Below are 288358 nucleotides of genomic sequence, written 5' to 3'. Positions count from 1 at the left end.
TCCTTGCAGGCTGTAACCCTTTACAAGAAATAAAGTCTTCTCTGCTTTTCCAAATTTATAAATTGTGGCTTTTTTAAAGTTAACGGTGGCTATCTTGCGAATCATTTACTGAGCAATGATATTCGGCTATATGAGATGGCTCATTTGCCTAAATGCTTCATCGCTGCTGTTTCGTTGGCATAATTACCTGATCAGGAGTTAGGCTCTGCTCCCTCATGTTTTGTTATTAGCCGCAGCAGCATCACAGGAACTTCCCTGAAAGAGGACCTCAGGTTCCCACCAGGCACTAGGACCTCATGTGTGTTTGCATTTCTGGGCATTCTTACGGAATATTTTAGGAAACAATAGTGCTTGCTTCTACCCTCGGATAAATGTATGCCATTTTCCCACGGTTTTGGTGTAAATGGCTGTGGGGATGGCTGTGGAGATGGATTAACTTTCATACATGAGCAAACCTTGGCTCTGGGTGGTTAGATCGGCAGAACGCCCTGCACAGCCTTGGACCGACCTGCCCGGGTTTCCAGGTGCACGCTCGGAAAGCAATGGCATCAGGGAGATTGTGTCACCTGCACATTTGCATCACTGAAGACTGTTTTGGCTGCAGATAAGCACACCCTGTCCTTACTTCAATGACAAAACGTTTTCAAGATAGAGGGACCAGCTAGCGTTCAGGAGAAACAAGAACTCGGCTGCCCTGGGATGGAGCCCCGGTCCCTCCTGGACCCCGTCTGAAGACATAAAGGCGTCAGTTTCTTCCTAGTCACGTGGGAGGACGTAGAGCCCACTGCAGCTCTTGGCTGTGTTTTCAGAAAACGGCCCTTTTGCATCCTCTCGGTCACTGTCTGAGGACACGGAGCCCCGGACGCCTCTGCTGTTTCCTGCAGGAGGTTAGTCGGCTCCCAGCACCGTTCTCTGAGGAAACATCTGAGAGCTTCAACGCCCTTGTCGGAGTCCATTCTCCTAGACTTGATGGTTAGAGCATACAAGGCGTACAGACACACCAGGGTGCTGAGGTCCAATACACCCGCGACAAACAGCAATTTATCCACCCCCTTGTGCAAAACCCGGATCCGATGCCTCCTCTGCCTAACTCCAGTCACCCAGAGCCTCGTCTCGTGGGTCTCCAACCTCCTGGTCCAATCGGCTGGGGCCGCCTCTCATCTTCCAGGACCCGCCCTCTCCCGCCGGAAGCGCCCTCCTCCTGGCGGAAACAGCTTCTCCCCGTCCCGCCCCTCAGTCGGCTCTTCACACGGATACCACGAATGCCACGGTGGCCTCCTGAAGACGGAGTCCGGTCTCACATTCCTCCAGCTTCCTGTGGGGCTCCCCCAAAAATGGAAATTCAATCACAAGGCGCCTGGGCTGACGTCTCCCCTCCTGTGCGTTCCCTTCTCCTGGGTCATCTGTCGCCCCCCCGCACTGTCCGTGGCTGCGTCTCCTCTCCTGTCCCTTCCGTTCTCCTGGGTCATCGCCCCCCAACCCCAACCCTCCATGGCCGTGTCGTCCCCGCTTCACCCCCACTGTCTATGGCTGCGTCTCCTCTCCTGTCCGTTCCCTTCTACTGGGTCATTGTCGCCCCCCCCCCCCCCCAACACACACTGTCCTCACAGCTTCCTGGCTGCACTGGCGAGGGACATTTCCTTCCATTTCCAGTGAAAGGCCTTTGCCATATTAAATCAGTAAAACAAGAAAAACTCCCCCACCTCTTATCAGATTGGAGGGCACAGAAAGCACACGTGTTACATGCGTGGTGTGGACGTTTCCCATGTCATAATTTCAGATGCATAAAGCCCAGCGAAGGGTGAGCGCACGGCATGGCACCTGCAGCATGGGGTTCACGTTCTGGAAGGTTCCGGCTGACTCCCACCCTGCCCTTCACTGGCCAAGTAAACTTGCAGAAGTTACTTAACCCTTGACCTAGAAGAGCCTCCTGTCACCTGAAAAGGGAAAGTCGGGATTGTAAGGAAAGGAATCTCATAGGGCTTCTCTGAGGAGACAAGTCATTGGATTGGGCTTAGACGTTCCATCCGTGGCAAGGTATGAAAAACAAACAAAATGCCACCAGGCAGTAGCGTGACGTTCTGTCCCTGTTCCTGTCTTTGGTTTATAGCCTTTTCTTTCAGAGACGGAATGTTTCCGTGTTTTATATCCACAGATTTCCGGCTTTGCCCTTTGGAGCCTGAGGAGCAAGGGTAGAATGAGGATCGTGAGGTTCTTCAGAGGCAGTTACTCACAAGGTCACAGCGCAGAAACGGCAAGAAATGTCAGTTATAAAATGTCCATGTGCATTTTAAATGAATGGTTATTAAAATCCTTCTTTTTCCATAAGGGATCTAAAAAATTAAACAATTTGTAACTCAAACACACTTGTCAGGTAGCCTGAGTCAAAACCAGGAGAGGCTCCATGGTCTGGAGGTCTCCAGGTGCTCTCCTGGGTGAGGGTCTTGTTGCCTAAGGGGTTTGTGTAATGAACTCATTCTAATACAAGCAAAACATGAGTCCCTCAGGGTTGTTCAAAAAATCAGGAAATAGGAAAAAATAAATAAACGAGAACAGAATATTGACAGGAGAGGAAAATGAAGAGTTACTGGGAGATTTGAAGGAGGGGAAATGGGCAAAGGGTAAATTTAGCAATTAGACTTAAAGTCAGTGGAGAATTAAGTGGAATAATCTATTCTTACATCCATGTATTTTGGTTTTAAAATTTTGATTAATATTCACTCAACACTAATTTCTAACAAAATAGAATATTTTCTTATTGTCTGTTTCCACCACTGAGCTTGTAATATATATCCACTAGTAATTTTAGTAGATCATAACCCCTCCAAAGGAGCCCATAGAATAAACTTATTTTTGAACAGTCACATTTTCTCCAATGAACTTTTTTATTTTCAAGTTTGAAAAGGTTTAGACATACAGAAAAGTAGAGTGAATAATGGAGACTGTAGCCAGGACTCAGATTTAGAAAAATAGGTTTAATCTGTTGTTATATGGCATTTGTGTCATACATTTGACTCATTTTTATAAAATGAAATCTAGAATTTATAAAATGTTGATTGAAAGGATTAGGAGTAAAGTTTAACCCCATGTTTATTTCTCCAAATCTCTTTGTTCTACGTTAACAGGTCAGGACAACTATGGATGTGAAGGATGGGAGAGGGGCCTCCTTCCGCATGAGGTCCCCAGAGGTATTTGTCTCCATCTAGAAACTGAGGGGCATTTGTCTCCATCCAGGACTTGGGGGGCCTCCTTCTCCATCCAGGACTGGGTTGTGTCCTTCTGCATCCAGGACAGGGGGACATCCTTCTCCATCCATGATTCAGAGTTCATCTTTCTCTATCCAGGACAGGGGTTCATCCTTCTCCATCTAGGACTTGAGGGACATCCTTCTCCATCCAGGACTGAGAGGCATCCTTCTCCTTGCAGTACCTGAGGGACATCCTTCTCCATTCAGGACCTGAGGATGTCCTTCTCTGTACTCCCTTGGGACTGCACCCTTTCCTGTGCCATCCTTCAGAATGCTAGGCTGTCACTGGTTGTGGATTGAACTCTAGCATCTTATCTCTATTCTAGGTGAATCCCTTCACATTTATAGTGATTTACCATTTAATCACTGTGCCATTTTCCCCAAAATATGTGGGGTTTGGGGTTTGGTTTTTGTTCTTACTTCTATTAATTCTTCGGTTCCCACCTCCAGTTGTTTTGTAATTTCTTTTACAACCTAATATGGTCCCATTTGGTAAGTATTACCATGTACTAGAAAATAATGTATATTCAGTATTTGTTGTGATTTTTAAACCTTTAATAAACTCATAAGATTTTTGTCTATTTTCCATTTAAATTGAGAAGTACGATCCCAGTGTTCCTCTCTCGATCTGCTCCCATTAGTCTCCATGTGTGTCCTGGAGGTGAGGTCAGCATTGGACTTAACCCTGTGTCACCTCCTTGGTTCTACTGCTCACCTGTGGCATCCATCCTGCTGTTTATTATTTTTTCCTTAAATTGTATTTGAACTATTAATTTTGCTACAGCAACTTGCTTTCTGTGAATATTTACTCAGTAGTTTCATTTCCATTCTTTTTTGCCCTTAATTTGAAAGTGCTGCTTTGCTATTGATAATTTTGTATTTTAATATGTGAGGTTAATCCCTCTGTGTTTGGTAGGAAAAAGTGATACATTTGAACTTATTTCTATTATGTGATTTTGGATTTTGGATTTGCAAAACTTTATCCTTGATTCTCTTTTCCTTTCTCCAGACTTATTTTCAACTGACATTTCCTTTTCCATTTCCTTCTTATGCTGATTTGTAGGTTTTCCAGCCTATTTACTGTTCTTTAGTGTCCTACATTTTAAAATAATTCTTAAATTATCGACTAATAATTTTAAGCATATTGGATTTGCGGTTTTCTCCCAGTGCTCTAGTTATAATCTCTTCTATCTTGTCATTTTATTCTTGTTATTTTTCTATTAATTCCTGAGATATAGGTATTAGAATTGTCAAATTGTGAATTTAAGCATTTACCCTTTAAATTTGGTTATTTTTGCTTCATATATTTTGTTATTTTGTATCAGGTGCATGCATGCTTATGATCATTAGGTTTTCTAAGCAAGTGGACTCATTAATATAAAATGTCCTTCTCTGTCCCTGGCGATGCTGGTCCTTCCTGTCGTCTGTCTCATCTGCCATCCATACACCTGTGCAGCCTCCTGATAACAAGTATTTCTGTGGTATACATTTGTCCATCTTTTCAGCTTGAATCTATTTGTATCTTTATCTTGAAAGAATGTTTCTTTGTAAAAGCATATCGAGGCTTGCTTTTTACCTGCATTGACAGTCTCTTTTTCAGTGGCAGTGTTCAGTCAGTGCAGATCTGCTATTCCTGTGGTTGGGTTTAAGTCAGCACCTGAACCTGTTATTTCCTCTGTTCCGCTTTCCTGGTCTTCTGGATTATTGTAGTTTTGCTTTGTCTGTTTGTTTGTTTGTTTAATAAGGGTTTTTTGGTTGTCTTTTTAGTATGGATTTTGTACCTTGTTTTTTTTTTAACTATGACTTCTTGTTTTATTTATTTTCAGTGAGTCATTTAGAAATTAAAATATAAATACTTAAAGTCTCATATTAAATAAAGATCATAACATTTTATATAAATATAAAATCCTTACTGCACCCTCCTCTCAGCTTCTGTACCATGTTGTCAGTGAGGTTTCTTCTGCATATGTTGTAATTTCCAGAGGATGTCATTAAAACAGTAATTTTCCCTCCACCATTTATTGTTTTTGGTACTCTTTAATCTTTTTTGTGAACTAGAATTTCCAATTGTTGTCATTTTTCTTCATCCTGTTTGCATTTATTGTGGTTTGGGTGTGATGACCACACAATCTCTCAGCCTTTGTTTAACTGAAAATGTACTTTTCTCAACTTCAGTTCTAAAGGCTACTTCAGCAGGTTCAGAATTCCAAGGAAACCTACTTTCAACAGTGTGAGGGCTGTACCACGTAGTGCTCTGGGCACCATCGTCTCTGATGAGGTGGCTGTAGCGGGAGACCTGGACCCTGTGGGGCTGCTGCATGGGGGGACACCCACGGTTCACCTGGACCCTACGGGGCTGCAGTGTGGGGGGACACCCACAGTTCACCTGGGCCCTGTGGGGCTGCCACGTGGCGGGGGACACCCACTGTTCACCTGGACCCTGCGGGGCTGCAGCATGGGGGAGACACCAACTGTTCACCTGGGCCCTGCGGGGCTGTGGAGGGACACCCACTGTTCACCTGGGCCCTGCGGGACTGTGGGGGACACCCACCATTCACCTGGGCCTGCGGGGCTGTGGGGGGACACCCACTGTTCACCTGGGCCTGCGGGGCTGTGGGGGGACACCCACTGTTCACCTGGACCCTGTGGGGCTGCCGCGTTGGGGGAGACCCCCACCATTCTCCTGGTGTCTGTGCTGCTTCCAGACCTGTGCCTCAGTCAGCCGGGTGTGGAGTGGCCAGGTCGCACATCAGCTGCAGGCACAGCCAGTTCATGGGTAGACAGCCACATCCTGCCCCAGGAGGAGGGCAGCCAGCATGGGCGATGCAAGCTCCCCTCGTCTGGAACCAGCACGACCTCAGGCACTCGAGCCTTGGCCCCTCACAAGCAACGTCCTCAATGGGTGGCGTTCGTTCATCTTGGAGGCATAGCTGGGACCCCAGGTGCTGCGGGACCCCAATTATGGTGAAATCGCGGGCACCATAGGCCCCCAGGCACAGAGAAATCCCAGGCATAGCGGGACCCCAGGTATGGTGAAATCCCAGGCACAGCGGGACCCCAGGCACAGAGAAATCCCAGGCATAGTGGGACCCCAGGTATGGTGAAATCCCAGGCACTGCGGGCCCCCAGGCACAGTGAAATCCCAGGCACGTTGAGTCCCAGGTCACACTGTGCGTGGCTCCCGCGGGTTTTGCATGCACGGGGCTTGCTCACTCTTTCTTGCTGGCTGAGCTTTTCCCAGCCTTATCTTTCCATGACCCCAACATGCCAAGCAGGCCACGTGTGTTGACTCCAGGACTCAGACATGGTTGCTAACACTCACCCTCTTCCTCACAGTCTAGACGGGAGGCTGCCCTCAGTGTCAGTGACCTGTCCCTCTCTGAGAGCCAGGTTGCAAAGGCAGCAGCCCAGACAAGGCCCATTGCGACCAAAATGAGAAAGAAAAGCTCTTGCTGTTGCTCACTCTTCTGTTCTAGGGACAGGAGCTGCCCGGCTGGCTCCACCCCGGAACACAGGACCTGCCTCCAAGCTCCTTTGAGGTTGGGATCTGTGAGCAAACATAAAAACCGATCATCACAATAATTGCCACATCACAGAAGACTGTTGCATTCATGAATGCCTTTAATCCCCAGTCTGCTGGCCACGAAGCGGATTAAGAGAGAGAGGTTTAGTCCCAGACCTGCCTCATTAAAAACATCTCCTTTCTACCATGATGACTTTCACCTGTACATGCAAGAGGTGATTATATACAGATTAAGAATTAACACAGTCTCTGTTTTCAGTTTTTATTATCTCCTTTGTTTTCTTCATTCACTACGCTCCAAAAATTTTGGAGGTCAGAAAAAGGAAAGGTGGGAAGGAGGTGAAGGAGAGAGCGGACATGTTTTTCCTCTGCACGAAATCCTGCGGTTGCACCTGAGATTGTCCCTTGGTTTTTAGTTAACAAAATCCCTACCCCCATTTCTTACCTTCTTAAGAAATCCCCAAGCTTATAATCTACCCAACCCACACTGAATCTGGGGATATCTCTGGGACTAAGCATACCACCTCTGTCTGGAAACGCATTCCCAGCTGCAAGCTTTTCCGTGGGGTGCACCTGTGCCTGGCACACCATGTTGTTTTTGTGCCAAAAACATGGGATGGAGTTTTCCTTGAAGATACAGCTGCCGGAAACTCAGACTCCAACTCCAAGCCCAGGTCCATGCACCATCCAGCATCCCCTCCAACCAGGGTGAGCTGGGGCCTGGCGCCGCGTGGGGCCGGGGAGGAAGAATGGGAGCTGGGGGACACAGGGCAGTCCTGTCAGCATCAACGTACCCGATATAAGTATTATATTTAACTGTACCCCTCCTCCTCCTGCACCTCCTTCTAGGGAACTGGGGTCTGGGTGCCCGGCTCAGACCCGGACACAGTGGAGGCCGCCGCAAATGTCCTCTTGGAGGCAGCAAAGAAGAGCCAGAACCAGACGGGAGCTTCTGGTTAAGTCATGTGGGAAACCAGCAGGAAAAGCTGCTGCACCGTGGGTGCAGGCCATGTTCGTGGGCCGCGGCCGAGCCAAGGACGGTGGCAAAGTGTGAGCCGCTGGGGAGGCTGCAGAAGGGGCTGTGTGTGAGGATGGGGGGTGGCCGGCACCAGGGACACCTCTGGGCTAGTGGAGCAGGGCAGCCGCATGGGAATGCAGGACTCACTGGTGTCAGGAAGGAGCAGCCAACATCCAGCAAAGCCAAGTGCACTCATCAGCCACTCTCACTCTCTGCTGTGTCTTGTCTGTGTGTCTGTACACACTATCCCACAACCAGCTCTTCATGCTTGCTCATTCACTCTCAAAGCATCGGTGACTCTAGTATAATCCTTGGGTCCTGCAGGGTTTAATTTTTGCAAGTAAGAAGGTAAATGGCTGCTTCACCCTCAGCTGCTTTTCTCTTTCCTTGCTCTTGTAAAACAGTGTTCCTCTGACGTGAGCATTCCCTGTTCTCCAGTCACTCATCATCCAGGCCCTGAGTGAGAACATAGCTGCTCCCAGCTCTTGGGGTCCTCGGGGTCACCTGAGGCAGTGGGAGCTCATCCTTCTAATGCCCCATTTTCCAGATGAGGAAACCTGCCCATGGCTGCTCTCCATGGCAGTGCGTAGCCCTGGGACCCACAAACCCCAAACCCCATGATCGCATAGATGATTGTTAATAAGAACCTTAAAGATAAAAGTTAGACGGAAAAAAGTTCTAAGGAATTTCCTAGGGTCAAGTAAGGTTCTAATGAGACTTAACACCACCCATCTCAATCCACATCTGCCACAACCTACACCAAGTGTGTCTATGGGGTGCAGATGAACCCCCGGGATTTATGAACACGCTGTCATCATGTACTGGCCTTGCCTATCTTGACCAGGGAAGCAGAAATATCAGTAGAGCTTCTATATAATCCACACAACTCTTGCAAGGAGGCCGGACTCCTGCCATCCCCTGTCATGAAAAGGTTGCATTCAGAATGTGCAGGAAAAGTCACCAGACCATTGCTGACCCCAACTGGCAGTTCCCAAACACCCAGCACTCTTTCTGTTGCTAAAAGTCACTGAAGCCTGGTGCCGAATTAAAAGGCATGAGTGAAAAATAAAACTCAAGTCCTCAGATGAGATCTCTACTAATAAGCATAAGTGACACACAGACCATTGAATTTCGATAACGATCGTTGATGGGAAGTCATTTCAGATGCATCTGTCTGAGCTCTCCTTTCCTTATCTGTGGTGTTTCAGGCTGGTCAAGGGTCCTGTCTCAGGCAGCTCCCCGATGAGGCCCCCGCTGGAAGGGGAGGTCTGAGTGCTCGTCGCCACGGCCCCTCAACACAAGAACACCCATAGTTTCTAAACATTGCCTTTAAAACAGCTCTGCACAGAATAGAATCAGCCATATCTGTGAGGGACAAACTCTACCATTAAATCCCTGGCCAAGGGAAGACCTGCTGAGGTGATCTACTGTTCTAAGTAGCGAACAGATCTAAGGAGGCAAATGAAATCATTGCTGCTCTGAAAGAACCTGCAGGCTGGTTAGGAATTTAACTCGTGCACTCAGTTACCATATGAGTGAAATACAGCATGCATGTGCTCTGAAAGCATACAGGGGCCTGTGGGAGCTAAGATGATCTCTTCTTAGGAAGACGAGTCAGTAGCTCATGGTGTGTAGCATCCAGCTGGGCTGGAAGGGTCCTGTGTCTGCGAGGGAGAGTCCAGGGTAAAGGCTGCTGTTCCTGCCCTGTGACACCTGTCTCTGTCTCTGTGAAGCCTATGCTTCTCTGATATTTTTGTTTTTCATGGATGAAATGTAGCTAATGGTAGTCCCTACTTAACGCAGACGATTGGAGGGGTACATTCATTGATGTTTTTAAAATATGTAGCACAGAGTACAATTTATAAAAAGGACACGGAAAATTAGGTTTAAAGAAGGAATGCATCAGGCTGAAGCAGAACCACGTGGTGGACAGCCTCGTGCACCTGAAGGGGCTTGAGCACTTTAGACTCGAAAATGTTCTTGAGAAAACATGCATGGCAGCACAAGAAGCCTAAGAAGATCGTGAGGCGGAGGAAGAGGAGTGACACTGTGGAACTGCAGACTTGAAGCTTTGTTTAATTCATGAGATGGTGCTGGAGACCAACGCCCAGAGTGGGCAGGAGGCACAGAAGCTCCTGAGAAAGGAGCTGCCAGCTGTCAACTCCAGCCTGGCTGCCTTTCTGGAAGGCTCCTCCACTCTCACGGCTGACACAGATGACCTCAGCTGATATAGATGACCTTGGCTGGTCACCACACTCCACGGTGACAGGGATGACCCTGGCTGGTCACCACACTCCACGGTGACACGGGTGACCTTGGCTGGTCACCACACTCCATGGGACACCTCTGGCCAGGGTTTGCAGGGATGTTTAGAGACAGCGAAGTTTTAAGGAGAAATCAGGGTTTGGTTTCCATCATTCTCTCTACCAATTGTTGGGGCTTCGCCTGATGCACGCTATATGGTTGATAATGTGTTCTTAAGAAACAAGGAAGATAGAAGCTCTCAGAGTCTTGTACTGAGAAGACTATTGAAGGAACTAGCTTGTGTTGCTTTTAAGTGAAGGAAACTTGAGGAGCCAACGAGGGGGGTCCATAGTCAGAGCTGGAACAGTTGTTTACAAATACATGAAAGGCTGCCAGGTAGAAGAGGATTAAACCCAAGAGCGAGAGAGGAGAGGCACCCAGTGTTAGTTCAGAGCTGTTTAGGGTGTTGGTGAGGCCTCAAGAGGGTGAGAGGAAGCTGGGTGTTCACAAGAAGAGAGGATACAGGGCCGATCTGCACGGGGCCGCTGGCCGGGTCCCTGTCCATCCTGGTAACGCTATAAACTACCAACATGGAGAAGTTCCAGCATATACGGAAGATAATCTTTAGAAATATGAAAGTAGAAAATGCCAAAAAAGAAAACATGACAATTTTCCCTCACAGTCACCCTGATAAGAATCACGTTTCTAACAACATATATATTTACATAAGCCACCAGAGCGGAGCATGTGGCCTGGAAAATGCTTTTTTAAGGAAACACATTCACTGGGATTAGTTGCGTGGGGGTTTAGGAATATAGCCTCTGGGCTGAAAATTTGATCCCAAGTAAATCTCCCTGGTGCTTGTAACTCACTTCTTGCTTTGGGTTCTGACGCAATTTTCATATTCTATAGCGTAGCTGATTGAATGTGTAAACACCTATGTCGATGACCTTAACAAAAATCACGGCAAGGGGAGCTGTAAGTCCTGCACTTTCTCACATCTGATGGGTCCGTGGGACAGTCACAAGAGAGAGAGGAACGTGCCTCCGTTTTGCCCACATTCGGGGCTGAGGCCGAGGCTGCCCCACCCCGCTGTTTTCTCAGCCTCCTTGCATGTTTCCTGCGCGCTGAGCAATTCCATGATTCATAGACTTGTGCTGCATCTGGGCGGCCAGCATGACTGGAGGCCAAATGCAGTTTCTTTCCTTCAGAAATGGAAAACAGGAGCTGGCTCAAGATCATGTTCTTCGAGACGGAAGACTGCTGGACAGACTTTGATACTCAGATGCTGTGAATAGCTCTATGGACAACATCATCGTAATTGAAAGCAGATTTGGGCTGAGCACCACGGTATTATCTTACCGCCGCCCCAGCTTTCCCACCCTTAAGATGTGTGCCTCTGCCAAAGCGGGCGACATCTTCCTCTTCAGCACATCCAGTGCTCTCCTCCCACATTAGGAGCTCGTCCTGAAGTCCAGCAGCTGCTCAGCCTGCCAGCCCAGAGCCTCCCCTGGCCTCTGCTCTGACTCTGAAATCAACTCTGAACCCCTGCTTTCACCTAGGCTTAGTGCCACCTGCAAGGCACATGCACCTTCCTTCCTTGCAGACTTGTGAACACCCCTGGACTTGGTGGGTTTGGGCGGTCTGCCCACAGTCACCTGGCTTTTTCTAAGGGGTCTGGGATGTTGCCTGCAAAGTGGTCAGTTTGTCTCCTTGTCTAGTTTAAAGCCTGTGGCCACATTGTGCACATAGCTGGCATCTCGTGCACACATCTGAACTGCTGTTTCTCCAACAACAGGAATTCACCCAAACAGTTGTTGTGTTTTAGCTGTAACCTAAACAAATAATATGTTATTTGCAAAGCAGAGAAGAATCTGTCTCCACAACAGAGGCCAGTGCTTAACTTCACTTGGGAATAGTTAGAGAAAGCCTGTGCTGAGAAAAGAGTGGGGATTGGAATCAGAAGATGTAGCCTCTGGCTCTGGCATTGCCATCACTGTCTAAGTCACCAGAGCAGGGTGTGATTCGAAGTTCAGCTTTGGTTCCTGTAAAGCAGGAATAATGACCTGACTGCACAAAGCTGTTTTGAGCTTTAAGTAAAATAGTATCTGTTATCTGATGTGCAGTGTGTGATATTGCTGCTTTTTACAAAACTAAACACATAGAGAAAATGCAGTCTCATAAGCATCCTATATTTTCCACACAGTAACTTAGAAAATGAACGTGTCTAAGTTTTTCCATTATTATTAACTGTGTCCTAGAGCATTGAGCTTCTTCTAGCCTGTAGGGAGCATTGACCTAAACACTAATGTCAAAAGATAAATATAAATTCAGAACAACAGATAAAGCTATTCATGGCATAATAGATCTTCCTAGGCACCAAGAATAATGACACAAAATCTTCATTTTATTTTCGTCTTGTGTTAAGTTTTAGTAAAGTCAGAGCAGGATGCAGCCCGTGGTCTACGATGGGCTTATGCCCACTTCTGTGGCACAGACCCCGTCTCTTGTGCACTTTGACACCAGAATGCTCCCTACATTTCCAGTTTTCTTGATTCTAATGGCAAAATGTGTGTGGTGTGAGGAGAGTAGACAGAGGAAAGAAGAACGGCTGTGCAGATGATATCAGCAGCCTCTGCAGGCCATTTAGTTGTGAGAAATTAAGTTAAAAGGTATATCCATTTAGCCAAAAGCAGTATGCATTTATTGGCCACTGTGGGTCCTGTCCAGCCTCAGGATACCAGGTTTCCTGTTCCCAGCCTCCCACAGCCAGCCAAGAATTATCTAATCTACCCAATTGTTTCATTAACGCAGTTCTAAAGTGACAGCAGTTTGGAGCCTATTCATGATTTATTTTGCAAAATAAAAATCTCCATTTTTCTGCAGATCTGTGCCAGAAGTAAATAACTGTACTGTTTTTAGACACCGGGCAAGAGCTTTTAGAAGGCAGCTCATCCACTGCTGAGGCATAGGTGGCCAGTGGGCAGGGTGGTCCCGTGGCGTCCTCTTTCCAGTTACTCAGCCACTGGCTTCCATAGCAAACCTTTTCATGTTTGCTCGCTTGTTTTTTGCGTGATTGTTTGCTAAAGATTATCTTGTTAAAATACAAATATATTTTGACTTCCAAACTTATTCTACAAGGTCAGTATTACCATGATACAAAAACCAAAGATACAGCAATAATAATAATAATAATAATAAGAAGAAGAAGAAGAAGAAGAAGAAGAAGAAGAAGAAGAAGAAGAAAACAGGACAATGTATCCAATGAACATTGATGCAAAAATCCTCAACCAAATAGTATCTAACCAAATTCAGCAGCATATCAAAAAGGTCATTCATCATGATTGAGTGGGATTTATCCCTGGGATGCAAGGATGGCTCAACATACACAAATCAATCAACGTGATACATCATATCAATAGAATAAAGGACAAAAACCATATGATCATTTCAACTGATGCTGAGAAAGCATTTGATAAAATTCAACACTCCATGACAAAAAAACCCTCAAAAAACTGGAGACGGCATGAATATACCTCAGTACAACAAAAGCCATATGTGGTATAGCCACAGCTAGTCTTGAATGGGAAAACCTGGAAGCCTTCTCTAAGATCTTGAACATGACAAGGATACCCACTTTCACCACTGTTACTCAACACAGCCCTGGAAGTCCTCGCTAGAGCAATCAGACAAGAGAAAAAAAAAAACAAAGGGCACCTCAATTGGAAAGGAAGAAGTCAATTTATTCTTGTTTGCAGATGATAAAGAAAATCCTAAAGGCTCCAACAAAAAACGATTAGAACTGAGAAACAAATTTAGTAAAGTCACAGAACAAAAAATAAACATACAAAAATCAGTACCATTTCTATATGCCAACAGCAAATAATATCAAAAAGAAAGTAATCCCATTTACAATAGCTACAAATAAAATAAAATACCTGGAAATAAAGTTAACCAAAGAAATGAAAGATCTTTACAATGAAAATGACAAAACATTGATACAAGAAATTGAAGGGAACACACAAAAAAAGAGAAAATATTTTATGTTCATGGATTGGAAGAATGTTATTAAAATATCTATACTACCCAAAGCAATCTACAGATCCAATGCAATCCCTATCTAAATACCAGTGACATTCTTCTCAGAAATAGAAAAAAATCCTAAAATTTATCCAAAGCTATCTTGGGCACAAAGGACAAAACTGAAGGAATCACATTATCTGAGTTCAAAGTATATTTCAGAGTTATAATAACTAAAACAGCATGGTACTGCCATAAAAACAGACACATAGACCAATGGAACAGAATAGAGAGCCAAGAAACAAATCCACAACCTACAGGAAACAAATTTTGACAAGGATGCCAAGAACATACACTGGGGAAAAGACAGTCTCTTTAATAAGTGGTGCTTGGAAAACTGAATATCCATATGCAGAAGAATGAAACCCTAAACCCTTCTCTTTTGCCATATACAAAAATCAAATCAAAATGGATTAAAGACTTAAATCCAAGATCTCAAACTATGAAACTACTAAAATAAAACACTGGGAAAACTCTCTAGGACATTAGTCTGGACAAAGTTTTATTTATCCATACCCCACAAACACAGGCAACCAAAGCAAAAATGGAAAATGGGATCACATCAAGTTAAAAAGCTTCTGCACAGCAAAGGAAACAATCAACAAAGTGAAGAGACAGCCCACAAAACAGGAGAAAATATTTGCAAACTATCCATTTGACAAGGAATTAATATCCAGAATATATAAGAAGCTCAAACAACTCAATAGGAAAAAAATCTAATAATACACTTAAAACTGGGCAAAAGATCTGAATAGACATTTCTCAAAAGAAGACATACAAATGGCAAACAGGCATATGAAAATGTGCTAAATGTCATTGATCCTCAGAGAAATGTAAACCAAAACTACAATGAGACATCATCTCACTCCAGTTAAAATGAGTTTTATTTAAGAGACAGTCAATAGGAAAGCTGGCAAGCATGTGGAGGAAAGGGAACCCTTCTACAGTGGTGGGAATGTACATTAGTACAACCACTATGGAGAACAGTTTGGAAGTTTCTCAAAACACTAGACATAGAGCTACCATATGATCCAGCAATTCCACTGCTGGGTATATACCCCAAAGTGAATCAGTCTGTTGAAGAGATCTCTGCACTCCCATGTTTGTTGCAGCACTGTTCATAATAGCCAAGATTTGGAAGCAACCTAAGTGTCCACTAACAGATGAATGGGTAAAGAAAATATGGTACATGTACACAATGGAGTACTATTCAGTCACAAAAAAAGGAGGAGATCCTGTCATTTGCAACGTGGATGGAACTGGAGGTCATGACGTTAAGTGAAAAAAGCCAGGCACAGAGAGACAACCTTACATGTTCTTATTCATCTGTGGAAGCTAAATTTTGAACCCATGAAGATAGAGAATAGAATGATGCTTACCAGAGGCTGGGAAGGGTAGTGGGTGGTTGGGGGAATGTGGGATGGTTAATGGATCAAAAATAGAGTAGATAGAATGAATAAGACCTAGTACTTGATAGCACAACAGGGTGACTACAATCAGCAATAATTTGTAGCACATTTAAAAATAACTAAAAGAGAGGAATTGGAATGTCCCTGACACAAAGAAGTGATCAATGCCTGAGGCGATGGACACTCCATTTACCCTGATGTGATTATTACACATTGTATGTCTGTATCAAAATAGCTCATGCACCCCATAAATGGATACCCCTACTGTGTGCCCATGAAGATTAAAAATTAAAATGGGAAAAAATAAGCTGATTCAAAATGAAAAAATATATACCTAAACACATTTTGGAAGTGTTAAACCCCATCATTTGAGGCTGTTTTGTGATGCCAGCTGTGGTGAAGATAGGCCTGGGCTGTCAGGCATCCTTAGGAACCTCTGGAGAGAACCTACCCAACTGTGCATTAGTGTCACACCTGCTCCGACACACCAGAGGCCACGCAGTGCTTTACTTTATACAGTGAGACAAGATCATCTGTAAACAATTAGAGCACAGTGAGGGCCAATGTCCACGAAGTGCCAGGGACCGTCCTTCTAGGGGAGCAGGTCAAGCATCACAAGTTGGACCTTGAAGGGTCCAGGAATCTGTTAAGTGTGAGCGGGAGTGAAGTCTTTCGTGTCAGAGAGGAGAGATGCCAGGCTCAGGATTTATGAGCCATGGGGTCTGAGAGATTCTGGTGGTTTCCAGTCATTCACCCAGTGGGGTGGAGAGAGGAGATGGTTGCAGCCTGATGGGGAATTTGATGAATCGCGATGGGAAAGTCATCTACTTACCTAGGAGGACTCAGGTGACTCTGTACTGTTTTTAGAAAACCAGTTCCAAGACCGAGAAGAGAATAGTTTGTTTGTTTTGGGATCTGTAAGTTGGTATAGCAAGATAAAAGAAATGAGACTGATTACAGGGTTTTGGCAAAAATATTGGCAAGAAGCCGTTAAGTCTCAATGAAGTTAAAACCTATGGAAAAGAAGAGAAGGGGTTGTTTTGTTAAAAGACATTTATGCAGCATCACTGATAAATACGGGTGACTCGCAGTACATCTAAACTGCAGGGCGGTTCCCAGCATCATCTCGGGGAACACTGACCTGGTGCCTGCTGTGCACCACAGGCTCCACCGGACAGTGTCTACAATCACTGCTGGTGCCCAAGACGTGCACATAAAAGCTCTTTTTCTAAAAGTCTCGCTGAAGCTTCCCTGAAAGCCAAGCAGTGAGAAAACAGAGGCCTCAGCCTGAATCTGTTTCCAATTAGCATATCAAGACAGCATCTCCGCATCCAAAGCACCTAACCGGAGCCTCCCTCCTCCCTGAAATCCCACCGCAGCTGCTGCTCCAGCTTCTGGTTCCTGTGCTGGTGTGCTGGGAGAAGATGGGCTGCATGGGACTCTGGACTCTGCAGATGACCCCGGGGTTCCAGCCCACCCATGGACCCTCCAAATGCCAGCTGGCAGCCCCTTGTATTTCTGCCTTAACTTATCAGATTTGGCTGATGGCTTGGGTTGGAAAAACAGATGATAGGTTAAAAGCCTGAAAATGATCATTTAGTTCCACCTTAAGAAAACAGAGACATAAGTGAGGTTGCTATTATTTCAATTTAAATGTTCGATAAATAGAAATTTGAAGCTCTATTTTACAGTTCTACAGTCTCAAATTAATAATTTCTGCCACATAAAATTACATCTTCTGTTTTTTTAACCAGTCAATAAATCGAAGTTTAAATAATATGACTTAGAAGTGAAAATATGCTTGCAATTTTCTACCAACAACTCATTAATCATGTAGTCAACAAAGCTTCAAGAAAGGGGCCATCACAGGCACATTTGGCCAGTCAAGTGTGCGTTGTTGGTACAGTCTTCTTTTTAACTTTCTTTTAAATCCAAAATCCAAGTTACCTGTAATAAATGGAGCTTAATTCATTGTGTGTCTCGTGTCATAAGAGGAGAGGGATAGAAGTGAAGAATAGAGTGGCCTAACAATGGATCTGAATACAGCAGAGCCCCAGAAAAGCAATGCTATGCTCCACGAAACAGCATTGGAACAGCAGTGCAAGGTGAGGCACGGGCCTAGTGAGTGCCAGTGCATGCTGCTCAGCTATTTAGCTGGGTGGAACACAGAAACTAGTAAAAGTCAAGATCTTTTGTGCATTCACGGATCAAGGACCTACTACACACTCAATCTTGTGTCGGTGCTGATACTGCTGAGGTAAATAAGATTGTTTTTGCCCTGAAGGGTCTTGTAATCTGGTAGTCATCAAAAATGAAAAATTACAACAATATAGAGGTGTCCAGGGAACTGTGGGGTCTCAGTAGAGGATGCACCCTTCAGTCCACCAGAGACAGATGGGAAGGCTTCCAGGAAAAGACCCTAAAGTGCACCTCAGAGGACTGCATAGAAACACCCATTCCAGGGAGGGAGGGGCTCAGTGAGCCCTGATGGGACCCCTAGGATGAAGCACATCTCAGGGGAGAGTGGCAGGGGAGAGTGGCAGGTGAGAGGTTTCTTCCACAGCCGTGAGACCCGGGAACAACCAGCAGTCGTTGAGAGACAGAAGATGGAGGAGGCCGAGGCAGCTCACATGGGCCCTGCACGTGCCTCTCCTGGTTCAGTCACACGGCTATCACTGTGCATGAGGTCGGCTGTGTCCCCAGACAGCAGCCACACCTGCCACCCTCGCCCCCTACTCCGGTGTCCATCACAGAAATTGCCTGAGTAAATGAACAGGGTATGGGGACGGGAGCTACAGCAATGCAGGGCCTGTGGGCTTCCACTGAGAAGTCTGGGTTTTATCCTAAAAGCAATGGGCAGCCTTTAGAGGTGTGGCTGTTTAGGAGCATGAGAGATGTAACCAACACTGTGTTCTAGGAAGAGAAGCCTGGACATGGGAAACACAGGGTGTGCAAGGGCCAGAAGGAACACAGCCTGTTAGGGAATGACTGCGAGAGTCCTGCTGAGTGCTGCTGGTCTGAAGGACAGTGAAAGTGGAAATAACAAGGAAAGGCTTGTATGAGATGTGTCTCTTCACATGTAATTTGTATTGAAGTATAATTTGTATAAGATAAAATGCAGAAATCATCATTGTACTACTTACTGAGTTTTGGCAGTCATATTCACCAGTGTAAAAAAAATCAGCTACCCAAACCAGGGTGTGGAACATGACATCATCACTTCCAAAATCTCCTGCTGCAGCTTTGCAGTGTCACAATAGTTCTGGCCTCATAAAATAAATTGGGAAATATTCCTTCCTTCTTAATATTCTGAAAGTATCATTTCTGATTTCTTTTTTTTTTTTTCTGAGACAGCCTTGCTCTGTAGCCCAGACAGGAATGCAGTGATGCAATCATGTAGCCTCAACCTCAACCTCCCAGACTCAAGCAATCCTCCCACCTCAGCCTCCTGAGTAGGTGAAACCACGAACATGCACCACCATGCCTGGCTATTTTTTTTTAGAGACAGGGTCTCACTATGTTGCCCAGGCTGGGCTTGAACTCCTGGACTCAAGATATCCTCCCACCTTAGCTTCCCAAGGTGCTGGAGTTACAGGCATGAGCCACCACACCTGGCCTCATTTCTATCCTGAATGACTGATATAACTCACCACTAAGGCTACATGCCTGTGGTGTTTTATTTTGGGAAGATTTTTTGATTATGTATTAAACAGCTCTGATAAATATAAGCTTTCAGATTAGCCTTTCATGTCAATTTTGATAAGCTGCACTCTTCAAGGAATGTGTTTATTTTCTCAAGTTTGACAAATATATTTCTGTAATGCAGTTTATAATATTTTCTTGTTTTCCTGTTAATGTATGTATGATCTGTAGTGATGTCTCATCTGTCATTCATGCTACTGATCATTAGTATTGTCTCACTTTTTTCTCTCTTTCCACTACACACCCACTGAACCCCTGACAATTCTCATCACTTTACTGGCATTATAATTTTGCTTTTTAAGATAATGCCATGTAATTGGAATAACACTGTATACAACCTTTCCAGGTTAGCTTTGTTCACTTGGAAATATGCATTTAAGTTTACTTCATATCTTTCTTAGGCTTAGTAACTCACTTCTGTTTAGTGCTGTGTAATTTCCCATTGCAGGGATGCACTAAGGTCTGTTTGTCCATCCACCTGTGGAAGGAGCTTGGTTGTTTTCAGGTTTTAGTGGTTATGGAGAAAGCTGCCTTACACATTGCATACGGATTTTTTGCAGACACAGTTCTCAGATAAACTGTGTAAGTGGCTGGGAGTGTGGCTTCTGGGTGCTGCAATCAGGCTATGCTTAGCTTTGTGGGAGACTGCCAAACCCCTTCACTTGGCCTTCCCATCAGCCATGAATCGGAGCTCCTGTTTCTCTGCTTCCTCTTTAGCATTTAGTTTTGTCAGGCTTTTTAAAATTTTATGTTGTGTTTTTTAATACATGTGTCATGGGACCTCATTGTTTCAGTTTGCAATCTCCTAGTGACAAGTGGCCATGAGCATCTTTCCATGTGCTTACTCACCGTCTGTATCTCATCTATGGTGAGATGTTCATATCCATTGTGTGCTCATTTCTTGTGTTCTTTGTTTTCATATTGAATTTTCAACATTTATTGTATGTTTTTGATAGAAGTCGACTATTAGATATGTGTATTGCAAAGATGTTCTTGCAGTATTTCGCTTGTCTTTTGATTTTTTTTTAGTGTCTTTCACAGATGACAGTTGATAATTCATTTTTGGAAGATTATTAATATTGACTTAATTTCTGTGTATAATAATTAATTATTATAACTCCTATGAGCCTATTCAGATTGTCTATTTCTCCCTGAGTGAGTTATATTAGTGTCTTTCAAAAAATTCGTGCATTTCATATAAATTATAAATTTGGAGTCCTAGAGCTATTTATAATATCCCTTTATCCTTTTAATCATCCTGGGATCAGTAGTGATAGACTCTCTTCCATTTCTGATAGTGGCAATTGTGTCTTTTTTTCTTAGTTAGCCTGGCTTGGGGCTTATGGATATTAATGTTTTCAAAGAACTAGATTTGGTTTCACTGATTTTTTCTATTCTTTAACTGCTTTCAATTTCACTGATATCGTATCTCAATTTTTATGGTAAACAATAGATTTTAAGTGTTCTCACTGCAAAAAGATTAAGTATGTGAGGTAATACATATCCTAATTATTTTGAAAATGATTCCACATTTGTAAATATATGTAAAAACATCACATTGTATGCCATAAATATATACAATTATAATGTCAATTAAATTTTTAAAAACTAAGTAATAAAGGGAAATATTTGCAAGTTAAAGTTAAAATTAAAACCTTTATCTCACAAGACATTATGAAGAGCACCAAAGTGCAAGCCACACGATGGTAGATGCTGTTTGCAATCCATTCAACCAACAAAGGGTTTATATGTGGACCACAGAGAGAACTGCAGGGCAGCAAGGAACCACAGGGATAACTGCAGGCCAGTGAAGAAAAGACACCCTGATCTAAAATGAAAATGGCGACAGTCATAAATGGGACTTCAAAAAAGAGAAGACTGAAACCACACATGAACACATAAATAAAAAGTTAACCAAATAACAAGTTAACTTATGAAGATGCATTTGATCTCATCAGTCATCAGAGAAATGTAAAATAAAATCTTTGCGTTGTTATCATGCACCCACCATGGCTAATAAGTGAATGCTGGTGATACTGAGTGATGGGGAGGATGTGGAGGAGAAGAACGCTCTGAGCCTGTCGGGCCAGCACCTTTGCAGTGGGAATCGTTTTAGCGTCTCTCATGGAAGCTGGAGGTGCTCAGACTCTGGATCCCACCAATTCCACTGCTATGTGTAGCCTGAGAAATGCAGACTGACACCAACATCTACTTAGAAAAATATACAGAGCAGGATTTCATATCCCTTCACTAAAAACAACTCAAATGCTCGTCAACAGAATTGTTGAGTAAGTCGTGTTATAAGCTTACAATAAAATACCATAGAACAACAAAATTATCAAAATGTTACATACAATAAAAAGGATAAATTTTATAAAATAACATTTGAGCAGAAGAAGCCAGACACAGAAAAATATATTATATGAGTCTCTTCATTGAAATGTCAACATTAGTCAAAGCTGATTCCACAATGCATATTCATCCAAACAGCATGTTGTATATCGTGAATATATATAATTTTTACTCATCAAGTGAACATTTTTAAAAATTGGTCAAAATTTATATTGGAAATTAGAATTTTTTTCTCTTTTTTTTTGAGACTGAGTCTTGCTCTGCTGCCCAGGCTGAAGTGCAGTGGTGTGGTCTCAGCTCACTACAACCTCTGCCTCCCGAGTTCAAGTGACTCTCCTGCCTCAGCCTCCTGAGTAGCTGGGATTACAGGCCTGTGCCACCACAGCTGGCTTTTTTTCTTTTTTTTTTTTTTTTGTATTTTTAATAGAGACGGGGTTTCACCATTTTGGTCAGGCTGGTCTCAAACTCCTGGCCTCGTGATCCACCCACTTCAGCCTCCCAAAGTGCTGGGATTATAGGCATGAGCCATCGTACCCGGCCTGAAAATTAGAATTTTTTTAAAATAAGAAAACAGAATTCTCCTGTTAGGAATTAGGATGATGCTGCGTTGGCAAAGAGGGAATGGCGATGGAGGGAGATTGAGACACGGAAATGCCAGGGGTGTCCTGTGTGCTGACCTGGATGCTGTGTGCTGAGTCACAGTTCATCAAGCCCTGTGTTTAGAGCTCTCATTATCTTCTGAAAGTTTGGCAAGCTATAACAAATACAAAGATGTCAGTAAAACAAACAAACAAATATAAGGGTGCAACCTGAGGCCCACTCAGCGCCTCTGCTCCCAGCCTGCCAACTGCCTCTGTGGTCCACTGGAAGGCAGCCATTCCACCTGTGCTCACAAGGAGCTTGGCCTGGGCAGGACTGGGCTGCACCTGGCACCCGCGTCTCCCGTCTCATCCCCTCTGTGCACAGCAACCTGGAGACAGACAGCAGCAGCCAGTGGGAAGTCTCTAACCCCGTGATGCACACAGGGTGGCTGCGGCTCTGAGGTTTCCTGCCGAATTCTCAGGGTCTTCTCTTGTTGCAACTGGTTTTGCTTCCTGTCACTGATACATCGATCATCATGCTTGTAGGCTCAACAGAGGGATTTTTTTTCAATTATTTACAAAGAATGTTTAATTGAATAAAATGAAAACAAACCCAACGTGCTATTTACAAAAAAAAAAAAAAAAACCCTCATTAATAAAATTGTAAGTCAGGGTTCGGCAAACTATGACTTCAGTTTGTTTTTTGTTTATGTTTAACTGACCGTGAACTACACGTGTTCTTTGCATTTTTATAAGATTATAAAAGTAAAAAGAAGCATATGCAACAGATGCCCTGTGTATCCAAGAAACCTAAAATATTTACTATGTGGCTCTTTATGAAATAGGTTTACCAAACCTGATTGTGAAGAAGGACTGAGTCACAGAGGGATGTGCAGAAGGCCGGGCAGAGGTGGCAGCAAGCCAGCTAGAGGGTGGAGGTCTCTGTGTGAGGGCGGTGAGTGGGGGCAGTGGGTCAAAGCCTCCTGGGGGCACTCTGTGGAAAGCACGTTTAACAGTCACCAATTTATATGCACAGAACTTAGCACCTGAGTATAAACCAACAATGAAAACGTAATAAGAACGGGACAAAATACATAAAAAGCCCAATGGATTTCAGTCCCATCCAATCCAGTAAAATAGTAGTGGAAAATTTTAACCACAACTTTTAGAATGGGGACGCTCCAGTGCATAAAGCTAAATCGTGATGCAGAAAAACTGAACACGCAGTCAGTAAAACAAATTCAGTAACTATATATATAGAATGTCAGTTGAATAGAAAACATGAACATCCACTGACCATTTAAAAAAATGAAATTTAGAAGTCGAAAAGTAATAAAGGCAGTAATAGTGAAGTGGGTAACAGGATGAAAGGGTAATCCTTAGATCAAATCTCAATTTCTAAGGAACATTGCAAGTCTCACATTACGGCTGGTGGCCACTCGATAATAAAACATCACTGCATGAGCCTGGCTAAGATGATACAGAGAGGTCCCTATTTCCCATGGGGGTGTGGGAGAGATGCACGGTCTCATCCGTGGCTGCTGGGCTTGGTAAAGCACTTTGGAGAGAAATCTGACAGCATGCATTCAAGTTAAAAATGCATCAACCTTTCTGTGAGCCAGCTTAGTCCCCAGCATCTGTTCTGTGGAATAAAAGCCCAAGTAAGAATTAATGTGCAAGGAAAGTTATGGCAAACTATGTTCGTAGTTGCAGAAGTCTGGAAACCAGGCAAATGCCCATCAGTAGAAGAATAGCTGAATAGATGATTGTATTTAACACGGTGGAGGGTTAAGCAGACGCAGCATTAACATCATGAGCTTTTAAGAGCTAATTAAAAATATATCAGTTGACTTGGGTTTCAAAGTTGTGGATGAGTTAAAAAAAAACAGATTTGGGAGACGTACAATAGAATCCCATTTGTATTAATGGGATTTTTAATAATGGCTAAGGTAAATGTGAATTTAAATATTTATGCTTGTGTTTGCATATTATCATATGGCCATGGAGAAAAATACGTGGAAGTCTACATGCCAGGTTTCTATCTGGAGGAGGGAGTGGGAGAGGAGGCGGCAAGGAGAAAAAAGGTTATTGAAAATGGAAAAGAGAAAAAAATAAGAGAAAAATAAGGAATGCACCCCTAACAAGGTAATTTACATATTTATATGATTGCATTTATGGGTATAAGCATAAAGCATTATTAAAGAAAAATAAAAGTGAATGCCTATTTCTGGAGAGCCCTGTAATTTGGCAGGCAAGGTTCCTGGGCCTAGACACACAGTCAAAGGCAGTCAGTGAGGAAAGGGCAGCTAAGCCAGCCCTGAGGGTGGGTAAGGGCCAGGATCTCAGCTGGTGCACACAGCCGGGAGTGTGGTGCTGATGAAACATTGTTGGGAAGTTTAAGGATTGTGAGCCGACGGTTGTGCAGAGGCACCCGGCCTCCATCGTAAGATGCCAGACTCGGGCCATTGATTTGGAAAGAAATTCCCAAGATCTGACCAGAGTGCCTGTGTCTGTGTGGAGAGAACTCTGTGTCCATCTGCAGCCCTCTGTGGAGGGTGTAGTCCGGGCCAGCATGACTCCTGTGAGCCTCGGCCTCTACGCTGACAAACAGGAGTGTGGTCTGAGACAAGGTTCCAGATCCCTTCCCTGTCCAGAGCTCCTAAAGCTTCCCCTTCTATTCAGATGTTTCTCTAATTAGAATAAAACTCTATTTTAATTGCATTATATAAGCAGAAAAACCTTGAGAACAGTTAGAAAACATTGATGAAAATGACATAAAAGTGCCCTGGGGCTGTGACGAGAAATTGGCTCATTGTATCTGGAAATGAAAGAACAGGGACATTTAGAAAGGAAAAGTTCTGTCCTTAATTGAAATAAATTCTGTACTGCAAGTAGTATTAGAAGGTAATCATTTACATAAATAATAGTTAATGCTAGCAAACAGTGAAATGTAATTAGGGCAGAGAGACGCTGAGGCTCATTAGAAAGAACATGGAATGTTCCTTAAGATGAAAAACAACGCTGAGCTGTGAGCCAGAGGAGGCAGCCGGGTTCTGATGGAAGCTGCCTCGACTACCAGGCCAACGCCGCCAGCGTCCAGCAGCAGCGAGGGGCACGGAGAGCAGGCAGTGCAGAAGTCAAACCCCTAACAGCCACAGGAAACTCAGGGCAAACGGAAGCGTTTCCATTCTCCAGCCCTTCTTTCAATATTCTTAACATGAGCAATCCATGAGCCCTCATTTTGCAGCCCACAGAACCTCAGCCAGTGTGTGAGGAAGAAGCTCCAGGCGGCGGCCAGTGTGTGAGGAAGAAGCTCCACGCCGCGGCCAGTGTGTGAGGAAGAAGCTCCACGCGGCGGCCAGTGTGTGAGGAAGAAGCTCCACGCCGCGGCCAGTGTGTGAGGAAGAAGCTCCACGCGGCGGCCAGTGTGTGAGGAAGAAGCTCCACGCCGCGGCCAGTGTGTGAGGAAGAAGCTCCACGCGGCGGCCTGTGTGTGAGGAAGAAGCTCCACGCCGCGGCCAGTGTGTGAGGAAGAAGCTCCAGGCGGCGGCCAGTGTGTGAGGAAGAAGCTCCACGCCGCGGCCAGTGTGTGAGGAAGAAGCTCCACGCGGCGGCCTGTGTGTGAGGAAGAAGCTCCAGGCGGCGGCCAGTGTGTGAGGAAGAAGCTCCAGGCGGCGGCCAGTGTGTGAGGAAGAAGCTCCACGCCGCGGCCAGTGTGTGAGGAAGAAGCTCCAGGCGGCGGCCAGTGTGTGAGGAAGAAGCTCCACGCGGCGCTTGCTCAGGGAATCCTGCTCCAGGGCGTGCTCACTTGCTGTTATTGTGTTTTATTTTTCCTGAGACTGTAAATGGAGCGGATAGAAGTTCAGAACCATCGGTCCCTTTTCTTCTTGGGTCATCCTGAGCTCGGCAGTGAGAGCACCTACGACTAGGGAGCGGCCGAGCAGAGGGAACAAGGCCGGGCCCGCTAAGGCTCTCCCGGGACGGTGGCGAGCACACGCTTGCCAGGCATGACGCCTCGACCTCCAGCGTCCAGAGCGTCCCTTCGTTGGTTCACAGGAACTTTTCACATGTGTCCGTCCACTTTTCTTAGGAATATTTATTTAGGTGAGGTTATTCATTCTGACACTGGAAGAAAAGTGCAAAACCTCGTGTGGACTTCGTAGGTGGAGCATTTGAGTTATCATCGGAAAACTAGAGCCCGGGACTGTATGAGGAAGGTAATTCATGTTTACAACTGATTATTGCTTTGGGTGATTTTCTCTAATGCAATAATAAAAATAGTAGAAACTTTTCAACTGTGAAACCCAAACTTAATATTACTATATCATTATTATCAGTCTTTAAACACCTATTTCAGACAAGTTTTTTAAAATATAAAGACAAGACCTAATAAGAGGTGTGAGTTTTACAAATATACCAGAAAAGTGTGTGCCTGAATAAGTGTTGACCCCTCAGAGTGACCCCTGCTGGTCGCAGGGAACCTGTTCCCATCACGTCCCCACTCACCCACAAGGCAGCGGCGCCTCCTCGGTGGTCCTGGCGCCCATGACGCGTTGCTGGGAAAATCTCCTAACCGGACGTTAACTGTGGGCTTCACTTACTTTCAGTTCCTGGGGGAAGGCTCGACAGAGCAAGCTTTAGTCCCCCTCAAAAAAGAAATGGTGTAAAATCAGTGAAAGCCATCTGCTTTTGTGTTTGGCGAGCAGGAAGTCACAGAGGGAGGCCCTGTCTGTGTTAGGTCAGGCTTCATTTCTTCATTTGTTAACAAATCCTTCTTAGTGGCCCCTACAGCCGGTCTTGAAACTGGCCACTGAGATGAGAGGTCGTCTTCCCATCGAGTACTCTGAAAAATGCCCCTTTGGCCTTTAAGATGAGGCATTGAGTATTTGCTCAAAAGATGGTGTTTTCTTCATCATGTCACTTCAGGCATACACCTATATATAAATGCATGTGTATATATGTATATATAAAATAGTATTCTCCTAAATTCCAAATCACGTTACTTCTGATTAAAGATTATTGGAAGCCACATGCAATTCTAAAGATAAAAATAAGCAGGAGAGAAATTACTACTGACCATAGTGCCTAGTCTAATGAGTAGAGGTAGGTTGTTTATTCGGAGTTATTTAAACAAAACGGAAGCACCATACAGCAGCTTTTCCATGTCTTTCAGGCTTTATCGTGTAAAATGCCCTGGGCTCTGATTTTTTAACGTGGTCTGCATCAACTTGTAAGTGTTTTGGTCTACATATGGGTGTGTGGAACAGAAATTCACGTTCTTGAATATTGTTTTAAAAGTAGACATATTACTATTAACGTTATTCCAATAAAATTCTAGTGTAGTTTGACAGGAAGCCCCGTGTTTGAATGAACGTGGTGGCCATGTGGCTGGGCGGCGTCCTGGCAAAAACTCCCTGAAGATGCTGACGTCTGTTCAGGCCTGGACCCTGGCTGTGGTTCAGAAGTGTATCATTATCAATGCCTCTCTAAGGCAGGGAAAGTAACATCAGCAGGTGACAAGAACCACTGTGCCTATTTCAACAACTTCTGCCACCTGAAGTGAGAGTGGGCTGCTCCACCAGGGCAAGGCAGGCCAGCACCAGGCCCTGTGGGGGCTGACACCTGCCCATCCTCTGCCAGGGTCTTGGCCATGTGGTCACGGCACACCTGGAATCCGGCCAGTGTGATTGGCACCAGGGTGTTCAACTTACTTAATTAATTTAAATGCAATCAGCCTCGTGTTCGCATGCCAGCAAAGCAGCACATCCTCGGGTTTAGCGAAAGGCTGATGCCAGCATGTGTAGATAGAATGAGAAACCCTAACCTGAGAGGATTCGATTGCACTGGAGAAGCCGCAGACATCCGGGGAAGCTGGTAGAGACAAGACAAGCCAGCAAGAGTAGGAAGATGCACGCAGGCTGGGAGACCCAGGAGGAAGCAGAAAAAAACGCAACAAAGGAAAAGGTTCACTTTCCTGAGCCCACAAAATCAGATGGCCCAGGACACAGAAGCTCCGCCCTCCACTGCCCTGGGTTGAGATCTTCCTCTGTGTACGTGAATTCACCATTTTACCACATGAGAAAACCCACATGCAAATGAAGCAGACAGCGCCCACAGCCAGGCGGCTCCTGCTCCACGGAGGCCGGTGCAGGGGCCTGAGGCAGTTGCTGCTCCAAAGCGTAAAACTAGGAGGAGGAGAGATGTGCATTATCTACACCACGGCTGAGCTGCACTTCCACTTGGGAACCTTCAGATGCCACAGACCTGCTACATTTCTGGAGATGCTGGCGTGACGAGTCATTAGCTCAGCAATGGGAGCTCCACTGGGCTCATTCTCCTGCCCTGGGGAAGCAGGTGCCCGAATCAGGAACTTAGGTCCCCACTTATTTACAAAAATGTACAATGAAGAAGAAGTAATCTGAGCCTTCATAGGGAGTCTGTGAACAATGAAGAATCGAAGACATTATTATATCCAGTTATTTTAAATGTCACTGGGCACAGAACACTCTGACAGGTGCTTCTTGTTGTTTTAATTCTAAGTATTTCATGGTCTTCAGAGACACAAAGAAGTCACAGTGCTAGTAACAGTACTAGTAAAACCAGGTTAGTTAAGCCCTAAAAATAAATAAGAAGCCATTGTGCGCACACACATGCAGGCACACGAACGTTGACTTAAAATGCTTCGAAATGTACTATTGCATCTTATCTTTACACAAGGTTATAATACAGAATAAAGTTTTAAAAATATGTCCACTTTACACATGTGAGAGCTGCAGCTCAAAGAATTTAAGAGACATGTTCTAACTCCCAGGACTGGGTAAAGATGGTCGAATCTGGAGCCGGCCTTGGTCCCCCACAGCCCGTGACAAGGAGTGTGGAGCTTGACCCGGGAGGCTCTTTCAGCCCAAGGATCAGCTGTGGGGCAGCGCAGCAGGCACGGCCATGCTGCATCCTCCTTTTCAGCAGAAATCCAATGTTCGTCTCACGTTTCTGTTTTGTTTTGTTTCTTACCACCAGGGCTCTGGGAGTTAATTACAAAATTTAATTTTAAAGGAGACAGTCCTTGTCACTAGGGTTCCTAGGAGACTGATTATACAAAATGAAAAAATAAATAAATACTGGTGGATGAGAAACTTCTGCAAAATTGTTACTTAATATATAATTATAACTTAAGAAGAATGTATATTACAATAATAATTTAATTTGTTACTGTCATTTTCTTGCCAAATTTGAAGCTAATTTTTTTAAGCTCCCGACAAGTGGTTTACTGTGGAGCAAACACTGGCATACTTTAGGCTTACAATCTGCTGACAACCCCGTCTTAGCCCTTCACTTGGAAAATGTGAGCGTGCACTGTTCATGTGCCTGTCAAGCACATACACCACTCAGAAGGACAACAGCCACTCAGGTTATCAGGTGAATGTGTGATGAGCCATTAAGAGGCTGCACGTGGGCTCGGGAAAATGAAATTCCCACCATAAACCTGTCCCCCATTTCCATCCCATGCCCTGCCCCTGCCCCTGCCCCAAAGCAATGTCTCCACCTCTTAGGAATGTTTGATTTTCATTATTGCTAAACAGGGGCCAAAGAAAACAAACTGAACAAAGAAACAAAGAAAGCCTTTAACACAGTGAGCAAAGACACAGGAGCCCTACCCACAGCTCCGGAGCCACACAGCGGCTCCCAGAGCCGGAGCACAGGCCAGGGGGCTCTGGCCCGTGGATCTCACCAATGCATTTCTTCCCAACGTGTCCAAAAGGCATCCAGAAATGGGGTTCACTTAACTGGGACATACAATAGTGTATACCTATAGTTTTGTCCCAGAGCTGTGTAAACTGGTACACTGTCTGCCACAATACAGTCCTCACCCTGACCCAGGAGCTCAGGTAGGGAGAAGCCGGCAGAGTTGGAGGCCTGGAAGACACCGGTGCTCAGAGTGGGAAAAACCACCACAGAGAGCCAGGCCCTGCCTACCAGTCACATTTTTAGGAGTCTAGTGGCCTAGCAGGGCTGAGAGACGTTCTCTAAAGGACAGGCAAGAAATATTGCCCCGTGTCTCCCACCACTGAGCAGGAAGCACAGGTCAGCCCCAGGCTCAGCTGCCCCCTGCCAGGTTGTTGAGCCAGGCCCAGGCTGTGCCCCACCCCCCCATGCAACCCTCAAGAGGACTGCCTGCCAGGCTGGATCAACTGCACCAGGCCCTGACACCCTGAGAGGGACAGGGATGCATTTGACAGAAACAGCTAAACCTGCAGGGATGACCCAGCCTTTCCTCAGGGCCACAGGACAGTTTATAGAAAGTGCTATCTACCAGGACGAGATCTCACACGACACCGTCACAGGGACCAGTTTCATGCCATGGAGGGAGGAAGAGGGCGCACACCATGGGTCTGGTCACGGCACCTGCACCCCTGGGAGCTGCAGACCCAGCTGCCTGGCTCAGGTGCAAAGTCAGGGCTGAGCCTGGAGGACACAGCGTCTAGGCGAATCCATCACCTTTGCCTAGTGCCATGTCCCACCAGGTGGAACATGTGGCAATGGGAGCACCCACTGCCGTCAGAAGCCCAGTGTCCCCACCCAAGCCCTGCATCACGCCCAGGATCACTGGGTGCATCTCTACCTTGCACATCAGCTCTGAAAGGCAGGAGCTCCCGGTTTTCACAGCTGTGGGGCTTCCAGGAGGGGCAGGGCCAGGTTTCCTGGAAGGATGAGCTCTGTGTACAACAGTGTCCTTAGGCTGCTCATCAATGGACCCGCAGGCAGGAAAATGGGCACCACCTGGACCTGGTGTCAGCAGGAGCAGGGCTGTGCTGCCTGGGGCAGGGGGCTTCACGCAGGCATCTCCCGGTGCCCAGCATTGGATGGTGTGTGGCCGTGTGCAGGAGCCCAGCCCAAGGACTCCGTGGTGAGCAAGGCTCAGGGTCTCCTAGGGGTGAGGGCCTGGGCTGCACCACCAGGGGATCACCTGGACCCTCAGCAGAAGGTGGAGGGGGCGGGACCTTACCTGTGCGGCCCTGAGATAGGTGGCGGCCACAGGACTTAGGGTTCATGGAACCCGCCTTTTCTAACCAGCACCCAGGGAAAGGCCCAGAATTTAAGGAAGGTGAGGCCCCTGGCAGTGCAGCGCTGGACCACACCCCCTGGTGCACACCTGAACCTCCCCCAGGGCCTCGGCCGTGAGCTTTGATTGTAGACACACTTAACGCCACAGCCCCTTGACTATTCCCTTCGCCTCTGAAAATCCAGACAGGATGCTACTGTTCGTGGAAACGTGTATGTCCTTCGTGTGTTTTTCACTTTGACCATAAACTCATCTGCAGCAAAAATGTATGCAGAGACCCCGTGTGCACCCAGGGTCTGCAGACGTCTGAGAGTTTGCGTCTCGGTTCCCAGAAGGTGCGGCAGCTTGGAAACATGTGCCACTAGTTTCTCATCTCGGTGCATTTTTGCTCCCCATGGACACGCTTGTCTCAGATTTTTTAAAACGCCAAGGGTGGGAGGCAGCATGATGCAGAAAGGGCAGAAACCGTAAGAGCTGGATTTGGGGATCCTTACTAGACACCTTGGGGCATGCAGCACAGTGCAGGCCCACGCACGAGGTAAAGAGCCGCAGAATGTTGTAGTAAATGAAATCATGGTTTTTGGCCAGAAAAACCATGGGAAGCTTTATGGAGACGGCAAAGCTTGAGTGGGGCCTTGAAGGCGGGCCTTTTCAAGGGGGGCGATAGGTGAGGAGGGGTTGTCTGGGATCCCGGGCGGGTTCTGCAGGTTTTGGACACATTTCTATTGGTGCAATCCGTGTGCAGAGGTGATAGTTTCATGACTGACATATTTAGGTACATGTCACATCCATAATAATACTGTGTAATAATTATAAAGCCAGCATTGAAATAATAAGAACCACCCACTAGCACAGCCAATAAAAATGAGATAGATTCACTTTCCCTTACAGTGAAGCAAAGATCACAAATCCTTAAAGTAAATGGATTTTCTCATTAACCCACATTCCTCCAAAAGCTTTAATGGTGCCTACTGTGAAATGAAAATGGAGCCTATTTTCCTTTAAGTTTTAAGTAAACTCTTAATTCTAGCTGGGATTCATTGCCTTGAACCCACTGTGACATTAGCTGAAGGAGGAGCCCAATTAAGTTTTTAATTTTGCTGAGTGAGCCCTCAGGTGCGACTCATTTGCTAATTAAGTAAAGCGAGGGGATTCAATGAGTGGCGCTGTGAGTGCGGCAGCCCCAGAGCAGAAGAAACAGGTGCAGCCCCTTAGCCACCTTAAGTCAACTGTGAGAAGGTTCACACTACATGGAAAACAAGAAAAACCTTTAGAAAGACAGTCTCCACAATTGCCAAGGACAAGATGTCCTTTTAGCATGCAGGAATGCAGTGAATAACTGGGCTTCTCCTGTTTCCTGGTCGGCAAGGTCCCAGGCAGCATTCCATTTATAAGGCAAGGTGTGGATCCTTAATCCCTGGGAGCTACAGGTGTAAAAGGCATTGCACACTCTGCCAATAGTTCCACTAATGCAAGTTTTTGGTTACTTTCTCTTAATGAATACTGAGATTTCCTTCCTTAAATATGATAGAAAAGAGCACCTGAGCTAGGGCAGATGACCAGGAGGCGCGCCAGCCTTTCACAGCTGGAAAGGCAATTCTCATCTCTCCACGCCGAGTTTCAGAGCTTATTTCTGCCCACTCACCAAGACTTTCTTATTTTCTCAATGATGGGTTCTAAAGTCTAAGGCAAAAGTAGATTATTAAATGCAGGTGCCAAGACCAGCTCGGTTGGGGAGACCCTAACCCAGCAGCGCTAGAGGAATTAAAGACACACACACAGAAATACAGAGGTGTAAAGTGGGAAATCAGGGGTTTCACAGCCTTCAGAGCTGACAGCCCCGAACAGAGATTTACCCACATATTTATTAACAGCAAACCAGTCATTAGCATTGTTTCTATGGATATTAAATTAACTGAAAGTATCCCTTAAGGGAAACGAAGGGATGGGCTGAATTAATTGCAGCAGGAACACGCCCTTAAGGCACAGATCGCTCAGGCTAATTGTTTATGGCTTAAAAATGCCTTTAACCAGTTTTCCGCCCTGAGCGGGCCAGGTGTTCCTTACCGTCATTCCTGTAAACCCACAACCTTCCAGCTTGGGCTTTATGGCCATTATGGACATGTTACATTGCTGCAGAGATTTTATTTATGGCCAGTTTTGGGGCCAGACTTTGAGGGGCTTGCTCCCAACATGCAGGCACTGTATTTTTCTGTTATTTTAGGCACATGTGCTGGGGTGAGGCACCAGTCATGAAAGCCAAGTCCACCGAGGTCCTGGGAAACAAGGTCTCAGCACAGGCGGAGAAACTGGGAGCCTGGAAAAGGGAAAGAAGTTGGTCCACACTGCGCAGGGATCTCCCCTTCCCACAGAGGCTCAGGCCCAGCGTCCCCGCGGGAAGCACTTAGACAACCAAACACCTGAACAGGACGTTTCTCCCAGTCAGGCTGGACACGCTGGAGAGTTAGGAGGGCCAAGGGCGAGACCAGCTCCTATGTGGGGAAGGAGACGGGGCGAGGAGCTCAGCCGCTGAGGCTGTTTTGATAGAGATGATGGCCAATTCTGAGACACTGAAAACCACAGCAGAGGTTTCTGAAGTCTCAAAGGAGCAGAGAAACAATACCTGGGTTTTGGTCTCATGCTGGACCAGAGGCTCTGCTGAACAGTTGAGGACTTGCTTAGAATCTTCAAATGGCTACAGCTAGAAATTAGGGGAAGCAGGAACTATAGATGCTTCTAACACATCATTCCCTGATTGCATTAAGGTGATCCACCCTTATCCTCGCAGTCAGAAGATGCCTCCCCATGGACTTCTGACTGCTGTTGTTTCAAAGGAACATCCAATTTTATGCTGCTCATACATATTTGAAAAAAGAAAACACAATGCAACTATGTGATTAACAAAAGAGATACCTTCAACATAATGATATAAAAGTTGGAAAGTAAAAAGAAGTGAAAATAATATCAGGAAAAATAAACCTGGAGTAGCTCTGCTAATAACAGACTCTACGGCATAAAGCATGACCAGAGATGAAGAGAAACATTTAATAAAAACTCAAACTGCAAAGGCAGTAAGACAATTGTAAATGCACATGCTCCAAATAACAACCTCAAAACACATGCAGCACGTGTTTTCAGAATCACGAAGGGTGACAGACAGCTCCTCAATTATGTTGTTTGGTTTTAAAATGCTTGTCTCAGGAACTAATGGAAAAGGCAGGCAAAAAAATCAGCAAGGACCTGAAAGAAATGAACATTCTAAGACAAATTAATGTAAATCACCATATTAACAGAAGAAAGATAAATCGTATTGATTGATGCAGAAAAAAAGTATTTGATGAAATGCAATATATATTCATAGTTGACACCATTAATACAAAAGGTTTAGCAAACCAGGAATAAGAAGAGAACGTAATTCCTGAGTCAAAAAAAAAAAAAGGGTATCTATGAAAAGCCTACAGCATGGCTGTAATTAGTCATAGAAGGTTGAACACTGTCCATCCTGAGATGGAGAATGAAGCAAGAAGTCCGTTATCATTACCTATATGTAAGCTCGTCCTGCAGATCCCAGCCATGAGAATGAAACTGGAACAACAGAAAATGTGTAAGAATTGGAGAGAAATATAAAAACCCACCTTTATACACACATCACATGATTGTATATATAAAGTATACAATAAAGTATGAAAATGAATTTTAAAGTCAATAACTGAATTTTAACAAGATGCTGAATAAAAATCAACATATTCACTTTATTTTAACATACAAGCAATAAACAATTAGAAAATAAAATGTAAAAGATACTTTTGAGAGACAGGACTAGCTGGATTTCCTAGGCTAAGAATCCCTAAGCCTAGCTGGGAAGGTGACCGCATCCACCTTTAAACACCAGGCTTGCAACTTAGCTCACACCTGACCAATCACAGAGCTCACTAAAATGCTAATAAGGCAAAAACAGGAGGTAGAGAAATAGCCAATCATCTACTGCCTGAGAGCACAGCAGGAGGGACAGTGATTGGGATACAAACCCAGGCATTGGAGCTGGCAACGGCTACCCTCTCTGGGTCCCCTCCCTTTGTATGGGAGCTCTGTTTTCACTCTATTTCACTCTATTAAATCTTGCAACTGCACTCTTCTGGTCCGTGTTTGTTACCGCTGGAGCTGAGCTTTCGCTCGCCCTCCACCACTGCTGTTTGCTGCCGTTGTGGACCCGCCGCTGACTTCCATCTCTCCAGAGCCGGCAGGGTGTCCGCTGTGCTCCTGATCCAGCGAGGCGCCCATTGCCACTCCCGATGGATCAGGCTAAAGTCTTGCCATTGTTCCTGCATGGCTAAGTGCCTCGGTTCGTCCTAATTGAGCTGAACACTAGTCACTGGGTTCCATGGTTCTCTTCCGTGACCCACGGCTTCTAATAGAGCTGTAACACTCACCGGATAGCCCAAGATTCCATTCCTTGGAATCCGTGAGACCAAGAACCCCAGGTCAGAGAACAGTAGGCTTGCCACCATCTTGGAAGTGGGCCGCCGCCATTTTGGAAGCGACCTGCCACCATCTTAGGAGTTCTGGCAGCAAGGACCCCCTAGTAACACTTTTACAGTGGGTTAGAAAAGTTAAATCTTAGCAACACTCCTAACAAAAAAATGCATGAGACTTGAATGGAGAAGTCCAGAAAATATTACAGAAAATAAAGACATAATTGAACTGAAAGACTCAATCATTTTAACTATGTCAGTTTTCACCAAAGAGTCCTATGGGTTTAATAATTTTAAAAAAACCCTAGAATAATTTACAAGGTTAAGAAAATCTTGTCTAAATAAACTTGGAATAACTGTAGACTCACCGTACAGCTATAATCATTAAGCCAGAGAAAAACGATCTCAAGGATGGACACGCGGAACAGAACAAGCCGTGCAGAGAGAAACCCATGGAGATGGGCACGCGGATGGACAGCAGAGCGGGCAGAAGATGCGGCCTTCCCACGAACGGCAGAGGCCCTGGATATCCACGTGGAAAAATGTGACAGGATTTCTGACTCACATCACAAACAAATTCAGTTCCAGGAACAGTAAAACTAAATGTAAAAGACAAAGCAATAAAACCCCCAGGCGATAACCCAGTCAATACACAGGAGGCCTTGACCGGCGGAACCCTCCAGTAAACCAGGAAAAGGAACCGTTACCATGGAAACATGTGGTGGACTCCCTTAACATCTGGGAAAAAAAAAGCCCAAGGTTCACATCACAGAGAGGTCCGGACACAGAATGAGACGCCCACGGCCCGGCAGAGGACACCTGCACCCGGGCACCCCCAGGGAGACGCCACCAGGGCTGCAGTAGCTGGCTGGCATCAGAGGGAATAAGAAAAGGCCAGGGCCCTGCCAGCACCTAGGAGAGGCTCCTCCCCAGGCCCGTGTGGGAAGGCCCAGCCCACCCTACAGGAGCAGGAGCAGGAGCAGGAGCAGGAGGCCCTGCTGAGTCCAGGGCGCTGGACACACAGAGACAGGGAGAAGGCAAACCTGAGCTGCTTGGACTCTGGATTTGTGGTACTGGTCAGACAGCTGTGTAATACTAAGACCATCGTTAATGTGCTGCAGGCCTCTGGGCAGCCTTTGGTGACATCAGAGACAGGTAGAAACCAGCATGGTGCAGTTTTGAACATGCTCAAGTAAACTAAATGCAACAACGACAAATTAAAACTGCAACACTGTAAACACCTGTGGTTGAAACTAGAGGACCTACTGCAGAAAAGATGAAACAAGGGAAAGAGAGAATGGAAACTGGCAGGCCAGGTCCATGGGAGCAAACGACGGCTTTGAGCAGGAGAGGCTACCACGGAAGCTCAGCTGCTCAGGCCGAATTCCTTCTGCGAAGTAAGTTTTAAAAGAAAAGAAAAACCAGCAATAGACACAAAGCTAAGTGCACGAACACTAGGGACAGGCCTGTGTTAGGCCTGGGCTGGGCCGGGAGCCACGGAGCTGAAGAGCTGCCTGAAGAGCCAGTACCAGCACAGCACAGCAATGGCCTCGCCCCAGGAGAAGATAGAATGGATTAGCCCAGCGACAGTGGCCAGGGAACCCACCCAGCAGCCTAGGGAAGGTCCGGGAATGGAACTGGGGTTCAGCCATCGCCAGCCCAGGGCTAGACTCAGCCAGGTGGGCAGCTGGATTCTCCTCCACGGAACCCGTGGGCTGGCCCACACATGCGACTCAGAGCAAAAGACCATTCCTGTCCACCTCCTGCAGCCTCTGCGCGCCCAAGCACATACCTGACATATCACAGAACAAGACTCCACAGCCATGCATCTGTCCTCTCTAGGGCACCTAATGATTAGAAAGGAATTTACTCGAAATGCTGGAAACAGAAGAGGAAATTACCCTGACAAGGACGGAGATCCACACCGCCATCCAGGGCCTAGGAACAGCCCTCAACCAGGGCCCGGCCCCTCAAGAGTGTGGGATGGCTGCAGGGGAGGTGGGTCCGGGACAAGCAGGAGTGGCCATTCCCAGGCAGTGTGGGTACCAAGCCATCTGGGGGGATGGCCCGGTGGGCATACAAGAGGACAGCAGCAGCCTGGCAGGGGCAACGCCCTCCTCATGGTAGAAAATGGACGTGTCCCCAGGAGGAGCCACCGCTTACATTGTAATCACTCAAGTCCATCGCCAGAAAACACAAGAAGGATTGTCTTGCCAGAGGTTAGTGACCAGGGACTTACAGGGAAGGCCAGTGAGCAAAGAGGAGCCTTCTTAGTTCCGCAGACCTCGTGCCTGCAGTTGTAGTAAGCGAGACTGAGCTCAGCCACGCTCACCCGCGGAAAGCACAGGGATGCTTGCCAGGAGGCTGGGGGAGGATCACAAGACACGAGGGCTGATGAGGATGGGCAGAGCATCCCCTGCCTGGCTGGGGGTCCTTGGCCAATTCGAAAATAGATAACAGGGGGTCTCAGAGCTCCCAAGGCAAGAGCTACTTAGGCACTGCAAGGTACTTGGATGACGTCATTGTCTTCAATAGAACCTTGAAGAAGCACCAGAGACTCCCAGGCAACGTAGCTGAAATCTGTCTCAAGTAGAGCCGTCCGGGGTCTTCATCACGTGGGCAAGGCCTTTACCACGATGACAGCACATAAGAAAGTCGGCCTTGCTAGCAGCAGAGACAGGCCTGGTGTCACTGACCCTGAGGCAGGACTCTTATAAACCATATAATTTAATTCTCTGCCAGCTCAAGCTGATCCCTGAGATTATCCTCTGCATGAGAATCGCCATGTACTGCAGCATGGATGGACTGAGGCCCTGGAGGGCCCCCACGTCCTGGATGAGGAGCCCACAGTGGCCACCGTCCTTGATTCAGAATAAAACAAAGACAAAAGCAATCAGAAAACGCATGCACCATAAGGCTGAGCCATTTTTCAAAGACGTCAAAATAGGAAAATAATCAAATGGAAGAAAACTGAGAATTCCATCCCCTGGCTTGCTCCAGAGGCCTCTCCGACCTCAGGCCACAAAGAGGGGAGGCCTGCGGAGGGGCTCTGCCTGGGTGGAAATCCCTCTGGTTTTTGTCTTCCACCAGATGTTGGTAACATCAATTTCATCCTTCTCAGCATCACAGCTAATGTTAAAAGGATTCAGGTCAGGAGAGACTGAAGTGCTGCAGCCCTGATAATGCTCCCAGTGAGAATTTGTGCAAAACGTTTCCCCTGGAGCTGCAAAACCAGATCCAGGCAGGGCCCTGGGTGCTGAGGACTGAATTTCCACCTCCCCTCTGCAAAACCAGATCTAGCCAGGGCCCTGAGTGCTGAGGACTGAGGACTGAATCTTCTCCTCTTCTCTGCGAAACCAGATCCAGGCAGGGTCCTGGGCACTGAGGGCATAATCTCCACCTCCTCCCCTCTGCAAAACCAGGTCCAAGCAGGGCCCTGGGCACTGAAGACTGAATCTCCACCTCTTCCCCTCTGCAAAACCAGATCCAGGCAGGGCCCTAGGCACTGAGGACAGAATCTCCACCTCCTCCCTTCTGCAATGCTGCCTCTTCACAGGTAGAGCTTTCATTTCTCTTCAGCTTCTCACCAGCCAAGGATGCAGGGAACAAGTAGCTTACCATCACAGTCTCAGGTATTTTTGCTTTGCCAGCTGGGATCCTATGAACAATGTGTCCAGCCACAGGCAAACAACCTGAGAGTGACAGCATGAGTCAGGACCTCACAAGAAGCCTGGCCAGAGGCACGGACGGCAGATAGGACACAGATGGGGTGACCAAATACATCTGGAGCAGTAGTGTGTCCTGACAGATCTGCGGGGGGTGGGGGGCACAGTAATCTTGGGCCTGGCTAAGATTTGACGGGAGAACATTGACCCAAGTCCCCAGGAGAACATTGAAGAGAACTGTGGCTGTCAAAGGGAGAAGCAACCGCAGAGTTTTCTTTCTGGTTCAGAGGAGATGTGAGGGGTGTAGCCTGCGGAGCAAGGACAAGGGGGTCCTAGAACGCTGTTGTTGGTCGTTCAGCCAAGGGCTTCACTTCTCAGCCTGCACAGCTTTCCGCCTGTGAGTGTAGGTTACGTCTATACACACACATGAAATGATCTATTCTCACTCGGCTGCCCATATCTGAACACGGTGGTATTAGGAAGAATAGGAAAGCAACATCCTACCGGATCACATTGCTTCAGTGAAACCATTTAAACCCCTGAGCCTCTGCATGCCAATCAATACTGCAAGTAGTGAGAATGCCTGTCTCATGGGGGTTTGTGAAGACAAACCGTAAAAATAAAATGTGGAGTGCTTGGTAAACTAAAGTTCTAATAAATATTAGTTGTTACTATTATTATATCAGAAGTCACAAGACTGGAATAGTTCACTTGAATAAAAACTCAGTGCAGAGAAGTTGGATAAATTGGTGAGTTTAAAACTTCAATAGGACTAAAACTATGCCAGTTAATTTATTCATGTATGCATATTCATTAACTTATTTATGCTGAAATGAATTAAAGGTTTAGTGCGTGCACGGAGCTGGGGACACACCACCATCAAGGCTGCATGAACCCTGTCCACACCACGGCTGTTTTCAAACAACCACAGAAGAAAATAAGTGGGAAACACCAGTTACTTTATTCAGTTGATAACTTAGCTGACTAAATAGTTCATGTTAAGTCAGTCTTAATGAGGAAATCAGAACATTCAGGGCTTTGGGATTGAAACTACACATCTCTCTGGCAAGCATTCAGAGCTCTTTGGGTCAGACATCAGTGGCTGCAGAAATGTTACCTGAAAAACCCGCAGCCTTTCTGAACGCTTGCGGGAGTTTCCTTGCCTTTCGGGCCACTGTATTGTAGCAGGACAAGCCGCAGACAAAACTCCTCAAACACCGGATTAAAGAAGGAAGAGGTTTTTATTCAGCCAGGAGCATTGGCAGACTTGCGTCTTAAGAGCCGAGCTCCCCGAAGAAGAAATTCTTGGCCTTTTTAAAGGCATACAACTTTAAGGGGTCCACGTGAAAGGGTCGTAGTACATCAAGCAAGCATGGGAAACGTGACTGGGGGCTACATGCATCAGCTAACAGAACAGAAAGTTTTACAATGCTTTTTTCATACAGCGTCTGGAATTTACACAAGTAGTTTAGGTCAGGGGTTGATGTTATTATTATCACTTTTTTTAACTCCTAGGGCCGGGTGGTGGTGCCAAGGTTATCTGGCTGTTTATCTTTTGTTTTTTTCCAACTTTTTGCTTTTTCTCTCTTGCTGTTTTTTGAACTAGGCAAGGTGGGGGAAGGAGGGCAGCAGGAGCAGTAGTGGTCTCCTTCCTTAGTATGAGGAAAAACACTCATGACCCTAAGTGTCGCAAACTGCAGAAGAGGCAAGATGGTAGCCTGCCACTCCCTGTCAAATGCTTCTTGCCCTCTTCTGGGCCAGCCTCGTCCACCCAGCCCGCGATGCCCTCTGAGACAGCCCAGCCACCGCACCGCCCACCCTCGGGTGATTCAGGACTCATCAGAGCATCAGGATGCTGGGCACGCCGTTGGCTGGGGTGATTCAGAGTCATCTGCTGTGGAGTGGGGCTCAGAGTGAGGGATGTGGTCACTCACGCCATGTCGATGATTCAGGCTCTTACTTCTCTGTCAACTCAATGCCTGTGGAGTAGAAGGAAGTACATCTATTTATCTCTTGGCCAAAAGAACAAGTTAATACATTTTTTAAAACTTTGACATTTCATCTTAAAGCAACAGTGGGCCTTGTTTAACTAGAATCTCATTTCTGCAGCCTGATTTTGCTGGAGAGACTCCCAACCCAGGCAAGCCCCGGGAGGACAGAGATCAGCAGGGGTGCTGGCGCCAGACACCTTTGTTCCTCAGCCTTCAACCCACTCAGTTACAAAATTACATGAGAGGCTAGATAAGCTTATTCCCCAGCCCTTTTTTAAGGTTCAAATGTTACTACATTTTATAAGAAAATACAGTTTTTGAATCAACCCTCGGAGGCTCCAGCCTTCAGGAGACACTGGTGAGTACCGCCATGCCTCTGGCCTCAGAGCGTGGTTTGCAAACTGGTTTGTTCTTTGCAGGATAAAACCGCACTGGTGGCCACGGGTGCCCTGGTTAGCAGAGTCAACGGGATTTTCTCTGGCTTTCGCCTTGTGGGCATCATTAGCACCCTGGAGTCACTTGCAGGCCTCTGTGCAGATGTCCTGCCGAGGGGCTTCAGGCTGTAAAAGTGAACCAGTGGACACAGGACCTGCCTGGACTCCCAGCCTCACAGAGCAGAACCACAGCCCGGACTGCCCTCTGCCCAATACACACTTGTTTTGGAACTTTAATCCATCAAAGCATTCAAATAAAAAATATGTAGACTCCCCACCCTATCCCATCTGCCTTTGCGTCCTAATTCCCAAATAGACATCCCATCACAGTGGTTTTCTCTGTGACGGGGACTCCTGCATTGGACTCCATCCCTCCTTTGCTGGAAAAGCACAGGTGCTGTGGCGTGAGATCAACCAACTTACTTCAATTTGCTGATCTTGGGGTAATAATTCTAAAATAGGGGAACAATACCCCTGTCAGTGTACTTGGGAGAACCTCCCCATTTCTTGAGGCCCCAGAAATGCACACACTCCTGTTTTTGTTGTCAACTCTGGTGTCAGAGGTGTTCACGCCATGGGCACTGGTCATCGACTTACCGTGGATAGTCAAGCTTTTAAGTCCCAGGAATAAAGGGTTCCTACTTCTTTAAGCTGTGTTTATTTTACACTGTTGCTGGTATACTCGGTGGGTACTGAGTGAGGATGAGGAAAAAGTGTCAGAGAGTGATTTCCAATAAGATGGAAAATGATCCGCAGTTTCTCCTCCCTTAACCAGCACACGACGTCTGCCCTGTGGCATCAGATAGTGGAGGCAGTGGCGCTCCGTGTGGGGCCTCCTGGCTGAAGGAGGTGACAACAGGTTGTCCTGTCTTCCTAGACGCTGTGTGCACCTCGCCCCGCTGGTGATTTACTTGAGAGGAACCCATGTGTGGGGTAGGGAGTGTTGCCTTTGGCGTCTACCCAGGTCCTGCTCTGGACTCTGCCTCTTAGCAGGGGTGACTTGTGTGAGCTGGGACCTCTTCACCCAGAGGAGAGGGAAGAGGGTCCCCCTCACCTGGCGGCTGTGAGGGCCCAGTCCCCCCAGATTCAGGCACTTCACAGTTAACACAGTGAAGATTCAAGATGATAGAGTCTTCCATTGGCTCATCGGAGTGCAGCACTCCCAGACATCAGCTCCATTCAGAGACAGCTGCTCCGCTGAGCGCTGCTGTTTGCTGGGGTTCGTGAATACCCTAAATCTCCATAGGTTGCCAGCTTGAGTCAGGAGTAGAGATATTTATGTGCATGAGTAATAAATAGCGACTTTTGTGAAAGTTAAAATGAAAGAAAATGAAACGAAGGAAAAGACAACTTGAATATACAAAGGTCTTCAAACACAGGATTCGCTTTTTCACTTTCAGTCCTTTTTTGTTGGTCACGAGGCCTATGGAGGTATTAACATGTAACTTCGTTCTTCAGGCTCCGCCAGTCCCTCTCTTACCTGGCAGGGGATTTAGGAATTTGCAGGCGGCAAACTTCTAAGAGCTAGAACTCTTGACCCTGCCTGGGAGAATCACGGTGATTCTGCAACTGCAGGCTCCTGCCTTTCAGAGTAGGCATTTTCAATTCTGTCACTGCCACACTTGCAGTGGTGTCGTTTGTCATTTTACCTGATAGAAAAATTATTTGTGTAAAACTGACATAAAAGTTCTGATCTTTCAACACTCACGCTTCCCATGCTGAACAGCGGGGCTCCACTCTGTCCCCAGACTTCGAAAGGGGAGGCAAGAGGTGAGGCCCGGTCTGACTCTCCAGGTGCTCCTGGGGACTGTCCAGAGGCCACTCAGGTCCCGGACGGGCAGCGTCTCACAAGACCAACCTGTCTTGTGGCACAACCTGCCGGCCACAGAGGCCGCTGCCAGAGCCATTGTCCCAGACAGTCTCAGACAGCCCCAGACAGCACGCCGCCTCGCCAGTCCAGGGAATGCTCTCTTTGCCACAACGTGTGGTCGAGGGACTTCATGGAGAATGTTCTTGTGGATGTCAGGAGCTTCTTAGGGTTCTTTAATAATAAACCCCGTGAGAAGCAGGCCCTGAGCATGGTGGGTGCTCAGTGCGCATCTGTGTTGCAAGTGCGTGATGAGCTGTCCAATCGGATGCTTGTGGCACTGGACGTGGTAATCCAGACCAATCAGAGGCCTGAGGCACTGGGCATGTGGATCTGGTCCAATCAGTGGCCTGCAGCACTGGGCGTGGTAATCCAGTCCAATCAGAGGCCTGCAGCACTGGATGTGGTGATCTGGTCCAATCAGAGGCCTGCATCACTGGGTGTGGTGATCTGATCCAATCAGAGGCCTGCATCACTGGGTGTGGTGATCTGGTCCAATCAGAGGCCTGCCGCACTGGGCTTATGGATCCGGATGGCATCTTCTGCCTGTGGCTCTTTCTTCTCCTCCAGTGCACAGAGTCTGCATTAATCAGGGTTCTCCCAAGAAACAGAAGCAACAGAAGGTGAGGACAGACACAGAGGGAGATTTTCTATAAGGAGCGGACTCTTGATTGGCAAGGCCAATCAGTCCCGGATCTACAGGACGAGGGGGCAGCCGGGGGCCGGGGGAGCCCTGTGTGGCTCTGGTCCAAGGGCCCCCAGGCAGGAGGAATTCTCTCTCTCAGGGGAAGGGCAGGCTTCTTGTTCCATGTGGGCTTCGGCTTAATGGGACGAGGCCCCTGCGCTGGGAAGGGCAAACTGCTTTACTCCGTCTGCTGATTTACACATTAACGTCGTCCAGAAACATAGCCAGAGGCACCCAGAATAAGGCCTGGTCACGCTGGGATCCCTGTGGCCCAGTCAAACCGGCCATAAAACTGAGGTTCACAGCATCTAAGAACTTTCTCTTCCTCCTCACGCCAAGACCCCCACGTGTGTTTCTAGACAAGGCATACATCACGGAGCGCAACCACTGACGGGTTTTCTTCAGGATTTTCCTTAACTCAGTTTCCCAATGATGGCCAAATATCTGCACGGGCCAGGGTCCTGCGGGCGGTGGCTCAGATGCTGGCTCATCAGTGTCTGCGACGGCCCACAGTGCACACCACACTCCCATTCCCTGGGCCCCCACACTAAGAGGACCATTCCAGAACGAAAGCCAAGGCTCTGGTGGGCGTTCCTATCCAGACAGTCGGAATTAGAGTCTGGATTCTAAGTGGGGCACCTGCCTGCTTCCCAGCCTTCTTCCTCCAGGGCTTGAGGTTGGGACGCAGGTCTGAGCGCATCCACACCGGGAGCCCACGCGGGCTACGGGTCCCAAGGGGACTGGTTTTCCAGGAAATAGCGAAGCAGCCTAGAGAAGAGTCAGAGTGGAAGCCCCGACCCTGCAGTGCTGAGGAAGCGGCCCCGTTCCTGCCTCCGCCAAAACTGTCGAGTGTTCTGTTACTGACAACCGAACATTCCCAGCTAAAACAAAGCGTGTCCTATGCCGCCCTGCAGGAATTGTCCATGGGCTACTTGGCTACGGGAGTTCTATTTCGAAAATGCTGAACCCAGACAGAGAGACAGACTGTTAGACCTGGAAGCCGGCTCTGACACAGGCCTGGGGCCGCCTCAGATCACTGTGTGAGTGGAAGGGGCCAAGTGAGTGTTCATTTGACTTCTGCTACTGAACGAATTATGCCAAGGCTTTTTACATCCTACGCCAAGGTGGGCTTCACGAGCCAAAACACAGGTGCACAGGAGAAAGGGGACCACCGGTACAGCAGGCTTTAATCTGACACAGTCCACAAGGCGTCTGTGCAGGGCGTGGTCCAGCACCATCGCTGTAGTTCAAAGAACAGCAAAGGCTGGGACACAAATCCTTTTGTCGGCTACACAGCCATCCCTTCCGGATCCCAGGGCCTCACACTCCTAACCCGCAGCTCACCCAGGACCCAGGAGGCACATGCAGGAAATGCCGGTAAACAGCTTGGCCACATGGCTGGAGGATCGACATGGGTTTTGAAGCAGAGATTTTTCATAGGTCAGGCATTAGATAAAAATGATGACCTTATTTTGAAAAACACAATGTATTGGAACTTCAAAGGGTTTCCATCAATATTCAAGGATGATTCTTTCAGGATATAACAAAATTTACAAGATAAGGAGACAGTGAATCACTGAGCTGATTCATCTATTGACTTCAAGAGCAAGTTGGAAACCTGTGTTTTAATGCAATATAGGTAAGGCAGTGTGCCCAGTGGCCCAAAATTAACCTCAAATTCAATCATAAACTTCAAAACCAGAGCCGCCCCCAGTGCACCCATGGTTCAGTGTGACTCTGCAAAGCTGCCACCCAGTTCAGATGTGAGCAATGCGACCCGGCTGTGGCGCCCCTGACCCCAAGTCTGCACCAACCTGTCGTCCAGGTAGGAGGGGCTGCACAGCTTCCTCCCAGACAGGTCCAGGAAGAAAATGTTTTCCTTTAGAGACTGCTCCAGCCTGAGTCATGATTCCCTCCCCTCTGTGAGGTGTTTGAAAATGAAATACATTTTTTGAAATCTCTAACAATTTATAAAAACTAAGTTCCTTGTTTCAGCCTATATATGCAGAGAGAGAGACCGTAGGTATTAGTCTGTTCCTATGCTCCTAATAAAGACATACCTGAGACTGGGTAATTTATAAAGGAAAAAGGTTTAATGGACTCACACATCCACATGACTGAGGAGGCCTCACAATCATGAGGGAAGGCAAGGAGGAGCAAAGGCACGTCTTACATGGGGCAGGCAAGAGAGTGTGTGCAGGGGAACCACCCTTTATAAAACCATCAGACCTCATGAGTCTTATTCACTACCAGGAGAAAGTGTGGGGGAAACTGCCTCCTTGATTCAATTATCTCCCACCAGGTCCCTCCCACAACACATGGGATTATGGGAACTACAATCCAAGGTGAGACTTGGGTGGGGACACAGCCAAACCACATCACCATATTTGCTCACAGCATTCACTTCTGTGGTCTTAAATTTTTATTGGTATTAAATCCAATTATTTTGCCTCACAAACATCTTTAAAGGTTCTTTCTTGCCTTTGGTGTTTGAGGAGGTGGCAGCCCACTCACATGGAAGGGAAGGGAAAGCAGACGGCTGGCTGCCTCCCCTGCAGCTCAGAGCTTGAACTGAACTGTCTTCTTTTCCTGGCTGGCACGTGGTCTTCTGTCAGCCTTGTTCTGTCCACACGCCCTGTGGGCCTGTCCCAGAGGCCACTGATCCAACTGAGGTCTCCACGATTCCCGGGGATTACAGCCACAGACGTCTTTCAGCTGGAGATAAGCAACATGGGAATGAATCAACATCATACCTGCTCACTTTCATTCAGATGCACTCAGGATGTACAACATGCACCCTATCTTAAAGAAGTAAGCAGTTTACAGAATAGCTCATCAACACATTGAAAAATAAAACATTTAGAAAACAACTGAATCCAACCATTCAGATGCTGAACCGACCATAATCATTTAAATAAAATGCAATAAAATCAAGCACACTCCTTCATCCACATTGCACTTGAACGCAGGCTCACAATGCAGCCGGACAAACGCGGCAACAGCTCAGGGCCCACTGAGCACAGCGGGGGACGCAGAGGGGTCGAGAGTAGCAGGGGGTCCCAGGCTGAGAACTGAGGCCAGAACCCACCTAGATGGTGGAGTCCCCAGACGCCTCCTCCTCGGAACTGCCCTGCCCTGCCCGGAGCCTACAGAGGTCTGTGTCTGCACAAGCCACACCTGTGCAAAATAGCCACACACACCTGTGTGTGCACACAGATCCTAAACTGTACACACACGCAGGTATCCTACATGCACGAAACACAGCACACAGCCACCACACACACCACACACACACCACACACACAACACACACGACACACACACCACACTAGACATGCACACACCCCACACACACCACACACACAACACAACACATACACCACACACCACACACACTACACACCACACACAATGAACACACCACACACCAGACACACACAACACAACACACACACCACACATGCCACACACAACACACACCCCACACAACACACAAACTCCACACACTATACACCACACACATAACACACAAAGCACACACCACACACCAGACACACCACACACACAACACACACAACACACAAAGCACACACCACACACCAGACACACCACACACACACACCACATCCACCACAGACACACTACACACACCACACCTCACACACACCACATATCAAACACACCACACACACACATGCTTCACACCACACACACACCACACACACCATGTATGCACCACACACACACCACACACTATACACACACCACACACACACCATGTATGCACCACACACACAATACACACTATACACACACCACACACACACCACACCACACCTCACACATATCACACATTACACGTGTACAACACAGCCACACATACCTTTGTGTGCATGCAGATTCTAAACTCTACACACATACATGTACCATACACACACTGCACACACCACACACTCACTACACACATACACGCACCATGCACACGCACACCACGCCACACATACTCTACTCCACACACACATCAGACACATCACACTTTACACACACACCACACTCAACACTACACACCCATACAAACAAACACACATGGACACACACATGCATGCACAAAAGCAAATCTCACGTAAACCCCAAACCTAGATTTCACTTTGAAAGTGCACTTGGGGCTCCAGCTTGTCCCAGCCAGTGCTGCTGTCTGAAGAGGCAGGTGCGTGGGGCCTGAAGGTTTGGTGTTTTGAGTCACCTGACTGACTGAACGGGCATGTGCAGGGAAGCCTGGTGGATTTAGAAGGAAAAGGAGGAGGACGAAATCCAAGGCCTGCGGCTGGAGGCCCGGCCGCCCACCCTCCACTTGCTCACCGGTGTGTGGCTTCCATGCTGCAGGTGAGCCCCCAGAGCCCCACACACACGCCTGGGCGCCAGCACACCTGGGTCCCCGGCTCCTGGCAGCGAGGGACACAGCCTGGGCCAGCAGGGGCACAGGCCTGAGGAGCAGGTAGAGGCTGCCTGTGTTTCTCCTGCTGTGCAATAGACCCTTAAACATGCAGCGTAAAACACAGGCCTTTGCCACCTCACTGTGGCCGCTGGTCACACCCAGGCGCCACTCTCCGGAGCCTTCTGCAGGCGATGGGAAGGCTGCGCTTGGCGTGGGCTGGGCCTGCTCATGTGGAGGCCGGACAAAGGAGAGCCTGGCTGTCGGCTCACACGGAGCTGACCTGGCCATATCCCCTGCTGAGGGACCCAGGGCTGCATGTCCCACCCCAGGGGCACCCCTGGTCTGTCTCCCAGTCGGCCTAGATAGCATGTCATCTAATGTAACCAACGCAGAAAAATGCTGACTTGCATAAATGTTGAAAACAAGATTACAAAAGAGTGACTAACAGTATCCTTGTTTCAAAAATGGTAATGCATACAGATTGGCAAAATGTTACCGATTATTTCTGGGTGATGGGAATAATGGGGAATTTTATTTTAGTTTAGCTTACTTTTATCCTATAATTGAACATGTTATTTTTACCATAAGAAAAAGTATTTTACCTTAAAAATATAAACACGAGTTGCGCTAATGGTAACATATTGTATCACTTTTTCTGACATTAGCACAAATATCAACAAATTCTGAGCCCTGACTCTAACATCGGCATTTTCTCCCATTTTGTCTAAAAGAATAAGAGAAACCATCACTTTTCAGGAGAGTCCAATGGAATATTAATTTACAACCTTCCTTTCGTAATTGTTTTAATTTTAAGATGTTATCCTGTATTTCTGTTGTGTGCCCAGGGATTTAAATTGGACAGAATAAGAATTTAAGCTACGGAGTTTGTTTTAAGCAGGATTAGCTCACGTGTCACCTTGGAAATCCACAATGCTTCAGGATTTGCCTTTCCCAGCTGCCACCCTGCCTTCCTGAATTCTTCTGGACTCTCTGCATGGAAGTTTCAACATCTGTCATTTAAGGATGATTTCCTGAGCACTGTTGTCCAAGAGGATCCCACAAACTGTGGAAATGCTTACTAGGAAGCTGTCCTTCAGTGGAGGCGTCTGGACCCTGGAGAAGAAGAATGACGACTGTGCATTCCACAATTGCAATCTATACACAATTTGAAAGTGTAGCGAAAAATGCCACAATCTGTCAAGAGCTGAGAATCGAGTGTCAGGAAGGTTCTGGGGGCCCTGAGCGTGAGGGGTTGGTCGGGCCGTCTGGATCTGGGTGAGGTGGGATTCTTGGTGACCAGAGGATGCTCCAGGTGGGAAGAGCAGAGGCCACAGCCACAGGGATCGGGGCCTAGTGCGTCTTCCCATGCCCTTGTCCATCCCCAGGAGGGCCGAGCTCACCCACCATGGGAGGAGACTAAGTTTCAGTGGGTCACACCAGCGTGAGGTGAGGCGGTGGCCACAGGTCCCAAGCAGGGGAGAGGACCTGTTGCTCACTTTTAAATTGTATTTTATCATTTGTTTTAGAAATAGTCTTTCTCCTGTGCCGAAAACCCAAAATTTATGGTTCTGGAAATAATCACAATCGGACTTCCAAGGTCTGTTTCCTCAAGCGCATCATGCTCTGCTCTCATGAAAGCTATTAGAAACTCTGTATTTAATTAAAGTTTAAAGGAGTCACTTCTACATGGAAGATACTACATTTATATAATATTTAGAAGTGGAGATTCTCCCTTAAATTGTGGAATTTGTAATTGTGATCTTGTGGGTCTTTACAGTGCTCTTGGTTCTATGAAAGGAAGGGGAATTCAGGGTCTCCTCTGCATCCTTGCCGTGGCTCCTGTGCAGGGAGGCTGCAGGCACCCAGCCTGTGTCTCACCGTCACTGGATAGACCCAAGAGGCTGAGGTCAGTGTTGTGAGGAAGGTGGAGGCGCTATTCTTTCACATAACAGGATGCAGCCAAATGCACTTCCTAAATGTATGCTTTTCCACGAATCCCACGGATTTCAACTCTTGCCTGGATCTGACACAGAAGGTGCTGATTAGGGAGAGAAATCAGCTATCAAGGCATAAAGTTGGGAACCTGCCTCAGAGAAGCCCTTAAGAAACAAACGTTCCTCCTTCCCCTCTCTGGCTCCTCAAGATTCATCCTGTTTTGTCTTTACTTTTGGAATACATGCAGGTTTGCTAAAAAATGGCTTTATAAAAAACATCGGAAAAATGTGGATTTCTTGCCCAATTACTGGAAAGGTTACCAACACAAGGAAAGGTCAGTCAATTCCTTTGTGGGCGATGTCTTGTTTTGTCTTGTTTATTTCTTTCCTGAATATTTTAAAACTCATTTGAGAAAACTGGTTCTGTAGTGTTATTCCAAAATACTCCTGTGGGGAGATGTCCACGAGCCAGCTTATGGGATTGAAGATGGAGGGACGTGGGGCCTGAGGCATGTTTATGACAGCTATACTGTGTTCAGGTTTGGCCCTGGGCAGAGGTGTGTTTTGTCTTGGTCGTTGGTGCAGGGCCTGGCAAAGCTGCTCTGAGGCCAGCAGAGCCAGGGCTGGCTTTGAGTTCAGGCCAGCTCCATGCTCCATCCTGGCCATCCTGCCATTAGCTTTGACGGGTTAAGGAATAGCCTCATCCACTCTTTTTTAGGATTCTGGACGTTTCTGTATTACAACTCCCTGCTCCCATTTTGTCTTTGAAATGGTAGAGAGGCCCCAACTGAAAAAGGCATAAAGTTAAGGACAAATTTAAAATTGGAACTAAGGTGCAGTAAAACCAGAGACTCTCCCTGGGGAGGCACTGGACTGCGAGCTGAGCTTGAGGGTGCAAAACCAGCTTTCAGAACAGGGGCTGGAGGCCACCACCGGTGCCATGTACCCCTCCTCATTTGACACCAGCGGGCAAAGCCTGAGGAGCTGGCGCCCTCTCAACCGTCCTCACCTGAGACGTGATCCGTGTCTGTTGGGCAGCCCAGGTGAGATGAAGAGGGGTGAGCTGACTCTGACTGGATAGGATCTGTCTAGGGGGGTGAGCTGACTCTGACTGGACAGGATCTGTCTAGGGGGTGAGCTGACTCTGACTGGACAGGATCTGTCTAGGGGGTGAGCTGACTCTGACTGGACAGGATCTGTCTAGGGGGTGAGCTGACTCTGACTGGACAGGATCTGTCTAGGGGGTGAGCTGACTCTGACTGGACAGGATCTGTCTAGGGGGTGAGCTGACTCTGACTGGACAGGATCTGTCTTAGGCAGCTGCTGTGTCCATGTGATCACATTGTAAAGACCTCGCCTATCTAACGGACATTTCCTTACCTCAAAATTACTGTTCTATTTTAAAATGCATGTTCTGGTTCACTGGAAGGAGTGTTAGATACCAGCTCTGCACATTAATGCAGATATCAGTGTCCAGTGGCTCACAGACACAAAGCTGCAGCCCAGAGAAGGTTCATTTACTGTGGCAGTTCCATGGTTCCAACTCTGTTGGCTATTGATCAATTGGGCAGAAAATCTCTGTGGGTTACAGAATTGCTAATGGGAATAACCATACCCACAGCAGCAATTTACCCACTCAAAACAAATAAACTGGAATTGCCCAAACTGGGCTGCTAATGAGTCAAGAGACATGTCGGGCCCAGGACGGTCCCATCGGCGAGTGTCAGACTCCAGCCGGGGTCTCCGGAAGAGGAATTCTGTGCAGCACAAAGAGCCTCTTGAGCTGAGCGTCACCAGCTTGGAGACCACCAGAACCTAAAGCATTGAGCTCCCTTGTTGCACTTTCTCATCTGTGTATTTTCTTTGAAAGACGCTGAGAATGATGAAGCTGCATCCTTTGAAGGCAGTCATATTCCCGGGAATGAGGAGCTTTCAGAGTTTAATTATGGAACGAGCTGCAGACACATCTACAGAAGGCGAAATGAGTCTAAAACAGACCTCCTTTAAAACCTGTGCAGATGCAGAGGCTGCATTCTTCAGACGTGAGGCTGGCAGGGAGTTGAATCAGGCGGGGCCGTCTGAGGATGCAGCTGGGACCTCAGCTCCTGTGTTGCTGGCGTCCTTGGGTAGACAGCGGGCCCTTTGCCCCAGGCCTGGCTGGGTCTGGCCCTGCACTACACACCAGCGCCGTGCACATGGTAAAGAGTAGCACCTGCTCTCATGAGCATCAGTGGATTTGGGTGCCTGATTTCTCCAAGGAAATGCCAGGCCCCATCACGCCTCCCCTAGGGCCAGGAATACCCCAGCCTGGAGAGGCTGGCAGCTTCCCAGATATGCCACGCTCCTCCTACCCGGATCATTAACCAAGAAATCAGGAAAGAGAACTCCAGGGCAAACCCAGGACCTGGCCCCATACCACAGTCTGAGCACATTCTACACACAAGAAGTAGGTTTTCTCACAATAAGGAAACATTGATACACATTATGCATTATCCAACAGAAAGCACAAAAATACCAGACTCAAGTCTGAATGTCCCACAAGGAGATCCCCTCTGCCTTCCTCCAGAGCTTGGATAAAGCTCCTTCTTCTACAGAAATGAAGCTGCCATGTGAGCCTGCCCAGGACCCCGCAGCGCACACGGCTGCCAGCCAGTGACTCCTCCAGAGTCCCTCAGAGGCAGGAATAGGCCCTGTTAACTTGTTTATCCTCAGCTATCAGCCTCATGTCTTCCGGAGATAAAATATACAGCAAATAATAGATAAATTAATCCAGGCCACACATATTTATGTGTGGGGCGGCTTTGTCTGGCACCATGGAAACAGTGGCAGTGTCTTCATCCTAGAGAAGTGCTGTCTAACAAGGCAGCTTTCCTCGGGCAGAGGACCCCTGAAGCAGGTGCAGCTATCAGTAAGCACGCATGAACTTCAAAATCATTGTGATTAATATGTGCAAGAAATGATACAGGGGACATTTCAGAAGATAATTGGAAGCTCTGAAAAAATTCTATTGAATATTCTAGAATTTTAAAAAGTTCAATCACTGAAATTAAGAACTAAGGAAACAAAAGAGGTAATTCATGAAGTAGGTTTAAAAGATAATATGTAGAAAAAGCACAGAGAGAACACAGGAGAAAAACTACAAGAACCAGACACACAGGCCACACCTCAGACAAGGTGCTGGGTCTGTTGCACTCGTAACCAGGGCTCCAAAGGAGGAGAGAGCATTGTGGAGGAGGAGCAATCATTGAAAAGGTGATGCTTGAAACATTTTGAAAACTGACAAAAGACATAAAGCCACACATTCAAGAATCCTGAAAGTCCTAGTCAGCAATCAGAATAAAGATAACATAGTCACAACCAGGAATATCAAATTAATTATATGCCAAAAAATGAAAAACCAGGGAAAGAAAGTCTTTCCAGTTTATAATTGCAGGAAGCGAGACTGAGATTTAACTCCTTAACAGAGGATGAAGCCAGAAGATGGTGTCAGGGCAGCTTCAAAAGCAATAAAAGCAGGCAAATGTGAAAGAAAGTTCTATAGGCAGTAAATATGTTTCCAAAATATAGAAAAAATAATTTAAACTGGAAGGAAAGAATTGAAGAGAACATGAAAAATGAGAGAGACCTTGTCAATTTATTTAGAGATGCTGAATTAGGGTGGAAGACTGTTGCCTCAAATTGAATGGCAGGAAGGTAGAAGAGAGACACACACAGGCGCTGTCCAACACACCGTCCTCACAGTGAGCGCCACAGCCAGCGTTCAACACAGAGAGGGCCAGGGGGCCTCAGTGGGAGAGAGGGCTCAGGGGTCTTAGGCAGGAGAGGGGCCTCAGGGGTCTCAGGCAAGAGAGTGGGGCTCAGGGGGCCTCAACGGGAGAGGCGGCTCAGGGGGCCTCATGCAGGAGAGGGGGCTCAGGAGGTGTCACGTAGTACTATTAGCATAAAGCTGAGGATACAACCAAAACACAAGCAAACATACTGTACCTTAAATATGCTTAAGGTGAGGGTGGGGAGGGGAAAGAGAGAAAGATAGAGACACAGAGACACAGACACAGAGACAGGGCACAGTGAAAAATGTTATGAAAGCCTTGTTTACATAAAAATAGAAAACAACATGACAAAACGTAAGTAAAAAAATAACAATAATGTAAGTGGGCTTATAATGGTAATGTAAGTGGGCTTAAAGTACCTTTTAAGATTTTTAGGTTGGCTGCATAGCAAAATGCATTAGTTTGTATATAGGAAACATACTTAAAACAAAATATTCAAGAAGGTAGAAACTAAAGAAAAAGGTTCAACTATAGCAGGCAAAAGAAAAAAGAATTAGGCCTCAGTATTTTGATCTCTGCTGAGGAAGAATTTTGAGTAATAAGCATTAAAAGAGGCCAAGAAGTTTATGTTATAATTCCACAGGATTCAGCTCTTAGTAATTATAACCCAGTGACCCAGCAAAGCCTATGATATGCCAGAAACCACTGGAGATACAAGGGGAGGTGGACAGGAACACAGATAACAGGCAGGTCTCTCGCAGCCTGAGATGGGCCAAGCAGCCAAAGCTTTGTAAGGGCCCACGTGTCCTCAGCACAATGATCTGCAAGATGGTTTGGGTGGGATCCATGGAACTCAGGTTCTAATCAAACCTAAAGGTGTCTAATCAAAGAGAAGACATTTTTGCTCCAAATGCACATGGAGCATTTGTAAATTTCTGACCCTAAAGAAAGCCTCAAAAACTCAAAGAATAGAATTTTTTAATTAATAAGACATGATTCTTAGGGCAGAATGCAAAATAAAAATCTAGAAATTAATGATGAATAAAAATAGAGCTGAGATGCATATAAAATTATATTAAGCAACTTTTGCCACTAAAGAAAGATAGAAAATAAAATTTCACAGTATTTTGAAAAAATAATAATAAAAATACAACAAAAAGCATTTATCTTTCAGATAAAAGTTTACTTTGAAAACATTTTTAAATAAAAAGCAAATTGAAAGATATTAAAATTTCAAATGAAGTACAACAGAATGAGCAAAATAAAGCAAGTCAGAAATGAATAAAGTTAAAAGAAGAATCTAATAAATTAGATTCAGATTCTAAATTAGATTCCAACAAATTAGAACCGACAAATCCATACATGTGTTGTTAATAAACTAACAAAACAGGTAAATCTAGTAGCCAAATTAATGAAGAAAAATAGGAAAAAATAAATTAAATTAGAAATGACAAGAGAAAGTCATTTTCTTTCTCTTCTCTTTCAATAAGAGAATTTTAAAATCCCAAGATAAGACTTTATGCAACTTTCTTCAAATAAAATGTAAAAACTAACAGAAATTGAAAAAATACTTTTATAAAATTGACCACAGTAAATTCAGAAAGTTTAAACCAATAGCCTTAAAGGAAATAAAATTAAGTAAGGGCTCTCCTATTGAAAGCAAAAACCCAGAGAGTCTAACAGGGGAATTCAACCAAATTTTATAAATCTGATGATTCCAGTGCTACCTGAATTATTCTGGAGCACAGAAGAAGAAAGAAAAACCTGCAAATGATCTTTCCAAAGGCAGACAAAGAATGAAACACAACAAATTGCTGTCATCCAGTAAAGATGCAAAAAAATTAAATGAAATATTTGCAAACGGAATCCAACAACACATTAAAAAAACGACACATCTTTAACCCAATCTTCAAAGTGTGATCTGCAGGCCCCTGAGGCCTCGGAGACCCTTTGAGGGGACACCTGAGGCCAAAACAATTTTCGTGATGATACTTAGATGCTGTTTTATCTCCCCCTGTGTTAACATTTGCACAGGTGGTGAAACCAACCAAAATGAGGTGAATAAGTCTGCTGGTGCCTTGGTTCCATCCAACGAAAATGAGGTGAATGAAACTGCTGGCGACTTGGCTCAATCCAACCGAAAGGAGGTGGATAAACTTTCTGGTGCCTCGGCTCAATCCAGGCAGTGGCAGGAGGACCTCAGTCCTCACTGTGTTCATGCCTGTGTCAGGTTCACAACATCCAAAGCTTTTGTCAGCTTCACTTAACGATTCTTTGGGACAATAAGTATTATTAACATATTATGTCTCAAATCTCAAGTACAATTTAAAACAATATTCTGTGTATCAGAACGGGACGTGTACATGAAGGCCCTCGGCTGCACACTGAAGTTAACGCTCCTGGAACGACAAAGCTCCTGACACACGGAGGCCGCTGCTGGCCATGAACACATCCCACACTAAGAAGGACTCACACGCGGGAGCTTGGGAGACTAAATAACGTGACGTGTCAATTCACCAAAAATGGCTGACAGTATTTGCTGCCCATAGTAAAATTCCAAATTTCAAGCAACGGAAAAATAATTTTAGAAAATCTGCATCCATCACAGTGAGATTGAAAGCTTCCAAGTCCTCCAAGACTTTGGAGTGACACCAGTGATCATGAGAACACATTCCATATTTTGACATTGCAAAATTAAATGTGTCAACATTGGGAAGATCAGTGTAATTTAGTGAGACCAAGATGTTCCAAAATGCCAATTCCTGACATCACAAAATCAGGCCTGGATACAGATCCACTGGAAGTGCAGGGTAGGCCAGTGGGTTCTACCTGATGAGGATGCGCAATGCTCAGGGATGTGGGCTTAGACTCCACATTGCAACTAACTTCCACTCATCTCGCATCCCTGTTGGATTAAGGAAGAAAGTCCATATTGGCTGAAAAAGCCTTGGAAATCCAATTGTTCTCTATTCAAACTTTAAAGAGATTTGCCAAACTGTAAAATAATTCCACACTTTCCCACTATGTTTTGGTAAATATAGTTGTATTCACGCAAAATATTATTTATGTTCATGTTTAATGGGTTTATTGGTTTATTGTTTTTAAATTTTAAATTACATAAATATGTTAAATATTTCTATTTCTAGTAACTAATATAAACTAGTGAAATACAGTATGGTAACTAATATAAACCACATATACAAAGTATCTTTCAAGCCTCAATAGCTTTTAGAGTTTAAAATTAAGAACGATCAACACAGCACAGCCCTCATTCTGAGTCTTATTTCATGTGGAAACATTTCCTTTCTTGCGAAACTGCGGAAAACCAGATAACCATTGGTTTTACTATTATTTATTATTATATGGAAAGAATTAGTCAATGCAATGAGACAAAAAAAAGACAAAAGAATTTAATTCAAATTCAATCACATTTGAGAGAGGAAAAGAAAAAAACTATCTCAGCGTGCAATGACATGATTATATAACCGGCAACCCCACCCCCACTGCCCCCAGTAATGTTTAGCTACTACAGGTTGAGCATCCCTTATACAACATGCTTGGGACCAGAAGTATTTTGGATTTTGGATTTTTTTTCAGATTTTGGAATATTTGCATTATATTTATCAGCCCTAACCAAAAAATCCAAAATCCAAAATGTTTCAATGACCATTTTCTTTTAGTGTCATGTCGGTGATCAAAAAGTTTCAGATTCTGAAATGTTTTGGATTTGTGAATTAGGAATATTCACCCTGTACAAACAATGAGATAACTTAATAAAGTATCAGGATATACAATTGTATGTTATCCAATAACTCTCATATGTACAAACAAAAATTGGTTAAGAGGTAATTGAGGAGAGCCTTCATTTAAGACAGAAAAAAATAAAAAAGCAGGCTTCAAGTGAAGAAATATACAAAGCCTATAGGAAATGCTCAGAAAAACTCAAAAATAGAATGAAAGAAATGGAAAGGCATGCCATCGTATTTTTGTATTTTTTGGCTAAAAGTGCTCAGTATAGTACAGATGGAATTTCTCTCTAATGAAATTTATACATAATGTGATCCCAAGAAAAGTACCATCAGAACTCCCCTCCCCAACATGATCAGGGAAAGTTCAATATGAAGACTGCCTTCCCCAACACGATCAGGAAAAGTTGAATATGAAAGGTTTTCAAGGGCACATATGCAAGAATAGCCAGGGGTCTCCTGCAAAAGAAGAGAATTGCGGGGCTGCTCTAGCAGGTATCAAAATGTGTCATAGAACCTGTGTCAGCAAACAGTGTAGAGTTGTCCCATAGATTGATCAACAGAAAGGGAAAATCCAGAAATCTAGCGAGTGCATACAACATGGGCTGTGGGAACCATGGTAGATCAGCAGTAGGGGACACACTCCTTCCGGGGACACGCGGAGAACCTGTTAGCTGTTTCAGAAAACCACATTCATTCAGACAAAGTCATAAGGATAAAGTCCAAAGGAATCAGATATCTAAGTATTAAAGTAATACAATCACATAAGTTATTGAGTAAAACATGGTTGACTAATTTAGCCTTTGACTAGAAAATTTTTCCTAAGTAAAAATTAAAATTAAAGTCCCAAAGCAATATGAAAATTTTAATAAAATGTTAATAAATAGAATATTTTTATACCAAAAACACTAAGCAAAGTAAAAGACAAATGACAAACTGACAATAATATTTTAACTTCTTACTGACAAATGGTACACATATGGATAATATTCAAAACACATAAAGAGTGAAAAAGTAAGTTCAAACATGAAAGACAAACTTTCAAAATAGGATAGTGCATTTGCTTTTTGGACCATCTCTATTACTTTAGTGATATTAGCAAAACAAAAAATGCAATGATAACAAGAAAACAAAATAAACAAAAAGCAAACAAAGCACTTTAACCCACCTGCATTAATCATAACGACACATCATGTGCCTTCAGAGGGAAGTAAACAATACCATGTATGCAATGTCCTTGCTGAAAATCAAAATCAAACCTGATATCTATCGCTTTACGGAAAATTCAGGAAACAAAAATATGTGAAAAGGCATCAGAATGACTCTACACTGGGAAGTGCTGCAGGGCAAATAACCACATTTTCTGGACAAATTAACTGCAAGGGAAAGAAAAGAGATTAAGAGAGTGCCATGGATCAAAAGATGCTTAAGAAGTGTATCAGCAATTTGCAACAATGGATCTTATTTGGATTCTGATCAGACAACAAAATTGTTGAAAATAAAATTATGAGAAAATTAGGAAACTTTGGACAGTGACAATATTTCAGAATATAAGATATTTTTAAAAATAAATTTTAAGGGGCTGGGCACAGTGGCTCATGCCTGTGATCACAGCACTTTGGGAGGCCGAGGAAGGTGGATTCCTTGAGGTCAAGAGTTTGAGACCAGCCTGGCCAACATGGTGAAACCCCATATCTACTAAAAATACAAAAATTAGCTGGGCGTGGTGGTGCATGCCTGTAATCCCAGCTACATGGGAGGCTGAGACAGGAGAGTCACCTGAACCCAGGAGGTGGAGGTTGCAGTGAGCTAAGATGGCACCACTGCACTCCAGCCTGGGTGACAGAGGGAGACTCTGCCTCAAAAAATAATAATAATTTTTTATCTATATATGTATATATATATATATATATATATGTACACACACATATGTATACATATAAATTTTAAGGGTGTGATAATACTATTAGATTATACTCTTTATAATTCTTATCTCTTAGAGGACATATCAAAACATTTAGCGATAAAATGACAAATGTCTGGGATTTGGATCCAAGAAAACATGAGAGAGGAAGTGGGGTACAGATAAACCCCTGTAAGTACATAATTATTGAAGCATGGAGGGAAGTATAAACAAATTTATTATATTATATATTATATATAAATACATTATATAATTTATTATATTTTCTTGGCTTTAGAGAAAGTTCCACATTTTTCATAATAAAAAGTTTAAATAAGTGAAGGAGGCAGAAATAGGTTATTTTTCAAACAAAAGTTGAGAGTTCATTAGGAGCAAAACCACACCAAAGGGGATTTTCCAGGAGGGAAGAAATGATGCTTTATTAGTAGTTTGGAGATGCAGGTAGAAAAGAGCAACCACAAATCATTAATATAAGGATCAAAACAAAAGAGTATTGTCTGTATCAAAACAAATTGTCTGGGCGATGTAACCTGTATGGAATAAAAATGGCCAACAGCAGTAACACAGAGCACGAGGGACAATGGAGGGGCATTTCCTCAGCTCCTGGCTTTGTCCAGAGGGTGTTAAGCACACTAAATTCTGTTAGACTTAAATAACTCAGAGAAGTGCTTTGTAACCTCGAGGATAACCATATTATTTCAGTATTAGACTAAGATTTATAACCAATTAACTTTGAGAGTGGGAAATTGAAAAATAAGATCTAAGTACTTCTTTGATAAGATCAAAGAAGGCAGACAGGTTAGAAAGGGAAACCATGGCAAATTGAACAGATAGAAATATTGAGGTGGTTGACTTAAGTTTAAAGGCAGCAAAAATTTCAATAAGTATAAATGTGCTAAATTTGTCAAATAAAATACAAAGGCTATCAGATTGGATAAATGTTTTAAAACTCCAATGATATTCTACTTAATGTCACACCTAAAATGCTGAAAGCAAAGGGATGGAGGAAGTCCACGCCAGGCAAGTCCTAGGAGAATGGCGATTAAACTCTGTCGGTGTCGAGAGCAGAGGGTGAGAGACATTTGAGAGTGACAAAGCATCAACCCCAGACGATGTAATGATTCTAAACTGTCTGTACCTAATAACAGGGTCTCTATATGTATCAAGCAAAGATTAATAGAAGTAACAGTGAAGTAGGAGGCAGAACTCAACTCCAGAGGCAGGGGCTGGACACCGGACCAGATTGAGGACTAGCTGAAACAGGGCTAGGGAGGAAGCAGTTTTCCATCAGACATGCCCTCCAGTGGGCCATGTCAGTTTACCATTGCCATGGCAACATCCAGGCGTTACTGCCACTTTCCATGGCAATGACCCAGTGACACAAATGTTACTACCCCTTCCCTAGAAATTTCTGCAAAAACCACCCCTTAATCTGCATGCAATTAAAAGTGGGTATACGCGTGACTGCAGAACTGCCCGAGCTGCTGCTCTCCGCCTCTGGGGTAGCCCTGCTCTGCAAAAGCCGTCACAGAGCTGCAACACTGCTTGTTCAGTACAGCTGTTTTCTTCCACCTCTGGCCTGCCCTTGAATTCTGTCCTGGGCAAAGCCAATAACCCAGTGGGCTTAGCTCCACTTTGGGGCTCACCTGCCCTGTGTCTAAAGGAGAACAGGATAGATCCAGGTGCACAGTGAGGGATTTTAAAACACTTGTATGTGAGCAATGTTAAAACCACAGTGTGGAGGAATCAATGCAAAGAACTGAATGAAATTTGTAAAATGCTACTATTTATGAAAAATTCAAAATAAAAACACATGTGGACAAGATGACAATGCATATTTTATATAACTTGTGGAAAGCCACATAGTAAACACTATGGAATGGCTGATGGAGGCAGAGGGAAAGAAAGGAAGAAAGGAAAGCAGAAAAGAGGAAAATCAGGTGAGGTGGAGGAAAGAAAAAGGGTCAGAGGCTTTGCTCAAAAGAGCAAGGAGGACCATGTGCTAGGAGGGAAAGATGGCGTCCACTCCTGTCTGCCCCTGCGACCAACCTGGCCAAGCAAAGCAACGCAGCAGAGTGGAGTGAGGAGAGGCAGGGATGACAGGCAGGCTTCATCCAGCGCTTCTCTCAAAACTGCTGCCTGTCATTTGTGCTTTCATTAATTAATATAATCTTAGTTTTGATCTTAAATCAACACTATTTAGCACCACACTACATTACTAAACAATACGTATCCACTAAGAGAGAACTTATACATTGTGTATCTAAAATGGCACAAATTAAAAGTATTTTTAAGTATTATAAAGGTTTACATTTAAATGCTTTGTGTTTTACGTTTCCTTCTATTTCCCAGGGTCCCCTTTTTCATGCAGGGCAGAGTTTTGCTTCTATTTCGTTTTTAGGAACCCTCCCTCAAAGTTCAAGGCTAGATGCACCTATGAAGTTGCAGTAACTTGCTAGCCCTGGGAACCTGCACTCCAGTTAAACATCCTACCTTTTCTGGTCACACTTTAATGACTGGCAGCAGAGTCAGGCAATGGGGACCTCCCCTCACCAGGCCCTGTGCCTGAGAGGCCTCTCTGTGCAGGGTGGGGTCTGGGTGCAAAGGCTCCTGGGAGGGTGACTGTGGGCATGCAGGAAGAGCGGCCAGCAGCAGGGATGTGCCCATGGCTTCAGCAAACTTCCCTCTCCCTGAAAACTAGAAAAACAAGGACAAAACCACAAAAAATTAGCATGCTCAGCGTACTGCAGAATTTCAGAAAGGTGTTCCAAGGTGGGAATGCCGCAGGAGTGTGAGCCTCTCACCACAGCCCTTCAGCTCCTGCTTGGACAGGCACAACCTGGCAGGGAAAGGCGGTGTCTGCAGCCCGCAGGAGGAGACGCTCTGCGGGGAGGGCGATCGCCCAGAAGTGCCCAGGAGTTGGCTTCGGAGTCAGCACAGTCGTCTCTCCACCCTGACCATGAGGAGGGGGGCGGAGGTAGCCCACCGGTGACATTTTAGCCAGGGTTAATGGCCATAGCGAGACCAGCGAGGGTATAAATGGTTCAGGAAAAAGGTAATCATTCAACTGTGAAATTACAAAGAATCTGGGGGGAAAAAAGAAACAGAAACTTATTTTAGAATAAATAGCTCCGTTCAGCTTAAAAATGAATTGCTCATTTATCTTAAAATCCTTGATCATCACCAGATTCCAGCATTCATATTTATAAGAGAAAAACAACAAAAAATTAGTAGTTCATTTCATTTTCCATCCTGACTCAGAGAAAATCAAAACTGTGGCTGAATGTCTTTTCTAAATTAGTGGCATGTGGCTGAGCGGGTGACGTCATCGCTAGACATCTAGGGTTGCAGCTCAGAGGAGCCCCGAGTTCTTCACGTGTGGACCCTGCGAGCAGCCGAGCTCTGGGGTCACCGCGTCCCCGCTGCGCGTTGCGGAGGCCACGCCAGGCTGCCCGGATCCACGCGGGAAGGCAGGACTGGGGCTGAGAGAGGCCGCAGCTGCCCGGTCCAGGCCTGCGGCTCCTCTGTCATTATAATTAGGGTCCATTGTGCTCCCAGAGTTTCTTGATTTGGGTGAGAGATGATATGGTGATCCTAAACTCAGCTGTGAGAACGCGCGCTCCGGAGCCAACTGCCTGCCCCGGTCCTGGTCCTGCGCCTCCCACGGCCGCTTCCACCTTCACGCGGCAGGTACGACGCCTCCCCGCAGGCTGCCCAGGGATTCAGTCCCCACCGTGCATACAGTCGGTGCCACATAAACGCTTCCATCCCCGGAGCACAGGGAGCCGCGCTCTCAGGTCGGCCTGCTCCACTTCCTTCCCAGCCTCTGGCTGGGCGCGCCCCTCTCCGCGGTCCGGTCCTCGGAGGCCACTTGGGGGCCGCGGATGTCCGTGCGCTCTGGGCGCAGGTCCTAGAGGCGCTCCGAGGTCAGGGGGGCGCGCAGGCGAGTCTGAGCCTCCTCCGCCCTGGGGAGCGCGCAGTCGGGAGCCTCCTTCTCTCCCGGGAGCCCTGGTTTGGCGACTCAAAGGCGGAGGTGTCCCTGGAGAAAGCTCACATCAAGGGACCAGACCCAGCGCCGGTGCCGGGGAGAGGAGAGAGGGCCCGGCCATGTCATCCGAGGCCCCGAGTCCAGCTGTCCCCTTGTCTCCAACTCTCCTTTCCAGCAAGTAAACCCCGCTTTTGCCTGAGGCAACACGGTCATCCAGACCCTGAGAACTGAAGAAACCCTGGTTTTCCACCCGATAGGGCCGCTCCCTGGGGCAAAGCCTGACTTCCAGGGTGGCGTCTCCTAAAATCGGTTCCCAGGTTACGTGGAGGTACTGGGGGAGTGGGCTGTCTTCTGCGCTCTCAAGGAGGACTGTAGAAAAACGCCTTGAGCGCTAAGAACAAAAGACCGTCACAGGGGTTGGCCCTGCGGACCAGCCAGAGCGGAGCTGTGCCTTCGCCCCGGTCCTGCGGCCGCGTCCTGGCGAGTGGAGACAGCACCCTAAGCGGCGGCCCAGGCAGGGAGAGAGCGTCCTGAGAACAGGCAGCCCACCCCGCGTGGCCAGAGCTCTGCTAGGGTAGTGTCCAGGCAGAGCCTAGGCCCGCTGGGATCCGGCGCTGGGACCGCAGACCCGAACAGTGTGTTCCCCCGGGTGGCTGCGTCCCTCTCGGCCTTCTTGGAGCCCGTCCCTGTGTTTTATTGCACATTAGGGCAATTGTTGTGAACTCACCCTGGCGTGTTCCCAGGCGAGCACGGCCACCTTCTCAGGTCCCTCTGCGTACACGCATTTAGATTCCCACAGCTTAAACAGACACAATGCAGGAAGCAGCCCTTCCCGTGCCATGGAAAGATGGCATAGATTTCTGAAAGTTGAAGCCTCTTATTTGCCATCAAAGTTCAGGAAGATTTTAAAGACCGTTCCATGATGTCAAAATGAAGAACAGTATTACATACAAACAAATCTCAATTTGCCTCGACTCTAGTGAATCTCACAAAGCTGATTTGCCTCTTTTCAGGAGAATGACTCTCACAGTAAGTCAGCAAGGTTACGTAGATGTTCATACTGCCGCTAAATAGCTGCGAGCAAAACACCTTCACCATTCTGCAGGGTTACCGGAAACGCTGTTTCCAATTCTAATTTATTTTGATTAGCATTACGTAACGTACACGGCCACAGCCTGGCCTTTGATGAATTGCTTCATCTTCCAGGCAGTTTCACCTGATGGTTTCCGATGATGCTTCAAACTTCATGGGAGGAAGAGGGGCAGCAGCTTGCATCTCATCAGCTCCCTAATGGAGCGGCAGCCAAGCTCAACTCATTATCTTACTTTGGAGTCACTCACCCAGAGCTGTATGCATCAGCCGTTAGGGATTTTTGAGGCCTGTTATATTTGAGACTAACATGGAAATAAAATATGCATTTCTTTTTGTGCTGTTCCCTCCTGAATTTTTTCTTTATTAGTTCTGGGGGTTGCATTTATGGCAATATAAAAGGTCATTTTCTAGTCCTGAGTTTCACCGTTGCTTATTTTCAATGCTCCAGATAAAAACAAACTAGAAGTATGTTGGAAGGAAAATGCATTATGATACTTTAACAATATTTCATAATGAAATAAATCTTGGGTTGTATTTGAGCTATTTATGCAGAAACAAAAAATGAGTGGGCTCATCTGTAAAGGTCAGATGACATTTATTCAATAGAAGCATTGTGAAATACCAGGACAGGAATATGCCCCATAAAATAACTTATTTTCAGATTTGTGTTAAGTCATGAATTCAAGTTAGAGGTCACATTTTGTCCAGGCCTAATACCAGCTTTCCAGTCACTGGTAGCATTGACATCCCCTTGGACAGAGAAAGCACATATTAAAAATTTTTAAAGCCAGAAAGGAAAGGAAAGTCACCGCTGTTGTTGACCAATCTTTCTGTGCAAGACCCTGTGTGAGGGTCTTTACCGATGATTTCATTTACTAATTTTGGCATCAGCCTGGGAGAGGCATCATTATTCATGCTGTGCACGTGAGGGAAGTAAGGCCAAGAGACGTCACAGAACTGATTCAACACGCACCTTTAAAGCCCACCCATATTTCCATGATGCCAACCCTAAACCAAGACGTGACCTGCTCCTGGGAAAATGTCTGCTGTCACAAGGTAAAGGAAGACGATCTTGTGTTCCCAGAGGCATGCTGGGCATTCAACGTGAGACCAGCTTTCCAACCAGCTGCAGGCGCTGGGCCAGGAGCAACACTGCAGGCTGTGCTGATGACTGCTTCAGCTCTGTGCTTCATTAAAAGCTGAACTCTCCATCTCCTGGGACCCTAAATGATAGATTATTCTCATTCCTGACATCAGCAGAAGGTATGGTGTCTAGGTGGTGCCACAATCAACCGAGGTCACCAGCCATGGGCTGGGGCGGCGTGGGTGCTGTGTGGGTGTCACCCTCTAAAGCAAATGGAGGATGGTGCTGGGGCCCTGGAGCACTGAGTCTGCAGGCAGAGGAGAAAGGAGCTACCCGTTCACAATGTGGCTTCTAGAAGTTTCTTCAGCCAAGGAAGTTCTTCCTGCAGAACCCTGAAGCTCCATTGTCCATTGATAACTAGAGATTGAAACAACGGAGAGGCCTCGCTGATCAGTTTAAGGAGAAATTCCATGTTTGTTTTCCTGTTTCCATGAAGGGACCTTTTTTTTTTCATTTTTTATTGATGCATAATAGCTGTATATTTGCAGGGTACATGCAATATTTCAATACATGTCTACAATGTGTAATGATCAAACCAGGGTAATTGGGAACATTTTTATTAGGTCATTTCTGCCACTGTTTCTCCCTGCAAAGCCCCTTGTGGTGAGGAGTGCCTGGTGGGAAGACTCTGAGCTAGGGAGGGCCTTGCACCCCTGGACCAGCGGCCAGGTGAGCTGCAGTGTCTTCACTCCACGTGCTGACCCCAGGCGGGGACTGCATCCACCTGCCTCAGCCCTTTCACCTGTGACTGAATGGAAAAGCCAGGGCGATTGAGGTCCTGAGGCCTGGACCCTGAGGCTCTGCTGTTTATCCAGCCAACTTGCCTGGAGCTCCACTTTGCAATGGCAGAGGTGCACGCCTTCACGTCCTTCCAGTCGGCCGGAACCCTAGGGAAAAAGATGGGTTCTGGGATTTAGACATCAAACTCCACGATATAATTTTAATCAGTTTCATTTATATTTTCACTTAATTTGGTGTCTTTACATATTGTCCTCACAAATCGTAAATAGCACAGCAAATGGAATTGTACAAAAGTGGAGAGAACAGGGGACATTAAGTTTTCCCAGCACTGTAGACTATTAATCAAATTTAGTTATTTACTAGTTAAATGCTGAAGGTCTACTGTTGATCAGGAAGACTAATCACATTGCCAGGGACCCTGGTCACAGTGCAGCAGTAATGAGATTAGACTTTGAAATCCCAAATGTAACCTCGTCTGACTCTGCAGGGAGGAGCTGGCAGGGAGCAGCCAGAAAGGCACTTGGGGGTCAGCACCATGCCCCTCTGTCCATCACCTACCAGTGCGAGGTCTCAAAAGACAAAAAAAAGGGTGGGTTCTGCCCAAGTATGTTCAATGCATGCTCACAGTTTAGAGCCCTGATTCCCATTCTCAGGAATATTCTCTCTTCCCCTTCATGACACTGCCATGTGCCAAGTTTCTCAAAGTAATAATGTCATTTTCCTCCTTGAATTTTTCTTTCCACACAGCCTGCAGCCCGTCCTTCCTGGTGCGTGTCAGACCCATCCACCTTCCTCCGCGCCACACCTCCCAGCCAGGTTGCAGAACCTAGAGACAGCCAGAGCCCCTCACTGCCCCCTGCTCCCTTCCCCAGCCTGGACCATGCTCCCCACCTAAAAGCCTGAATAATCCTTCAAAACATAATTGAGATTTGATCACTTCCCCACTCAGACTTCTCCATATAACATGGAAGGAAACCAAGGGCTTTTCCTTCTCTGCCTGAGCCTCTGGCCCTGTGCGACCTGGTCCTGCCCACCCCAGCCCCAGGCATCGCCTCCCCTGGTCACCACGGCCTTGCCGGCCCATCTGCTCTGTGATACAGCCCTTTGCTCCTCAAAGCTTTTCTGTTCCTATTTTTTCTGCCCAGAATGCTTTTCCCCACTTCAGAGTTTTCATTCCCGGATTAACTTCATTCAGAGGGGCTTCTGTGGCCGGCCTCCCTGGTGGGAGATCCTCCTCCAGCAGGTTCAGTAACCACTGCCCCTTCCATGTCCCATGCAGCCCTCCCTGTGGTCAGCAGTGGCCTCTCCTCAGGAGCTCACTCACGGTCCATTTCCACAGCACAGCGCAAGCTGCTCAGAAAAAAACATGCTGAAATGATAACCTCCAAGTTCTCAATGCGCAAAACGAGCCCTTAGAAACTGCAGAACGAAAAATCACTGAAGGAAGAGGATGGATGCAAAGATGAGAACTGAAAACAAAAGCTGAGACTGGCATGATGTCTGCCCAGGGGCGTGTGCCTCTCCGCAGAGAGCTGAAGAGATATGGGATAGAAACTGCTCCATTTTTCTGCACAACCCTTACACCATCTGACAGATTATTTCTCATTATTACTAAATTTGCTCTCACTATCTGTCTCTCCTTCTCCCACTAGAAATGAGGTCCATGCAGTGGGACCTTCCCTGGGTTTGGTCGTAAATGTGGCCCTACCACCAATAAGACTTTCCAGTTCATAGAAAAGACTTGGTATTTGCCAAACGAACCATGAATAAGCTCCCTTTTCTTCAAGTGCATCAACAAGCAAACGCACCACAGAAACAGCATGCTCATCGAGAGATTCAGCTGACCCTAAACTTTGCATTGACTCACACTGCTGGCGTGAGATCCAGAGACACCAAGCAGCCAGCCTTCTACAGAGGGGCCTCGCCTGGCTTCGTTTGACTTTTCTGCTCTGGAAACACCTGTCGGAATTCAAGGGTGAGGTAGCCACCAGCAGCTGTGAGTTCATAAGCAATGAGAATTGGATAATGTATATAAATATATACACGTGTGTGCATGCATGTATGTGTGTATGTATCTTATATTTTTTGTTAATACTCCCCAGGGCCAAGGCACTAAGACACACTTGTGTGTGTATTTGTGTGTGTGTGCATAAACATATGTATGTTGCCTTTCTGGGCAGCACGTATGGGCCTCTATGAGTAAACTGAGAGAGGTTTGTGAATTTCTGTAAATATGTGTCTACTGTCTCCCAGAATGAAACAAATGCCACTTGTTGAAGACTAGCTTCCCCCAGAGAGAGAATGAGATGGAGGCCCAGGGGATTTGCTGGAGACCTGCACCAGGCATCTGGGTGTTGGGACCTTCCGAGTGGTCCCATCAAGGCTGGGTCAGCGCCCTTGTGCCTCTGCCCCTCCACTGCGCTGAGCCTCAGGAGGGAGGCTGCCTAGCCAGCAGTGTCACCTGGGCCAGGGGCTGCCATCACAGCCATCTACAGAGGGACCTCGGGGACGCTCAGCCCTGTAGCCCCATCTTGGGGGTACACAGTGACTGTTCACTAGCGATTCTAAAACTTCACGGTTTTAAATTTGATTATGTCACACAAAAATTTTGTTGCTTTTCAGATATAATTATAGTAAGATTAAGTGGGACACTGTCCTGCATGGAGTCAATTAGCACTGATTAAATTGAGTGAAGATACAGACCTCCTGCCACCTGCATCCCTGTCCAGATTTCTACAGAACTGCAGCATGCCCATGAGCACTGTCTCTTCCTTGCTGATTCTACACTGGGTTAAACCTCCTGACTCAGAGGCAGGACTAATGCAGTTATCGGTGAAACACTAAGTGAGGTGCTAGATGCAGGTGCATGAGGAGAGCCCGTGCTGCTCACAGAGGGGAGTCTGCAGCCTTTGTTTTCTTGATCCCGTCTTTCTTTGTGCGGCCTGCAGCAAAGGCATAAACAAAGGACTTTAATAAAATGGGAAATGGGATCGGACTTCAATGTTGCCTCGACACAACTGTAATTACAATCTAATTCTGCAGGTAAAAAAACTGAGGCTCACCAGGAAAAGCAACCCACCAAGGAGACAGTCTCAGAACACGCTGTAAGATAGGCAGCCTTTCAGGAAACACCGGACTCTCTTCCTGATGGGCTCTGATCCTGTAGTGAGGATGTGGAATCCAGCATGAAAGCTTTTTACAGCGGGAACTCACTCTCCATAGGCGAAGCTGCGATCTCCATCATTTTCTCTCCATCCTCTGTGCATGGCGGCATCTGCTGCTCAGAAGCCGCCTCTCCTGATCTTGCTGGAATGAAAGAACCCAACTCCTTTTGTCATCAACCCAAAATAAGAGAAGAGAACAGCCACAGGTGGTGGTCATGTTCCTTCCAACTCCACCAGGAGGCCAGGCCCACCAGTGGGTGCTAGGAAAATTCACAACGCCAACAGTAAACATAACATACCTTCCTGATGGAATTTCTTTTTGTGATTCCCTTGTGTTTTAAATTCTCCTGTTTGTATTAATTATACTTGACCAACTTTCTAATATAAAAAGTTTATATCATGCTCAGAAATAAATTATTAATGATTACCAAATAAAGCGAATTACTATTGTATTTTCTAGGTAAGCATGGAGTATGTAAATGCTATTATTATCATTACCCAAATTATTAACTAAGATAACGAAGGCTTTATTCTTGAGTTTTAAATTCCTGGTTGAACAAACCTTGTTATATTTGACACTTCCTGTGAAGGCTTAAGAAAACACAGGACTGAGAAAGTGATGTCTGTAGGCATCAAGGAACAGGTGCTGGGGTGTCCCCTGCCACCCACAGGCTAGCTGAGCACCGCGTGTGGAATGCTGGGTACCCTCCCGCTCAAAGCAGGGCTGTGTGTAAGTTATTCCATTTATTTGCAACAGAGTCTCAGTCGATCTGATGGGGTGAGACCGGGTGTTGCCCTGGTAGTGATGTCCGGATCATTTGCATAGTTTTTCCCTAACAAGTAATTTTAGAGAAAAGGATGTGTGGCACAACCAACAAGAATGAAGTCCAAATATCCAAAACAGAAACTGAATTACAAAATGCTGGGCCAGGGCACACAGCGGGGCCGGTCACTCTTGAGTGCCTCTTACTGCTCATTACCTGCCAGGACCCTTCTTGCTGGGCATCCCGACCCTCAAACACTTTCTGAAACAGGCCACTCGGAGGGGTCAGTGCCGTAAGCAAGTAATTCCTACAACCACAACTATTTTTAAAGCATGATTCTGGCCGTTCCAATCAATCCAATTAAACGTGAGATTAAATTTTTTTATGTAACTATGTTTCCATTTTTTCCATATAGGAGACATGCAATAACTATTTCCTAAATAAATGAACAATTGAAAGATGAGTAAAGGGTGTTGTTTAAATCAGGTTGCTCGGTGCCGAGTGACTCAACCTTGCTGTGTGCCTCCTCTGCGTGCCCAGGGATTTACTGTTGTCGAGCAGGAAGAAGCCTGGCCGTGACTGTGTTTGGCAGCGTAGGTTTGTTCCTTTTTGAAATTAGAACACAAGTCCCCAGGCAGGCTTGTTGGGACACCAGCGAGGTAGCTTTTCCATCACTGAAGGAAACGTAGCAGGCAGCGTCACCGGAGCAGGGCACAGCAGGTTCGGTCAGAACGGCCCCGGGGCAGCTCTTGAAAAACACCAGCATCTAAAGATCCCACAGAGACCTTGACGCCCACGTTGCCCTGAGGTTAGAGACCCCCGAATTGGAAGTGAGCAGGAACTAGACGGTGCGGGGGCACCGAAGTTCACACTGGAAGAGGTGGGATGATGTTCGCGTATTAAACACACAGAACGCTGACACAGGCGCACGGGACAGCCACAGCTCCTCTGCTGGGGGCGTTCCGATTTTCACCTCACCAGAAAAGCCATCAAGCTGCCCGAGTTACTGGGGCATAAAAATAGATGACTCAAAAGGATTTGAAACCACAGCGCAATTATAATACATGAATTTGAATTAACCAAATGTGAAATAGTAAGATAAAAATATATTTTAAAAGTTCTAATTTATATGCAGAATTTAAAATAATTCAAATCTCCCAAGGTATAAAAATCACATAATTTCAAAGCTGTTGGAATTTGTGTAGTGTGAACACTTTCACATATCAGAAAATAAAGATCTATAGTATCCTTTTTTAATTACTGCAAAATAGTCTACAGTAGGAGCATACCATTATTTATAGCATAACATTCTCAAAAGGACTTTCAGGAAGAAAATGTGAAATATGAACTTACATATAGAGATTTATAAAATGAAGTATTTACTAATTATCTTATACCTTAAAGTAAAAATATTTTAAATGTAATTAATTGTTCATGCTTTAATTTATAACAAACTTTAAACTTCTAGAACTAGGCAATATATATTTTACCTTTGATCTACTTATCTATGATCTAGCTATCTGTCATTGTCTATCATCTATATATTTATCAATTATACCAATTCTATCATCTATCACCTGTCATCTATCAATCATCTATTATATATGTTTCAACTGTCTGTCATCTATCATCTATCACCTACGTATCATCTATCTCATCTATTCCATCATCTACTTATGATCTATAATCTATCATCTCTCTACCATCTGTCATCTATCTATTCTATAATCTATTCACCATTTATTATCTCTTTATCATATATGACCTATCTACCATCTGCAATTGATCCACCTAACCATCTGTCATCTATTTATCTATCGTTTTTCCAGCTATATATTATCTATTTATCATGTATCTATAATCTATCTCTATATCTACTAGCTACCACCTATCATCTCTATCTATCTATCTATCTTGATCATTTTTCTGTAGACCTAATAACCTGCTTCTCTGCTCCCCTTAAAGGTAAACTTCCCTTAAAAGTTGGTTACCTTCCATTTATGCTTTAAAAAAGTTTTTACAAACTATTATGTCATTTGAAATTTGTATCAAATAACACCATAAGGCCTTTGGACTGGTGGCTTAGGATATTTACTTGGTACTAAGAGTAGATGATTTTTAACACACTCCTCCTTCACACAAAAAGTTACTTTCCCTAGTAGTTATGAAATATAACAAATAATAATGGTCAGAAAAGAAATGCACCCAGTGAAAATTTTCTTTCATTGGACTTTGTATAATTATGTCTTTAAATTACTTGTTTAATTAATAAGCAATATAGAACAAAAAGGGCAAATTAATATATTAATACTTTTAATTATATTGACATAATTCTTGAAAAAAGGTTAAATGTGTATTAAATATTGGTCCTTCACAGTAATGGGTAGCTACTTCACAGTTTCTATTGTTAAGCATTAACTTTCACAAAGTACTCAATGCTTTCTGCAAATTCAATGATGATCTTTGCACAGTCATGTTTGCTGAAAGATGCTCCCAGATCTGTCAGTCCTCCACCAGGAACCTAACAGACATTTCATTAATTTAATTTTAATTATTTAATTAATTATTTAAGCTAATAATTTAATAATTAAATAAATTTAATTATTTAATTAAAAATTTAATTATTTAATAAAAAATGTAATTATTTGATAAACAATTATTTAATTATTTACATGAAGCAAAAGATATACCAGCACATAGAAAAGTCTTAAGTATTGAGATAATTTTGGTCAAACTTCATAAATATTTCATTTCACAATAAATTCCAGGAATTGCAATACTGCCCATGTTGCTGTTCCTTTGGGATTGATTCTAGATGCTTCCAAATGTCTACAGTTACGAACACATTCTTTTTCTACTTTTTTATATTTTTTTCTAGCCTTTACTTATACATTGCAGAAGCTACTTATTTTTAGAGAACATGGAATCACTAAAGTTTTGTAATATATCATGACATCTAGTAAAAAAATCACCATCATGTGATTTTTTTTTCAAAATTGCCTTCTTTACATGAATTTTGGAATAACATTTTTAAAGTTTATATAAAACCCTGTCAAGACTTTTACTGGAATTACACAGAATATAAGAATTTTTTAGAGGACAGATGACATCTTTATGATAATACATGTTTCTATCCATGGATATTGTATATGAGTCTTTTCTTATTTAATTTTGTTCAATACAAAGTGATCATTTTCTTTATTATATTCTCTCAGTTAAACTGAGTGGACAAACATATCATCTGTCAATAATAACAAGGATTATTTTTTGAATTCTTGTAGCTTTTATCTTCTTGGTTTACAGCATGCATTATGACTTCAATAACAATGTTGAATAAAAATGCTATTTGTCATCATTTTTGGTTCTCTTCTAATTAAGTATAATGTTTGCTCTATTTTCTGGTAAATAACCTTCATCAGTTTTCTAAAATGTTTACTTCTCTTGGTTTCCTAAAAGTTAACTATTTAAATCAGAAATGAGTGTTTAATTTATTGAAATGCTCTTTTTATTATATCTATTGGGAAGGTCATATGGTTTTGGTTTTTAGTTTAATAGTAACTTTTATGACAGTAATGTAGTTGTAATATTAAAACTCTTCCTTTTTGAAATTATTGTAAATTTGTCTTAATATGTTTTGTTTACTTGTGTGTGTGTTGTGTTTATATTTTGCTACAGATGATTGAGCAACAAAATTAACAATCTTGATCTAACAGATGTACAGTTTCACATCAAAGACCTGGGAAATGCATGTTTTCTTCAAGCACATGTGAAACATCCCAGTATCAACCATGTATCAGGCCAGAGAACAAATTGATGTCATTACAAAAAGTTAGCGTAAGACATAAAACTTCCTTGATAGCAGTAGCATTAAATTAGATATATAAAAAAGTTATTTTAATATACAACAGCATACATTTATCAAATAAATCTACATTTCACTCTGAATAAAAGAAATATCAAATGAAAATTATAAAATAGAGAGAGATGAATAATAATGAAAATAATATACATTAAGTTTGGGGAATACAGCTAAAGCAGTATGTAGAGGGCAATTTATAGTCATAGGTGCTCCTAATGGAGCTCATTATTAAAGGGCTAAAAAAAATCCCTTAAGTATATAACTAAAGGTTTATGCCACTAAATTAATTAGATCAGCAGTTTAAAATATTAGCAGGGTCAATAGTTTTATGGACCTGTCCAATTTTATGAGAAAAAAATGAAAAAAAGTTTTACCTGAATTACATCAACATATCAAAGTATAGCTAATCCCAAATTTTAAGTCATTGTAAAAACAAAGCTAAAGTAATACTTTCAAAATGTCTGTTTTGAAGTTTTGATGAGTCTTTTGTAAGCAGATTTGACTATGTGTATTTTTTATTTTCAATTTAACAATCAATTCGATTTTGATTTAACATGTTTTGTCCATTTATTTTCATTTTGATGGGAGATATATTTGAGTTGATGTTTAGTGGCTTATTTTATGGTTTATATTTATCTAAGTTGTTAATAGTGTTTCATATTCTACTATCCTGACTCCTATTAGATTGAGTGATTTAGTTCACATTTTCCCTTTCTTGTTGTTAACTTTTTATTTTTTAAGTAACCATTATTGAAACTGACATGAATCTAAACACTGTCTAAACGTAATTTAAAGTCCTAAAGTGCAGTTTTTGGGGGGAAGATTTTTGGCGGTAAGTTCTATTTTAATGATTACTGGGGAAATATATTCAGTCTATTTTAGTAAGTTATGTTTTTTAATAATTTGTTAAATATTTTGTTTACTCTGAAGTCTATAATGTTAGACACACTTTTATTCTTGATATCCTCATGCTGAAGTAAATTTTTTTTACAAGTCCTTGTAGAGATTTGCCAATTTTATTACTGTTTTCAAATGACTATTCTCATCTTCAGGTTTTCTATATTATGATGTTTTCTATTTTGTTAATTGCCACTCTAATCTTTACAACTCTTTCCTTCTTGATGCTCACTTGTTGACATTTTTCTAACTTCTTGAGATGACGGAAATTAATTATCGGCCTTTCTTCTTTTCTACTACACACATTTTAATACCGTACGTCACCATCTACATAACCAGGTGCACCTCACCCCATCTGTCACCTCTGGTCCTGCACTAGGTCTCTGCAATCTGTGCCTGATTCAAACCAGGGTGGCATTTTTGAATTAAATATAATCATGTCCTGTCCCTACTGAAACCCTCCAAGTTTTCTCCAATTCTCTTGAGCTATATAATCCAATGTCCTTCCGTTTCCTAAGAAACCTACATGATCATATTATGCCCCCTCTCCAGTGTCCCTGAAACCCCCCGCTGTGGTGGGGATGTTGCTCTCCCTTGGCTTCCTTTGGCCTGGACTGTTTTCCACGTAGTTGTCCCACGACTTCCTTTTTGTCCTTGATCTCATCTCAAGGATCCCCACCCCCTCCCATCGTGGCCCCGGCTTATTTCTTAGAGAGCTGTCACAATCCGCAGCTACCCTGCTTCATTGTGTTTGTGTGTCTTTATCATTTAATTCCTTCTTAGAGAAGGTCTGCTCCCAAGGAAGGAAAACATTTTTATTTTTCTTACCTCTGTTTGTTTTACCACCTCTTATGTGGTAGCAGAAACAGAGGTAAGAAAAATAAAATGTCAGTCAGCATTTGCTGATGGGATAAATGAATGAAGCCAAGCAGTGTCTGAGGGGTCTAAGGGCCTGGTGCCCACAGACAGTGCTGTCAGTCGGCTCTTCACCTACCAGTCCCACCATGGTCTCGTCTCAGTTTTCTTCCTCTGTAATTACTGAATTCAGTGAGTTCACCTTTGAAGGGATAGCTGCTAATGACATCGCCAGATACAGAAGAACATCATCAAGTTATAGAAATGTGCAGATGCAGGTATTCCTTATCATCAATGCAGGGTGCTGGGTGCTCCGGGGAGGCCTAGGAACATGGATGGGTCTGGTCCTGACCCCCAGTGCCCCAGCTTCTCACAGCACATGGTGCAGAAAAGCACCTGAGGGTCGGCAGCTGGGCGGGGAAGCAGCAGACACAGGCATGCGCCTGGAAGACTCGGCAGACATCACAGGGAGACTTGAGCCCGGCCCCCAGGGATGGCAGCAGGCACTCTGACCATCTGCATGGATATCTATCTGTATTTATTTATTTTGGGACAGAGTCTCACTCTGTCGCCAAGACTGGAGTGCAGTGGCGCGATCTCGGCTCACTACAACCTCTGCTTCCTGGGTTCAAGCAATTCTCCTGCCTCAGCCTCCCGAGTAGCTGGGATTACAGGCGTGTGCCACCATGCCCAGCTAATTTTTCGTTTGTATTTTTAGTAGAGACAGGGTTTCATCAAGTTGGCCAGGCTGGTCTTGAACGCCTGACCTCAACTGATCTTCCCACCTCGGCCTCCCAAAGTACTAGGATTACAGGTGTGAGCCACTGCGCCCAGCTATGTGTTTATATTTATGTGCATTTCTGTATTAATTTGATGTGACTCCCTTAGCCAAGATTCCTGCCACTCCTTTAATGTATGACTCAGGCACTTTGTCCTTGCTTCAGTGACTGTGATTTAGGTGCCTTTGATTGGAAGTTGTCTGAAAGTTCTTGTTACAGGCGACAGACCAAGGCCGAGACTGAGAAAGAGACAGGAGAAGGGAGGGGAAGGGCAGAAGTCCACAGCTGGCAGCACAGGGACTCGGGTGACTTACGCTGGGGCCTATTTCTCGTTCATCCCTACAACTGGCTCAGGTCTCTGTGTTTTCCTACTGACATCATCTTCCTCATTACACATCACGCTGAATTTTTCAGTATGTCAATTCATGTCACTTATTTTAATTCCATCCAGTTGCGTGTGACAAACCTGAATATCCCATCCGTTTCGTGCCCAGGTTTTTAGACTTTTGCTTCCAGGAGCATTTTCGAACCTTGCTGCTTGTGCACTGCGTGCCTTGGTCCCAGGCTGGAGCATCGTGTGAATGAATCTGTTTCCAGCAGGCATGGGGTGAGGTTTATATCAGCCTTCATTAAGCAGTAATCATAGCCTGCCGCTAGACGCACATTTCCCACACACATGGGATTGCAGGAAGCTAACATTCGCCTCTTCTGTTTTATTTTCTGCCACCCTTGCTTGAAAGTTCAATTCATGAGTAATATATTAGGTGGGAAGATAAGTAAGGTTTATCATTTAGCTAACATTTATTACAATAATAACAAAGTACATACTATACACCTCATTGTTTATAATTGCAAAGTACTGAGGTTACCTATTTTGATGAAAAATGTCTTAAAACATTTAAGATTTTAAGCATGATTACGTCCATATTACTAATATTTTAATTCTGCTACCTTAAATATCTATCACTGACACATTAAATATGCTATTGCAGGAAAGCTGATTTAAAAAATCACAGCTTTAAATATATATTATATTATTTCACAATGGTTAAAATTCCTTTTATATGTTGAGGTTGCTTTTCATTACTAATGAGTCAAAAGAGCTTTATAATCCTCTTATTGATGGTATCTTTAACTTTTTCAAATGAAAATTTTAGCTGGAGGTGAATATATTTTGCTTAAAAAGTTAACATAGACAATAATACCTCATGTCCCCAATTGATTTGGCCTTCGCATATGACATTTGCTATCTACTCAGTAAGCATATTTGTATAATATCGAGCATATTATGCAATACATATGTGTATTTAGCAATTAAGCCAAATAAAATTATGCTTGTTTTAACAGCTCATACCAGTTTTCACATCTAGCTTTGTTGGATATTTTTTACAGTTACGGTTACAGACGGAGTGAGGTCTGGCTGGTGTACGAATGATCCGTCTTGTTAAAATGAAGAAGCACGAATTACTCAGTGAGGCGTGGCCAACTGTGTTTTTAGAGAAAGTCCCCCGGCGCTCAGGGCTTTGTGTTTTCTGGAATGCGAGGTGACAAGCCCGGTCCCAGGTGGCCCCGGACGCCGCTGGCTGCCACTTTCCCCGCCGTCCCCAGCTGTTGGAGCCGAGGCAGAGGGATGGCGCCGTCCCAGGAGGGAAACGGTGGCCCCCAAGGCCGGGACTCAGGTGGCGCTGCAGTCGGAATTGGGATGTGGACCCCCGGCCCGGGACGCGGTTAAAAGGTCCAGCAACCCCACAGGCCCGTGGGGTCTGCGCTGCTCCAGGCGCCCGGATTCACCGTCCAGCCGGCGCCCTGACCACGGGTCCGTCCACGCGGCTGCGATGCTCGGTCATCCTGGCTCCGGCCCACCCCGGGGAGATAGGCCCCTCACCGGCCCCTCTGAGGAGCGGGGCCAACACGCCGCGGGCTCTGCCGGCCCCGCAGGCCTCGGGTTCCATCGCAGCAGCGTGGCCTGATGACTCCATTTTGTCGCTGCGGAGGAGCCGCACCGAGTCCACAGCGCCAGTGCCGGGGAGCCGCGCCGGGGAAGAGGGAGGAGGCGCGTCCACAGCAGCCTCGTGTCTCCACATGGGACGTTTCCTCGGCGGGGACTCGGCGCGCCCAGGGGCTCAGGCTCGCTCAGGCCTACGGAGGCGGGTGTGTCCGCGTCCGGCCCGACCTGTGAGGAAACAGCACACGTGAAGCGAGCGGAGTCGGCGCAGCCTGGAACAGGGTGAATCCGCAGAGTCCTCGGCCGCGCATGGCGGCTCTGTCAGCTCCAGGGACACGGGGACCGTCCCCGGGCCCATCAGCGCAATAGGGAGGGCGTCCGTGTGCCCACAGGCCCAGCTACACCTCCACAAAGCTGGGAAAGACGAACACAGGCCACCCTCAGCCACCTGCCCGGACCGCTGCGAGGCCCACGGGAGGGAAGGCGCGCCCTGGCACGCGGTGTGGTAACCGCCCTTGGACGCGGCGGCGCTTTGGGCGGGAAGAACCGCGAATTCCAGAACATTTGGGATCATTTGTTAAAAGAAAAATCCTCGGGCGCCACCTAGCGCTGACATGCTGCCTAACTCTTCCCAGCCCTCATTTTAGAGAACGGAAAATGAAACCCAAGTTATTGACTATAAAATGGGAAAAAACTAAAACATTGCAATATGCAGATTGCATCACACATATTATCTTAGCAGGTTTTCTTGCACTTGCCTTGCAGATAAATAGGACATATCTAGGTGGTGCTGTGTCCAATAAAATAACACATCTGAACTCAGGTAAGGAAGGGTTCTCTCAACAGGGAGAGGTTCCAGCCAGGAGACCCCGAAGCGTCTCCCACTCAGGAAGACATGTGCTTCTCTGGTATGAGAAGGAATGACCACCGCCAGAGAGACGCCCTACGGGGGAGGATGGGCGGGATGGTCAGCGGGAGGGGTCTTAGGCTGGGGTTAGCAGACGCCTGGAGAAGCAGGCCAGGGCTTGCTACTCCCTGTACGGAACACTGGATGGCCCCGTCACTGTGGGTGTCTCGTCCACCGTGGTCAGTTACTTGTGAGACAAGAACAGGGAATTTGGAGGGTCTGAGCCTGGCCTGCCCGGGTAGAAAGAGAACCCCTGGGTCTCCTCTACGTCCTGCGAGGAAGGTGATCTTCGCAGGGAACCATTTCTGGAACGTGGAGGGTGGAGCTTCTTGACCATCCTTTTGCAGGGCCTGGAAACTCAGGTGAAGTTCGGTGTCAGTAGAAACTCCGTGTTGCTTCTACGCATGGCTGGACACATGTGCTTCTAGCCTTGGCCACTTGATTCCTGGTTGTATAGGTTTTATGTGTACAGTCATGCATTGCTTAACGCTGGGGGTACATTCTGAGAAATGCATTGTTAGGCAATTTCGTCATTGTGCAAACATCAAAACATCATAGGGTATATGTGAACAGAGTCTAGAAGTTACAGCCTATGACGCACCTCAGCCATAAGGTGTAGCCTCGTGCTCCTAGGCTACGAACCTGTACAGCAGATGGCTGTGCTGGAACTGCAGGGAGCTGTAACACAGTGGAGAGTGTGTATCTAAACATAGCTACACGTAGAAGAGGTGCAGTAAAAATATGGTATGAAAGATAAACATGGTGCACCTGTATAGGGCACTTACCACGAAAGGAGCTTGCAGGATGGAAGTTGTTGCTCTGGGTGTTGGTGAGTGAGTGGTGAGTGCCTGTGAAGGCCTAGACTCTCAGACATTTCTGTCCACTACTGTTGACTTTATATACACTCTACACTTAGGCAACACTCAGTTCATCGCAAATATTTCTCTTTTCTCAATAATAAATTAAGCTTAGCTTAACCTTAATGAAATAACTTTTTACTTTATAAACTTTTAAGTTTTTAATCTTTTTGACTCTTTGTAATAACACTTGGCTTAAAACACAAACACATTGTACAGATTACAAAAATATTATCTTTCTTTATATCCTTGTTCCATAAGCTTTTTTAATTTTATTTTTACTTTTACTTTTTTAACCTTTTTTGTTAAAATCTGAGACACAAACACACACATTAACCTAGGCCTACACAGGGTCAGGATCGTCAACATCACTGTCCTAACCCTAACCCTCCGCATCTTGTTCCCTGGAAGGTCCTCAGGGGCAGTAACACACATGGCGCTGTCATCGCTAATGCCTTCTTCTGGAATCCTCCCCGAAGGGCCTGCCGCAGACTGTTTCACTGTTAACCAATTTTTTTTTTTTAAGTAGAAGGGGTACATTCTAAAATAATGCTAAAAATATAGTGTAGCAGCAGTCCCCAACCTTCTTGGCACCAGGGACTGGTTTTGTGGAAGACAGTTTTTCCATGGACCAGAGTTGGGGGGAATGGTTTCTGGATAAAACAGTTCCAGCTCAGATCATCAGGCATTAGATTCTCATAAGGAGTGCACAACCTAGATCCCTCTCATGCACAGTTCACAACAGGGCTCTCACTGGATTCTCCTGTGAGAATCCAGTGCCGCTGCTGATCTGACAGGAGGCGGAGCTCAGGCAGTGACACTCACTCACATGCCATTCACCTCCTGCTGTGCCACAGTTCCTAACAGGCCACAGGCTGGTACTGGTTTACGGCCTGGGGATTGGGAACCCCTGTAGAATAATAGATACATGAAAGAGCGACACAGTCATTTATTATTAAGCATACTGTACATAGTTGTGTGTGCTACACTTTTATACAACTAGCAGTGGCAGGTTTGTTTACACCAGCGTCAGCACACACATGTAAGGAAAGTGTTGTATTGGGACCTTAGCATGGTTACAATGGCTGCAACTGCCCTGGGCAGCAGGGATTTTCAGTATATGCAGCCCATTCTTTACCAAAATGTTATGTGGCCCATGAACACATATGCGTATGTATAGATATGACGAACTGTCAGTAGGTGTGCACAAAATTAGGAACCTCCAATCTCCAGAGAAAACAATCCCTACTTTTGCTCAAAATAAAGAAGCACAGGTTAACTAAGACCTTGACTTGATAGGGAAACCCTGGTTGTTCCTCTCAGACTGGCAGTTCTAGGGTCTTGAATTAATGAGAACATCAACTGTGTGAGTTAACGTTGTGAGTGCACAGTCCTCAAATGGATGCCAGGCAGAACCCAAGAGCTCTGCCCTCTCTCCAGCATCCCCCGTGACTGTCTCACCCGTGGAGACACCGGGCTTGTATCTTTAATGTCTGCTGTATTAGATGGAATCATTCCCAAGGTGCTGATTTTGTAGAATACAAACTGTAGAATATTGGTAGTCTCACCTGTACAGGATCAAACGCGTGAGCCGCCAAGGTGCTGTTGAGGATTGCACGTCTGCACCCACAGCCATGCTTGTGACTGCCAGGGAAGCTGGCGGCCACCAAGCCACAGAAAAACAGTGGAACGGAGCCTTTCATGTCTGCTCACAAAATATGGCAACTCTTAGAAAACAAACAAAACTGTGAGGCACAGTCACATTAACCTGCACCCGTGAGGGCATCTCAGTTCTTTGTCTTAAACGCCCCAGAGGAGATGTAAATGAGGGTAATTGACCAAATCCCAGAACTCTTGGCTGGAACTAGGTGGTTCAAAGACATTTTTGGATGAGGTTCTTAAATTCTAATAAATTACTCTACATTTAGAGGTGCTAGTAACTGGGCCTCATCACAACAGTGAACCCCAGACCTCACAGGATGAGAGAGACAGTTAATTTTGACAAAGAAAATGCATCTGAACATTAATGTTGCCAATGTCCTAGAATTCCAGGTGTCTTTAATTTAGTCAGCATGTGAAACAAACTTTCTACACATGGTTTTATCTTAACACCCAAGCTAAGTCTCCAAAAAAATCTAGGGATTGCAATTAGCTCAAAGAGCTTAAGCTAATCAAATAGCTTTTAAAATTAAGTTTTAATGCCTGCTGCTATATTAATGTGCTATATTTCTGTGGCTGAATCTATGCACATTTTAGAGATTCGTTGCTTAAAGTTGTGCTTCCAAAAATTACCCAAAGAAAATTTCACATATTCATAGACATAGGCACACCACCCACCACATATATACACATATGCACACAAGCTCACAGACACCAATACACACACATGAACACATATACAGGCATGCACACATATACACACTTGTACACATTTATACAGGCATGCACAGGTGCACACACACCCATATATGCAGATATATACACACATGCACATGCATACTTATACACATTTATACATACATGCATATGTGCACACACACCCATATTCACATATACACACCCATATGAACATGTGTATATATACAAATACACACATACACACTTGTACACTTTTATACATACATGCATGTGTGCACACACCCATGTGAACACACATACATACTACCCACACATGCACACACATACACACTTTTACACATTTATGCATACATGCACATGTGCACATGCACCCATATAAACACATATGCACCCACATGAACACATATATACACACATGCACACACATATACTATTGTACACATTTATACATAAATGCACATGTGCACATACACCCATACACACACCCACATGAACACACATATATACATACATGCACACACATACACACTTGTACACATTTATACATACATGCACATGTGCACACACACCCATGTACACACACCCATTCACATACACACACACACACACAGCCAGACTACAGCATGGATCTTTTGTTCCATGACAGTCCCTTTCATTGAATCTGGATCTGCACCAAGCACTGGAGACTCAACAGGCAGACGGCTGCTGTGACTTCTCCCAGGACAGCATCTGCATTGACAACAGCGTGGAGTTGGCTGACGAGCCTTCTCCACTACTGCGTTACAAGGGTTTACACGGTGGTGTCAGGGAACATAGGCAGGGAACTTAACCAACAAGTATAGGAACAGGGAAAATTCAGGAAAGAGCTGAGCCTCAGGAATTCTGAAAACTGCATGCGTGCTTTTCAGAGTTCCTAGGGAGTTGCAAATCATCGTTGCAAATTTAGTTCAGTGCAATGCATTTGGATGGAAGGCCTATTACTGCAAAGCACCGCAAGGAAAGAAACAGGTTTTGTTATCTCTTTTGAGCACGTGACTCACGGGGAAGGCTGGATGTGAAACACTGCCTCCGACCTGATGAAGGTTATGACGAGAAATGTAAGGAGGTTTAAGAGCACCTGTGAGGAACATGAAGAAAAGAAAGAAGGAAATCTAACTGGGAAGACCTTAAAGGCCAGTTGGGGAAGTTGGGGGCTCTGGTTGGGTTTGAAGGAGACACTGGAACTTGGCGGGAAGGTGCAGGGGAGGCACCGTTGCCAAGCAGCATCCCCACGGGGCCCCACAAGGCACACTGAGCTAAGAGGACAGTCACCCTCCTCTCAATGCAAACAGGCACTTCTTCATACAGACGCTATGACTAATTCACCCAGGACTTGCCTGAAATGAATTCTAACGTGAGGAATTTAAAGAGATTGTGCCATGTTAGAACCTCAGTTCCCACCTGCCGTTACTGTGCCCCACGTGTGATAAACTCAGAAGTCTCCAGTTTGATGTTCTGCGCTGCATCCAGGTGATGGTCATTCAGCTCCGTGATACGCACCACGTGAGCACCTGTAAATGGACATCATGACCTGGTTCCACTGTGGGCCACGCTCTCCATCTCCACTCACATCATAAACAGTCCTTGTCTTGGGGTCTGGTCTCCTTGACTTTTTCAAAGTTTGCCCCTAACTAGGAAGGGGTCGACCCTGAAATGGAAAATCGCTTTCTGAGGCATAAGAAAGAGCACAGAAAGTGACAGCCAGGGTGTGTGAGGCCTTCCGTGACTGCCACGCTCTCCACTCCATTTCTGCCCCAGCTCAGAGGGTCTGACTGTTCATTTTTCCCAAGAAAGTGGGATGAGCAACGTGCACGTGGCTGGTGGAGCTGGGGCTGGCATGCAGGTCTTCTGGCTCCAGACGTGGTTCAGAACCCCAAGATCAGCCTGGCTCCTCAGCCTGACCACGTCCTTGGGGCAGCACAGGGTTAAGCCAGCAGTGAGTGACGCCTGGGTCCCTGGAGCCCCCACTTCCGCGATAGTGCCCAGGGTATTCACCTTGAGAACTGGCGTCCACAAGACTAACAGTGTCTTGCATGAATTCTATCAACTACTAATTCTCACTGCTACTAATTCTCACTGCAAAAGACGAGCCTTTCAAACTAATAATGTAGAGGTTATCATAAAAATGAAATCATAGAACTTGAAATGTTGCATTCCAGAGCTCAACTTATATGATTCTTAGATTCCACTTTGCAGAGGCAGATACAGAAGTTTGGGGGCTGGAACTCACACAGTTTGCAGAACCCTCTTCGAGAAAAAGAGCATGCAGGGCCCTGTGGACAGGCCCTGAGACGCAGAGGTGACCCTGAGCCCCCAAGCTCTGGGGCCAGCAGATTCCGCATTTCATCAGCAGGAATGAACCTGCCAACTTGCTCTCTTCCCTTTCCCTGGATTAAGTCTGTTCTTCCTCTTCTGCCAGTCTTGCGTGGACACCAACTCCCATGAAGATCTGGGAATCACAGATGATGTTTTAAAACAAGTCATGTGTCATCGAAGGTTTTAAGTAACAGGAATCATTAGATCAGAGACAGCCTTTAAAAGGGTGAGGTGGAGCCACCCCACTCAGCCCCGCCATTCGAGAATCCAGTTCCCCTCCACCTTCCACTTTGTATCCAGGTAAAAATGAACACAAGGGGGACTGGCCTGGGGAGGAAAGGACCCAGAAGAAGACAGACGATGAGAAAGGGCCTCAGCGTTGGCAGGAATGTTGAGAACAGGCGAGAGGTAAACACAGAGGTGGCCGAAGGGGGCTACCATGGGGTGGGGAGAGCTCCAGGCTTCCCTGGCTCTGGGCTGTGGGCCCTCACCTGCGGGCCGCTGCCTACATGGCTGTCCCTCCCGCACCTTAGTCCTCTGCATCAGCTCTGCCTGGAGGTGAGGATCGCACACTTAGGCTGACTTAAGCTGCCCCAGCAAGTGTGCTTGAGCCCCCTGGCTCTGGGGCATGTCCTGATAGCAAGGCCAGAGGGCGCTGAGTAACCGGATGTATGCAGCACCCCTGGGAGACACTGACGCCCCCATGACCCCTTTCGTCATAGGATGACGGTGGAGTTTACTTCTATGTGTGGTTTCTATAAAATGAGTTTGTACATGTCACTTCCAAATCTGATTTCAGAGAACAGGAATCAGTGATTTGTGGATACCCAGAAGTGGGACTAGTTTGAACTCAGTGGACTGGTTGGGTTTCATCTGGGGAGGTCAGGTCACCACATCTTGGTTCTCTTGTTATCAACAATTAAAGCATGATTGGCATTTATGTCATTTTAGGTAATTTACCAAAAATGTACTGATAGCATCGCTGCAGTTTCAGTGATGAAATTCGTGGAACAGCTCAGAGGGATTTTTACCCAGCAGCCACTTTTCCTCTGAGTTTGTCGTACCAGCTCTTTCTTTCCCAGAAAATACAATTCTGGGTGTTTTATTTTCTTTCTCTCTGTTAGATTGCAACCTCTGATACCCAGCTCACACGACACAGGCTCTGTCTGCCTCTTAGGCTCATATCTGCACAGAGTTGTGCAGCTCTGCAATATGCAATCATAGAGTGAATGAAGGTATGGAGGATAAATATGCAATTGTAGAGTGAATGAAAGGATGGAGGATACAATATGCAATCACAGGTGAATGAAGGTATGGAGATTACAGTAGGCAATTGTAGAGTGAATGAAAGGATGGAGGGTACAGTATGCAATTGTAGAGTGAATGAAGGGCTGGAGAATACAGTATGCGACTGCAGTGTGAATGAATGGATGGAGGTAAGTGCATCCAAACAAACTGAATTTGCATCACATCAAGATCCTTGTAGTTTTAATGATAATTACAACTGGGAGTTTTGGGAACACAGTAATGTATATTTTTTACAAATATGATTTTTCCAAGAGAAAAAATAACTTGCTCACCCGACGAGTGTTTGCACATGTGGTGCATATTTTATGGTGAATGTCTAAAGCAGGGTCAGTTTTATGAAGTCGTGATTACTATCGTGGTGCGTTTGGCAGAGAAGAAGGCTTAGGGCTCCCCCACATCCACATTCTCTCTGTCGGCCACACTTGCTCACTGTGGACACTTCCCAGCCCCTTCCCAGAGGTGAGGTCTCCTGCTAGCACTGGCTCAGGAGATGTAGGCAGAGATGACAAGTGACACTTCCTGTCATCTGCCTACAAGTTCCCAAAGATCCTCCCCTTTCTCGCTCTGTTTTCACCTCCAGAATAAGCGTGAATGAGCCCTGGAAGATGCACGGTCTGGACAGATGGAGCCTGGGGCAGGGTCCCACAGCCACCCGCCAGAGGAAATGCACTGGCTGTGTTACAGTGATGACACCTGGGGTTGGCATCTTCCAGCAGCCAGCCTCACTTGCCTGCTAAGCATGGTGGCACCTGGGGCTGGCGTCTTCCAGCAGCCGGCCTCACTCGCCTGCTAAGGCACGAGGATCATCCTATCAGAGACTCCTTATGAGGCAGAGAAGTGGGTGGAATGGGGAGTCTTTACAATGAGAAAATTGTGGCTCAGGAAGCTAAGGAGGCTTCTATGTAGGGAGGCTGTGAACATCATGGAAGCACGTTCATGCCGTGACGTGAACAGCGGTGACAATATGAAGTGCTTCAAATCCCCGTTGCATTTGTGTTTCAACCTGACTTTTTTTTAAATTAAGATATTTCTATTTGTAGAACGGATGTGAGCATAGCCCATAAGCGTGGGAGGTAATCCCATCTAAAATGTTTCAAGGAGGCAGCTTTCTCATCCCATAGAACAGTTGCTTTCTCTCTGCAGCCTGGTGATGCTCACATTTGTCTTTTGAAGAGGTAAGTTTGAAAAAAGGGTAGTTCTCCAGGTTGTCTGTATACTTCTCCCTTATAAATCCCAAAACATAATTCAACTTTAAGTATTTAGACTAGGCTTTAAGTATTTAGACTAGAGCCAAATAGAATAAAATCCTTTTGCATTTATACATGCAACTTTGCTAACTATAATGGTGGTATTTTTTTTCCCTAATAAGAATTTTGCAACAAGGAAAAAAAAAAGAGGGAATCTGAACAGAGTTGAGGGCAAAGGTGTTTTAGTAAAATAGTTGGTCACTGATTAGCTAATAGATGTCCTTACTCAAAATTCCAGTCCACCCAAGTGTTCTGGGGAAACCTGCACAACCTCGAAGGTGGTGTTTGGAGTCACTGAGAAGTGGGTTTAGTCCAGTGCGGCTCATGATTCCTGGCAACCCTGGCCCACATCAGTGAGGTAATCTTTTCAAAACGACTCTGAAATGCATCTTTAATGAATTAAGTACAGCACACCTGCAGGCAATTGAAGTAACACGTACCTTCAGTTTCCATCTTCAGCTCTCAGAAACCACACGCTTGTTACGGCAATCAATACCATTGCCATTTTGTATTCCCAAAACATGGGCTTTGTGCCAGCCACATCTGTCTTGGAAGAAAGAAAATTATTTTTTCCCAATGTTCATGTCACTTGGTTTGGTAGAAGACCCTTTTGAGGCTGTGGTTCAGTGAAAAGCTCTTAATTTTTGCAGCATATCACCCTGCAGATGCCGTGTTTCAATAGAACTACCTGAGATAAAAACCAGAGGTTTCTTTAATTCTCTAATAACTATTTACTGGACACTATTCTACATGCCCTGGGAGGACACAAAAATCATGATGCAGCCCTAGATCTTGAAATAGCGATTATATCAATCCTTGTTTTATTATTTTTTGTATGATCTGGTTCCTACCTTGATGGAAATTAACATCTGGCTAGATACATTAAATGGATAGTTAAGATCCTGCTAACATGGGCTACTATTTGTTAAGTGATGCCAACATGCCACACCCCAAATAAATATGTTTTCCACGATTCTGCCTCGTTATCACAAGAGCATCGTGAGTGGGGACTAGACACCCCCATATTCAACTGAAACTGAGAGACTCACAGAGGTGAAATATTTTGCAAAATTCATAAGCGAATGTGCAGAGACAAGATAAAGACATAGATTGTTAAGTCCCAGGCAGCGGATTCGTTGAGCTCAGGAGTTTGAGACCAGCCTGGGCGACATGGCGAAAACTTGTCTCTATAAAAAATACAGAAAAACGAAAAATAGAAGGTGTGGTGGCGCACGCCTGGGGTCCCAGTTACTCGGGAGGCTGAGGTGGGAGGATTGCTTGAGCCCAGGAGGCAGAGGGTGCAATGAGCTGAGATCATGCCACTGCACTCCAGCCTGGGTGACGGAAGTGAAACCCTGTCTCAAAAAAAAAAGAAAAGAAAAGATTGTCAAATTCAAAACACCTCTTTCTGCTGTTCATGGCCAGGTGGAGACTCTGAAGCAGCCTGAGTGAGCCACGTACTCCAGCCCAGCTAGTGCCATTGACCATGAGCCCCAGCACATGGGAGGGGGATGGCCCTGCCCTCCTGTCTCCCCGGCATAGGGCATGTCTGCAGGGAGTTCCCCTGTAGGTCTGGACGGGGCTGGGATGGCTGATACTGGAGGAACTCGGGAACCTGCAGGCACACCTGGCATGAGCAAAACAACCGTTTTCTGTTTTATGCCACTGAGAGCTGGGGCCATTTGTTATTACAGAATGGCCAGGTCTGTTTTGACAGTCACCAAAGGGGCGTGGAGCACCCTATGGGGAGGAGGGGAAGAGAGCAGGCCAGGAACAAGGGTGCAGGCCAGGAACAAGGGTTTTAGGATGTGGGGTGCGCAGGGGCCAATGAGGTGTCTGCTGAAAGTGGCTTTGAGAACAAAATTGTAATAGTTTCGAAGCAGAAGCCAGATTGAAGCAAGTGGGACGCATGTGTCTTCATGAACTGAGTTCTTCCAAAAAATCTTTTTTAAATGACAAGATTACTCGTAGTTGATAGACTTTTGACCATTTCTAGAGATAAGAAGGGCACCTATCAAAACTCACCATCAAAACTCACAGAAGGTTGATGCCATCACGGCAGCCATGCAGCCACCGGCCCTTCCAGGTTCCTGGGCTCTGCTGTGTACCTGGCCTCACTGCACTGGCCCTTCCAGGTTCCCAGGATCTGCTGCATGCCCGGCCTCACTGCATGGCTGCATTGTCAGCCGCTCCCGGCCTGGGTCGGGGTCAGTCGCTGGCACCGAGGTTTCTATACGGATCTTAGACAAGAGCTCAGTCTCATTAGGGCCATGATTAGTGATGGCATCTGTGTAAGACGTTGTCCTGAGATGTCCCAGTGCAAAGCAGCACATCTGCCCACCACTCCAGGGGCCCTGAGGGTGGGTCCAGGCCCAGCTCAGCCCAGCCCTCAGGCGAGGGCAGTGGACAGAGGTCACTGACAAGTCGCTGGAGGGCTCGGTCCTTCCTGACTGTGGTGGAGGCAACCAGGAGGCCCCCCGACCAGGTCACTTCCTTCACCAAAGCAGGCAGGTTGAGAAGCCCACCGCCATTCCAGCCAGTGGAGCTAGCTCTTCTGATCCTAACTGTGGACACTGGCACCATTCTGTGTGTCAGGGCACCAGGGACAGCCCTCGCTCCAGGGAGGGCCTCCTGGGGCAGCCCGTGAACGCTGCCCACACAAGGGTCAGCTGAGGCTGAGTGAGAAATAATTGGGTTAATAATAAACGAAATCAAACTCTAATCAAAGCACAGGATATTTTTTAAAAATCATAATCACAGACCAGTTGGATAGTGGGTGTCCTGAGGCTCTGACCCTTAGGGTGAAGGAAGAAAGCAGAGAAAGGCAAGAGCTGACCCACAGACACAGGACCAAGGGACCCACAGACGCGGGGTCAGCATGGACCAGTGGACTCACAGACACGGGACCAAGGGACCCATAGATGCGGGGTCAGCATGGACCAGGGGACTCACAGACATGGGACCAAGGGACCCACAGATGCGGGGTCAGCATGGACCAGGGGACTCACAGACACGGGACCAAGGGACCCATAGATGCGGGGTCAGCGCGGACCAGGGGACTCCTGTATCCACACCGTACACGCTCTGGGAGTGGCAACGCACGCGTGTCCAGGTCCCTGCGGCCAGCAGGTATTTGCATGGGGCTGAAATGCAGCTCTCTCGGAGGCGAATCCTCCAAAAGTCCAAATAGAAGGGCTAGGGTGTCAGTGCAGCCCTGAGCTCAGGACAAGTCAGCAGCCAGGGGTGAGCAGGAGGTAGCTGAGTGCCTGGTGGGCCTGGCCCCTGGTGCTGGATTCACCCTGGCCCTATCAGCCGGAGCGTGGGCATGGATGGCTGCAGATGTCTGGCCTGGAGGCTGAGTCCTGCCACTCCCATTCTGACCTAAGGCTCCGCTCCCCTGTGGTGGTGTCAGGATCTGAAGACGAGAAGTTCCCTCCCACACGCTCCAGTCCAAGTCCCTCTCTGCTGCCTGGCCTGCCCCTCCCGACAGCCATGCAGGAGTCTATTTGTTCACTCAAGCAAAACCTCTGCAGGGTGCCTGGGCTGTCCGGGGGAATGGAATTGCGGGAGGACATGGGGTCCCTGTAGGAGAGACACAAGCATGATGGGGAGATCCCAGCCTTGGCCAGGCCTGCTAGTGGGGGCAGGGATGCCATCAGGGGGCCTGGGGTGGGATGCCTGGCCCTCTGCAGCCTGCATTTCTCTCAGAATTAAGGCAGAGCACAGCGAGGAAGGGGCAGCATCCTCCTGCATTTCCAGAGTGGCTTCTGAGCGCAGCAGGGATGGGAGAGGTGGGGGTGATGCGAGTGCAGAGAGGGTGGCGGCCAGACACTCAGGGTCTGGAGATGGACTCGCCTGGGAAGGCCCCCGCGTCGGGGCAGCTGAGAAAGTTCTCATGGTTTAATTTGAGTGGTTAGCTGGAATTTGGTGCCAGGCTTTAAGATTTAAAACCCAGGGACAGAAGCAAATTAGGAGTAGAGTGATGCTGCGTTTGCCTGTTGAAGGTGTTCACACATGGCCCAGGTCATGGGATGATGGAGCTGCCCTGGAACCCCTGTGTGCTCAGGACACGCTCTGCCTTCGCTGGGCTCTGCATCTTGATTGCATCATTCCTTGCTTGTCCCCCACGGTACCCCAAAGGGGACAGAGCTCACCCCGGGGATGTCTCGTGATGGGGACCAGCTCTGTCCCACTGTGATCTTGCTGTCCCAAGATGGGGACCAGCTCTTTCCCACTGCAGCCTCAACGTCCTACAACAGGGACCAGCTCTGTCCCACTGTGGCCTCAACGTCCCATAACAGAGACCAGCTCTGTCCACTGTGGCCTCAATGTCACACGATGGGGACCAGCTTTGTCCCACTGTGGCCTCGATGTCTCCTGATGGGGACCAGCTCTGTCCCACTGCAGCCTTGATGTCCCATGACAGAAACCAGCTCTGACCCACAGTGATCTCGGCATCCCAAGACAGGGAGCAGCTCTGTCCCACTGTGGCCTCAGCACCTGGTGGTGCTGGAAGTTCAGGTGGTGCTAGCCCCGCAGGAAGGGAGGATGTGTGTCTCTGCATGCACCCCTGTTGCAGCCCCAGGCCATGGGCTTTGCTCTCTGTCCCCTGAGGGGAAGGCTCAGAACTTTATTTACGACCGTCTACCAGCCGGCCATGCAAACAACCAGCCGGGTAAGGCCAGGACTGCGGCCAAATGCCTGACACAGCAGCTTGGGTTTGGCCACACACATGGCACTGCTTGGGGCTGACGAGGAGGGTGACCAAGACCTCGCTGAGCTTAAGAGGATGACAGCTCCTGGATGGCAAGTCCCACAGATCTGTGTCTCCTGAGACTGGTCGTGGAACGGACTGAGGACCATCTGCAAACACCGCTTAGTCCCGAATCTCTTCTGCTCGAAGCCTCTGTTATACGGTTTGTGTGACACTAAATAATGGGAAACGTATGAAGAATTCCAAACATTCTGTTTACACGGGTGAGTGCAATCAAATCAATAGCAGTTGCTACTCGGAAATCTGGAGAAGCAATTTTCTGGAATGGATTCTAAAATATTTTAGCAACTCAGTGGGGTGGGGTGTTGTCAGACTGACTGTTGGTAAAGTGAGGGTCATTATGGAGCTGCAATAACCTAAATTAGTACCACATGATGGCTGAGGCCACTCCGCACGGATCTGTGTCTAAGAGGGCCTGGCAGAGTGAACTTGCGGCTCGGCTCGGTTTTGTTTTTGAGAGAGGAACTGCACAGGAGATTGCTCTTCAGAGGCTCCAACGGGACCCCCACACGTCCCTGCATTTAGAGGCGAATGAGATAGAAAGATCAATACCTGAGTTTTCTTATTCCTTGTGGCTGCAGCAGATGTCATCGTAAAATGGCTCCATCACCTTGGAGGCATGGTCTTACGTGAAGGAGACGGTCCTGCTTGGCCCATGGAGAAGGCTCTAGTGCGTCTCGGAGCCACCATCATTTTTTTCCCTTTCCCTTCATACCTGCTCCCAGCAAAGGACCCAGCCTTTGGGATTTACAGAAAATAAGGAGTTGAACTAAATAACAAGCAAGGGGCTGCTAATTAGAGCGTATGAGTCCATTTTCATCCAGAGCTTCTTATTCTATCTTCCTCATGCACGGGCTCTGCATGGTTCTGCCCAGTTCCCTCTTGCCTGGTTTTTCAGTTATTTGTGGATTCTTAGAAATTCTCCATATACTCTGGACATAAATGTCTTTGCTAATTATTAATCTGTGTGCTGCCAACCTTCTACCAGTTTCTATGTTTTCAAATGACTTGAAGATGTAGATTATGTTGTAACTGGCACATGATTCTTGTGCATCCTTACGGCGTAGACAGTGATGCTTTGATGCATGCCTGTGCCACTCAGGTCAGGATAATTAGCATAGCCATGCAAACACTGACCACGTCTTTGTGTAGGGAACACTCAGTATCCTTCCAGCTACTTGAAACTGTCTATTCTTGTTTACTATAATCTTCCTACAATGGTGTGGAACAATAGAACTTTGAAAAGATAAATTCATATTTTTAATGTAGTCAACTTTGTCCATTTTCTCTGTATTGTTAATGGATTTTTAGATCTTGTTTAGAGCATTTGTCCTTGCACCAAAGTCAGAAATCTGTTCTCTCATTTCTCCTGTAGAAGGTTTAGGGTTTCAGCATCCACAAGTCCTTGAGCCATGGGAATTAACAGCTGCTGAGCTGTGAGGTCAGAGGCACACTCAGCCCGGGAACCATGGGCTGTTGTGGTGCCCGGTGAAGGCCTGGTCCCCCAGCTGCAGCCCATCCTTCCCATTGTGGCCTGTACCCAGCTGGGCCACACCTGGGCGTGTGGGAATTAATGGCTGCTGAGCTGTGAGGTCCGAGGTACACTCATTCCAGGAACCGTGGGCTGTTGCGGTGCCCAGTGAAGGCCTGGTCCCCCGGCTGCAGCCCGTCCTTCCCACCACAGCCCACACCTGCTGGGCCATACCTGGGACTGTGGGGCCACCTATGAGTGCTTCCCTTCACTTCACCCAGACCGCAGTGCAGGAATTGCCAAGAATCCATGAGCGGCTGTGGTATCCGTCAGAGCATGGGCTGCTCCTGTCCTCAGGAGTGTCTTGGCAGATCCAGGGCCTTTGCACTCAGGGTCACTTTCAGGTCACACTGGGCTGGGCTTGACTCTGCAGACCAATCTGGAAACCCCTTATGTGTGACATCAGCTTTTCTTACCTGTCAATATGGCATACGTTTCCATTAAGCCATCTTTACATCTTTTAAAACAATTTTGTAATTTTATTCATAAAAATCTTGCACATATTTTAGATTAGTTTCTTGGAAACTTACAATTTTGGTTGATATTGTAAAAGACATCTTTTATAAAATGCATTTCTAGCTGTCTATTTTGTTATAAAAACAAATTGATGTACATTGATCTTTATATCGAGTGATCTCCCCCAACTCTCTTGTTAGTATTTATCATCTATCTATATCTTATTTTGGGATTTCTCTGCAGAAAATATCATCTACGATTAAGAACACATTTTTTTCTTCTTTCTTTCAAATTCTTACAACTTTTGTTTGTTTTGTTTATCTTACTCTAGGATAGTGTTTTTATTTTCATAAGATTTCTTCTTTTCTTCTGAGAATGTCCTTATTCAACCTTTATTCTCAAGAGTTGAATTGATGGACATGGTTTCTGAGCAGCTGGAGGCTTCCTGTCTCTGTTGCTGGTGAGAATTTGCCTTTCACCTAGTTGCTGTTCCTTTGCAGGGAGGGAGACTCTCTCTGTGGCTTCCACGCTCTTCAAGCTTCCTGTGTTGGGCTCAAGTTCATGACCCCTGCCCTACTCACTTGACTGCTGGTCTCCATCTTTCCATTTTATTATCATAATTTTAATGGGGACTTGGAAGAAGCAGAGAGAAACAGCTGCTCAGCTGTCCACCTTGACCCAGGAGCCCAGCACGGCCACAGAACCGACCTGAGGTGCGTAGAATGAGACCTGCAGGCTCAGCTGTCTTTCCGCAGTGTCCTCCCACATCCACACCTTCCATTTCATCGGCTCCTAAACCTCCTGCTTCTCCAATCTGGGCCTACCCCCAAGTGATGTCTTTTGAAAAATTAAAAACATATTGAACCTTAAATACAATCTTGTATGATTGCATAGTTTTCTCACAGACTGGGTACAGGCCACAGTAAGATTGCTGTAAATCAGTGGCTCTGTCAAGTCTTCCCCGTGGCTGAGATAATACAAGTGTTCATGCGTTCCTTCAACGCCTAAACGGTACATTCCACATTGTCTAGGAGCTTGGTTCACTGCCACCTGGACTCTCAGCTAGGGGTGGGGAGCCACAGAAGGGGTGGTCAACTTTTATCACCGGCCCCAGTCTGTGCTTCCAGCTTGTGGACTTTGTATCTGTATGACCTTGACAGCTTCTTGAAACACCAGCCACAGTGCCCGGCGTGTAGTAGCCTCGCATATTTGGGTGCCAGGGAGCTGACCCACTGGAGGTGGAGGCCCTGACAGTGAGCTGAGGCTGTCCTCATGGCGTCCACTGTGGGAAGCATGGGGCACCTGGGGCCTGGGGGTTCCCATCCATTTCCCAGGGTTCGCAAAACATATGCCTCTATCTACTTCTTAATGTGGGACAAATTCCTTCTCGTACCCAAACCATGTTTCTCCATGAGGTTCTTAGATTCTCCTCCCAAGCACCCTTTTCCAGCACAAATTTATTATTTCCCTGCTGTGCTGCAGCCCTGGCTCCTCCTGGCTTCGTGCCTCACACACCTGCTGCTGTCTCCTGACCGGGTCGTAGTGTCAAGTTCTTTACACATGTGTACGTGCAGAGCGGACACACAGACACCAGAGAAGGTGGGAACACATGTGGATGTGCAGAGCGGATGCACAGACACTGGAGAAGGTGGGAGGTGGGGAGTAGCTGAGGGCTGGGGAATTGCCTGTGGGGTATGATGCTCACTATTCGGGTGACAGCTGCCCCACCTTCACCACCACACAATCCATGCGTGCAAGAAATCTCCACCCATCCCCTCCAAGTATATAAACATATGATGAGAAGGAGAAACACTCTACACAGAGAATGTGACCCAACCTTGCTTCTCTGTCCACTTCCTGCTCAGCTGGCACACAGAGTAGAGCATGGGCACCTCCCAAGACCACCGTGGCCTCCTGGTGAGGAGGCAACACCACGGGCTTCCAGATCTCCTTGTGTGTTCCTCAAACTCTCCTTGTCGCTGAGTGTAGGACGCTGTTTTCTGTCTTCGGTGCTCGCTCTTCTGACATCAGAGATTGACAGCACTGAGTCAGGAAGGAGAAAAGGACTCTGGCTTTGGGCCACGACAGCTCGAGATCCCATACCAACATCACTGTGGACTGCAGAATTTTTCATTTTTCTGGAAATCTCTTTTTTCATCTAAAATATGGAAATAATATCATTTACCTTACAGGGTTGTTGTGATGAAATGGTTCACTCAAAACCACTTCCCAGGAGGTTTCTGATGTAAACATGGCTCCCAGCACTGGGGCACAGGGAGGACAGGCTCTGCCCTCGGGATGCACACCTTCCAGTGTGCATTTAAGGAAGTGCAAGCGAGTTCATCAGGGAGCAGAATGAGTTTAGATAAAACTTCTGTAACATAATATAAAGTGGGGCTTCTGGGTGGAGATGAGTGGGTGACACTTTAGATGGGGGCCCAGGAAGTCCCCTCTGAGGAGGTGATGGCCGTGCAGAAGCAGATCAACATAAGCCTCAGTCAGAGGCACGCTCTGAGCAGAGGCGGGAGCCTGCTGGGGCCACTACGAGGAAAGACACTTGTTCTGCAGGATCAGTGCGGGTGCAGCACTCTGAGTAAGTTACCATCCTAAAAATGAGGCTCTCCATGGAGGCCACGTCACAAAGGCTGTTATACACGTGGTGCAGGCATTGGGTTTTATTCTGAGGACCTAAGAGCGATGGAAAATTCACCACAGCTCTGCACAGGCAAAGGAGGTTGTCAGATGATGGGATTTTCTAAGTGAAGTATTTGAGTCTCACGGAGGAACATATGTATTACACATCAAAGTTATAAAGCCTAAGAAAAAATGAACACTGTGTTGTCTATGGCAAGTAGAACATTGTCAAACCATTAAAATATACCTGGACACTCCTCCCCCAAGAGAAAACCACAGAATTAATCACACAGAAAAAATCAGCAGTGGCTGATTGCATTTTCCAAAGACAGCACAAGACAAGCCCTCATCAGACTTGCTCCTTCACAGTGGGACCCTGACTTTGACACACCTACCAGGATATGGGGTGCCGTGTCCCTGTCCTGGGTCCCAGGCAGTCTTTGTGACTTCCCCTGTGAGTGAGATGACATGGGATGAAAAAGTGATGCACCTTGTTGTCTTGAGACTTTTGTTCTTGGAACCAGCCACCTTGTTGTGAGGCAGCCCAAGAGGCCATGAGGAGGCCTGTATGGCCTGCCCTGCCATGGCCCCAACCCACAGCCCTTGCTGCTGATCAGCACCAACCAGCTAGTCACAAGGGCAAGTCCATGTGGAAAGTGAAACTTCCTGCTGCCCCAAGCTGAAGTGTATGAAGCAAAGGCAAGCTGTCTCCTGGGATCTCTGCCCAAGTTACAGATCTGTGAGCAACACTGTGACTGCTGCTGTTTTCAACAGCTGAGGCTTGAGGTTGTTCATCACAAGGTACTAGTAAGTAAAAGAGATTTTGTACCAAGACTGGGGTGCAGCCATAAGAAAACCCAATGCATGTGTCCTTAGTGCTGGGAAGTGAGAGGCACCTGAGGGCCTTAAGTGTCTGTAACAGGAAATGTTCTAGATTTTCCACACTAGGGATGAAGTGCTGCGATTACTTAACTGTTTAGATAGTCTTTATTAAGTTACAAAAGTTTTCCTTTTTTCCTACTTTGTCAATAGTTTTTGCTCGATTAGTTCATTTTGTTTTTCAGTTCATGAGTTTTGAATTTTATCAAATGTTTTTTTCTGAAGCCATTGAACTCTTCACAATTGTAAACTGAGTTATGTTGTGTTTTCTCTTCAATACACAGCTGGGTTCATTTTCTTAACATAGGCAAGTTTTCCATCTGCATTTATAGAAGTTTCTATGTGTTCTTTCTTGTGCTTCTCTTGTCTAGTTTGAGAATCAAGTTTGCCACAATAAACTTAAATAATGGACTTGGTTTTGTGTGTATGTTTTTATTTTTAAATTTTATTTAAAACATTATTTTATATATATATGTATTTATTTTTTAAGTTTTTTTCTTTCTTATCTTATTTTGGATTGTTTTCTTTTTCTGTTTTCTTATCTCTACAGATTTGATGGTTATATACTACATTCATATTTCTTTAATAGTTACTTAACAAGGCCTGAAGTTAATTAGTATCTGTCTTAACTCAGACTGCTCTAACAAACACCACAAACTGAGTGGCTTAAACACCAAAAATTTATTTTCTCACAGTTGTGGAGGCTGGGCACTGAAGATCAGGGCAGGAAGGAGGCTCCCGATTTGTTTCCTGTGAGGGTTTCTCCTTGTGTTCTTGTAAGTCGAGAGCTCAGTGGTGTCTCCTCTTATCAGAACACCAGCCTGATGGGACCATGCCCCGCCCGGTGTCCTCCTTCTACCCTGATGATCTCCTTATTGGAGCCACCACCAAATACAGTCCCAAATACAGCCACCACTGGTGGCTAGGAATGGACGTATAAATTCTGAGAGCACACGATCCAGCCCATAGCAATATCTGTAGTCTTCTCCTAAAAAGTAAAGAATAAAGAGCTTGAACAATTAAATTATGTTCAATTGTGTTCTCCTGAATTATCGGTTACTGCTGTCCAGTACTTTATCTTTCTCTCTCTCTCTCAAATGCATGTTATTATTATAATATCATTAATGTCACAATCATCATAATTTTCTGTAATGTGTTTTAGATTTAAACAAATAACCAATTCATTTTCTTCCATAACTTCTTACTTCTTTTACTATCACCTGGTAAAAGAAGGAGGACATCTCTTAGTAGTTTCTTCAGGGAGTCTGTGTGTAGTAAACCCTCCCAATTTTCTTCAGCTGAAATGTTTTAAATTTGTTCTTATTCATGAAATATAATTTTACAGGGCACACACATCCAGGTTGACAATTATTTTCTATCAGCATTTTAAGGGATTATTCCAAACTTCTCTTAACTTTTAGTATTGCTTTTGGAGGTCTGCAGTCTACCGAATTGTCATTCTTATTAGACAGTGCCAAAGTTTTCTCTCTGTCTTACATATTTTACGTTTAGACCGGTTATTCTCAATTTTACTCCAGTATGTCCAGATGTATCTTTGTTTTGTATTTATTCTGCTTGATAGCATGCTCTTGTAATCAAATTGTTTACTCATTTTTTTGCAAATAGTCTGTTTCTAATTCTTCTTGTTCTATCCTATTGTAATTACATTCAATATGTACTGAATCTTCTCACTTTATCAACAGAATTTTAATAAACCCACATTTTTCATCTTCCTTTCTCTGTATTTCTCAACAGCCTCCTCTATGGACCACATGGCTGGTGCTGCAGGGAGGATCTGGGTCACCTCCCTGCTGGCCGCTGGGTCTCTACAGGCCTTGCTGAAAACCTTCCTGGGTAAACACCTACAGCTTGCATAACTTAGATCCGATGGCCCACAGGAGAGATTGCGACTGGGTGACCACATGCCAGGGCGCCACATCAACAGCACTAGGAGCTACCTTGGGGATGTAGGCGCCTTCCACGGGCTTTTCCAGAAACCAACTACAGGAATATTTTTAGAAATAGAGGTGTTCTCAACAAACAGAGTGGAACTAGTTAGATAAAATTAATCATTAGTGTATAGATCTCCGTAAATATCTAAGAAATTATTATTAACTTAAAGCACTATTCTTGCTAAACCTCCATGTTTTATGATGGAAACATATTATTTTTTCTGAAATGGTGTGTGGATTATCATCTACATTTCAATTGAGACATAAGCTTTGAATTGCTAGTTATCATTATTGCTTAGTGCAGTTGTTGTAACAAAAACAACCAAACCGAACTTTAACTTATTTTTATTTATTTATTTATTTATTTGCAAACTGAATCTTGGAAAAAAACCCAAATCATCCTTAATCCCTGTAGTTTCGTTTACTAATCAACTCCCCCCGTGTACCAAAGCCTGTGCCACATCCAGGCATGCGGCAGCTCCAGGACCCATAGCTCTGTACCCAGGGATGATAACTCAACAGCAAACCTCTGCACCCTGCATTTCCTGGAACCGAGGGATGCAGTCTCCATGTGCTGGGATCCCTTTTCTCAATTCCTATTCAGTTTCTAGTAAGTCATTAGGCCACCCTCTGTCCGTACTTCTGGGCGCCCTGCACAGATCACAGGCAGTGTCCCCGCAGGCATCTCCTCTCCCCACCTGCAGTCAGTCTCAGACCCATAGACTAGGTGCCTTTGCCACCCTTCTGGATAGTTTTCATTGACATCAGAAAATTGGAGAAACTAGAAAAATACTGATATCTATAGAATGTGAAATATAATTTGGAATGTAAACTTGCAAATTAACCTTGGAAATAAAAACATTCATCATGTTGTAAAGGTGTTCAGAGGAGAAATGTGTGGAACCCAATACTCCAGCTGAGCCCAGCTAAGGGTCCTGCAAGGGGTGACCTCAGGTTTTTGTTTCATTTCTTTCTTTCCTTCTTTTTTCTTTCTCTCTCTCTTTCTTCCCTTCTTTTTTCTTTCTCTCTCTCTTTCTTTTCTTATTTCTTTGTCTCTTTCTTTCACTCTGTCTCTCCCTCTCCCTCTCTATTTTTTTCTTTGGTTTTTTTTTTTTTTTTTCCCGCTGTCTAACAGACCAAAATGTGGCCTCATCTCAGGTCCACATATGTTATTTCTTATTCCATCGCATTGTCCTCCAGGCTTTCACCAGAGGTCGAGGGGGGTGGGGGAGTCGGTGGTCGCATATGAACCACGCTCGTTCTTAACGGCAGTTCCACAGACAGAACCCTCCCCAACCCTTCCCCAGACCCTGCATTTTTCTTTCCACATTCCTCACTCATTTCCTTTTCCTCTCACACAGGTCGTGCCAACCCTTCCTGTGACTTTCCTGGGATTCCCACAGCTTCACCATTTTCCCAGGTCCTCAAACCCAAATGCTCCAAAGCTATGTTGACCCTGCTGTCTTCCAGCCTTTCTCAAATATGCTCACAGCACATGTGGTCTGAAGTGGATCTGCTATCACACTGCATGTCTCCTACATCTGTGAGGCCTGATGGGCTTCATTCATGGTTTTGATATGTTCTGCTTTGCCAAGAATAGTCAAGAAAAAAAAAAGAAAGGAAGGAAGGGAGGGAGGGAGAAAAGAAGGAAGAAGGGAAGAAAGGAAGGAAGGAAAGAAGGAGGGAGGGAAGGAAGGAAGGAAGGAAGGAAGGAGGGAAGGTAGGTAGGAAGGAAGAAAGAAAGAATATAGTCCAGCAGTTCCTTACAAAACTAAACAGACAATCCAGCAATTACATGTTTTGACATTTACCAAAATGAACTGAATGTTTATGTCCACACGAAACCTGCACATAAGTGTTTATAGCAGCTTTACTCATAATTGCCTAAACCTGGAATTAACCAAGATAACCTTCAGGAGGTGAGTGGATAAAAATTGTGGATAAATAACTTCAGTGAGTGGATAAATAAACTATGATTCATCTAGACAAGGGAACATACTTCAGTGTCAAAAAAACTAAGCCATGGAAAGACAGAGAAGAACCTTAAATGCATGTTTCTGGGTAAAAGCCGCCAATCTGAATAGGCCGCCTCTGCGTGACTCCAACTCTATGACATTCTGGAAATGGTCAAACTATGGAGACGGGAAAAAGATCAGTGGTTACCAGGGGTTGGGAGGAGGGAGGGAGCAGGTGGAGCAGGGAGGACTTTTAGGGCAGTGGTGCTCCTCCGTGTGATGTTACCATGGGGGATACGCAGCATTGCATGTTTGTCCAAACCCACAGGAAGTACAAGAGCAAGATGGAGGCCTAATGGAAGCGAAGGGTTACTCTGGGGGACGATGAGTGTCCGTGTACGTTTGCTGATTTTAGCAAATGCAGGGCAGTAAGCCAATAAGTAAGTAACAGGAGAAATTGGGACTGGATGGAGTATTGGAACTCCACTCAATTTTCTGTAAACCTAAAACTGATTTTAAAAAATGAAGTCTATACATTTAAAATGTAATACTATAGAAACAGCATGAGGTTTTTTGAGTATAGACAGTGGTTGCCCTCATAGCGTCATTTACTGGTCAGCATTTTATTTTTCATGTTATCTCTTTATCTGAAACATTGTAAATCCCAGAAGGCCCTGTGGGTGCCAGAAGAAGAGCTGCTGAGCGGCGGTTCCCACGCGTGCTGCAGACGCTTTTCAGAGACAAGTCTTGGTCTTTGTGCTGGACGGAGGCAATGCTGCTAATGGGGGCGGGGCAATGCTGCTAATGGGAGGCGGAGCCCATCTGCTCCTCAGCCCGGCCGCAGGGAGAGGCAGGCAGCGGTGGAAGCCGCTGAGCGGGAAGCAGGGCCGGGATGTAAGGCAGAAGCCGCAGGGACGTCGGCTGGGCCTCGGTTGAGAGCAGGGGAACGAGGAGCGGGTCTCCCAGTCGGGCTTCTATCTAAGGACAGAGCTGCTGTGCACCGGCTCCCTGAACTGCTCCTGCTCCCGCTCCCTGCAGTGCTCCTGCTCCCTGCAGTACTCCCGCTCCCTGCAGAGCTCCCCCTCCCTGCTGTGCACCCGCTCCCTGAAGTGCACCCCCTCTCTGCAGTACTCCCGCTCCCTGCAATGCTCCCGCTCCCTGCAGAGCTCCCCCTCCCTGCAGAGCTCCTGCTACCTGCTGTGCACCTGCTCCCTACAGTTCACCCACTCCCTGCAGTGCTCCCACTCCCTGCTGTGCTCCTGCTACCTGCTGTGCACCTACCTGAAGTGCTCCCACTCCTTTCAGTGCTCCTGCTCCCTGCAGTGCACCTGCTCCTTGTAGTGCTCCCGCTCCCTGCAGTGCACACGCTCCCTGAAGTGCTCCCGCTCCCTGCTGTGCTCCCGCTCCCTGCTGTGCACTCGCTGCCTGCAGTGCTCCCACTACCTGCAGTGCTCTCGCTACCTGCTGTGCACCCGGAGCTGCCGAGGCTGGGCCCTGGATGGTGCAGGTGGGCCTTGGGTGTAGAGTGCAGCCTCGCCCCCATTTCCCGTGGACGTTTCCAGCCGCCCGAGTCTTCTGAGCCCACAGATAAGGTCAAGCGAAGGAGGGCGTATCACTTCAGCTTCCAACTTCTACTCTCTACTTAAAAGTAGTTCCTGAGGCCAGCAGCGCGTCAAGGGCCAGGGTGGGGCCCTTCATCCTTTCTCTTCGTGTGTCTGAGCCTCCCAGTGTCCAGCAGGCAGAAGTGGTGAGCTCCTCGGGCCTGCAGCATCTTGTGAGGCTCATCCCTATCATAGCGCAGCCCCCACAGAGCAGCCTCTCAGTCCCTCCATTCTCATCATGTTACTTCACTGGATAGGTCTTCTTTAAAAAGCATTCGTGGGCCGGGCACGGGGGCTCACGCTTGTAATCCCAGCACTTTGGGAGGCCGAGATGGGTGGATCACCTGAGGTCAGGAGTTCGAGACCAGCCTGGCCCATATGGTGAAACCCAGACTCTACTAAAAATACTAAAAAATTAGCTGGGCGTGATGGCAGGTGCCTGTAATCCCAGTTACTCGGTAGGCTGAGGCAGTAGAATCGCTGAAACCCAGGAGGTGGAGGTTGTAGTGAGCCGAGATCATGCCACTGCACTCCAGCCAGGGCGACAGAGTGAGACTCCGTCTCAAAAAAAAAAAAGCATTCCTGAAACTAGAACCATGTAAATGCACTTATTCATTCACATCATCATCTGTGTGGGTGCAGGTGCAGCATGAGTGTTTTCTAATGTAACGGAAAAATGAAATCAGTGATGTCTCCAGGCGCCTACATGTGTGCACGTGTGCACACGTGAGAGTACACTGCTGCATGTATCGTGTGGGTATGTGCATGAGTGTGAGCATACATGCACAAGTGAGAGTGTATATGTAAACCTGCACTGTGCACGTTGCGTTGTGACATGTGCGCATGTCTCTGTGTGTTCACATGTGTGCACGTGTCTCTGTGTGTTCACCTGTGTATGTATTTAGGTCTGTTTCTGGACAGTAAAAACTGACTTTACAACTGATTTGGGATGTGGTTAATCTCATTCAAATGAACACAGGAAACCGAAGCACTGTGCTTCCTGGCTCATTCCCTTCAGCTCCGGGTGACGTTCCTCAATCAAAAATATTAGACTTCTCTTTCTGAATAAGTGACAGAAATTTTCCCCAAGCAGCCAAACAGGGGCCTCTGGCATGGTGCTGTGGTGCCCTCTGGAGGGTTAGTGGAAAAGATGTCTTTCTCAGACAGAACGGGGAACGAACTGGACAAGCTCTGCAGAGCCAAGGAGGTATGCGGCCCCAGATCCTGACGTTCCCCTTTCACAGCTCAGGAGACCAACCTGTGCAGGATCCACGACTCTGGCCCCACGTCGGGCCAGGCATCTCTTTCACGCATCAGCTACGTGTCACATTTCCTTTTCTCTATTCTGGTCCTGGAGTGAGCAGCACAAGACGCATTCTGTATGCTCCACATCATTCTGGGGATCAGATCAGCACCACCGCATCGCCAGCCCCACCAAAGCCGTTAACAGACGTGCAGTTTAGGGAATCTAACACATATCTTTTGATCCTTACAGTGATCTTATAAATAACTATGTCGAGTATGCCTATGTACCTTTCCTGAAGGGAAACTGAAATTCGAGGCCATCATCACCATGTCCAGTGAGAACCAAGGCTCTTATAAAATTGATCATGTTCTGTGGTCATCACAGGAAGTGTTTTCACTCAGAATCTATCGTCAGACATGTCAGTACCTCTCAAGAGTTCTCATGAACACATTTTTACAATGACCACGTATTAATGTGCAGAATTCCACAACAGCTTGCAGCTGTTACCCTGGAAAATCCACTAATTGCATACGTATTTCAATGTGCTGTCGACATAAAGGTGACGCCCTGTAGGATGGGGGTCATAAACCTGCCAGGACAATGGTGAAGACTCGGGAGGGTAAGAAATGAGAAAGCGCTGTGTGCCCTTGAAGCAGCCGGGAAACCCGCATCCACCCAGGCTGCACCTCCACTCCCAGGCTCCGCGCTGCTTCCGGTCTGTTGTTCTGCTCAGGACTGTGATTGCAGCGGGGAAGCCTCTCACTCACCCAAGAGCCCCGTGTGCGGCCTAGGGTTGGTGGGAGACACAAACCCATCCCAGCCCAACCTGAGGTCATCGGTTACAAAGGATAGTGGCAGGGGAGTCAAGGCCCCACAAATGTCCACTCAGTACTTTTCAGAACTTACATGCTTCTAATATGTGCCAGGTATGCTTTGAGAGACTCTTGGATGGACTTTCTTGTATTGTCAATATATACGCTGTCTGAAATTTATTATTTGATTTGTCACATCAGTAACTTACAGAGAAGAATTTAAAGAGCAAAAGAGCCAACATGAGTAACTTTATTTATAAAGGTGTCACAGTTCTTAGCAAGTAAATCCATTCCTAGGAAAACCATGGCTTCTGGCTTCAAATTCACAATTCCTAAGGTCCCCCTTTTTTTACCTGGATGCTTGAGCAAAAGGATATTCGGTTTGGAGGCTAGAGAAGGAAGCAATGATGCTGCCTGGGTATTTCACAGGCATTTGTATAATAAATGAAATGAACTTGGAAAGCATTTAAACACCAGCCACCCATCAGTGTGAACTAAGTAACAGGTGAAATCATAAGGATGGCACAATGTGTTTGTCGTTGTAACTTGTTTAAACTAACTTCACTGTTGTGAGGTTTTCACGGTTCTTCTCCGAGGGTCACTTGTCAGCTTGGGAGGAGGTGGAACCTCAGCTCTTTACAGTTCCTGATGATACATAAAGCAAAAAACTGTTCGACTTTCTAAAACCTTTTCAACACAAGCCAAAGCCAAACTACAGACTAGTAACACATATTTCTGCCCTATATGTGTTACCAATTTTAACACATAAAATTAGAAATAGGTTTTTAAAGCCCATATTGCAAAACAAAGAAGAATACGAACAGATTATTTACTAAAAAAATGCAAAACACCAACAATCATTTGAAAAGTGTTAAACCTCACAGGTAACCACAGAAGTAACAAGTTAAAACAGTGAGATAAAACTTTCACCTATTACTCAGAAAAGTTTCTTTTTTTATGTTGCTACTTAGTGCAGACAAGGATTTCAGGAAATATGTACAACCAATATTGGCATATGCTTTCTGAAAATTGATTTAGCAACATTTACCAACTGTCACATAAAAGTTATATATGTTGACTAAATTTCACTTGTAAGAATTTATTCCAAGTCAATAGTGGAAATGTAGGCATGTGAGGTTGGAGATTTCTGTGTTGCTGATGTCAGTAAAACAATTAGAAAAACTCTGCATCTCTAATATCAGTAACTGGTTACGTAAATTCAGCCTATACCCCTATACATATGTGTTTACTATGCAGGCATTGAAAATAATGTTATATAGTGAAATAGCATCATGATAATAGGGACTACATTACTTTATAGAAGATAGACTTACAGAAAAAAGGGGCAGCAAATTGACATTTAACAATTTTCTCCTGTTCCAAAGATATCCAATGTTATATAAGAAATAACCAAACATGGGTAAGGCAGAGGAAAGACCAGCACGTGGAGGGCCAAGCTGTGAGTGAGTTGGGCTTAGGGATCCATAAACCCAGAGATGCAGACGCCCAGCTCAGATGGAGCATCACTCCCACATACAACAGAACCCAGAGATACAGATGCCCCACTCACTCAGATAGAGAATCAACCCCATATACAACAGGATCCAGAGATGCAGACACCCCACTCACTCAGATAGAGAATCAACCCCACACAAAATAGAACCCAGAGATGCAGATGCACCACTCACTCAGATAATCAACCCCACATAAACTAGAACCCAGAGATGCAGATGCCCCATTCACTCAGATAATCAACCCCACATACAACAGGACCCAGAGATGCAGATGCTCCACTCACTCAGATAGAGAATCAACTCCACATACAACAGGACCCAGAGATGCAAACACCCCACTCACTCAGACTGAGAATCAACCCCACATAAACTAGAACCCAGAGATGCAGATGCCCCACTCAGAGAATCAACCCCACATAACATAGAACCCAGAGATGCAGATGCACCACTCACTCAGAGCAACAACCCCACATACAACAGAACCCAGAGATGCAGACGCCCCACTCACTCAGATAGAGAATCAACCCTACATACAACAGGACCCAGAGATGCAGATGCCCCACTCACTCAGATGGAGCATCAACCCCACATACAATAGGACCCAGAGATGCAGATGCCCCACTCACTCAGATGGAGCATCAACCCCACACACAACAGGACTCATGGAGCCAGTCACCCAGCTCACTCAGATGGAGTGTTAACCCCACGCACACAAAACCCAGAGATGCGGACGCCCAGCTCACTCAGATGGAGTATTAACCCCATGTACAACAGAACCCCGAGATGCAGATGCTCAGCTCACTGAGATGGAGCATCAACCCTACACACAACAGGACCCATGGAGGCAGATGCCCAGCTCACTCAGATGGAGCATCAACCCCATGCACAACAGGGCCCATGGAGGCTGACATCCAGCTCACTCAGATGGAGCAGGAGCTGCTGAAGGCTGTTTTGGCCCAGGACTGGAGCAGAAGGCAGTAGCCCTGAGGCTTACAGAGCAGACCCTATGGCCACATGCTTGGACTTAGGCCTCTGCTTGGCTGCCTGAAGGCTGCAGGGAGCTCCTTCTCTGTCCTCAGTTTCCTTTCAGGGCCTGTGCCAGTCAGCGCCTCCCCTGGCATAGGTCTTGTGCAATTTCTAATGACAGCATGATTTGGAGACTATAATAGCTACACCTTCCCCCAAAGCGAGGAAAGATCTAACTGTACAGGCCGCTGTGAAACTGGAACATCGGAGGAAGAGGAGCTAGAAAGCTTACCAGGCCGATGAGGATGCTTGCTGTCAACTGTTCCAGCCCCACTCGGAACAAGCTGCCACCAACGCACGGCACCCACAGCCTGCGTGGGCCTCGCCACCCCATCCTGCCTTCCCTGTGCAGCAACCAGGGCTTGGAGACATCTTCGCACCATCCTGGGACTGGGCAGCGCCACCCCCTGGGTCCTCTTCTCTGCCCTGGCTCGCTCCCTTCCTGCCTCCGAGAACTCTGCATGTGGAGCCCAGCCCCGTCCTCCCCAGGACCGACTTGCTGGTGTAGTCGACCAGCAAGAGGGGCTTCAGTAAAGAGGGGAAGGCTGCACTGAAAACATGTTCTGGTTAACGTGGTGAAAGAAGAAGGGTGCTCCACTGAAGTCCAGACAAGGAAGCCTGAAGTTCTTTTCCAGGGAAAAGATGCTTGGGCCTGACCAGTATATCTCTGACAGCAATTCTCGTCTGTCTTTAAGCATCCCACTCAACTTCGTGCCACTGAAGCTCCTTACCCTGAATTCCACCCCCAGCCCTTTTTTTTTTTTTTTTTTTAACATTTATTATTTTGTAAAGGGCAAGAACATGTTAACATTTCCTCGCCACTTTACTTCTCACAGAAGCTAGCCATTCAGGTTGCATATTGCTTTCTGATTTGATATACATTATCTGTGCAAGTAGACTTTCTTCTACTGGCAATGACACAATTGCATTTGTTTGTTAAAACTCAGCACCAGATGCTGCAGCAAAGGGACCTGCCAGCCAAAGGTGGAGCTAAGTTCCAGGTGCTCCTGTTTCCAGTTACAGTAAGGTGCAAAACAAATACCATTTTTTTTGAAAAAAACAAAAAAAAAACTACATATTATTAAAGATGTATTTTATTGCATAGCAGTCGATAAACGTAAGGTGTCACAGGTTTGGAATGTGAAAAATAATTTTGATCACAAACCTCCTTTCCTGTACTTTATCAGTAAAGTAAAAACATTTGTTCTACTTAAACAGATGAAGCTCTCCAGTGAGTCATCCACATTTATGGAGCCTGAAACCAGTGTGCTCTGTGCAACCCCCAGTGCTTTAAAGTGGGATTGCACCTGTGCTTTCGTAAATTACTCAACTGCTGATCATTTTGGCTTCTATGACTTTCCCTAAAATGAGGACAACATATCAAGACAATTGTTAACAATGCACTTTAAGGCATTGAATATAAACTTACTACACAGTTAAAAATAAAGTGAAGGTTGTTTTTACAAAACCAAAATATAACTGTTCCAAAACACAGACACACACGTAGAATGAAAATCAAAGACCACACGTCATGGTTTCACACTGACATGTCATCAGCATCAAATTCATGCAAAGCTAGCAATACTGTTACACTACTTTATCACAGGCAAACTAAGATTCAATCACACGGCCCCATATTAAGTCCAAATAACATATAGATGTTTTATTAGTCTGTTCTCACACTGCTATAAAGATACTACCTGAGACCTGGATTACTTTATAAACAAGAAGTTTAATTGACTCAGTTCCACATGGCTGGGGAGGCCTCGGGAAACTTACAATCATGGCAGAGGGAGAAACAAGCACCTTCTTCACAAGGCAGCAGGAGAGAGACAGTGACAGCAGGGGAAACTGCTGTCTTTAAAACCAGCAGATCTTGTGAGAACTCCCTCTCTATTATGATAACAACATAGGGGAAACCACCCCCATGATCCCATCACCTCCCATCAGGTCCCTCCCTTGACACATGGGGATTACCATTTGAGATGCAATTTGGGTGGGGACACAGAGCCAAACCATATCAGATGGTGAAAATGTTATACTATAAATGCACAGTCTCTACAAACTCCCTGGTTTCTTTTCTGTCAGCGAAGTCAAATATCTACACAACGGCCCTGAACAATGCTACAGGGAAGACACATTACCTTAATCATCTTTCTGTCCCACTTCTCAGTCACAAAGGCCCGAGAGGGGCACGAACTTGGCTGGTGAGCTCTGCACCTCAACATTCTCTTCCCAGGCTTGTCTAATCAAAGATAACTGTTCCAATTACATTTTGAATTGGTAACTTTCAGAAATGTACAATTGGGCATGCTATCCAGATACAATGCACAATCAGTATTCCCTTATTGAACACCTATTTTTAAATATCTGGGTCTCTAACCACCTGTCATTCTTAAACTACAGGTCCACATTTGACAGGAACCAAGAGCCACTGGGCAGGAGCCATTTTATAAAGTGGATATTGCAAAGTAACAGTATGCCTGTCCTAACAGAACTGGGAGCATTGTGTTCCCAAGCACCTAAATCAACAGAACACCAGGACATTAGGAAAGACACGCTTCTCCATGGAGTGTTGACTTCAGGGCTTCCATTCTGTTTTCAGTAAAGCAGCCCATAACTTTGCTAGAGAGGGCCTAGCCTCTTGTGAATTGGTTCATCAAACTGAGATACAACGTATTTTCCAAGAGCTTCCTTCCAAGGTCTCTCTGCCCCAGCATGGCTGACATTTCATGTCAAGTCATTGTCTGTGCTGCGGCTGACCCAGGCACACAGGATTTTATGCATCACCCCTGGGCTCCACAGGAGAAGCCAGGAGCACCACCCCCTCCAGTGACAACCAGGTGTCTCCAAACTTTGCCCCATGTCTTGGAAGGTGAAAACACCCTCTACTGCGAACTGTGGCATGCGCTAGAAAACACAGCATGAGGAGGAAGGCATAGTGCCCATGTACAGGTGGCACTGTTTATTATTGAGTTTCATATTTTATATTGTGTATTTTATATTTATAATTAGTACTAGTTACACATATGACATGGACTTCTTCAAATCAAATTCCCAGTTATGAAGCTCTGCAGAGACCGTTCCCACAGCCTGACTACAAAGATCAGGCGCCTGAAGACGCATGCCCTGATGGATACATTCAGTGCTGGCTGAAAAGCCAACTTCAGTGTGTGCCCTACCACTGTGGATATTTAAATAAAACAACGGTTTTTCAAACCATGAGTCAGCTGGAAGGATGCCCACGCCACGCGCACTGCAGCACTGGGAGCTGCACTGGGTGGATGGGAAGGACGCAAACTCCAAGCAGCTGCTGCCCCTCAGTCTTCTTTCCTTCTCCTTTTCTTTTCCTTTCTTCTCTCTTGTGCATTCTTCAGGTCAGTCATCACATTCAAAGTCTTCCATACCCACATAACCTAAACACAATTGTTTGAAACATGTTTAGATTTGAAAAACATACACATGAAGAAAGACAACTGAAAGTGTCATCTACGTACCACAATGATCATGGCATTCACCAGCAGTGGGGCTGAAAATACTATAGAAATGAACATCCCCCTGGAGTCAAAATACTGGTATTTCGAAAATAATCTGTTTAAAAAACAAAACCAAAAAATTACTAGGCAATACAACCAAAAAGTTCTAGTGACACCGTCTATTTAGATAAGACTTTGGAGAGAGCTGATGTGAACTGAGGTGGGAGCAACACCCTCACGGGGCCCACCCTTGGGAACAGCCGTAATCTCCACTGTACTGTCCCAAATGCAATGAATGCTCATTATGAAGAAAACACACTGGGTCACAGGACAGGGAGATACCACCCAGCAGCACAGGAAAGACCCCGAGGCCTCCCCCAGCAGAGAGACGTTACCCTGCAGGCCCTCTGGGTCATCAGCAGCACATCTGACCTTAGCTGGAAGACACTGATGACTTGAAATCCTTAAAAGCTACAGAGTAACAACGTCAATAATCCCCGTAAATGACAAAGGGACAGCAGCTGCGTCTGCTCCACAGCTGCACTGGGAAGGAGTGGTGCCGGGCCCTTCCATCCCTTTGGTTCTCATAGCAGGTCCTCTTGCTGTCAGCGCCAGTGCCTCTTTAGCAGAAGAGACTGAGGAAGGCGGAAGATCTCCACCTGCACAAAGGTACAGCGCCAGGGAGGGCAGAGGATCTGCACGTGGGTGTTGATGATTCTCTCAGCAGCCAGCACAGGAAATGCCATCAACAAAGCTAGTAATGGTGGGCAGTGGGTCAGCGCCTCGTGAGCATGGGGCTCCTGCCTTGCTGGCGCTCACAGCTAGTAATGGTGGGCAGTGGGTCAACACCTCATGAGCATGGGGCTCCCGCCTTGCTGGCGCTTACACTCTATACCATGAGAGGCCCAGAAGTAAGAGGCAGCCAGTCCAAGCATGTGGCGAGTGCTGCTACAGAGAAATGTGAAGCCTGTCGGGGGTGAGGGGGCCTCGTGGAGTCGTAGGCACAGCCATGAACGGCTGGGACAGAGCTGGCAGGAGGTCGCAGGGCATCACTGCAGGACTCCACGTTTACTCTGGGGGAGCTGGGGACACTCTGGAACGTTCTGAGGGGCAGTGCTTGGCTCTGAGGCCCACGCTTCCCCAGGATGCCCAAGAGGCTGGGCAGTCGGGGGATGGCTTAGGGACTGCTGCATGTCAGCAGCAGGTCGGCGAGGGTGGGGTGAAGGGCATGGAACACACTGGGCTCATGGCTGATCTTAAAGGTGGAGGGACGGAGCTTCCTGAACAATGCCCTGTTACGTCTCTGGTCTAAGAAGCTGGAGGGAGAAGCCGCCCCTATGAAGAGGGGGGAGCAGAGCAGTCGGACTGAAGTGTGAATTTTGAGATGTTTGTTAGACGTCCTGGTGCCCAGTCCAACAGGTGGGACAGGCAAGACACCCAGCGCTTTTGAAACCAGGAGATCTCGGAGAAGCATGAAGACAGGAGGCTGCGGCCAGAGGGAAGGGAGGGGCCAGAAAGGTGCTGCACCCTGGAGCTGGGTGTGGGAGGGCTTCAGGGAGGATGACACTGTGCCAGCCTCTGGACAAGGTCAGGGTCACCAGGGACTGAACACCACTCCTGGGACTGAACCATGTGAAGGCCCTGCATCCGGGAGGAGAGGCAGGGTCCCCAGTGAGCCGCTTATGGCTAAGGAGAGGGCATGGAGGAGGGAGGACAGAGACAGTGCTGCAGGGACGCTGTCGTGGAGGGAAAGGCTGAGCAGGGAGGAGCAAGGCAGGAGGAGGCCGAGTCAGGGGAGGGTTCGGGAAACCAGGCGGGGTCTAAGCAAAGGATTTCAGGGAGTGCTCAACAACCCCTTTCGGTGAGGGCCCAAGATCAGTGTTCAGGGCTTATGGGCCACAAGGCCACAGTCTCAGCTCCTTCCTGCTCAGGGTCTGGCAGTTTTTCTTTTTTTCTGTTTTATATTTTAAAACGTAAAAGCCATTTTTAGCTCACAGGCCACTCAAAAACAGTCCGTGGGTCTCACTTGACAGAGGCTGTGTGGTTCAACCTGGGCAGGTGCTGGGTTCCGAGTCCCCTGGGATGAAGCCAGGGGTAGAGGAGGGGGCAGAGGACGCAGGGCCAGGGCTGCCAGCGGTGCCCCCCGACATCAGGATGCGGGGCTGGGGATGAGGCAGGCAGGTGCCCCAGACCACCCAGAAGCCCCCTACTCAGGTCCAGACTCCCTATGGAGCAGCCACCCTGCAGTCCAAGGGGGAGGGCATGGCTGAGGCCAGCGCGGACCACGTTCTCTAAAATGCTGCTGTTTCTATTCTGCAGCTCAAATTCCCATGGCCACTTCTCTGGCTCTGCCATCAGAGGCCTCAGCCAGCACTGTCCCACAGTGCCACGCTCAGAAAGGGCCACTGTGGCGCTGGTAAAGCATTTACGGAGTCACCCGGGAGCCCACCAACCCTGGACGCACGGGCACGGGCTGTGCACAGCTGCCACGTTAGGCTTCACTGTCTCCTCCGCGAGTCCCATCGGCTGTGGGGCCGTTCCCAGGGACACCCCTGCAGGGACCTGGTCACAGGCCCGGGGGTGGGCTCACCTCCAGTTCATCGCAGCCGCCTCATTGATGTATTCAGCACAGTAGACTAAGATGACTGAAAAAAGGTACAAGTCATGTTAGAATTTAGATAGCCCATTATTACTTGTTATAAAGTTATACATTCTTTACAGCAGAATACTGAATAGAAATGTCACTTTAATTTTAAACATAACATCAGGTAAACATCCTAACATTGTCAAGTCGTAGGACTCACCCATTTAGCAGAAAGAAAATCAAGGCCAACAGTGCTTCAGTTCTCCAATGCTCTATGGTCTCACTCAGAGCCCGTGCTCAGGTCAGCACCTGCAGAGCTACTGCAGGAGCCACCCGAGGCCCCAGGCTTCACCCAGGCATGGCTGGACCTCACACATTTCCCCAGGGACAGCAGCCACAGTTCAGCCCCACAGAACACGGCAGCAGGAGCTGAGAGCCACGAGACACAGAGCTGACAACCAAGGGCTATTCACGCTCACACTTCCCGGGCTGACCTTGGGACACTGCCACTGAGATGACCATAGGAGGGGAGCGAACAGCTGTGGGGTGCTGGAGGCAAAGGCACGGGAGGGAGGGCAGCAGCTGGTGGGGGCAGGGCAAGGCCTCCATGCTCCCAGGAGCACACAGACTTTAGGGACTGGCCCAGGGTCTTCAGCTAATTCGTGGGTAATGCTGGTACTCAAACCCATGAGACAGTGACCCATGGTACCATAAAATCAAATAAAATATGATTCGGCAAATTAAGAAAAATGTGATGCTTTAACTTCCAAGGTAAATCAAACTAAAAATCCTTTCATTCTTCTTGATACACATCAGAAAGCAGATTAAACTAGGGGCTACGGTGAGCAGTCCCTCCACTTCCTCCCTTCAGGAATGGACTCAATAAAGCAGAGGAAAAGAATGCACAGGGAAAGAACCAGAGGGGAGGGGAGGGATGAGGAGGAGGAGGAGGGGGAGGATGGGGGGGAAGGAGAGGAAGGAGGGGAAGGAGGAGGGCCAGGAGAAGCAGGACAGCCAGGCAGGTGAGAAGGGTAGACTAACACAGGAGGTGGTGGGCATGGGTGCGGGGAGGAGGGTGTGGAGGGCTGACGTTACAGGGGGAAGGCGGGGAGGGTGGTAGGCACGGGAGGAAGGCGGGCAGGGAGGGTGTCACCAGGTGCTCCTCCTCAGCTATTCCTGAAATGCACCCTGGAGCAGAGTCTGAATCTTGAATCTTGATGGTGCTGGTTATAAGCTGTATAGCTGAGGGAGTCAGAGAACCTCTGCATGTTTCATTTATAAAAATGGGCAAATAAAATCCAACTCTTGGCTGGTTTGAGAAATGAATCACAGGAAATGTAATGGCAGGCAGCACAGTGTCTAGTATTACCCTGGTGTGAAAGCAGTCATCCTTCCCCTTATCCTAGAAAACATCAAACCCTTTGTGCAGTTCTCCAGCTGACAAAGCTATTCAGATCCAGGAGCTCAGCTGGTGAAGCCATCACCTTTCTTTGAGGTGCCTATCTCAGGGCCTCTGCGTGGGGCACTTGCTCCTGCCCTCTGCCAGCATCTCACTGCCTGGCTCCTGCCTATGCACCTTTTGCCCCTGGGTTCCCAGGGGACTGTGTGATTTAAATCAGGCCGCTCCTCCTGTTTCACTGTGTTTTTGGCTTTTCCATTGCAACACTTGTCACTGTTGATAACATAGGTCTGTGATGAATCACTGGTGCTGGTGTCCCCCAGGAAGCTGTGGGAGGCAAAGGAGCCCTGTCTGCCTGGTCCACTCCAGCACTCCTCAGGGCACCCTCAATACAGAGCTTGCTCTGAGCGCCTCACTTGCATAGGCCCCCACTGTGATGCAAACCCTCATCACTTCTCCAGTCTTTCTAAGATCATCTCTTCTTCAGATTTCCCGCTTTGCACACAGCCAGCTAACTAAACTTATCTGAAATTAGTTATTTTTAACTACCAAGCAAAATCAGTGTCTCCCCAATGTTCAGAGTCAAGAGTAGCCTGAGCCAGGCCTCCAGGCCCTCCTCGCCTCTTCTACCCACACGTGTTCTTAACGCTCGGCATCAGAAGTGCTTAGGTCCTGCAGGGCTTGCAGTTTCTCTGCCTCTGATCCACACCTTCCATCCATCTCAGTCTCTGCATGTCGGGCTGCTGCCCTCCCAGGGCCGTCATCTGCTCCCTCTCTATTCTTATTAACATTTTACTCACTCTTCACACCCTGTGCCATGATTTCAGCTTTTCTGAATAATCTTTCTCAGTCATCCTGTGCAACTCCCTAACTTCTCTAAGTTCTGTAGCCCTTATCCTTGCAACCAAGTTGGGCAATGCCTTATTTTATGCACAGAACTTTTCTTTCCCAGTTTGCAATCTTCCTCCCATTCAAAGCAGTGCATGAGCACAGCTGCCACCGAGGACGCATCTTGTGTAAAAGACAGCACTTCCGGAAACCCAGCTCTCCTGTGTGCAGCTGGTGCTCAGCACCTCCCTGGTAGGCAACAGGAACTCAACAGATTCCTTTCAACTCTAACATCCAAAAAGTAGTTTTCTTTATAGCTTCCAAGAGTGAAAAACGGGAGTGCCCTGGGAGCAGGCACATGACAGAGGGTTGGGAGGTCTTGTAAAAATATGTATATATTTCGAAGACACAGACAGAACATACACAGTTTCATTTCACACAGTGATCTGAGTTGTGGAGTTTGTGTTGTTTTACTCACCTAGACACAGAAAGTGCCCGATCTGTAGTCTGTAGCTTCGGGAGGACAAGCAGGTGAGGAGCACGCAGAGCGCGTGGAAGGTGGCCAGCCCCATGAGCCAGGGCTCAGTCCAGTCCGTCTGCTGTAGGAACACACCAGCAGACACTCACTGTCCTGCCACACAAGGCCGGGTTCACGGCCCACCCACAGCCTTCTCCCAGGGCAGGAGGCAGGGGCCTCTCACTCCTGAGTCCTCCTGGGCTACTCACCAAGTATCCAGAGAGCATTGCCAAGCCTCAGAGAAACATGGGGACAGGAAAGGGAGAAGGAACCAGGAGGATGGAAACAGGATTCTCCCCTCAGTGCAACTATAATTCATGGAATTCAAAGTTCAAGCACACAGAACTGAAGGCATCTCTGATGTGCTCCTTTCGTTTGTGGAACAGAATCATGTTTTTAAGCTGGGTATAATTAAAGGAATTACCATCCTTTACGATGATAATTGGTTATGATAATTGGTGACGACAAGGAAATTAAGTCGATTGCTCAAAGAGATGCACTTGGCTCAGCCCCAAAGGTAAAACATGAATCATCATTTCAGACTCCTTAGTCAGCACTGAAGACCTCAGGGAATCTTGAGCCATCGCCACGTGCAAGACTTGATTTTCTCCAACCTCTCTGCAATACACTGAACTCTCCAGACAGTGCCGCACTCCGCCGCCTCCCGGACTCCCCGGGACCCTGCTGTACCTGGGGACAGTGTCTGGCTCAGGGACCTGAAGTAGCCAGGCTCAGATCCACTGCTGCCCAGTCCCCACCTGATGCTCAGATGCCAATCCCAGCAGTCCTCAACCCTCCCCATCCCCTCCTTGAGCGCCCTCCTGCATAAGACAAGCCCTGCCCTCCAAGCTGCAGCCCCGCCCTGCCCTCCAAGCTGCAGCCCCGCACAGCCCTCCAGAACTCCTGTAAGTGTCACTGCTCTCTGCTGGGGACCGCAGCGGCTTCTCCAGAGCCGCGCCATGACATAAGGACACAAGCGCATCTACTCCCATCAATGCACCCACCAGAAGACCAGAGGCACGGAGGTGAGGGGAGCACGGCTTTCTGCCCAGACCCCATCGAGTGCCCATGTCACCCCTTGGCGGCCACGTGGGGCGTGGGCTCCCCTGGGATCTGTCAGACGAACCCGGCACGGCGCACGCCCCGCCCACACTGGGCAGGGTTCCTCCGTGCCACCCCACACGATCAGGCTCCACCACGCACGCCCCGCCACACTGCCAGGATCCGCCCACATGGCCCAAGCCGCGCCCGCAAGACGCTGGACTGGCCGGCGTGCACCTCCCACACGAACAAAGCCCTACCCCTCGCGCTCCGCCCACACAACTCAGCCACGCCCGCACGGTGCAGGACGCCAGCCCAGCCCAAGCCCGGGCCACAGAGCCCCGGAGCCAGCTCACTGCGCACGCTCCTCCACAAGGCCCCGCCCGGCCCCGCTCCTCCCCGCCCAACGGCCCAGGACCCCGCCTAGCGCTCGCGCCCCGACGCCCGGCCCCGGCCCCCTCCCACAGGGCCCAGGACCCCGCCCACAGCGCGCGCCCCCGACGCCGGCCCCGAGCCACTCCCACAGGTCCCAGGACCCTGCCCAGCGCGCGCGCGCTCCGCCACAAGGCCCCGCCCACGGCCGGGGCCTTCTTGGCCACAGGCCAGGTGCTCTGTGGGGCCTACCCTACGCCTCTCCGCCGTCCTCCCCCGAACTGGTGGTTAGGCGGGCCGCGAGTTACCGTGAGCACGGCTGGGATGCTGACGGGGAAAGAGCTGACAGAGAAGGCGGACGGCATGGTGTTGGGAAGCCCGCCCTCACAGCAACCGCCGAACCCGGCCTGGCCAGAATCCACAGAGGAGGGCGCCAAATCCTCTCTCGTGAGATCTGCCCTTCTCACGAAACTTGCGCTTGCTTCCTCTCGCGGTAATTTCATGGCATTGCTAGGTCCAGATATCGCGATATTTCCTGATGGTCGCTGTAATACGGAAAAGTTACTACGCTGCTGTGGGACTTGTGCTCGCTCCGCCGGGAGGCCGAGGGCGTCTTTAGTTCGTTAACAGAGGAGCAGAAGGAAGCGGGTGGAATTTAGGAGGTTTGTTTCAAAGGCTCAGGGCGCTGTACCGCCACGCCAGCCCTGTCCCACCTGGGACTCCCTAGAAGGGTCAGAGCATCAATGAGGACGGTGTCCGCCCCGAGACCCTGCAGGAGCCGGGGACATTGCCCACTCCTCGGACCCTGCAGGACTTGGGAAGGTGTCTGCTCTCGCGACCCTAAGGGCAGTGCACTCTTGGTCTGGGTCAGCTTAGGGTTATCTGTCTTCACTTTGGAGATTTACCAGATGTTCTTACGCTTCACTTCGTTGTTCAACGACAGATACAAAAATATAAAGTTAATTTTCTTCCAGCAAATTTTTTTCCCTTTATTTTAACATCTATACCCCAACTTTGAGATTTTCAAATTAAACATTCTATTATTTTAACATCATGAATTATTAAGTGTATATACTTTCATTGCATATGTTAGCTCTTGAACTAGTTTAATGTTTCTAAAAATAGTTCTAGTGGTGGACTTTTTTTTTTTTAAATAGCTTTAACCCCTCCCAGATCTTTCTTAAAATCTTTCCACAGTGTGGTCATTTCTGCTTATGCTACTTAACATGCATTCTCTCATTTCAGTGTAGAAGGTCATGGTTTCTTCTTATGGGAAAACATTTCTTTCATTGATATTTTCCTCTATTCTTCCTGTATTCAACTCCAGGAACATCCCGTTAGGTAGATAGTGCATCTTCCTCTCTTTTGTGTTTCTCAACCTTCCTCTCAAAACATCACGACTGTTGTTGCTGAGTTTGGGAAATCTCGGGCTTGGCTTTCCTGCTTTTTTTTTTTTTTTTTTTTTTTTTAAGACGGTGTCTCGCTCTGTTGCCCAGGCTGGAGCGCAATGGTGCGACCTCGGCTCACTGCAACCTCCGCCTCCTGGGTTCAAGCTATTCTCCTGCCTCAGCCTCCCGAGTAGCTGGGATTACAGGCATTCGCCACCTCACCTGGCTAATTTTTTTTGTATTTTTAGTAGAGACGGGGTTTCACCATGTTGGCCAGGCTAGTTTTGAACTCCTGACCTGAAGTGATTTACCCGCCTGGGCCTCCCAAAGTGCTGGGATTACAGGCATGAGCCACCGCACCCAGCTGGTGTGATGGTTTTCATCTGTGTCCATTCTCACTCCCCTGTGCTTGTTCAGCTATTTTCAACAGGACCTTTCAGTTACAGGGAGTAGATCTGTCCTCTTCAGTTCAGCCTGTTACTGTGTATCTCCCTGATGATATTTCGTTACTATGTGAAACATCACTCTTATTAATTTCCATGGGTTAGTTTCATCGTCAGTCCTGTCCGGTGCCTGCCTTTCTTTTGTGGTGTCTGTTTTCTTGTAATTTCTGTAATTTGGGGTCAAACTCTTTTTGCTATTAATATTAACCACAGACTGTCTATGGTCACTGGGATTTTTTCTCTTCATCTTCCCTTCAGCCGCCCCTCCCAGATCTTTCACATATTGTGCGCCCTGGCACCCACGTTTCCAAAATTGTTAAAACTCTGCCCCTCAGCAGCTTCACTCTCAGTCCCAGGACATTCATCTTCCACATTTCTCCCGCCCTGCCGTTCTGAACAACGCTAGGCTGCCGGACATTGAGACGTGAAGCTTGTGAAATGTCGCCAGTCTGAGATGTGCTTTAATTTCAAACATACACCATCTTTCAAAGACTTTGTACCAAAATGTAAAATATATTATCAACAATTGTATTATTTTGCTTATATGTTGAAATTATATTTTGGACATACTGGACCAAATAAAATATATCAATAAAATTAATCTCTTTCTCTTTGCTATTTTAATGTGGCCGCTAGAACATGGCCTGCTCTCTCTGTTGGTATGTGAATGCTGACATGGACTCTATTCCATTTACCTGGAATTTTGTGCTTCCAGAAAGGACTGGATGAAGCCCCTCCCCTCCCTTCCCCTTCCCTCGCCACCCATCCCTTCTCTTCCCTTCCCCTTTTTTTTTTTTTTTTTTTTTGCGTTTTGCTCTTGTTGCCTAGACTGGAGTGCAGTGGCAGGGTCTCGGCTCACTGCAACCTCTGCCTCCTGGGTTGAAGCGATTCTCCCTGCCTCAGCCTTCCGAGTAGCTGGGATCACCGGCGTGTGCCACCATGCCAGGCTAATTTTGTGTTTTTAGTAGACACGGGGTTTCACCATGTTGGCCAGGCTGGTCTCGAACTCCTGACATCAGGTGATCCGCCTGCCTTGGCCTCCCAAAGTGCTGGGATTACAGGCGTGAGCCACCACGCCTGGCCCAATTTTATTTCTAAAATAGCTATTTAATCCACATACAATTGGTTTTCAAGAGCTTTATTAATGGGTAAAATAAGTTTGTGAGCTGTAATGTATTCTACAAATTAAAGCCAGTACTTGATAGCTTTCTTGTTCTTTGCATTGCTCAGGTCCCAGCAGGCAGCTGATTGTTTAGATGGAGAGACCACAGGGGAGAGTTACCCGTTGCTGTGGGAGCAATGAGGAGTAATGGAGGAAAGGAGAGGAACCAAGACCAGGTCTGTGCCTTGTGACCCAGAGGCAGCCTTGGGAGGGGCGTCTGTCTAGGAAAAGCCACAGCCAGGCTGACGTGGGCAGGACCCCCTGGACCTGGCCTCCATAGCCCCATGCCAGCCGGGGTGCCAGGTGCAGGCCCCTGGCCTGGTGACAGCTCAGACAATGCCAGAAAGCCCAGGAGGGTCGGACCCTAGGGGATGGCAGGGTGCATCTCAGGAAAGGTTTAAACACTGTAGCACACCCAAAGAATGGTGTGAGCCCAGAGGTTTCATTCCTGAAGACATCACGACCAATAACTGAGATCCCTGAGATCCCTGAGAGCTGGACTCTGGGCGCCCTCAGTTTCGATATCTTGGATGCAAATCAGGCCACAGAAGTGCCCTTATCTCCACCACTGTGTTCTCCATTTATCCCCATTGAACTTGCCAAGCTCAGCAACAGCCTGCAGGACACCAACCTCATGGGCTGGGTCTAGGACCCCGGGCGGCTTCTGTGCAGGTTCCTGGTTCCTCCCTTTGTGCCTCTGGGCTGCACCAGTTTGACCCTGATGTGAAATCTGATTCCTCTGTCAGTTTGTACAATGCAGTTTACAATAAAGCATTTGACAGCAATGCTTAATTTACCATTTCCGAAGCTCTCATTCCTTTCTGAGCATTTTCAGGTGGTATCATTTCCTCTCAGACTAAAGAATTGCCATAGGCATCCCATGCAGTTCAGATCCGTCGGGGATGAATCGGCTTCATCTGAAAAATGCTCTTGTTTTGTCTTCATTTTAAAGGATATTTTTTCTGTGAATTGTTGAATACTGCTTTTCTTTCTTTTCTTTGACCACATGAGAGATATTCCACGGCCTTCTGTCTGCCATAGTTTCTTGTAGAAAAGCAGTGATGTTTCTAATCCTCATTTTCCCATAGATAACATGTCATTTTTCTGTTTTCAGAATATTCTGTTTATCTTGGTTTCAGCAGTTTGACCACGATGTGCCTAGAATTAGTTTTCTTTGTATTCATGTTGCTTGTGTTTGATAAATTTCTTGATTCTGTGAATTTATATTGTTAATTTTTAGCATTATTTCTTCATTTTTTCTCTCTCATTCTTTTTCTTCTCTTTATTAGATGAGGACTGAACATTAGACTTCCCATGATTGCAGAACTGTCCTTCGCTGCAGCTGTAAAATCACGGCAAGGCGGGATTCATCCTGGTGGTGGGTGCAGGCCCTGATTCCTGTCACTGAGCAGGGATACAGCAGGAAGCTCCACCTCTGAGCACAGCAAGGGGATTGTTCTGATTCTGAGTGTGTCTGTTCGCTAGAGTGGTGGCCACACTTCCCCGGTTCTGCAATTGTGGATAATTTAGCATGACTTGTTGGGCATTGCAAATGTCATGTCGTGGAGAGTCTGGGCTGTTATTTTTTCCAGCTGTGTGTGTGTGTGTGTGCGCACGCGTGTGTGGGATGAGACCATTAAGTTGGTTTGACAGACTGCAAACTATGCCTGTTGAACAGCAGCTGAATTCTTAATTTGGTTCTTTTATCCTTCTTGTATTTCGTGGAGTTTGCCTCACACATTCAGCGTTCAGATGTCAACTGGAGTTCTGGATGGAAGTTATACACAGAATTTGGGGTTCTCCATCTCTGATTCTCTCCTTCCTTCTCAATTTTTAGCAGGCATATTCCCAATTTCTTCAGGAGGGAAAGACCAAGGGTTTCCTGTTGGTGTTTTGGCAACTCCGCATTGCATGGCGTCAGACTCACCCTAAGCTAAAAACCATAAAAACCCTCTTTCCCTTTGTTTCTTCCATACATCACACTCCCCTCCCATAATCCATGCTTTTCATCTCCACTCACTTTTTATATTTGCTCATTGTCTAGATATTCCCTGCAGGAGAGTGACATTAGACGGGCTCACTTGGCCACCATGGGAAGCAGAAATCCAGAGATGGACACATTCCCTAAATGCTTCTATGCTGCCCTGTAGGAGAGGTGTTATTCTACTCACGTTGCCGTGAGGAAACTGAGGCTCAGAAGTAGCATCCTTTGTCTGAAAGGACATAGCTTGTGAGCACTGGAAGCATAGTTTGGTGTCTGACTTGGCCAATTCCAAAGCTTGTGTGATTTGCACCAGCACTCAGATGCATTCTTCCCTCTCCCTCCCTACTCAAGAAAAATGCTATCCCTCCCTTTTCCTCTAATTAGAAAATTCTTTTGTATAGTAGGAGATTATTAGGAAATAATCATTTCTCTCCAAAAGTAACACACTGAGGAGGCAGTATCTGAGGGTTTTGCCCAAATATGGCCCTTCAACCTCTGAATTAATGCCTACAGAAATTCCAAGATGTTTGTCATAGCATTTTTATTCTAACCCTCCTTAATGAGTGATACGGTTTGGCTGTGTCCCCACCCAAATCTCATCTTGAATTGTAGCTCCCATAATCCCCATGTGTCATGGGAGGGACCCCATGGATGGTAGTTTATTCATGGGGGCAGTTACCCTCATGCTGTTTTCCTGATAGTGAGTGAGTTCTCATGAGATCTGATGGTTTTATAAGGGGCTTTTCCCCCTTTTGCTGGGCACTTCTCCTTGCTGCCGCCACGTGAAGAAGGATGAGTTTGCTTCCCCTTCTGCCATGATTGTAAGTTTCCTGTGGCCTCCCCATCCCTGAGGAACTGTGAGTCAATTAAAGCTCTTTTCTTTATAAATTACCCAGTCTTGAGCAGTTCTTTATAGCAGCATGAGAATGGACTAATACAATGGGTTGGAAACATCAAGGACTCCAAAGCAACTTTTCTGATCACTGAAAATGGCTCACACTAGGGACACGAAGGCAAGGTTTGCAGCTTCCTGCCCATGTCTGTTCTATGCCTGACTGGCTGTGCCCAACTTATACAGGCTGGACTCATCTTTCCTTCTGTCTCTATGGCAACCCTCTCAGAGAGCCAGCAGGGGCAAATCTCTGCTCTCCTATAACCTTGGGGCCTCTGGCTACCTTCAAGGCAGCCACTTTTATTTTCTCTAACAATTCAGGGCAGGTAGGGAAGACTTGTGGGTGTCCCAGGCACTGGACAGTGATTACTGGGGTTTACCATCCTACTTGTTTGTAATGCACTCTAGCTCACTCAAGTGTAATTTTAAATGCAGTTGTTAAATGGCAATGAAATTTCCAGTTCCACTTAAAGCAATCATAGCTCATTCTTACTGAATTAATAGACCCAGGCTACCCTGCTGGGTGTGGTTTACCTTGTGTTCGCTTAGGGGTTCCTGCTATTCTCCTGGCATCACAGAGAGACAAAAGTCCCCAGGATGGATGGTACAAGTATGAAACGCCTGCTTGAGATGAGAAGCCAAAATCAGGGGATTATTCCTGAGGCTTTAATATGCAGATTGGTCTTTGGAGTTCATTGATTGTTAGGGCAGTTTCTCTGACATAAAAATTAGTCTTCAGAAATTTACACACTCATAGAGAATGAAGCTGGCAGGATTTAGCCTGCCCAGTGTACATTTCTCATTGGTGCAAATTCACATCTTGACATATGTTGATAAGTTTAGGCTGATGTGTCTTGTAATGATGTTGGTATTCAGGGAAGTTTATGCCAATCTTCACGTGAAGTGGTCCTTCCTTAGGAATTGCTGTGGTTCTCTGACTTTCTGCACTACTGTATGACTTCCTGGGCCACCATAATGAGACACTACAGCCTAGGCAGCTTGAACGGCAGAAACTTATTTCTTTACAGTTCTGGAGGCCAAAAGTCTAATATTATTAAGACATTGACAGGTTGGTTCTTTCTGAGGCCTTTCCCCTTGGCTTGCAGACACATGTGCACACAGGGTCATCCTCCTGTGTGTGTCTTTGTCCTGATCTTCTCTTCTTATAAGGACTCCAGTCAGGTAGGATCGAGGCCCACCCTTATATGCTCATTTAACTCACTTTCCTTTCAAAGGCCTCATCTCCAATCACTGCAGCCTTCTGAGATGCGGGGTTTGGACCTGACATATAAATTTGGGGACACAAGGTGGCCCACAACACCACCAAGGGTACCACTGAGCACAGACAGAACTTGGTTCTCTTTCCATTTTCTTCTCTCAAATTTTATAAGCTTGTGGAATATCAAAAAGAAAATGGACCTTAGATCAGGGAAGATTTTATGTGAATATGAGTTCTCACTTGGAATGACCTTAGAATACTGTTTTTTGATTATCAAAGCCCCAGCTTGCCTTTATGAGAATAAGGACAATAATACTTTTCTAATGTGTGGTTTTAAGGATTTGGGATGAAATGCCTTAAATGCCCAGCTCTGTGCCAGGCACATGGCACATGCCTAATAAAGACCAACCATTAGGACTCGAATGTTGTTGCCTCCTCTAAAGATGAAGGTGTTTATCTTGCTGTCCTCAGGGGGTCCTCTTTTTATCTCTTTTCTTTTTAGTTCATGAGACCAACACTGTTTATTTACAAATATTTTCTGCACATGTTGATGTAATGTAAATGGAAAACACAGTGCTGCTTCCTTTATTTTTTGGATGGTGATATGGTTTGGCTTTGTGTTCTCACCCAAATCTCATGTCAAATTGTAATCCCCACATGTCAGGGGAGGAGCCTGGTGGGAAGCGATGTGATCATGGGGGAGGATTTCCTCCATGGTGGTCTCGTGAGCTCTCATGAGTTCTGATGGTTTAAAAGTGTGGCACTTCCCACCTCACTCTCTCTCTTTCTCCTGCTGCCATGTAAGTAAGACATACCTTGCTTCCTCTTCACCTTCCACCATGATTGTAAGTTTCCTGAGGTCTCCCTAGCCATGCAGAACTATGAGTCAATTAAACCTCTTTTCTTTATAAATTACCCAGTCTCAGGTAGTTTTTTATATAAAAGAGTGAAAAAAAAAACTAATACAGAAAATTCGTACCAGAAGTGGGGTACTGTTATAGATACCTGAAAACATTGAAGCAGCGTTGGAACTGGGTTACAGGCAGAGGTTTGGAGGGCTCAGAAAAAGACAGATGTGGGAAAGTTTGGAACTTCCCAGAAACTTGTTGAAGATGGTTTTGACCAAAATGCTGATAGTGATATGGACAATGAAGTCCAGGTTGAGGTGATCTCAGATGGAGAAAAGGAACTTACATGGAACTGGAGTAAAGGTCACTCTTGCTATGCTTTAGCAAAGAGACTGGTGACATTTTGCCCCTGCCCTAGAGATCTGTGGAACTTTGAACTTGAGGGAGATGATTTAGGGTATCTGGCAGAAGAGATTTCTAAACAGCAAAGTGTTCAAGATGTGACCTGGATGTTTCTAATGTATATAGTCATATACATCACAAAGAGAACATCTAAAATTGGAACTTATGTTTAAAAGGGAAGCAGAGCATTTGAAAAATTTGCAGCCTGACACTATGTGGTAGAAAAGAAAAACCCATTTTCTGGGGAGAATTTCAAGCTGCCACGTTCAGAAATTTGCATATGTAATGAGGAACCAAAAGTTAACAGTCAAAACAGTGGGGAAAATGTCTCCAGGACCTGTTGGAGACCTTTACAGCAGGCCCTCCCATCACAGGCCCAGAGACCTGGGAGGAAAAAGTGTTTCTGTGGGCCAAGTGCAGGGCACAGATGCTCTGTGCAGCCTCAGGACATGGCGCCCAGTATCCCAGCCACTCCAGCTCCAGCCATGACTAAAAGGGGCCAAGGTACAACTTGGGACATGGCTTCAGAGGGTGCAAGCCCAAGCCTTGGCATCTTCCACATGCTGTAGGGCCTGCCGGTGTGCAGAAGGCAAGAATTGAGGTTTAGGAACCTACTGCTAGATTTCAGAGGATGAATGGAAATACCTGGATGTCCAGGCAGAAGGTTTTCTGCAGGGGTGGGGCCCTCATGGAGAAGCTTTGCTAGGTCAGTGCAGAAGGGAAATGTGCATTTGGAGCCCCCACACAGAGTCCCTGCCTAGTGGCACGGTGAGAAGAGGGCCACCATAGGTATGGTGGCCACCATCCTCCAGACCCCAGAATGGCAGATCCACTGACAGCTTGCACTGTCAATTAAAGCTGTTTTGTTTTTTTTTTTTATAAATTACCCAGTCTTGAGCAGTTCTTTATAGCAGCATGAGAGTGCACTGACAGTGCACCTGTAAACACTGCAGGCACTCAGTGCCAGTCCTTGAGAGCAGCTGTGGGGGCTGAACCCTGCAAAACATGAGGTGGAGCTACTCAAGGCCTTGGAAGCCCACCTCTTGCGTCAGCATGCCCTCAATGTGAGACATGGAACCAAACGAGACTATTTTGCAGCTTTAAGATTTAATGACAGCCCTGCTGGATTTTGGACTTGCATGGGGGCCTGTAGCCCCTTCATTTTGGCCAATGTATCCCATTTGGAATGGAAGCCTTTACTTTGCCTGTACCCCCATTGTATCTTGAAAGTAACTAACTTGTTTTTGATTTTATAGGTTCATAGTCAGAAAGGAATTGCCTGGCTTCAGATGAGACTTTGGACTTGGAATTCTGAGTTCATGATGGAATTAGTTAAGATTTTGGGGGACTGTTGGGAAAGCATGGTTGATTTTGCAATGTGAGGACATGTGATTTGAGAGGGGGCAGGGTTGGAATGATATGATTTGGCTCTGTGTCCCCATCCAAATTTCATGTGGAATTGTAATCCTCATGTGTCAGGAGATAGACCTGGTGGGAGGTAATTGGATCATGGGGGTGGATTTCCCCCATGCTGTTCTCATAATAGTGAGAGAATTCTCATGAGATCCAATGGTTTAAGAGTGCGGCACTTCCTCTGCTGCTCCTGCCACCATGTAAGACATGCCTTGCTTCCCCTTCACCTTTTGCCATGATTGTGTTTTCTGAGATCTCCCCAGCCATGTGGAACTGTGGGTCAATTAAACCTCTTTATAAATTACCCAGTCTCTGGTAGTTCTCTATGGCAGTGTGAAAACAGACTAATACAGATGGCATTATTTCCAAATAGTCACTTGGCAAAATCATGGCAGTTGATGAAATGCCCATGTTAGAGGCCAGAAGAAGTCACAATCCAGTGTCATCTTTGTTTGTTATACAGATGAAGGGATTAAACAAATCCTTCCTATTAATACTCCCTTCTCTCCAAAGTACCAAAAAATGTTTAGAAACAGAGTTCAATAAGTCACTTACAGAAAAGAATAATAATGATATATCAATATCATGAACATTAGAAATGTATACCATACAAATAATTATTAATTGGCCAATATTTAAATAAAGGTGCTATTCCTGTTCTTTGATATCGGTTGATGACTAGAGGTAGGAATAGTCTTTGCTACTTAAACTTCACCTAAAATGTTTCTCAGAGATTTCCAATTCAAAGTGAACATAACTTTAAAGACATTTGAAAAATTATCTTAGTATAGGCTATTTCTAAGTTATTTATTTATTTATTTATTTTTGCTTTTCCTTTAATCAAAATGGACTCCAATATTTACAAATCTTTCCAAAGTATTCAATTTAGTCCTAACTCAGGAATTAGAAATATTAGTATTTAATTTAGTTAAATGATATAATGACAAGCAAAACTATATTGACTTGGGAAGAAATACAGCTTACTTTCCATAAATAGGTGAATCCCTGGCTAGGAACACACACATGCTGGCCTTGGGACTTTCTAACTCTGTAGGACACAGCAAATCAAAATAGAGGTCCTGGGAGGGATCCACTAATTCAGTGAGTTAGACAAGGAATGATTTATGGCAGTAACCACATTCAGGAGAAATATTCCTATAAAAACTCAGCAAATATGGAAAACTGAGCACATGAAGCAAAAATATTTAAAGATTTTCAGAAATTTGGAAAACCTAAATTACATTTTAAGACATAGGATGTCATGATCTGTTTTGTGCTGATATATTAGAATACCTGAGACTGGGTAGCTTATAATAAACAGAAATGTATTGGCTCACAGTTCTGGAAGCTGAAAGCTCAATATCAAGGTGTTGGCATCTTGCAAGGGCCTCCTTGCTGTGCCATCATATGGCAGAACGCACAGAGAAGGAGAGAACCACTCCATTAATCCCACCATGAGGGCAGGGCCCCTGTGGCCTAACGACCTCTTAAAAGTCTCCCTCTAAATACTGATGGAATGCCAATTAAGACTCAACGTGAGTTTTGGAGGGGACAAACATTCAGACCTTAGCACAGGAATCATGAATGTAGGCAGTAGAAATATATAAACAAGGTTATAATCATCATTGAGCACTATTTGATATTTATCTGCAATATTTGTGGTTTGAATTTTCTGACCATGGGGAGACCTCAGAGAAACCTCAGAGAGACTTTGGAAAGACCACAGAGACCTCAGAGAGATCATAGAGATGCCTTGGAGAGACCACAGAGACACCTCAGAGCAATCAGAGAGAGACCACAGGGAGTCCACAGGGTGACCACGGAGAGACCTCAGAGAGACCATGAGGAGATAATAGAGAGACTTTGGAGAGACTGCGGAGAGACTGCAGAGACCTCAGAGAGACCACAGAGAAACCTTGGAGAGACCACAGGGAGTCCACAAGGAAACCACAGACAGACTATGAGGAGACCATAGAGAGATGCTAAAGAGACTACAGAGAGACCTCAGAGAGACCACCGGCCGACCTCAGAGACACCTCAGAGAGACCACAGAGAGAACACAAATGGACCACGGGGAGACCACAGAGAGACCAAGCCTGTGGCCTGTGGATTTCAGCCAGTGCAGCACTTCAGCCTTCTGACAGGCAGCACTGTGGGGCCGTCTGGGTTGTTTTCAGCCACTAAGTTTTTGGTAATTTGGCAGCAGCCACAGGAAATGAACGCATCCCCACACCTTTCTCCTTTAGCTTTTTTGCAATTTCCACGTATATCTTGCCCCTTTATTTTATGCTGAAGTTTTGAGTATCAATATGTATATAGCGCTTGTTCTATTAAAAATACACAGAGTTGGCCATGCACGGTGACTCACACCTGTAATCCTGCACTTTGGGAGGCCAAGGTGGGCAGATGCCGAGGTGGGCAGATCACAAGGTTAGGAGTTCAAGAGCAGCCTGGCAAACATGGTGAAACCCCGTCTCTACTAAAAATACAAAAATTAGCTGGGTGTGGTGGTGCGTGCCTATAATCCTAGCTACTCAGGAGGCTGGGGCAGTAGAATCACTTGAACCCAGGAGGTAGATGTTGCAGTGAGCTGAGGTTGTGCCATTGCACTCCAGCCTGGGCAACAGAGTGAGACTCTGTTAAAAAAAAAAAAAAATTACTCAGAGTTTTTTTGGAATTGACCCGATAGTATTTTTCTTTTCTTAGTGGGAGTAAAACATTCCAAGATGTAATATGTAATGTTTGTTCTCTAGCTTTCTTTTTAATTAACAAGCGTGAAGACAAAAGTTTCCACTTTTAGCTTTTACATTAGAAGTATTTTCTTTGCTCATTTTTTCCGTTTTAACTAGCATTTTATATTTATTCTACTGTATACTATTTACATCTAAAATAAGAGCCACTGTCTCTCATTAATGCCAACAGTAAAATATTTATTAGCATTCTTAAATGAATGACAAAATACTTATTTTTAAATTTTTTCATTAACCCCATCACCCCCAATTTCCATGAAAGCAAAATAAAGTGTTTTAAATCTATTACTATAATGAGTTTTCTATTATGTCCTTTATTTTATGAACTTATTTTTGACAGTTGCATTTTTCAAATGCCTTTTAATATCATTACTTTGAACACAAATTCAATTTTTCCACTTTGTTGATCACTGGCATTTTTGTTAATACTTTCTCTTTCTGGTTCTTCAGTCTTTATTTTTACCACCTGTGGCCGTGGGCTCCTCTGCCGGAAGCTGCAGTGCCCGGCTGAGGCTGTCCCCGTGGTGCTCTCAGGCTCAGCCAGCACGTGGCCCTGGGCTGGCTGCATTTCTCCTCTGCCCCGGGGCTGCCAGAGCCCCATGTCCCTGCCCATTGGTGGAGGCTGGGCTGAACCCCACATGCTGCCCTGTGAGGTCCGTGCTATGGTTGGGATGCATTTCCACCTAGATTTACCCGTTGAAGCCTTGACCTACCTTGCAGGGCACCTTTACTCCTTCCAGTTTAGGCGTTTGTGTTGCTTTCTTCCCAGGATTCAGTGGCATGGCAGCCTTCACTGGGCAGAGATTTGTGGTCAAGCTGAGTCCGGCTGCCACGTCCCAGCCTCGCCCTTCTCTGCCAGACAAGACTCACCCTCACTGGGTGTCTGTGGCCACGCTGTCCCCCACGTTCAGCACTTGTTCTGAACTTGTTGGTAGCCTGGAGATTTTATTCAATGTAAATTTAAAGAAGAAAAAGCCGATGACACTCGCTTATCAAAATGACTAGCACGCAGACGGTTTTGTCTGAGGAAGCGATCTCTGAATAAAAATATTAAAACCTTTTTCACATTTCATGTTTACTCATGACAGTAGACAAAAAATGTTAAGCAAGATGAGGAAGGCCTGAGTCCAACAGTGAGAAATTTCACAACAAATGATTTAGCTATGAAAAGAAAAATAGTTTGGGCAATAGAACTTGAACTATCATAGGAGAAAAGCATAAGGTTAGATTATTTAGAAAAATATATCAAGACTCGAATACGAAGGTAAACAGCAATGTGCCTTGTTTCAGAGAACAAATAACTCATAGCATAAAAAAGAATGAAAAGGAGATAAAGGCATTTGGAAAAGAAATTTAACGGTAACGTAGAAGTCAGTTGAAGTCCTGTTTTTCTGTTTGTAGGATCTATTTTTAACATATTTACAAACAAACTAACAAAAAACTACCTCAGCTGACAGATTTACAAACGAGCCAGAGAACCCTGGGGCTGTGGCACACGCCGCTTGCATCGAGGTTTTGCGCCAGGAGAGGGAAGCTGGGCGGGTGCTCCGAGGGAGGAGTCCAGAGCTGTTTTCTGCAGTTCTCAGAAGAGCCCCGTTGAGCTGGGATTCTTCACTGAAATATATCATTCCTCCTTTAACTTGAAATAAAAAAAATCATAAACTGTCCTGTGCCGAAGCAGATACCCAGGAAAGCGTTGCCTCATGTTTCACAGTTTTCTCAGAACTTTGAAAATGTGACTAAAAATTATCTAAAAATGGATACAGTATACTTCATATTCACCAAAATCAAATAAAACATTTAGGTTCTAATTTACCATCTTACTTATTGATTCAATTAAATATGTTTTACTTATCAAATGTGAGTACTATCCTCTTTTTAGATTTAGTGACTAATAAACTCTAAATAAAGCATTTCAAACTTACTTCATTATGCATTCTGGAATTTATTTGGAAGTTTTCATATCTTGATTTTAAAGATTTGAAAATGGCTTTAATTTTTATATAGTGTATTTTTCTCAAATAATTTATAACTCAAGTTGACGTAAATGTCTATGAAACTGTGTTTATATTGACTGTAAATGTCCACACAAGACTACTTTGGGCAAAGGTCATTGTGAAATGAGATGCTCATGCACTTAAAAAAAAAAAAAACTAAATTATCAAAAATATAGATGTTAAAGTCATATAGGTTACAAATTTACAGTTATAAATATACAACTTATGAAAAGGCATCCATTTACCTGTAATGTTAGAAGTCATGTTTCTAACGCTTACAGTAAAGCACACTGGCTCAGAGGCTGACCCAGAAGCAGGCTCGCTGCTCTAAGCACAAAGGCGTGCGGTGGATTTCCAAAGTCAGGATTTCAGGAGCAACGCCAGACACCAGTGTCAGCGGTCTCAGCCGCACTCAGAAGCCAGTCGGGAGAGGACGGCTGCCCTGGCCTTTTCCACGCCCCGCATCTCTCTCCAGCTCAGTTCCAAGATCAGGACGCAGATCAGGCGGCGCAGGGCCCTGCCTGCACCCGCGCCGGGGCCCCAGCTGGAATTCACACGCTGCTCCACGCTTCCCCTGGGCTCCCCATCAGCCCCGCAGCTCTCGGACTCTCCATCCTCAGCGGCTGCTCCCTTGGGGGTCCCTCCTGCCTGGGGCTTGTGTGGGCCTCTATTGGCTTTTATCCTGGACAGGCATGCTAGGACCACTCCCACGGGGCCTCTGGGCATGGGAGACAGTCCTCTCTTCCCTCGGGCAGCAGCAACTCCATTCTCTCACGGTCACCTGGGCCCCCTATTAGCCCCTTTGTTCTGTGGGCCCTGAAGTGCTTAGAACTGCACAGTGGCTGGAGACCATCTCAATCTCTAGCCCCCGGAACCATTTCTGTGCCTGGTGGGAGCATTTTTCCCTGGTGTCGTCTTGCTGAGGGTAATTTATATTGGCTGTGGAAATAGAGAAAGACCGGGGTCTCAGTGGCGTCATGCCTTTTCTGGCTCATGACACATCCAGTCTGGGTCTGCCAGGCCTCCCGAGGTTCTCACGGCTGTCTCTATAGGAGGAAGAGGGCTGGGAGATGGTACAGAAAGTGGAAAGGGCCTGGCCTAACACTGTCTACACCACTTCTGCCCACGTTCCATGGTTCAGAACCTCCCCACACAGCCCCTGTGCCATGACCCTCCTGACACCACGGCCTCTGGGGCCTGCGGCACCGGCTGGCGGGAAAATACCACCCAGAGTCACAGGTGTGCAATATTGCCCTCTCAACTACCGAGGCTGGTAGTGTGAGCCAAGTGCAGCCTGCCAGGCCGAGTGGGCGAAAAGAGCTCAGCAGGCCAGAGCAAAACTCAGGCAAAGGCCCCAGCAGCCACAGAGGTTTCCAGCCAGAAAAACGACACCCCCCGCCAATCCCATAACAGTATCTGAGAAGATTCAGCTGGACACCTACACACTGTGCCCTGTAGGCAGTGGCTCCTCCCACCTCCCACACTTACCCCAGGCAGCGGCTCCTCCAGCCTCCCACACTTACCCCAGGCAGCGGCTCCTCCAGCCTCCCACACTTACCAGGAGCCCAGCAAGCTCTTCCTTAGGCTGAAGCCATCCTGACTCAAATCTGCAAGAGACTCGGGTATCTTGAGGGTGCTAAATCAAGTTTAGCCTAAAGCTGCCTCCTTACATATTTTAAGTTCGGCCTAAAGGTTTTTCTGCACATCATGAACCATAACAAGGAGAGGTGTAAGTAGACCGTAGCCTACACTTGTGCCAGTCACTGAGTTTCGGCCAATCAAACATAGCCAACTGTTCAAACTGTGTTCAAATAAGGCAAATGCTGAGCCATAACCAATCCAATGTCCCTTCAATGTCCATAAATCTTCTTCCAACCAAATGGTTGTGCTGGAGCCTCTGAACCTACTCTGACTCAGAAGGCAGCCTGATTCGCAATTCATTCATTGCTCAAAGACTTTTAAATTTAATTTGGCTGAGGTTTTTATTTTATCAAGGGTTACCCCACAGCAAGAGCCCCTACAGAAGCCCGCACGTCATGCTTGCCATCCGCCTTCCTTCTCTCTCAACAAAGAAGGAGACCAGGATTTGGAATAGTGGAACCCAATTTTTTAAAAGTCGACAACTCCTGGAAGCCACTGTAGCGACTCGGAATCAACATTCTCAGGTAAGAAGCTCCGAGATTTAAGAGCGTGCTCTGCCCCCGTGATTTCTTGTGGAGGACTCCATCCCAGCACATCTGTATATATCCCATAATAATAGCTGACTTGTCCTGCATCTCACTTTCATTATGAGAAAAATCATAGTTACAGAGTCACATATTTTTAACCACATCAGGAGATGACCTCATCAGTAAATAGAAAGGGGTTATACGTAAGAAATGGGAATTTGTATGTGAGATTGGGTGCATGAAGATCACTGACTTTATGACAAAGGAAAGTCTGGAATTAGGTATTTACAGGGTTCTTTCTTTTATTATGAAATTACACTTTGTCGAAGTTTGCTTTCAAGGGCTTGGTCCTGGCTGTAGAAAACACATTAAAAAGACACAAAACTTGCTCCCTTTATTTTCCGTCCAAATGCCTTCTTGGTCTTTGAATTAGACCTAACAAAATTGTAATGATTTCATTAATGAAAGGATAGAAATAAACCAGAAAGCCTGGCTTTATTTCTATCCTGCTCCTAGAGAAGATGATCATTCCATGTGTGTTTTGTTCTGGGCTTTTAAATGTACCATCTTATCAGGAGATTGCTAACATGACAAGTATTTAAAAAATAAACAAAACCATTTCATAAAATGTAACAGACCATAAACATACTCCACATTGTGTCTACTAGTTTGCTGTTTTAAAGCATGTGTGTTAAGGAATTACTGGTTTACTCCACTCTCTTCCATTGGCTGACAGAGAATATGCTGACTTTGTTTTTCTGTGCAAGATGTTTAACGTAGTGTGTAGTAATACCGACCTCCACAAGAGAACCTAAACAAATAAACGTAAGGAAGTTAAAACTTCTCTCTCTTGATTTTGAAGTTCTCTTTCCCATATAACTTATAGAAGCATATTTTTATTTCCTTTACCTCTACAAATTTACAGTAAGCTCAATTTCATTATTTTAAGAGTTCAGGCCCTCCTAATAATATCTCCTCCACACAACCACGCAGAGCATTTATTCAAAAGGCTGCATAAAGCTGTTTTGTGAAAGCTTTAGCTGACAAATGTCCTGAAATCACCATCTTCCATTTCCTGCTGGAGGGCTATGCTTTTCTCCTGCAGTTCGGCGAGAGATCCTTCTCTCTGCAGCCTCCTCCGTTTACTTTACAGGAGGGTCCAGGCTTCCTTTTCTTCAATAATCTATTATGTCTTACTTCATAGTGGTATTCAAATTGTTTATTCAATAGTAGTATTTTAAATTTTATTTTGCTTATATATTTGCCTTTCACTAAAGAATATAAATGAAACAGACTTTTATATATCTATTTTAAATTCACTCTGGCATAGAAAAGAAAGTTAATTTAGAATTTCGGCAGGTCCTTAATGCCAGCTTTTCCCTCTTGCCAGGCTCACATTTCTAACGTAGTTCCCTTTTTTACCCGTTGGAAATCTATCACAAAAACGCCCATGCTGTTTTTATAAAGACTTATTTTTCCTGGCTTTATTTCCTACCACAATCAGAAGAAACACGGAGACTCTAGCTGTCTAAAAACCTGGGTCCTCGTTAGAACTTTCTGTTGCCAAGGGCAGGCTTCTCTTGTTGTTTGCTGAGCAGAAATGCCACCTTCCCACTGGGCTCCATGCCAGCTCTGGTGGCCTAGGAAGGAGGGGAGAGAAAGCTGCCAGGAACAGGCTACAAGATTCCTCCAAAGACCTTGATGTCCAGGTTAGGAAACCATGTGTTCCTATGACTTCCCATATAAACAGGATAAATGTTTGTTATCCATGTGGCTGGGGCTTGTGTTCCAGGAGTGAGATTCAAGTTGCTTAGCACTTCCTAGAAAAGTGTTGGTCTGTTAGAAACAGGCATGAGAAGCCTGGTAATTACCAGCACTGCTGATCACACTGGAGGAAAGAAAAAACTATCTTCATCTTAAGTGGGATTTCCAAAGCAAGCATGAGGAGTTCCTTATTAGAGCCATAATAGCTTCAGAGATGATACATTTATTCCCAGGAAATGTATCAGACATGCATCTTCCACCTTCTGTACATTATAAACTTTGCAGAAAATAGCTAGTTGACTCAAATTGATGAAATGATCATTTTTTAATTTATTACACTGTGACAGCTATACATATTTCTCATTTGCTTAAAGTTAATTTGATCCAGAAATTATTGATCAACATAAAGCTTATTTAGAAGATAATTTTATATGTTGATATTCCTTAATAAATATTTTCAAAACTCAACAAAGGTATTGGCACCTTACATTCTGCATACAAAATTATAGTATGTTTTACAAGTGAAAATAAAAATAGAATATTATGCCAGAAATAAAAAGACTTTTAAATTATTAATTTAACTATTGATACACCCCTACAAACTGAACTTTTAAACTTTAATGTACTGTCTAGATTTAAGTTGGTATCGTCTTACATGTTAAAAAATAATTGTGCTTATCAAACATTGATTATGAAACTACTTTCTCCTCAAACTTTTTTAAAATTTGGGAACATAATTTAATCTTGGTTTATCACATCTGTTGTTTAAAAAATCACATTAGTTTTAGAAAAAAGGGTACTATGAACCAGAGGGAATAAAACTGTAAAGAAAAAATTAAGAGAGAGGGGAGAGAGCCATAAACTGTTGTTCAAATCACTGGTGTGTGCCACAGAATTTACCCACTTCTCACACTGCATCCAAGGCATCGCCCACTTGACTGTCCTGCCAGCTCATAGGGAAGATCTCTCTCCTTCTCCACACAACATTTGCCATTTTTGGGAAGTCAGTGTCATCAGGAATCTAAGGCTATTTTTCTTTCTCAGAGCCTTAATATTTTCCCCAAGGCCAAAAATATCTTCTACTTTAAATGTCTTAAAATACTCTTCCTGTCTTTCCCCATAAAGACCAAATCCCTGGTGGCTGGTGTGGCCAGGGATGTAGTGGAGGCTGGCCCTGGAGAGAAGAGGAACAGAAACTGATTTTAATCTCAAGGGGCTGAAGCTGGAGCTCCACATGTGACCCCCAGAAGCACGGGTTAGTGAGAAGAAGGGTGCCCTCAAAGAGAGGCTGAGACACAGCTGGGTGACCTCAGTCCCTAGGTGAGCAGGCGTCATCTGCCTCTAGCTGGGCCACCAGCCAGCGTCAAATGGCTACGCTTTGGGGAAAGACTGTATCATCTGGAGCCCCCATTATCTCTGCTATCATTTACACAATCATGTGACATTCACTCAGATGTCACCAAGCACACACAGAGACTGCACTGACTCCCCACAATCAGGACATTTAATCTCAATCAAAATCAAACATCAGGAGATCAGAAATCAAACAAGGCTATCAGACAGACTTAACAATTGATAAATATGCTCAATAAATTATTTGACAGGATGGGAAATTTGTTCCCCATCTTGACATAATGATCACATGTTTGCGTAATAGTAATCATTGACTAATGTCCATAGCCTATTTGGGATTCCTTAGTTGCTAACCTGATGTTATCTTTCTGTTCCAGGACCCCATCCGGGACGCCGCTGTGCATGCAGCTGTCACATCTCCCTGGACCCCCCTCTGCTGGCAGTTTCTCAGATTTTCCTTGTTTTCGATGACTGGGATAGTTTTGAAGAGTAATGGTCAGGCATGCTGTAGAATTTCTCTCAGTTAGGGTTTTTCTGATGATCTGATTGGGATTATGGAATTTGGGGAAGAAGACCATAGAAGTAAAGTGCTATTTTTATTACACCCTGCCAAGGAGCCTTCTGTCAACGACTCATCACTAAATCACCCGCCTCACCTGGCGGTCGTGGCCTCTGCCAGGTTTCTCCACAGGAAAGTTACTCCCTTGTCCCGCTTTCCAGACTCACTGGAGCAAAGTCACTATGCATGGGCTTCACTTAAGCAGCAGGAGTTACGCTCTCTTCCCCTAAGAACATGGAGTCTGCAACTTTATTTGGAATCCTCTGCAAGGGAGATATGTCTGTTAAATATTTACATATTTACCCATTAGTTCATATCACGATAAACTCATAGGTATTTATTTTATAATTGGATTATGAGCCAATGCTGCTTTTTGTTATCATTATTGTTTAATCTTTCCAGTTTCAGTTGCAGGCCAGATCTTTCCATTGGCTCCTGTGGCCCTGACGTGCCCTGGCAATGTGGCTGTTCATTTTTATTTTTTCAGCAGTTATTAATTTCCTAGCACTACAAGGTGCCCCCAGCTTACCTTGTCTATTTCCTGTTCTACTCCTAGAATCCACAGTTTCTCTGGGGAGCCCTGGTTCCTTTTACTGGAGATTAGCAATTGAAGCAAAGATCTGGGTATTTCATGTTATCTTTGATATTGGGTTGTCATGGCTTTTAGCCCTAGTGAGTGACAGAGCAGGAATCTACACATGTACATACATATTTCTATAAATATTTCTTTATGGATCCTATGTTGAGGACCACATGAATGCACACTGGTTTCTCCACTCCTAATCCATGTCCAGATGATCATTCTGGCCTTAAATTGCTCTTCTTTTCTTCTTCCTAAGGTGGAAGCTTAGATTATTAATTTTATATCTTTACTTTTTTATGATGTGCATTTAATGCCATAAATTTCCGTTAAGTACTGCTTTCACTACATCCCTCAAATTTTGATAAGTTGTATTTTCATTTTTATCTAGCTCAAAATATTTTAAAATTTCTCTTGAAAGTTCTTTGTCTCATGTGTATTTAAGTGTGTACTGTTTAATCTTTAAATATTCGGGTTTTTTCTTTCCATCTATTGTTCTGCTATTGATTTGCAGTCAATTACAGTGTGATCTGGGAACATATGCTGTGTTCTCTGACATTTTTAAGGTGTGTTTTACAGTCGAGCATGTGGTCCATCTTGGTTAATGTTCCATGAGTTGGAGAATGTGTATTCTACTATTGCTGCATGGAGTATTTTATAAACAGCAATTAGAGCAAGTTGATGGTTCTGTTCAGGTTCTGTTCAACTATGTCCTTACTGATTTTCTGCCTGTCGTATCTCTTCGTTAGTGAAGGGGAGGTGTTGAATTCTCCAGCTGTAGTAGTAGATTCGTCTCTCTATCTTTTCAGTCCTATTGAGTATTGATTCACATAACTTGATGCTCTGTTGTTAGGTATGTCCATGTTTACTATTGTTATGCTTTATTGAATAATTGAACCATCTATCATGTAATGCCCCATCCTGCCCCGATCTATCTCTGAATATTTTTTCTTGTTCTGAAGTCACCTTTGTCCTAAGCTAATTTCTCTAGACCAGTATTATTCTGATTAGTATTAGTATGAATCCATCTCCTGTGCATCTTTTTCCATCCCCTGTGCATATGTTACGTATAACTTTTGAAATTTTTCTACAGTTCTCGAATTCCTATTGTTTTAAAATTTTCAGTCATTTTTATTGTGAAGTTCCTATTGACATATTTTTAAGTCACTGACTCTTGGCAGAATCCATTCCACTGATGAGCCCATCAACAACATTCATTATTTCCTATTAGAGTGTTTCGATTTGTAGCCTTTCCTTTTTATTCTTTCTTAGTGTTTTTATCTCTTTGATTACATTGTCCATCCAATTTTGAGTATTGCCTTCTTTTTCTATGAGAGCCTTTAAATACTTTAAATACTCTTTAAAATACTTTAAATACTTTAAATACTCTATCTAATACTTCTAAAATCCATGCAATATCTGAGTTCATTTTCATGTTTGTCTCTTTAGACTATTTTTTCTTACTTTCTAGCTTATCACATAGTATTTTATCTTGTCAAAAGCCAGATATAATTATCAGATAATAGAAACTGAGGCAAAAATGTCTTTACTGTGTGATTCTTTGTTAATCAGGCTAGGATTTGAGTTGTGTTTATTTTTTTTCTAACTATATACACCAGATGCTTCATATTTCTCTTGTGCTTTTGTTTTTGTCCCATATTGTCTTGGGGCTTCCCTAGAGACTTCTTCTTAAATAAAGTATAAGATATGCACTTCTTTCCATTGTATTCCTCAATTGCCAATATGAGGAATATAAAGTGGTTACCAGCAAACAAAATAGAAACTACCATAAGAGGAAACAATGAATAAATTTATGTCAATATATTTAAATTTGAATAAAACAATTTCCTAGATAGGCACCACACATCAAAATTATACAAGAATAAATAGAAAATTTGAATAGATATCTAGCTCTTAAAGACACAGAAGCTGTTATTAAAACCTTAGTGCAATATAGACTCATGTGTCAGATGGCTTCATTGATAAATTCTTCCAAACTTTTACTAAATAAATAACCAAGACTATCACTGACAGGCACTTGGGTTGGTTCCAAATCTCTGCTATTGTGAAAAGTGCTGCAATAAGCATACATGTGAATGTGTCTTTACAGTAGAATGATTTATAAACCTTTGGGTATATACTCAGTAAGGGGATTGCTGGGTCAAATGGTATTTCTGGATAAAGAAAAAATGGCACATATACACCAGGGAATACTATGCAGCCATAAAAAAGAATGAGTTCATGTCCTTTGTAGGGACATGGATGAAGCTGGAAACCATCATTCTCGGCAAACTAACACAGAAACAGAAATCCAGACACCACATGGTTTCACTCGTAAGTGGGAGTTGAAGAATGAGAACATGAGAACACATGGGCACAGGGAGGGGAACATCACATACCAGGGCCTATCAGGGAGTAAGGGGCTAGGGGAGGGATAGCATTAGGAGAAATACCTAATGTAGATGACAGGTTGATGGGTGCAGCAAACCACTATGATGTGTATACCTATGTAACAAACCTGCACGTTCTGCACATGTATCCCAGAACTTAAAGTATAATAATAATAATAATAATAACCCAAGACTATGTCAATTCTTCATGGTAAAATGAAAAATATAGAATTCATTGTAATGGGTTTTATGATACCAGTATTACCTTTATTCACAAATCTGACAATATGGATTACTGGACAATTTATGTCTTAAATGTGGATTCAAATATGACAAACAAATATAAGTAAAATGGGGTCCTTGATATATAAAATAGATAAATATAAAAACTAAGTTTATATTAATGTATTTTTATATATTAAGAAAATAAAGTAAAAATTATCTAGGTAAACGACAAAAACATTTGATAAAATTCAATATTTATTAATTATTTTTAAATACCTTACAAAAATTTGCTATAAAAATTACCTTCTTTCTCTGATAAATGGTATCACCAGAGCCAAAAACAAATCTTAGATCCAATATTATTAATATATTAAAAGCTTCTATCTTCAGATCAGGAATAAGAAAAAGATATTTATTATTAACAATTTTAGTCAACATTTTATAGGAGTTTCTTGACAGTGAAATAAGTCATGTAAATACATGGTAAAATGTTTTAAGTAAAGAAATACATGTGTCTTCATTTACAGATAACACATGGTTATAAAAGTAATTTTTTATAAATTATCAAATTTAACAGGTTAAGTTAGGCTTGCTGAATACAATGTCACTATACAAAAACCATTTTATTTTCCAGCACTTAATATAAAAAAATTTAATCATGCTATTTACCATAGTATCCAAAGTTATCAAATATCTAGAAAACAATCTATCTAAATATGTGTAAGACCTCTATACCAAAATTATAAAAAGGTTATTGAGAAAAGTGGGTGACAACCTAAACAAATGAAAGAACATACTATTTTCTCAGATTGGAGGAAGCATTATTGTGAGCGTAAAAATTCTCCCTATATTCCAGTTGGCTATTTTTATTTGTGTGTTGATGACAGACATGCTAATATAAGATTTATGTAGAAACAGAAAGAAACAAGAATAGCAAAAAATTTTGAGGAAGAGCAAAGATAAGAACATACATTGCCCAATATCAAGTTTTATTGGAAAACTAAGTTCTTAAGACAGTGTGGCACTAGTGAAAGGGATTAAAAACAGATCGATGAAGAGTCAGGAGAAAAGAAAGCACACTGGGAAACTTCATCTAAAACAAAGCTGGCCATTTTCACAATATTTATTCTATCCATCCATGAGAATGGGATGTGTTTCAATTTGTTTGTGTCATCTATGGTTTCTTTCAGCAGTGTTTTGTAGTTTTCCTTGTAGAGGTCTTTGACCACACTGCCAAAAGCAATCTACAAATTCAATGCAATCCCCATCAAAATACCAACATCATTCTTCACAGAATTAGAAAAAACAATTTTAAAATTCATTTGGTACCAAAAAGAGCCCACATAGCCAAAGCAATACTAAGCAAAAAGAACAAATCTGGAGGCGTCACACTACCTGATTTCAAACTATACTATAAGGCCATAGTCTCCGAAACAGCATGGTACTGGTATAAAAATAGGCACATAGACCAATGGAACAGAATAGAGAACCTAGAAATAAACCCAGATACTTACAGTCAACTGATCTTTGACAAAGAAAACAAAAACATAAAGTGGGGAAATATAAAGACCTGAAACTAAATATAAGACTGAAACTATAAAAATTCTGGAATATTGGAAAAATCCTTCTAGACATTGGCTTAGGCAAGGATTTCATGATCAAGAACCCAAAAGTAAATGCAATAAAAATAAAGATAAATACTTGGGATTTAACCACTAAAGAGCTTTTGCACAGCAAAAGGAAGAGTCAGCAGAGTCAATAGACAGCCCACAGAGTGGAAGAAAATCTTCACAATCTATACATCTGACAAAGGACTAATATCCATAATCTACAACGAACTCAAATCAGTAAGAAAAAAACAAACAATTCCATCTAAAAGTGGGCTATTGGCTGGGCGCAGTGGCTCATGCCTGTAATCCTAGCACTTTGGGAGGCGGAGGCAGGTGGATCATTTGAGGTCAGAAGTTTGAGACCAGCCTGGCCAACATAGTGAAACCCCGTCTCTACTAAAAATACAAAAAAAATTGAAGGGGTGGCCTGCCCCTCCACACCTGTGGGTATTTCTAGTCGGGTGGGACGAGAGACTGAGAAAAGAAATAAGACACAGAGACAAAGTATAAAGAAACAATAGTGGGCCCAGGGGACCGGCACTCAGTACGCCAAGGACCCGCACCGGCACCGGCCTCTGAGTTCCCTTAGTTTTTATTGATTATTATTTTCATTATTTCAGCAAAAAGGAATGTAGTAGGAGAGCAGGGTGATAATAAGGAGAAGCTCAACAAATTACATGTGAGCAAAAGAATCTATATCATGATTAAGTTCAAGGGAAAGTACTATGCCTGGACGTGCACGTAGGCCAGATTTATGTTTCTCTCCACCCAAACATCTCAGGGGAGTAAAGAATAACAAGGCAGTATTACTGTAAACATGTCTCGCCTCCCGCCACAGGGCAGCTTTTCTCCTATCTCAGAGTTGAACAAATGTACAATCGAGTTTTACACCGAGACATTCGGTTCCCAGGGGCAGGCAGGAGACAGTGGCCTTCCTCCATCACAACTGCAAGAGGCTTTCCTCTTTTACTAATCCACCTCAGCACAGACCCTTTACGGGTGTCAGGCTGGGGGACAGTCAGGTCTTTCTCATCCCACGAAGCCATATTTCAGACTATCACATGGGGAGAAACCTTGGACAATACCCCGCTTTCAAGGACAGAGGTCCCTGCGGCTTTCCACAGTGCATTGTGCCCCTGGCTTATTGAGACTAGAGAATAGCAATGACCTTTAGCAAGTATACTGCTTGTAAGTATTTTGTTAACAAGGCACGTCCTACACAGCCCTAGGTCCCTTAAACCTTGATTTTATACAACACATGTTTTTGTGAGCTCCAGGTTGGGTCAAAGTTGCTGGGTCAAAGTGGCTGGGGAAAGCTACAAATTAACAACATCTCAGCAAAGCAACTGTTTAAAGTACAGGTCTTTTTCAAAATGGAGTCTCTTATGTCTTTCCTTTCTACATAGACACAGTGACAGTCTGATCTCTCTTTCTTTTCCCTACAAAAATTAGCCAGGCGCAGTGGTGTGCACCTGTAGTCCCAGCTACTCGGGAGGCTGAGACAGGGGAATCGCTTGAACCCAGGAGGTGGAGGTTGCAGTGAGCTGAGATGGCACCACTGCACTCCAGAAGCCTGGGTGACAGAGCAAGACTCTGTCTAAAAAAAAAAAAAAAAAAAAAAAAAAAGGCAGGGGGGCTATTAGAGAAATCCAAATCAAAACCAAAATGAGATATCATCTCACACCAGTTAGAATGGCGATCATTACGATCATTAAAAAGATAGGAATCAACAGATGCTGTCAAGACTGTGGAGAAATAGGAATGCTTTTACACTGTTGGTGGGAGTGTAAATTAGTTCAACCACTGTGGAAGACAGTGTGGCGATTCCTCAAGGATCTAGAACCAGAAATACCATTTGACCCAGCAATCCCATTACTGGGTATATACCCAAAGGATTATAAATCATTCTAATATAAAGACACATGCACACATATGTTTATTGCAGCACTATTCACAATAGCAAAGACTTGGAACTAACCCAAATGTCTATCATTGATAGACTGGATAAAGAAAATGTGACACATACACACCAGGGAATACTATGCAGCCATTAAAAAGGATGAATTCATGTCTTTTGCAGGGACATGAATGAAGCTAGAAGCCATTATCCTCAGCAAACTAACACAGGAACAGAAAACCAAACACTGCATGTTCTCACTCATAAGTGTGAGTTGAACAGTGAGAACGCATGGACACAGGGAGGAGAACATCACACACCAGGGTCTGTTGGAGGGTGGGAGGCAAGAGGAGGGAGAGCATTAGGACAAATACCTAATGCATGCAGGGCTTAAAGCCTAGATGACAGGTTGATAGGTGCAGCAAACCACCATGGCACATGTATACCTATCTAACAAATGTGCACGTTCTGCACATGTATCCCAGAACTTAAAGTCAAATAAAAATAAATACATAAATAAGTCGTTTCTGAAATTTTGAAAAATAAAAAAGTGGGCTAAGGACATGAATAGACAGTTCTCAAAAGAAGATGTACAAATGGCCAACAAACCCATGAAAAAATGCTCAACATCACTAACGATCAGGGAAATGCAAATCAAAACCACAATGCGATACCACCTTACTCCTGCAAGAATGGACATAATCAAAAAATTAAAACACACAGATGTTGGCATGGATGTGGTGATTAGGAAACACCTCCACACTGCTGGTGGGAATGTAAAATAGTACAGCCGCTATGGAAAACAGTGTGGAGATTCCTTAAAGAACCAAAAGTAGAACTACCATTTGATCCAGCAATCCCATTACTGGGTATCTACCCAGAGGAAAAGAAGTCATTATACCAAAAAGATACTTGCAAACACATTTTATAGCAGCACAATTTGCAATTGCAAAATCATGGGACCAACCCAAATGCCCATCCATCAATGAGTGGATAAAGAAACTGTGGTATATATATATAATGGAATACTATTTAGCCATAAAAAGGAAAGAATTAATGGGATCTGCAGCAATCTGGATGAGATCAAAGACTATTATTGTAAGTGAAGTAACTCAAGGATGGAAAACTAAACATCATATGTTCTCACTGATATGTGGGAACTAAGCTATGAGGACTCAAACGTATAAGAATGATACAATGAACTTTGGAGACTTGGGGGGAAGAATGGGAAGGGGATGAGGGATAAAAGACTACAAATAGAGTGCAGTGTATACTGCTCGGGTGATGGGTGCACCAAAATCTCACAAACCATCACTAAAGAACTTACTTACATAACCAAATACCACATGTACCCCAAGAACCTATGGAAAAATACATACATAAATAAATAATACAGAGCTGGCACTGTGCAATGAAAAAGGAAAGGCTTTTGGGTGAGTGCTGCTGGATCAAATGGAAGTACACAGTGAAATAAAATCTAGATGGACTGTAGATCTAAATGTGAGACATAAAACTATCACGCTACCAGAAGATAATGAAAGATACTCTCTTATGTTATTAGAGTAGGAGGGAAAAATCTTAAATTGGATTAAACAGCTTTGGCTATAAAGAAAAAGGAACTTGTATTGATCAAAGACACCACTAAGGTTGTTTGTTTAAAAAGTCACCGACAAAAAGAAAACATCTGCAATATCCATGACTATCAAGGGAATCATTGTAGTGATAATAACAGTAATATTTATAAATTAATAAAGAAAGACTGTCAATAAAAGGGCAAAAAGCATGAACAGGCAATTCACCAAAGGATGTCTCCAAATAACCAATGAATAAATGAAAAGTTGTTCAATCTCATTGACCATTAGGAGAATGACAATTGAACCAAAATGAAACAAAATTACATTCCACCAGAAATGCTCTGTTAATATTGACCACAGGAAGTGCAGGTGAGGGTGTGAGCAACTTGCACTATCAAAGCCTGCTGCTGAGAGCGTCAGCTGAGTCATTTCTCTGTGAAACTCTGCCATTCTCTCTTGAATCCCAACATACACATATCACCTAGAGTTTCTACTGCTAGATGGATACCCAACCAATAGTCATACACATAGAGAAAGCTTTTGGTATGAGGTGGCATTAAAGTGAAATTGCAGTAATTATTCCCTGTGGTTTGAGGTTGAGAGAATAAACACTTACAGAAAAGAGCTGTATTTCCCTGAAACCAAGCAAGGATTCCACCTGGCTTGATACAGAGTGAGAACCAACCCAAGAGAGCGCAGTGACCGCAGTGAGCATGTGGGAGGCCCACCTGAAGGTCTGTGGGTGACAACGGGAGGGGGTGAGGAGTGAAATATAAATCTGTTTGGGGAATTTCCTGGCTTCCTTGCTTCTGCCTCTATCACTTCACTCCCGAATCTCCAAGGTTTTGAGGCCTCCACGGTCATCATGCAGTTGTGACACTCAGCTGAATCCACCGTGCAGGGGCACTCGGCCTTTCGAGGAAGCCTCCTCCTTCCCACTCTTGGTTTTATGGTATTTACTTCCCAGGCCTTCTCTTGCCTTCCAGGCCCTCTGTTTGCTTACCCAGCACACAGGGCTCACCTGGTCAGAACTGGAACTTCTCAGCACTCCCTCTAGTACCTTTTCCCTTCTGGACTTTCTTCTCTGGTAACCTCATCCAGGCCCTTCTCTTCAATTACCACCTTTGTGCACAGATTTCTATCTTCAACCAGACCTCTGCTCTGCAGCCCAGAGCTGGCGTATGCACCTGGTGGTCCCACGGCCACTCAGCTCTTGGTCCCCACCCTCTACCCACAGACTTGGGTGAGTCTCCGTGAGCCCCTCTCGTGCCAGGGCCACTGTCCACCACAGTGTGCAAACCTCAGCACTTCCCAGCATGCAGTTACTGTATTTATACACTTGTTCATTTTTTTGTTTAATTCTCTCTTTACTGGACTGTAAATGCTGTTATTGTTGGACTTAATGACTTGGCCAATATTATATCCCTGGGACATAGCAAGTATTCAGCACATTTGCTGAATAACTAAGTAAATAAGTAAGTAGATAATAAATCATGAGTTAATGGATTTTTCCCATCATGACAACGGCAGAATGTACTTCCCTCATTTAGAAAGTTGGGTTCTGCAGGCTTCACCCCACGGATGTAATCTTCTCCCCTCCCTCTCCTGGGGTCACTGCAGTGACTTCTGCTTGCTCCGCTCCGCCGAAATGCACCCCTGAAAGTCACTCCCATTGCTGTGGAAGCCTCCTGTCCAGACCTGGTCTCCTGATCACTTGGCCGTGTTCTAGAATGCACAGCTCCTATCTACTAATTTCTAATTCACTACCGGGATAATTTTCATCTTGTTCTTCCATCTTCACTGTCAACAATTAAAATCAGTTATTTTTCCATGCAGAAAATATAAATTTTCTTACATTTTATTTATCTTTATTTTTACATTAGCTCTTTCATGCTACATTTTTACTTTTTCAAAACATATTTAGAAGAAAATTTGAGGAGACAGATACTTTCTGAACTCAATCGTACCCAAAGGTTTTCTTTTCTCAACAGAGTGAAGAATCATTTAATTTCTCTGATTCTTTCAATGGGCTAGCTGAGAAATTTATAAACTGATAGTGGAATTTCTTAAAGACATTTTAGATAACAAGGGAAACATCATGTTTAATGTGGCAGGAATTCAGCCCCTGAAACATTGTTTAACAAATCACCAGCTGAATCTTATTATAGAAAAACAGATTTATTTTTCAGACAGGTTTGAGAGGTATCTAAAATTCAGTACGTGTGCTGAACCTTTGAATGCTTTTGAAGGAGTTTGTCTGCTGAAAAGCTAAATAGCATCAAACTTAAAAGCGTATTTCTCCTGACATCAGTATGTCGGCTGATACTAGCCAGAATGAAATGTGTTCTTTTCCAACATTTTCAGTCTATGGGCAAGACTTGAGAAAACAGCAGTGACCTTTCTGCCTTCAGCTACCTCAGCAACCCTTTGTCCTATCTCTTTGCAATCACATATTTTTTCCAATATGTGATTCTAATAATTACATCTTCAGTGTTGCTGAAGCAATTTGACAAATAGTAATTAGATTTCAAAAGGATAGTTCATTTCATAAGGATAGTTTGGCATCATGATTTCTAATGATAAATACAATATAAAGTTTCTAAAATGCTGATGAAAACACAAAATCTAAGGCTATTTCATGCCTGATAACTAGAGCATTAATCATCCCGTTAAAGATATGTGTATGCATAGATACATACGCTTAAGGTGCGGGTCCTTCAACAGGCCCAAATATTTATGTGCCTGTATTACAAGCTGTTCATTCATGGATCACAGAATGCTCAGTTCTTGAAAACTAGTGGTGGAAAGGACATCATTTAAACTCATTCTGACCTGGCCTTGAATCTCACTTTTGCAGCTTAGGGGCTTCTGTTATCTTGTAGGAACAATGGGAGTCCTCCGGGGAAGAGCTTCCTCGTCTGGGTCCCCCACGCAGAGCCTGCATTAGCCCTGAGTGGGTGGGTGCACACTGTGAGCCCTGAGTGGGTGCACACACGCGTCTCACACGCAAACCAGGCCGCAAAGGAAAAGCCCGGACTGAGCTCCGAGTCCTGCCTGAGAGCTGCTCCTGGTTTCCGGGGCAGGCAGGAATCTCCAAGCCTCCTCCAGGGTGATGGGGAGAGACCAGTCAGCGTTTGCTAACTGCAAATCACGGGTGGGAACGACCACAGCATAAGCAGCGCCTGGCACGGTGCCGAAAGCCAAGTTGAGGTGATGAGCCACGGGCTGGGGGATTTGAGGGGAGACGGTGCAGGGAACCCACAGAGCAAGACGGGGCCATGTCCCCTGAGCAAAGCCTGGAATGGAGACAGCACCTCTGGCCTCGCCCCGCCCGTGGCTGAGCCCCGCTGGAGAGATACGGGGCTGTGTGTCGCGGCTCTGGATGGAAATCCCTCTTTCCTCCCTTCCTGACTCGGTCTTTCTAACAGACGGCGCTGGCCCTCCTGCTGTGTTATCTCACATGAGTGGCACTGTTTGTTCTGAGGCGTCTTCATGTTCCTCCTTCCTGTGCAGCCCTGGGCATTCCTTTACCATCAGCAGATTCCACGCTGTATTTTTATACACACTGTCGTGTAAAATACACACAACACTTGCCATTTTAACAATTTTGAAGTGCACCGTTCAGTGACAATAACCACATTCACGCTGTGGTACCGCGGACACCTCTTCCATCTCCAGAACGTTCCACCTTCTTCTCCCCCGGAAACTCCGCACCCATTAAACGAGTTAAACGACAGCGCCCCCTGCCCACCCCCCAGCCCGGAAGCCCTCGCTTTACCCTCAGTCTCTAGAAACTTCACTGCTGTAGATTCCTCGTAGAAGTGAAATCCTGCAGCGTTTGTCTTTTTGTGACTTGGCATAATGTTTTCGATGTTTTTGGGTTGAATCCATGTGGAAGCATGTGCCAGCATTTCCGTGCTTTTTAAGGCTGGATAACATTTCACCATGTGTGCGCCCCACACCGTGCTTACCCGTTCATCCAGCGATGGCTCCTGGGTTGATGCCACATTTCCACTACTCTGCGTGGTGCTGCCAGAAGCAGTGGTGTACGGATCCCTCCTATCTGAATCCCAGCCTTTGGTTTCCATTGCTATTTGTTGGAATATACTCAAAAGTGGAATTGCTGATCATATGGTAATTCTGTTTAGTTTTTTGAGTCTTCACACAGTTCTCTACAGTGACCAACTATATTATATTCCTCTCCACACAGTTCCCTACAGTGACCAGCTATATTATATTCCTCTCCATACAGTTCCCTACAGTGACCAACTATATTATATTCCTCTCCATACAGTTTCCTACAGTGACCACATTATATTATATTCCTCTCCATACAGTTCTCCACAGTGACCAACTATATTATATTCCTCCCTATACAGTTCCTTACAGTGACCAACTATATTATATTCCTCTCCATACAGTTCTCCACAGTGACCAACTATATTATATTCCTCTCCATACAGTTTCCTATAGTGACCACACTATATTATATTCCTCTCCACAGAGTTCCCTACAGTGAACACACTATATTATATTCCCCTCCATACAGTTCCCAGCAGTGACCAACTATGTTATATTCCTCTCCATACAACTCTCTACAGTGACTGGACTATATTATATTCCTCTTTACACAGTTCTCTTGGTGACTGCACAGTATTATATTTCTACCATGAATGCTTAATTGTTCTGATTCCTCCACAACCCAACAAACGCTTGTCATTATATGTTTTGTCTGTACATTTTTAAATATTAGCTGTCTTACTGGGTATGAAAGTTTGTGTGTGTGTATGAAGTATATTTTATATCATATTTTCATTGCTTTTTTTCTACCCTAATAGATTGAAGCTCAGATTCAAGAATCATCTCCATGTGTACCTGCCATAGACTGAATGTGTCCTCCAAATCCACAGTTGGAAACCTAATGGCCAAAGTGATGGTATTAGGAGGTGGGAGCTTTAGGAGGTGATGAGGTTTTGCTGGTGGAGCCTCATGAATCATCATGATAAGATTAGTGCCCTTATGAAAGGGACCCAGAGAGCTCCCCTGTCCCTTCTGCTGTGTGAGGACACAGGAAAAAGGCACCGTCCGGGAACTGGAAAGCAGCCCTCACCTGACAGCAGATCCACCACCATCTCGATCTCGAACCTCCAGCCTCCAGAACTGGGAGAATAGGTTTCTGTTATTAGAGGCCACCACGTTTATGGAATTTTCTTAGAGAAGCTCAAATTCACTAAGACAGTGTTCTCACACATTGCTTATGCATTAGCCCAAAGACTGGCACTTAATGTACATTTTGCTAAATGACATGACATAGAATGGAAGGCAAATTTGTCCTGTGATGATTTAGGTGTACTGAGAATATAAAGACCTGTTATTCTGATGAAAGTTGTCAAAGTAATGTACCTTTTACAAGTGATGATGTAAGCATTTATGACAGAAAATTTCAAGAACATGAGAGTAGACAGAAGCATAGTGAACTCCTGTGTGTGTAACTCCAGCTTCAGCAACTATCAGCTTGTGTCCCAGGTGGTTGTATCTACACTTTCACAGCCCCAAAAGGACATTTTTGGGCCAAGGAAGAGAGACCTCCTTCCCCGTGGTTAGCTGAGTGTTTTTATAATATTGAATTTTGTCAAATGTTTTTTCTGCATCAAGATAATTTTTTCCTTCTTTTCTTAATGTAATGTGTTACATTCATCGATTTTCTGAGGCTGAACCACACTTGCATTTCTGGCATCTGTGGCACTTGTGCAGGGTGTATAATCCCTTTAACATGTTGTTGAACTTGGGTTGCTGCCTTTGTTGTAGAGTTTACGAGTGTTTACATTCATAAGAGACACTGGTTGGCAGTTTTCTTTTCCTGTTGTGTCTTGTCTGGCTTTGGTGTTGGGGTAATGATGGCTTCACAAGATGGGTTAGGAAGTGTTCTCTCCTTGCGTGTATTTTGGAAGGAGATTACTTTGTTTGAGGATTGGTATTAATTATTTCAATGTTTTCTAGAACTAGCCAATAAAACCATCTGGTCCTGGCCTTTTGTTTATTGAGGAATTTTTGAAGACTGAATCGATTTCTTTACTCCTTATAGGTCTGTTCAGATTTGTATTTCTTCTTGAGTTGGGCTTGGTAATTTCTGTCCCCAGAACTCTTTCCATTTCCCCAGGACACCTAATTTGTTGGCATACAACTGTTTCCAGCATTCTCTTATGATCCTTTCAACATCTGAAAGGGTGGTAGTAATGTACCCACTTTTATTTCTGAATTTGGCTATTTACACCATCTCTCCTTTTTTAGTCAATGAGCTAAGGGTTTGATAATTTTGTTTATTCAAAAAAATGTAATCTTTGGTTTTGTTGATTCTATTTTTTTTCCTCTCATCTACTATGATGATCAGCATTTTAACCTTCAGCATCTCCGCACCTCTGCTAGCTTTGGGTTTAGTTTGCTCTTCTTTTTCTAGTAAGGTTAGGCTATCAATTGAGATCTTTTATTTTTATTTTTTTTTTACTTCAGGCCTTTTTACCTATAAATCTCCCTTTGAAGGTTGCTTTCTTTTCAGATCATAAGTTTTGGTAAACCTTGGTTTTGTTTGTATTTATCTCAAAGTATTTTCTAATTTCCCTTGCAATTTTTTTTCTTTTACAAATTAGTTGCTGAGGAGTGTGTTGCTTAATTTTTTGATTTCTTCATTCTATTGGTGATCAGAGAAAAGGCTTTGTATGAATTCAGTCTTTTTACATTTGTCGAGGCTTGTTTCACAGACTAACATCTCTTCTATGCTGGAGAATGTTCCGTGTGCGCTTGAGATGAATGTCGGTTCAGCTGTTGGTGGGTGGGGTTTTCTGCGGGCGTCATCTAGGTCATTATCACTCCTCTGAATATTGTTCTTGTCACTACTGAAGTGAATATTGACATTTTTATGAACTCTCCTTTCCATTCTGTCAATGTTTTCTTCATATAGTGTGGGGTTTTTCTGTTTGATGTATATTTGCTTGTAATTTTTCTATCTTCTAGATCAATAAACTCTTTTATCAATTATTCTTCATCTCTTGTGACCCTTTTTGACTTAAAGTCTGTTTTTCTGGTCCTGGTGCAGCACCCCAGCTCCTTCTCCATATCTTCCTGCAGGACGACTTCTCTGCCATCCCCCTCACCCTACCTATTCCTTTGGCTCTAAAGCAAATCTTGTGATTACTAGGTCATTTTTAAAAATTTGCCAAGTTTATACCTTAGCCAGTGAGTTTGATGCTTCTATGTTTAAAGTAATTAACTACAAGAAGGATCTTCTGCCATTTTTCTATTTGTTTTCAAGTCTTTGTTGTTCACGATTCCCCTTATACAGCCTTATTTTGTATTTGATTGACGTACTCTACTCCTTTGATCCTTGACTAATTTCTCGTCTGTATACACTTTTTAGTTATTTTCTTTATGCTTACCTTTGACATTACAAGTAACATTCTAATCTTACAGCGATCTATTTTGAATTGATCCAGCATAGCTTCTGGAGCATACAGACTCTGCTCCTACACAGCTCTAGAGCCTGATGTTGCTGTCACAAAGGATGCCCTTGTGTGGCGTGCACCAAGTTAACAGCAATTACAGTTATTGTTTTATCCCCTCCCTGGTTTTAGTAATAGCTGGACAGACAAGATCATGGTGGAAAGAGGTACATGTGTAAATGGTGCTGGCTCTGGACAATTCTTGCTTTATATTTTGAAACTTAATTCCAGAGAAACATTTTTACAAAGCATCACGTGGCTTTGGGTTGCGATGGAGCCACGTCTAGTTCATCTCCACACTCTGGTCACCTGTATCACTGAGGGTCCAGAATGTACAGCTGCTTCTCCAGTCTCTAAAACTCTCACCTATGCCTTTCAAGTTATGTAGGAAAGAAAAAAGGGAGTTACAAACAAAAATACAATGATGCCGGCTTTTTTTTTTTTTTTTTTTTTTTTTGAGACGGAGTCTCACTCTGTCGCCCAGGCTGGAGTGCAGTGGTGCGATCTCGGCTCACTGCAACCTCCGCCCTCTGAGTTCAAGCGATTCTCCTGCCTCAGCCTCCTGAGTAGCTGGGATTACAGGCTCCTGCCACCGCGCCTGGCTAATTTTTTATTTTTAGAAGAGACAGGGTTTCTCCATGTTGGTCAGGCTGGTCTCAAACTCCCAACCTCAAGTAATCCACTCGCCTCAGCCTCCCAAGTAGCTGGGATTACAGACGTGAGCCACTGTGCCGGGCCTTATCTTTCCACATTCTTAAAAAATGTCTCAAGTAAAAGTCTTATTCTATTTAAAACCATTCATGTTATTTCTGTTTAGATTTGTTTTAGGAGCTTTAGAAATTTTATTTGAGGTTAACTGAAGATATAATTCGTGATATACTCCCTTTAGACCAGAGAAAGAAAAAATGGTTAAGACATTTTAAAAATACTATATGTAAATACTATGTGAAAATTGGCTAATGTATGAACTTAGTTATAGAAATGCAAGTATACTCTGTAGATGAGATGTCCAATTTTCTAATATTTGAATTATCTAGATAATTTCATGTATTCTACCCCGATATGAATTACTTGTTTTGTATTTTGTTACTTTAAAATCTATTCATGTGTTATAGCACTAGTTGGTGACTTTCTAAAGTAGTCATTAATTTGTAACCAATTTATCTGTATCAATTTAGGAATGTATTGAAATATCAGAAAAGGAAATCTGCTGTGTTTAAATGCTGTATGTCTTGGATCAAAGATTTACAATTTAACTGTACTATATATTCACACATATAATTAGAAATAATGGAAATAGTATAGAATTAATTTATTTCTATCTTATCATCAACTGAACCATTGTTTTTAAATGTCAGGTTTTACCAATAATTTCTATTTTCTTTTGTGTAGTCTGTAAACCTCCTGCGTATTTCAAGAGTAATAGAAACATCAAGTTTGCTGCCTGGCCTCAGGGCTGGGGCAGGGCAGGTGTTTTTACAGACGCCTCCTACGTCTGTGGTGAATCTCTCAGGCATTTGCTTGGTTACTATAAACCTTCGGTGTTTCTAGAGTTCTGACAAAGTTGATTCTGACCGTTTTTGCTCAGTTTTTTCAGTGATTCTGTGAAGGGACAGACCTTGGATTTTCCTCTCTGCTATTTTTGCAGACATCAGTGATTCTGTTGATCTTTGGTCATTACGCAGTCCTTATTTTCCGGAATACACAGCCTGATCACAGTGTGTTATTCTGATTTAAAATTTCACTGTATGGTGATTTGTTAAACTGTTTAGCTATTTTTACATTTCTTGGGAAATTTTGGAAAATTTCCCCCAAAAAACAACTTTTTGGGGAAAAATTAAATGATAATTCTTTCTTGTAGTGAACTCCAGGTTTCAGCATCCATGCTATTCTCTCCCCAAAAGATTAGGCGAGAATCCTTTCCTCTTTTCCTATCCTGGGAAGATGAGATGTGAGTTGAGCCCTATTTCTTTTACACACTTAGAACGGTTTTTCATGAAAGCCATTTAGACCTGGATTTTCTTTACCGCTAAGCTTCTAATTATGTTTTGCTTATAATTTACATTATTTTAAATTAACAAATCATAATTGTATGATATTTATGGAGCACAATGCAATGCTATGACGTATGTTTTCAGTGTAGAAGGATTAACTCAAGCCAATCACACACTGCGCCTCACATACTTGCTGTTTTGGGGCCATAGATTTGAAATGTGTCCTCTTAGTGCCTGTGACATGCACGTGCGTCATTGCTGTGCAGGAGGCTGAGGAATGGGGGGCCAGGGAGTGGGGAGCTGCAGTCACAGGACCCAAAGTGTCAGGTGCATGGAGGAATGAGCTTTTTATTTATTCATGACTTTCATGTCCCCATGCAGCAGTCACAGAAAAAAAAACATGTAAGTAAGAAAAATTTTGAATGTAAACTAGAGAGTAGTTAGTGGCCCTATTGTAGACTAAATAATGGCCTCCTACAGATACCCATGTTGCAGTCGGCGGAGCCTGTGAATGTCCCTTCCACGGACCCTGCAGGTGGGCCAGCGAAGGGCCTGAAGATGGGAGCTGACTGTCCTGGGGGGTCCACTGGAATCGCAGAGGGCCTCGTCAGAGGGAGGCAGAAATCGGAGTGAACCAGCCGCAAGCCAAGCACGGCGGGCACCAGGAAAGCTGGAGAGGCAGCGAGGATCTTCCCTCAGAGCCTGGCGAGGGAACGCGGCCGAGCCAGGAGAGCTGGAGAGGCAGCGAGGATCTTCCCTTAGAGCCTAGCGAGGGGGCGTGGCCAAGCCAGGAGGGCTGGAGAGGCAGCGAGGATCTTGTCTCAGAGCCTGGCGAGGGGGCGCGACCCAGCCAGGAGAGCTGGAGAGGCAGCGAGGATCTTCCCTCAGAGCCTGGCGAGGGGGCGCGGCCCAGCCAGGAGGGCTGGAGAGGCAGCGAGGATCTTCCCTCAGAGCCTGGCGAGGGGGCGCGGCCCAGCCAGGAGAGCTGGAGAGGCAGCGAGGATCTTCCCTCAGAGCCTGGCGAGGGGGCGCGGCCCAGCCAGGAGAGCTGGAGAGGCAGCGAGGATCTTCCCTCAGAGCCTAGCTAGGAGGCGCGGCCCAGCCAGGAGAGCTGGAGAGACAGCGAGGATCTTCCGTTAGAGCCTAGCGAGGGGGCGTGGCCCAGCCAGGAGGGCTGGAGAGGCAGCGAGGATCGTCCCTCAGAGCCTGGCGAGTGAGCGCGGCCCAGCCAGGAGAGCTGGAGAGGCCCGGAGGATCTTCCCTCAGAGCCTAGCGAGGGGGCGCGGCCCAGCCAGGAGAGCTGGAGAGGCCCGGAAGATCTTCCCTCAGAGCCTAGCGAGGGGGCGCGGCCCAGCCAGGAGAGCTGGAGAGGCCCGGAGGATCTTCCCTCAGAGCCTAGCGAGGGAGCGCGGCCCAGCCAGGAGAGCTGGAGAGGCAGCGAGGATCTTGGGTTAGAGCCTAGCGAGGGGGCGTGGCCCAGCCAGGAGGGCGGGCGAGGCAGTGAAGATCTTCCCTCAGAGCCTGGCGAGGGGGCGGGGCCCAGCCAGGAGAGCTGGAGAGGCAGTGAGGGTCTTCCCTCAGAGCCTGGCGAGGGGGCGCGGCCCAGCCAGGAGGGCTGGAGAGGCAGCCAGGACCTTCCCTCAGAGCCTGGCGAGGGAGCGCGGCCCAGCCAGGAGAGCTGGAGAGGCCCGGAGGATCTTCCTTCAGAGCCTAGCGAGGGGGCGCGACCCAGCCAGGAGAGCTGGAGAGGCAGCGAGGATCTTCCGTTAGAGCCTGGCGAGGGGGCGGGGCCCAGCCAGGACAGCTGGAGAGGCAGCGAAGATCTTCCCTCAGAGCCTAGCTAGGGGGCGCGGCCCAGCCAGGAGAGCTGGAGAGGCAGCGAGGATCTTCCCTCAGAGCCTAGCGAGGGGACGTGGCCCAGCCAGGAGGGCTGGAGAGGCCCGGAGGATCTTCCCTCAGAGCCTAGCGAGGGGGCGCGACCCAGCCAGTAGAGCTGGAGAGGCCCGGAGGATCTTCCTTCAGAGCCTAGCGAGGGGGCGCGGCCCAGCCAGGAGAGCTGGAGAGGCCCGGAGGATCTTCCTTCAGAGCCTAGCGAGGGGGCGCGACCCAGCCAGGAGAGCTGGAGAGGCAGCGAGGATCTTGGGTTAGAGCCTAGCGAGGGGGCGTGGCCCAGCCAGGAGGGCGGGCGAGGCAGTGAAGATCTTCCCTCAGAGCCTGGCGAGGGAGCGCGGCCCAACCAGGAGAGCTGGAGAGGCAGCCAGGATCTTCCCTTAGAGCCCGGCGAGCGGGCGGGGCCCTGCCTACACCCCGACTTCATCCCAGTGAAGGACGTCGGACTTCTGGCCTCCAGAGCTGTGAGAAAATACATTTGAGATGTTTAAGCCGCCCAATGTCTGGTCATTTGTTACAAAAGATATGGAAAATCAACGCACCAGTAACTGGAGAAAATTGATCACGACTGAAAGGCAGTGGGCAAAACGTACTGTTGTAGGTCAGCCCAGACCAGAAACTGTAAGTCTATCAAACAGGCGGAGAAAAGCGGCCACCGTTTTATTCCTCAAGAATTGCACAGTGTTTATTTAAGTCAGCAACCCTGTGGAGCAGATTTAAATTTTATACAATTTCTAGACATACGGCATGCACCCACACGTGTATAATCATCATGCATGCATTATGTATGCATATGTGTGGAGGGACATATGCCAGTGTACGTGTGGGTGGGTACAATGAGAAAAGATACAGGGTCTTTAATTATGGAATTATCCAAGTTTCTATTCTTCTCAGAAATCACCATAATGTTTTGGGAATTCTCCCAGACTGCTTCTTGCATTGAAAGTTGTTCAAAATTCTGTTAGAAATTCTCTATATTTTGTCTAAAAATATGCTTCCCATATTGATGTGATACAAGTGAGGAAGAAATTACAAAATATTCACCGAGTAAAATAGCAATTTAAATGCATTGAATTAAATTGAGGACCTGAAAACCTAAACACAATTTTTCCATTGCTTGGTTTATGTGAAACTGGACCTGGAGGTTTTTGTTTTGTTTTTTCCTTCCCCGCCAGAGGAGGAGAGGGGTCAGCTTGGCGCATTGGAAAAGTGTTGTAAAATTATGTCTTAATGGTTTCTGTCAGATTTGGAAAGAATCATTGGCAGTCTAGGGAAAAGTGGATTTACATAAGGTACTGAAATTACCAGGTGATAGAGAAGATGTTTAAATTTGTGGGCCCTCACTCTGAGTTGAGGAAGGGGCCCCTGGTGTTTTTACGACGCACACTTTCTTACTGCTGTATCTGCTGTGGAATCCAGTGAGATTCTAAGTAGTCGTATTTAATTGTGAGTCAATAGTGACTTGCTGGGTGCGGTGGCGACTCCCATGGCGGATGGCTGGGTCGAGAGCACATCTTTATTTTCTCTCTAGATCATTCTTCTTCCTATTTTGATTTGAGAAAGGGAACGTGAGAATTAGGGCAACCAGAGTGTTTTCCCAGTAAGTGTTGAGGCAGGCGTTTGCAAGGAGCAGTATTGGAAGCGTTTCCGGAGTTTTCCAGTGTGTTCGGGTTTCACCTGCATGTCAGGGTTCGTCACCGTCACAGGAACCCTGGGTCATTTTTGCCAACTCAGTAGAACTGGGCTAAAATGTAAGAGAAGTAACTTTTATTTTGAGAACATGCTCAAAAGTCTAACAAAATGCACACAGGGGATACAGAAAATAGAATGTGGCAAGGTGGGAGTCTGTGGAGGGAGTGGTGAGTAAATTGTAATCCGTCTTGGAGACCGTTTCCAAGTTTACACTACGTGAAGCGGACGGGGTTTGTGATGCACACAGGGCACAGCCCCCAAGCCCGGGTTCTCCATCGTTTAGTGGGAATGCAGCCCCTGTGTGGTTTCAAGAATGGACATCTGAGTTCTGGCCTGTGTCCATTTCAACATATTCACTGTTTGAAAGTGGATATTCAGTTTGACTCGTTTGATTTCAGAAGCACTGAGAACTGAACTTAGAATAGAAGAGCACTCTAAATAGAGAGAAGAGAGGAGATTGTTGAGGCAGATGGAAAGCATCACAGGAGAAGTGTGTGGCCCTCGCCTGTGGAGGTGAAGCTCCAGCAAGGCTCCATCTTGAGTTTTTTAAAATTTTGAGTAGTAAAGTGATTCACTAGATGGATTGCTAAAAGCAGTTCCCATTTTATGTTTTCTTTCTTTGGTATTCCCAAAATGCAAAAAAAGTATGTCTTAGGGCCGATATCCCCTTTTGAAATTACATCGTTAGGATTTCTGCCATCTTTGGAACCAGGTAAATATTTAATCCAGAGGTGTATCATGAAACACAGGACACTGACTGAAGGAGAAAAGAGGTGTTTTCTGGGAAACAATTTTATGCAGCTAACTTTAAAGAAAGTCAGTACTTAGAAGTAAAGGAATAGTCCTTAGACAACACATCACAACTATAATCTATAAAACAATAAGCCTATAAATTAGACTCCACCAAAATTAGAAATATTTATTCTGTAAAATGCCTTATTAAAAGAACAAAAATAAGATCTACAGATGGGGGAAAATACTTGCATATAACACATCTGAATGAGGGCTTATCTGTGAAATATATAAAGAACTCTTAAGATGCAACAGTAAAATATAACAATCTAACTAGAAAATGGGCAAAAGATTTGGAGAGATATTCCTACACAATTAATATGGGAATGGCAAACACATGAAATGACTGCATTGTTACCCACTAAGAAAATGCAAATTAAAGTCATAGTGGGGTGTCACTGTATGCTTGTTAAAACAGCTCAAATAAAAAGAAAGACACATAGGTCCTGGTGAGAATGTGGATAAACCAGATCTCTCTTACACTGCTGGCAAGAATGCAAAATGATGCAGCCACTATAATGAACAATTTGGCAGATAACATAATTATTTGAAAAGAAAAGACAGAAAATAGAGGTAGACAAAAAGCATTATTATAGATAAAGAATGCCAGTACATACTAGTAAACATGAGACCCACTAGGAATGATAAACAATTCTAAATATTTTCTCATCTAATAATATCACCTCAGTATGTTTAAAGCCCACAGATTGATAGAATTCCATGGTTATATTAATCAATTGTCACATTGGGGAGATTTAAATATCCCTCAATTTTGATAATAAAAGATAGTCAAAAATACAAGACTTAAACAAGGCAATTAAAACTTTGATTTATTGGGCATACACATCCAAATTAGAGAATTGATTTTCTAAAATCCTTAAGAATACTATACAAAATTCACTATGTATTTTGCTATAAAACAAGATTAAAAGGATGTTTCTGACAAAGTGTACTTAAAGGACAATAACTTAAGATAAATGAAACCTCCTATTTGGCAATTAAAATAAACTCTTCTACACATTAATCAATCATAAGATAGACACAATGGAAAATTTTAAGATGTAAGATTTGTCTAGCAATGAAAATACTATGTATCAAAAGCTGTTATATTTAGCAAAAGCATTATTTCAAGTAAAATGTATAATTTTAAGCATTAAATGCTGATGCCAAAAAAAAAAAAAAGACAAAGACTGGAGATTGGTAAACTAAGCATCCAAAGGGTGACATTTGAAAGAATCACAGAAGCACAGAATATATACTAAGTAACAACTATGGGATATGCCATGACAGCATTTTTAACCAGTTTGACAATCTGCTTCATGATTGGCATGTTTAGACATTTTCATTTAATCACTTAGAGGGTTTGATTTTTTCCATCAGCAAATTTCATCCACAAATATCATTTCCTTTGTTTTCTATTTACTTCAGTTGTTCTTCATGATTCTTTCCTCTTTTCCGCATTCTTTTGGATTGAACGTTTTAATGGTTTTATTGTGTCATTTTTGTTGACTTATCAGTAACCCTTTCCTTCCATGTGTAACCACACTGGGATCTATGACTTTCCATGGGCAGCCATCAGGTGACCTTCGATGAATTCCCTCTTGGATGGGAGGGTCATGGTCGCCCTCTTCCCTTCTCACCTCCGGGATGGGAAGATCATGGTTGCACTCTTCCCTTCTCGCCTCCTTGTGTGGAACTTACACAACCATTGTGGATTAATTTACATACCCACCAACAGTGTAAAAGTGTTCCTATTTCTCCACATCCTCTCCAGCATCTGTTGTTTCCTGACTTTTTAATGATCGCCATTCTAACTGGCGTGAGATGGTGTCTCATTGTGGTTTTGATTTGCATTTCTCTAATGACCAGTGATGAGCTTTTTTTCATATGTTTGTTGGCTGCATAAATGTCTTCTTTTGAAAAGTGTCTGTTCATATCCTTTGCCCACTTTTTGATGGGGTTGTTTGATTTTTTCTTGTAAATTTGTTTAAGTTCCTTGTAGATTCTGGATATTGGCCCTTTGTCAGATGGATAGATTGCAAAAATTTTCTCCCATTCTGTAGGTTACCTGTTCACTGTGATGATAGTTTCTTTTGCTGTGCAGAAGCTCTTTAGTTTAATTAGATCCCATTGGTCAATTTTGGCTTTTATTGCAATTGCTTTTGGTGTTTTAGTCATGAAGTCTTTGTCCATGACTCTGTCCTAAGTGGTATTGCCTAGGTTTTCTTCTAAGGTTTTTATGGTTTTAGGTCTTAGGCTTAAATCTTTAATCCACCGTGAGTTAATTTTTGTATAAGGTGTAAGGAAGGGGTCCAGTTTCAGTTTTCCGCATATGGCTAGCCAGTTTTCCCAACACCATTTATTAAATAGGGGATCCTTTCTCCATTGCTTGTTTTTGTCAGGTTTATCAAAGATCAGATGGCTGTAGATGTGTGGTGTTATTTCTGAGGCCTCTGTTCTATTCCATTGGTCTATATATCTGTTTTGGTACCAGTACCATGCTGTTTTGGTTACTGTAGCCTTGTAGTATAGTTTGAAGTCTGGTAGCATGATGCCTCCAGCTTTGTTCTTTTTGCTTAGGATTGTCTTGGCTATATGGTCTCTGTTTTGGTAATTTGGAACATTTTTCTCCAAGCATCTGCTTTCAGCATCTTTCTCCATCTTTATGGATGACAATTACCAATATATCAGGTTGCTTGGACTTGTCCACAGATCATGATGCTCTTTTCTTTCTTTCTGTTTCTCTCTCCTATAGCATCTTTTTTTTCTATGTACATTGACTGTGTGTACTTTGTATTTCATTGTGGTTAGTTTCTTTTGCTGTGTCTCCAACTTCATGCCTATATGCTTCTGCAATGTGTAATCTGTTGTTCCTCCCATCCACTGTAGTTTTCATTTTAAACGTTGTAGCTTTTTTCCTCTAGAAGTTGGGTTTGAGTCTTTTATATATCATGAGTGTCTCTACTTAACTTTTGGACATACCTAATTCAGGTATAGTAATTTATAAATGTATTTGATAATTATATATCTGTGTAAATCCCGGGTCAGTTTTTATGAATTAAATTTTTTCATCATCATATTATCACGTTATTTAGAGATTTTAACTTTAATATTCCTGACTTCTTTTATTATGGGGTTTCTTGTATGCTTCATGAGTTAGAGCATCCTTCAGAAATCTTAAAAACTAATCAATGCATAAAAACTACCGGTGGAACAAAAAGGTTCAGCCACAGAAAACCACAGCATCATTTTGGTTTTAATATTTTTTTCACCCCCCTCCCCCCGCCCCACCACCAACAAATGTTATGTTTTGCGTTTTGGAAAATTTGTTTCTTAATTATAAAAACACACAATTTATTTTTCACATTAAAAAATTACATTGTTTAATGACAGAAACTCATGAATCCACAGTCACTCGGGGTCTGTCTGCTGGGCTCCACCAGCAGCAGGTGCACGCTCCCTGTGTGAGGATTCTGAGGTCCTCACATAGGGCAGGACACAAAGGTGAAGATGTGCTCTGTTCTACCTGCTTTGGTAGAAGTGGCATAGCTTTTCCCCTTGCAGTCTATCGGCCAGAAATGGCCACGTGGCCTCACCCACAGCAAGGGAGGCTGAGTGTATGGGGAACAATGTGGGGTGTTGTCGTCACAGCAGCTCCGCGGACAACACCTTCAGATCCTCAGGAGAAAGGAGCGATGCCGTAGTCATTAACTCATCTGTTTTCTCAACCTCAGCTCTAATCCATCAGGACATCCTATTGCCTCTACCTTTCAGATGTACCCAAACTTCAGCCACCCCTCATGACCTCAGCCACTCTGGCCTGCGTCACAATAATCTCCATCTGGACTCCTGACGAATGTGCAGACTCCCTTCTCAACACTGGCCAGGTAGCTGCTGTGTCAGGCCAGACCCCTTCTCTACTCAAACCCTGCAGCATTTCCCTAGTTAAAGCAGATTGCCAAGGCTCTCCCAGAGCTGGGTCATGACCTGTAGAGATGGCATCTGAGCAAATTCTGATACTTAAAAAAAATTTTATTCTCCTTGTTTTCATTCCACTTCAACCAAGCAACTTCACTGAGCATGCAGGACACAGGTCAGAGCCTTACCCTGTCTGTGCCTTTCTCTGGAATGTTCCTTTCCCAGGCAGCTCATGTCCACATCTGAGTGTAATGGAGGCTCAGACGTCACCTCCACAGGGATGCCCACCCTGACTGCACACTTAGCCTCGCAGCCTTGCTCACGACTGTGTCCAGGATCCCTTATTCTTACATACATAGTAACTTTTATCATTTAACTCCTACTCCACTTATTTATTGCAATTTTTATTGTTACTGACCTGTTTTATTACCCATCAGATTGTAAGTTCTACAGACACAGGGGAATTTGTCAGTAAGTTTATTATTGAATTCCAATCACTGGAATAAGACCTGGAAATACTTGGTACTTAATATATATTCACTGAATGAATAAATCTCTGAGAAAAAATAGGGCAGTTCTGTTTCCTGATTCCATGTAGAGAATGCTACCCAAGGCACCCATTAATCATCGAGATAAAAAGTTCAGACTCCCCTGAAGTTTTCGCGTATAGTTTACCTTTATAATTTGCTTCATTTTCAAGGCTGCCTTCACCCTTCATTTATTCTGATTTTTCCTTAGGAAAAGAGATCATGGGAAGGCATATCAGGGACGGAGCCCACGCTTCAGGGCCATTCTGCTGGGCTTTCCTACAGTGACCTCACCATCACCACCACCAACGACACTACAGCCCTGACCTCACCATCACCACCACCAATGACAACACTACAGCCCTGACCTCACCATCACCACCAACAACAACGACATCACAGCCCCGACCTCACCATCACCACCACCAATGACAACGACATCACAGCCCCGACCTCATCATCACCACCACCAATGACAACGACATCACAGCCCTGACCTCACCATCACCACCACCAACGACAATGACATCACAGCTCCGACCTCACGATCACCACCACCAATGACGATGCTACAGCCCCGACCTCACCATCGCCACCACCAATGACAATGACATCACAGCCCCGACCTCACCATCACCACCAATGACAATGACATCACAGCCCTGACCTCACCATCACCACCACCAATGACAATGACATCACAGCCCCGACATCACCATCACCACCAATGATGACGCTACAGCCCTGACCTCACCATCACCACCACCAACGACAACGACATCACAGCTCCGACCTCACGATCACCACCACCAATGACGATGCTACAGCCCTGACCTCACCATCACCACCACCAATGATGACACTATAGCCCTGACCTTACCATCACCACCGCCAATGACAATGACATCCCAGCCCCGACCTCACCATCACCACCACCAATGACAATGACATCACAGCCCCGACCTCACCATCACCACCACCAATGACGATGCTACAGCCCCGATCTCACCATCACCACCACCAATGACAACGACATAACAGCCCTGACCTCACCATCACCACCAATGACAACGACATCACAGCCCCGACCTCACCATCACCACCAATGACAATGACATCACAGCCCCGACCTCACCATCACTACCACCAATGACAACGACATCACAGCCCCAACCTCACCATTACCACCACCAACAACAATGACATCATGGCCCACAGGTGGCCAAACCCTTCAATCACCTGCAAACCAGTGACCCTCACTTTTGCTTCTGAGACTTATAAAAGCAAAAACAAAAAAACAGATTCTCAAACCCAAACCGTGGCAATTCTGGTTCAGCAGGTGTTAGTTGAGACCAGGCACTTTCATTTAAAATCACTACAGAAGTGTTTTTATGCACATCCAAAATTGAGAACCCCTGTGACAGCTCCTTAATATTCCCAAAGGGTTATTTAAGACTTACACATCTTTAAATGTGTGAGTACACAATGGTCGATGATCCTGCAATTCTCATTTATAAAAAGATGGCAGTCGTATCCAACTCCCGAGACGGTGAACCCGCACCATTTCCATGCGCGCTCTGTGCACAGGGCTGGCCTCACGTTGGCCAGCGACTCCCTCCCGGCGAGTCAGTTCTCAACTTGCTTCAGCAGAGGTGCATATGGTAGGGAGTGGCCCAACCTTTGGGATGGCCAGAGATCATCAGACCTGTGGGTCCATGTGCCGTTTGCTGTCATAAGTTCCTGTCATAATTCCCTGTGTGCCCATTTTGTTGGATGTGTTCACACTGTATTTTAGTTGCCAATGACTATATTTCAGTGTGTCTACATAGAGGGCTGTGCTCTGTATTTCAGCATGTCCGCATGGAGAGCTGTGTGTGTTTCTATATTTCAGTGTGTCTGCATAGAGGCCTGTGGGTGTCTTCATATTTCAGTGTGTCTGCATAGAGGGCCGAGCTCCGTATGTCAGCGTGTCTGCATAGAGGCCTGTGGGTGTCTTCATATTTCAGTGTGTCTGCATAGAGGGCTGAGCTCCGTATGTCAGCGTGTCTGCATAGAGGCTGTGTGTGTCCCCTTAATCTTTGTTACTCTAGTTTTCAGATATTGTCTGGAACTGGAGAAGCCCCACATTTTATGATGGATAAATAAATAAAGGTTAAACGCAGGGCTGCGGAGCTCCGTTGCCTTCCTCGTAATTCTGCGAGACTCTGCGATATACTTTTCAGGGAGCATCACATTAGCTGTCACACACTGAGTGTCAACCAAAGCCACGCAAGGTGGCCTAAAATTAACGAGCTCGTTATGGAGGAGCCTCCACTAACTAAGTCAACAAATGCAAACTGGTTTGGTAACCTTCTGTAAAGAAAAGATCCATCATTGGTTAATATTTATTGTATAGATTATGGCAAAATTTAAAAAATAAACAGTATTTACTGAAATTTTATACATTGTATTTGTTCACTCATGATTTCAACATTTATTATCTCTTGTGCTCCAGACACCAGGCTGGTGACACCAGGGTCCAGATCACACTTTCCCTGTCCTCGCACTGGGGGGAAAGAGGAATAAATACCTTTATCTAAAACATAGTTACAAATAATAGCAAATCCTTTGAAAGGAACAAAACAGAATGAGATGGGTGTCTTACATCTGATGTGGGTGGGACAAGTCCTCTCTCAGGAGGAAATATTTTGGGCCAACTCTTCCTTGCCTTGGCAAATATGACTTAGTGAAGTAATGGATTTTTCATGCAGGGTGTTGAAAGGCTCAGGGTGCTCGCCCACATCAGTGAGGGAGGTGCAGCTGATGAAGGAAGTGCTGGGTGCAGAAGGGGATGCTCTGAAAAGGTGGCTTCTGTTTGCAGTTTCAAAGCTCAGGTAATTTTCTTGTGCTTTATCTACTTATGCCTAAATTCAGAGGAAGGATAAAGAAAAAACAAACAATAATATTGAATTCTACTTCGGGTGAGACATTGTGCTTGTTGCTTTTATGTCTGTCATCTACTTAGATCATAAAAACCCCGTGTGGTCTGACACATTATTTCTAGTTTACAGGTGAATAAATTAAATTCATAGACTAATATTACCTGAGTCCTAGAGATGGGCTTTAACTCAGGTATTGCTGACATCTAGATCAGTGCAGTAGAACTTTAGTTAATTCCAGTTATAAAATAGCTATTAATTAGGGTTTTCATTGGCTTAAATGTTTAAAACTGAGTTGTCACCTGTTTATTTTATTTTATTTTATTTTATTTTTGAGACAGGGCCTTTCTCTGTTGCCCAGGCTGGAGTGCAGTGGCGTGATAGCAGCTCTCTGCAGCCTCAAACTCTTGGGCTGAAAAGATATTCCCATCTCAGCTTCCTGAGTAGCTGAGACTACAAGTACACATCACCACACTTGGCTAATTCTTTTTTTTCTTTTTCTGAGACAGAGTCCTGCTCTGATGCCCAGGCTAGAATACAGTGGCACGATCTCAGCTCACTCCAGTCTCCGCCATCCCAGGTTCAAGTGATTCTCCTGCCTCAGCTTCCCGAGTAGCTGGAATTACAGGTGCCCGCCACCACACCCAACTAATTTTTGTAGAGACAGGGTTTCACCATCTTGGCCAGGCTGGTCTTGAACTCCTGACCTCGTGATCCACCTGCCTCTGCCTCCCAAAGTGCTGGGATTACAAGTGTGAGCCACCACGCCTGGCTGGATAATTTTTTATATACGTTTTGTAGAGACAGTGCCTTGCTATGTTGCCCAGGCTGATCTTGAACTCCTGGCCTCAAGCAATCCTCTCCCTTCAGCCTCCAAAAGCCCTGAGATTACGGGCCTGAGCCACCATGCCCGGCCAGTTTTGTTTTTTATCTTAAATGTGTATTTGTGAATTATTTTGCAATGGTTGGCGGGCTCACAGACCCTGAAAAGGCTTGTACTTTTGGTAGAAAGGCATGAGCAACACACAAAAATATCTGCAAACAGACATGGCTTTTTTCCTCAACATGTTCTAAATCATTTGAAAACTTTTAATTTTCAAAATTAAAGGCCTGAGTAAAATTCCAGCTGACAAATCCACCTCTTATTCTCCCTTGGTAATTAATCGTGAGATGGTAAACACAGAAGACCTTCAGTGAAGTTGAAGCCTTTACTGTACGAAGGTTCTAGTGAGGGGAGTGCAAAGTGTGGCCGCAGGACAGACACCTGCTCTGATGACCACGGAACATGGCGTGGTGGAGTCAGTGTGTGGAAACTCAGCAATGGTGTGAGTCTCGCGTGGAGCTGCCGACCCATCGCTTCCTCATGGGAAAGATTTTTCCACTTGGGCTCCACTTATCACACTCAAGAAACACTGGATATTCTGGGAAACTCTTGGAGGGCAGGCAAAAACCATCCTCCCTCAGACATGGAGCATTGACTAAGCTGCTTGTACCTGGGCAGTGTCTGTTTTAAGTATTAACTAAAAATCATTTCCAAGGGAAGCAACATAGGAAACAGGAATTAAAAATGCAAATGCTGAATGCTGTGTGTGTGCACATTTGAAGGGGCCAGACCACTCTCCACTTTGATTTATGCGTAAACGCAACTATCCCTCCCTGTACTCATCCCTTAAGCCCACATGACCGCTGAACAATGACCCCAGTCAAATCTCAGCCACTCCTCTTTCCTCACTCAAAAGCCACCATGGCCGAGTTCCTCGGGTCTAGCTGCTGCTCTGGGCTTCCGATGGCCTTGAAACCCCATGTTTGTCCCTGTGCTTCTGTCAAGTCATTTTTCCACAGGGTTCTGGGGCCACAGGTGAAGGGTGAGGCATCTGCAGGTGTTGAGGTGCCTGCAGGGACCTCTCAGGGGATGCCTGCTGGTGTCTGCGTGGCGTGAACACTGTTCTATTTGGACCCAGCCTGGGAACCACCTTAGGCCACTTACCTGTCCTCATCTACAACAGGGACTTTTAATATCTGGGATAGAAATGCTTTTGTTCTGTAGGTTTTGTTTATGGTGTTACGATTATATGTTTATTATCCATTAATTTATTTATTCAAAATATCATTGAGCAAATATTTGCTTCCAAATATTCCATTAGATATTTCATATATATTCTATTATTTAATTCTCATAATATTATGGGATGGTGAGAACGTGCAAAAATGGAGGTTGGAAGTAGCGAGTCGCCCAGTCACACCCGACTCCTAAGGAAGAGAATTTAGATTGAATCTGGGTCTTCTGATGAAAAATCTACTTTCTCCTATTCATATTGTTGCCATTTTATGGCATATTATGTTTTTATAATCCTAACAATTTAATAACATATAAAACCTGACACACAACAGCAGGCACGAGGGTAACATAGCAGATCCCGGTAGCACCATCATGGTTCCACGTCAGCCGTCCCCCAGAGGCTGCAAACTCCAGTTTTAAGACAGAATGTTTTTTCCTGCTCCTCTATCCCAGTACGTGAAATTCCTACATGGCGATCTACACCCTATGTCTCCCTCCTGAAGGTGTCATGATCCACGCCGACCCTGGGTAACCCTGGGTAGAGGCTGAGTGAGTTCCAGTGGTGACTGAGAGAAAATCTCCCTGTGATGGGAACTCGGCTTCAGACTTACTTGTTCCAGAGAAAATAATGTGACTCTTCGTGTCTTCCTGAGTTTATCTGTGAAACTGGCCAGTGTTTACTGAGTGTAGCACATGCAACCTGCACTTCTGGGCGCTGGAGACACGGGTGAGCACGTGACAAGCACACGCCCGCTCTGACCCACCGCGGGGTGGGACACACCTGTGCTGCCACTCAGAGTCATCATGATGAAGAAAATGCCAGAGAATTTTGTCTGCCCTTAATTTCTTATTAAATCACCCTAAAGGTGGGCGTCCCCAGATCTTTTGGAAGACATCCATGTTCTCCAGGTAGAAGCCTCTGTTCTGTTTGGTCAGGAAGAGGTGTCCTGCTCTGGCCGTTCCAATATTCAGGAAACAGGTTCCTGTGTTGGGCTTCTCTCCCTTCCGTTTTTAGCCTTCTTTGCTACTACTCATCACCTCGGGCCAGGTTAGTACTTCCCTTCTCCATAAAGACATTCTTAGGGCATCTGCCTCGATGACACTCTCCCTTCCATGAGCATCTATTGCTCAGACATCTTTTCAGCAATACTAGAGTCTGGCCATCATACCAAATGCTAGGAGAAACTTAATACCCACATTTAAGAAGTTCACCATCAAATGTGGAAAACAAATGTTTAGACACATAATCTGCTATGGACATTTCATTGAAAGTGGATCCAAGGTGAAGAGGGAGAAAGAGGAAGTCCACCCTGTCCATCCAAAAGGAGCTGACGGAAGGCTAAGTGAACACCACCTGAGTTCTGAAGGAAGCGCGGGATGCACCTGCAGGAGGCGGCTGGAGAGGGGCGCACAGGCTCCACATGGATCCGCTTGGTCCCACGGGTGCTGCCAGTGAGGCCAGCTGTAGCCAGGGGTAATCTGATGTCATTGCCCTTGTTCAAGACAAAGCAATGATGAGGTTGGCATTTAATGTCATCAATAGCAATTAGCTGCATAGGAAATTAATGACCAATTGAATTAATTCAAGCATTAACTCTTTACGAATTCTTCCTCCAAATATTGAGAACGTCTTCACAGAAGTGCTTTTGTGCAGAGTTCACATGGGAAGTTTTAAGGACTTAAGATGAATTCATTGCACTTAACTACTTAGGAAATAACCTGTCTTGTACCTGGTTATGAATATAATGCAGGCAATTCCCAGTAGTCATGATATTTGCTTGCTCTTCTAAAGAAATGTGACCACTGGATCCATAGAAGAAAATGGACTTTCCTGCACTATTTTTATTTTCATATTTAAAATGTGAGAATATTGTATCTAAGCATGACAGAAATTAATTTTTCCTAATAGTTTTGAAATCTAAAGTGAAAACCACAGTCTCATTGCTTGCTATCTTATCTTTCAGGGATTTTATATTAAGTGTTGCTCAACTAATGCATCCTATTACAAAATATGAATTTAAGTTTAGCATGTTCACGGCTTAGTACTTTAAAACCCTATTTTGTTTATATCTGCTTGTTTTCCATATAAAACTTATGAATCTCTTATTTGTTTTTCTGACATTCTAAATACTTATATATTTCTATATTATTTACGCAGATATTTCCTGGGAATAGAAATTCATCTCCTGGAAGTAAACGCAATAGTAAAATCCAAATAAGGAGCTGTGGTATTTGGTGTGACTTAAGAAGTTTTTAAAATCTGGACTTTGCTCTTGTTAGCTCTGTGCACCTGAGAGACTTTGAACATGCATTTTTAAACTGCAGCTTCTCTCTATATAAATGGGCTATATGGGAATTGAACAATGAGATCACATGGACACAGGAAGGGGAATATCACACTCTGGGGACTGTGGTGGGGTGGGGGGAGGGGGGAGGGATAGCATTGGGAGATATACCTAATGCTAGATGACGAGTTAGTGGGTGCAGTGCACCAGCATGGCACATGTATACATATGTAACTAACCTGCACAATGTGCACATGTACCCTAAAACTTAAAGTATAATAAAAAAAAAAATCAAAGGTTAGAAAAAAAAAGGTGAAAAAAAAATAAATGGGCTATAATAATATTTAAGCACAGTGTTAAGGATTCAATGGTAAAATCTAGAAGTATATATAATGTCCAGGTGTATGTTCCATAAAACTTAGATACTATAATGACAAATGTGGCATATTTTTAGAAAAGTCAGTGTCTATGTAGCAGCATTGATATCCTGCATTTTCCTCCTTGAATTAAAATAGAAACTACTATGATATTTTCTGTCTACTCAGAGTGCCTAAAAACCAGTACCAGTGCCTGCATGCCAGGCTAAAGCAGGCAGCATCATCACCAGTGCCTACGTACCAGGCTAAAGCAGGCAGCATCATCTTCAAAGTCAAATACTAGTTACTGCTGATCATTCTAGACTGAATTCCACTAAAGCAACTCGCCCAATCAGAGTTTTACAAGAAGATTTAAATATTTTATACCATTTAGAACAGTTCTAAAATCTTCAGATGTTAATAATCTAAAAACCCTCCAGGGGTCTTTTTAAGGCAGGTGACATCTAAGTAGATCTTTAAGGGGAACGATGATAAAAATGAAAGTCGGACATTGACGGGGAGAGAACTGCAGGTTCAAAGACATGAGGCATCATTATAGAGAGCATGCAGAGACCTGCAGACATTTTTCAACTTACTAGGGTTTTAAGAGAGAAGCAACTTGGAGGCATGACTTCTGGAGTGGCATGGCTTAAGAAGGCTGTGGAAACTGTTCTCCCAGAGAGGCATCCATTGTTATGCTGATCAAAATCGGCAAAATCAATCATTCCAAATCACTGGAGATTGATCAAAGGGCTTACAGAACCTGAGAAGAATTTGTTAAACAAAATCTACAGATACTTGGCAAGAATAGTGGGAGGACAGGGCATTCGCTGTAGGAATTCCCTCCATCCATCCACAGTTCTGCAGTAAGGAAGAACCTCTCCAGCAGGCTGGGAAACCGGTGACCATGGGCAGTTCTCATCCTGTTCAGCACCTGGTGGGTAAGAACTGTCCTGAGTGGGTTTGGCAGCCAATGAACATGGGCAGATTTATTCTCCACAGCAGAGTTCCACACAGGCCCACATGGAGCTACTGGCAGTGCTGGGAAGGTGGTGCCTGTCCCGTCTCTAGTTCATGCTACCCAGAGAGGACCCAAAGAGATCAAGAGGAGGAGGGGTCCAGTCCCCCAGCTCTGGGTCCCTAGTGCAGAGGACTCTCTAGGTAAGGTCTCTCATGCCTCAAAGATGAGCAGCACCCTTCCCCTGCCAAGGGACCCAGATTTAATTGGATCAGAGTAGAGCAAGACATACCCCATGATCGTGGAAAACAGTAGGGTGATCCACAAGCAATTTGTGAAGGATGACAGTTGGATGTGATACCAACAGAGGAAGGGAAGCCACATCCTCAGCAGAGGGATCAGGGAAACAGACCATTTCAGAGACAGCCTCGCTGAAACCACAGGGTCCCTGGTGGTCAAGAAGACTGTGCATATGCCCAGAGCTCTGCCCTCTGAGAAGCAGAGGACACAGACTTCACCGAACTAGGCCAGCCAAGACACTGAACAAATGGACAGTCCCGTAAGCAAACTGGGATGGGAGGGATCAGTGTCCAGAGTTGTTATGACATGTTATTCAAAATGCCCAGGTTTCAGCAGAAAGGTATAAGGCATTAAAAAAAATTAAAGTGTAACACAGAAACATAAAAAACAACAGCTAATGCAAATGCCCTGAGAAAGTCCCCCATATTGTACTTAGCAGAGGAATACTTCACAGAATTTATGACAAATATGCTCAAAGAGCTAGAAGAAACTATGATTAAACAACTAAAGTACATAGAAAACCCTAGACTCCATCAAACAATTATTTATAATAATAACTTCAGTATAATTGCAATCTACAAAATCAGCATACAAAATAAAATGCATTTTTATACACTAACAATAAACTCTCTGAAAAAGAAATTAAGAAACAACCCCCACCTCGGCCCATTTAACATAGCACCAACGAACACTTAGGAATAAGTTTAACCAAGGAGGTAAAAGATCAGTACACTGAACAATAAAACATTGATTTAAAAAATGAAGATACAAATAAATAGAAAGATATCCCATGAGTTATGGTCTGAATGTTTGTGGCCCCCTATATTTATGTTGAAATCTTCACCCCCAAAGTCACAGTGTTTGGAGGGGAGGGGCCTTTGGGAGGTGATGAGGTGGTGAGAGAGGAGTCCTCCTGGTTGAGGTTAGTGCCCTACTAAAAAACCTTAGAGAGTTCCCTTCCACCTCCCCACTGTGAGAACACGGTGAGAAAGTGCTATCCAGGAACCAGAAAGTGGGCCCTCCTCAGATAATGAATCTGCTGACACCTTGATCTTGGACTTCCCAGCCTCCAGAACTGTGAGAAATACATTTCTGTGGTTTATAAGCTGCTCAGTTTATGGTATTTTGTTACAGCAGCCAGAACGTATTAAGACATTGTGCTCATGGACTGGAAGAATTAATATTAAATAATTAAAATGTCCATACTACCAAAAGTGATCCACAGATTCAATGTGATCCCTATGAAAACTCCAATGGCATTTTTCACAGAAATAAAACCAAATCCTCAATTTCATATGGGACCAATTAGACAGTAGAACAAGGCTGGAGGGATCACACCTGCCAATTTTAAGTTATATTACAAACCTATGGTAATCAAAACAGCATCATCCTGGAACAAAAACAGACAGGTTTTCTTAGCAGAAATAAAAATGAAACTACCATATAATTTAGCAAACCCACTCTGGGTATTTGTCCAAAGGAAAGAAAATCAGTATGTGAAAGAGGTATCTGCACTCTTACGTTTACTTCAGCACTATTCACAATAGCCAAGATATGGAATCAACCCAAGTGTCCATCAACAGATGAATGGGTAAAGAAAATGTGGTATGCATACATCATGGAATACTATGCAGCCTTTAAAAAAGAAGGAAACTATGCCATTTGCAGCAATATGGATGAACACGAAGAAAATGATGCAAAGTGAAATCAGCCAGACACAGAAAGACAAATGCTGTGTGATATCACTTATATGTGGAATTTAAAATAGTCAAACTCATGGAAGCAGAGAGTAGAATGGTGGCTTCCAGGGACTGAGGTAACAGAGCAATGGAGATGTGATAGCCAAAAGTACAAAGTTTCATTTATGCAAGATAAATAATATCTGGAGAGCTACAATACAGCACAGGGCATATGGTTAGCAATATTATATTGTATACTTAAAATTTGCTAAAGAGTAGATCTTATATTAAGGGTTATTACTAATAATAAGAAAAAGGCCAGGCATGGTGGTTCATGCCTGTAATCCCAGCACTTTGGGAGGCCAAGGCAGGTGGATTGCCTAAGCTCAGGAGTTCAAGACCAGCCTGGTCAACATGGCAAAACCCCGTCTCTACTAAAAATACAAAAAATTAGCCGGGCATGGTGGTGGGTGCCTGTAATCTCAGCTACTGGGGAGGCTGAGGCAGGAGAATCACTTGAACCCAGGAGGCGGAGGCTGCAGTGAGCCGAGATCACACCATTGCACTCTAGCCTGGGCAACAGAGCAAGGCTCCGTCTCAAAAAAAAAAAAAAAAAAAAAAAGACAAAACACTGACTTCCCTGAGATTTCATACTCTGGTTAAAGGGGTTGTCGTATTTCCCTGACTTCCCAGCTTGCCTGTGGTTTGTCAGTTTAGCATTTTATAGCTCTTGCAGAGTCTCTCAACTACAGAAACAGCTACTGCTGATAACAGTTCTGATAGAGCCAGCATTCACTGAGCAATGCCTTTGGGCGTTGTGTATCTAATTGTTCCAAACACTTTAACAAGTGTATTGTTTGATTCCTACTGTGGAGTGATCCCCAGGATACTGGAGTGGAGAGTTGGGGAAGGAAGCCGTGACACAGCCGCCCGAGGTAGCACAGCCGCCCTGCTGCGGGGTGCATCTCCTCCCAGGCACTGGCCTATGGGTGAGCATCTCTCCTTTCCTGAATGCCATCGCCCCATCCTTGAAGCAGCTGGTCATTCCTGTCCTAAACTGGTGGTCAACAGTGCAGGGGGCACAGGGTCCCATGAGAGCCGCTAGGCTGAGTGCCTGGAAGAAGCTCAGGGGCATCTGGAAAGAGGAACTTGGGCTGGTTTGAAGGGTGAAGAATCACGTGCAGGAAACCTCAGGGATGGATGCGGCACTGTCCCCACACCTGCTGTTTGCATCCCTCATTCAACAAGCAGCTCCGTCCTCTTCTCAAAATGCTGCCTAAGCCTCAGTTCTTCGGGGAATTCAGTTTTGAAGACTAGTGAGAGGGCAAGAGGATTATTGCATATTCTCCAAAACAAGGCACTTTCTTCCAAAGTACATCCCATTTGTCTTTCTGCAAAAATCTCTCGTTTTGATTTATCTTTCAAGAGAGAACACTTGGATGAAGTGAAATTATTCTCCACATGTTCGCATACACACAGACATCTCTTATATACACATGCACATACATCTATGATATAGATTTTATTTCATATGTTAAAAAAGTGGGCAGGCACAGTGGTTTACGCCTATAATCCCAACACCTTGAGAGTCTGAAGCTGGAGGATAGCTTGAACCCAGGAGTTCAAGATCAGCCTGGGCAACATGGCGAAACGCCTTCTCTATGAAAAATACAAATAAAATTAGCCAGGTGTGGTGGTGTGTGCTTGAGTTCCAGCTACTGGGGAGGCTGAGGTGGTAAGATTGCTCCCGGAAGTTGGAGGCCACAGTGAGCTGTGATCGTGCCACTGCATTCCAGCCTGGCCCATGGAGCAACGCCCTGTCTCAAAAACATGTATATTTTCACCTAAAATCATTACAATAGACAGGTGAAAAGAAGAGAAAACTCCCCTGCAATTTCATTACCCAGTGGTAATCACTGTTCACGTTTGGTTTAGCAAATCTGTCATTTCATTTGTGCACATACATACATGAATATTTAGTTCAAAAATATAATTACAGTCTATGTAATAGTATAAGTTTCTTTATAATAGCTTTAACCTATCAATTTCAATAAGCACTTTTAAGTAGAATTTTTAATAACTGCATGACAGAGCAATTTATATAACCTTCCTTCATTTGCTGCCTTTAATTTTAGCAATGGTATTGAGATGAACAGATCTGTAATATCGATATTACTGAGGATGATTTTGTAGATATGGAATGTATATATGTTTGAGAGAAAAACTGCCGCAATGCCTTCCAACAATATTGCATCCCCTTCTGCACCTACAGAAACACTTCCTGAGGATTCCAGTCTCCTTTATCTAGGCCAGTCAAGCCACCGCCTCATGGGTAGCATGTGCCGCGTATGTTTGTGGGTGTGCAATGATGTCTCTATGTGATTATATATATGTGTGTGTCTATAATGTGGTCAATATTTGCCTACTTTATTGGTAAAAAGAGTAGCTTTTTATCATCTGCTATTGCCAGTGAGATTGCATTCTTTTTTAAAATATTATTTGAATTTTTGGAAATATGGCTTTAGCTTTTCTCTTTTATGCTTTTTCCCTTCCCCTGAGTAAATCCCAACTAGTTACTTCCATGCATTTCTTTTTGTTTTATTTTCCTGCTCCCTGTGGTTGGAGATCGCGCTCCACAATGAATTCTGGGCACACCCACTACAATTGGGAAATGGTAAACACAGCCGCTCACAGCACTGGACCTGGGCTTTCATCTGTGTCACTGCCAAGAACACCTCAAGCTTTGAAACTTTATTTAGGTGTCCTCAGACAATTCCTTCCTCATCTGAATATTATTCACTAATTGGTATTTTCTAACAATTGTGGGATATTATCAAGAGCTCATCTTTCTAACAAAGTTATCTTTAATAGGCAAATACTGAGATATATGTAATTTCCATGGAAAAGCAAAACAAAACAAAAACAGAAACCGCCTGAAGCTTCCCTCAGTCCCTCCGATTTTCAAAGGCTGTCAGCAGAGATCTCTAGGTGCTGCTTATTCCTGCAGGGCAGGAAGCAGTTTAGTGTTTTGTCGAAAGGCCTTTTAGCTCCATGTTCTTAGGTCAAGACTATTTCTCTGCACAAATTCACCTGAAAATGTGAAGGACTGCTCTCTGCATCCTTCCAGGTGGGGCCTGAGTGCCTTCAGATGCTGCAGGGAAGCCAGGGCCCCCAGGAAACTCTTAGGACGAAGCCGATGGGCAGGCCCCGGCCCCAGGGGTGTCTTGCAATCAGGTCTCTCTGTGAACTGGGGTCATGTGTCTTTGTAAATCAGTCTAATTACTCATTGTAGTAGTTATAGAGCAAGAGCAGAAAATCATACTTTAATTTCTGTGACTATAAATTAACAACTCTAAATTTTGTTAATTTCTATTCAAAAATGCTAAAATTTCATGTAATAACAATTTGACCTTGCATTGAAACCCCAAAGTATCAAAAAATATTTCCAGGCATTAAATTTACTATCAGAATAGCTACCATGTTATCTTTTCATTGGCAAAACAGCACCAATTTTACTGGAAAAAAAAAAAAACAGCCAGAGGGGCATTTCCAGAAGCTGGTGGATTGGCTGAAATTCACCCCCAGATTAATCACTGCTTTTCCTCACCCTCCCACACAGCTGGCATTTTCTTTGCCCTGTCCGATCCCAACACAAATGCCCTTAATTAACTCAATAGTTCAATAGAATTGCTATAACTCATTTTATTCTACTAGCTAAGAATTTCTCCTTTGTGGCATCTAGAAAATGGGTAAATAAACAAACAAACAAAAACACCTAAACTTAACCAGAACACGTCCCTCAAACACAGCTTAGCACCTGTTGGTTTCTACTAATTTCTTTCTTCACTGTCGTTTTTTACCAAAACAAACTGGAAAGTTCCTGGAAGGCAGACGCCCCCTCCAAATCCTGAACACAAGTCCCCAAATGTCCTGACTGCACATGGAGCCCTTGGGAGAATGTTACAAGTCCACAGGCCCTTCCGTATGACTTGTGAAAGCCCTATGGATGGGTTGAAAGTGTCCATGCCCCTGAGGTGAGAAGAGTGCATCGTTCTCGTTTACCTGAGCGGGGAGCTCTGAACCCCATTCCCACCGCAGGAGCCACCCAGGTCAGCAGGGCTCACCCACACCAGGCTCAGAACACTCCCCTGGACGTCTTCACAGGACTGGGGCCTCAAGACCCCTGAGACCAGGAGCCACACACCCTCAGCTCAGTGTGGGTTTAATTTTTAAACAGCATGCTTTTAAGATGAGAGTGCCCAATAAAGCTGTTTTACTTTAGTAATTAGGGCTTTCTCCTAAAAGAATTTTGAAAACTGTTTGAAGTGGTTTCAAAGTCATCTTAATTTTAGCCTGTCTCAGAAATAGAGGCAATTTTCATAATTTTGTTTTTAAAAGTATAGACCTGTCATTCTTCTAGGCACCTTAAAGAAGTAATTTTCTTTAAAAGGTTGTGGGATCTTTTTTTCCTTCTATCATATCTCTTCAAAAAGTACTCAGTTTCAAAGAATAGATAAATATTTTATGTGTGCATTTAAAATCTCCATTTTTTAATGCTAGGACTGAGATATTTTGTTTTTATTGTTGATGGCATCTGCAGGGTGAATATGTAATATGTATTGATACATACATAGAGAAATGCACACAGATACACATGTATATGTACATGTATATGCATCTGTTTGATTTTAACATCAGAGTATCTTTAGAGATCTAGCTTTTGGAAATACGATGTTTATATTCTTCAAATGATAACTGCAATTCAAGCAGAAATCCATGGTATGCAGAAGAGAACAGGAGGCAACATGTTTTTACTCATTTTTCTATCCGCTAAAGACTGGCCTACCGTGTGCGGGGTTTCATATAATCTCTCAGCAACTAAGCCAACTAATGACAGAAAAAAACAAAGGGACAATGACTAAAACCCACTAGACAATAAGGATTTAATTATGCATATGGTTTTATAATTAATTAACTACCAGCTCTAGTGCAGGCAAAATAATGACAGTGAAGGGGAAACTCAGAGAGACTGTAGCAATGTAACCCATGTCTAACTAAATAACCATGTTGTTTTTAAGCATTAATTTCATCAAAATTATCAAAAGCATCCACTTCTCATATATTCTTCCTCTTAAGAAAAATACAGCAGACTCTGTCAATAAGCATCAAATCTAATTGGAATCACTAAAAAAAGTCAATGACAAAAAAAAAAAATGAGCAGCCGGGGTTCAATTAGAAGTGACCTCGCCACGCTCTGTGACTCCAAGTGAAGCTGGAGCAAGTGCACAGCAGGCAATGGAGGGCCTGGTTCATGAAGAGAGGGCTCGAGGGTCACAGGAAATTGACAAGCGCTTTGATGTTATATGATTAGGTCATGAAAGTGAGTGGAGGCTAAGGATGAAAGAATCCTAACTTCAGAGGAATTTAAAGGAGGAAGAATTAAGAGAGAAACAGGCTTCTGTGAAGCATACTGAAATCTGAGAATATGTTTGGGTCATTGCTATTCAATCCACAGTCATATGTTTTACACCACTAAAGCGAAATCATTTTGTTAAAGTTTCTTTTTCCTGATGATAAAAGTCACATGGGTTTATTATGTAATAGTTAGAAAGCATAGGAAAATACAAGATACCCTCCACCTGCACAGCACTGTGCAGATGTAACCTGGGGTGAGCTCTTTCCCCTTCTGCCTGTATGTGCATGTGTGTAAATGTGTATGCATGTGTGCAAATGTGCGTGTGCAAGTGTGTGACTGTGTGTGTATTTAGGATTACAGTGCTTTGCTTTGTGTTTTATTTGCTTTCTTACAAAACATTATAGCTTGAATGTCTTCTGTAAGTAAATAAGTGAAGAGATACTCTGTGACTATGGGCAGTGAGGCTCAATTCTGTGACTATAGGAAGTGAGGCTCAATTCTGAGACTCAATATTGTCAAGATGCCAAATTTCTGGACATTTAACTGATGAGAATGAGTTTCATTTTTTGGAGTTTACTTGGCCTACCCAGGATGATAAGCACTTTCTATGCACTGTACCAGGGGATCGTCAGGACAGCCCTGGGTTCTGGTGCCGCCTTGCAGGGGAGAAGGTGAAGGTGGAGGGGTAACCCTGGGTTCTGGTGCTGCCTTGCAGGAGAGAAGGTGAAGATGGAGTGGTTAGGGGCCATTTCGAACGCTGCAGTAAGTGCCAAATCCACAGTTTGAATCGAATTCCAGAAACTCCAGAGTTTGCTTTCCGAACCAATCTGAGAATTATGCTGGTCGTCACATGCAGCCCCACGCCTGTCTCATTGGTCTCAGGCTATGGCTTTGACCATTTGACCCCAGTGGTGACAGCACGGGTCACTCACTCACCTGTAGGAGGAACATGGACACAGCCATAGAGACCGCATCCCTGGGTTTTCCCAGAAGGACCTTGGGTATGCAGGACATGGCCCCCACAGGGCATGATCGGAATGTCCAGTACTGTCCAGTTCATTCACTCTGGAGTCCCTCCTTCCCTGGGCTGTTATAAAACTAGAGTGAGTTCATGAGCACGAGGTTATGTTTGAAAACTCAATAGTCTTGCAAAAATCCGCACTCTATTTACTGTGTAGAAACTTCGTTTGAGAACCATGTCTTCAAAAAACAAGGCTGTGGTCAATTTTCAGCTCCTTGGAAGCTGAATGGCATTTGTCAGGTCTGTCTTGCTTTAAGGCAAGTGACTCAGGGCTCCTGGGTGTTCTGAGGAATGTAACAGAGCCAGAGTCAGCTGCTGGCAAAGCTGGCAATGAGACAGGGGCTCCAGACGGACGAGCTTCAGAGACAAAAGAAGCCTGCAGCTCCCACACCTCGGACATCCTGCCAGGCCTGGACTCTGTCTCATTCCGGAGCCTTTAACTGTCCAGTCTTTGCCGGTCAGTGTATCTGACTCTTGTCCACATGTGGGGGCCAATATTCTTCACCGTCTTGCTGCTGTGTGGTCAGGGTTTTCAGCAGGTGGTCCTCTAATGGGCTGGTTCCACCATGTGCCAAAGACCCTGGAGCCATTTTCTAACACAGTGTAGCAGGTACCATGTTTGGGAGACTTGGTGCTTTCTACTCTGGGCCAGAAAGATAGAACTTGTTAAGAAGCATTGGAACATGCCTACCTTCGTGAATGTTTCACTGATTCTAGCCTTGATATTGACTTGGTCTTTTAAAAACTTGATTTGGAAAAAAAAAGTACCCACTCTTAGAAAATACTACAGGGTGCTTTTCTGCCCCACTACGTCTCTAAATGTGGTTCACTGCAGTGGTCACAGATGGCTGGCACTGCTTTTTCCTTGAGAGATGCTGTCTATGTCCCCTGCCCTTGAGCTCGGCCGGCTCCTGCGAAATTGTCACTGCTGAGTATTGGGGTTATTGACTGAAAGACATGCCGGGCTTGAGTTTGCAGGCTCAGCTCCTAAGAGATCATAGCTTCCTCTCCCACCTCTTGGAACACTTGCTTTTGGAAGCCACAAGGAGACCCATGGAAAAGACTGGGCCCTTCAAGCTAAACTGAGCTCCCAGGACAGCAGCCCGACCTGCATCTCCTGAGGGCCTCCATCCTTGCCCTGCACCCTCCAGCTCCAGTGACCAGGCCTGGCTTGCAATGAGCCGCCCCGGACAGAAGCTCTCTGGGTTTCAGATCCGCAGACAAAATAAATGATTGGACTTTTGTGAAGCCACTAAGTTTTGGCTAAGATTTGTGATACAGCAGTACATAGTTGGAACATTAAGTGTTGGATGTTTTTCTAACAAAGGAATTGTATATACCAATATTTTATTTTACAATAAAATTTAAAATGTTAAGCTAATAAAATTAAGCTCAAAAGAAATATGATTACAGAGAGATTTTACTTACATGTGTAATATATGCAATGTACACTCATGTGTGGACGCTTATGTGAATGTGTGTACATGTGCATTCAATACATGTACATGGCTGTGCACGTCTGTGCTGATATGTACATGTGCAAACGTGCATTGCTATGCATGTGCATACACATGAGTGTACGTGTGTGCATGTGTGTACATGTGTACGTGCGTGCACGTATGAATGTGTGTGTGCATGTGGGTGCTGCATTAGTGTATTTGGAGCACGTGCTTGGTTTATGCCCAGTGTTCAATGAGGCCACCTCATTTCCTTCTGCAGGGTGTCCTACCTGGCTCTCTCTCAGTAAGATACTTACTCCTCTCTGCCCTCTACCTACCAAGGAGACTGAGGCAGAGGAAGGCAGTGAGTGGCTCAGCAGCTGAGAGGAAAGCCTGGGAGGAGCCCTGGGCCTCTCTGTGTCTCTACGGAGCGAGCTGCTGCTGCTGTTTCACTGCTCTGCACCCCGGTGCCCTCACCTATGCAACAGGATGCCACAGTCACCCTCGGCCAGGTGCTGGGAAAGCCAGACCAGGTCAGAGACCTGCAGCCCCCATGTACTCATCGCCAATCCCCCGAGCTTCCAACACCAGAGCCACAGGACAGAAATGCTGGTATCAGGCTCTAAAATCTCTCCATAGGCTAACAGTTTTGCTGATGAAGACAAGCTGCCACCTCTTCCACCAAGAGGGAAATGTCTGTTGAGTGGATGGAGTCCACCACGAGCAGGTCTGAAGCAGGAGGCGGCAGCGGGAGGCTGATTCTCACCATTGCTCACTGGACTCAATTATCTGCTTCAGAATATGAATGATGTGCTTCCTACACAGAATGAAAACGCTGCATGCGATTGCATGACTTGTGAGTAAACATCACGAAACCAGAGTTTAGAAATGAAAAATGCTCCAGGCTGGGGTGGGGCTGTCGGAGGTCTGGGTTCAGCTGCTTTCTCTCAAGGGGATGCGTCACTGTCTGTGTCCCTGGAGCAGGCCACGGAGGAGAGGTCAGCACAGGCAACAGGACCATGGTGTTGGCCTTGGGGGAGGCGAGGAAGCTGGACTGAGCTCTCACCGGGGTTGGTCTGAGGCCCGGCACCTGTGGTTGGAGTGGGCCCTCGGGATGGCCAGTGAGTAGGTGGGCGACAATCAGACCCCACCAGGGGCAGGTTGACCAGGCCTCAGACAGTAGCATCACGGCCACGCCAGCTGAGAGGTGCAGGAGAGGAAAACTGAAGTTCCTTACTGGGAACTGAGGGCCCAAGGTGAGCCAGCAAGAGAAGCCAAAAGTAAGGTTGGTATTTCCTTAGCCAGGGTTTCAACCAGTTCAAGGGGAGAATGTGCCACCATTTATCAGAGAGATGTGTTATCTGTAAAATGCACCACCAAGGATACAAGCAAGACAGGAACGTGGGTGGTCGCTGTGGGCAGCGTCTTGCAGAGCAGGGCACTGAGGATCAGGGAGGTTCAGAACCTTCCAGGGACCAAGGACCCTCCTTGCCCACAAGGGACACCAAGTCCTGGGATGTGGGACACCCATCCAGGGTCCATGAGAGTCCACCATGAGGACGCATAGCCTTGCCATAGCCACAGAGGATCCAGTGGGCAGGAGGTTGGGTGTGGGGTAGGAAAAGCAGGCAAGGTCCAAGTTACAGAGAAAAAATACAGTGAAAAACAATAGCAAGGTCCCAGGATCTGCGAAGGAAGACACAGACCTAAGGCAGCAGGACAGCAGGTCGGAGAGGCTTTTATTTTGTTTGGACCTGGAAAAAGATTGCCTTTGGTTTAAAAAGGCAAGTCAGATCCTAAAGTAAGAATTAATGAGCCCTGGTCCTAGTAATGATGGTTAGAAGAGCAAGGATGGGGAGTAAAGGAGATTGTCACAATCAAAAAGTTTTCTATTTCATGTACTTATCTTAAGGAAAGGAAATGAAAATACGAACAGTGAACCTATTCAGATATCCAGGGTTACAGAGCTTTTTTTATTATAGTTTCCTAAATATTTCGGGCACTCTTCCTGCAACATTAGCTCAGCATCTACTGAGAAATACAAGAACATCTGTGGTTTAACTAGAAGAAACTTCTAGTCTATTCAGAGCCTGAACCCCTGCGGCCTGCAGGTACCCACGCCTGCACCACGTGATCCCCATCTGCTGGCCCCATCCCCGGGAACCACCACAGCAGGGGCCTTCTGGTTGCCTCACCTCCCACCCTCGCAGTTTGCCTTTGCGGGTTTAACGACTCTCCCAACCAAATCCTGTGGGCGACGCAAAGCAGCCACAGCAGGCAATTCACAAATAATACATTGTAAACATTTAAATAATTTCTGTAAATTCCAAAGCTAGTTGATTCTCACAAAAAGATTTCATTGATTTCTGCTGAATTCTTTGATCCATAGCTAATCTAGGATTTAAATTTAATGATGATTTGATAAATGGAGTTGTATTCCAATCCATTAACTCTTTTCCCAATAAATTAAACTTAAATTTGACATGTGACAGACTGATAAATGGTTTCCCAGCCTCATATAAATTATATTAATGAAACCAAAGCCTCTTTTTACTTCAGAGTCACGTGTTCTGGAACTTCATTCACTGGTTACCTTTGCTGATTTTGGAAAATAGATTTCAAATACTGAAAACATATTTTGTGGCTCGATAGCCAGAAACCACAGAGGCCCCCAAGGCTGATTCACGCCTGGGACACTGTGCTGGCTTCCGCAAACCTGTCTTTTAGGATGCACTTGGGGTAGCAGAGAAATTCATTATTTAGCTCTGTAAATCTTAGGCTTAAACACATTTTTTCTTCTTAATAGAGTCAACTCTAATGGATATTACTGAGTTATGAATCTATGGTACAAATTTCATGTGATATTGTGATTGATTATTTAAGTTAAAATTGGGCATGAATTAACATTTACTCTTATAAGACCAAGTCCCTTAGATAACTAGGGCTGAGTGACCACACTGTGCTTCCTTTCATTTTTAAAAAATAGTACCTCAGGGTCTCATGGACAGTTAGTAAATTCAAAAATTCGCATTTCCACCAGGATATTTGACATCATCTAACGCTACAAACTCTATCGACCTTTTCATAATTGCTTCCTGATGACTGCAGTGCTGTGATAATGAGCCTGGTTATGATTTGCCACACGGCAGGGGTTTGTATTTAAGTGAAACGGTGAATCCACACCCAAGGACTCCCAGATGCTGTCCTGTTCAGACTCCCACAGAACCCGTCATGTCCCAGGGGTGGGAAGGGCAGAAGGAAGTACAGAAGCCAGAAGCATCGTGTGAAAGAACCTTCCACTAGACATGGGCGTGGTGACTGGCAGTTAATCCTGGTGAGATCACTAGTATTAGTGAGTGATACGGTTTGGCTGTGTCCCCACCCAAATCCCATCTTGAACTGTAGTTCCCATAGTCCCCATATGTCTTGGGATGGACCCAGTGGGAGGTAGTTTAATCAGGGGGGCGGTTACCCTCATGTTGTTCTCGTAATGAGTGAGTTCTCATGAGATCTGATAGTTTTACGTGGGACTTTTCCCCCTTTGCTTGGCACTTCTCTCTCCTGCCGCCACGTGAAGAAGGACGTGTTTGCTTCCCCTTCCACCATGATTGTAAGTTTCCTGACCCTCCTAAGCCATGCTGAACTGTGAGTCGGTTAAACCTCTTTGCTTTATAAAGTACCCAATTTTGGGTATGTCTTTATTAGCAGCATGATAATACACTAATACAGTGATAATTACTTAAAGTAAGGACTTTTATGTGCTAGAGATTGATAGGAGAACTTTACAGTTGAATCCTTGTAACAATTTATGATTTTCAGGATCTCATTTATTTATCTTAACTTTGCATCACCCTTGTTTCATTATCACCAGGCAGGCTGACTTTTCTTGGTCTTCTAGGGAAGAAATTCATGCATTTAATGACCACACCAAGATAAATTACATTGACTATGAAACAGTAGAGAACACAAAGTATTAGAGATGTTATGAAAAGTTTTATTTTTGTCATATGGATACTAAAATTTGATTATAGGCCAGGTGTGGTGGCTCATACCTATAATCCTAGCACTTTTAGAGGCCTAGTAGGAGGATCGCTTGAGCCCAGGTGTTTAAGACCAGCCTGGGCAACAAAGCGAGACTGCATCTCTACAAAAAATATAAACAAATAAAATTACCCAGGCATGGTGGCATGTGCCTTTGGTCCCAGCTACTCAGGAGGCTGAGGGGGAGGATTCTTCGAGCCCAGAAGTTCAAGGCTGCAGTAAGCTAGCCAGCCAGCCTGGAAAATAGAGTGAGATCTTGTCTCGAAAAATAAGTAAGTAAGTAAATACACAAAGATATAAAATTTGATTGTAAGGGAGGTTTTAGCTTGGATTTCAGGGAAAAGAGGGTTTTTCAAAGGCAAAGATAAAATATTTTAAGGATGAATGAAGAAATGGAAGTGAGTGTTTATAAAGATGCCTTTTCTTTACATCCTGGCCCATGGCTTCCTGTGTGACTCAGAGTAACAGCAGAGGCCCCAGTGTGGTCTTCGTGGCCTCTGAGGCTCCCTTCCCACTCTGTGCCGTGGCAACACCCCCGTTTCTGTTCCTTGGGCACATTTCCTTCTCAGGCCCTCTCACTTGTCATTTCTTCTTCTGGGCACCATCTTTTCCTGAATCCATGCTGGCATCCTTTGAGGTTTCAACCCCAATAACATCTTTTGCATGAGATCTTCTCTGAGTACCTTTTATAAAATAACAAAGAGCACACTTTCTCCCCCACAATATCTAGAGCTCCAGTCTGGAACAGAGGGGCTCCACAGATATCAGATAGGCTAAAGTTGTGAAACTTCCAAAAACTCTTGGGATGATAATTATACTGTTGACCCTTGAATAACTTGGGGCTTAGGGGTGCTGAGCCTTCACACAGTTGAAAATCCACATATAACTTTTTGTTTCCCCAAAATGTAACTATGAATAGCCTACTGTTGACCAAAGTCTGGCAACATAAAAAGCTGATGAAGACATATTTTCTATGTTCTATGCATTATCTACTGTATTCTCCCAAAGAAGGAAGGTGGAGAAAAGAAAATGATATTCAGGAAACCATAAGGAAGAGAAAGTACATTCACCATTCATTAAGTGGAGGTAGACCATCATAAAGGTCTTCATTCTTGTCTTCCTGTTGAGCAGGCTGAGGAGGAGGGGGGAGAAGAGGGGTCAATGTGGCTGTTTCAGAGGTGGTGGAGCAGGTAGAAACAGGTGTGTAAGGGACCTGCTCAGCATACATCTGTGCTGTGGGAGAGGAGGGGTCAGTATGGCTGATTCAGAGGTGGTGGAGCAGGTAGAAAACAGACATGTAAGGGACCTGCACAGTGTACATCTGTGCTGTGCACAGGCCAACTCCATTCATTCCCTGGAGAACTCAGCTAGCCCCCAAGGCTTCAGTCACATGGTTTTCTAAGATCTAAGATTAAGGTTCAATATTATGTGAGCTTTGGCATCAGGGGAAATCAAGAGGCCCCAAATGACCTTGCCACTGTCCCCTCCACACTCTGCTCCCTTGGGTGAGACCCCATAGACAAATGCCCCCCTCCTCCCAGGGACCAGGCACCAGCTCCACCCGAGCAGAGAGCCTTATTCAGCTCCTGGCTGGCTGGCAAAACTGTTCAAGTCAGTCAATTCCATCATTCTTCAGGAGCCAGGCATTGCCTCCCCATCTTGTTACTACCAAGCCTGCCTCCCGAGGCCCTGTCTCTTCACACGGCTCCCGAGGCACCCTCAGGTGGTCTGCAGTGCTCCTGCCCAGGCTGTGATTAATAACCTGCTGTCTGTCCATCTGCCCAGAGCCCAGGGTCCTGTGTTCTGCCCTTCCCAGGACTCCAGGGCGGGACCCTTTCTCATCCATGGGAAAAAGAGGTGGGGATTAAATACCCTTTCCAAGAATGGACTCCAGAGTCTATTTCTCATGCATCTCCTGCTGTGCCTATCTATTCAGGGTAGTGTCTTCTCAAATCCACACAGGGCAGCTTCTCCGTGTTGCTCTCTAACATACCGAGGATGGAGCCCAGCTCAGCACCTGACGCAACACAGACCCTCCATCAACAGTGCATGGGAAAGTTGACCGATGACCTCCTGAGAAGTCAAAGCAGCCCTACACAGGCTGCTCTGAGCATAATGCCCAGCCCAGCTCCACAGCCACACGGGCTCCTGGGTAGACAGGTGACCTGGTGTCAGATTCACCAGTGAGGGTGAGTGCAGCCAGCCGTGCAAGTGAGCATAACGCCCAGCCCGGCTCCACAGCCACACGGGCTCCTGGGTAGACAGGTGACCTGGTGTCGGATTCACCAGTGAGGGTGAGTGCAGCCAGCCGTGCAAGTGAGCATAACGCCCAGCCCGGCTCCACAGCCACACGGGCGCCTGGGTGGACAGGTGACCTGGTGTCGGATTCACCAGTGAGGGTGAGTGCAGCCAGCCGTGCAAGTGAGCCCACCAGAGCTGCTTCGCTCGGGGTAGGCTGGGGAGATCACCTCTGAGGCCGCAGGGTCAGGGTGGCTTTTCTGGAGACCCAGACCATGAGCCAGCTCAGAGAGGTGCCTGCTGCTCAGCAACTGTCAGGCCTTCAGCATTTAAGGATCTTCACAACGTTGTCTTCCTTGTACACCTGGCATATTCCTAGTTATCCAATATTCATCTTTAAACTGAATTAATTTAACTATTTAATAGTCTCATATGAAATTATCCATGAAAATTGTGGGTCTGCTATTTAGATATTTAATTTAATGGTAGGTCAACACCAATTTGTTTCTGGAAGTCTGACTGGAAAACGAGATGGTGTGTGAAAGTTAAAGAGTGTCTGAGTCGGAGGGTAAATTCTGGAATTTCACGTGTTAGGATGTATACCCAGAATATATGGAAAATGGCAGGGAAAGAATCATTTGAAGAGAAACCGGTGAGAAATAGCACGTGAATTCGAGGACTCTGCATTTTATCCAAGGCCCTGAGACACGGCCACCAACAACAGGTGAGAAGCAGTTCATGGAACCCTAGAGCATAAACCACCCCATTTCCCAAAGGACAGCAATGCCCTGGACCCGGCACTGAATTAAGAAGAAAAGCAGGAGGGAAGAAAGGCGTAAACGGGACACAGCAAGGAAATTCAGAGCGGGTGCCCAGGAGCTGGGTCTGGACAATGGAGGGTGACCACCCAGGACACCAGCTGGTGCTGTGGGACCCGGTGCTGCCTCAGGTTCCCACCGCAGTGCGGGCCGGCCAAGGCTCCGGGCAGCTAATTTATGCCATTTGACTTCATTAACCCGTGTGGGGGCAAATATCTCTAAAAGCTGAATGGACACTTTAGGAGTGACATTCCCTAAAACCCCACTCTTTGTGTATCACGGTCCTTAAGAGAAGAGGGGCTGATGGTGTGGGATCTGTGAGGCCGTGGTCAGTCGCTGCATTTCAGGCCTCCAACGCTGCTTACTTTGATCTAAAATATAACCGGAAGAACCACAGGTTTTTAATTCCAGAAGAGGTTGAATTCCTGACTCTGTTATTACCGTCTGTGATCCTGGGCAGAGTACATCTTCTGTTTGAGTTTTATCAGCCCAAAAAGGGCACCATGTTACTTCAGAGATGGTGGTAAGAGCACTAAATGAGTGAACGGTGTCAACATCTGAGAAAGATGTGGCCCGTCCCAGGTCAACCACGCATGGTGATTAGAACTGTGTTAACCATCAGCTCAGGCCCTATGTGGAATTTCCTTCACTTATGAAAAAATGTAGAAAAAAATCATTTTCTTAAATGGTGAATGCATCTGAGTACCTTGGAGGAAACTGCTGAGGGAGCATCCAAGTGAAAATCCCCGGCTGCAGCACACACGTGCTCACACAGTCAGTGCAGTGAACAGGAAGCCTCCATGCTCCCACACCGTCGGGTTAAAGACAACAACGTCATCCCCGGCTGCAGCACACACGTGCTCACATAGTCAGTGCAGTGAACAGGAAGCCTCCATGCTCCCACACCGTCGGGTTAAAGACAACAACGTCATCCCCGGCTGTAGCACACACGTGCTCACACAGTCAGTGCACAAACAGGCAGCTTCTGTGCTCCCACACTGTTGGGTTAAAGACAACAACGTCATCCTCTTAATTAGACAAATGTGTGGCTTCCAAGGGCTTCTGTCCGAGGAGACTGTGTGCAGCCTTGGATGTTCCTGCTGCCTGTGCTCATTGTCACTCTGAGAGTTTCGTTGGGGTTTGTCCACACCACACTTGCATGAAAGGATGGGTCTTGGGGTGTCTGGCTCACCTCTTATCTCCAGCACTTTAGTTAATAATTGTCTTTTGAAGGAAGAAACACATGTGAAGAGGGCCAACTGCTGGTGGAGCGTGAGGCGTGTACCTGGTGTGAACACGGGCTCCCATGCCCACAGCCTGGTGCCAGTGCCCCCCCAGCAGGTACCCTGTCCCCCAGGCCTGGCGCCCCCACCTAGCAGGCATCCTCTCCCCCAGTCTGGTGCCCCCACCCAGCAGACACACTGGCTCCCATCCTGTTTCCCCCCAGCAGGCACCCTGTGACCCTCAGAATGGAACCCCACCCAGCAGGCACTGTCCCCCAGCCTGGCTCTCCCACCCAGCAGGCACTGTCCCCCAGCCTGATGCCCCACCCAGCAGACACGCCGTCCCCCAGCCTGCCCCCCAAGCAGGAACACTCTCTGCCAGCTTGAAGCCCCACCCAGCAGACACACTGTCCCACACTCTGGTGCCCCCACCCAGCAGGCACGCTGTCCCCCAGCCTGGTGTCCCCACCCAGCAGGCACCCTGTGACCCCCAGCCTGGCACCCAGCAGACACACTGTCCCCCAGGCTGCCCCCCGAGCAGGAACACTGTCCCCCAGCTTGAAGCCCCACCCAGCAGACACACTGTCCCCCAGTCTGGTGCCCCCACCCAGCAGACACACTGGCCCCCAGTCTGGTGCCCCCACCCAGCAGACACACTGGCCCCCATCCTGCCTCCCCACAGCAGGCACCCTGTGACCCCTAGAGTGGAGCCCCACCCAGCAGACACATTGTCCCCCAGCCTGGCTCACCCACCCAGCAGGCACCCTGTGACCCCCAGCCTGGTGCACCCGAGAGGCAGGAGTGGGCTGCACGGGGTCTGAGGAGGGGAAGTGAGGTGAGGTTGTGTTCTAGAAAGCTGGCCATTGGCACTGTGGAAAGCACTGAGGATGGGAAGCTTAGGTGGACCTGAAATAACTGAGGCAGCTTAAACAATGAAGAGTTTATTCGAGCCAAATTAGAGGGATGGCAGGAAAGTTTCAGGGTACCTTGAGAAACGTCCTGGAGAACAAAAGAGAGATCCGAGCCTTTAAGGAAAAAGACAAAGGAGAGGGGGTATCATAGAGGCTGTTTTCAGGATTACAGTCCACGTGTGATGGTATTTGAGGTGGTGTGGAGGCAGGGGCCTGCCTGTGACGGTCTGAAAGGGCCCTTCTGGCTGGCAGGTGTGTGGCTGGGCAGTGACTCAGCAGGAAGCAGTGATCCCTGGGGGGCCCGGAATTCTTCCTTTCAGGCCTGCCTGAGGCTCCAGCCAAAAAGCCCTCCAGGCTGCATCAGGAGCTTGAGGAGCCATCACTGCCAGGGAGTTATCATTGGTCTGTTAGAATCTGTTGGAAGGGGATGCTCCGCTGGCGGGTGTATTTTTAAAAGTAGCCACACCTTGGAAATATTTAAGACTCTGCCCCCATGAACATCAATTAAGCCTGATAAACGATTACAGCTTCCAGCAGCCACATTCCCCTTATAGATCCATAATATGAAAATAAATTGCCTTACTGTTACATTACACCGAAAAAAAATTGAAACTGAATTTACAAAAATTTCCAGGGAGTGAATCAATGTTCCACAGCCAGTACAAGGCATTTTCTTCCCAAAAGAAGGCCCTTCACCTCAGTTAGATAATTAATAGCTAATCACCTAGCTGTGTGTGTCACCGTGCTTGGAAAAACCCAGTGCGTTTGGGAGTTGTGAGACTCTTCCCCTCACTTTTTTGTTCCTAAAAATCATGACAGCAAGTGCAGCATTGAGGAACATGACGGATCTGAAATGAATCTGGTGTGAATCCAACGCAGACATTTTCATATTGTGCTCACCTCTGATTCCACAGGGCCTGATTATTCACTAGTTTTAAAACCCTTTTCATTATTTAGAAATGACAGAGTGGATTAAAGAAAAAACTGTGAGAGGGACAATTATAGGAACAGCATGAAAGCTTTAATGAACAGTTTCCAAATCAGCACCTGGAATAAGGCATGGGCGTCTTCTTCATCGCTCATGGAAATACACAGCGGCATCATCATCTTAATAAAAAGGCCAAAAATACATTTTAACTTCAGCCAACCTCACCTGGTTAATTATTAAATGTGGGGGTGCTTGTAAAAGCACTTAAGTCACTATTCTGGATGAGAATGTTCCTTATTTTTAGTTCTCAAAATGTGAAGGAACTAATTCTCATTCTCATTCAAATAACTTACTGTGCCCGACATCGTGAATGAAGTAAAGAAATGCATAAATTTATCTTATTCTATCTTTTACCATTCATGTTTCTTTCGCTCTCAAATTTAGAATTGTGACCAGGTTTACAATTGTTTTATTATTTTTATTTTATACTTCTAAACTAAAATATTTACTCCTAAATACATACCAGATATATATCTAAACAATCACGTATTGGTATGTAGAAGTATATAATAAATAACTACAAATAACAAGGTTTTTGAGAAAAAATAAAATCTACAAAAAGTAGATATCCAAATGTGACTTCAAACTCATCATAGCTTTTTGAAAACCTCCATAATCCCTCACAGTAGTTGTTCTCCCTGGGTTGCTTTTAATTATGCAGAGGGTGGCGATTTGAATGGCCACCACATTTGAGTTGCAACACAGATACAGCCACGGTTCATGAAGAGATGTCTCAGTGGTAGTGTGAATTAAAAAAAAAAAAAAAAAAAACCTAGTGGAAAGGAAGGCATCACAGAAGTTGGCCAGTACTTAGAGGTGGAAATGAGACATTGCTGTTGTGCATTTATAAGTGGAGATCAGCCCTCACATGGGCTTGGAGTTCAACTTTGCTTTGTGTAGAATAACAGTCTCCCAGCTGGTAAAATAACACGAAGTTATTCTCCGGCCATTGGCAGCTGCGGGGGGTACTGACAGAAGTAAATGTAAAAATAACCCTAAATATCTCATATTTTGGGTGCTCTTATAAATGGTAATTTTTTTAAAAGTTACAATTTCCAATCACTTGTTGCTATTACGTAAAAATTCAACTTATTTTTAGGTATTGGCTGAGTGTCCTGAAAACTTGCTAAACTAATGTACTTATCTTAGTAGCTTTTTCCTAAATTCCCTGTAATTCTCTGCATAGACAAGCATGTCTTCTGAATGGAAGCAACTGTTGGTCTTTTTCTCCTGGCCTCATTACCCTGGGCAGGACGTCTGGCGTGAGGCTCCTGGGAGGGAGACGGACTGCAGGGAACCCCTCCATCCCATGCTACGTGGGACGCTGGCTCTAGGGTTTTCATCAAGGCCCTGGAGGAGCTTGAGGAAGCTCCCTCGTTCTAGTCCTTGTTTGCTAGCACCTGTTTGTTTTTTGAGTCAGTGTTTGATTTTGTGAAACGTGTTTTCTGCATGTACTGAGTTAGTCACGGGTTTCTCTTTCTGTAAACAGGGCAAATCCATCAATGACACCTGAATGTTCAACCAAGCGAGGAGCTTGTGTTCCCTGCTGGATGGAACCCCTGTGGTTATGAGCCCAGCATCTGTGTTCACGAAGGCTGCTGCGCAGCCGCTCTCGCCTCTGGGTTTGGTATCGGGGTGATGCTGGCTGGATTGCGTAAGTGGGGGAATGGTCCTTCTCCTTGAGTTTGTGAAGGAATTCATGGGGCATGGGCATCATTTCATTCCTATCTTGGCAGGAGTCACAGCAGAGCCCTCCGGGCTGAGTTTCTTTGTGGAAACCCTTCCCCATCCCGGATGCTTCCCAGCTGGGCCTCGGGCCACCACGGCTGTGGCTCTGGCCTCCCCAGTGTCCTCCTGAAACTCCTCCTGAGTAGTGTCTGGACGTCGACGGTGCCTCATCTGTCCGGACACCACGGCCCGTCGTGTCCTGTCCCAAATCTCCCCAGCCCGCAGCCCTGCTCCCCGGCGCTGGAAGGCAGTTCAGGGCTGTCTTGCTGTTTCCTGGAGGTGGCTGTGAAAGGTCTGAAGTAAGTGTTCTCAGCCCTGCCCTGCGGTTGGTTGGGCCCTTCCTCGGCTGTCTCAGGTGGGAACGGGAGGCAGGGAAGACCCATGGTCTCTAAAAGTCTGTCAGGTCCTGGGAGGGCCCAACGCTGGGCTCACAAACCTGACCTCTGGGACATGGCCTTTCTCCGTGTGCTCTGGGCCGTCTGGAGTGGGAACGGTCCACTCTTCCTGAGCAACAGCATATGGTGCTTATCCAGGTATGCACAGAGGCCGAGTGCTCCCTGGTAGGTGGTCCCAGGAGCCCCTGACTGTGTCAGGCTGCAGAGGTGGATGTGGCTCCCATCCCTAAACCAACTGAGGCTGCCAGCTCCACCCTCTACCCTGTACAGTGGATCAGGACACCTGCCTGGGCCATCCCATGTCATGGCCTAGAAAATGAGACCACATCTGGTCATCACAGGCAGCTCAGTCTGCAGGTCGCCAGACAGCCCGCAGCCAGCACCCAGGTTTAGGGGGCCCAGGGGGCCATGGGGGCTGACACAGGACAGGCAGCATCTGCCCCAAAAGGCGACGCTGACTCTGGGCTTGCCGAATCCATGTGGGGCAACTGAGACCCCCAGAGATTCCCCACAGAGCCCTGATCACAGGGATACATCAGCCAGCACCTTCTGACCTCCTGGGCCCCACAGGCTGAGGGGGACAGCAGGCATCCTGCAGCCACAGGACAGCCTTGGGTGAAGCTGGGCATCCACAAATCACCCGATAAAGGGTAGGAGTGACCCCGAGTGCAGTGTGCACACCAGGGTCCAGGGTCCTGCTAAGGCTGCTGTGTTTCCTCTGCAGAGACATAAACACGATGATGTGCTGGGCTCAGCAGAAGGCTGCCGCCCTCCTGTGTCCAGGACCACAGGACTCCGAAGGCCCCGTGTGTCCTCCTGGGGCCTCAGGGAACTTGGCAGGCTGCCCACTGGCTCCGTCGGCACGAGGCCTTCAGAATTACAAACTTTGGAAGAATTTCTCAAGCTATCAGAACAACCGAGGTCCCTGTGCACGGCTCTGTGGACGTGAGTTGGTCCTGCAACAGGCAACAATGCATTTGCTGGTGAGGGGAGCCCAGCAAGGGCAAGAGTGGCATCAGTCTGTCCAGTTACAAAACAGCAATGGGACAAGATCCAGTAGGCCCCGTGTTTGCCAGTAGACACTCACACTCTCTTCCACAACCCGAGCAGGCACCACGCAGGGGAGAGCCGAGGGGTGTGGAATGGACCCCACCTGCACTCACCCCCATGCCCATGGCCAGTTCCTCTGTTTGCTTCAGGAAAACGTTGTTTTCCCCTGGAAACCAGCATTTGATTCACCGACTCGCACAGTAGGCAGCCTGGAGACGGCCGTCTTCTTAGCTGGGACACCAGGCACTCCAGGGCTTTTGTTTTCCCTCCTATGGTGTCATCATAGACACGACCTCACACTGTCTGCTTATCACAGTGTAACCTCTTCGGAAGTACAACCTTCACATCAGCATTTGTTATGAGTGACAGGGGAGGGAGCAAAGCCTCCTCGTCCAACCCATGTTTTCGCATCATTTTTCATCTGCGGAGAAACCCAAGCCATCCCCACCCCCAGGAATGTAAGGACAGAAACTGAAGTCCTCATCATTCTGCCTCTGGTCTTCCTGTTAATAAAAAATAAGTCTGTGTTAATTAGATTTGGAAGATGAGTTTTCAATCCAGGCACTTTTCCCTGAATTATCCTCGTCCACACGAGCGACTCTTTCCAGGGCTGGAGCTCACGGCTGGGCTGTGGCCTGTGCCGTCCCGTGGAGGTTAGAAGGTGGGCGGAGATGTGCTCAGCTTCCTGAGAGACGTCTCATTATAACGCCGCCCCAGGCAGTAATTTGATCTTTTTTTCTTTTAAAAGATGAAATTCCACTTTTATCCCTTTGGTTATAGTCCATAGCTCCTCTGCTTGTTAAACCTTAAGGAAAAGACTAAAATCTTTTGCCACTATTTTGTCGGTATGTATTTCAAAAAGAAAAATAACAATATACCTATTGCATTAAAAATGTTTTGATCTGATTATAGCTACAAGGTAATAGATATTAAAGAATCTAGTGCTCTCCCATATGACAATTATAAATGGTACATTTTCCTTATTCCAGGAAATGTTACAAAAATTTGGGAACACTAAATTAATATAATTTGCCCAAAGGTGCTTATGTCTGTCTAGAGGATGGGATAAGTTCATTGTAGTATAGATAATGCATATCATACAAATCGTGTTCAGAAACCCCTGCTAAAACCAGTCTCCTTGTTTTATGATCACATTATATGAAGGAGTAAATGCTGTATCAGAGATTCCAGGAATAAAACTTGCTTATCAAAATCACCCTACACAACACCTCAGTGTCCAAGGGAACATAAAAGGTAATGTCAAGGGTTCCCGCATATCAACATAAATGTGATTTTCAGATAAGCAATTACAGCATAGTCCACAGTAATATCTGACATTTTTATTGCTCGAATATTTTTGTAATAAGGAAAAATAGTTCAGTACAAATTTACGATATTTTTACAGTAGATTGAAACTAGTATTTTCTAAATATTTGAATTTTCCGATCGATTGATTTTATCCATTATCCTCTTCTAAAGTATCAATCCAGTGGATTTTCTAGGACCAAAAATTAGCAACAATTGTATATGTACTTTCACTATGGAGAATCTTGTGTGCACCTACAGTATACCAGGTCATTTTAGGCAGGCATGTAGTTACAGTATTCGACACTGTGGGGTTATCTGATGACCTCGCAGACCCCGTAACGCAGGTCGACCTGTGTCTGTTTTCGAGGAGAATGTGAGTGCTTCCCGACACTCGGCCTCATCAGCTCCATGGGGGTCAGGCCTGCCAGGACCCCTGCTGCTGGCTTCATCCTTCTCTTCGGAAGAATTCCTTTTTTCCCCTTTTCCCAGTGGAAGGCTCTGCTTTCTGCCACACTGCAGGCCACCGGGAACCCCAGCTCTCTCTGGCCCCACACAGGTCTTTGAGAAAAGGGAAAGATGAACATGGCCAAGCCACCATCAGGTGAAGGACTGAGCCTTGTGTGCCCATCCTTGGCCTTCCCTGGTGTCACTGTTCAGCAGGGAATGTTCTGGAGCAAAGAGGCCAGAGCAGGCGGTGCTTCCAGCAAGTGCAGCCACAGGTGAGAGACACTCACTGTTCTCATCGTGATCAACTCAACAGTGCACAGCTCTAAATTTAAAAAAAGAGAGTCTACTGTGGTTTCAACGTGTGACCCTTCAAATTCATGTTGAAACTGAATCCCATTGTGGTGGCGTGAGGATGCGGGGCCCTTGGGAAGTGAAGGGATGATTGCCTTGTGCAGGGGCTGGAGGAAGGCGGCCAAGGCTGCCACAGGCCTTCCGCCTCCCACCCAGTGAGGACCAGGCACCCGCCCCAAGGCCACCTTGGGTACAGACAGCAGCCTTCACCAGACACCGACCCTGCCAGCAACTTGATCTTGGACTCCCAGCCTTCAGCACTGTGAAAAATAAATTTCCATTGCTTTTAAGTTACTTTCTATTACTTGTGAATTACCCAGTCTGTGGTATTTTGTTACAGCAGCACGGAGGGACAGAGACACACGCACACTCAACTCAAGCTTAGCAACTGGACTGGTGTTCCTTCTCACTTCTTAGTCACCTTTTTCCCAACAGAAACATCCTATTTCATCTCTGTATTTTATTTCTATATGGAAGAGCCTGAAAACAGTGTCTCTGCTGACATGAACTATGTTATATTTCTTCACGAAAGTCAATATTCCCCACATTCCAAGCCAAGACTTAAAAAGTTACAATTGCCAGCCTTGGTGGCTCATGCCTGTAAGCTCAGCCCTTTGGGATGCTGAGGCAAGAGGATCTCTTAAGTCCAGGAGTTCAAAACCAGCCTGGGCAACATAGTGAGACCTTGTCTTTACAATTTTTTTTTAATTAGCTGGGTGTGGTGGTGCACACTTGTAGTCCTAGCTATTCAGGGGGCTAAGGTGGAAGGGTCATTTGAGCCCAGGAGGTTGAGGCTGCAGTGAGCCATGATTGTGTCACTGCACTCCAGCCTGGGTGAGAGTGAGACTTTGTCTCAAAAAAAAAAAAAAAAAGTCACAATATTAACTCTGACAGATAGGAAATTCATTTTTTAGGTCAGTAAGTTAAAGCCCTAAATGCTCCCAGATGGAATAGATTTTGATGAAGTGTCAAGGTTTACGGATTTCTCAATATATATTTTCCAAGAATATTTTCAATTTTCTGCACAGAAAACACTTTGACTCTTGCCCTTCATTATCAGTGACCAGAATGTTCAAGCATTTGGCATTTGTTCACGTCTTCCCCCTCTCCCATCTTTCATTTCAAGTTTTAAAATTCCCATGCACAATTCCAGGCCACACCTGAAGGTGCTCCCCCTCCAAGCCGTCCCTGTGTCGTCTCCACCCTGGCTTCCTCCCTGACACCTGCCATGTGCTGACACTCTTGCACTAGGCCCCAGTGTCTGCCTTCATCCCCAGCGAACCTCTGAACTCAAGAGCAGGGTGCAGGTTGCTTTTTAGCAGGGGTCCTATTAGACACCTGAATGTAGTTCACCTTATAATTCATACCCCTGGGAACCCCTTGAGTGCCATGGGCACCTTCATCCAGGAATACTTACAGGGGAGTTTAGGGAGGAACTTTAGAAAGAACCTAGGAGAGTTCCATTTTGTTTTAAAGCCAGTTGGTCAGTTTGCAAGATGCTTAGCACAGCACCGTTTTGGTGACCAAGACAGCTCTTGTTTCCGGTGCCCCTGGAGTCTTGCTTTAGTTCCAAACTATACGCTTCATCAAGTTGCAAAATAAAAGGAAAAGAGAAGACACCCGAAACTTCTTAAACTAACAAAAATTTGAATTCAGAATATGTAAAGAATACCTACAAATCAATAAAAGATGAAATAAAAACTGATGCAAAGTGGGCAAGAATTGCAAACTGTCACTCCAAAGACCAAAATTCATATGAATCATTAATAATCAGAAAATGTAAATGAAAACCTTGATGAGATGCCTTTTATATCTAGTACTGCAATACTGCAAGGTCTGCCGATGCCAGGCAGTGTTGAATAGACTTTGTGGAGGGACAGCCCAGGTTGGTAAGCCAACATGATGCAGCCACCTTGGAGGCTATTTGGAATTGCCTGGAAATGAGCGGAATGGGCCAGGTAGTGACCATCAATCCACGCCTGGGCATGAGCTCCGGCACATTCTCTGCAGAGCGTGCCTGTCTCTTCTCAGACAGGATCCACCTCTGCCATGCTCTGGCCCAGGGAGGTGGTCTCTGGGGCCCATGACCTTAGCTGCTTGGCTGCTGGACCCCAGGCCCATTGGAAGGGAGGCCGGTGGGCAGAAGGGAGCCGGGGTGGAACAGTCTGGATGCTGTCCTATCCTAGAGCCGCATCCTTGCAGTCACTTTGGGATCAACACATACAACACAGGGTACCTGCTAAGCTCTCATGTCATATCAATAGCACCTTCTGTTCTAGTATAAATAGCTGCTGAGAACTGGATGGGACCTACTTAAAACGGGGGACTGTTTATCTGAAGTTTAAATTTAGGTGGGCATCCTGTATTTTTATTTGGTAAATCCAGCAATCCCGGCTGCTACCCATTCTCTGAACTCCCAGAACAACTCATTTCTTACCTGGTATTCTAGTCGCTTACATGAATTCTGTCACAAGCAAGCAATTTAAGTCCCATCTTTTACCATTACAGAGGCTGAGAAGATGAGTCTACGGGATGGGGACACATTGCCTTCCGCAAGTTCTTTTTTTCTGCGCTTATTCACTGTGCAGGGCAAAAACGCTTTAGAAGAGAATGTGTGTTGAGCCCAATTTTCACAAAAGATAAATGGACACATAAATGATGGAAGAATCCATTCCATTTTTATAAAAATAATACAGGGTTTAAAATCAAAGTGAAGGTTTGGAAACCCTCACTGTTGCTTGCAACTGAGAATTTCAGCAAGAGACTGAAAGTGTGATGTGTTATTTAATTTTGGGCTTGAGAGAAGTTAACAAAATAACCATAAATAAGAACCTATCACATCTCAGGGCTAATAATGGCTAATAGAATAAATGAAATATATACTTAATATGGCAACTTAACAAGTATTGACTCATTTGAAAGTGCTGATATCATGCAGGCAATGCTCTTGGGCCACAATTGATTTAAATTGGAAATTAACAACAGAAGGAAATTTGAGAAATCCAAAAGTATTTATAAATTAAACAACACATTTCTAAATAATTCATGAGTCAAAAGAGAAATTACAAGGGAAATTAGAAAGTATGCTTTTCTAAATGACAATAAAATCAACACATCAAAAGTTATGGGACAAGCTAAAGCAGTGCTTAGAGGAAATTTTATAGCTTTAAATGCCTCCATGAAAAGATAACAAAGATCTGAAGTCAATAATCTGAGCTTCTGCACTGAAAACCTAGAAAAAGAAAAGCAAATTAAACTGAAGGCAGGCCAATAAAAGAAACACTAAAGATTAAAGGAGAATTAATGAAATAGAAAAATAGAGAAAATTTGAGGGAACCAAAAGTTCATGCTTTGAAAAGATCAACAAAATTGATAAACCTTTAGCTTGAAGAAAAAAAAAGACAGGCCAGGCGTGGTGGCTCATGCCTGTAATCCCAGCACTTTGGGAGGCGGAAGTGGGCATATCCTGAGGTCAGGATTTTGAGAGCAGCCTGACCAACATGGTGAAACCCTGTCTCTACTAAAAATATAAGAAAATTAGCTGGGTGTGGTGGTGCGTGCCTGTAATCCCAGCTACTCAGGAGGCTAAAGCAGGAGAATCGCTTGAACTCAGGAGGCAGAGGTTGCAGTGAGCCGAGATTGGGCCACCGCACTCCAGCCTGGGCGACAGAGCAAGACTCTGTCAAACGAAACAAAACAAAACAAACGAAAAAAGAAGACAGAGAAGAGAAGACACAGATAGTGAAATTTATGAATGAAAGAGGAGACATTACCGGTGACTCCTCTGAAATTAAAAATTACAAAAGAATTCTCTGAACAACATTTTGGGAATAAATTCTATGACATTGATATAGTTGTCAAATTTCTAGAAAGGAACAAATTAGCAAAATGACTCCAGATATAATAGAAAATCTGAATAAATGTATAGCAAGTAAAGAAGTTGAATGAAGAATTAAAAATCTTCAGACAAAGAAAAATTCAGGCCCAGATGGTCTCACCCAGATAGTAATTTTTTATCAAATATTTAAACATGTAATATCAATATCTCACAAACTCTGTCATTAAATAGAGGATAAAAGAATGATTAACAACTCATTCTATGATTCAATGAGACAAGAGAGTGTGTGTGTTGAGCCCACCTTTCACAAAAGATAGATGGACACAGAACTGCTGAATGAACTCATTGCATTTTGTAAAAAGTAATACAGGGCTTTAAAATCAAATCAAAGGCTTGGAAATCCTCATTGTTGCTTGCAACTGAGAATTTTACCAAGAGACTGAAAGTGTACTGTGCTGTTTACCTGTCTATCACCCTGATGGACACCTGTCTATCACCCTGATAGAAAAGCCAAAGGCATAGCAAGAAAGAAAACTGCAGACCAATATCTCTCATACATAAATGGAAAAGCTCTTGACAAAATATTAGCAAACTAAAGCCACATCACATTACAACAAGGCTAAACACTATGATCAGGAGGGATTTGTCCCAGAGAAAAGAGGTTGGTTTAACGTTCAAAAATCAATGTAAAGCATCCTATTTGTACAAAAACCACATAATCATTTCAATAGATGGAGAAAAAGCACTGAACAAAATTCAATACACTTTCATGACAAAAGCACTCCACAAACTAGGAATCTAATAAACTAAAAACTGATAAAGAAAATGTAAACACAATCCCCAAGCCGACACCAGGCTAAATGGAAGGGGACGGACCACGTCCCTCTGAGTTCAGCAAAAAGGCAAGGACATCTCCTCTCATCTCCTTTCCAACCTGGTACACCCTGTGCGAACAGGGCAAAAAGGCGCCCACATTGGAAGAAAGAAATACACTATTTGCATTTGGAGATGTCAGAGTCTGCACGTAAAAAATCCTGAGGAATCCACAAACAACTATTAAAACTAATTTTTGAAAGCACAGCAAGTTTACAGAATACAAATTAATATGAAATCAATTGTATTTCCATATGTAAGCAATGAACAACCTGAAAAGGCAATTAAGAATGCAATTTTATTCATATCATCCAAAATTATAAAATACATAGGAATAAATTTAACAAAAGTAGTGCAAGTCATGTGCATTGTAAATTAGAAAATGTTACTAATAGGAATTAAAGTGGCTTTAAAGATATGGAGAGACATTTTCTGTTCATGGATTGTGAGACTTAACATTGATTTAATGTGCAAAATAATGCCCCACCCCACAAGATAACATGTTCAAATCCCAGACACCTTTGAATATGTTACTTGGCAAAAATTGGCATTGCAGGTGTGCTGAAGGATTTTGAGTGATGAGATTCTCCTGGATTGCCTGGGCCAGTCTAGTGTCATCATGTGGATCCCTATAGGAAAAAGTGGGGGGTGGGAGAGCTACAGGAAGGAAGGCAGAGGGAAGGGCCACTGGCTGAAGAAGTCAGGTGCCTCTAGAACATGGAAAATGCCAGGAAAAAGACTTCTGGGGCCTGTGGAAGGAATACAACCCTGCCAGCACCTTCATCTTAGCCTGGTGAAACCAACTTTGGACTTCTGACTTCCAGAGCTGTGAGGTAATAAATCTGTGCTATTTTTAGCCATTAAATTTGTGGTAATTTCTTACATCAACAATAGAAAGCTAATCAAGAAGACAATTCTCTCCAAATTGATATGGATTTAATGCACTCTCCATCAAAATTCCATACAGCTTTTTAAAGAAATTGACAACCTTATCCTAATATTTTTATGAAAATGAAAAATGCCAAGAATAACCAAATCAATTTTGAAAAAAAAATAGATAAAAGACTTTAACTTCCTGATTTTGAAGCATACTAGGAAATGGCAGCTATCAGGACATGTGGCACCAGCGTGAAGATACATGTAGAGACCAGGGAACAGACGAGAGTCCAGGAATAAATCCCAACATTTACTGTCAATTGATTTTCTCAAAGGTGAGATTAAAAATTTGTCAAAACATGGTGTAAATGTGCCACATTTTCTTAATCCAGTCTATCATTGTTGGACATTTGGGTTGGTTCCAAGTCTTTGCTATTGTGAATAGTGCCGCAATAAACATATGTGTGCATGTGTCTTTATAGCAGCATGATTTATAATCCTTTGGGTATATACCCAGTAATGGGATGGCTGGGTCAAATGGTATTTCTAGTTCTAGATCCCTGAGGAATTGCCACACTGACTTCCACAATGCAGCCATAAAAAATGGTGAGTTCATGTCCTTTGTAGGGACATGGATGAAGCTGGAAACCATCACTCTCAGCAAACTATCGCAAGGACAAAATACCAAACACTGCATGTTCCCACTCATAGGTGGGAACTGAACAATGGGAACACATGGAAACATGAAAGGGAACATCACACACCGGGGCCTGTTGTGGGGTGGGGGGAGGGGGGAGGGATAGCATTAGGAGATATACCTAATGTTAAATGATGAGTTAATGGGTGTAGCACACCAACATGGCACATGTATACATATGTAACTAACCTGCACGTTGTGCACATGTACCCTAGAACTTTAAGTATAATACAAAAAAACTGTCAAAACATATGAACATGCACTTTACCAAAGAAGATATACGGATGGCTGATAAGCAAATGCAAAAATGCTCAATGTCATTCATCTTTGGGGAAATGCAAATTAAAACTACAATGAAATACCTTCTCATACTCACTAGCATGGTTAGAAACCTGGTTCATTGTATGATGAATAATAAATCACCATCCTTCACTTAAACCACACATAAAAGTAACCTTTTAAAGCTTAAAAATGTAAATATTAGAGGAAAATTATTAAGTGCATAGAATATGTACCCAAACATCTTTATGGTATAAGGCTAGTGTAGATTTCCTAAATAAGACTCCCAAAAGCATAAAATTTAAAACTCATAAAGTTTAAACCGGTGACTACATCACGACTCAGGGAAAGAGCAGTATCTCAACAGAGAAGGAATCAGGAGTGGGAGCACGTGAATCAAAGGTGATCGAATGAATGGCCAGCTCTTCTGCTAACTTCCTGATTCATCATTTCTTATCTCAGCACAGTATTTTTTCCAGAAACTATTATCAATTCTCTTTCTTGCTATTGCCATTTTCCTTGAGGAATATTCAAACTATTTTCCTAAAAACTGTATTCTTAAAATTTCACTTCCAATTTTGGCACAGCCATCCTGCTGACTAATCTTCCCACCAGGAATGAGAACCACTGGACAAAAGAAGAGATGTCTTCCAGGCGCTATCTCAGACTCACCAGGGGGCTGCATTCTGGACAGAAGAGAAGCAGGTTGAGGCAGGCCTGGCTTTTTGTGGGGTTCTCCCTTTCTGGGCATTTGCTAGTGTGGTGTTATCTAGGGCTGCAGAGTCCAGAGAGCTGACCTTAAAGACATGGGTGACAGCCAAACCATATGCTGAGTTCTGAGCAGACAAACACAGTTGTCCAGAAAAAATTCAGCACTCAAGGTTACTCCCACTGCTATAAAGATACTACCTAAGCCTGGGTAATTTATAAACAAGAGGTTTAATTGACTTAGAGGTCCACATGGCTACGGAGGCCTCAGGAAACTTACAATCATAGCAGAAGTGAAAGGGAAGCAGGACCTTCCTCACAAGGTGGCAGGAGAGAGAGTGAGAAAGAGCGGGAAAGTGCCACACTACAACCATCAGCTCTTATAAGAACTCACGCACTATCATGAGAACAGCATAGGAGAAAACACTCCCATGGTCCAATCATCTCCCACCAGGTCCCTCCCTCGACACGTGGGGATTATAAATTGAGATGAGATTTGGGTGGGGACACAGAGCCAAAGCATATCACCAACATGGCAGGACCAGAGGGGCCTAGATTCTGAAAGGATGGAGCTTTCTCAGGTGGGTCTCGAAGCATGTGCAGCTTTCTCCCTGAATGAAAGGTCTGCAGTTTGTAAGTGGCTCAGGCCTGGAAAACAAGAGACCATGGAGAGCTGTGGTTCAGAGGTCGCCAAACAGCCCCTTGGCTGGGGCTAGCCCATTTGGCTGCCTGTAGGCTGGGGACCATAAGCAGGAGTTCGGCTCCGTGAAGGAACAGGTACAGGCCAATGCCTGGGCTTTGAGATCAAACCCCTAATGAATTGCTCCACACAGAAACTGAAACCCCACTTCAGACCAGCAGAAACAAGAGCAGATCTGTGGGACCTGCCTCCTCTCCGACTGCAGCCAGGACACGGAAATGAATGCTTAGCCAAGGCGGTCAGTGTGCTCCGGCCTGGACTCTCCGCGGCCTCACACATCGTATCTGGCCTAGGCCAGAAAGCGCGTGCTTAGTCAAGGGGGCCAGCGTGCTCTGCAGACTCACACATCGTATCTGGCTACAGCCAGAAAGGGAATGCTTAGCTAAGGTGGTCAGCGTGCTCTGGCCTGGACTCTCTACAGCATCACACGTTGTAACTGGCTGCATTTGTTTGCTAGGGTTGCTGCATAACAAAATATCACATGCTGGGTGCCTTAAGCAGCGTAACTGTGTTCTCTTGTGATTGGGAGGACAGATGTTCAAGATGAAGGTAGGGGCAGAATTGCATTCTCCTGGGGCTTCTTCCATTCGTGGGTGGACGGCAGCGTTCTTGCTGTGTCCTCACGTGGTCATCCCCTATGTGTGGCTCTGTGTCCTCCTTTCCCCTGGACATAAGAAGTCACAAGACCCCCCCATCATCCTGGATCAGCCCACCCGAATGACCTCATTTTCACTTGATTATGTTTTCAAAGGCTCCATCTTCAAATAAGGTCACATTCTCAATTACTGAGGGTCAGGTGTCAACTTATAAATTGGTGGTCACCATTCAATTCATAGCATAGCATTCAGTTAAAGATTACCAAGCAAACCAGTGAGACGACAAAGCAAACTAAAAATAAAAGGAGAGTAGAGAAGAGAAGTAATGGCAGGGGAGGCCCATCTAGAGCAGCCAGAAGCCGCTGCAGAGGGGAAGCATGGCAGAGGCTGCACATTCCACAGAGCCAGTGGGAGCCAGGACAGGTGGGATCCCTGACCCCTCTGAGTTGATGGGGTGGGAGCAGGCAGGACACCCATGTCATGGCTGCAGACCCAGGCCTCCTGCTCCACAGAGCAGGCAGGATCCACACCCCCATGTGTGCAGCTGCAGCCACCCAAACCACGGCTGTGGACCCAGGCATCTCTGCACTCTTGGGGGCCCAAAAATGCCTCCTCTGACCTCACAGGCTCAGAAGTTCCTGCTCCTGCTGCCTGGCTTCTCCCTGCTGTTGGCACTCACTCCAATCTTGGAGCAAAGTTAGGGCCAAGCCCAGGCACTGTCTCAGCCTGGCTGGGTGTGCACATGCTCCAGGCAGTGCTGATACACCAGCCCCCTGCTGCCTCAGCCCACCTCCAGACTTTGGGCACCAAGGAGCATAGGAGGGAAGCCAAGGGGAGGCTGAGGGCAGCTCAGGGCTGGCCTGCATGCATCCTTGGCACCTACAGTCTGGGCGTCATGAAGCATGGCAGGAGGCAGACAGGTTCCTGAGCAGAGGGGAGAGGTCCCTGGTGAGGCCTCACCTTCAGACCAGGAAGGGCCTGAAGGTTGGGGTCTTGCAAACCAAAGTGAAAACTTGTGGTGTCTTTTCTGGGCCTGCCCATGGCTGCCCACGGATCATTTGGCATTCACTTCCTCCCCTCTGAGGCCCATAAAAGCTCTGGGCTCAGCCAGAGGTGAGCAGACATCTGGATGACCTGCTGCAGAGAGGAGCTACCCACTCCAGGGCCTCCTCTCTGCTAGGTGCTGGGGAGATGGTGGGATGACCTGCCGCAGAGAGGAGCTACCATCTGCTAGGAGCTGGACACTCATCGGGGCACTCTGGCTGTGGAAAGGAGCTATCCCCTTCTCTGAGCTGTTCTATCACTCAATAAAGCTCCCCTTCATCCTGCTCACCCTCCACTTGTCTGCATACTTCATTCTTCCTGGTCACAGGACAAGAATTTGGGACCTACCGAGTGGCATGGCTAAAAAAGCTGTCATAAAAATGGGGCTGAAATACGCCCCTTGCTCACCACATTGCAGGCAAAGAGAGTGAGAGAAGCGCTGTGGCCCTCTGGGGATCCCAGACCTCGGAGCTCCCCAAGCCAAGGCTGTGACTCCCTCTTTGAGGCCCTGCAGTTCTTGGTGTCTTCAGGCCTCCAAGTGCCACTGCATTCCCCAGTGCCAGCCATGGAAGCTGCTTGTGGTGTGCCTAGTCAAGCCGCAGCCTTGCAGAGAGCTGGCACCCATGCTGGTACCTGCAGCTGCCCGCCCCGCTGCAGCAACCGGCGTGCTGACTGCACACTGGCTGGACTCCACACTCCCTCATGCACCCCTTGCTGCTCCATGCTTGACTTGCCCTTAACAGGCACGGACCCAGGCTGGTTGTGTGAGTGGAACACAGCATGCTAGGCCAAGTGGGGAGAACCAGCACAGTGGGCTTGAGCAAAACTCAGGCAAAGGTGCCACCAGCCACAGAGGTTTCTGGACCAAAAAACGACACCCCAAAGACCCTGTAAGAAAAGGACAAGAGAAGCTGATCAGGGAGCACCAGCCTCTGTGGTGAAGAGACGCAGATTACAATGAAGGTGTCCTCCAAGAATACCAGTCATGAGGTGGAGGAGCCAATCAGACACAAATTATCTTTTTCAAGAAATGCAACAAATGAAAGTTGTGTAACTGGAAAATAAAATAATTGCAGCTAAGCACCAAACACGTGGGTATTGGAAGTGATTGAAATAGTCAACCGGATGGCACATAAAGCAGAAAATATTAGGTTGGTGCAAAAGTAATTGTGGTTTTGGACCATGAATTTTAAATCATAATAACTAGGTTCAAACACATCTTCATTAATCAAAATAGGAACCATTACAATAAGCACATTTTTTGCCAATGAGAAATAAGTTTATTTATTCCCATAGCATAAAAATCCATGCTTCAGGATTTGACGAGCTCTTGGAAAACATTTTCTGCATCCTGTTGGGTGTGTAAGTGTTTTCCCTGTGAAAAGTTGTCAAGATGCTAGAAGAAGCGGTAGTCGGCTGGCAAGAGGTCAGGTGAATATGGCAGATGAGGCAAAATTTGTAGCCCAATTCATTCAACTTTTGAAGTGTTGGTTGTGAGACGTGTGGTCAGGCATTGTGGTGGAGAAGAGTTGGGTCCTTTTTATTGACCAATGCCAGCTGCAGGCATTGCAGTTTCTCGTGCATCTCATTGGTTTTTTGAGCATGCTTCTCAGGTGTAATGGCTGCACTTGGATTCAGAATGGTAGTGGATCAGATGGGCACAGACCACCAGTGACCAGGACCTTTTTTGGTGCAAGTTTGGCTTTGGGAAGTGCTTTGGAGCTTCTTCTCAGTCCAGCCACTGAGCTGGTCATCACGGGTTGTTGTATAAAATCCACTTTTTGTCGCACGTCACAGTCTGATTGAGAAACGGTTCGTTGTTGTGTAGAATGAGAAGACACTTCAAAATGACAATTTTTAAAAAAATTTTCACTCAGCTTGTGAGGCACCCACTTATTAAGCTTTCCACCTTTCCAGTTTGCTTCAAATGCCAAACGACCGTAGAATGGCCGACGTTGAGTTCTTCGGCAGCTTCTTGTGTGGTTGTAAGAGGATCAGCTTGATAATTGCTCTCAATTGGTCATTGTCAACTTCCGATGGCCTGTCACTACGCTCTTCATCTTCAAGGCCCTCATCATTTTGCAAAACCTCTTGAACCACCACTGCACTGTACGTTCGTTAGCAGCTCTGAGGCCAAATGCATTGTTGATGTTTCAAGTCGTCTCAGCTACTTTATGACCCATTTTGAACCTGAATAAGAAAATTGCTTGAATTTGCTTTTTTCCTAACATCATTTCCATAGTCTAAAATAAACGTAAAATAACAGCAAGTAATAAGTCATTAGCAAAAAAACATAAAGTGAGAAATGCTCATTAAAATGATGTATAACATAACCACATGTATTTTAAAATGTTTTCCAATATCAAATGGCAAATTCCAACAATGCAAACAGCACAATTACTTTTGCACTCACAGGCTGAACACAGAAGAAAAGAGGATGGAAAACATTTTAGGAAATAAAAATAACGGCAGAAAAGAGGGCACCACCACACAGGCGGAACCAGCACACAGGCAGAGCCAGCACACAGGTGGAACCAGGCACTGCTCCAAGAAGACACAGTGTCAAGAGACCAACACTAGCACACAGGTGGAATCGGCACACAGGCGGAACCAGCACACAGGCAGAACCAGCACACAGGCGGAACCAGGCGCTGCTCCACAAAGACACAGTGTCGAGAGCCAACACCAGCACACAGGTGGAACCAGCACACAGGCGGAACCAGGCGCTACTCCAAGAAGACACAGCGTCGAGAGACCATTCATCCCTGAAAACAGGAGGACACCAGCACACAGGCGGAACCAGCACACAGGTGGAACCAGCACACAGGCGGAACCAGGCGCTGCTCCAAGAAGACACAGTGTCGAGAGCCAACACCAGCACACAGGCGGAACCAGCACACAGGCGGAACCAGCACACAGGCGGAACCAGGCGCTGCTCCAAGAAGACACAGCGTCGAGAGCCAACACCAGCACACAGGTGGAATCAGCACACAGGCGGAACCAGCACACAGGTGGAACAAGCACACAGGTGGAACAAGCACACAGGTGGAACAAGCACACAGGTGGAACAAGCACACAGGTGGAACCAGGTGCTACTCTAAGAAGACACAGTGTCGAGAGACCATTCGTCCCTGAAAACAGGTTTGAACTTTCTTCTGAGTTTTGTAATTTGAGTTTATTATTGCCAACCTAAATAAGAGACAGAAAGACCCTCTGAAGAAAAGAATATTTGTTTGGGAATTGACCATTGCAATGGGAGTCAGTGAATACATTCAGGGAGATCAAGGAAGACAAAGAGTTTTTAAAGAAAACATAAGTTGTTTGGAGACAATTATCCTTGCCTACAAGGGCCCATAGCAAGGGTGGTGCCGGTGTGAGGTTGGACAGACAGGTGCTGGGCAGATGTCCTCACAGAGGTGCTTTCTGACTGAGGTCTCCGGGGCTTTTGTGCGTGGATGTCGTGTCTGTAGGGTCTTTAGCTCTTGTTGTCAAGGCATTCGTGCAGCAGAGCCCTTGCGAGGTCCTCGGGGCTTTTGTGCGTGGATGTGGTGTTTGCAGAGTCTTTGGTGATAGTTCTTGCTGTCAGGCATTCGTGCAGCAGAGCCCTCCTTCCAAGGCCTTCCCCAGCTCAGCTCATCCAGCTTTTAACACAAGCGACTCCACTTCCGTTCTGACAACTTTCACCATATTTGAAAAAAAAGTGTAGAAAATAGGTAACATTTGTCGGGCTGTTTCACTGCTAGTCAAGGCTTCCAGTTTACGGCCTGACCCAGTCCACACACTGGAGAAGCTGTAGAAATGGCCCTCGCCTGGGAGTCACAGGGAGGATCCCAGCTGTTGTTGTCTTTAACTGATTGCTTAATTTTTCTTATTTTTAATTTTTTGTCCCATGAATGGAAGAGCTAGACAATCTTACAGTTTTTAAATTCTTTGATATCATAAAGTGTTCCAAATCTATTTACAGCACACATTGTATATTTTATCCTCTCTGACCTCAAAGTACAAAATAGTATGCTCATTTGCATAATGTATATGTTTAAATTAACAGATGTTTCCATTATATACATTATTTTTTTCTAAATCGGTATTTTTCCATCTTAGCAGCAACCTTTTAACTGCAGTAACAAAAGTTTAAGATTAAGTTTTGAGAATTTGATACAAGAGAAAAGATGTAGGCTATTAAATTTATAATTCATCACATACATTGTCAAATTTAAAAGTGAGTAACTGGCATTTTTGCAATATAGTGTAATTCAAGATAGGATAATTACAAAATTTGGTATTTTATAACTAAACAGTAGGAGAGTTAATGTTCTCCATTTATATATGGAAATGTTAGCATGACTTATGTATTTTTAATTATCTAATGATAAATCTTTAGAGTATGCTGCATCTCTAGAGAAATTCATTTTTATATACTCTTCTATTATAAACACCTTGACAAAGGCCACTTAACACATTTCAAGAAACATAAATGTATTTTTAATGGAAATAACCCTCTTAGTGACCTTTCCAGTAGAGTCTCCTTTTAAGAATAATTATTCGCTTACCAGCGAGAGGATTTAAACTTTAAAAGCAGAAACACTCGATGATTTAGCATTTGCAAAGCCCGTAAGAGAATGCAGACGTTCTGGTGAATCAAATCTCTGGCTGATCACACGCGTCAAGCACGCGTCAAGCTTCCAGTTGCAAATGAGCAGGTGAGGAAGTGTAAGGTGGGCGTGTGGCCCTCCAGAGCCATGGAGAAGATGCTGTCTCAAGGGAAGAGCCGGTGCAGAGACCCGGTGCTCCAGGCAGGCCCGGCGACTTGGAAGCTGAGTGGGGCTGGGCTCCGAGGCGTGTGGCAGATGCTGAGGCCAGGCCTTTGGCACGTACTGAACTGAGTGAGATCTGCGGCCAGAGAGGGAGGAAACAAACCACAGGGAAGGAACGGCCTGGCCACCTGTTCCTGTCCCAGGGCCCACGTGGGGAGTTGTCAAATGATGCCCCATAGGTTATTTTGCCTTTGTGGGAGACGAACCATCTGGAAAACCTTGTTTTTGGCTTATTGCTCAAAACAGTTGGTGCTTTAGACAAAATGGATCAGCTCCCAGTGGGAACTGGCTGTCTTGTAGAATTCACAGACGCTTTGCTATCCCGGAGCCTGGAAATCTGAAGTGGGCGTTCTATGATTTTTCACAGCAGGAGGCATTTTATTTGGGTTGATTCCATGTCGTTCAAGAACATCCTGCGCTCTGGTTTTCTCAGCTAGAAGAAAAGGAAACACAGCAAGCAAACAGCTCTTTCCCACAGCTGCTGAAAAGGAATAGACACAACATCAGGCGTGGGATTCTCCCTGGAAGCCCCCCAGATGGTCTGCAGTGCTGATGGCCACATGCTATTAAACAAAATTGACTTTACTTTGATCAAGTGCCTGATTCATAGCTCTGCAGCTCCTACGGCAAGCTGCACAGTGAGGCTCCTAATGTATTGAGATACTGACAGCGGGAGGAAGAACGGTGTGGAAAAAACACACCTGACGCTTGCCACCAACTGGCCTAGAGAACACAGGACCGGGTATCAGGTCACCCGGCACACACGCAGACTCCACATACAAGGGACACACTCAGTGTGGACCAGGGAAGACGGGGGCGGGGGCAGGGGCTCACCAACTGTCACTAAAGGCACCCACAGGGGCACCAGGACCTCCATGGCCCAGACACGTGGAGTCAGGAGCTGCAGCGGGTGGACCTGGAACTTAATTTTACAAGGAATGGCCCACAGAGCCTGCCCTGGGGACCCTGGGGGGAGCTGGCACGGGCGGGAATGATGGGCCAGAGTCACCAGCTCGTTCCTAACCTGGAACAGCCTGCCCGGCCGGGCCCCAGGGCTCTGTCTGGAGGAGTCTGGCCCAACAGTGAAAGCCCTTGGTAAAAGAAAAACTTCAGGCAAATTAAGTTGGACAGAGTTTAACCGAGCAATGATCGGGCAGCCTTCCCAGCCGAAGGAGGCTCAGAGACTCCAGCGCAGCCGCGTCGGGGAGGAAGATTTATGGACAGGGAAAGCAAAGTAACAGACAGAAACGGACGTGAGGGACAGAGACAGCTGGCTTGATTACAGCCCGCATTTGCCTTATTTTAACAGGGTTCAAACAACTGGCTACGTCTGAGTGGCCAAATCTCGGTGATTGGCCCAAGTATAGGCTACAGTCTGTGTACAACTCCGCTTAGGTTATAGCTCACCACGTACAGAGAAACCTCTAGGCCGAACTTAAAATATGTAAGGAAGCAGCTTTAGGCCACACTTGATTTGACTCCCAGGAGTGGGGGCCCTCCACTCCCTCAGGCCCCTGGGAACAGGCCTTGGGCACCCTCCCTGCTCGCTCACAGGGCCTGACTCCAGGAAGTCCTGAGGCCGCATCCTGCACTGCGCTGCGGGATCCTGGCTGCTGTCTTCCCGCCTGGAAGACTTTGAACAGCCACGCATCCCTACCACTACCCAGGCATCCCGGGAAGCGAGCAGCCCAGCAGCTGTGGGAAACACCAGCCCCTACAACCTTCCTTGAAAGCTCTGCCGGGGCCGGCTGCTGTAGTGGGGACTTCTGTCTGGTAAATCAATATTACGTTGCGTGGAACGTGAACATGGACGCCACTCCGTCCGGGATTCAGCGCAGCGGCACTCTCTCTGCTCCACTATTAGAAAAGACGTGCCTGGAATAAGGAAAATCATTCCTTTTTTTTTTTTTTTTTTTTTTTTTTTTAAGGAATCAAGGGTCATGGGCTCCCCTTGGAAGTAGCTTGAGGCTCCATACGGCTGACAGTGCCAGCTGCACCCCCAGGAAGGTGCGCTTGCCTTTGAGTTGGGTGGGGTACATCTAGAGTGGGGCTCTGGAACCCGGCTGCTGGGGTGACAGCCCCACACAGCCCCTGAGGCTGTGAACCTGGGTGAGTGAGCCAGGCCCCCTGCAGCTGCCTGCACCCATCCAGCTGTTTCTGGCTCCTTCTCACCTGATAAGTTGGCATTGAGCCCAGACCAGTTATGACCTAGAGGGAGGGGGAGGCCTTGACTGTTCCTACAGAGCCCAGCTATGAAGTAATTCTCAAAATCCGACTATTTTAATGTTTGAATGTATTTGAGTGTGTTTAATTGGTTCAAAATTTAAAATAAAAAATAAATAAGTAAAATCCCACCTTGTCTACTTGTTCACCCAGCAACAGAACTCCCTGTCTGAAGTTAATTGCTTTTTCTGTGTCTTCTGGATGATCCCAGAAACAGTCCATCCATGTGCAACAAATAACAGCAAATAGCATCCATGTATATATGTGTGTGTGTGTGTATGTGTGTGTGTAGTCCCCTGTTTATAGACAGGGAGGTGCCCCTGCACACACACAGTGCACAGTGCATACTACATGTATATATGTGTGTTTATATATATATTCCCCTGTTCATAGACAGGAAGGTGCCCCTGCACACACACAGTGCACAGTGCATGCTACATGTATACATATATGTGTGTATATATATAGTCCCGTTTATAGACAGGAAGATGTCCTGCGCACACAGTGCACAGTGCATGCTACATGTTCTGCATTACACCTGTTGTATGTTACACACTGTATGATACAGCATATTGTTGAAACTGGAGAATTCTCTGAATTCCCCTCACAGGACATACTACAGGAGTGTGGCTCACCTGTTTGGCCACCCTGCAGCTCAAACCCCTAGCAGGAGCATGCAGACGGGCAGGGGCAGAAGCTGGGGCAAGGACTTTGGGCTCTTGGCCCTGCAGTAGTGTCTAGAGGTGAGTGCGTGCAACCCCCGTGTCACAGAGCTCTCTCAGCTTGGCTGCCTGCAGATGGCTTGAGTGTTAACCAGCTCAGCGGACCTTCTGCCTTATCACAAGGGCAGAGAGCCAACGGGACAGCCTTCTGTATCCCGAGCTCTTGTCCAGCGTCCTGGAAGAATCGAATCACAAGCAGGATCGAAGGATGAGTGCAGGGTTCTGTTGAGTGGTGAAGGTGGCTCTCAGCAGATGGACGGGGAGCTGGAAGGTGGAGGAGCAGGGGAGATCAACTTCTCCTGGAGTTTGGCTGTTGTCAGTGAACTCCTCTTGGTGTTCAGGTGCCTCTTCCCTACTTCTCTGCCGGGCCACGGTGTTGCTCTCTGCCTCTCTCCACTGCTCTCTGCCGCTCTCCTCCACTTCTCTTGACATTCAGCAGTTTGTGTGTCTGCCTGCTAAGGTCTCGGGTTTATATGGGCACAGGATGGGGGGTGTGGCAAGCCAGAGTGGTCTTGGAAATGCAACATTCAGGTGGGAAAACAGAAGTGCCTGCTCTCACTTAGGTCTGTGGACACAGGCCCGAGGGTGGAGCCCTCACTGGGAGCCTGCCCTTCTCTACCCAGCCCTTTCCTGCCCCTCCTGTATCATTGTGACCTACATTGTGCACTGTCTATTATATGTTGCTTATAACAGATTATTTATATTCTGCTAATGTTTTCCAACTTTAATTCTTATACACACAAAAACATATGATGCACACAATCTAAAATCAGGTTTTATTTTATCACTTAACCATATATCTTGAAGATTATGCCTTACTAGTATAGAGCTTATCATTCTTTTGAAAAGAAATGTTATTTTCCATTGAGTAGGTACGGCCTTGTTTATTTAAGCAATGCCTTATTGAATTACTTATAAGGTATTTAATTTTTTTTTAATACATCAATCTGTATACTTTATACATATGTGATAACATATATCTAAAAAAATTTAAGATATCAAATTATCAGGTCAAAAGAGTAGGAGCATTTTATCTTTAGTGTCTAATTTTCAATTGCTTTTTATAAATGTTAAGCTGGTTTGCAATTCTACCAGCAATGTGGAAGAGAGCACACGTCTTTCCACATTCTTAATGATCCAATGATTCCTAATCCTAGAGGCAGAAATCAAAAATCATAATTCATGATTTCAATAGTTTTCTTATTTTTAATTAAATTAAGCATCCTTTAGAGCATTTGTACTCTGTTTATTGTCTCATCTTTTGGCCATTTTTTCAGTCGGATTATTGGTATTTTTATTACTGAATTGTAGAATCCATTTAATCATTTTAAAAATGTGCTTTATGATAGCAACGAATTTCTTGATTTGTCCATTTCCTTGGAACCATGACACTTTAAAAATATTGATCAAATTATAAATTTTAATTGTTCCACTTATATTAATACTTGGAAACATTTCTCATTCTGAAACCATAAGAAAACATCTTCATGTTTTTTGGTGCTTACATAGTTTTAGATTTTACATTTAAATATTTGATTCGAAAACAGTTTATTATGGCATAAACTGTGAATAAATGATTTAACTAATCTTTTGTTAAAACCACAACCATATTCTTTGCTGCAGATGACAGGGTTTGTTAATACCATGCTTTTTCTCTAAGTTTGAAATCCAACTCTGAAGTATTCAGGGTCAGGGTTTATTTTTCTTGTCCCCCCCATGCTAACATTTGTGTTATTCAACTGCATAAAGCACTGATAATTAAAGAGAAAACTTTTGAAAACTAAAGGAATTTATTTTGCTATTTACTAATTTTTATAAGTTATTTAGTTGAATAGGATTGTTTCTAAGTTTTAGGTAAAAATTAAAAAATAAATAAATAAAATAAAATAGGGGGGAGGAGCCAAGATGGCCGAATAGGAACAGCTCCGGTCTACAGCTCCCAGCGTGAGCAACGCAGAAGACGAGTGATTTCTGCATTTCCATCTGAGGTACCGGGTTCATCTCACTAGGGAGTGCCAGACAGCGGGCGCAGGTCAGTGGGTGCGCGTACCATGCGTGAGCCGAAGCAGGGCGAGGCACTGCCTCACTCAGGAAGCGCAAGGGGTGAGGGAGTTCCCTTTCCTAGTCAAAGAAAGGGGTGACGGACTGCACCCGGAAAATCGGGTCACTCCCACCCAAATACTGCGCTTTTCCGATGGGCTTAAAAAACGGCGCACCATGAGATTATATCCCGCACCTGGCTCGGAGAGTCCTACGCCCACGGAGTCTCGCTGATTGCTAGCACAGCAGTCTGAGATCAAACTGCAAGGCGGCAGCAAGGCTGGTGGAAGGGCGCCCGCCATTGCCCAGGCTTGCTTAGGTAAACAAAGCAGCCTGGAAGCTTGAACTGGGTGGAGCCCACCACAGCTCATGGAGGCCTGCCTGCCTCTGTAGGCTCCACCTCTGGGGGCAGGGCACAGACAAACAAAAAGACAGCAGTAACCTCTGCAGACTTAAATGTCCCTGTCTGACAGCTTTGAAGAGAGCAGTGGTTCTCCCAGCACGCAGCTGGAGATCTGAGAACGGGCAGACTGCCTCCTCAAGTGGGTCCCTGACCCCTGATCCCCGAGCAGCCTAACTGGGAGGCACCCCCCAGCAGGGGCACACTGATATCTCACACGGCAGGGTATTCCAATAGACCTGCAGCTGAGGGTCCTGTCTGTTAGAAGGAAAACTAACAAACAGAAAGGACATCCACACCAAAAACCCATCTGTACATCACCATCATCAAAGATCAAAAGTAGATAAAAGCACAAAGATGGGGAAAAAACAGAACAGAAAAACTGGAAACTCTAAAAAGCAGAGCGCCTCTCCTCCTCCAAAGGAACGCAGTTCCTCACCAGCAACGGAACAAAGCTGGACGGAGAATGACTTTGACGAGCTGAGAGAAGAAGGCTTCAGACGATCAAATTACTCTGAGCTACGGGAGGACATTCAAACCAAAGGCAAAGAAGTTGAAAACTTTGAAAAAAAATTTAGAAGAATGTATAACTAGAATAACCAATACAGAGAAGTGCTTAAAGGAGCTGATAGAGCTGAAAACCAAGGCTCAAGAACTACATGAAGAATGCAGAAGCCTCAGGAGCTCATGCGATCAACTGGAAGAAAGGGTATCAGCAATGGAAGATGAAATGAATGAAATGAAGCGAGAAGGGAAGTTTAGAGAAAAAAGAATAAAAAGAAATGAGCAAAGCCTCCAAGAAATATGGGACTATGTGAAAAGACCAAATCTACGTCTGATTGGTGTACCTGAAAAAGTGACGGGGAGAATGGAACCAAGTTGGAAAACATTCTGCAGGATATTATCCAGCAGAACTTCCCCAATCTAGCAAGGTAGGCCAACGTTCAGATTCAGGAAATACAGAGAACGCCACAAAGATTCTCCTCGAGAAGAGCAACTCCAAGACACATAATTGTCAGATTCACCAAAGTTGAAATGAAGGAAAAATGTTAAGGGCAGCCAGAGAGAAAGGTCGGGTTACCCTCAAAGGGAAGTCCATCAGACTAACAGCGGATCTCTTGGCAGAAACCCTACAAGCCAGAAGAGAGTGGGGGCCAATATTCAACATTCTTAAAGAAAAGAATTTTCAACCCAGAATTTCATATCCAGCCAAACTAAGCTTCATAAGTGAAGGAGAAATAAAATACTTTACAGACAAGCAAATGCTGAGAAATTTTGTCACCACCAGGCCTGCCCTAAAAGAGCTCCTGAAGGAAGCGCTAAACATGGAAAGGAACAACCGGTACCAGCCGCTGCAAAATCATGCCAAAATGTAAAGACCATCGAGACTAGGAAGAAACTGCATCAACTAACGAGCAAAATAACCAGCTAACATCATCATGACAGGATCAAATTCACACATAGCAATATTAAGTTTAAATGTAAATGGACTAAATGCTCCAATTAAAAGACATAGACTGGCAAATTGGATAAAGAGTCAAGACCCATCAGTGTGCTGTATTCAGGAAACCCATCTCATGTGCAGAGACACACATAGGCTCAAAATAAAAGGATGGAGGAAGATCTACCAAGCAAATGGAAAACAAAAAAAGGCAGGGGTTGCAATCCTAGTCTCTGATAAAACAGACTTTAAACCAACAAAGATCAAAAGAGACAAAGAAGGCCATCACATAATGGTAAAGGGACAAATTCAACAAGAAGAGCTAACTATCCTAAATATATATGCACCCAATACAGGAGCACCCAGATTCATAAAACAAGTCCTGAGTGACCTACAAAGAGACTTAGACTCCCACACATTAATAATGGGAGACTTTAATACCCCACTGTCAACATTAGACAGATCAACGAGACAGAAAGTCAACAAGGATACCCAGGAATTGAACTCAGCTCTGCACCAAGCGGACCTAATAGACATCTACAGAACTCTCCACCCCAAATCAACAGAATATACATTTTTTTCAGCACCACACCACACCTATTCCAAAATTGACCACATACTTGGAAGTAAAGCTCTCCTCAGCAAATGTAAAAGAACACAAATTATAACAAACTATCTCTCAGACCACAGTGCAATCAAACTGGAACTCAGGATTAAGAATCTCACTCAAAACCGCTCAACTACATGGAAACTGAACAACCTGCTCCTGAATGACTACTGGGTACATAACGAAATGAAGGCAGAAATAAAGATGTTCTTTGAAACCAACGAGAACAAAGACACAACATACCAGAATCTCTGGGATGCATTCAAAGCAGTGTGTAGAGGGAAATTTATAGCACTAAATGCCCACAAGAGAAAGCAGGAAAGATCCAAAATTGACACCCTAACATCACAATTAAAAGAACTAGAAAAGCAAGAGCAAACACATTCAAAAACTAGCAGAAGGCAAGAAATAACTAAAATCAGAGCAGAACTGAAGGAAATAGAGACACAAAAAACCCTTCAAAAAATTAATGAATCCAGGAGCTGGTTTTCTGAAAGGATCAACAAAATAGATAGACCGCTAGCAAGACTAATAAAGAAAAAAAGAGAGAAGAATCAAATAGATGCAATAAAAAATGATAAAGGGGATATCACCACCAATCCCACAGAAATACAAACTACCATCAGAGAATACTACAAACACCTCTATGCAAATAAACTAGAAAATCTAGAAGAAATAGATAAATTCCTCGACACATACACTCTCCCAAGACTAAACCAGGAAGAAGTTGAATCTCTGAATAGACCAATAACAGGAGCTGAAATTGTGGCAATAATCAATAGCTTACCAACCAAAAAGAGTCCAGGACCAGATGGATTCACAGCTGAATTCTACCAGAGGTACAAGGAGGAACTGGTACCATTCCTTCTGAAACTATTCCAATCAATAGAAAAAGAGGGAATCCTCCCTAACTCATTTTATGAGGCCAGCATCATCCTGATACCAAAGCCTGGCAGAGACACAACAAAAAAAGAGAATTTTAGACCAATATCCTTGATGAACATTGATGCAAAAATCCTCAATAAAATACTGGCAAACGGAATCCAGCAGCACATCAAAAAGCTTATCCACCATGATCCAGTGGGCTTCATCCCTGGGATGCAAGGCTGGTTCAATATACGCAAATCAATAAATGTAATCCAGCATATAAACAGAGCCAAAGACAAAAACCACATGATTATCTCAATAGATGCAGAAAAGGCCTTTGACAAAATTCAACAACCCTTCATGCTAAAAACTCTCAATAAATTAGGTATTGATGGGACATATTTCAAAATAATAAGAGCTATCTATGACAAACCCACAGCCAATATCATACTGAATGGGCAAAAACTGGAAGCATTCCCTTTGAAAACTGGCACAAGACAGGGATGGCCTCTCTCACCACTCCTATTCAACATAGTGTTGGAAGTTCTGGCCAGGGCAATTAGGCAGGAGAAGGAAATAAAGGGTATTCAATTAGGAAAAGAGGAAGTCAAATTGTCCCTGTGTGCAGATGACATGACTGTATATCTAGAAAACCCCATTGTCTCAGCCCAAAATCTCCTTAAGCTGATAAGTAACTTCAGCAAAGTCTCAGGATACAAAATCAATGTACAAAAATCACAGCATTCTTATACACCAACAACAGACAAATAGAGAGCCAAATCATGAGTGAACTCCCATTCACAATTGCTTCAAAGAGAATAAAATACCTAGGAATCCAACTTACAAGGGACGTGAAGGACCTCTTCAAGGAGAACTACAAACCACTGCTCAAGGAAATAAAAGAGGATACAAACAAATGGAAGAACATTCCATGCTCATGGGTAGAAGAATCAATATCGTGAAAATGGCCATACTGCCCAAGGTAATTTACAGATTCAATGCCATCCCCATCAAGCTACCAATGCCTTTCTTCACAGAATTGGAAAAAACTACTTTAAAGTTCATATGGAAGCAAAAAAGAGCCCGCATTGCCAAGTCAATCCTTAGCCAAAAGAACAAAGCTGGGGGCATCACACTAGCTGACTTCAAACTATACTACAAGGCTACTTCAAACTATACTACAAGGCTACAGTAACCAAAACAGCATGGTACTGGTACCAAAACAGAGATATAGATCAATGGAACAGAACAGAGCCCTCACAAATAACGCCGCATATCTACAACTATCTGATCTTTGACAAACCTGATAAAAACAAGCAATGGGGAAAGGATTCCCTATTTAATAAGTGGTGCTGGGAAAACTGGCTAGCCATATGTAGGAAGCTGAAACTGGATCCCTTCCTTACACCTTATACAAAAATCAATTCAAGATGGATTAAAGACTTAAACGTTAGACCTAAAACCATAAAAACCCTAGAAGAAAACATAGGCAATACCATTCAGGACATAGGCATGGGCAAGGACTTCATGTCTCAAACACCAAAAGCAATGGCAACAAAAGCCAAAATTGACAAATGGGATCTAATTAAACTAAAGAGCTTCTGTACAGCAAAAGAAACTACCATCAGAGTGAACAGGCAACCTACAAAATGGGAGAAAATTTTCGCAACCTACTCATCTGACAAAGGGCTAATATCCAGAATCTACAATGAACTCAAACAAATTTACAAGAAAAAAACAAACAACCCCATCAAAAAGTGGGCAAAGGACATGAACAGACACTTCTCAAAAGAAGACATTTATGCAGCCAAAAAACACATGAAAAATGCTCATCATCACTGGCCATCAGAGAAATGCAAATCAAAACCACAATGAGATACCATCTCACACCAGTTAGAATGGCAATCATTAAAAAGTCAGGAAACAACAGGTGCTGGAGAGGATGTGGAGAAATAGGAATACTTTTACACTGTTGGTGGGACTGTAAACTAGTTCAACCATTGTGGAAGTCAGTGTGGCGATTCCTCAGGGATCTAGAACTAGAAATACCATTTGACCCAGCCATCCCATTACTGGGTATATACCCAAATGACTATAAATCATGCTGCTATAAAGACACATGCACATGTATGTTTATTGCGGCACTATTCACAATAGCAAAGTCTTGGAACCAACCCAAATGTCCAACAATGATAGACTGGATTAAGAAAATGTGGCACATATGCACCATGGAATACTATGCAGCCATAAAAAATGATGAGTTCATGTCCTTTGTAGGGACATGGATGAAACTGGAAATCATCATTCTCAGTAAACTATCGCAAGAACAAAAAACCAAACATCGCGTGTTCTCACTCATAGCTGGGAATTGAACAATGAGATCACATGGACACAGGAAGGGGAACATCACACTCTGGGGACTGTTGTGGGGTGGGGGGAGGGGGGAGGGATAGCTTTGGGAGATATACCTAATGCTAGATGACGAGTCAGTGGGTGCAGTGCACCAGCATGGCACATGTAAACATATGTAACTAACCTGCACAATGTGCACATGTACCCTAAAACTTAAGGTATAATAATAAAAGAAAAATAAATAAAATAAAATTAAGTGAAAATGCTTTGGTCCCTAACCCTCATTTTCCATGGAAAGGATCACTGCTCCTTGGAAAAATGGCTGGTTCCATCTCTGGTGAAGACAGGCACAAAGTGAGCCACAGCATCATGTTACGGCAGGAGAAAACAACAAAACAAAACAAAACAAAAAACCCCTCGGAGACAACTCTTGCTTCAAAGCCACGGGATGTGTCTGAGAATAGTCACAGCAGCAGACGAGGAAACTAGGAAGTCCCATGAGGAGTAAAATGAACAACAGTGTTATCCATTCTCACAAGGGATGATGGAGAGCCACAGGGATGGCCCGTGAGATGCTCCACACATCAGTGCAGGTTAATTTCACACGCATGATGTTGAGCAGGGAAGCCAGACTTAAGACTGAATGCTGTATGGTCCCATTTGCATAAACAACAAAACAGGCAGAACTAACCTGTGTGTTCCACAGCCGGGATCTGGCTGTGCTGGTGGATGGATGGCAGGAGCAGCAGGAAGGATATTCTCGCTGTGGGCCCCACTCCTGGCCCACAAATGTGCTCAGTTTGCAAAAATCCATGGAGCTGGAAACTTGCGATGCCTTCCCCTTTCTGTGTGATGTTTTCTGTCATCAAAACTTTCTCGAGAACACGCAGGATAGAACATGAACAGCTTCCCCTGGAAAAGAATGGGACTGTTTTAACATCAAGAATGATAATAACCTTGAGGGACTCTAAACACATCTATGGTTTAAATTCCATGAATTATTAATCATTCTCAACAACACCTAAAATCAAAGGAATCCGTGATCACTTTTGGGAGATAACAGAGGAAAAAACCTCATAATTTTGAAAATGGAGAGAAGGGAAAAGCATTGATCCTGCCTTTCGTATAAAAACTGTACCTCAGGGCGAGGAAAGAGTCAGCAAGGGGAAGTTTCTCTTCATAGAAATATTTCAGCTAATAAATAAGAAAAGATGGTAACATTAAAATATTACAAATTTGCTACCCACAATGCATTAATGTACCTATGTGGTGATTATCAAGGCTGCTTACATTAAAACATGAGACACACTAGATACTCTATTGTTCCACAGTGGGGAGGTCCAGGCGCAACTGCCCTCAAAGTCCAAGGAAGCTGAAAGGCCAGAGACAGAGGCCAGAAAACCTGGTTTTTCAGAAAGAAACATTTAGTAGGAAATTAGGGAGAGAAGCCGTGTTTGCAGCCAGACAAGATGGTGGATCCCCACCCATAACCCCCAGGCCCAGGGCCTCTGAGCCATGGTGAAGGGGTGGTTCAGAAGGCATGGGTGGGACAACTGAAGTACAGCAACATCAAGGTTGTCTGGACCCAAGGGCACGATTTATGGTAGATACTTACTCACACACAAGGAAAAGAGTGTTACCAGCCACGGGTTCTTACGCTCCCATGCAACAGAGGGGTCACGGGGCCATGCACGTTCCCCAGAGGAGGCTATGTCAGGAGTCTGTGCTTGAATACGAGGGGACAGCACTGGAGAGAGAGGTCTCGGGCTGGCTCCCCGAGGGCAGGTCTTTTCGGTGTGTTAGGAAGGATGTCAGAGATAAGCATGAAGCATGCGAACATCATTACAGGCGTGGGACAGAGCTCGGGGTGCATGGGCACAGTGAAAAATCAGGCTGATACATCGTGCATAATAAATAACACCTACGCCCCTCCTGGGTGGGGATTTTACCATTTTAATGAGGCAAGAGGTAAAGCTCAGCCGTTCTTCTGGTCTTGTGCACATGCCAGTGATAGAGGTGACTCCCGTGAGTAAGGTTGCCAGCGGAACCCTGGTTAGCTTGGTTTCTCCAGGGTCTATGGAGACAGTGGGGGTGGTGGGGCGAGGTCAGGTGCTTGGCTGATGTGCATGGGAAGACACATCAGTGGGAATGGGCCAAGTTCCTATGGGGACCAAGTCCTGTCCTTATGCTGTCTCAAGATAAACTGGAAATCTTAGAGGACTTCCTGGAACTGGAGTTAATCAAAAGTCAACATGGCAGGTTGTTATCCAAGGTGGAGCTGCTTCAGCCTCCACATCTGCCCTTCTTGACAGTTGTACACAAGATCACGATAAATACCCTCGCCAAAAACATCAACCATGAATACGGTTAAGCATCTTGATCTATCCATTTACTGGAAGTATTGAGAACAGAAAAAAAAAGTACTTAAAAAAATGAGAACTATGATCGCTAAACTAGCTAATAGGACATCCATATAACAAAAAATCCAGTTTCTTCAACAACAGCAAAAAAAAAAAAAAAAATTGTAAGGGGAAAAAAAAGAAATGAAGGAGGAATACCTAGAGCAGTAGAGTCTTCAGGGATATTTTAATTAATAATAATTCATGTAACGTATTTGAATTGTTTCAACTGCACAAACTGTTTATTTTTTTTTTTTGAGACAGAGTCTCGCTTTTTCGCCCAGGCTGGAGTGCAGTGGCGTGATCTCAGCTCACTGCAACCTCCGCCTCCCAGGTTCAAGCAATTCTCCTGCCTCAGCCTCCCAAGTAGCTGGGACTACAGGCATGAACCATCACGCCCAGCTAATTTTTGTATTTTTAGTAGAGACAGGGTTTCACCATGTTGGCCAGGATAGTCTCGATTTCTTGACCTTGTGATCTGCCCACCTCGACCTCCCAAAGTGCTGGGATTACAGGCATGAGCCATCACGCCTGGCCTTAAAATGTATTTTAAATTCATTAGAATGATTATAGAAATGTGAGGAGTGCTTGAATAGTTGATGATATTAAGAGATTACTGTGGATTAATTTCAAGTTTGATAATAAATTGTCACTATGTTTAAAGGTGTTGGTGTGTCTTTTGAATATACATGTAGAAATATTTAGAAATATGTGCAGAAATATACATTGGAATTACTAGCACAATGGAATAAGGAAACATACAAGGATATTCACTGGCACATAATTTGATCAGGTGAAAAGGTAGAAAAAATATAAGTATCCAGATAGTACAAAATGGACAAAAGAATTGGTACAGCGATAGAAAGAAGGCTAGACCTAGGCCAAGGTATTGAATGAGGTCATCTTGGGCAAGGGGAGAGGGTGAGAAGCAGAGGAAATGAGACGGGCTCTGAGCTGATCAATGCTCAAGGCAGGTCATGGGTAAATTAGAGTTAATTATGCCATAATCTCCCCTAGGTATGTATTTGATATTTTCCACAATAAGGAGTTATATAAAAATATAAGAATAAAATAATTTTATTCAAAGAAAGATTAGGAGCCCCAATCTCTCATTTGAAACAATTGAAAAAATCTAAAAGACCATTTCAACCAGAAGAGAATTTGACCCTAAGAAAAGGGTCAGTGTCTGCAAGCAATGTGAGGACATAAGTCAGCAACAAAACAAGACGTTGCTGAATTGAAATATTTTTTTTATAAAAAAGTGTGAAAATTTTGTTTTTTAAAGGCAAAACAAAACAGTAATCATAGTTCAACATTATTTATGAACACAGATACAAAAAGCTTAAATAAAATAAATAAGTCATACGTAGCTGTTTACAAAGAAACATAAATCCATCTTGAGTAATTAACACTTATCTCAGGAATACAAAGATTATTCAAGAGCTAAACAACCTATCATTTACCTTCTTCATTACTTTAACAAATTGAAAGGGTAAAAAATAAAAGCCATTTCAACAGAAGAAAAAAAATTGATACAATTCAACCAATCAGTTACAATACAAATATTTATAAAATAATAATAAAAGATTTCTTAAATTTGATTTTTTAAAAAAGTATCTACCGCAACCTTATATCAATCCTTTAATAGTGAAAAATTACCTGCATTTCCACTTAAGGCAAGACTAAAAATGTCTTTTTTATAAATTTTCATAAATTTCAAAATTTTACTGCAGGTGTTAGCAAGTGAAATGAAGCAAGTCAATGGGAATATGGTGGAAATATTCATTATTTGTGAACACAGTGGTTCTCTAAATAGAAAATACAAGTTAAAAATACACTATAGAAATTGCATATCTAGCCAGATTTTAGTTTGGGAAGTTATTTGCAATGTGTAATACAGCATTAGTATCAGGATTACATAAAGGCCATCTACTCATCAAATACATGGAGACAAATGAGAAAAAAAGGAAACACACAAAGAATGGATAATTCACCCAGGAGAAAATAACCAAATAGATAATAAGTTTATGAAAAAAATCAGCATCACTATTAATTAAGAGTACAGACATCAAAGATGTAATTTCTTAGTTATTTGCTTTAAAAAAATAACAGATATGGGCAAGTAAGTTATCATGGATGTAGAGAAAATGAACTCTTATAAACAAGATGTTGGAGTAGATATTTATACAACCAGGCTGAAGAGCCATTTTACAGTGTCCATTAAAATTTCAGTGTGCATCTGCTATAACATAGCAATTCCAGCTTTAAAATATATCTTAGAGTATCACTAATATATTTATATAAGGAAATATATTCAGATGTTCACGTTAGGGTGGAAAAGTAGAAAAAATCTACGTATCCAAATAGTAAGAAATGGACAAACTGCTTTCTGAGAAGCACGATGAGCCATTGGGGCAGATCTGACCATTATGTGCAAAAATCTGTGCTTCGAAATGATTAGAAAATTGATAAGCCCTTAGGCAAATCGATTAACAAACCCAAATTTCCAAAAATACGTCATTATGTAAGAGGAGGCACCAGTAGAGATCCTAGAGACATTAAAATTATAAGGAATGTGATAAATAGCAATGTAGATGAAATCATCAAATTCAATGAAAATATAATTTGCAAAGGTGATGAACAAAAAATACAAAATCAGTATAGCCCGAAATTTGAATTTGTTAATTAAAACCTTCCTACAAAGAAAACTCCATCCAGATGGCTGTGAGTTCTGATTTCTAAGACCCCTTCAGTACATAGAGCTGGGAAAGCCTGCTGCAGGTTGTTTATCTGAGGACAGGGATCCACACCCCTGTGGAGTGCACCTGTGCCTAGTGATAAAACTGTCACATGATGAGGACCTGTGGCCCTGTGCAGCATGGGTCTTGTTAGACACAAGCTCATGATGACAGGACATGTGGGAAGATATTTGACAGTCAGTAAAACTCTGCAAATCCTGTGTTGAGATGTTCAGGGAACAGTTTATAGTTTATGACTGGAAAGATAAGAGAAAGAACACTGAAGGGAACCCATCCCCTGGCACCTCCATACCAACTTACTGTGTTCTTCCTGCATGTTTCATGTGCAGTTAGTTAAGCCTCTTTTTTTTTGGAATGGAGTCTTGCTCTGTGGCCCAGGCTGGGGTGCAGTGGCACAATCTTGGCTCACTGCAACCTCCACCTCCTGGGTTCAAACAATTCTCCTGCCTCAGCCTCCCAAGTAGCTGGGACTACAGCCATGTGCCACCATGCCCAGCTAATTTTCTTTTTTGCATTTTTAGTAGAGATGGGGTTTTACTATGTTAGCCAGGCTGGTCTCAAACTCCTGACCTCAGGCAATCCATCAGCCTCAGCCTCCCAAAGTGCTGGGATTACAGGTATGAGCCACCATGCCCGGCCAAGCCTCATTTGTTTTCACTGGACATACTAGTTTTTTTATTGCTGCATAACACATTACCAAAAACTTAGAAGCTCAACACTCTTTTATTATCTCACAGTTTCTGTAGGTGAAAAGTCAGGGTTCAGCTTAGCTGTGTCATCTGCTCAGGGTCTCAAAAGGCTACAGTCCAGGTGTTGGCCAAGGCTGTGGGCTCATCAGAGGTTGAACTGGGGAAGGGAAAGGTCTGCTTCCAAGCTCCTTCGTGTTGTTGGCTGAATTCATCTCCTTGTAGTTGGAGGACTAAGGTTCTGTTCTGTTGTAGATGTCAGCTGGGGGCTCCTTTCAGCCAGCGGATATAGCACCCCTGCAGTTCCTTGCCATTGGCACCTCCAGAGGCCTCTCATGATGCAGCAACTCACTTATTCAAGGCAGCAGTGGAAAGAGAGTCCTTCTGGTGAATGTGAGCAAGACAGAGCTATATATGAATACGGTCATGTAACGAAGAGAGTGACTCCCATCACTGCTGCCATTTTATATTGGTTAGAAACAAGTGATTGGTCCCACCCACACTCAAAGGAAGGGATTATACAGTCATGAAAATGTGACCCTGCTAGGGTCTGGTCTGTCCACCACATTAACCTCATTTTGAAGAATTTCATGAGTCCCAAGGGTCACTGACAGCCTCTCCAAGGCTCTACCTGTGAATAGAGGCCTCCCAACATCATGAGTCCCAAGGGTCACCGACAGCCTCACTGACACTCTGCCTGTGAATCAAGGCCTCCTAACGTCATGAGGCCCAAGGGCACCAACAGCCTCACCGACACTCTGCCTGTGAATCGAGGTCTCCCAACGTCATGAGTCCCAAGGTTTACTGACAGCCTCACCGACGCTCTGCCTATGAATCGAGGTCCCCCAATGTCATGAGGCCCAAGGTTTACTGACAGCCTCACCGACGCTCTGCCTGTGAATCGAGGTCTCCCAACGTCATGAGTCCCAAGGGCACCGACAGCCTCACCGACGCTCTGCCTGTGAATCGAGGTCTCCCAACGTCATGAGTCTCAAGGGCACTGACAGCCTCACTGACGCTCTGCGTGTGAATCGAGGTCTCCCAACGTCATGAGTCCCAAGGGCACCGACAGCCTCATCGACGCTCTGCCTGTGAATCGAGGTCTCCCAACGTCATGAGTCCCAAGGGCACCGACAGCCTCACCGACGCTCTGCCTGTAAATTGAGGTCTCCCAACGTCATGAGGCCCAAGGTTCACTGACAGCCTCACCGACGCTCTGCCTGTGAATAGAGGCCTCCCACCTCAACATTCCTTTTCAGTATGTCCTCTTTTCTTGTCCTTTTATTTTCCTGTTTTATTTTGGCATAAATTAGTAAATTTTTATTATGCATTTCGTCCTTTTATTGACTTTTTGATTGCATTATTTTTTTCAGTGTTTTCTCTTAAAATTATTATATCCATTTTTATTTTTATGGTCTACTCTGATGTAATATTGTGTGACTTCATCTACAGTAAAATAACCTCATGCTACTATAAAACCACTTGTCTTCCCTGCTATCTGCAAGTGTTGCCTCACATTTAAATTTTATGTTATAAAACTCACTATCTTTTCTATTTTTGTTTGAAATAACCAATTAATTTTGAAGAATTTAAGCAAAGAAGGAAAATAATTGTTTTTATTTATTTTCATATTTATTATCTCTAGTATTCTTCATTACTTTATGACACCATTTTTCATCGGGTATAATTTCTCTTCAGCCTGAAGAATTTTCTTTAGCGTTTTTTGAAGTGTGGATCTGCTGGCAACACACTCATCCAGCTTTAATTCATCTTAAAATGTTTTTATTTACCCTTCATCTTTGAAAGATAGTTTTTCTAGATATGTTTGTCAGTTGAAAGTCTTTTTATTTTTGGTGACATTTTCTTCTGTATTCCATTAGTTTTGTGACAAAGCATCATTAGTCAGCTGTATCATTGTTCCCCAGTGGATAACAAATCTCTCTTATCAGGTGGCTCCTAAGAGTCCAGCTTATCTTCAGCTTTCAGCCTCTGGCCTCTGACGGCTTGCTGTGTTTCCTGGAGCTGAGAATCACTGTTTCTGATTAAGTTATTTTCTACAAATGTTTCATCCATTTTGATGTGTTATTATTCTCTTCTGAGGCTCACATGGCCCATGAGTTCCAGCTTTTGATTCTGTCCCTGGCACAGTTGACATGGTGTTGCTTTTTTATTATTTTTTTCATCTGTGCTATGCTTGAATTAGAATGTTTACTGACATGCTTTGGTTTTTATCAATCCAATTGCATGCATGTTAGACATTTTATCATGTCCAGTATGCCTTTCAATATGGTGACTGCATTTTTTGGCTCTCTGTTCTTCAACTTCAATATTTTCTAACAAAGTAACTTCTACGGCATTGATTCTTCTTTGCTCTGCCCACTCTGGCATTTATATCCAGTGAGCTCTTCATTACAGCGATTGTCTCCTCGATTCTAGAATTTCTATTTGCTTCTTTTATATGGATTCCATCATTGTGGTAAAACTATCCGTGCTATTATCTATTTCATGTGTGTATAAAGCTGCCATTTAAATGGCCAATGTTAATGCCAATATCTGGGCCATACGTTACACCTAAAGTGGAGATTTCAGTTACCAGGAGGCTGGCGTGTGGCTTGCAGGAGACTCTGATTATCCCACTCACCCCTCAGGGCAGGGGCTTCCAGGGTACCCTGAAGGAGCCTATGGGATCCCTGGGGCCCCTCACTCTTCAGAAATCCTGGTCTCAACTTCCACCTCCAGCACCACCCAGAATCTAGTCTGATTTGCAGCTCTGTTCTCTTGGGTTTCTTAGCTTCTTGATTCACAGAGGTTACACATTTTTAAAATGCCTCAATAGAAAGACAACACTGATAGGACCATCACTTTTCTGAGTCTTATTTTCTTAAGATCTGAAACCATGAGACCTGCCTAACTTGCATATGCATGGATGCTCCACCCGATTTTGTCCAAATGTTTTAGTTGTCTTGGCAAAGTATTGGTATTCCTCCAGACATTCCACAGTAACTGGAATGAGAACTTCCTGGTTGCATACTGAGAAAGGAGGACTTGGACAAAGGGAATTTGAGCCCAGACATTCAGCAGTAACTGGAATGAGAACTTCCTGGTTGCATACTGAGAAAGGAGGACTTGGACAAAGGGAATTTGAGCCCAGAGGCAGGAGGTGATTATGAGTTCAGCTTGTGATTATGAGTTCAGCTTTGACACATCTTGGTGGCATACCAGTGAATATGCCATTCAAAGAGTCACACATGGGACCCAAACTCTCTGATGAGGACCCAGGGGGAGACACATTTTTAGGAATAGCATTGGGGGAGGGGGTCATCAAAATAAGGCAAAGCACTAAGATCACTGGGATAGAGCTCCTGGGGAGAGGGGAGGATGCAGCATCATCCCCGTTCTGGGCAGGTGGACCAGGAGCGGGCAAAGCAAACTGAACACACAGACACCGAAGAGCAAGGAAACCAGGAATTCCAGTAGCTCCAATGTCCAGAGACGGATGTGTATTAGCAGATCAAATATGGCCGTTTGCGGGGAATGTTTACATCAAGCGCTTACACCTCACATACAGCAAGGGCATGAGTGAGCCTTACACATAGGCCAGAGGCCTGTTCCTGCTCTGAAAATTCCAGGGCGGCACAGGAGTGGGGGATCGGAGAGAAAAGTCGGTCTGGAATAGGGAGACTGGGCTTCCTACCCGTGAGGGTCCACTGAGATCACTGAATGGGAGTGGCCAACTGAGCGGGTTGATTTTACCCATAGTGTTTTGGAATGTTACACAGCCCTCCCTTAGACTGTGGCCAGACAAATGAATTTTCCTATCTCAGTCTCCACAAAGGACAGAGGCCAAGTCCTGGTGATTCTCTAAACTGCTGTCCCATGTGGTCTGGGACCTGGGGAACGAGGGGGCACCGCAGAGGGCGTCTGGTCCATCACTCCCGAGTATGTGGGCCTGGCTCACAAATGCCGCCCATGGAATGAATACCAAAGGGAGCTGTGCTTTGAATTGAGATCATTTGCTGTGGTTACTTATTAATTTGTCCCAAAATTTGCTCTGAAACTAACATCTATGAGAGGCACTCTATAATAGTTGTGTGCTTTTTCTTTGTAATTAAAAATCAAAACCAAAAGCTGTCCAACAACTAAAATCATGGGCATTCCCTCCAAGTAGAGAGTGGGCATCCAAAGGCAAGGAACACTCAAACTGCAATGACAAAAATGTTGTTTCAGTTCCATCATGGGCATCAGTGGCGAATCGGATGCTGTGATGTGGAAGGTGGAGCGGGTTCTTACCTGGTCACCCTGAATGGTCTGGTCATCAGGACATGAAAGCCCTCGGGCCCTGAATCAAAAGCATCAGCAGTCTCTGATGATCCTGAAGACATCATCTTTACTATAATAATCTTAAGTGTTTATTTCTCTTCTCATTTGAATTTATTTTATTGTCTTTATTGTATAAAACAATCTAGATTTTTGTTCAAAGTGTTGACCATTTTATAGGCTTCCATCATCATTTCTAGTTAAAAGAATATTTTAAACTATAATGTGAACTATATTGATGAGTAAATTTTCAAACACCAAATGCAATGAGATTAAATATTAAAAATTCATGCACATGGTTTCTTGAAATAAATAATGCACAAATTTGGCTTTATACATTTCTAATGTGGATTTCCAAGCTTTTGTTTATTATATATTATTAAGAGTAAATTATTATAACTAGATGCATCCCATCGTTCATTCTGACCCTCTTTGAAGCACATCATGGCTCAGTAGTGCCTCTGGCAAAGAGTTGGCGGAGGAAAGAAGAAATCCCAATTTTCTATTTCAAGTATTGACTTCAAGGCTAAATCACTCATTCAACCCATGCAGGTGCTGTTTAGATCTGGAACAAAAGAGATTCTTCATGCCCAAAGCTGGGACTGTGTTTATCAGCCTGCTCTTAATTTCCATATGGCAATATGGTCCAAAATTTGGACTTCAAACTCTAATGCGTATGTTAATTTTCCTGTCCTAATCAGAACATAACCTTTAATTATATGAGTCAAGGTCTCATTTTTGTCTATTGTTTTAATTCTTTGGTTGAAGATAATTACTGGGATCTGTCCTCGAATTAGTGGGTATCATAGATTGTAAGAGCCAAGAGGAAACTTCAGAATGATTGACTTCCTCCTTTTCAGGTGGTAAAGCTGAACTTTAGAGAAGAGTGTGACCTCCCTGTGGCCAAGACAGATCAGAAACCTGGCCTCTGGGTCAGGGCCCAGCAGTCCCTCCCTTGAGCCTGCATGGCGAGGAGGAGGGTGCAGTCAGCCGCGGACTTGGCCCAGGTGTATGGGGTGCACCCCGTCTGCCTGTCGATGTCACCCTGGGTCTGCTCTCAAGTGGGTGAGCACCAAGGAAGGGAGATGCGTGCCCAGCCTGGTGCTCGCAGGGAGCCCAGTGCTCGCAGGGAGCGGGGCTGGTCAGGGCAGCTGCTCTGGGGTGGCTGGATGGAGAACTGGACTCCGATGTCCACACATGTAATTGAGAGACCCCTTAAGGTACAGTTAGGAGAGTGGGGAGCAAAGAAGAGAAGGACAAGGCCATGAGGCCATTCCAGAACCTCCCGTTGCCAGTGCCAGAAGACAAAATTACAACAAATTTAGATTAAAGATCTTGATCAGTGTTGAGAATGCGCATCCCAATGAACCTAGCAGAGGAGGCTGTGATTTTATAGACAGAAAAGGAAGCGGGAAACACAACACAAGGGGGTTGTCTCTTTTCTAAGAGTAGAACAGTCGAACAAGAGTAGAGCAGTAGAACAGACGACCGTCTCTCGTAAAGGACCCCGGTGGGTCTGGTTACTTTTCTTGTCAAGGTTGAAGCAGAGGAACCTCCTTACCATGCCGGCTAGGACCGGCCCATTTGGAGATTTGGCTTCTGTGGGCTTTCTCCTGATGTCTCCAAAGGTCAGATAAATAAATCTCTCGGCTCCTCCTTTGTGGTGTGGGACCTGCGGCTCATTCCGGTCTGGTTGGCTGGGCCCTGTGCAGCAGCTTGTTCCAGACTGAGACCTTCCACAGAGTTCACTTAGCTCCATATCAAAGGGCAGAGATGCCAGGGGCCTGGGGATTCTCCAGACAAGGTTGACCTTCCCAGCATAAGGAAGGGATATTGGGCAAGGCAGGAGGATTATTTGACAGATTGTTAGTGCAGACAAGGACTTTCAGAGAGGCAAATATATGGCATTCAAACCGTGTCTGTGCTCCTGTCCCAGATGCAAATGTGGCCAGAACTCTGCCCAGACATTCCCACACCTGGAATTAGTCAGACCATGTGCTGCTCCACCTTGAAGCATTGTTACCCAAATTGAAATGTGGTGTTTCTTGTTATTGTAATATTAGCACAAGGATGAAACCCTACCATGGAAGCAACCCAGGGAAGGGCCTGTGCACTGCGTACCCTCTGCCACCAGAGGAAATGTCTGCTGGGTGTGCTGCAGACTTCCGAGGGATGACACAAGTTTTGTGGGGACTGAAGCCTCATCTTTCATAATAACACACACACGATGCACATTCATGCATACATACATGCAGGACACACATGTGCACACACTTTCATGACACACACATGCACTCCAGATGCTCATTCATGCATACACACACACGCAAGACACACACATACCTTGCACACACATAAATGACACATACAAAAATGCACATTCATGTATACACACATGCAGGACACACACATGCATATGTGATGCACATTCATGCACACAGACAGGATACACATGCACACACATACATGACACACACAGCAATTCATGCGTGGACACACACGAATGCATGCATGGACACACATATGCATAGGTGTACAATACCCTCAGGTTCAGAGGCCCCCAGGGATTCTGGAGAGCAGAGACCTGGGTGCCTCTCTCCTGCCCACATGAGACAGACTCCAGAGCAGGCCAGGGGACCAAGAAGACACATGCTCAGAAGAGTCTGAAAGGCCGATGCGTGATCTCTCTCCATCTGCACCTCTCGCCCCACCCAGGCCATATCTGCCTGGGCTGCAGTGATTCCCCTGGGGCATCACCCCTTACGGTCCTGTCTCCACAGAGCAGCCAGATGATCTTTCTACAAGACCTAAATCAGATGTCATGTCTTAATTGAAACCTTTAATGGCTTTCCACTGGACTCAGGATTCTTCTCCCTGATTTATAAAGCTCCATGATCTGGCCCCGTCTGCATCCCAGCCTCCCCCGGGTCCACCTCCCTGGTTTCATATCATGATCCTCTTTCTTGTCCTTTTTTGATACTAAAACAAAAACAAATACACTACCAATGTGAACGGTTGGCTTTTTGAGAAGATAAACAGTCAACAAAACTTTACCTGGACTAATTAAGAAAGACTCAAATAAATAAACTGGGAAATGAAGGAGGAGACCTCACAGCCAACACCACAGAAAGACGAAGGGTCAGATGACCAGTGTAAACAATTATGCCACAACAAACCGGACGGCCCACAGAAATATGAAGGGTCACACGACCAGTGTACGCAATTACACAGCAACAAACCGGATGGCCCCGAAGAAATGGACAGATCCATAGACACATACGACCTGGCAAGACTAAATTATGAGGAACAGAACGTCTGAGGAGACCTAAATAGTACAGAGATTGGATTCATAATTAAAACAAAAAAAATTTCCATCAAAGAAAAGCCAAGGAAGGGCCTAATGGCTTTACTGATAAATCCTACAGCATTTAAGGAAGTAACACCCATCCTCCTCAAATGCTTTCAGAAAACTGAAGGAGAGAGGATATTTCCTAATTCATTTTATGAGGCCAGAATTATGCTGATACCAAAGCCAGATGAGGACACTATGAGAAAAGATGTTCTGCCCGGGATTTCTGAATCAGCTGCTCCAACCCCCAGGAAGGTCCTCACAGGCAGTCCCAAGATGGCCACTCCTGTGGTGCCGGCTCTGCATCCATGTCCACCTGCAGGCTCAGAGGAGCCCCGCACCCTAATCTGCAGTGGCCGCCAATCACCCCTCCTGCTTCTCTGCCATAACGTCCACCCTGGGCTTGCCAGGTCCTTACGTTTCTGTTGTTGGTGGCCTTGTCCTCACCGGGCATCCCCTTCATCTACACGGAAGCCCCTGAGATGAGGGACACAGCCAGGGTTCTCACTGCTGCAGGCCCTGCACTCAGGAGAATACTGGGCATACAGTAGGTGCTCAATTAATGCTGAATGAATAAGCGCATGGTGCACAGTGAACCCTCAGATATGGGAAGGACAGAACAGGCCATTCTGATGCTCATTCCAGGCCCTGCTGTGGGGTATCTTGTGTGTCACGGAGGAGCTTATCTGAGGGCCATGGAGATGCTCCGTGCGCCATTCTCTGATTTTGAGGAGATCAGGCTCATGGAGGGGAGCCCGGCTGGTAGGCTGGAGCAGGTGCTTCTTGGCCCTGTTGCTGTCAGAGTTCCTGCCTTTCCCTCTATTCATAGCTGCCTCCTTTATGAAAGTCTCATTAATTTCACACTCTGAAACTGTGCCTCCAGGCACCTTGCTTCTTAGAGTGGAATCATGCTTTGAATGCGACTATCATTACAAAAAGCAAAACTCTAGTGGCTTTCTAAGGCTCATGTTAGAAACTCTCCTTTGCAGAAAACAGACCTTGAGATGGAGGAGTCAGAGGCTCTTTGTGGCTGCTGTTTGACCCTCACTGGGGAAGGGGAGCCATAAAATTGTCACAGGCCCACGGAGGCCTTCCCCGGTCCGTTGCCCTGGACTATGACAGAGGCCACATAAGCAAGTCCACAGGCACCACCCACCCAGCTGGGTAGGTAGGGAAGGTTGTCTGGGTCGGCTGAGACCCAGCACAGATGTGTTTCACGGTCTCAGAAACTCACGCCAACCTGCATCTCAGAAATGCAGTCCCCTCCACAATATTCTGGTGATGATTAATGATTGCAGATACATTAATTTAGTGCATATATTCCTTACTATCACATCTCTGCACTCAGCCCTCAGTGCCACGTTTACGTCCCTGCACTCAGCCCTCAGTGCCACATCCACGTCTCTGCACTCAGCCTTCAGTGCCACGTTCACGTCCCTGCACTCAGCCCTCAGTACCACGTCCACGTGTCTGCACTAGCCCTCAGTGCCACGTTCACCTCTCTGCACTCAGCCCTCAGTGCCACATCCACGTCTCTGCACTCAGCCTTCAGTGCCACGTTCACGTCCCTGCACTCAGCCCTCAGTACCACGTCCACGTGTCTGCACTAGCCCTCAGTGCCACGTTCACCTCTCTGCACTCAGCCCTCAGTGCCACATCCACGTCTCTGCACTCAGCCTTCAGTGCCACGTTCACGTCCCTGCACTCAGCCCTCAGTACCACGTCCACGTGTCTGCACTAGCCCTCAGTGCCACGTTCACCTCTCTGCACTCAGCCCTCAGTGCCACATCCACGTCTCTGCACTCAGCCTTCAGTACCACTTTCACATCCCTGCACTCAGCCCTCAGTACCACATCCACGTCTCTGCACTAGCCCTCAGTGCCACGTTCACGTCTCTGCACTCAGCCCTCAGTGTCACGTTCACATCTCTGCACTCAGCCCTCAGTGCCATGTTCACGTCTCTGCACTCAGCCCTCAGTGCCATGTTCACGTCTCTGCACACGGCCCTCAGTGCCATGTTCAATATTCCAAGTGGAGCCCTCACAGCACAGGTTTTCTCACTAAAATCCTCATGCGGGAGGTGCACGTCAGTCATAAAGTGCTTGGTGTTAGGTTGGTCATATTGGGCCCCGGGTCCCTAACACAGCTGTGGCCATTCCTGTCTCTTCTTCACGAAGTCATCAAAATAGCTGAAGGCTTAGAGCAAGCACAAAATCTTGTGTGGCCTCCAAACACAAACAGGGAACGCTGTGAGGATGTTGAAAGGGAAGGGGTGGGGTGGAGCAGGTGTCTTGAGCCTCCCGCTGGTGCACCACAGAGGAGAGACACCGAAAGCCGGTGAACCGGATCGAGTTTGATGCCGATGGATGAAGGTCCCTGTGCAGGTGTCGCAAGCCCGGCAAAGACAGAAGACAAATGTCGAGCTCTCCCAGCTTCTGCACGGAGCCGTTCAGATTCGGGAATTAATTTAATCCTCTCCATGACTATTAGTGGAAAATGGTATCCTCATCACATAACAAGACACATTGAGGCTTCGGGAGCCCAGACACACTTTAATGGGAGTAAAGGACAAACCCTGGGCTCGAATCTCGGGCTGTGTGCGCCCTCGGCTCACTGCGTTTTCAGCACCAGGCTCTAGTTCAGTGGGAAGAAGTCCTCTCCCGTATATTCATGGAAAGCATTCATCGCCACACACACCCTGTAAACATGCCAGCCACGACTCTAAAACACAGAGAAAATACAGGAAAAGACAGGCGTGTCTGCTTTGAAAATCACGTCAATTTGTACCTTCAGCTAATACCTGGCCTCAGCCAACTGACGCCCCGAGTCTTCTCTTTTGTTATAGAAAAGGTTGACTTCAGTTTGTTCACCAGTCACAGAATTGTGAAGCGGTCTCCTGGAGATCCTCACTCAAAGCCAGCATGGCACAGGGAGGGAGGGGTGGCCCCGTGACATGACGGCTCCAAAGCAGATGCCTGGTGGACCCGCGGAGGGAGCGGTGACCGGGCGCCAGGTGCCCACGTGTGGCTGTGGCTCAGAGGCCTGCAGGCTGGGCTTGGCCCTCTGACAGGGATGGGGCCCTCCCCCGGTCCGACCACCTACACACTCGCTGCAGAGCAGTGCCTGGTTTGGGCATCTGGAGACAAACCAGCGTGGCCAGGTGGGCTGGGAACAAACCCAGATGCACGTCCTCCCAGTGGCTTTCTGGGAACACTCAGACCCCAGCTTCCATCCCGGGCGCCGCTCTCATGCCCTGCCAGCCTCTCTGGTATTGATTAGATCAAAAGCAGCACTTTGTGCAGGGTGATGGAACCTTCTAGGACATGAAAATCTCTTTCTAAGCAAAGGTGATTGTGAACATTGCATCATCTGGTTCCTTATTTAACGAAGAGTTTCCTTTCAAGTCTTCGATGAATTTTGTCATTTATCATGTTTCTATCAACCCCTGGCTATCCACATCCTCTGCCTATCATTTATGTTCAGCAAAGCGTCTATTCTTATTCTGAATTATGACCTCTTCTGTTTACTGACTTACTGTTCTTCTCAGCCACAGAACATACACTCAAGACTTCAGCTCTTGCCTGCCCTTCACCATCCAGCTCCACACTAATGTGTGGCACATAGAAGCTGCACAGTAAATCTTTGTTGGCTTATAAATTAATTAGTAGTTGTTTGGAAGCTATAACATACTTTCCCAGGAATTAGTACTGTAATCCTATCCCTACAAGTTCACAAGAGACAATTAAATTTATAATATAACAAATACAGAATGCTTGTGGTGAATATAATTTTGAGTTATTTTTTTCTTTAATCAAAATGAAAAGCTATATAAGCTTTTGTAGGACAGCGTGCCTCACTCTGGGTCAGAACTGAGCATATTAATTCATAAAAGCCTCTTTTCCAGGGTTCTGGTGGGAGTCCCACTGCCTCTGGAACCGTCGTGGTGAGCAGGTTTTCAAAACTCTGGTTCCTTCTACTAGGGATGCAGGAAGCTCCAGACTTTCCCTCTTCTTTCTCATGGGATCTACTACCCAGAGGTCAATAGTGAGCCTCGGCTGCTGTTGAGACAGACAGGAGGGACAGAGTGCCAAAACAGTAGCAGCATCCACTAAAGGAAAATAAAGGTCCTTGAAAAAGTCAAACTTAGAGGTAACCCAATTATATCCAGAGAGTAAAGAAACAGTGATTCTCATAAGTTAGAAATGGTTAGATTAATTATAATAATAAAGATGATCTGTGTGAACCCCGGGAATAAGAGATGGAAGACGCGGTGGTCTCTATACACCAGCAATGCTCTTCGTACCCTTGGGTGCCATGTGGGCATTGCTGAGTTAGAGGATGCCATGCTGCAGGTGCCGCTCCACACCCTGCTTTCCTCTCGGTCGTGCTTCCCATGCTCCGTGCCATGAGCACCTCCTGCTGCAACGGCAGGGTGTTCCTGTGAAATAGTCGTATGGGGTGGGAGGTAAATGCACTTCAAATTCTCTAGGATCTGTCATTGGGAAAAGGGTCAAAGTGCCAAAAGGCAGAAACCACCCAAATATCCATCAGTGAACAAAAGTAAAAATGAGATGTGGCTTAGCCACGCAAAAGAACATCATTCATCCATAATCTAGAAAACACTGTGCCTAATGAGAGAGGCCAGATGCAAAAGACCTCTGAGCCTCTGTATATGTATGGAAGTCTAGGTGAGGAGTGTCTGTCCAGACAGGAGGCAGCTTAGTGGCTGCTGAGAGCTGTGGGCGGGGGAAGGAGGGACAACAGGAGAAGGGCAGGGGTCTCCTCTTTTTCTCCTGGAGCTGATGAAATGATCCAGTTGAGGGTGGGGATGGCTGCACATATTTGTGAATATACTCAAAACCATCGAATTGTATAATTTAAACATGCAAATTGTATGGTATTTGAAGTATAGCTCAATAAAGCTGTTTCCCAAAAAGCTGATGGAACAACAAGAAAAAATAGACACATTCACATGGCGAAACATGGTATGGAGAGAACATATAGTTTTAAATCCATATATTAGAAAATCACAAAGGCTGAAAATCAATAAATTTTGTGTGTGTATTTAAGATTTGTTTTACAATGGCATTAACAAAAGCAACAGAATCTATGCAAGACCAGTATGCTCAAAGTCATGAAATGTTTTTTAAAGAAATTAAAGACCTAAAGAAATAAGCAATGTTTGGATTCTGGAAGACTCAGCACAGTAAACGTAAATAACCTCTAGAATCAAGGTCATCTCAGTGGCAATTCCTGCAGGCCTTTTCTTTTGTGGACATTGACAAACTGAGTCTAACATAGAGGCAGAGACAAGGCATGGCCTGTAATCCCAGTGCTCTAGGAGGCCGAGGCCAGACATTCTAGACCAGATGGGGCAACATACTGAGATCCCATCCCTATGAAATATAATTTCAAAAACATAAAATATAGGCAGACAAATGATGAGCTGAGGGCAACACAGACATGCAGGCCCCAGGAACTGCCCCATGGGCAGGTGGTTTCTCCTGCAGCAGTGACCAGCGGTGTGGGCGCAGAGACCATCAGGAGGATGGAATGGAAACTGGAGCTAAGAATCAGACCCTCACAGACACAGATACTTAGCTTATGGCTGAGTTTGGGGTAGAGAGCAGAGTGATGTATTTTTTTTTTTTTTTACTTCAATAGATAATATTGGGTCAAATAAATATGAAAACTAAATAATGAGACGATATATACTTTATACTGCACACAAAAATAAATGTAGGGTGAATTTTAAATCTAAATGTGAAAGACATAAGAAGACAAATTGTAAACAATAACAAGATATCTACATTTTTTATTAGGGAATTATTTCTTTAAAGAGACACAAGGAATAACAACCATGAAAGAATAAATCGACACATTGGATTGCATTTGTATTAAGAATATTTGCTCCTGCAGAGACACCGATAAAAAGTTAAAAGCAAGTCACACGGTGCAGGAGCGTCCTTGCGACACGTAGCTGGCAGAGAGCTTGTCGCTGACACAGAGAATAACTCCCATAAATCAGGATCAAAACCACAAATGGCCTAATTAAACAGATGGGTAAGAGACTGAAATGGGTCCTTTACAGAAGAGGATATCCAGCTGCCCAATATCCGTATGAAATGTCTTAGACCTCATTTGCAAACAACTTTCTGTAATTAGGAAAATGCAAAATTAAAGCCGCAACGGATACCACCACACCATGGATGGCGAAACAAAAGGAAGCAATATTGCCATCATCAGGCCACAATAAAGGTACTCATTTATGACGTGGCAATGTCACACCTAACAAGACACAGAGCAGGGCTGCGAGCTGTGTGCAGGAGGACACATGGACGGATATTCACACAATTGAAGATTTGAAAGACGCCAACATGCAGCAGGGGCAGGGTGTGGACACAGCACTTCGGGGGAGGAGTCCACAGCAGGGGCGTCTGCAAACCTTTTCTGTAGGAGCCAGGCAGTGAGTGGTGTAGGCTTTGCAGGCCATGCGGCCTCTATCAGGGGCTCACCCTGGCCACTGCAGGGAGCAGCAGTCTTCGCCAACAAGTAAAGGAAAGAGCATGGCTGTGTCCCAATAAGACTTTGTAGACTAAAACAGGCCACAGTAGCTGAATGTGGCCCCCACAGACGGTAGTTTGTTGACTCCTTGTTTAAAGCAATATAAGTTAATGGACTGAAGTGATATGTGTGCAGTAAAGTGGATAAATATCACAAATGAAATGTCGCATAAAAACAGGTAGACACAAGAGTGCAGATCACAGAATTCCATTTTCATAAATTTCAAACAAGATAAAACCATAGTATTCAAAGGTGAAGGTCTAGGTTGTAGAAAGGACAAAGAAAGAAAAGTGAGGAAAGGATAACTACGAATGATCAGTCTGGTTGTTCCTTTTTCAGAAAAAGGAGGAGGTAGTGACTGTGAGAGGTGTGAGGGAGTACCGTAGATTACTTTCAGTCTTCTGCTTTTTGACCAAAGTGTTTGATTGATCATAAGCTTCCAAACTGTGCATTTTGTTCTTTTTTATATGTGTGTTATAATTTGTAATACAAATAAAATGTTCTCATATTTATCTACGTAAAATAATGAATTTGTGGTGGGTAACCCTCCAAAGTATATAGCATTCCCATTTCACAAGAGAGACAGCTGTGGCCCAAGAAGATGCACTCGGTTCTCAGATATATGAAGTAGAAAAGTGGCACTGGGATGACAATATGTGTTTTTAGCAGAGGGAGGTGAGGACTGAAGCTTGTTTTTATAAAACTCTCTTTTAAAACCTGGAGTTAAAGGGAGTGCAGGAGGCAAAATTTAAAAGATGCCCCACACCCCAGCCCCAGCAGTGTCAATCCTGGGCTATCTGGTCAACACTAATCTCAACACCCCCCTGAAGGAGATATGCAGACAGAATTAAAGTCCCAAGTCAGGTGATCATAAATAAGGTAAATAACTATTCCTGGAATTTCATGTTGAAATTTTTTTGTATCTGTGATTTTGTATCCCCTCAAAAACATGAGAGTGAAAGAATATAAAAGATAGTAATCCTGGTGATGAGTGCATGAGTGTCTTTATTGAATGCTTAAAATATTTTATAATTAATAAAAATTCATAAGAATACAAATAAATAATATGAAAATGAGACAAGGGATCAGGAAAATATACTATGTATTTGTATAAGATTTAATAGTTTTTCACCAAAAGTAAAAGTTGGTAAGAATTAACAGTGTAACATATATTTTAGACTACTGGAAAAACAGTTTTACATGCCAGGCATATAAGGAAAGTAAAATGTGCTTATGGTAAAAGATTATAATAAGTCATGGGAATAGTATTTTCTTGCCCAGTTTAGAGGGTTAAATGATTGTTTTAAGTTAGATAGAATAAAGCTAAAAGTTTGAGCAAGTTGTGGAAGGTTCGTGAAAAAGTAGTCTTGTAAAAGAAATTCTGTGTGTGATCACATTGCTAAAGTTAAAGGGGTATTATTCAGTTTTTCTGTAAATTGAACATTGGAATGAAAGCATAACACAGTTTTCTTAGAACATTGCTCTGCTTTTTAACAGAAAATTGTAAAGGGTTATAAAAGGTTTATGAAAATCTTTCATTATGGTCAAACTGATTAATATTAAATAGATTTGTCCATAAGGTTTTATTAAGAATTGGATTTAACATCAATAGTACACTAATGCAAAGGTAAAATTTGGCTTTTTTTTGAACTGTATTTGTATAAATGTGTTGTTGGTATGTGTTCCAAAATCATGTGAAACTTCCATAATTCTAATATGACTTAGTATACATTATTAGTAATAACTATAATTATTTTAAATAATTGTGTGCCACAGAAGTGACAAATTTACTTGTCAATTGTGTCTTTGACTATGGCTGCCCTAAGGTTTTTTGCTATCCACAGACAATTGTCTCATTCTAATTATCTTTTTTTTTTTTTTGAGACGGAGTCTCGCTCTTTCGCCCAGGCCAGAGTGCAGTGGCGCTATCTTGGCTCACTGCAAGCTCCGCCTCCTGGGTTCACACCATTCTCCTGCCTCAGCCTCCCGAGCAGCTGGGACTATAGGCATCCACCACCACACCTGGCTAATTTTTTGTATTTTGTTTTTTAGTAGAGACGGGATTTCACCATGTTAGCCAGGATGGTGTCGATCTCCTGACCTCGTGATCCACCTACCTCGGCCTCCCAAAGTGCTGGGATTACAGGCGTGACTAATTATCTTTAAAAGATGGCTTCATAATCAGCTGTAGAACTCTAACAGGTGTTCTTAAATGCAGGTTTCTGATAACTCGGAGATTGTGACATTAAAATAGAGAGAAAAGAACTTCCAAGACTCTCTAGGAAAAGTAATGTGTTCATAAATATTGAGCAAAACATGAATTAATTGCATAAACTGAGCTAATATAATAAAAGGCTGAAGTAATCTTTTTTTTTTTTTTTTTTTTACTTTTGGCCTAAAACATTGCAGATCCTTTGTTTTGTTTTCAGAATAAAAAATATTTTTCTTCCAAGCTATTTATAGCTTTTAACAGTAAAGTATACTCCTATAAACAAAATTTGAATACTATTTCTATCTACCAGATTTCTCCAAAATTTGGAAACTATTTGTGAATATTCTTAACTTATGGCAGTATAGTTATTTGCATAAGTGCAATAAGAATCTGTTTTCTTTTGTAGCAGGGCACAATTGCAGACACTGGTTATTTTACCAAGGTTTTGACTGGAATGGCATGCTTTCAGATACAAACAGACTCTTTTAAGGAATCAAAGTTCACTTATAGAGCCAATAAAGGCCTGTTGGGAAAACTGGCCTAATACTTTGTCTACCCAGTCCCTATGCAGGGTTCCTGACCTGTAGTAAGTAAAGAACGTCACTTTCTAAGAGGCCCAGGAACCCAAGTTATCTTGGGACCTGCAGAGAAGAAGAATTTATGCAGCTAATACAGGTATTTGATGGCACAAGTCCATGGCAGGGCTCAAGGCTTTAAAAAGTCTTATCTGAGATTCCTTATGGAACAAAGTTCTATCAAAGCCAATTTTAAAAAGAGGCTATGATTATTCTTGCTATGTTTTATGCAAATAATCAGGCCAAGTATAATATAACTAAAGCTTATTTTGCAAATGAATCAGTCCTATCATGATTTGATTTTAATAAAAATTAGGACTACAGAGATAAAAATTATGTTTCAAGAACTGTAGTACACCTGTTATTAGATTCCAGTCTCATCAGTTGTTCATGAGGTTTTTTTTTTTTCATGCAATTCAGACTGATCCTGCTCCCTCCTATCAACCAACCATGATGTCTGGCTGCAGCTCAGAAGAAACAAGAGGGATGGGTAATGCAAAAATCTGGATCAATATTCTAATTTTGGGCATATATTGGAATTAAGGGCTAACAAGAGCAGATCCACTCTTTAGCAGCCATAGTCCTTCAAATCATTAAGGTCTGACAAGAGCAGATCCACTCTTTAGCAGCCATAGTCCTTCAAATCATTAAGGACTAACACTAACACACCACAGGGAGGACCAATGTCAACTAATGTTCACAGCAGCTCAGAGAGGAATTTCCTTAGCCTCAAATAAAAAATATTGCTTTTGGGTAAATCAATCAGGAAAAGTACAAGACAACATCAGACAACTTGTAAATGGAGCCTCTTGTTTATGGGAACAAGCCTCTCAGGGCTGGCTTGTTCTCCAAAAGGAACCTGGGGAAGGAACCTAGAAATGGCTCTCCTGGGTTTTTCCCTTTGAAGACCACTTGTTAGTCTCCTACTGTTGCTCCTTCATGGTCCATGTCTTCTAAATCTAATAACCTGATTTGTCTCCTCCTGCCTTCAGGCCATCAAGTTCCAGATGACCCTCAGCGGAATACCATCCTCTCAAGATTCAAGAGCCATCCTTCTACAGAGGACCCTTAGACTGCCCATCAGTGTAAAGCAACAGAGTTGAAATCTTGCCCCATCTCCCTTGGACCTGGCTAGACACTGCTTTCACCAACCTAAAGAGTCATCTGCCTTCCCTGACAGCAGCAAGAGGCCAAGACCCACAGAACCACCACCACTGCCCGTGTGTCAACAGGAAGCAGTTACAGAAGACTGACCTTAATCCATTTTCCCCCAAAATTGGGGTCTTGGACTCTTGAGGGGAAAATGCTACAGCAGGAAGTCAGGCAGACGTGAGAGCCCCGCTGGCCAGGAATGTCAGGCAACTATCAGGTGATGGCCAGGAGGTGGTTAACAGTCTCTCCAAAATAATTGGTCACAGCTGGCACCAGGGAACAGCAGTTTCCCAGTGGACAGAAAACACCTGAAACTGGATCAGCAGCTTCCCCATAAGATCTCAGGAGCTGGGTGAGCAGGCTCAAGCACGCACACTAAAAGGCAAAATGGTGGAGTTTAACTGGTATACGACCTTCCAGGAATATTCAGCTACTATGGGAAGACTGCCTCAAGCAAGCAGACGTACAACTTCAGTAAACCTACTGTGCACATGGCCCCTCCCAAGGGCTGGCAGGCCACTGTGCATGCGGACAGCCCACCGCATGGGAAGAATCAGGGGAAAGGGACGCAACTGAAAGCATGCCAATGGATACAACTCCAAGTCAAAGGTCAAACCACACACTTGACTTGCTCAAGCCACCCACTTGCCTTCTTCCAAGTGGACTTTCCTTTCTTTTGTTCCCACTCTAGGCTTTTTAATACGCTTTCTCTCCTCCACTAAAACTTGCCTCAGTCTCTCCTTCTGCCTATGCCCCTCAATGAAAGTCTTCCTTCCGAGGAGACAAGAACTGAGGTTGCTACAGACTCATACAGATTCACCATGGCTAACTCTCATAAGTCACGTGCCAGCTCAGGACAGCAATGTTTATCTTTCTTCCTGCTGACTCTGTGTTGTTGAGGAAAACATCATATTTTTGTCTCCAAGATTCAGGCTTAGAAATGCTTCTTCATAAGGATTCATTTTGATGCTTTTGCTTTCCCTTTGGAATCTACCTGAAAGGATCATCCAGAATTGAACCTTCAGGACCTAAGCCTCTGGGCAAGATTCAATCTTTCCTCCCTTTTCCAGCTCTGCATAGTGTAAATGTGGTGGGTTTCACCCCAATTCCTGTTGTAACCCAAAAAGTATCTGAGATGGGTCTCAATCAATTTAGAAGTTTGTTTTGCCAATGTTAACCGCATGCTCAGGAGAAAAATAACACGGAATCACAAAAACAGTCCATGGTGTGTGCCTTTCTCCAAAGATGATGCTAAGGGCTTCTATAGTTGAAGGGGAAATGGGAGCTGGAGGGGAAAGAGGAAGGGTGTGGTCATCCACATGCGGCAAGAGGAAAGGACAGGCAGAACAGTCAACTGCGCAACCACCTCCTGCCCAGCAACTCTGCACTTTCCATAAGACAAAGTGGACATAGAGCAGCTGCTTGTGGAGATGCATCACCTTCTATCTGTTGCTCTCTGCTTAGGAACAAAAGGAAAGGCAGCTGCTTGCACAACTCGTCTTCCAGCTTCATTCCTCCTCTTTGCAGAGTAAATGGGGTCCCGAGCTCTTAGTTTCCTTTCATGGTGCTGCAGCCAGAGTGAACGCAATAATCAAATGCATTTTCCTTCTATGTAGAGAAAAGGAAAATATACCTTACCACCAATTTTTGTGTCTATTTTTATTTGCACTGTTTGAAATTGGTAAACTCTGATTACTTCCTTTGAGGTCACTTTACCCACACAGTGCCTCCAACGCTGACGTGGACTCCGTTCTCCACCAGCTGCAGTCAGGCCCCTCCTCACCTCCTCCTGCCATGGCCCAGTTCTTGGCTGCTGAGCCCAGGTTAGCAAGACTACCCGAGTCGAACCCATGTCCCCGACCCCTCAGCATTCCTGGCCCTTCGTCCCTGGAGGTCCTTGCTGTGTTCGGCTGAGCCCAGGCCCGCACTTTGGCCTTGCAGCCCTGAGGCAGCAACTGGAATAAACTCTGTCTTGCTATTTTTAACAAGCCTCTGCTACAAATCACAACAGGCCCCTTTAGGGTCTGGCATTTGAAAAGAGTAATTCCTTTTCTATTAAAAAAAAATTCCTTAAAGACTTTATATAACCGAGAAAAAACCTTGCAAAGCATCACTCAACAGCAACAAGAAAACACAACAACTTAAAGATGAGGATAAACAGGGTTTCATCCCAATGAAAGTGCCAGGGCTGAGCACCTGCTGAGAAGGTAGTTAATAATGCTGAAGGATCCCCCTTTGCCCTGTCCCCTGAAGGCACTCACATCTGTAAAGCCCCCTTTCCTTTCCCTGCTGTGCTGATTCTTTCAGGGCCCTTTCCATTATCCCGAGCTGCCCTACCTGAATCCCTGTCATCCGGCCCACAGCAACACCTCAAGCCCTACCTCAGTCTCCCCACGTGACCTCCCCCACATGCTGGCCTGCACCCTTCTAGGGTGGATGGTTCTCTTACTTGGTTGTGGACACACAGGGTGGTCCCTGCTCCTGCCAATGGAGTTCATTTCCTCAGCACAGCCCGGGGTGTCCACTTTCCCACTCTGACCATACCCCTAGTCTCTTTCTGGTGAGGACCTGGGAGCTGCAACCTCCACCCTCACCCTCTGTTCTCCATTGTCCCAACAGCCCTCTCCTGCCCATCCCAATCCTCAAGACCCCTGCTTAGGCCTTCCCATGCTGTTCACTGCGCAGCAGGCTTCTCCCTCGTGTGGGACTCCCGCACATGTCCTGCCCGTCCCACCTCACACTGAGTTACTGATCCTCTGGTGGGCGCCCCCCTGGCACCTGCCTGTGAGATTGGAGGCTCACCTGGCTTCCATACCGCCCCCCAGGATGAAACCCAGGGCTTCGCGTGTGGTCGCGTTCAACATCTTTTCCAAATACCTGCATGAATTCTGTGACATTTTTATGCCTAGCACTGCAGGCGTCTGAGCCCTCATAAAGTCCTTTCACTTGACATTAATTACACAAAATGGATATGATTCTACAGGGGAATAAAAATAAATTGGCATATCACAGACGGGATGTTTACTTTTAGTGGAAACTTAGCAAAACCCTTTTGTAGAATGACTTTCCCATTCACAGGCAAGAGTATTTTTAGATCAGCAGCCAACACTGAACAGGAGCCAAGAGGAACTTCCCGCGACCCACGTTCTTTCACTGACCACCACCCTCTCTAGCACCTTCCAGAGGACAAGCTTGTTCTGACCCTCATCACTGGAATCTCTGTGACCCAATGAACATGGAAATTCATTAAAAATAAATTTAAAATATCTGCAACAATCTACTTTATGATCCATTAGAAAATGTATTACATACCTTTGACTTGCCATAGAGAGATCACTGCTCTGTTTTAAAATTCTTCATACAGTGACTTTTAAAAATAAAGTCTTATGAAACGTGCTTGAAATAGATGCCAAAAATTCTTACAAACATTACTATATGCTTTTTTTTTTTTTTTGAGATGGAGACCCACTGTGTCACCCAGGCTGGAGTGCAGTGGCGCAATCTTGGCTCACTACAATCTCCGTCTCCCATAATTCCTCCACCTCAGCCCTCCGAGTAGCTGGAATTACAGGCATGCATCACCATGCCCAGCTATTTTTTCTATTTTTGGTAGAGACAGGGTCCCAAGCTTTTATTTTCAACCATGGCTTTTATTATAGCCAATGGGGTGTCTTCATGTTGGCCAGGATGGTCTTGAACTCCTGACCTCAAGTGATCTGTTCACCTTGGCCTCCCAAAGTGCTGGGATTACAGTTGTGAGCCACTGAGCCAGCCAACATTCCTTATATGCTTTATTGGACCTTTTTTCTTAGTTTTTTTCTTTAATGTGTCACCTCATTAATTGTGTTTGGACTCATTTCAAAATACTGTTTTCCTGTCTTTAGAGGAAGAGATTGGCTATTGCTTTCTCATTATAGTTCTTGTGTTTGTCTTCTACAGTCACTTTTTAAATGTAAAACAACAGATATGGTTAGGCTTTGTGTCCCCACCAAAATCTCAATCTTGAATTGTAATCCCCATAATGGGAGGTTTCCCCCACACTGTTCTCATGCTAGTGAGTGAATGCTCAGGAGATCTGATGGTTTTGTAAGGGGCTCTTCCCCCTTAGCTCAGCACTTCTTCCTGCTGCCCTGAGAAGAAGGTGCCTGCTTCGCCTTCATTTTCCCTCACGACTAAGTTTCCTGAGGCCTCCCAAGTCATGCTGAACTGTGAGTCAACTAAACTTCTTTCCTTTATAAATTATCCAGTCTCAGGCAGTTCTTTATAGTAGTATGAAAATGGACTAATACATCAATTTATGATTTAATTTTGGTACATAAGGAAGAAATGCAAACCCAGAAGACAACTCGCTTGAGACCAGGACTCACCATGACTATGGTTTTGCATTAAGTCGTTCATAGCATCTCACTCCCACTTCTTTTTCGTGGTAGAGGGGAGATCCGCTGACCATGTTTAGTCTGGATTCCAAATTCTCATGTTTTTGTCTCTGCGCTTTTCATACACAGAGCCAAAAACTCTTGTCTACTTCTTTCAAGTCTACCAAATGCAACACTGCCATGACTACCAATCTGCAAGTACAGAACACTTTTACATGTTTGTGGTTAAACCAATAACCTTGACATTCTTATGGGGAAGTCCTGTGGTTCAAAGAGTGATGGGGAACAGAACCGTGAAGGCCCTGAAGGAAGAATGACGGGGCAGTTCTCACCACTTTGATTTGCCGTCTGGCATCTAAGTCCTCTCTGAGCTGTTTCTCACTTCACAGATTCTTCACCCAGCTTACAACCCAGAGCTTCTCTCAAACCTCCAAGTAGGTTTAGCTCTCAAAGGTTTCCTTGTTGCCCTTATCTCACGTACTAAATTGTAAGATATTTTGTTCATAAGCATTTTTCATCCTCACTGGCTTTTCCTTCTTTTCTTTTCTTTGCTTTGTTTTGCTTTGTTTTTGACCGAGTCTCACTCTGTCACCCAGGCTGGAGTGCAGTGGTGCAATCTCGGCTCACTGCAACCTTTGTCTCTCAGGTTCAAGTGATTCTCCTGCCTCAGCCTCCCAAAGTAACTGGGATTATAGGTGCCCGCAACCACATCCAGCTCAATTTTTTTAAGTTTATTTTTAGTTGAGACAGGGTTTCACCATGTTGGCCAGGCTGGTCTTGAACTCCTGACCTCAGGTGATCCACCCGCCTTGGCCTCCCAAAGTGCTGGGATTACAGGCGTGAGCCACCGTGCCTGCCCGGCCTCTTTCCTTTTAAAACATCTTGGTGGTTACTAGATGGAATGGCTCTCATTTTATGTCCAAAAATATTTAAGCATGTTGTATGTGAGGAATTGAAAGCTGTCCTAATCAGCTATTTGAAAAACACGTGCGTTGTCACCCCGAGGACAGACGCATTTTATTCCAAAGAAAACATGGCCTCAGGAGGACGCAGAGCCTCCTCCAGGATGCCACCATCAGGAAACTCTAGGAAGGAAAGAGGATGCCACGGGAGGGGAGATTTCAAGAGAGAGGGTGGGTAGAACAGGGAGAAGGGAGAAGGGTGGTCAGTGAAGACCAGAGCTGATGTGGGACAGGGCGGAACACCAACAGGGTGGGAGCCCCAGCCCTATGGCAACTGATTCAGGAGCTGCCTCGGCGGTGCTTCTCCCATCCTGGAGCCCCCCACCCTTGCCTTCAGCCCCATTTCCTCATGTTTTCTCTTGCCATAACAACTTCTTCCTTCAGAGAACTCTCAGAATAACATTTACGCTGGGGCTGACTCCTCTCTTGGGGACCTGCACTTTAACTGTGTCTGTGTCTCGTGAGGAAGCCCTCACGGCCTTTGTGTCCTTATAGGAGCTGCGGACCAAACGTGAGCAGTTGGGACATGCTGGCCGGCAGGTGATGACATCCTCCCTCACAACCACAGCCGGGGAGGCTGTGCATCCCACCCACAGCCTTCCTGGCAAAGCAGCCCTTACAGAAGTACAGATCCAATCTGCTGCAGCTCTTCCTGTAATATTCCAAAAAGAGTTTGATTTGCCTGTGGTCTTGAGGAATCTCAAAGTTTCCATATGCGTTCTGAACAGGCTTGATAAATACACGTTCCGAAGATAGCCAGGCTGCCTGTTTCTACAGTTTTTGCAGTTCCCATTCATGATCTAAACTCACTGTGGTCAAACCAGAGCAAATCTGTGTTACCTGTTTATTGCTGCATGCATTCTTTCATCCACTTATTCTGGGTGAGCCTGGGGGTGTTTAGGAGACACTCAAGGGTCTCGGCTACAGGTCTCCCCTGGCCTCAGTGCTTTTCCCCAGACCACACACAGCAAGTCCCTTCAGCCCTGCAGTAGCTTCTTGAACGTACGAAACATTTAGGACTGCAAAAGAACTGCTTAGAAATATAGAAGTCAGGAAGTTAAGCGAACCTTCCTTCATTCGCCAGAATCTCTGACATCATTTCTAATTCTGTTCTCATCGTTTCTAATTCTGTTCTCTTGCCCCCGCAATAATAAACAAAATAACTACCGGAGTCATCTGAGAATGACAAATTCTAATACACAACACGTGTGGGATGTGTTACCTGAGACAACACAGTGAGTGTCTGTGCAGGAACAGCTGGAATCATCCAGAAATTCTCTCATTAAGGAGTGTGTTAGGTCAATTTCCTTAAAAGGAAATGTACAACTTTAATGCAATAAAAATTAATACCTGTGAATCATTCCATAGTAAAATATTTTTGGTTCATCCATTAAGTGTGATGTTACAGCCAAGTTCTTTTCATTCATATAAAACAATTATGTTATTATACTGAAGCAACCATCCAGAAGGGATGGAATTCTCCTTAGACAGAAGCTTTCCAAGTATAGTTATGGGCAGAGGGAGGAAGGGAAATTTGGAACCCAAATTTGGAGGCTATTTTGGTTCAGTAATTCAATCTCAGTGCATTCTTTTTAGAAACCGCAACGCCAAGTGCCTATGAACAGCCGGGGTGCAAACGGGAACACCAGTCCCCATGCCCATTGCTTCTTTTCCAGGAAAATAACAAATAAAACATCTAGAAAACAATCTTTCTATTGGTGGATAAAAGGGTTAGGTCACACCAGCAATAAAGCAGTATCCTGTGACTTCAAGGAGCATCTCCAGCCTGTATTATCTGCACTTGGAAAAATGCATTGCAAGAGTCGCTGAAGTGAGTTATAAGGTAACACTTGTCTGCAAGATTTCTAATGTTCTATAAATTCTGTCATCCAGAAAGCCCAGCTGTTCCTTCCCAAAGGCCAACTAGATGATGCAGCCTTGTGTGGGAAGCAGGTTGAGGGGAGAAAAGGATGAGGGTCCCCTTTTCTTTCCACAGTGACACCCTGTTCACCAATCTGTGATGTGACAGCAGCCTCAGGCTCCCCCAGAGAGCTACATGGCCACAATTTCAACTTCTGATACCTTAGAAAAGAAGGAGAGTGCTCAGTTCACACAAGGTTAGAACTGAGAGGCGATGTTTATATTCACGGGTGAGGCATGAGGGATGTTATAAATACACGCCTGTGTGTTCTGGGCTGTACCTGCCACCTAAAACGACAGCTACATTATAAAACACACACAAAAACAGAGCTTTTAAATTATGAAATAGAACTGAAATAAACAATAGGTTTAAGATACTTTATATTTGTGACTGTTGTAGAAGGCTTTTTTGTTCTTACTGAAATGTTGGTAGAGCTGATGCTTTTGATGAGAGAAAAATGAGTGAATATGATGAATTATTTGATAGCTATTGGCTCAAAACTTGTGGTATGAGAGAACGAGTCAGTACTAATTCTATGTTCAGGTTTTTGCTATTGGCTTTGTGGCAGTTGTGTTAAAGCATATATACAGTTTTAAATTGTGTAAAGCCACATGGAAGCTGTGTGTGATGTACTTTCAAAACCAAGATATTTATTTTTCAATATCAACTACCAATTCTGGTTTTTGTTGAAATTTGATATTGTTCCTATCTTTCCTTGTATCAGTCCATTTTTATGCAAAAAAACCACATTTCAAAATATGTTATATTTTTATGTCATATTTTAGTGAATGAATTCAAAATCTATCCAACAAAACTTTTTTTGAAAGATTCTAACTGGGTGAGAAAATTTGGTTTCAATGATTTATGATGCAGATACAGAAGTTTTATTAAGGCCATACGTGATTGTTTCTAGCAATAAAGTTATTGGAACCTTAGAAATATTCATTTTTAATAAGCTCTCTCCAAAGTGTAAACTTACTTAGAACACATTCATTCTTTTCTCCATTTTTAGAATGTCACTTTTATTCTGAGGAGCAGATTGTTTATTTAAAAATACTTGACAGCTTATACACTAAATTTTTTCAACAACAAAAGCCTCGGTCATCTTTAGTTGCAATAATTTAATTATTTTGCCACAAGATGACTGTGAATCAATGTGAGATAGAGAATATTCTCATGGTAGATGCTTTATTATTGTAAATCACTACAGGATGCTGTCATTATTTAGAAGTCTTTTTAGAAATATAAAATATATTACCTCTATAATGCTATCACCTTCCATAAAATTTTTATCTGTTGCTTACATGATTTTGCTACAATAGCTTGCCTATGAAAGATGCTGTATTTCAAATTCATATGTGGTATATATATGTATATGTATATGTATGTATGTGTGTATATATATGTATATGAATATATATATATATTCCAATCAAAACAGCCCGTTAGACCAAGGTCATTCTTACACAGTTCCCATAATGCATCATCCTTACTAAAAAAGTCATTTTCTATTGAGGACAGTTTTCTTTTTTCCCAGCTAAGATATTACCTCTTTGCTTCATAGGTTAATAAAAAATAGTCTGTACACAATAAAAAATGATAAAGGGGGTATCACCACTGACCCCACAGAAATACAAACTACCGTCAGAGAATACTATAAACAGCTCTATGCAAATAAACTAGAAAATCTAGAAGGAATGAATAAATTCTTGGACACATACACCCTCCCAAGAGTAAACCAGGAAGAAGTCAAATCCTTGAATAGACCAATAACAAGTTCTGAAATTGAGGCAGTAATTAATAGCCTACCAGCCAAAAAAAGCCTAGGGCCAGATGAATTCACAACCGAGCTCTATGAGAGGTACAAACAGGAGCTGGTACCATCCTTCTGAAACTATTCCAAACAATTGAAAAGGAGGGAGTCCTCCCTAACTCATTTTATGAAGCCAGCATCAACGTGATACCAAAACCGGCAAGAGACACAACAAAAAAAGAAAACTTCAGGCCAATATCTCTGATGAACATCTATGTGAAAATCCTCAAAAGAATACTGGCAAACTGAATCCAGCAGCACATCAAAAATCTTATCCACCACGATCAAGTTGGCTTCATCCCTGGATGCAAGGCTGTTCAACATATGTAAATCAATAAATGTAATCCATCACATAAATAGAAACAGAAACAAAAACCACATGATTATCTCAATAGATGCAGAAAATACCTTTAACAAGGTTCAACATCCCTTCATGGCAAAAACTCTCAATAAACTAGGTATTAACTGATATAATATATCTCAAAATAATGAGTTATTTATGAAAAACCCACAGCCAACATCTTATCCAATGGGCAAAAGCTGGAAGCATTCCCTTTGAAAACGAGTACAAGACAGTGATACCCTCTCTCACCACTCCTATTCAACATAGTATTGGAAGTTCTGGCCAGGGCAATCAGGCAAGAGAAAGGAATAAAGCGTATTTGAATATGAAGAGAGGAAGTCAAATTGCCTCTGTTTGCTGATGACATGAGTCTATAATTAGAAAACCCCATCATCTTAGCCCTTAAGCTGATAAGCAACATCAACAGTCTCAGGATACAAAATCAAGGTGCAAAAAACCACAAGTATTCCCTTACAACAACAACAGACAAGCAGAGAGCCAAGTCATAAATGGACTCCCATTCACAATTTCTACAAAGAGAATAAAATACCTAAGAATACAGCTAACAAGGGATGTGAAGGACCTCTTCAAGGAGAACTACAAACCACAGCTCAAAGAAATGAGAGAGGACACAAACAGATGGAAAAACATTCCATTCTCCTGGATGGGAAGAATCAATATCATGAAAATGGCCATACTGCCCAAAGTAATTTATAGATTCAATGCTATCCCCATCAAACTACCATTGACATTCTTCACAGAATTAGAAAAGACTACTTTAAATTTCATATGAAACCAAAGAGACCATATAGCCAAGACAATTCTAAGCAAAAAGAACAAAGCTGAAGGAATCATGCTACCTAACTTTAAAATATACTACAAGGCTACAGTAACCAAAATAGCATGGTACTTGTACCAAAACAGACATATAGACCAATGGAACAGAACAGAGACCTCAGAAATAACACTACATGTCTACAACCATCTGATCTTTGACAAACCTGACAAAAACAGCAATGGGGAAATGATCTTCTATTCAATAAACGGTGCTGGGAAAACTGGCCAGCCATATGCAGAAAACGGAGACTGGACCCCTTCCTTACACCATATACAAAAATTAAGATGAATTAAAAACTTAAATGTAAAACTCAAAACCATAAAAACCCTAGAAAAACACCTACGCAATACCATTCAGGACACAGGCATGGGCAAAGACTTCATGACAAAAATGCCAAAAGCCATTGCAACAAAAGCCAAAATTGACAAATGGGATCTAATTAAGCTAAAGAGCTTCTGCATAGCAAAAGAAACTATCATCAGAGTGAACAGACAATCTACAGAATGGGAGACAAGTTTTGCAATCTACACATTTGACAAAGGTCTAATATCCAGAATCTGCAAGGAACTTAAACAAATGTACAACAATAACAAAAAAACACAACCCCATCAAAAAGTGGGCAAATGATATGAACAGACACTTCTCAAAAGAAGACATTTATGTGGCCAAAAACATCTGAGAAAAATGCTCAACATCACTGATCATAAGAGAAATGCAAATCAAAACCACAGAGAGATACGATCTCATGCCAGTCAGAATGGAGATTATTAAAAAGTCAAGAAACAATAGATGCTGGTGAGGCTGTGGAGAGATGGGAACACTTTTACACTGTTGGTGGGAATGTAAATTATTTCATCCACTGTAGAAGACAGTATGGTGATTCCTCAAGGATCTAGAACCAGAAATATCATTTAACCCAGCGATCCCATTACTGAGTATATACCCAAAGGATAATAAATCATTCCACTATAAAGACACATGCACACATATGGTTATTGCAGCACTATTCACAACAGCAAAGACATGGAACCAACCCAAATGCCCATTAGTGATAAACTGTATAAAGAAAATGTGGTACATATACACCATGGAATACTATGCGGCCATAAAAAGAAAGGAGATCATGTTCTTTGCAGGGACATGGATGAAGCTGGAAACCATCATCCTCAGCAAACTAACACAGGAAAAGAAAACCAAACACTCATGTTCTCACTCATAAGTGGGAGTTGAACAATGAGAACACATGGACACAGGGAGGGTCCTGTTGGAGGGTAGGAGGTGAGGAGAGGGAACTTAGAGGATGAGTCAATAGGTGCAGCAGACCACCGTGGCACATGTATACCTATGTAACAAACCTGCACATTCTGCACAAGTATCCTGGAACTTAAAGTAAAAAAAAAAAAAAGCATCTGTAAATGTGTTTATCAAATGTGAATAAACTTATTTCCTGTTTAACAAGCTAAAATAAATACAGATAAAGGTGCAATGTATCAATCCAACATTCCAAAGATCATCTTGCATGCCATGTGGAGTGCACACACCCCCAGTGTGGTCATCGTGACATGATTCACGAACCTACTCGTTCATATCTGAGAATACCTGCCTGCCTGTTTCCCTAATTCTCCTCTGTCTTTGCTTCTCTATCCCACAGGATTGTCAAGAAGTGACATAGAAATCCAGGGTTAGTGCAGAGCCTGTGGTGGATGAGAATAGTCCAAGAAGAAGCTGCGGGTCCCTCTCCACTACCTGCAGGAGAGAAGAGCCATGCAGGGTGGTGGCTGGGAACACACCAGGTCTGGTTCCAAATCCCCAAGAGGTTCCCCATGAAGTTGGTGAATGAGGGAGGTCAGAGGAGCAAAGGGCACATTGGTGTAGGGAGAGTAAGTGTCAGTCGCTCCGCTACTCGCCCTTTGATTTTCCCAAAGAATCTCTGCCTCTGTCTATTAGAATAACGTAATCTCACTGGGAGGACATTAATGAATAGTAGTCAACATGACTATGGCCTTACCCTGCTAGATTTTTACTATTAAATATCTGCTGAACCAATGCCAAAAAGAAATACATGTTTAATTATTTTTTTTAATTCTACCTTTCACAGTCTGGGGTAATTTTTCCAATACTTCATGATAATTTTCCATTCCAAATCAAAGGATACGAAAATCTCCCTTTTATGAACACCCCAACTATTCTACCTGCAAAACAACTTCAGCAATTACACTAATAATGCAGGAATTTACATATATTTTTAATGCTTATGAAACCGTCTTATTTTTAAATTCAAAATAAATTATTAAAACTAATATAGAAGAAAATTAATGTATATGTTTTATGCAGCAGCAGGGCATAGAAAGGGAAGTAATTCAACATCATATTTTTCAGTGCCATAATCCCTACAATTAAATGCAAAATATCTTTATTGAACTACATTAAATAGCTTTCATTTTAGACAAAAATATGGAACATGGCGAGCCACACTCAACATACCGTGAACAATTTCATGAGTTGTTAATATGAAAAAGGAAAATGATATTCATAGTGATTGCAATTGTGTTAGTTCGTAAGAACTAAAACATCTTTGATTTCACTCTTCCTAAGTGGCTTGGTGCTAATTGACCACACACACATAAAATGAAATCAATGAAAGCCATAGTTTTAATTTTAAAAAGTATTTTAAGGCTAAAATGAAATTTGTATGTTAAAAATTTGTGTATTTTTGTCATTTATATATGAAACTAATTTTGGACTATTTTCTGCTTATAGTTTTTATTTTAAAAATTAAATAAAATTAATTAAAATAAGAGTAAGTTGATTGTAAACGTTAAAATGACTACATAAGAAAGTGGTTTAATTGGTGAAATCTGCTTCAGTCACATGTATTCAATGAACTTTCAAAATAACATTCGCACACACTGATGAAACGTTGGGAGAGCAAACGTGAGATCTTTGGCTTCTGTCAGATGCTCCTTGTCTCTGAGAAGTTGGCACACATGGGTGCACACAGCCTGTCCTCCCAGTATGTGACATGGCTGGTGCGTCCTGCAGAACCCTGAGCAGGGCCGTGGGCGGGAGCGCGCTGCTCCTGCAAGGGCGCAGTGGACCCCGGATCAGGGAAGCCTGGCAGGGCTTCTTGCCCTTGACCCCACTTTTGGGGTCCAGCTGTGCAGGGTGTACAATCTTTCTGATTAAATGATCATGCCTGCCTTACCAGCACCCACACTACGGCAGAAATGGAAAGGGAGACAGAGAGTGAGGACTAAGCTTGAGCCATTGGCAGGAGGAGAGGGCCACTCAGGAAACACCAGGTGCTTTTCCTCCCACTCCCTCGGTGCTCCCAGCCCTGTTCACACCTCCCTACACAACAACAGCCTTCACCGCCCGGCCTTGGAGAGGCGCCGGTTCCTGGGGTGGAAACTTTCTCCGTGGCAGTGGCTTCCTGTCTTGCTGCAGTGGCCTTCTCAAATGAAGTCTCCCCTTACCTAAGTCAGGATTTGTTTTTTATTTGACAGCCATAGATCAACATTTCATCATGCCATAATTTATATTTAATGTATTTTTCCCAGTATTTTAGTATTCAAATAATAACATGATTTAAAGATCTTGGTGTATTAATATTTATACTTGTATGGATTTTATGGTAATTTTTAGAAGTAGAATTACTGAATTTAAAGGTATGAACATTTCAAAGACCTTTGGGACATTTATTTTTTAAAAACAAGTTGCTAAGTTTAAGTCTTCATCAGATGTCTATGATATGCACATGGAAATATTTGAATATTTATACATTTTATGAAGTATTTCTATTATAAAATTTGTTTTGCATTAAACACTGGTGAAAATAATGTTTTCCCTATCCAAGCCTTAAATTCCTTTGCAAATCAGTCCATGAGGCAGGAAACACCCCCGGGCAGTGCATGTCCCTGAGTGCTTTTCATCCACAGTCCCCAGGGAAGGGCTGCTCCGAAGGAAGCTGCTGGGAAAATGGGCGGCATCCCCCAGTCCCCCAGGAACTACGATGTGTGCTGTGGGGGTTACTGGTGTCCCCCAGGAACTACCGTGAGTGCTGTGGGGGTTACTGCAGAGCCTCTTTTTCAGACTAAGAAACTTCTACAACCTTTTTGGAGTTTTCTACAACCTCACTGGAGTTTTATGAATAATCAAAGGCTATTTTGGACCTATGGAGAAGATTATATGACTATGTTATTAATACTATGTGGATTTGCCCTGATCGGCTTTTCAAAGATCAAAGGCCCTTTGAATCCTTGGAATTTTGTATTTATGGAATAAACATGCCATCTTGATGTATTACCTGTCCTGGTGGATTTGATTAGCTAGTGTGTAGGAAGTTTTCAGATGTGTTCATAGAAGTGATTGACCTGTATTTTCATGCTGTGTACCCATGTCAGGTTCTAGTATAAATCAAGCTATTTGTATTTTTTCAGTATTATTTTGTCAGCTTTGGGAATTTGTGTTTTTCATAGAACGTGTACGTTTTTCTCCAAATTCCTCTCCATGCTTCAACATGGATATCTTCTATTGATCTGTCTTCCGGCTTATTAGTCCTGTCCCTTTCTGTGTTCAACAAGTTATTAAGGCCAACCATTGAGTTCTTCATCTGAGATCCAATCTGCACTTCTAGAATGTCCATTCTATACTATTTTATGAAGTCCAAATCTCTTCTGAAATTCTGTATTTTGTCATCATTTTTGTTCAGTACACAATTGTTCACTTAATAGCAAAGAAATGGTGAAAGTGCCTGTGAACCAGCATACAATAGCCACTAAGTGTAAGAAAAGTATTCTTTCTTCAACTAGTGTCAGGAAGAGTGATAAAATAACTATTTCTTATCAAGAGGAATTCAGATGAAGGGATCTTAATTGCAGCAGGAGTTAAGGTGCCATCCACACTGTCATGACCAGCCATTCAGCTCCAGCCACTGCACACAAAGGTTCCTGCCAGGAGTGTCCTTGCTCCAAAATCACAATGCACACAGGATTTTCCCTTCATAGGTATAACATTCCTCTCGTGAAAAAGGCTTATTTACAACAGGATTGAGAGTAACATTTCTTCCAGATGAGATTTCAGAAACAATCGTAATTTTCTCAGAGATTCTCTATTGATGAGTTAGGAGTCAATGAGAAAAGTTGTATTGCTTTTGGCAGAAATAACACAAATACAGATTTTGATGGATGCATGCGTAAAGGTGCAGACGACGTTTATTCAAGGCTGAAGTGAAGCACAGCGCTGTGGGAAGTGGGGATCCCCGGCCCGAAGACCACGACACTGTGAAAATGATAGCTGATCCCTTTGCTACAGATGCGGAAGCAATTGTCTTCTTATTGCAGCATTGACATGATCTGAACTGAGTGATTAATGGATTTTTATAGAATTTTTGGCATTCAGTGTTCTTCAATTCTTCTGCATTGAAAAACCCAATGAGTCTCCTTAAAGACCACAGCTGACAGCATCTTCAGTTTATCTGCGGCACTAAAATCATGTTAATTCCAAACAATAGCCCCAAGATATTCTTGTTGACTTTTAAAATAGTCCTTTGAGCGAAGCCTACTTACTTCTTCTTCATATTTTTCATCACTGCTTGAGCAATCGGATTATGCAAGTTGAAAGAAGGAAGCCAGCAGTGTTGCTGAAGTTCTCTGCTGCTGGAAGGAACTTGCTGAATGTGTTGAGGAGATAATCAATGGGAAATGCATTCCTTTAGGCATCAAGGCTGTTCTTAAATGCGATGACATTATTTAACAACAGGAAATGAAATTCTGACTTGAGGTGGGTGACTATTACGGACTGGCCAGGACTGTCTTTTGGGATGGATTTTTGGGATGAATTTCACACTTAAATAATCCAGTTCCTTCACACAGATGTTACCAGCCATGCTACCAGTGTGGCCTTGAGTAAAACCAACAGGTGTAATGCTGAAGAAGGAAATAAAAATTGATAACATTTATCTTTTTTGTTAGTGGATTCTTTTTATGTTTTTGATCAAAAGACATATATAATCCTGAAAAAAGAACGAGGGAAATATGATGCCGTGAAAGGTGGTACTGTGTGCTTCAGCACATCCATTTTGAAGAGTGGTTCTCAGCCTGGTGGGCTTCATTCCAGTTCATCTTCTGCACACTGGCTCACATGCTAATGCTGACCATGCTTTCTCAGTAATGAGTGTTCCATGAGCCAAGGAGCAAAACATATTGTAGTGACCACTATAGCAGGTATGTTCCAAGATAAAGGCAACACAGACTATCACTGCAAAGAATTTTATAAGCAAATTCTGCAACACAAGAAACTGTTAAAGCAAACCAAATTATTGAGAAATGTCATTACAAACAGATGTGTGAAACTTCTATGCTTTAAATTATTACAGATGAATGATTTGCAGTCTCATCTGTTGTCTCAATGCATACATGCATAGACGGAAATAAATCTCACTGGCTGTCCAGTGTTTTTATTTCCTGAATCTGACAATCCCATCTGCATGGCAGCTTCTGCTATCTATGCGTTTTCTTACAATTCATCAAATAATAAGTCTTGCATCCTGTGTCCTGGTGTGACTAGTAATTTTGGATACATTGATAACATTACATATGAACAAAGCATAGAGGTACCAGAAGACTGGTTCACTCAGCAGAGGCCTGCCCTTTGCTCTGCTCTGAACACACAGTGGGACACCGATGGCCCTCACTTCAACAGGGCAGTGCTGGGTCGAGACGGGGCTGCAGTTTCGGTCAAGCTCCATCCATCTCTTTTTCTCTTCGTGACTAGGGTTTTCACTGAGAATCTTGTTCCCTGCTTTTCTGAGGTTGGACTTAGTTCTGTAGCCTCTCCTCTCCCTGTGATAATGTCAGGGTTTGACAAATGCCCTGAGAGTCTATCCTGGTGCACCCTGGAGGCCCCTGGAGCAAGCCTGGAGGTTCAGACCACAGGTCTGTGCAACGCTTTGTGTTTTCCCATCCTCCAGCAGTGGCTCCATGCCAGGGTTGCTGTGTGGAGAGCGGGTGGAATATCTGAAACCAGAAGGAAAGGACACCTCAGCCTACTGCACACTGAGGCTCGAGGGCTCAGTCTACTGCACACAGAAGCTCTGGGGCTCGGCCCACCGCACACCGAGGCTCTGGGGCTCGGCCTACCGCACACCGAGGCTCCGGGGCATGGCCTATTGCACACTGAGGCTCTGGGGCCCAGGCTGTTGCTCTGGGGCTACACACCTGTGCAGCCTGGGATTGCACTGAACGCTGCACGTGACTGTAACACAATGGTGAGCATTTGTCTATCTACATGCCTTCTTCCGGAACACCTCCTGAAGAACCTGCCAGAGGCTGTTTTACAGTTAACCTTTTAAAACATAAGTGGAAGGAGTACACTCTAAAATAAGGATAAAAAGTATCGTAAATACATAAACCAGCAACATAGTTATTTATTATCATTATCTAGCATTGTGTACAGTGCATAGTTGTATGTGCTGGACGTTACAGTTACCGCATCGCAGCCTTGTTTACACAGCATCACCACAAACAGTGAGCAATGTGTGGCACTCTGGCGTTAGGACTGCTGTGTCACCAGGCACTGGGGAATTTCGGCTCCATGATTATCTCACGGGACCACCACTGCATACGGGGTCTGTCATTGACCACCACTGCATACGTCCCTTTTCAGTGAGTGAGTGTATTTGTTTTAAAACTCTCAAAAATAGCATGTTTTTAGAAAAACCAGCTAAGTGTAAAATAATTGAAGTTTTTTTATTGGAACAAAGTAATCACATTTGAATTAATTTGTTGCATGTCGTATTTTATTTAATTACATCTAAAAGCGTTAGTATTAATAAAAAGTGTTATTTTGCTTAAGGTTATATTAAAGTAGTGCTCTTTTTTACACAGTTATTATATTTCTGTCTTATGGCACCATTTGGTAATTTAATAGTCTACCTCATCTGTTTTTTATTAAACAGACATTAGATGTATAATTGCTTAAAAGTAGACATTACTGGAAATAATTAGCTAAGAATCGGGCCCTCGGCCTGACCAAAATCTGACTCCACTGAAGCTCTGAGCGGTTTTGTGAGCTCATGTTGGCCTCTGTGAAGCTCTGAGCAGATTTGTGAGCCCACGTTGGCCTCTGTGAAGCTCTGAGCAGTTTTGTGAGCCCACGCTGGCCTCTGTGAATCTCAGCGGTTTTGTGAGCCCACGTTGGCCTCTGTGAAGCTCTGAGCAGTTTTGTGAACCCATGTTGGCCTCTGTGAATCTCAGCAGTTTTGTGAGCCCACATTTGCCTCTGTGAATCTCTGAGAGGTTTTGTGAGCCCATGTTGGCCTCTGTGAAGCTCTGAGCAGTTTTGTGAGCCCACATTCGCCTCTGTGAATCTCTGAGAGGTTTTGTGAGCCCATGATGGCCTCTGTGAAGCTCTGAGCAGTTTTGTGAGCCCAGGCTGGCCTCTGTGCACTGTGCTTCTGCTTCCATCTCACCCCAACAGCTTTTGCCCAACGGTGTTGAAGGACACAGCAGCGTGTCCCAAGGCCACAGCCTCAGTGGTAGGTGGCAGTTGTTTGTTAGTTCAAGTACCAATTTTCATGAAAAGCAAGTCCTATCTCCTTCCGTGAGTTTTCTAGAAAATCACATACTGAATCATTATTTAGCTCTAAACAATTCTGAGACAATAATAAATAAAACAGTGGTCATTTAGGGTCTATACTGTGTTTCCAGCACCGGGAAGTTCACACGGATTAAGTAATTGTCCACATTGTGAGGTAAGCCCCCTCCCCACACGTTAGATAACACAGCGTCCAAGGCTTAGCCAAGACCACAGCTCAGAATTAGGGTCTAATATAAATCACCAGAGTCCAGGACCTGGTGCTCTTCCTACCACGCTGCACCAACAGCCAGAGCTCACCCTGTCCACAATGACAGCCTGGTGTTTGATGAGTATCCGCAGGCGCACAGAAACACGGGCCATGGGACAGTTCCCACGAGTGTTCACAAGGGGAATAAAAACACAGGTTGTGGGGCATTTCCCACTAGTGTTCACAAGGGGAATAAAAACACAGGTTGTGGGGCATTTCCCACGAGTGTTCACAAGGGCAATAAAAACATAGGCTGTGGGGCATTTCCCACGAGTATCCGCAGGTGCACAGAAACACGGGCCGTGGGACAGTTCCCACGAGTGTTCACAAGGGGAATAAAAACACAGGCTGTGGGGCATTTCCCACGAGTGTTCACAAGGGGAATAAAAACACAGGTTGTGGGGCATTTCCCACGAGTGTTCACAAGGGCAATAAAAACACAGGCTGTGGGGCATTTCCCACGAGTATCCGCAGGTGCACAGAAACACGGGCCGTGGGACAGTTCCCACGAGTGTTCACAAGGGGAATAAAAACACAGGCTGTGGGGCATTTCCCACGAGTGTTCACAAGGGGAATAAAAACACAGGTTGTGGGGCATTTCCCACGAGTGTTCACAAGGGGAATAAAAACACAGGCTATGGGGCATTTCCCACGAGTGTCCGCAGGTGCACAGAAGCATGGGCCGTGGGACATTTCCCACGAGTGTTCACAAGGGGAATAAAAACACAGGTCATGGGACATTTCCCTTGAGTGTTCACAGGTGCACAGAAACACGGGCCGTTGGGTGTTTCCCACGAGTGTTCACAGGTGCACAGAAACACGGGCCGTGGGACATTTCCCACGAGTGTTCACAAGGGGAATAAAAACACAGGCTATGGGGCATTTCCCACGAGTGTCCGCAGGTGCACAGAAGCATGGACCGTGGGACATTTCCCACGAGTGTTCACAAAGGGAATAAAAACACAGGCTATGGGGCATTTCCCACGAGTGTCCACAGGTGCACAGAAGCATGGGCAGTGGGATGTTTCCATGGGTCACCTAATTCCAGCCAAGGTGGACAAACCTTCCTGAACAGAATGGGTGTTGTCAGTGTGGAGAAGTATCCACAGGCTATGGCCGCAGAAGCTGCTGGATGGCTGAGAGGCGTCTCCAGGAAATAAATGGGGTGCCTGTTAGATAGCACAGGATCTCTGAGAGCCCTCTGACTTTACTGAACACACTATGAGCAGCTAGGACATTTTAGTGCAGCTCGCCTGGGCTTGTGAGGGCTGCCTTCTGTCCAGATCCTGCCTGCTGTGAAGAGTCATTGGCTGACTCAACAAATATTCCTTGTAATAGTTGGCTCAGGCTTCCATAACAGAAACCCACAGACAAGGTGACTTATATGACATGGATTTATCCTCTCCCAGTTCTGGAGGCCAGAAGCTGAAGATCAAGGTGTGGGCAGGGTTGGTTCCTCCTGAGGCCTCTCTCCTTGGCTTGCAGCTGCTGTCTTCTCTCTGTGTCCTCAGGTGATCATCCCTCTAGGTGCAACTGTGCCCTCATCTCCTCTTCTTATAAGGACACCAGTCATATTGGATCAGGGTCTAGCCTGTGACCTCATTTCAACTTGATTACCTCCTTAAATTCCCTGTCTCCAAGACAGTCACTTCTGAAATGCTGAAGGCTATGACTTTAACCTACGAATGGGGGAATAAGGTGAATTTGGCCCCTAACATAGATGATAACACAGGTTCATGGTTGACAGAGATGGAGGAGAGAAATGGACATAGCCCTGGGAGCTCATGTCCACACAGGGAACCTCAGTAAGGGGTAGGGGCCAGTGTGAGGGGTGAAGGGTCAGATGTGAAGCCCCCTGCCTGCCAGGCAGCAAGTGCCCCTGAGTTGTGCTGCCTGGAGGAGGATGCACACTGGGCCACTGTGGCTAGGCAGATCTACCATATTTGAGAACATTGGTCCAAGAGGTCCAATTGTGACCTCTTGTCTGGAGGTGCAGGTGCACCTCCAGTAGCAGGGTGTGTCTCAAACGGGCCTGGCCTCATGCTGGGCAGCATCCAGCCTCTCCAGCCTCATTCCACCCAGACTCTGCCCTCATGCCCAGTTTCTGAACGCGGGCACTGTCATTCACCACTTCCTACCAATGAGGAATCTACGTTCTTCCCCACTGACAACAGAAGGGACATCTTTAATGTGCTCCTGTATCTCTCCTTTGCCTGGAAGAGCCTCCTAAATGTCTGTCTGACATCCCCAAAGATCTGTCAATGCACACCTCAGATGCCTCTCTCCTGATCACTTTTCCAACGTGACTTCTCTGGGAAAGACACATCAATTACTTTTTGGCTCCTAAGCATCATGGTTTATTACACAATTGAGTCATTTATTAAAATACTAATGATAAATATGTATGTGCATGTGTGTGTGTGAGTGTGTGTGTGTGTGTGTGTAGGGGCAAGGGGGTTTGGGAGGAGTGTACATGTGCATGTGTGCATGTGAGTGCATGTGTACACCTGTGTGTGCATGTGTGCCTGTGTGTGCATGTGTGTACGTGTGTGCGTGTGTGTAGGAGCAGCCTGTCCAGTTCATGGGTCGATGGCACCGTGGATGTGGCAGGCTTAGTGTCAGGCCCGTGTGCGACACACCCTGCTGCTGGAGGTGCACCTGCACCTCCAGATAAGAGGTCAAAAACATCCAGCCCAGCTGCCAGCCTGGGGCCCTGGGCAGAGGCCGGTGGCTAATGTGTTAGACATTCAGCTAACACATTTTGGTAAGGGGTGAAAACAATCTATTGTACCAGTGACTAATCTATTCCTCGCTCATTGTTAATTCAGCTCAACTGAGAAAGTTCATGGTGGCGGGAGGCCCAGGTGAGGGTGGCCATGGGGACCACAGTGGCTTCTGCCTGGAAGGTGTTGATGATAAAAGCCAAACAATAAAATTGTCACAGGTTCTTAGCCAAATATGAGTGGCCATGACCCGTAATGCAGCACTGAGGTGTCCTCAGATCCTGTGCTCAAGGTGGTCGGGCTACAGCTTGGTCGTATACATTTTAGGGAGGCAGAAGTTACAGGTTTACACTGGTTCAGCCCAGAAAGGTGGACATCTCAAAGCAAGGGCTCACAGATCACAGGTGGATTCAAAGATTTTCAGAGTGACGATTGGTTGACAGACTTCAGCTTTGCCTAAAGAGTGAAGTCAGCAGAAAGAAATGCTCCAGCAGAAAGATAAGGGCGTTGTGGAAACCAAGGTTCACAGTATGGAAATGAAGCCTTCAGGCAGCAGCTTCAGATAGAATCGATGGCAAATGCTTCCTATAGGACCGACCTTAAAAGATGTCAGGCCTTAGTTAAATCTCTCCTGGATCAGAAAAGGGCCTAGTAAGGGATTCTCCACAGAATGCAGATATTCCCAGCAAAAGACGCCTTTGCAGGGCCATTTCAGAATATGTAAGGGAGATATAGTTGGGGTTAATATATTTTGATTTCCTTCAGGACCTGCTATTTTTCATGTGATGCTATGCCAGGGCCAGGTTGGAGTGGGGAATCTGATTACTATAAGGAGTCTGTTTGGATAGTGTTTTGATGTCTGCTTTAGCGCTAATGCTGGTCAGCTGGTCCTGAACTCCACAGGGAGGAGGGTATAATGTGGTCTGTCCAACCCCACTTCCTGCCATCATGGGCTGAACCGGTTTTTTGAATTTTTAGGGGAGGATCCCCATGGCAAAGAGGGGGTCCATTCAGTCGGTTGAAGGACTTAGAATTTTATCTATTTTACAAAGGACACCAGAGGCTCTTCTCAAACAGAACTGGTACTGCCTGACAGGCTACCTCTCATGAAGCCAGCATCACAACTGAGCACACGATTTTACTCAGTCCTCTCAGGAAAGAGCAGTTTTGTTTCACAGATGAGAAAACCAAGCCAGGGAGAGCTTCATTTACCTCTCCAAGATAAATACCTGGTAGCTGCTGAACCAAGAGTTTGGGCAGAGGCTTTTCAAAAAGTCTTGAAGCTCTCCAACACCGTGAGACATGGATGCCCGTGAGGCACCTTCCTACGTACCGAAAGGGAATGTGCAGTGGAGGGGGAATCCCAACATCATCTTTGGAAAGAGCAAGGGACAGACCAGTCCTGTAGGACCTCCCTCCCACCACCTTCACCCTTCTCTTCTCTCTCTCCTGTCAGCATCTGAGTTCCTTCCTTGGTCTGCCTCCTTCCCCATGGTGGGGGTGGCCCACCCGCCTCAGCCTCTGGCCGTCACTCCCGGGAGCTGGAGCCATGCCCAGCCAGCTGGTCGTCCACCCCTCATTCCTGCTCTTCTAATCCATCCCACACAAACTGCTGCTGGATGGATCTCCCAGAACAAACCCTGTGCTCACACTGCGGCCAGACCTAAGGGCTCCTGCAGGCCACAGAAGCGTTTCCCTGGGGAAGGTGGTTGCCACGAGCTTCACAGACAGGCACAATCACATTCATCTCGGAGATACTCGTGTAAGACTCGGTGTTGCTGAAAACACATGTGTGTGTTTGTTAAACTCTGGGATTACAGGGATTCTTTAAGTTCCTAACACACATGATGAATATCCAGGAGAGAATCAAAGACTCACTTGCTCTTTCCCAAAGGATCTGATCAGAGTCCTTATCTCCTGGTAAAAGAAACACCATTGGGCAAATGCTGGAACGCTGGTTTACAGGACGCCAGTCCTTATCTCCTGGTAAAAGAAACACCATTTGGCAAATGTGCTGAAAGGCTGGTTTACAGGACCCCGTGGCTTGAAGGTGCCCCCAATGTTTGTGTGTTGGAAACTTCATCCCCAGAGACACGGCCTTGGGACGTGGGAACTTAGAGGGGCGAGTGGGCCATAAGAGCTCTGCCCTCAGGAAGAGATTCATCCTTCATCGCAGGAGTGGGTTTCTGATTAAAAAAAAAAGGGATAGGGTTCTCTCTCTCTCTCACCTCTCTCTCTCTTTCCCTCTCTCCCTCTCCCTCACTATGCCCATTAGGACACACATAGGCTGGAAGAGAAAGGATGAAAAAATACATTCCCTGGAAACGGAAAGCAAATGGGAGCAACGGTGGCCACACTCGTGTCAGATTAAATGGACGTTAAGTCAAAATTGTAAAAAGAGATCAAGAGAGTCATGATGTGAGGTTGAATGGGTGGCTTCATCAAGAGCATGTAACAATTGTAAATACATCTTTACCAGCGTCAGAGCATCTAAGTATATAAGCAAATGTTAGTAAATCTGAAGGGAGAGGCAGGCAGCAAGTCAATTAAGTAATAATATTGAGAGGCCTCAGGGGCCCACCCTCAGCAGGGGGCAGACCATCCAGGTGGAAAATCAGTGAAGAAGGATTGGCCTTAAACTACGTGTCAGGCACCTGGGCTCACTGGCCCATTGAGACCATCCCATCCAGCAGCAGCCAGAAACATGCTCTTCTCTAGTGTCCCAGAGCATTCTCCAGGATAGACTGTACACTGAGGCACAAAACAAATCCTGCCTGATTTAAAGAGACCAGAATTACATCAAATACCATTCCCAGCCACAGTGGTATGAAGCTAGAATCAATAGCGGGAGGGATTTCAGAAGATCCGCAAAGGCGGGGAAATTAAACACCTTACTTCTGAACCACCAGTGGGTCCATGAAAACATTATAGAGGACATTTAAATACATCTTGAGACAAATGAAAATGGAAACACAACATATTAAAATCTATGGGACACAGCAAAGCAGTTCTAAGAAGGAAGTTTTTGGCAATAAACACCTACATCAAAAAAGAAAAGACGCCAAATAAACAGCCTCACGTTACACATCACGAAACCCGGGGAAGCCAGAACACACTAAGCCCCCACTTAGCAGAAGGAAGGAATGGTAAAGGCTGGACAAGGAACAAAGGAATCGTCTTCATACCTTGCCACGCCGCATTCCCTGTTTATGAATATTGATTATTTATTTTGTAATTGATCCCTGGCAATTTTCTATCATCATTCCTCCTTTGTGCCTGGAGACCCGATGTTGAGTCACCAACCTGCCTTCTTTTGTCTGCCTTGTATCATGTGGCTCCGCCTTTTGCGTTCACTTCCTGGGTCTCATTTCCTGAGGATTTCCTGTGTGGAACACACACTTGGGTTTTGTTTTGCAATCTCACAAAATATACTTTCTTCATTAGATCAATGAACGGAAGCATGGTTAACTATTTCGTGTGATACAGTGTCTTCCTTTGGTCCTTTGGTCACAGACGGAGGAAAACGGTTCTCCCTGACTGTCCGGCCCCTCTCAAAACTTCACGTGGGACACTAGGTCAGGGTGGGGGCTGAGGGGTTTCCACACCAACCACTCTCCATCTCCCTAAATACCAGCTGGGTGTCCTACAACTTAATTCAAGTCTGATGCTTTCTACCTGGGGTTAGCCCAGGCCCCTGGGCTAAAGACTCAGCCCCACAAGGTTGCCCCTCTTCAGATGCCACTCCCAGGATCAGTGTCCCTGGTTACCCCCACGTCTGTCCAACTTGGCTCCAAACTGGGTCATCAGCTGTGTCACACAAGCACTACACTAACGTCAGGTGTTAACAGGAGAATGTGGGTGTGGGACATGGAAACACGCTTTCCAATCTGTGCAACTTTTTTAAAACTATTCTAAACTTGTTTTAAAAAGTGTACTCTTGAAGGTGCTATAGGATAGATAAAACACTTCAGAAATATCAATCAATACACAGTCTATTACAAATTGATGTAAAATTTTTAATTCTTTTTTTGTAAGCTTGCTACAAAATTGTAAATGAGCTAGTGGTAAGCTTTGGGTTTATCATTATAACATACTGACAGAATCTCATTTTATTGCTACTTTTTGCTTCCTGTCTCCAGAGGCTGACAAAGAAAAAAGATGAATTAAAACTCTTGAAGGTACGTAATTTTCCATACATCACCAAGCAATAAAAACATCAGCAAAAAATTAAAGATTGCAATTTAGTCTAGCTTTATAACTAATACATGAGAATTAGTTAAGCATTTAAGCAATTTAAATTAATAGCGTGTCACAGCAATAAAGCTGTTGCTTTTTTTCCTAAGTCAAATATATGCATTTTATAATAGTGCTTAGCTTTTTAGCATTCTAATATACAACTGTTAAAATCACTGTGGAATTGCATCCAGATAAGGCTGCATTTCTCCTCCCCCAGGAACTTCCTGCTCTTCTCCCTGCCCAGCCCTGTGCCCCTCACCCTAGGGCCCCAGGCTCTTCTCTTCTCTCTGGCACTGATTTTCTGTGACCTTTGCTCTTCTATCCTATCCTTGGGCTACAATTTACTAGATTTATTGAATTAAAATTTTTCTCTCCTGCAAAAGCTAACAGGTCAAGCAAAAGAAGGAATGTTCAGGCAAGTCTAAGTTCAGCGTGCTTGTGTTTCTCTCTGCAGAGGCTCACACATAGCACACACTGCACGCGGCATGGCCGTGTGGACTCAGCCCTCACCACCACCTCGTCCTTGGGCCTCCGAGGAGCAGCAGGACCTCCCCCCGGCCTGAGGAGAGTTAAGGACTCTTGTCCAAGAACATTTCAAAAAATTGAGTTTTAAAGATCGAATTGGCTGCTATTCATGATGCACGGACTGGCAACGAACCATCCAAATATACCATTCACAGCGCACCACCCATACCACCCACAGCGTACTATTCAAGCATACCATCCACAGCATATCACCCACAGCGTACCATCCAAGCATACCATCCACAGTATACCATCCACAGCATACCACCCACAGTATACCATCCACAGTATACCATCCACAGCATACCATACACAGCATATCACCCACAGCGTACCATCCAAGCATACCATCCACAGTATACCATCCACAGCATACCACCCACAGTATACCATCCACAGTATACCATCCACAGCATACCATCCACAGCATATCACCCACAGCGTACCATCCAAGCATACCATCCACAGTATACCATCCACAGCATACCACCCACAGTATACCATCCACAGTACACCATCCACAGCATACCACCCACAGCATACCATCCAAGCGTACCACCCACAGTGTGCCATCCACAGCACAGATAGGGCTTCCCCAGGCAATGCCCGTGGTCTGTTTCTGCAGGCAGCTTGGGCGGGAAGGAGGAGGTGACCTGCTGCAAGCTGGCAGGAAATCGGGTTCATCCATTTGTGCTGCTGTAACAAATGCCAAGGATGGACAGTCGCCAACTACAGAGATTGATCTCTCCTAGTTCTGAGGCTGTGAAGCCCAAGATCGAGGCACCTGCAGGGTCAGTGTCTGAGGAGGGCCTGGGCTCTGTCTTCAGGAGGGCGCCTGGAGCTGTGTCTCACAGGGAGGAAGACAGGAAGGGCCAGGGCCGCTGGCTTCAGCCTCTCCTATGAAATCACTAATCACACTCACAAGGGCTTCACCCACTGGCAGGACTTGATCTCCTGTGAAGAGCCCCCTTAATGCCATCACGTTGGTGCTTAAGTTTCAACACACGGATGTGGGGGGCACATTCAGACCACAGCAGATAACATCAGTAGCATTCATGTTTGACATGGTTTAGCTGTGTCCCACCCAAATCTCACCTCAAATTGTAAAAATCCCCACATATTGTGAGAGGGACCTGGTAGGAGGTGATGGAATCATGAAGGCAGGATTCCCTCACACTGTATTCGTGGTAGTGGATAAGTCTCACGAGATCTGATGGTTTTATAAAGGGCAGTTCCCCTGCACACACTCTCTTGCCTGCCGCCACATAAGACATGGCTTTGCTCTTCCTTCCTCTTCCACCATGATTGTGAGGCCTCCCCAGCCATGCAGAACGGTGAGTCCATTAAACCTTTTTCCTTTATAAATTACTCAGATTTGAGGGTGCTTTATTAGCCCAGGACAGACTAATACAATGTTCCTTTCCTCTTGTGGGCTAAAGCCCAGGGATGTTCTCATCCTGCCAGCTCAAGGTGGCTGGGCCCCTCCTGACGGGTGGCTGTGAATCTCCTGTTTTTGGAAAGCTGACCTGTTTTTAAGTTCAGTTTGGTGACCTGGCACCTGGCACCTGGCACAGGTGACTTCAATCTGCCTAGTCTGCCCAGGTGGGGCCTAGTACAGGAACTCAGTACAAAACAATGGCCCCCTGTAAACTAGAACACTCTAATGCGCGAAGTAAAACACTCCCTTGCAGCTGACGTTTAGGGAGGCAAACCAGGCCCCAGAAGTGACATTTCATTTTGCTGCTGGCATTGAGACCACGTATTCAAGCTTCAGGTTGAAAATTCAATTTTAAATGTACGCCCTATGTCATTTATGGCACTGTTATCAGAAGACTCTGGGTCTCCCCCTGAGGTTACACTTTCCTCATCTCCTTCCAGAAATCCAATGTTTAATGCTTTGAGTGTGAGGATACAGTAAAGAAGGGTGGAGACAACAAAAATAACAAATTGTGTTCCCTGCTGTTGAGGGGTTTGAGGTGTGGTTGTCCTTTCTTAAGGGAAAATTTTGCCAAGATATGCAGCTTGTGATTTGCAGCTCTGTGTGTGTGTCTGTGTGTGTGTGTGTGTGTGTGTCTGTGTGTGTGTGTGTGTGTGTGAAGGCTGCCATGACAAAGCACCCCAGAAATTCATCCTCTCACATCCCAGGGCTGGAAGTCCCAGATCCAGGTGCAGGCAGGGCTGCTTCCTCCTGAGGCCTCCCTCCTCAGCCTGTAGACACCGACATCCCCTGGGGCCTCACATCCTGAGGCCTCCCTCCTCGGCTTATAGACACTGACATCCCCCGGGGCCTCACAGGGTCCTTCCTCTGTGTGTGTCTGTGTCCTGATCTCCTCGTCTCATAAGGACACCATCCTGTGGGATTGGGGCCCACCCTCACAACTTCCTATTACCTTAATCCCCTCTTTCTAGGCCCCGTCCCTAACTGGAGCCCCATTCTGAGACACTAGGGATTAAGACTTCAGCCTATGGATTTGGGGACATGATTCACCCTGCAGGACTCTGGCTTTTAGATGAAGGCTGAGAATTTGTTTCCTAAAATGTGCCTCACTGCAGGCTCCACACTGTGATATCTGCGTTTATCGCTTCAAACATAGGAACAGTACAGCTAAGTAACAGCTGCCACTAAATAGTTAAAACTCAAGCCAAAGTGTTCTGTCATTCTTAAAACAGATATTTTATACACAGAAGTGTAATTTCTGGTCCCCTCTATTAGTATTACTGGCTCATTCCTTCTGGAAATTGACTTATTTAGAACCAATGGTGGAAAGCGTGGAACAGAAAAACCAGCAGCTTGGCAGGTATGGTGTGGTTTACCCTTTAGCAATACAGTTTTCTCAACCAGACAAAAAAAAAAAGGGATGACATTAATGCTGAATATATTTACCAAAAGCTAAAATTAATCCTTTATCTTCTTTGCATATATGTGTATTTATATTAAACTCAATGTTAGCACAAAGGCAAATACACTGAAGAAAGTATTAATTTTTAAAGTGGTTGATGCATATTTTTCTCCTAAAAATAATAAATACATGTGCAGTTTTTAGACTTATCAAAGTCTGCCAAACAGAAAGGAAGATGTTTGCATATTTCTCCACTATCAAAGGATTACCTCAACAACACCAAATGGGAGAGTGTGTAGCTCTCAAAGCGCCCACGAGCCTGTCATCTCCCACTTAAATATCTTCCCGTGAAACAGACAGAAGCATTTGAAAAGAGATCCTTCCACTGCCACTGAGAGTTGGATCGAATTCCCGTACATTTGGGAGAGAAAAAAAAAACTCAATTTTATCTGGATTTAAAAATCTAATGCTCACAGCGCAAGCACAGTCAACATAACATCTTTCTTCAAGCACGCCGTCTACACTGGCTGTGATTTCACTGCCCCTGTGGCCTACACCTGAGTCAGGCTGTTTGTTCCCTCACCAGGAGCCGGACGGACTGTGCTGCCTCCAGCTGCTCTGGCTTAGAAATGTGCCGACAAGAGGAAAAATCGCCCAAAACGCCACCTTTAAGGGATCCTGAGACAGCCGTGGACCTTCATGAAGAAACGCTTTTCCCCAAAACAATAAAAAGGTATCGACCCATTGCTTTTTGTCATGAATGTTCTTTCAAAATGCTGCAGGAATGAAGCTCTGAGTAACGGAATCCTGATATCAATTCTAACAGGAATAGCTAAATAGTTGAGGGTTTTCAAAATCAATGGGAAAAATTTATAAGATGAGAATCTTGTTACAAAGAAAAAAAAAATAGGGATCTAAATGTTGAGAAACATTGGAAGGTCTCGCAGTCCAAAACCTCGACATCAGAACTGACTGAACATTTGTACAAAGTGAAGTTCCAGGAGCTGCCCCTTTAGAAAGGCGTCCTCCCTCCCGGAGGAGCTGTCTCCACACTGTACCCTAATGCCGGCCTTCCCCAGCGCCTGTCTCTGCCAGAAGCCTCGCCTTCACAGCACTGCACCTTTGCAGCCTGCACCCACTCTCTCCCCTGGACCCCCACCCACACCCTCCACCCTCTCCCCTCCATGGCACTGGACCGTTCCTCTGGCCATCAAGGTCCCCTGCTCACCTGCCCCCTCCACACCAGCCCCCGGCTCTGGGGCAGGAGCACGATTGTTCATTGATGTGTCTGACCACATCTGACGCACAGTACCACCAGGCGTCGCCAAGCATCCCCAAGCACCTGTGGAGTGCTCATCCCTTAGGGACCTGTTTCCTTACCTGTTACAGGAGACCCAAGAAACTTCAACAGTCCTGAGATTCCATTAGAAACAACATTTCCCTAAAAGGGGGCACGTGGGGGTTCTGAGAGTCCCATCATCAGTTACTGGAGCCCCCACCTTATTCCTCAGCCCCCCACTTTATTCGTCAGCCCCCACCTTATTCCTCAGCCCCCCACCTTATTCCTCAGACCCCATCTTATTCCTCAGTCCCCACCTTATTCCTCAGCCCCCACCTTACTCCTCAGCCCCCCACCTTATTCGTCAGCCCCCACCTTATTCCTCAGCCCACCTTATTCCTCAGCCCCCACCTTATTCCTCAGCCCCCACCTTATTCCTCAGCCCCCACCTTATTCCTCAGCCCCCTACCTTATTCCTCAGCCCCCACCTTATTCCTCAGCCCCCCACCTTATTCCTCAGCCCTCACCTTATTCCTCAGCCCCCACCTTATTCCTCAGCCCCCACCTTATTCCTCAGCCCCCACCTTATTCCTCAGCCCCCCACCTTATTCCTCAGCCCTCACCTTATTCCTCAGCCCTCACCTTATTCCTCAGCCCCCACCTTATTCCTCAGCCCCCACCTTATTCCTCAGCCCCCACCTTATTCCTCAGCCCCCCACCTTATTCCTCAGCCCCCACCTTATTCCTCAGCCCCCACCTTATTCCTCAGCCCCCCACCTTATTCCTCAGACCCCACCTTATTCCTCAGCCCCCCACCTTATTCCTCAGCCCCCACCTTATTCCTCAGGGCAGAAATGAGAACATGGTTTTCCATTTCCCTTTTTGTTACTCAGGTCACATAATAATCACTTATATGGCAAAATTTCAGATGCAATTAGAGAGTTTTCAATCCTTCCCCCACTGAATTTCAGATTGGTGAGGTTTTTGTTCAAATTTTCCCTCAAAATTAGTTGTTTAAAGATTTGCGCTAGCTTGGTACACTCACATGTCCAAACATTTACAGGAAAGTCTGCGCATTCCTGCGCTCTCTTGAGAGAGAAGCAACGAAGAACCTGAACGATAGAAATTAACATGCACATGTAAAAGAAACCGGCATCTTTGTGCCACACTCAGAACGCCGGAGGAGCCTGGATCGTCACCTGCAACTCAACAAACCTCACTCCTTCCTGGGAAAAGCGTCTCCAAATGGCACCAGCATGGGACCAATCGCTCAGGTGCAAAAAAAAAAAAAAAAAAAAAAAAAATGACTTTCCATCTTTCCCTGCACACCCCACCTGCAGGTGCCATTGACTGCTTCATCCAGACAATCCCCCGATCCACCCCGCCTCATGGCTCCACCAGCCCAGGGCACACTCCTCACAGCTACCTGGACCAGGTAGAGCCTCCCTGAGGGTCTCTGTTTCCTACACACACACGCGCAGGAACCCAGGTGAGTGAACGTGAAGTGTGGTTTGAATTGTGCCACTCGAGTGCTCAAGCACCTCCCAGAGTTTTCCGAGACATCAGCCCCTTCACGCCCCCCACGCCTCCCTTCTTGGCTTCCACGCCTTGCCGTGGCGGCTGCTGAACCTCCCTTCTCCCACCCCCGGGCGTGTTCTTCCCACAGTTACTGAGGGGCCAGCTCCCTGGATTCTCAGGTTTCCTCTCCTCCAACATCCCAAGCACTGAATGGGAGGTTGAGATACTTAAATGCTCTCCAAGCCAGGCATGCAGGCAGCTGTGTGTCTCACCCACACGCTGACATAACTGATGAGGGCCAGGACATCAGCCGAGACAGCGGGTGCACGGAAACCCACGAGAAAATGCTGGGCTTTCCTCAAAGTGTGAAACCCTGGATGCGTTCTGAAATCCCCAAGGATGCTGAGAGCCACAGACGTGTAGACGGAAAGAAATCAAACCATTCGCGTTGCTGATGGTGGGAGGAAGTGCGCTGCAGCCCGCACCTGCCTCCCCTGATGCCGACGGCAGGACCGGCACCCTCGTTCTCTGCAGTCACACTCCCCATGTGAAAGCGTCTCCTGTGTTCTTTCTTCCGGGATGCCATTTTCAGGCCGGCCCCTGCACAGGCAGTGCGGTGTGGTCACTGTGCTCCACTGATCCACTGAACGGGGTTTTACAAAAAGGGCGTGCGACTCAGGTGGGCAATGACCTGGCATCCCAGCCTCCAGGAAGAGCCCTTCTCCATGTTTCAACACCCGAGCGATACAGGGATGGAGCCATGCCGCTCTCTTTGGATGTTCTCCGCATGTTTCTTCTGCTGTAGAGTTTGTCACAAAGTCCCCAGTACCCTTTGGGAATAAGGTAACTCTGCCGTCTGCACCCCATCTATCCCTCAAAGCTTCAGCCAAAGGGAACATCCTCTGAGGAGTCTCCCCCAACGTCCACTCCCAGGGGGACAGCGGCCTCGAGCGTCCAGCCTGCAAAGGCGTCCCCACCCCACCACAGCCACTGGTGGCCAAGGATGCTTCAGTGGTGATGAGTGCCTGGGGAGACAGGGTCTCAGTAAACGCCTGTTGAATATAACTCAACACAGTGCAGGTGCAGAGGCCCACACCTCCCCAGCCCTCCACCTCCCTCCCTCCCTCGATTCCTTCCTTCCTCCCTCCACCTTCTCTCTCCTTCCTGCCACTTGTCCCTTTGCTTCCTTTCTCCTCTCCTACGGACACCAGGACCCAGTTGTTCAACAGCAGAAGGGAACTCCACCTTCCGACTTTTCCACACAACACAGCTCCTGCATCTCAGAGCTCCAACTCCATCAAAGGCCTCAAGAAAGGAGCTCAGGGGTGGCCAGAGTGCTCCTGCTCCAGGCATGCCAGATGGTTTGCCAACAAACAGGATCTTTCAAACTTTCAAACCCCACTCCCTCATCTTAGAAATGACTGCACTTCACCTGGGCTACCTGCCCTGTTTCAGGGCAGTTGCAGAGCTGGTCACCAGGTCATGAACCTGAGCTTTGCCTTCATTTAACCTCTGGGAGCATCAGGTCCCTTTACTGCAAATGTGGATAAGAGCCATTCCTACTCAGGTCAGGGTTAATCATCACAAAACCCTTTGGAAATTTCCCATTGTTCAAGAGAAATTGGACCAAGCCAGTCAAGTGCACTAGGCTACACGAGACCACTAAGTGGACCAGGCTTATGTGAGATCACTGCAGCAGAGGAGAGAGGTGGATCAGGCTGTGTGAGACCACTGCAGTGGAGAAGAGAGGTGGATCAGGCTGTGTGAGACCACTGCAGCAGAGGAGAGGTGGATTAGGCTATGGGAGACCTCACCCCCCCCCCGCCCCCACTGCCCCCAGTCGTCCTTCCCTGGTGTGCAGCCCAGGCCTGTGGGTCCAGCCTCACCCCCACCCTGCCCCCCAGCCGTCCTTCCCTGGTACACAGCTGGGGCCTGCGGGTCCAGCCTCACCCTTCCTGGCCCCAGCCGTCCTTCCCTGGTGCACAGCCCACGCCTGGGGGTCCAGCCACGCCCTCCCTGCCCCCAACCATCCTTCCCTGGTACACAGCTGGGGCCTGCGGGTCCAGCCTCATCCCCCCTGCCCCCAGCCATCCTTCCCTGATACACAGCTGGGGCTTATGGGTCTAGCCTCACCCTCCCTGCCCACAGCCATCCTTCCCTGGTGCAAAGCCCAGGCCTGCGGGTCCAGCCTCACCCTCCCTGCCCCCAGCCATCCTTCCCTGGTGCACAGCCCAGGCCTGGGGGTCTAGCCTCGCCCTCCCTGCCCCCAGCCATCCTTCCCTGGTGCACAGCCCAGGCGTGCAGGTCCAGCCACACCCTCCCTGCCCCAGGCGTCCTCAGTTCCCGTCTGAGCTCCGTGTCCTGTCTCTGCTGTGAAGCTGTGTGGCCATCGGCAAGGCCATGTTGGGACTGAGAGTGGAAGTGGCTGCCATTCCCAGTTGAGGGCCAGACACTCAGGCCGACCCTCACCCCGAGAGCCCTGGTGGGTTCTTCTGGGTCCTTAAGTGGAATCCCAGACTGTCCCCAGCATTCAGGTCACTTGCTGATTTTACTTGTTAAACTCATGGCTGCCTTTTGAAACTAGGCCTGTTGTTTCTTTTCCAGTGAAGAAGCCAGCGTAGGGTAGGGAGAGAAGAGACGCCTCAGGGGTGAGGCAGGTACCAGAGAGTGTGCAGGACCCCAGGAGCCCCGTGCAGCCCCGGCCCTCGTGGGCTGATGTGAGAGTCAGGAAGGGTCTGAGGTGAAGGAGCGAGGGGCCCCAGCCTCCAGGCCTAGGGACGCAGGTGTGACAACACCAGCCAGCTCCAAAGCCTGGGGGCCAGGTAAGTGGCTGGCCAGGTCCAGTGCCTGCGTGTGGCTCCCACCCATGCCCACTTCCTAATTTCCCAGACTAGTGGCTTTGTCACTGACACAGACAAGGGCCAGAGGCAGGCGTGGCAAAGATTACGGCGCTGAGGTGGGAGATGACCCTGAGGGTCCCAGCGGGCCCAGTGCAACCACACGAGCCCTTGAAGGCAGAGGTCAGCTGCAATCGGAGCAATGGGGATGGGGATGGGGATGTGGCTGACTTTCAAGGTGAGGAGGGGCTGTGAGTCCAGCAGGTAGCTGGCCAGGGACCCAGGGGAAGCAGGAAGAGCCACTCCCCAAGCCACCAGGTGGCCCTGCCCACACCTGGATTCATTTAACCCCATGAGACCGTGTCGGACTCCTGCCCTCCGGAATTGCCAGCTAATACATTTGTGTTGTTCAAACCACTGAAGTTCATGGTCAGATGTTATGACAGCAGAAATAGCCTGATACACTGTGAGAAAGTGGAGAGCACACGACGCCTCAGGAAAACACCTCCTTGGCTGGGTTTTGCTAAAGCAAAAATAGAAATCCAATTTAGTCATGAACTTACAGTTTTGAGAGAAGCCATAAATATAAATTTTATATGAAATACTACAATTTTTAAATGCTGGGGGAAAGCTTTAGGATAAATTAGTCATGATAAGAATCAAACTAAACACATTTGCAGGTAGACTCTTCTGACAGGCCATTGCTTATCAAAACCAGTCAGTCTTCTGACACTGGTTTCAACCTCTGTATCACGCCTGGATTTTTCTCCTCTCAGGAGACACTATTTTCATTTAAATGCACATAGAGCCTCCTCTATGAAGCACTTCTTTTTGTAACTGGGCATAGCTGTCAAGGAACTGGAAGCTCTCTTAGAGAAGGTTCTAATGTCCTAGGAATTAAAATACTTATCACACTTCGAAGAATATTTAGGAGCAATCGCGGGGGTCTGAGGCGGTGTGTGCTGTTTATGGGAGGAGGGCAGGGCAGAGCCTCCGGGAGGCTGCAGAAAGGAGAAGTCGTCGGAACTCCAAGCATCAGGTGAGCCGCGGCTGGAAAGAAATGCGGATCCCAGATCTTACGGATACATCTACTTGAAGACACTCACCTAACACGTTTTAGTAAGCATACTGATCAGAACTGATTTAAACGGGTAACATTTTGAGTAATTATCACATCTGGCAGATGTCATATTGCTCATGCCCCTGAAGATGAGCCAGCATTCTCTTCCTGCACACAGCATCCCTCCCCGGGATCTCTTCGCCTCCCTGAGGGCAGTTGCTGTTTAGATAAACACCTACATGCTTTGAGGCCTAAACACACATACGCTGGAAATGACCTGCTTCCAACCTGTCCACCTATTCTCTTGACCTATTGGCATTAACAATCACTGAATTTTCACTACTGTGGAGCGGGGTCATGAATTAAACCCTTGGCAGGAGCCAGCGTTTACTTTAGGTCCAGCCCTGCTCTGCAAATCACAAAGGCCGCAGCAATCCTGAGCCATTTCCTGGTTACCTGCGGTTGATTTCCAGCTGGAAACGCATCTCAGCTCAAAGTTCCCATCTTTCCCATTCCTCACTCTCTCCGCAGTCTCTCTATTTTTCTCCTGGGCCAGTGAACAAGGCTATTCCCATCCCAGGAGGGAGAACCTCAGGGCCTCTGCCCCTCCCCCGTCTCTCCCTGTGGTTGGTGGGAAGAAGAGGGAAGTCACACTCACCCAGCCCCTCCCTGCATCCTCCACAGTCCTCTGGGGCGACCTCACTGCTGACATCATCAACGTCGCTCCAGCCGGACCGAGGCCGCACGCACACCCTCAGCGGACCTTCTCCCCTTCATCCACGATGTCTACATTTTAGATTGTTTGATTTTAGCCACACATTAATTTTTGGCAAGTTCTTGCTAGATAGCCTAATAAATTAGAACTGATAAAACCTGAGGTGTTCTGACTAAAACCTGAGGTGACTGATGCTAGGTGGCGGGAAGATGCGTCTTCTCCCGAGTCCCCACCGCAATGGGGACCTGAGGCTGCTGCGTCTTCTCCCCAGAGTTTCCACCACAATGGGGACCTGAGGCTGCACAGGTCCCCTCAGGCCCCATACCCTGACACCCACCTGTCCACCTTCCTCTCTGCCTCCAGCCCTTTCCTCTCTGCTCTCTAGGATCTCCACTTAAGATTCTCCAGTTAGCATTCTTCCTCCAGAACAACCTTCCCTGGCAACTCCTCGCTCTTCCCAAGACCACCTTAGGGACCATCGTACACAGCTCTCCGGGAGGGAGCTCCCAGCAGGCAGCAGCTGAAGGCCTGGCAATCCTCCCATTCTCTCACCCACAGGCCCCAGACGCTGCAGGGTGAGAACTTGTGATTATCTTCACTTGGATCCCAAACCCTCAGCAAAATGGTTAGTGCCTAACAGGCGCTTTTGAAAGAGGAGTGAGCAGATAAAGAAAGGAATGTGTTTACTAAGGAGAGAGCCTGGTGTGTCTGCAGGTCACACACCCCAAAGTGCCACAATCTGTCTCTGGTGGAGGCTTCGACGGTGTGTTCTTCAAGTTCATTTACCAGGATTCCTCTGGCATTTTATTGGCCCTATTTCATGAGTAGTAAAACATGAAATAAAATGTGAAATGGACAGGAGATGTTGTGGGGCCCGCCCTCCCCACCTGCAGGGACCTCTCATCCCAGGCCTGTTTCACGGGGAAGCCCTGACAACAGTTATGCCACTAAGACGCAGCACGTAGGCGTGCCGTCCAGCTCAGGGATTCAAAGCGTGTGACACACGGCACTGTCACTGTGCGAGCACCTCTCACTTGTAACTGGATTCACATGCATCTATGAAGACTGTCTCCACTCAGCACAAAAACTGCACTTTTTATTTATCCATGTATTGCCCCTTTTTCCACAGAATCTTTTTTCCTGTTTCAATGAGCACTAGTTGCTGTTAAAATGAAGATCAAATGCATCTTTCCTAAGATTTTCATTAAACTTAAACATGTGGTGCAGAGTGTCCACAATTTAAAATTATGTGAAACCAATTTCCCTAGATACTGACTTTAACTTGAAAGAAGAGAGCTCATCCCATTTGATTTTCATGCAGGAAATGGAATTGAGAGATCAGGTACTCCCCAGTAATTGCTTTCCAAAGCAGCTGTGAGAAGCACCCCCGAGTGTGGAGAATAATTCTCAATGCACACAGCTACTCTCAAATCAAATACTCATCAGGTTGCAAAAACTAATTTTGAGTCCAACTCCATTCCTAAATAAAAAGAAGAGCGTTCACATGTGTCAGAATTTTGGCAGCGTATGCTCCTTCAGTCTGGGAGCTGATAAATCTCACCTGGTCAAGTGGGAGCCTCTGGTGTCTGAGACGGCAATGGGTGCGCCCTTTGTCTAGACAGCAGGAGCCAAGATTTAAACGTCAGTGCCTCGATCCAATTTCCATGTAAATACACTGCCTGCGAGGTGCGTGGACTCGGGAGCTCTCACGTAAACGCGCTGCCTGCGGGTCGGTGGACTCGGGAGCTCTGAGGTAAACGCGCTGCCTGCGAGGTCGGTGGACTCGGGAGCTCTGAGGTAAACGCGCTGCCTGCGAGGTGCGTGGACTCGGGCGCTCTCACGTAGACGCGCTGCCTGCAGGGTGCGTGGACTCGGGAGCTCTGACGTAAGCGCGCTGCCTGCGGGGTACGTGGACTCGGGCGCTCTGACGTAAACGCGCTGCCTGCGAGGTGCGTGGACTCGGGCGCTCAGACCTAAACGCACTGCCTGCGAGGTGCGTGGACTTGGGCGCTCTGACGTAAACGCGCTGCCTGCGGGGTGCGTGGACTCGGGCGCTCTGACCTAAACGCGCTGCCTGCGAGGTCCGTGGACTCGGGAGCTCTGACGTAAACGCGCTGCCTGCGGTGTGCGTGGACTCGGGAGCTCTGAGGTAAACGCGCTGCCTGCGGGGTGTGTGGACTCGGGAACTCTGCAGCTTCTTTCAGCTCCAGTTTCCTTGTGGACAAATGAAATGTAGTAGCTCCCACTCATCCTCACGGGACACATTCCAGACCCGGTGGGTGCCTGGGACTGTGGATGGCACTAAACCCGACGGCCGTCAGTCAGAACTTGTTTATCCTTAAGTCTTCCCCCCACACATTCAATACCTGATATGGTTTGGACTTGTGTCCCCACCCGAATCTCATGTTGAATTGTAGTCCCCAGTGCTGGAGGTGGGACCTGGTGGGAGGTGACTGGATCATGGGGGTGGATTTGCCCCTGGAGGTGGGACCTGGTGGGAGGTAACTGGATCATGGGGGCGGATTTCCCCCTTGCTGTTCTCACGAGGGTGAGTGAATTCTCAGGAGATCTGGTTGTTAAAAAT

At 45.1% G+C, this 288358-nt stretch overlaps 1 protein-coding gene, 5 long non-coding RNA genes and 1 pseudogene across 11 annotated transcripts in view; 4 read left to right on the top strand and 3 right to left on the bottom strand.

Moving 5' to 3' along the window:
- The window catches only part of LOC107971882 (uncharacterized), a 10188-nt gene extending 7860 nt beyond the window's left edge, over positions 1–2328 (top strand). The window contains exons 6-8 of the long non-coding RNA XR_001714719.2: positions 1–1379; positions 1781–2037; positions 2156–2328. The exon at positions 1–1379 is cut by the window's left edge and continues 790 nt beyond it. This is a non-coding gene — a long non-coding RNA (uncharacterized LOC107971882). The remainder of the gene's footprint in view (positions 1380–1780; positions 2038–2155) is intronic.
- Positions 2329–109856: 107528 nt separating this feature from the next.
- Positions 109857–119475, bottom strand: TMEM18 (transmembrane protein 18). Of its 4 annotated transcripts, none has more exons than XM_063789393.1 (6): positions 119306–119471; positions 117794–118274; positions 117546–117666; positions 114847–114901; positions 112278–112371; positions 109857–112196 (listed from the first exon to the last, which is right to left on the bottom strand). In XM_063789393.1, the coding sequence occupies exons 2-6, from the start codon at positions 117809–117811 to the stop codon at positions 112101–112103; spliced, it is 384 nt and encodes a 127-aa protein (XP_063645463.1). In that variant the 5' UTR covers positions 117812–118274; positions 119306–119471; the 3' UTR covers positions 109857–112100. The 4 variants fall into 4 exon arrangements, with proteins under 4 accessions (XP_063645463.1, XP_063645464.1, XP_009440165.1 ...); XM_063789394.1 differs by lacking the exon at positions 119306–119471 and adding an exon at positions 118589–118800; XM_009441890.5 differs by lacking the exon at positions 117794–118274 and having other exon boundaries at positions 119306–119475.
- Positions 119476–119532: 57 nt separating this feature from the next.
- Positions 119533–124865, top strand: LOC104004840 (uncharacterized). The gene is made up of 3 exons (XR_677884.5): positions 119533–119659; positions 122059–122166; positions 123280–124865. It is a non-coding gene; the product is annotated as an uncharacterized LOC104004840 (long non-coding RNA).
- An 18436-nt stretch (positions 124866–143301) lies between these two features.
- LOC134807788 (uncharacterized) lies at positions 143302–145391 on the bottom strand (annotated as a pseudogene).
- Positions 145392–157282: 11891 nt separating this feature from the next.
- Positions 157283–173715, top strand: LOC107971901 (uncharacterized). Of its 3 annotated transcripts, none has more exons than XR_010149236.1 (3): positions 157283–157507; positions 168675–168797; positions 169352–170423. It is a non-coding gene; the product is annotated as an uncharacterized LOC107971901 (long non-coding RNA). The 3 variants fall into 3 exon arrangements; XR_010149235.1 differs by lacking the exons at positions 157283–157507; positions 169352–170423 and adding exons at positions 158605–159616; positions 173060–173488; XR_010149237.1 differs by lacking the exons at positions 157283–157507; positions 169352–170423 and adding exons at positions 160475–160746; positions 173060–173715.
- On the bottom strand, positions 159661–287612 carry LOC112208149 (uncharacterized). The gene is made up of 3 exons (XR_010149233.1): positions 287336–287612; positions 225622–225842; positions 159661–160539 (listed from the first exon to the last, which is right to left on the bottom strand). It is a non-coding gene; the product is annotated as an uncharacterized LOC112208149 (long non-coding RNA).
- Positions 161086–167240, top strand: LOC134807849 (uncharacterized). Its single transcript, XR_010149234.1, has 3 exons — positions 161086–161399; positions 165254–165366; positions 166136–167240. It is a non-coding gene; the product is annotated as an uncharacterized LOC134807849 (long non-coding RNA).
- Positions 287613–288358: the final 746 nt, after the last annotated feature.

The sequence above is a fragment of the Pan troglodytes genome, chromosome 12, assembly GCF_028858775.2.
Source record: "Pan troglodytes isolate AG18354 chromosome 12, NHGRI_mPanTro3-v2.0_pri, whole genome shotgun sequence".
NCBI classification, from domain to species: Eukaryota; Metazoa; Chordata; class Mammalia; order Primates; family Hominidae; genus Pan; species Pan troglodytes.
The sequence above is the reverse complement of the archived record's forward strand: the minus strand, read 5'-3'. Positions and strand labels throughout refer to the sequence as shown.

What these genes read in the sequence shown, in the direction of transcription:
- TMEM18 (XM_024354166.3), bottom strand. Translation starts at nt 118,654, where the DNA reads ATGGGCACTCGATGGGGTCTGGGCAGAAAGCCGTGCTCCCCTCACCTC. An exon ending in TCCGTGCCTCTGGTCTTCTG is followed by an intron (nt 117,667 to 118,588) that starts GTGGGTGCATTG and finishes GTGTTCCTACAG; the next exon opens with CAGACGGACTGGACTGAGCC. An exon ending in GCGGCTGCGATGAACTGGAG is followed by an intron (nt 112,372 to 114,846) that starts GTGAGCCCACCC and finishes TTTTTTAAACAG; the next exon opens with ATTATTTTCGAAATACCAGT.